Source organism: Pholcus phalangioides, unplaced genomic scaffold (genome assembly GCF_987345545.1).
Source record: "Pholcus phalangioides strain wild (caught in Gottingen) unplaced genomic scaffold, Ppha-v1.0 ptg000015l_1, whole genome shotgun sequence".
NCBI lineage: Eukaryota > Metazoa > Arthropoda > Arachnida > Araneae > Pholcidae > Pholcus > Pholcus phalangioides.
In genome coordinates, this window is record NW_028301608.1 from 46,320,204 (window position 1) to 46,608,561 (window position 288,358).

The window sequence follows — 288,358 nt, forward strand, 5'->3', positions numbered from 1 at the left end:
ACGGACTTTTTGCCCACCCTGTATTACACTGAGCAACAAAGAATGTTTTCTGTTGAGCTCAAGAGAAACTGGCTTTTAAAAACCTTATAGGACAGTGGGACTATATAAAAAACTTAAATTTTATATCGTGGTAGATATTCTGTCCCCAGTAGAAGAAATGACATATCTAAAATGAGCACGTTATTTGGATACGTTTTCCAGTTGAAAGTATGTTTCTATCATCATCGCTTCAAAGGGAAAAGAATGTATAAGGATGAGACTTTCCGTAGGTCATATTATATGCATAGAAATGGATTACCTTTTGGGTTTGACTTAGACAAGAGTCAAATTCAATTTGAATTTGAATTTGACTCTTGTCTACAACAGCGAGTGACTCCCGCTATGTAGAGTTTTTTCAATATTTCCTTTCTTCTTTGTTTCTGCTACTGATGAAGGAACTTCATATAGTTCCGAAACGCGTATAGCCGTGTTCGTTTTGGAATTCTGGGTACACCCGAACGTCGATTATTTAATCGTATCATATTATATGCTTATATTTCTAACATTTTACCAAATCAATTACATCATATCTCGCTTTATCACTTATTTGTCTTTAAGTTATACTGAATGGATTAAAATAATAATTTCTATCAGATATAAAAATATTTCTTCTTCTAAATAAATCCTCGTGCAATTGACATTTTTATTGATATGAAAAATTCATAAAAAAATGATGATAATAATCGGATTTAAGTACTTTATTAGGCTCAAGAGTGAAATTTTATGACAGAACAAAAATAAAGTTCATATCTAATAATAGATAGCCTATATATAAATATTTCTCAACAATACAAAATTTTAGAAAAAACATTATTCTCTGGTCTTTTTTTTTAATAATGTAAGCATAATTTTTTTTGTCTGCTCTAGTTATTTTTGTTATAGTTCTTCTTCAGGAAAACAAATTTATAACTTTTTTTTTGTTTACAAGTCTAGAAATTTTTTTTCTTCATTCAAAACAAAGCGAAGTGATTTATAACGTTTGAGTATGAATTCCATGTTTCTTTTTAAAGTTTTTATTGTACTGCAAAAATAGAATTTATTTCACAAAAATAATAACAATAAACAATTTTTAGAACAATTGCTACAGTTAAAAAGAGTTTTTTTCCCCCCATCAAATTCTGCTCTACACGTTTTATTCCATTTTTAAATCAATTTTATCAGTTTTTATGGATGATTTTAATAGTACAGGAAGTATGAGATTGATGAGAAACATGCCTTTTTTTTTGGAAAAAGAAAATCATGTTTCTTCATAGAAAATTGAATTACTGTAAATGGTTGAATTTGTCAAAAGTTAAGAAAGAGCTTATCGATACAAGAAAATATTCTGGAATTTATTTTCGTGATCTTATTGTTTTTCTCTGGAGATATATGAATCTTATTTTTTCATAATTCAACATGATTACGGAAAATTGAGACATTGTTAACTACATCGAAATATCTCTAGTTTCCGAATATATTCAGGAAATCATACGTTTCGCAAGCGATATTCTATCGAAATCTTAATTTTTTTAAAAATTGTTGTGTTTTTCTTATTAACATTTTATCTTATCTGACGAGAACGCATAATATTTCTCAAATTTCTTCGAAAGATTATTTTTCATTTCCAAAATCATATGCACTTTGCGATATTCGACTCACAGTTGTTTCCTTTTCAATCAGTTGGGCCTGTAACATTTATCACGACAAACATTAATATTTATAAGGATTGCACTTCCGTTATATCTTCTTGCAGAAGATTTTTTTAAGATTTCGAAAGCAGTTGTGATTAGTGTAGATTCACTCGAAGTTAATGAAATATTCAAACATTGCATTTAAGTTGCATCAGACCGTCAATTCAAATTACTGAAAGAATTCTTTTCTTCTGATTTTACTACTATTATTATTTTGTTTACGACGACTTGTGAGTCAGTTAATTGATTAACTTAACAAACTAATTAACTACCTGAGGTTCATTTACTTGCAAGTTTGTTATTCTTGGGGGGAAAAAAAGAGTAATGAACGTCAATATACTTGTTTCCGTTTCATTAGATTACGTTCAAGGATTATTCAAGCGAAGACGAAGATTTCTATGTAAGTTATTCCTCACCGACAACTTAGTAATTAGTCCGTGTAGAGAATTTCATACTCATCAGTGTAACATGTGGATGAAGTATTGAGAAAGTATTAGGGAAAGTTCAGCTCAGTATAGCTTTCAGCGTTAAAGAAAAAGTTTGAACGTTCAGGATAGCTAAAGTATTTTGAATATGAGATTTGAGGTGACTTGAGGAAATAGAGGAGTTCTAGGTAAAGACTTGGAACTGTTGTGAAATGTATGAATAATGCCAGGGCAGTGGTTCTGGAACTATTGTCAGCTATGGATCCCTTGCGTAATTCATTGTTTGTCAACGGCTCCCAGAATATTTTGGTAGATATTTTAACATTATAAAAGAACCACTTCAAAGCATAAATGGGCACGCAAATTAATATCTCCAGCTCGCCGCGACGCCTTTGAAAAAGGTTCGCGATGCAAACTTTGAGAAGCACTGTGTTATGGATAAAAGATGCGATTCGTGATCAGAAACTAGTCTAATATAATTTGATCATTAAGAACTAGGGGAGCTTTGGCCTCCCCCCCACCCCCCTACCTTCAGCGGCCAACTTCCTCCTAAACATCATGGCACTTCGGAGGAACAATGCGACTAACCAAGGAACCTCGAAACGAAACCTGCCAACTTTCCCATTGGGCACTTCAAGCTAAAGTAGTCATGAAAAATTTTAATGCATATTTATTTTACCAACAAATAACATCCAGGGCCTCCAACCAAGGAGCCGGACCCAATACGTAGATTTTTGGTGAGTCTCGCCTGTTACTGTCCGAGACTTGCAGATTGCACTTCTTGAGGAGTGAAACAGTATTCCCCTAAGTCTGATCGATAACCTCATCGCATCCATGGCAAACAGGTGTGCAGCAGTCTTAGCTGTTCGAGAGACCACACGCCCTATTAAAACTCATGCATCATGTCTAAACAGTACTTTTTTTTATCGTTTACATGTGACCAAATTGTTACCCTAAATCATCTTTTCATGTTTTTTCCATATTTTCAACGAATTAAAGCTTAATTCCAAATTTTTTTACGTCTTTTTTCTGTATTGCGCATTGATACGCGTGTACTATCCATTGTATGCCAATACGTGGCTGTCTCGCACGGTTTTCTTTACTTTTTTGCTTGCTCCCCTAATTGTTTTGACCAGTGTAGTTTGGCATTTCTTCTTTTGCACCGCCACGAGATTTGAGAACATGTAATAGAGTTGTTTGATATTTTTTCTTTTTAAATGTACGAAATTTTATAAAACTTTACTGATATTGTATCCCATAATAATAGAAGATTATTACAAAGAAAAAATAAAAAAAGTATTGTTTTTTCATCGATTTTCCCGATATCTGATTACAAGATTATTTGTATATTATCATCATATTCAGTTTTGTGATAGATTGTTTCATTAATATGATGACATAGCTGTAGATGTCAGATGTTTTAGTCTGAATATATTTCGTTATGTTCCCATATCTGCAAGCTTTCACATGTAATCATCCTACCATCGGGTGTATATAATGAACGTGTGAGATGATGTGCAAGTTATTATCATTTTCTTGGACAAGTTTCTGCGTTCCAGAGTTTTAATGGAATTATACAAGGAGCCTTGCTCCATATTCATCACATTTATTTGTCTGAGAGAAAATCAGAACGAGTTCAGCTATATTAGTTCATTTTCTACCCGATGAGCGAGACAGATTTTACATAATGATTTACGTAATAACCACAGTACAGTAAGATAATCGCACATATGCACCTCGTTCGCATTCCTCTACTTCTAACGAATTGGTACAGGTTAGAATGTGCGTGTACGTATAGTGAACCTGACGTGAAGTTTTATTTCTGTGTAATGCTTGTTGTGTGTAGTGCCGCCATCTGCCTTCAGTTTTTATAACCATGAGTGAAATGTAATGATTTAATATTATATCGTTGTAAGGTCTGTTGCCATCTATGACGAGACTTTTTAACAGGGAGATCGGTCCACATTTGCGGCTTAAGGTATGAAGAAGGACTTGATTCGTTGAATATGTTTCCTTTAGAACAACGTAGGCGTAGTGGAGATATGATTGAAGTATTTAAGATTTTTGACAACTATAATTTCTTTGGATTTCTTCTAATACTATATATTTTTATTTCTCCTTTTACTTTTTTTTCCAGCCATCTCGTTGGACAATTTGCCCCTGTTGGGGTTTTCTGAAATTTGTATTTATATTTGTAAATTGATGAAAGCAGATGGTTGGCATACAATCGATTATCTGACCCAAAAAATTGTGGGGGTATTTATTTGAATATAAATTTGTGACTCAATCAAACCACTGGTTAAAGCTGCAGAATTTTCTCAGTTGGCCAACATATTTCATATTCACTTTACAGTTTCAGTTCTAAGAAGGGAATAAGTCCAAATCAAGTTTTCGAGGAATCGAAAACAAAACTCTACCAGTGGTACATTAATTTCTTGAACCTTACGCTTAGTCTAGGTCCTATATTTGCCTCTAGGAGAACTGCTGGTTTTTTTCTTACACTCACGTGTAGAGCGAAGCCTGAAGATATAAGGCGTACAAAAAATAATTTTGCTGTTTTTTTATCTTTATTCCTTTCTTAAAGCTGATGAGTCGGTTATTATATATGTAATAAAAATACCATATATTTTTTAAATTCCTTGACCAATGATTCTTCCGAACCATAAGTATAAAATCTAATCTAGCCTTCAAAAACGATGAGATTAAATAGTAGTAAAATGTATCATAAAAGTGCAATGTAAAGAAAAACAAAGTTTTTTTTCCCTTTTCATTCGTTCCAATCTTTCATGAAATTGAAGTTTTTATAATAAAGAAGGAATTTTCCCAATAGGTCTTTCGTGGAAAAACTGCAAATAGAGTTACTAAAACGGATTATTTCGATTCTTCTAAGAGATTCATTTTTAGAACCCTTAGAGTATCCTACCCCTCCTTTTCCTTTCCCGACAAAAGATAAACCACCGTAAAAATGTAATTTCATTTCTAGATAAATATATTAGAAAAAAATTATTAAAAGACCCACTTCATATTTGTCGGGAACTGACAGAATTCATCTATTAGAAACGTGAGAGCGAGAGGAAAAGATAAAATGAAAAGAAAGAAAAATTTCGAAATTTCATCAAGGAGGAAATTGCTCGGAGATGATTTCTTGAAAAAAAAAACATAACTAAAATTACCACAAACATGTAAGAAAAAAAAAAATAAGGAGAAAGTAAACGTTTAAAATTTATTTCCAAGAGAGGGTAACCGACGAAATAACATCATGAGAGGAATTCGGATAAGAGTTAAGTTTTGATGAAAAGTAGGAGAAGGCCCCAAGTTGTTATTAACATTCTCCTTATTTGCTTATCAAAGTATATTTTTTGTTGCTCTTTTTCTTTTTGGCTAGAGAAAATAAAGTTTTTTGTATTTAAATATGACATTTTTGTGGCTCCGTGATTAATATTTTTAGAGTAATATTTCGGTACACATATTAATTCCAGAAAGGAGAAAAAAAGAGAGATTGGATGATTTTTTTTTTTCATTCATAACATTGCTGTATTTTTCTCATTTAGAAGCTAGATGATTACATTTTTATCGATATTTTTTTTCAATGTATTTATTTGATGAATCTTGCATGGAATGATATCAAGCTTTAATGAAGCAGGTAATTGAAATTGTGGTCCTCTCCCTCCAACTGACATAATCGTCGGGAGAGGGGGGAGGTCCACTTTCCCAGATGAGACCAAACTCATTTCGGACGATGCACAATATTATCAGAAGATATATATGTCTTGCCATTAACCCTCTTTGCCAGATCCCACCATCTACTTCACCGCACACCAACTCCGGTCATAAATCGCCACACGGCTATTTTCAACCAGTGGAGTTGGGTGGGAAATGAAGGTACCATCTGTCGGTGGTCGCCTTGGAATTCGAACCCGTGGACCTTCACGGTAACCTTCATAGTGGAAGACGAGCATGTTACCACCACTCCATTCGGGCACCCGATCCCACCATCTGTAGATCCATCCACCCGATCCACTCTAGAGATCCTTCGAAGAAATCATGAAACCAAAATTGCTCCACCTTTGGGATGGTGCGGGACCCTTCACCGGCCTAAAAACGCATTGCGAGATACTTCATTGGCTTGAAAACGCGTCGTGGGCCACCTAAGTAATCAGAAACAGCGGTGCTGATTGCTCAAGTAATCCGAAAATGTGGCGCGGTTGTACTGCAATTAAATCAGGTTATTCATGTTTCCATTTATTAACAATCATTCATTTATGCCCATTTAATTTATAAGTATTATAGATATGTAAAATTTCACACCAGCATAGGATAGCATATATAATCAAGATTATATGAAAAACATTTCCAATAAATCAATGGTCAAATAGTATTTTTAATGATATTTTAACTTTTCTTTTTAAAGAGGTATGCGACCCCTTAATGTAAATCGTGCAATGTGCCTCGAGTCATTCAAATGATCTGGAAACCACGTCACCCAAGTGATATGGAAATATGCCGCGGGATAACCGAGTGATTTGCAAATCTGACGCTGGTCACGTACGTTATCTTGAAGTTTGCCGCGGGCCGCATAAGAACTCTGGTACCGTGCCGCGGGTCTATTGATTCTTAAGTGATCGAGGAAATGTGCGGCTTACTTCATTTGTCCAAAATAGGTTCGAGATCTTTCTACAGTATTAGGAGAAAGGAAAAAATTATGTTATGCGCTAAAAGACAATAATATTATTATGCTAAAAGACAATCATATTATTATGCTAAAATACAATTATATTATTATGCTAAAAGACAATCATATTATTATGCTAAAATACAATCATATTATTATGCTAAAATACAATCATGTTATTATGCTAAAATACAATGTTATTAATTCTTGGATTTTAGTTTCAGAGAAATGAATTACAGAGCTTAAAGTACATAAGGTTACTTCTACATTTACGAATGTGAATGACTGCGACTGGAAAGGAAAACAAAACGAAGCTACATTTTCAATATCTTAGAATTCCAGATGCAACAAACGTTGATATTTTCAGTTTTTTTTAGTTTTTTAAATTTTAAAATAGCTGAGAAGTTTTTGCTTCTCCTTTTGTCTTTCCATACAAAATGCAATTTTACAGTGGAGTCGTTTTTGTCTACGGAGATGTATATCCATCTACTGTGGATGTGAGAAAATTTAGTTCCGTGACAGGTTTTCTCCCCTTATAGAAGAAAAACGAGGCTGATTGTGCCGTGTAGAGAAACTTTTACTTTGAATTGAAAATATTCGTGACTATGTTCGAGATGAAAACTTTTATGTTGTTTGAATGCTCAAACGTCGTCACCAGTGAATAAATAGAACGGCGAGGAATGGAAACTAAATAAGAAACAGAGTGTTTCTGAAAAGAATAAAAATTCTACGATAGATTCTAGACTTCGACAAACATTGAACTAAAACATGAAAAATACTCGTACTCAGCATAACGTGAAAAGTTCTACTGTGGTAGACTTTGTCACACATTGTCACAAAGTGATAATTGAAATAATTATAAAATTAAAATTTATATACGTTACTGACACAATTCGAATTGTGGCCAATTTGCGAAGTGGCTGAAAATAATTGGTAAATGTTAAATGTGCTGATGGAAGACGGTCCGATAGGCCTCCAAATCCATTTTTTTTCATCAGTAACATGTGGTACAAAACCTACACACAACTGTGGCTATACAGATTCACCTATTTGTCCTGCGTGTGGAGAAGAAGACGAAACTTAACTCCACTATGTGGGACGATGTCCCGCCTTCTCTATCCCGAGAAGGAACTACTTCGGTGATCATCAGGTGACACTAAGTGAAGTTGTCAATGCTCCCAGCATTTACAACCTGGTAAATTTTCTCAATTACACTAAACACCTAAATTCATGGTGAGTTTCAATTCTGCTTTAACTTGAACTTTCATGCATTACTATTTAATAACTTCATGTTGAGTTCTCAGCCATATCTCTGAGACCTTCTCTGCTCCTTTTCTAAAAGGGCACAGCAGACGGGAGCAGCCTCAAATTTTCTGACATGGCTTTACCTGTTGCGGTTCTCCATAATCTCCCATATACAGAGATTCAATATAATGTGGTAACAGATACCATAACTCTCGTCCCCGGAGCAGCCAACAAATTCTGGGTATTTCCACAGAATAATGTTTTTCTTCATTCTCACATGACCCACAACTCATGTTGAACCACTTGGTGTTAGATCAATGGGCAAAATTTGCCTGGGCTTTTCCCCTATGGGACACCAAATGATGATGATGATGGAGTACATGGCTGTATATGGTAGCTATATTGGGTTAGCTCGACAGGACGAGAGAAGGAAAACGGTAAATTTGAGAGAGAAAAAAAATTTTTTATATATAATAACACAAACATTTTTTTCTGTCAAATTTTGAAGAAAAAAAATGATGAGTTGCTATAACTAACATGGACATAACTATCGCGAAAAAAATACACCAAGTGGTGGTGACCTCGAATCATGACTTTATAGGTGGCAGGAAGGAGTGACGACATCTTTTTATAAAAAATATATTTTATTTAAAATGTATACGGCATGACTACAAGGTAAATTAATATCAAAACTTTCCTCTCTCAACAACAAGCGTGGCCATTCCTCAGCGCGTTCGAAAACCAACTGCTGTGTCTCCATGACGACATTCCTCCTGTGGTCGGCTTTGACCGATTCCCAATTTCCGTTAACGGGACTTACGCCAGGGATCTCCAGCTACTTCGCAAACTGGCTAGCCAAAGCTTAGAATTTGGACATTGGCCAGGTCAGCTTACAACAAAATTGGCCAATTCGCGAACTTTGGAGTAACATATACAACCACCAATGAAAAAGACTTAGAGAAAAGTTTGCTCCTTCCTCTGTATTGAAGGGGAAATAATGTTTTGTCACAATTGAAAAAAAAAAGAAGAAAATTAGAGGTATTGTGATTGAGATTAGAAACATTACGTCCCCATTTACTGTCAAAATTAAGTCTTAAAGAGTATTACGCAGATAATCATGAAAAGCAGAAAAAATTAAACGTTATCTCACTTTCTCTGGGTACATGTGCCCGGTTCTCTGTGAGTCCATCTCGACTGATTTAGGGCAAGGAAGGAAGGAGGTATTTGTGATTCTTGTAAATTAAGTATGACGCCACTACCACATCATCAACTGCAAAACAAATCATGAAACTTTCATTTTTCATTGAAATAGGCTCATTAAATCTTGGTTTTGATCAATTTGAATTAGTTAACTTCATTTCGAATCTCGTATTCCACACACACATTACCCCTTACTGCAATTCCATATTGCCTCTGAAAACGATTTTTTAATACTTTTCTCCGTCAGGCATGATATTTAATTTCAAATACGATAAACTTGCCAATGCCACGATGAGAATCCGAATTTTATAGAAATATATTATTTACAATATTGTTATTTTAATTTTGAAACCAACCGTGCAATTATATAACTGTACTGTTTAATTTGGTTACCACGGTTCGGTTAATACGGTATAGTTTGAAAGAGTTGTAGAAGAATGATAATTATTAATCATTATTCCTTTCAAAACTCTTCGCGAGACACCCGTTAGACTGTTAGAAATTGAATAATGCAACGCATATAATTGCATACAATATTTACTTCGAAAGTACATGAAGTTTTATCAGCAATGCAAAACCGTAGTCTAAATTATAATTTAAAACAATAGTTTAATGGAGAAGATTTTTTCCTGATATTTCTATACAGAAGACGATAAATTAATAGTATAGTTAACGTTTTGTTGACTATCCCATACACTTCATTTCATAGATATGGGACTAATTACATCTCCTCGTTGACTTTAGGCTAAATTTGAGCTGGGCTTTATGATCGTTATATGCATACTAAGTTTATAAATTCAAAAAATATAATGAAAAAAATTAGAAAAAAGGTTTGAAAAGCTTTTATGAAAGCAGTCCGAAATGATTTAATTACCGATAATTACTTATCGAAAAAGTTTTATTTTAATTATATCATCACCTACTGTTATTAAAATTAGGAAAAAATATTGTTGTGAAACTTTAAACTGAAAATTAAAAAAAGTGCTCTGTATACTCTTAGTACAAAATAATACTTCATTCTTTAGCACCACAGTCGGAAAAAAATCGAAAAAACTTAAAACTGTAGTTCACGTAAGCACTTAAAAATATACAACGAGGTTATTCCAAATTTTATGAAATTTTCTGATGCTTTCAATTAAATTTAATGAGGAAATTATCGGTTTTGTTCACTTTATTTTTCTAATTGTTTTTGGATGATTCGAAGTTTAAAGGAAATTAGAACACGGTTTTAGTATGAGCAAACATGAACAAATAGTTTAGATTGAATTCTGCAAGGTGTGGCAATTTCAGCTTTAACTAAATTGTAAAACAATAAAACAACCGAAAATACAAATAAAGGTCCTGACTTACGTTTTGGCAAACAATAGGTGGTGTTTTTTAAATCTCATATTGGTTCATTATTAGCCAATTTTTTTCATTTTTATCACATTTTATATTCTTGGGGTATATTTTGATGGTATATCTTTATATGGCATAAGATGGTGTTAGTGGTTTTTTTCAAAAAAATCTCATATAAAAGTGGCCTGAATACATATTTTTTTTGCACATGAAGTATCTTAGTTATTTAAAGTTATATACAAAAGCCAAAATTTCTTATTCTTACCACATTTTCTAACCTTTGGCTACATTCCGATGCTCTATATCTTTACCGAATTTTTGAATAAGGATTGTATCATACATCTAAATGTAGCGGTGTATTATCTCACAAGGTTTCTTTTTTTCTTCACAAAGAAGCAGCAGCAGTAGTGATACCATCACGCTAGGGGCAGGTGGTCCTATAATCCAATAGATGTCCTATCCAGCTGTCCTTAAAGGACAAAGACTAGTGTACTAGTAGTTACATTACCTCAGACATTTTCATTTTCTTTCCCATAAGAAGTAGCACATCTAATATTCAATAGTTTTTTTTTTTTTTTATACTTTCACTGTTAGGCCCAGTTAATCAGGGTTCTACTGCATAGTAGTGGTTACAGATTTATGAAAAATAATCAGCTATATACAGGGTGATTATAATTAAAGTTTTGATTCAAAAACTATACAATAAGTACTGGTCAGAATGACTTGTAAAATTGCATGGATACTCCTGAAGCAATGGAATTTGCTTTGGCAAAAGAAAAAAAGTGCAAGTAGTGCAAAATGTGCAAGTAGATGATGCTGTACTTGACCAGCAGTATAATCTATTTTGCGCAACCACATCATTTCGGCACTTCAACAGCATCAGTGTGTGGATAGAACAACTTCTATCAAGATGCACATTGTCATACCAACAACACAGCTGCTGAAGAACTATTTTGACAATAACAGTCCAAGTGACATGATAGCTGGCCAGCCACCAGTTCACCTGACCTTAACCCTTGCAACTTCTGGCTGTGGGGGATACCTCAAAATGTTATGAACAGTGGTCGGATTGCAAACTTTGGTGAATTGCAAGCTTCAGCGCATCATGTTAGAAGTTCCTCAGGAATATTAACATGAGGGGCGCGTTTGGTTTAATAAAGGTGAATTGCGAGTGCATCCACATCATGACTATGGCATACTCTGATCTGTTCTTGAACAAGAATTTTTGTACTTTCATCTTATAGCCAGAACACGGTGGACAACATATTTAACATTTCTTGAGTAAGTTAGTTATTTGATTACTTCACTTTTTTGTGATGTTTTCGTGAATTATGTAATCGTGTAATGCTATAATTAAGTTATCATTTTGCCATGACTGGCTATTGTTTCCATTCTGTGAGTAAATTTTCCACGTGTTGTATGATGTCATTAATTTAACAGTTTTAAGTACCTTTATGTTTTTTCCCTTTACTTAATAAATATATATATATATATTGCTTTAAATGCATTATATTCACCTAATTTTTATTATAGTTTTTGCTAAATAGCTTCCTAATTAAGCATACTGAAAGTAACTGGAGAAAACATCTTTTTTTATTCAAGATATGCAGAAGACTGGATGTTGTGAAGATATTTATTATTTGAGATGTTAATTTTTTAAGGAAGGAAAAAAACTCATCTCTGCCTCTACCGGGAGTCGAGCCCGGGTCCCTCGATTGCCGGACGAGTGCTCTGACCACTAAGCTACAGAGGAGATAGAGATTTTCTTTCGCTAGAGCGTATATATGCCGAACGGAACAGTGCAATGAACGGTGAAACCGAACAGCTAATAGCTCATGGACGACGAGCCACCAGAGGGCTATATATATGACACGAATGTCGCTATCCACTTGTTAATACAAGATATTCAGAAGACTGGATGTTGTGAAGATATTTATTATTTGAGATGTTAATTTTTTAAGGAAGGGAAAAAAAAATATCTTCACAACATCCAGTCTTCTGCATATCTTGTATTAACAAGTGGATAGCGACATTCGTGTCATATCTTTTTTTATATTATATGATTAATAATAAGATTAAAATAATTTTCAAACACGAAGTAATCCATTGAGTTATGCAAAAAATAATTAAATTGCAAAAGTTGGTTTTTGTTAAAATATTTATTGATTAAAAGAAATATTTATTAATTTATTAAATATGGGAATAGTGTTAATTATATTAATAAACATTTTATTTTAATTAATTATTAGAAGTTTGAATGATTTTTCAGAAATTTTATTGTTTTTAATGTTAATACTACAGTCAAACCTCTTTAATGAGTCACTCTTTTGGGAGCAAAAATATGACAGTAAGCGGAGTGACTCTTTAAACGGAGTAAGCCATAGCTGTGCCAATTCCTGCCTGAGGACAATTGAGATTTCCAAAAAGTGGCTCGTTAAGCGGAGTGACGTGTTAACCGGGTGACGTACTAACGAGGTTTGACTGTATTTAAAACCAAAAAAACCCGTTTTTTTTACCAACCCTGGGGGGGGGGGAAATCATCTGGCTCCACGGGAACTACTCGAACCCCGGTATTTCGTTTGCGAAACGATGGCTCTACTAAGCTATAGAAACATTTAGAACATTCCTTCGTTAGAGCGTTTATATATATACATGTGTGTGTGTATGTGTTGAATGAATCCGTACATGGACGAAGTTATATGTCTAATGTCACCAGTCTGTCCAGGAATCTTCTATAAACGAGTGGAGAGGACATCTTTCTGTATGTATATGGCGCCATCTGGTGGCCTATGTCATTCATGAGCTATAAGTTGATTACTGCCACCGCACATGCAATGAGTCATTCAACGTATACAGGGTGGTAACTATCGACCGCCGAATAATTACACACGTGATTCCTTGAAAAAAACGTATATGTAGGAAAGTGTTTTTTCCGTTATATAGGATCGGATGAATATTATGTGAGTTATAACGTTTTGAAATAGTGACGTGTCGTATTTCTAATGGTCAGTTGCGCTCCAAACACCGAACGAAAGTATATTTCTTCCTCAGCCAGGAGGTTGCCATTTTTTGAAAATGGTAACTGAAATATTCAATCCCATTAGAAGCCAAGTTCGATCATCTTCTTTCACGATTGGCGCTTTTTCTCTTCGTGAACAGTAATGTTGTAAACTTGTCATTACGTAATAGCTTCGTCCCACTATCGCCAGATTTGTAAAGTGTTAGCCGAATGAAATATGTTTGAAAAAAATGTTTTCCCAAAATCAACACTTTTTTGGCCAGTGTTGTAATTTGTTCTCCATCACTGTCAAGTCACATTTTTTTGAGGGAAGGCGCATCCATTCATGCTTGTTTATTACGTGGTTGTTGTTTTTTTTCTTACGTTGTCGTTTTAATCAAATTACATGCTGATCAATAAAACAAGGTAATATTTTTAGTTATTTTAAAATTTGATCCAAACTGTTACGCGTAAAAACCTGCAACGAAGATTGTAAAAATGGTAGCTTCTTGATTAAGGTGGCCGATGGGAAACAGTAAACTAATGACAACGATTCAATTGTAGATTTTTCAACAAAACTAATTATTTTATAAATTGATATATTCAAAATAATTAATGGTTTCGGATTTTTTCTATTGATTATTCATCGACTCACATTTTCTTATCAAGCTCTACATGTTGCAATAAAGATTTTTCATTTCACCTTCTGACTGCAATTTATGTTTATTGCGCTAAAATGTTAATAAATATTCACTTGACCCCCCCCCCCCCCCCCACCCAAGAATGATTTTGACGATTTCGAAATTTATTTCAGCCCACGTGATTCACTAAGCTTGGTCATTTTTTCAGATAAAGTTTCATTCAGCTGCGTATTATTATCGGGCGGTCGATAGTTACCAACCCGTATATACGCTTCAAAGAAGAAGTTGTTCTAGGTACTATTGTTATATGTCCACAGAGAAGAAGTATCTGGCTGGTCCGTTCGTGTCATTCGACTAGTGTTTAATTAACCATAAATGTCAACCGTTGTATGCCCAACGAACTTGCTCCGTTCATTGATGACTCCATGACCAGTTTTGAGATTCTACAGCCAAAATGCATAAATATTTTCTTCCGACAGATGTGAATTTCAAATTCAACTTGATAATCCAGTTGTGATTCGAAATCACAGATAGTCAAATAAAAAAAATCCCACGTTTCCAAGAGCAATATTCACTGAGATATTCGAATCGTAAAATCGGAAAAGTTGGGAAAGAACAGCATAAACAATGAAAAGAAGGGAAATAAATGTTGTTCGTTGGTTCATGCTTTTCTTGCCCAACTTCTCTCCGATTTGAGAATTCAATTATCTGAGTGAATATTGAACATGGAAATATGGATTTTTTTTGTTGGTCTTAGAAGAGACAGGACAACAACTTTCCTTCAGGTTTTTGAGGACAGGGTATCCGTATAAAAATTTATTTATTTTTATTTTAATAACTATACAACCCCTTGCAATATGAATGACGTATCTTAGGTCTACACATTATTTGGATATTTTTTTTCTAGTTGGAAGTATTTCTCCAGGATCACCGGTTCGCCTGTAGTTTGTGGTGAGTGCTGTTATCTATGCACCCAGTACATATTTATGTACTATGTGCTATGTTACCTTGTGCAATGAGTCTGATTATCCCACGTGATGCACGCGATATGTACAGCAATACATAATAACTTCTATCCTTATGTTTATCTAAAGATCGATACATCATGCTGTCCCCACTTATGCCAGAAACATGAATGTGCACATTTTCATTTTTTGTTTTTTAACATTTTTATCATTTTTTGGTTGGTTAAAAAACCAGCTGTTAAAAAATTATTTTTTGCTATTTTTTTGGTTTGCTATTTTGCTTACATAGCAAAACTTACTCTGCTGTTTAAGGTTTGCCAGAAACGCGAATGTGCATCCGCTATTGAAATGCATGTTACAAAACATTTTAGGAACACTCCTTAATTAACATCCTTAGAGGGTTACGTTTGAATAAACATTCAACCCCCCACTTCAAAAGAATTTTCACACTCATGTTTTTGAAATGAGGGGAGGGGGGACGAGATGCGGAACATTTTCTGTATTCTGTTGTGTTGAAAATTTTGAATTTGTATGACACGAAGAAAAAAGTAATGCAGATTCAAAATGTTCAATGCAACGATTTGATGAATACGAAGGTTTGTCGACAAACGAGATTTATTCATTCCTGAAATAAATCCATAGTTACAAGTATCATAAATATCCTGGGTGTCAAAACAAACTTTCAAACTTTTCCATATGAATATTCGTTGATATACAGTCGTCCCTCCGTATTCGCGGGGGTTGCGTTCCAGGGGTGAACGCGAATACGGAAAATCCGCGAATAGCCCGAGCCCAAAGCTGTATTAAGAAGCTCTCGGCAAAGCTCTTTAATACAGATTTGCCCGAACTCGAAAAGTTTGTTCTTTAAGCATCTCATTTTGACAGTTTCTGCTTTGTGTGGCAGAAGGGGAGGGGTCCATGTTTCAAGGCGAGGCTTTCTGGAAAGAAGAAAATTTGCCTGTTGGTCATTTCTTCTAAATTCCAGCTAATTTGCTAGAGTATAATGACAAGGCTTCCGTTATCAATTTTTCTACATGTGAGAAACGTACCACAGATGGGTCTGTTTCATGGAAACAATACATTGCCGATTTAAACTTACGAATCCTTTGCTATGTTGCTTATAATGAAGTTGCCTTTTAGTTCTCAATCTTGATAATCTTCATAATGTATCGTTTTGGTTTCAGAAGCAGTCATCTCGATTAATCCCCCTCCCATTCTGTCGATTTCTAAATTGCTATTAATTAATTCTCTAATTTCTTTTATGTCTACATCAGTGAAACTTTCTCCATTAAAAATCCAGAAAAAGGGTTTTCGCAGTCCAAACTTTAGCATTAACAATACAAATGCTGGGAGATGTGGTTTATTCTTTTCATCAATACCCCATGCACTTTCAGATTAAATATAATGACGATTACTAATTTATATAGTCCTGGAGAGACATGTGGATCCAGGACTATATAGTAGCAACTATAGGTACAGCAACTGCTGATCGAATTTTAAGTTCTTATTTCTGAATATCTTTGACTGCAGACTCATTGATGCCATGCACTGATAACGGGAAACCGCAGCGTTGAAGCTAAATGTCAGGATTTAGAATTTTCCTTGCAAGATATTCACTTTTAGAAAAATTTAAGCAACAGTCTTGTATAAATATTTTCAGAAATACCAGAGAAAAAAAAACATTTAAAAGGAATTTTTTTAAGCGTTTATTTAATACGTAAATATATTTTGTCCCGATCCGAAACAAGAACAATTCCTCAACAAGGTTTTCCAAAAAACCGGGAAAGAGACCGTGAATATGAAGTCCTCGAATACTTTTTTTCTTTGTTTCTTTCAAACCGAGCCCAACTCAGGTCTATCGCCATGTTCAATTTACTGTCTAGTGAGTTGTGACGGAAGTGTAAGTGTGTATACCCGCAGTCTGAGTGCGTATATAGTGTTGTGTCTGATTTTTCAGTACTGCCATCTATATTTCAGAAGTGAAGCGTAATGATTGAATATCTGTACTATTGTAGTCCTGTTGCTCTCTCTGTGGCGGGAGAGATCGACTCGTATTCGCGCCTCGAATTCTTGAACCACAGAAAACAAACTTCAGCCATCCACCACTGTGGTGACGGTGGGGGTTCAAGCCCGGACCCTCGCAGTGCGAGTCCGTCACTATGACCACTCGGCCAAAAATTGGCCTCGAATACCGAGGGCCGACTATAGAATACACATGGAATAGTCGGGTATAATATGGAATGAAATATCAGGTTTTCTCTACCTTCATGTATGGCGTCAAACTGGAATAATGATTTAAAAAAAAAAATTCAATATGCTACATGATTCTATAGAGTCAGTGTCATTACGGCTGCTATAGGAAAAAGATTTGTTTTTCCACTTCCAGAAATTTACTCAGGCCAGTTTTCAGAAGTGTTTATTAATTATTGAAAATGTACCGAAAATAATTTGAAACTAAGCACAAAGTATATCGGAAGTGTTTTATTTTATTGTGCTGAGTTCATCTTTCGCTAGCGATTCTCGCCGGTTACATGGGACGCTATTTTTTCACAGATTGCGTATCGAGATGTTCTCTTCAAGAAAGTTTATTAAGACAGAAGAAGGAAAGAGGGGGGTCTAGAAATAATATGCGTCCTGTTCTCTCTGTGTCTACCTTCACTGTTTTGGGGCAGAATGCATTTGGGATTCTTGTAAATAGATTATGACACCACCGCATCATCAACAACTGGACTAAAAGATGAAATTTTTATTATTCTTTGTCACTGACTCATTAAACTTGTTTTTGATCAATTTGAATTATTTAACTTCATTTCGAACGTCGTATTTCATATTATCCCTTAATGCAATTCCATTCGAATTTGTTTCCCATATTTTGAACCACGCCTCCGTATTTCATATAACTCGCTAAAAAAGATGTTTTTAAATGTCTTTTTTTTCTTAGATGGAATATACTTATTTGTAAATACTATATACTTTTCAAGACAAAAACACACAATATCCCCTACAACAGGTTTCCAGGTTTCTATTATGTTTCAAATTGGAATAATCGAAAACTTGAATGTGCTGTATAATAATGATAGTTTTGGTAAAATTAATTACTTGCTGAAGAGAAGTAGTTATTTGTAAGATAAATGTGCATTCCGATAACGCTATCAGCTTCCAGTTGTTTGAAGCACTCTAGCTTCTATGCGTTGAAAAAATCACCATCTCCTGGTAAGCTTTATTCTCGTAAGTTGAATATTTGATCACAAGTTGGTGCATTGTTTGTTAAATTGTTTTGCATGTATTTAACTCATCTTCCAAGACAAGAGTCACTCGTAAGTCTACAGCTGTGCTTTTCTGAGGAAGTTAAACAAGAAAATGTTCCGAAAGTTTTAACTTTTCTTCATCTTAAAAATAAGTTCCCCTTAAAAAATCATTCACGCACAGTATTATATTTCCCAATAACTCTCTTCACAAAACCCACGCATAATTCAAGAGTTTTAACATAGTTCTTTCCCAACTGCACACACACAGTCTTTCAAATAAACTACTTTATGAAGATATGTTATTATAATATGATTTTCTTTATCTAAGTTCAATTGAGAATTTTTTACCCCGATAATAAATGGAAAAAAAAACCATATTTTTCCAATTAACGTTGACATTTTACTTTTTAAAAAATATATATATGGTATATAAAAATAAACTTTTTATATTGGAAATTCAATCTTAAATAAATTCATCGTTTATGATAAAAAATTTATACGTATAAAGATTTTTTTTCTCAAATAATTTTTGATCCATGCATTTTTCTATTAAAAACAAATTTTTACTCCTGAAAAACTATTCGCTAATGACATTAAAACTATGAACATAAAAGGTTCCGGAGGAAAATGATAGAAGCGACATATTCGCTGACATAGATCAAGTTTTTTATTCATGAAGAAAGGAAAAGCAAAAATGTACGAAAACTTTATTCAAAGAAGAAAATTAGGGATAGATAAAAATTAAAAAAAAAAATTCTTTATATATATATATATATATATATATATATTTATATGCCGTATTTAAGTAAACAGATTTTTTAATAAACATTTCATACCTCAAAGGAAAAACAAAAACCCCGATATCTCAATATATGTCATATCATTCTTTAGAAAGATAACACGTGCTAGCAATAATTAGCATTTTTAGATAATTAAATATAGCCTGAGTCACAATTTTTTTGTACAGTTTTTGTAAATACCAAGAAAATTCAAGCAATATACCAATTCAAATTTTTATGTTATAATATCTCACGCTTATCTCCATATCGCTTCAATTATTATCTCTGTCACGTCATGTTTTCAACTATTTTAATCAAGTTCTTGCATATTTTATGCTTTTCTGCATCATATTATAAAAATGTTACTCTTCTATTAATTAGTTGTTGAATAATTTATGTCAATATATTTTTCACTTGAGCATTGAATTTAATTATAAAGTAAATTATTTGATGTAAAATGTTTTCAAATAGTTTTCGACATTATGTCATAAAGGAAACATTTACTTCATACTCAAAGTACTTGTATTCTATAACAATCAACATCCAAAATTTATTATTCACATAAATTTACATCAAATACATACATACATATACATTGTTTTTGTATAATGCCAAGTATCATTAGAGCTCTGATTTTTTTCTGAAATGTTGAATGTTCAAACATTCAATCAATCACGAATTTACAATCACAAAGGTAATGGTTATTCAATTTTTTTCATGCATCCAAGAAATTTTTTTTAATTTTTTTTGACACGTGAAAACACAAACAACACGAGAATTATGTTTTCCAATACAGCTTCACAACTACTTACGGTATTCCAAAGTATACCAATAATAAGCGTGCAATACACTTTGAATGATAAATTAATATAAAATGTAATTAAATTTTTTTTTGAGAGAATACAGCACTGTATAATAAAATTAGGTGTTTTTCCGATTTTGAGCATAGTTTAATTTCATTTGTAATATGTATTCTGCGGTGAATGTGAAAGAATTTGTTCTTATATGCATAATAACCGGTTATTATGCATACTTACCAATCGTCTTGGTACGTTTGATGGATTTATCACTTTTACCGGCGAATATGCATAATACCCACAAGCTTCGTTGGTGAATTTGATAAATACTAAAAGAATTATCACTTTTACGCATTATCACTATCATGCATAATAAATACCCAAGCGTCGTTGGTTAATTATGCATTATAACCAAGCGTCTCGTTGAATTTGATAAATACTTGAATTTATCGCCTTTATCTGTGATTATGCATAACATCCTAGTGTAATTGGGGAATTTGATAAATATGAAAAAAAAATCCAAATGATTTTAGTATGTGTGATGAATATACTCGGATCCCGATGTAATGATAAATTTTACGATCGTACCCCGATACAATTATGCAATTCATTTATGAGTTATCATATAGTACGGTTTGTCATATTTACCAACGAGGTGGAGCTTGGATATTATGCAATAATCGTCGGTAAAAGTGATAATTTTCTGAGTATTTATTAAATTTACCAACCATGCTTGGGTATTACGTATAATCACAGGTAAAAAGTGATTAAATAAGGAAAACTTACCAAAAATGCTCGACGATTGTGCAAATAGGGTGTAAAGGGTGTATAATTTTCAACATGGTTTTTCTTAACAATGGCATTTCACTCCTCATATATATGCTCCAAGTGCGAAGAAAGCCAACCCATTTCTGCTGGTTATCAATGAAAATGAGCAACGGTGTCTTTGTTTCAACAATGACTTTCAGAAAATGTATTTTTGGTTGCCATGATTCCTAAACAAAGCGTTTTTGAAAACAGCTTAGAACTACGTATTTTTAATAGACAACATGGTTTTTTTTTTGGCTTCAAAAAATGTTTATATTGTTTCCCAAAAACACATTTTTTTAAGATTAGCTTCCAAGATGGTACATAAGTTTAGGCTATATATCCTTAGAGTTATTGTGTATCTGGTTTTATATCATATTTTATCAAAGAGAAAGTCTGGGTACATTTTCTAATAAAAATAAATTTCTATCGGTAAAAAAATTGCACAAATGTGGATACAAACGGGGGGAAAAAAATCTTTGATAAACACAACCGAACTCGATTTGTTTTCTTATGCAGTAGACGCCGCTTATTAAAATCATGGATGATGCTCTCGTTCAGGAATTTTTGTCACTTTCACTTAGTTTGAAACAAACCAATATCATAACATGAGAAAAATTATCTTACAGTTATCAGGACTCCGGTTTATGTTATCATTTTTGCTTTGCACAACGTTTTTTTTTCTTTATGCATATTTCGAAGATAAGGTTGAAACAGACTCATTTTTCCCTATAATTTATCGTCATCAATCTGCTAGATTACTAGGAGGTCAGAAGGCTCCGTTATTGTTAAAGATTTCCGTAATCACTTCGCAATGTCCTAATGGCCGTAATATGTGTTCGTGCAGCGTTTAAGGAAAAAAATAGTCCCTTCCTAACACGTGCACGCACATTCTGGCTGTACCAATTCATTAGAAATTCCGTACAGGAATGTGTATGAGGTGCATGTACGGTTAAAAAAGTAGTAGTACTACTTTCTGAATGAAAAAAACAAACAAAATTGGTACGATTTAATATTTTGAAATCTGTTATCTTGGAAGGAAAAACGGAGTTGTGTGTTCCGTTTCTATTCTCTCGTCCTAATCAACTAAACGAGACATTGTCATCGTACATACAATCAGAATTTTTTTCGATATTGCTAACAATCGGTTATTAGAAACCCCGATTCCCAATGTGATCACATTAAGCGGCGTGCACTGTATAACGCATTTCGTGGTATCGCGTCAGCGGTTAAAAAAATTTAAAAAATGCTTGAAAATAAATAAATATACAATATCCAACATGCGTCACAGAGCAAATATATTTGTATACAACGATCAATATGCATATATTTACTCACAAGTATGTATATAATTTCAGATGAGATTCAACATCGTATAATATAATTTTACTTCACATTTTCTTGAAAAAGTGAGTTTTTTTTCATTTATAACATCCCCTAAATGATGTAATACATATATTTTCAGATAAATTCGATATCAACGGTTTTAACACTTTCCGGAACAAAAACAAACAATATTTTTACGTATTCCTCCTTGAGCAACATAACCAGAATTCTTCGAGAAGTTTCTTGAAAGCTTTTCTGAATTCCATATTGAATATAGTGTATATGACGGGGTTGACGCAGCTGTTCACGTATCCTAACCACGTAGTCAGTAGGAATGCTGACATGCCGGGCCTCCAGCGATCGTTCTCCAGTTTGATGCAGATCGCGTCGAGTATGTTGCAGGTGAAGAACGGAACCCAACATGCCAGAAACATACCTGTAAGTAGACGCAAATATAAGAAGATAACTTGGTCAGAGCGATTCGCAAATTTATTTTTACAAGTTAACCAGAAAATATTTTGCTGTTTTTGATCTTCAGAGACCGAAAGGTTTACGGCAAATGTCACGTTGGGAATGCCGTAGAATATATGAATGATAAAATGTGTTTGAATGTCCAAAGGGCACACCGTGTTATCCACCGTAATCAGTGGATTGATTCAACAAATTTTCACCTTTGCTATTTTGTAGACCAATGATTTTTAAACTAGGGCCACGTGGCTTTCTTACGCGGCATTGGTATGCTCTAAGGGACCACGGGTGAAAATGGAGAAAAAATAGGGATCCCTGGCAGGTGATTAGCCCTTTGACGGCTGAAGATGACCCAGATAGGAAGTATGGGTATGCTTTCCGTGGGGAGCACGCAGACCTACAACACGATACTGACATAACATGGAAATTCAAGCATTTCCATTTTTACTTCAGAAAATGGAAAACAGATGGCAGCACGAACACGAAACAAGCTCAACTCGACAACATAAATACGTTAGGGCAACACATACACCCAGAACACACATTCCGGCATGTGTCGATTCGTTAGAAATAGTAGAAGAATGTGTAGGAGGTTCATGTACGGTTAAGTAGTAGTACCTAAAACTTGCGACAAAACCAGTTTGGGAAGAAATATCTGAGCCAGTTTGGCCCAAAATAATGCTTCTTTTGACTTTTTCAGGCCATAGTGGCAGATATACTGCTACAAACTCCAAACATTTTGCGCTGCTCTCAGAATGCAGTTTAGTAACTACACGAAGAACATTTTAGGCGCCAATTCCAACTTTTAAGTCGCCATGGTGACTTGGTGAATTGGATGTGTCCTACCCTGTGGTCATTTTCGTGTTAATGCATAAGCCCACCCGTGAGCCTCAAGTGCGGATGGGGTGCAAAGGATGATGCAAAGGATAATGAGACCTCGTCCAGATTTTCGACATTCAGCATGTGAATTGATGAGGAAGCGTTTCTAGTCGTATGGGGGGGGGGGCTCAGAAAAATCTTTTTCCCCGGAGGGGACGTTTATGTTCTTAAGAGAGCCCTTCCATGAGGTTTCAAGTTTTTTAACCAATCCGTAATTGCGCCGACTCGCACAATCCGAAACCAGCTATGTTCGTACCCTAAGGCTTTTTTTGCCACCAGCGCATGAAGCTACAGATTTGTCAGTCGAAATTTTCTGGATGTCGATGGGAAAGTTTGAGGACTGACCGTATGTGTAATTTGTGGTGTACCTTTTTGTTTCTGACTATCAAAAACAGCACGACCTGTGGAAAAGTGATGCTGTCATCATTCTCTGGAAAGGGTTTAGACCAATGATTCCCAACGTGGACGTTAATGCCTCTTTGAGGGCGATGGAATGTTCCAGGGGGCGGTAGAAGCTACGGGTACAACGTAGGATCCTATGGGTTAGATTGCGTTGGGGGCGGGGGATGGGAGAAAAAAATTTCTTAAGAAGGGGACGATGGGGGACAAAAAAGGTTGGGAAACTGTGGTTTAGGCAGAAAAGTCAGTACGTACCCAGAACGATTGCCAGAGTCTTAGTGGCTTTCCTTTCTTTCTTAGCCGAAGCCTTCTCCCTCTTCTTGCGCGTGCTCTTCTGCCTCCTACCGAGGTTAAACCGTCGCTTCTTCTTGGGCATCGAATTTTCTTTCGAATTCTGGACTCTGCTGATCGGTTTCGTGATGCCGTTCCTTTTCTCGACAGCGGTGCAGGATTTCGATGCCACCTGGTGCAAGCGGGTTGTCGTTTCCGTCTTTTTGTGAGTCTCCGTCGTGTTTGGCACGAAGAATTGAGTCTCTTCGACGTTGGATGTCCCGTACCCTGAATCCGTGTTACCATTGACTGGTATTTCGATACGTATCGTGTCGGTCAAAATGGCGCTTGCGAATAGTGCCGATGCCGAAGAATTCACGGTCTGTTTGTCTTGAGTGCTGGCGTCATCGTGCCTTGCGTTGCTGTTCGTGGCATCGTCTCCACCGGTATCGTCTTCGTCGTCGTCGTCTTCGGGTTGGCTACCACTCCCAGTGTTCGTCGTCAAGGCGTCCGCTTCGACGACAACAGTCAGGTGCGATCCAGTGTCTGCTGCTGGTTTGGTTAAGCTCTTTATGTCTTTGTTCCTGGGGTCTGCCATTTTACCCGCGCTCGAAAACTTCGAGACGTCCGCCGCTCTCTTGTGGGACTTTTTAGCTCTTTCGTGGATAGCTTTGAATATTCTGTAGTATAGGACTATCATTACCAAACACGGTATGTAGAACGAACTCAGTGAGGAATATATTATGAAGTCCGAGTTGTAGAATACGCAGAGCTGCGGTATCCTTTCAGGAGATGTGTTCAGCCCTAATACGATTGGTGATCCGATCGCTGCAGAAACGACCCACACTACCGCGATCGTGAGGAATACTCGCTTGTTGTTCCTGTGTTTTGAATATTTTATCGGCTGAGTGACAGCAATAAACCTGATGGAAAGAATAGAAACAAATAATACTGATATTTAATATTGGTTAGATTCAGAAATTTAAAAATTAGAAACAGAAAATATTTCAATTTCATTCTTATGGTTTAGATAAAGAACGTTTTCCTGATGTTTCACGCATATATTTTTACTATAAAAAATAAAAACTAACTGAATGTCATACATTATTATTTTTACGAATGAGACGAAGGTTTTATGTATATCCATATTTTTGCGGGGTTTCCGTCTTACGTATTTCTTATAGGGTGAATTTGCACCTCTCGACCTAGCCCGAAGATTATACGGTACATTTCTTCCAAAACCAAGACGCTGCAACTCTGACGGCATGGTTCTGACGTAAAAAACGGAATGGAATACACCGAGTTAATAGTCAGCAAAGGGTCGACTCGAGATGTCTTGCAAAAATCTTATTTCCGCAAAGATACTGATCAAGATTCAGATTATAGCCCATGGGATAAACTTGCGGATACCTGATAGCGCCTCACACTTCACAATTTGAATTCCTGGACGGCAAGTTTACTAGAGACCACTTTTGTCGATTTGCTCTAGAGAGATGCGTTTCCACGTTGAAGTAACGAATAATTGGTCCTCCGTTTTTCTACACAACTGAATATGCAGAGGAACACCTAGATGTTGTCACGTGGTTCACGGCTTCAGACAGCCTGACCTACCATACAGCTAATTCCGCCACTGCAATACTGATGAAAATATTTTGGTGACGGAACTATCTCCAATACAAGCAGGATACCAAGATGCTTCAGATCTCATCACTCCAGACTTTTTTCTTTGGACATATTCAAAACAGACTGCATACTGAAGCAATCAGGTAGGTCCGACCAAGGCCGTGCTCTGTCGCCCTGTGACATGTAAGCAGTAGGGATAATCAAATTTTCTAATCGATTGCAAAAGCAATTCTCACATTCTAAAAGCAATATTTGAAGACCTGATAATGAACATCACCTTTGCTGTTCGGCGTGCGGATACCAGAATGTTTCATCAGGTTGCGGGGTGATACGTGTGGGCAAAATGTGGAATATCATTTCAAAACACTTATAGTTTCCAAGGTTTCTATTTGCGATTTACACATAATGGTACATGAATGTTTATTCTCGTGGTGCTTTCTCAGTGAATGTAATTTTAAGTCGAATACATTGTATGTGATAACTAATAATATTGCATTTAATTCTCTATATTTAGTTTTACTTTTGAATTTTATATGGCTATATCAAGTCATTGAATTCATATTCAATTAAATACTAATAAATCGCACTATACGAAAAAAATGTAAACAAAAGGCTTCTTGAAATATAAAAATATACTTCGCATATAAAACTTCTTCATACATATATATATATTCTTCCACATACAACCTTATCTTGACTATACCACTTAGTTCCCACTTCCGATGACAGCCGTGGTCATTAATCACATCGGAGCCATCGAGTCTTTCATGCTTAAGATAGATTATTTTTCGTCCATTTTTCTATTCTCCGCACCATGTGAAAAAAAATCTCATCCATAACCCCCTTACACTTTCTCATTTTTGACAAATTCTATCGCAATTTTTACTGCGATGTCCTAGTTTTTCTTGCGCGAACAATCCTTAAATGTATTTGTTCTGATTTTTTATCCAGCTAAGTAACTATTTCGCATCATATCTTATCGTTTTCGACGACCATCACGAGACATATTGAATTATAGAAGGATGTTTCATTAATTGCCGTCGAAGCAACAACCTATTCGACATTTTTTTTTCTATAACCCGATATGTCTCTGCAATTTGGACTCGCAGGAATCAAATCTCACGAATGTTACTGAAATTAATGTGAGTGGAGAGAAATAACCATCGTGATTATAAATGATCAAACACTTCCAATGATTTAACGCATGAATTCCGTGATTGATATCGGATAGGCAAAGTGTCATGTCGAGTGAGTATCAATGTTGCCTCGAAGAAAGATGACAATGCCACATCAAATGCTTATAAGCCATCTTATTTGGAAAGAGACAGTGAAGTTATGACCATGACGATGAATCGGTTGATGCAGAGCGCCGTACCTACGAGGGACTACATGTCCTTTACCTTGAGTAATCACTATTGGCGTGATCATTATCGGTAGAACATTGGTAATTGAATCAAGTTATGGATATATACACATAAAATAGCAAAACGAATGATATTCTCCCATAGTGATACACGAGTTTAGTTCTACACTTAGATCGGAGGAAGCTGTCGATTATGGTAGTATCCTATAGCAGTGGTTCTCAACCTTTGTAAACCCGCGGCCCAGTTCCATTTATTTTTGTAAGCGGAAGGCCCGGCGGTTGAGAAACACTGTCCTATAGGATTATGCATTCACACAGTATAAATAGTAGAAAAAGATAATTTTAGTAAAATTAATTTAAATAAAGATAAAAGATAAAACAGTATTCTCTTCCCGGGTTTACTGTTTTCATAGTTGAGGAAGAAAAAGCACGAAAACGTGCATAAAATCGAAAAAAAAAAGTATTTTTCTTGGAAAAATATATGTCATTTTATAAAGGGCTTGATTGTTTCCACTGTGCCCGTGGATCAGTGAAACTTAAAAGAAAAAAAACCGCGGGAAGAGATGGTAAAAATTCTGGAGAAAACTGGCAAGTATAAAATTCTGGCTTCTTTCACCAAAAATGAAATTGTATTAGCCTCTCTTTACTAATACTCCGAGTTGTATTTGTATGCCTCAAATGATGTAGTTATTTCGGTGAGGTTATACCTTCCACTCTCTGCTCACCAACTCTGGTCATATCACCGTACGGCAATTTACTACTGATCGGAAATCTTTCTTTTTTCTATACAGAGAAAGTCGTGTTTTAATTCCATTCCCATTTTTTGGACGGAGGGAATCCTCGGTGCTTTTCTCCTGAACCGCAAACCTGGCCCTCGCCTTCATGGTGGTTGCCAAGTATTTTGCCACTTCACCACTCGCGTCCAGGTGAGTGCACAGTACCAGGTGATATATTGTACACATTTTTACAAAATTAAATTCCCGAAATGAAATGAAAATACTACTGTAAAAATACGCGCCGAGTAGATAAAATGGTAAACCATTAGCATAACTAATGCAAATGTCTTGTTTTGTTTTCCTTTTTTTTTTCAAATGAAAGAAACCCTTGCGGCAAGAATATCATAAAAAGTATGTCTGATCGTTGCTAGCCTTTTATAAAAACCCTTTGTCGTGCTTTCATGCTCACCGCACGTGTTTCGTTTTATATTTTCAAATATCAATAAATAATGAACTGGTAAGATGCGGGTGGATTGACGGATGTAGTATATGGTACTTTTGTACCTTCGCTCAAGAGCCCTTGTGGGCGTTAAATCTTTCAAGAGATACTTTTGTGATTTTCGCAAGGAATATTAACGTGAGCATACCGTCTGGTTTGACCTTAATATAAACTTTGACACGTATTTATGTATTAATAAATGCTATAGAAATCAACGCTGTGTGCTTCATTATATCGCCCCCCCCCCTCATGGCAGAAGCACGAATGTGCAGTCCTTGGATAAAAAAAGAACGCTGGGGAACGATAGTAGTATGTGCAGGCCTCTGGCGCCTGGCGCCTGCCACGCCCCCCGATGGTCGTGTTGTTCGTCGAGGTGTGTTTTTGGGTGTCACGTGACCTAGGTGGCGCTACGTGTCGATGACGTCATCTTTCAAGATGGCGTCCTGATGATCGTGTTGTTCGACGATGGGTTGTCACGTGATGATGACGTCATCTTTCAAGATGGCGTCCTGAATATCGTGTTGTTCGACGATGGGTTGTCACGTGATGATGACGTCATCTTTCAAGATGGCGTCCTGATGATCGTGTTGTTCGACGACGGGTCGTCACGTGACCCAGAGGGCGCTACTCATTCAAGACATCAGATCACGTCGGAACTTTTTGTCACGTTATTGAAGATTCTTGCGATCACGTGACCCTTCTTGGATGGACTTGTGTCCGAGATTATTTTTTCTAGGTTATTGCCGAGGTACCGCAGGATGATTCTCCATGTCGCGACTAGATGGCAGCACTATTTTAATTGATTTTAATCATTTATTTTTTTTTTGTAATGTAAAAGTGTTAGGTGGTCCAGTGGTTCGAACCTGGTTCCTCACGACGACAATCCACAGCGTTGACCACTGGACCACCCGACACATGCCAGTACGATCCTTAATTAGCTATAGTACTTATCTACACAATTGACCCATCCTTATACAAGAAATAGTAGATTGTTATCGTTAATTTGGCATTGGGTTGTGGTCACGTGATCGAAGTAAATATTTATCTGTTACCATGGTTACCCGACATGCTGGTTGGTCACGTGACGCTGTTATCATTGACGTCCCCCCACTCCTGAACATGCAGAAACATGTCGGGACGTGATTCCTATGGTGTCGTCTTTGGATTCAATGGGATCGGGTGAAGATCCTTATACATGGTCTTTGATGGTTTGAATGTGCGTGCTGCGTTTTTATTGGCTCCTGGGCGGACCAATCACGTTCACTCATTTGGTTGGCGTCAGGGTAATTAGCAGTTACGTATTTTTGACATTGACCAATCAAATGAAAGATCGTCCAGTCGAGCCACACGGTCGGGTCAAATATCTCACCTTTGCTACCCCTGGAGCACTTTTCATTTTTCCCGTTCTAGCGTCAAGATATCTGGAGAGAAAAGGATGGATTCTTCGGTAAATATATGTTTGTTTTCAGCATGCGGAAGAGCATTACATCCCAGGTTGGTTCACCTAGCTGCCGTCCATTGACCTGTTCTGATTGCAGGCTTTGGGGGTGCAGTCAGTGAAGTTTCCTGGTTGCCAAGTTCCCTAATGTTGAAGGGGCAGGTGGTGTAATGACGCTCAAATCAGTTTGCACCGAGATTTGAACACTCTTTCTCGCGGGGCTTTCCCACATGCACTGGGATGGATACGCTGGCCTCGCAAGGGTCACGCATTCTTTCCAGAACTATGCATGATGCCCGTTGTCCTTAATTTGCGAATCCTTCTAAAGGATATCGCCCCTCCATCCCCGTTTAGGTAGCGACCCCTCTCGGTACTCTTTAAAGAGTACTTGTTTTCTCCTGCTAGGTAGGTTATCAGGGTCTCTTAAAGGCCTCGTGTAGGTTTTGAAGGCTCACCAGTGTGTGTATGTGTTTGTTCAACCATATTCGTTGTGGGATGTAGTTGTTTCATTTTTCCCTCTTGATAGTTAATCCTAAGCTAGCGGTAATTCTCGGATTTTAATGAAATCTATCGTAATTAAGTAAACTTTCTTACAGCATTGATTTTCCGATGTTTTGTACATGTTCTTTTACCCCATTTTTTAGGAAACGTCGTTCTTGTCAGAAGACAAGTATCGCTCCGAAGGAAGTGAAGAGCAAACGTTCCGCAACAATCCGTTGCCTGATGGTGTTGATTGGGAAAATGTTTTGAACGTGAGTCATTTGTCTGCTTAAACTGGCGTTCAATAGTAAAGCACTATATAGATCGTGACTGGATTACGGTTTAGGAATGTATGCATTTGTGATATTGTCTTCAGCTGTCTTTTCTTTTTTGAAACTATGATATTAATAGGTTTTTTCTTTCCTAGCATCATGTTGCAAAAGATTCTCATGATCTCAATTCTGAAGAGATTTTTGAAAGGTATCCTCTGCCGACTAATATTTCGTTGTCCCAGTTTGAGCAGGTAGGTAGGTTAGGGCGTAATGTAAATACGAACCATATTAAGCTTATTCATGTCAATATTTATTTTCGCAAACCTATTTTTTTAATTCTGTTTGCTTATTGACAGGAAGCTATTGATTTTGGGAATGATTTCCACATTGACGATGTATCATTCACTTTCGTCGAGAACCCTTTGCCAAAGAACGTACCGTGGACTCAGATAGAAAACGAAGTAAGTAGATTTTACTAATAGTACAAATAAACTTTTGATTTTCTGTTTGTGCGAGGGGGGAGAAAAAAAAAAAAAAAATCCTGATATTTATTTTTGTCCTCTTCCCGTTAGCATGTATACGACTTTGAGGAGCAAAGAGGTGCTGGTGATGCACAAAATGAACAACCCTTCAGTATTACTACACGAATTGGACGTCATAATAGGCGGTTGAATGCTTTGGAAACTGTCCATGATGTAAGGGTCAACCCAGAAGCCATACCTGGCCCTTCAAATGGAAGAAATTTCCTTGGATCAGTACGCAGCGTATTGAGAAACCTATTCAACACTATAATTGAGCGGTCAACAGCTGGTCTTCGAGAAAATGATTACATCAGGTAAAAATCTCTTCTAGGTGTTATGGCATATTTAGAAAAAAGACTTCACTTATTTTCATTACTACATTTTAGTAATTTATTCACTGTATTTATTTACAGAATCTGCATGCGAAACTATTGACGTTTTTTGTTATGTTTGCCGTAAAGACTGCATCCATGATACACAGTCCTTCTCTACTGGTATCCTTTTATGTTGAGCTAATTAATTAGTTAATTTGGAATTGGAATAGAACTTAATTAATTCCATAATTTTTCTCATCAGATTCTGCGTCTACAGTGATTTCTTAGATAAGCCTATCTCTACAAATTTGAGAACAGTAAGGGAGATGAGCGTTGAATATCTGCTATCCGTCATCCTGAAAGTGTTACAAGTATGTTGCTTTTTTATTTCATTCTTGGTTTCCCCCCCCCCCCTTTATTTCAAGCTTGTATTCATTTTTTCTTGTTTCTTTCATTCGTAGAGCAAGGACAAAATCCCTTTGGATGACCGCACCTTGAGAATAGAGGTAATCACGGTTCGCCTGTCCGATGGAGGAGGCAAAAGAAAACTTGTGAATATTTCAGTGGACCGGTTAAAGAAGAGTTCTATAGTTTGCATTCCCATGGATGATTCAAACCTATGTTGCGCTCGGGCCGTAGTAGTTGGGATGGCATATATAGAACAAAATCCTCAGCTAAAGACCATCAGAGATGGTAGAAAAAGCATGCAGATAAAACTTGCTGAAGAACTACATGCAAACGCCGGTGTTCCACTTGGACCTTGTGGACCAGCACAGCTCAGAGCCTTCGAGGATCACCTCGATGTCCAAATCTATGTGGTCTCAGCAGAGCATAGAAACAAAGTAAGTAATTTTTTGAATAACGCTTTATTTTATTTTTATTTTGCAAAATTACATTATAATATGGTAATTATTATATTTTTTCTTTAAGGTTACATATAAAGGACTGAAGAAAACGAAAAAGATTTTCTTATATTTACATGATGGACATTACGATTTAATTCGAAAAATGAATGCCTTCCATTGCTCTAATCATTATTGCGCTGACTGCGATGTGAAATACGATCATGTTGAAGCACACAAGTGCAAAACAAGGTGCAATACATGTTTTGATAGTTGTGATCCTGGCACCCAATTGTTTTGCAAAGACTGCAATAGACTATGCCGTTCTGAAGACTGTTTCAACCGTCACAAGGCAAGTGGAAGCAAAAGCATTTCTTATTGTGACAAATTTTATCAGTGTCCCCACTGTCGAAAATTTCAAGAAAGGAAAAAAAGACCATCGCATCTACATCGTTGCGGAGAAATGTATTGCCAAAACTGCAATAATTTCTATGAAGAAAAACATTTTTGTTACTTAAAGAGAGTCGCTGCAAAGTCTCCGGTTGAAAAAATGATGTTTTTCGACTTCGAAACGGATCAGAGCACTGGAACCCACATCGTAAACTTTTGTGTTGCTATGTACGCTGACGGAACTGAACGTGCATTCAAGGGATATGATGCCTGCGACCAATTCTGCAAATATTTGTTCAGCCCTCAGCATAAAGGCTTCGTGGCGTTAGCTCACAATATGAAAGGTTTTGATGGACAGTTCATTTTAGGTTATTTGCTCAACCAAGGCCTGAAGCCAAAAGTTATCCCCAGCGGCTCTAAGATCATGGCTTTAGAGTTGGAATCGCTCTCGATAAAAATTATAGACTCGTTCAACTTTTTGCCTATGTCGTTAGGAAAGCTACCAAAGACTTTCGGCTTTGAGGGAATTGTCGCCAAGGGTTTTTTTCCTCACTTATTTAATAGGCCTGAAAATCAAAATTATGTTGATTCGTTGCCAGACATGAAGTTTTTCAGTCCAGAGTCTATGCACGCGGAGATGCGGAAAATTTTTTTCATCTGGTACGATGAGAGAAAACAAGATGTATTCGACTTTCAGGAAGAGATATATAAATATTGTAGGTGAGTAATTATTTTCGAAATTCCCCCCCCCCTTATTCTTTTTTTGGTCTTATGGGTTAGAACCTATTTCTAAATTTTATTTTTATCTATTTTTTTTTATTCTACAGATCAGATGTAGACGTTTTACGACAATGCAGTCTGAAATTCCGATCTGAATTCATAGCAGCTACCAAGGTAGACCCGTTTGCGTACACGACTATTGCTAGCGCGTGCATGGCTACATATAGATCCAGTTTTATCCCACAAGATACTATAGCCATGGTACCTCAATATGGATATGTGAGCAGCGTCAATCACAGTGTTTCTAGTATTCAGTGGCTGGATTATCTCGCTGCCAAAGAAGGGATAAATATTCAGCATGCACGGAACGGCACAGGTGAAAGAAAAGTATGCGGTTTCCATGTGGACGGATTCTGTGAAGAGACAAAGACCGTATATCAGTTCAAAGGTAAGACTATCTCTCGCTAGATTTGTTTCCTATACTGATTTGAAGATTTTTTGATAAAAAATAATAGCATTTTTCATATGATAATTTATTATTATTTTTTTTCGTATTAGGATGTTTTTGGCATGGATGCCCTGCTTGTCACAATTTATCGGACAGAAACCCTGTTAATGGTCAATACATGTGGGAGCTATTTCAAAAAACTGAAGAGATTGAGAAAAAGCTCAGAAACGCCAGTTACGGACTGATATCGATATGGGAACATGAATTTTCCCATATGAAGAAGACCAATAGTGATCTCCAATCATTCCTGCTTGGACACGACGTCATCCCAAGGTTGAAACCGAGAAGCTCTTTCTTCGGGGGACGCACCAACGCTATCAAGCTGTTTGCTGAAGGCGTAATAAAATACGTTGACTTTACCAGTTTATATCCGTGGGTGAACAAGTACTGTCGGTAAGCTAGTTTTTTTTTTTTTTTTTTTTTTTCAAATGATTATCTCTCTCTCTCAGTCCCATATTTTTTAATTTCTCTTTTAAATCAGCATTTTTAGTTTGACCTTATTGCACTAAGCTTGTCTGTATATTTATTTCTAGATATCCTGTCAAACATCCAAAAATCATCACTGAGAATTTCAAAACCATCGATGAATATTTTGGAGTTATTCTATGCACAGTGCTTCCACCTCGAGGTTTGTATCTGCCAGTGCTCCCGTATAGAGCCAATGGGAAGCTCACTTTTCCTCTATGCCGAACATGTGTCGAGATACAAGCGAAAGACATATGTGAGCACGATGACAGTCAAAGATCTTTAACCGGCTCATGGATATCAGAAGAGATCAAAAAAGCCGTCGAAAAGGGATATACAATTCTGAAGATCCATGAAGTGAGTATATGTTTTGTTTTATTAATATTTCAGTCTATTAATGTAGAAATTTCTCATTTTACTTAATCTACTTTATAACAATTATAGGTTTACCATTTTGAAGAAACTCAGGTGGGACTTTTTTCCCAGTACGTGGATACGTTCCTCAAATTAAAGCAAGAAGCAAGTGGTTGGCCTGCAGAATGCGAAACTGAAGAACAGAAGAAAGCTTACGTAGACTTATACAGAGAACAAGAAGGAATAATATTAGACAGTAGAAACATTGAGTTCAATCCGGGAAGAAGGACAGTGGCAAAACTATGCTTAAATAGGTGATTGCTTAATTCACTGAGCTTTGCTTTATTCCATAGATTGGTTGTCTATGTTTTGTTAATTCACATTTTTCTCTCTTCGCAGTTTTTGGGGTCGTTGGGGTATGGCGGAAAATAAGGTCCATATTACTTATATTAATGAACTAGAAGAATTCAACAAGATGATAACAGATAGTAAAATTGAGGTAAGAAAACCTAAGGTATTTATCTACATTTAACATTATAACAAGTTTGTTCTCTTTATATACAGAAATATTCTTAGTTTCAATTACTTAAATTTCAGGTGAAAGATTTGTATTTACCATCTGAAACAGTTGCAGCTGTACATTGGGTATTCCGAGAAGATTTTGTTGCCCAGTCGGATAAAACAAATGTGTTTCTGGCAGCATTTACCACTGCACATGCGAGATTAAAACTGTATTCTGAAATCGAAAAACTTGACAAAGCAGTATTGTACTTCGACACAGACAGGTGAGATGTAATTACATATGTTTTTCGTATTTAACTTTCTCTTAACTAAAGTTTTTACTTTAGTCTCAGTATATTCTTTGCTAATTCATGTATTTGTAATCCGTTTTTTTTTTGTTTTTTGTTTTTTCAGCATCATATACCAAAGTGACGGAACGAATGACGTCAAACTTGGAAGCTTTCTGGGTGAATTCACAGATGAACTAAATGGCAGTTACATCAAAACGTTTGTATCTGGTAAGTCATTATTTTTCTGTATTTATGCTCCCTTTAACTAATATTCTGTATTTTCTTGCAAGCATGTCTATTTTTTATAAATTTACATGCACTTTTTTTTTTTCAGGAGGGCCAAAAAACTATGCATATATGTTGAACGATATGACAACAAGATGTAAGATCCGGGGATTTACCCTCAATTATCGTAACTCGGCGTTGCTCAACTTTGACAGCGTGAAGGAGCTTGTGGTTCAGATGGACTTTACGACAAAGGTAACAACATGTGATCCTGCAAAAATTACCAGGGATGCAAAAAAGAGAAAAGTAATTAACAAGCTGGAAAACAAACAATATGGTCTTGTTTATGACAAACGTGTCATAAGAGACGATTTTACAACGATACCTTTTGGATATTAATGATATATCTGAACAAGAAGAAGAATGAGACAAGCGAGATTTCACTCTCGTGCACGATGCTGGACAAGGCCCTTCTCAGGGCCTAAAAAATATTGCAGAAAGGTGCAGCCTAATCGCATTCCTGACTTTCGAGCTCTTTTAAGAGCTCAAAAAAGAATCAGAAACTTTTATTTTTCAATAAAGAGAAAATATTTTAGTGCATATATATATATATATATATGTATTTTCTCCCTCACAGGTTAAAGACCTTTAAAGCAGATTACAGATGTGGATAACTATCATTTGACATGGACGTATTGAAGCTTCAACATCCTTTCACATCTGTTTGTTCTGGCCCTACCTCTTGTGGCAAAACTAGGTTTGTATCTAGGTTACTAACTGAACAGATGATAGAACCTTTTCCTACCGAAATAGTGTGGTTTTATGGGGTCTATCAGTCATTTTACGAAGAAATTCCTGGAGTTCTGTTTGTTGAGGGATTACCTGATAATTACAGCTCCTACATCGGTCAGAGAACATTGTTTATTATTGATGACTTAATGTCAGAATTGGGTGGAGACAAACGGTTAACAAATCTTTTCACGCGAGGGAGTCATCATAAAAACCTGTCGGTAGTGTTCATAGTTCAGAACTTTTTCCATAAGGGAAGCGAGATGAGAGAAGTTTCCCTAAACGCCCATTATTTGATTTTATTTAAAAACCCAAGAGATCGTAGTCAAATACAACATTTAGCGAGGCAGATGTACCCAGGTAAAAGCAAGTTTTTTCAAGAAGTTTTCGATGACGCAACCAAGCATGCGTATGGATACTTGTTAGTGGATTTAAAACCGGTTACGGAGGAGGGGCTTAGGTTAAAAACCGGTATTTTCCAAGGTGACTACGTCTACCAGCCCAGATAAGTCAGATAGCCACCAGCGATCATGGGGAGTGTAATAATTGACTTCGAAGGATTCCAGTCTGAGACGGAGGGATATATAGTGAAAGAACTTGCTTTTTTTTCGGTAGATTCTGGAAGCTACGGCGTTTACACTTTTCAACCCCCGTTCGAATGGGCAAAATTAACAATGAAAGAGAAATGTTCTGCTGTATGGGTGATGGCCAATCTCCATAACATGTCTTGGTCCGGTGGTGACTTTCCTTACGAAAGTCTCGTAGACATACTTAACTTCTTATCTCGTTCTCACTCCAAGATGTATTGCAAGGGACTCGAGAAATGTAAGTTTATAACTTACATTTGTGGTATGGAGTGTAACGACCTTCATGAATTTCCACGAGTTTCTGTCTTACCACCTACCCTTGTGAAGTGCTTCAAACACCGAGCGAATTTTGACCACTGCGCTCTCAACAAAGTTGTGAAATTCGGTATGTATAGCAGGCAACTGATAAATTTTTCCCATTTGTGATCCTGATGTCTCGATACGCGCATCATCACCTTGAACTCCTGCGACAGATATCTCAAGCCAAACCTAAAAAACGCCTCGACTTGATCAAAAAAAGTCAAAACAGTGTTATCAAAGCCTTGTGCGAGGTCTGTTTGAACTTACTCAAAGGAAATATTCCTGTAACCAAATCTCGGAAAGTGAAACTCAGCAAGTACAGAAAAAGTTTAAGAAATTTAGCCGCCAAGAAGGTACCTTTGTATAAGAAGAGACGCATATTGGTTCAGAAAGGAAACGGTTTTTTAAGCCTGTTATTACCCGCTGCGATTTCCGTCATCTCCACTTTAGTAAATGGAACACGCTAAAAAGTACGTCATTGTTGCGGCAGACCGACATCTCAATGCCGTCGAAGAACAACTCGGACTGTTGGACAAAGATATTAATTCCATTCTAAAGAAAAAAGTTCTTGATGACGGTGAGAAAGCAAAACAATATCTGCAAGTATTGCAAAAATATCTCAAAATTGCTGACTTATCATCCAAAGAACTTCAAGGTGACGTCAAAATCGACGAGACCGAAGAATCCGATGGAAAGGAGTATGAAAATGCTATAATCAAATCGACAGCTATCAAGAAAAAAGAGACGGCTAAGCAACTGGTTGAAAAGATGAAGCAGAACAACAAATTAGTTTTTTGGAATGAAAAGGGTGAACTCGTATATAAAGGTGAAGAAATACCTGGAAGCGATATTGTTCATCTATTCAAAGAATCTCTGAAGAAAAGAAAACGTGTAACGAAAAATAATCTTGTAAACCGATTGAAGAAAAAGAATGTAGCAGTTGGAAAAAAAATATTTGATAAAGCTATGAAAGAAATGAAAAACCCTGCGTGGTTAAGTCTGTAATTTAATAACAGAAACAAAAAATAAATATTATCAAAATGAAAAAATTGTCTTTTCTGAATTATTTTAAACAGTAATTTTTATACACAATAAACGACAAAAACAAAAAATCCATTTTATTTATTTTTATTTATTAAAAACCATTCTTACACCATAATTCTTCTTGAAATATTGATACAAAGCAAAGTCACAACCATTCATTTTTAGAAAATTTACAATAGCTTCCATGGACTTTCCTTCGCTGCGCTTGATTACGAAATACATAGAATACTGTCCACATACATTCGAAGTTAACGATTGTAGAGGTGTTTTATTCCACACAACTTTTGGAAACCTCTCAACAAATGAAACGATGTCTTTTCCGTAAGTCTCTGGAAATTGTCCGTACGAGTCGAAAAACTCCACTATCTTCTTATCAGGTAAATGAATAGCCATCCAGTGTGTCCCAGGCTTGGTGTGATCATCGCTGTTGACCACGAAGGATGCAGGATAATGAATATTTCTGGGTATCGTATCGCAAGAGAATACTCCAATAAAATAGGGAGATTCTTTCTTTAGAACTTTCTCAATCTGGGAGGCATACATATTCAACTGCTGAAATCGAACAATATGTTGCGAGTCTGGTTTATCTCTATCACGTTATCAAACTCTAAGTACACAATGATGGAGATTGGGTGAGGTAGCGGTGCTTTAAACTTGGTCTCTAGTCGTAGATTTCCGTGTTTGATCAGATTGAAATGATCACCGTGGCATAAATCGGCTGATAAGTCATATACGAAAAGAGAATAACCATTCGGATAGTCCTCTCTAGTTATATCAATACCTTCGTCTTTGCAGGCTTTTTCAGTACCGAGAAACAAGCTGTGATAGGCACGTACGTATTGATTCTGTTCAAATTGTGGTTCCAGGGGCTTGAAGGGTACTGGCTCACCATCTATGTACACTGCTATATAGTTCAGGTCATAATGCTTGAACTCGAAAGGCGATTTATTGTATGAGCCAGAAAATGCATCATTATCGACTAAACCAACGACAACTCTCTTTGGTAACTGACCCACTACTATACTATCCTGAACCCAGGACATATTTCCTTGATGAAGCGAGTAAACTTTACATACAATGCGATCTATTGGATATTTTGCGGCTGTGTGAGATAATGCTTTAGCATGACCAAGAAGGACACCAGGCGAGACTTTCACTTTCCTTATCTGTATAGACACGTGGTCTAACACGACTTTGTAATTGGCATTCGACGTTGGAGATACGAGGCAGAATTCGGGCTTGCTTCTAATCAGTTTGATCTTCAGAGAAACTAGATTCAATAGCAGTCGTCCTTGGCAGAAAATATCTCCATGGATAGATCCGATCATGTCGACTGTCTTACTTCCATTTATAAATTCTGCCCTCTCGGCTAGTCCTACATTTCCGTCCTTTGCTTCGGGATCAACAATATCCATTTTTCCGGCAGTATCTTTATAATACATTTCGGTAGTAAGATGACTTGTCTTGCTATCATTACCGTGATTTAAAAGTGTCTCAATTATTGAACGATAAGCGTAGGTATTGTTTGATGACGACACGAGGCGATCATTCAGTGAAACATCAACCTGCGAAAACATGGAGTGTAAAAATAGGTTTACGGGTCCTACTTTGTCTTCTTTCGTCAAAAATTTCCCATCCCCTTTCACCACTTTGGCCTTGACGTATAACAGGGTTTGTGTAAGATCCAAATATTCTTCTCCACTGCCAGAAATGTAAAATTCTATGGGTCCACCATCTGATACATTTGCTATCGGGTGATAAGTAACCCATTTGCCACCTTCTATTACGGTTTGCGTGCCAGGTAAAGAAAATAAGTTCAGTTCGGATTTCACAAGTTCCGGTGAATCTTTGAGTCGGTAAGTCATCATGAATCGAATATGTCACGTGTATTCAGTTTGGGCTTCTTTGCGAAAATGACGCGCCTAACCTTTCGACGTTTCCTTTTATGGCCTTCACCGAACATTGCCTTTGTCTTGTTTACTGCTTTTTCAGCGAGAATCTTTCCAGCTTCCTTGAGACGACGCTTGGCAGCAACTTTAACTTTATCTCCTTTGATTACGTCACCAACAATGTCAGCCCCAGATCTTAGTACTTGTTTACCAACAGTTTTGGCTCCTTGTTTCAAAAATGGCAACGCTACTCTGAATAAACTCCCGAATATGTTGCCTAATCCATTTCCTCGCTGCAAAGTGACGCCAGAGTAGTACGGTAAGCCTCTGCCTGCTTGTTGCAAGTAATATTGTTCGAACGTTTTTGTACAGCAGTAATAAGGAACTTTCATCTTCACAGTTTCGTACCTCACTTTATAATGATCTTGAACTTGTACATTTATCAGTTTTATAGTATTTGTCTAATGCGAAAATGCAATACTGCTATGGCTTTACCCCTGTTGAAAGGTATGCGTTTACCAGAACTTGATCTTATCTCCATTTCGATGGTTTGAAATACTCGTCGGGAAAGAGGAAAGTAGTGTGGTCGGTCATAGTATGCGCTGACTATTTCGTTGTCTCTTCCTTTCACTCTAACTACGCGTAAGAGGGGTGCTTGAACGTCACCCACCACTTGAGGCTCTATTATATCGGTGTAAATGTACAAGACAGGATAAAATACATTTGTGTCTGCTACGAAAGGACTCTCTGTGGTTTCTTTTAGAAGTGTGGGCTCAAAACCTAATAGTTCAGCAATACCAGTGTTCAACAGTAATCTTGCCCCATCGTTCAAGATAACTTTTACTTTCTTGGAACTGTCGTTGTACTGGAATGTAATTCTGTTTTTGAAGGATTCAATTTCAATGAATTTTATTAGATCGGGTACCGTTTCATAATTCCCAGCTGGAATATGTCGTCCTTGGAGTTCACCATCACCCAAGTCAAATCCTATAAGATTGGAACCTTCCGTCACGTTGTACCAGCAATGAGGATAAATTATTTCAGATAACCCACATTCCCAATCTCCAGACAAATGAATCGGTTTTGGCAGTTGGGTAATGTAATGAGATATCGTGTTACCTGGGTAGTACGCAGCTGAACTATCGCTAGGAAGTGTTAAGAAGAAAGACATTTTCCTAATGAGACATTTTGACAGCGCTCTCAGCTTTTTATATCCTTTTCAAATCTCGGACCCAGGCGTTGAATTTATTGGGGTAACCTTTGAATTTCACAAAGTATTCGATTTTGCCTTTAAGTTTCCGCTTTTTCAAGATCTTCTCAACCTGGTAATATTCACTAGGTTTCACTTTTTGCAGCTCATGCTCGTAGAAAGTTCCTTTAATAGGTTGTCCATCAGCATCATCAATCTTGTAAACAGGGGGATCTCTGCCTATTCGTTGTTTTACGGTAAATATTTCGCGAGTCCAGTTATGTTCATAACCCTTTTCAAAAATCATCTTTGATCGACTTATGCGAACAGTGTCACCAATGGTAAACTTGAATTTTATATTTTTCTCTCCTAAAATGTCTTTGTATAATTCTTGCCATACCTGAGACTGATTTTCTTCCGTCACCATGCTAGGTTTCATTTTGATACTACGATGCCATGTGTTATTATAACTCTTGATCAACTGATCCAAAACATCAATGTATCTGTGAGTATTTTTGAACGTAAAATATTTGAACATTTTCTGTTTCAATGTTCTGTTGAACCTTTCCACTACAGAAGCTTTTGTCTCGCTCTCACTCGTGAAATGATTTATTTTCATTGATTTCAAATACCTTTGTAGTATCCTGTTTTGGAATTCCGTTCCTTTGTCAGTCTGCAAGTTCTGACAAATTCTATCTTTGAATATTTTTTTAAATGCTCTAGTTACCACTTCTCCAGTTTTATCTTTCAAAGGGATAGCCCAAGCGTATTTAGATAGAATGTCAATGCAAGTAAGAATATACTTATAGCCACTATTTTGTTTACTCAATGATTGCATATCAGCTAAATCTGCTTGAAACTGTTCGTTCATGCCACCTACGATAACACGATTCCTGCGAAAATTTTTTCGCGCTGGTTTATGTAACGTATACGCTTCATTACCTTTTAGAAAATTTTTAACTTCTTTTTCTGTAATATTATAACCTTTGTCTTTCAAATTTTTGTAAAACGAATTTATTCCTCCAAAACTTCCTGGTTCTGCCGGATTCGTGTAGTTATCCATTTGTTATACACAGTTTCTATCCAAATCTTTTCAAACTCTAAAACTCTGTACTTAAATCTCGCAGCATCCTCTGCCCAAAATCCGCGTCTGCAATAATTTTCAACTTCGAAAACAATTGCCGTACCTGAAAAAGAAATCGACTTGCACTTTGCATGATCCATAGATACAATGAAAGCAAACTTTAGATACCATGAAATAAATACAGAATAGTCACGTACCACATCAATAAGATTTTATTTAACGAGTTCAGTTACATCGCAACCAACCTGCGTCTGGCTTCAGTAATGACTTTTAAAAAATTTACAGACTTTAAAAAATCGCGGCTTACAAGTGTATGTATTCTGGGTTTCTTGGCAAAACAGACTGCATTAGTTAAAGCGGACTCGAGTTCATCGATAAAATCATACATTCTAATACTACCAATGGCAGAAACGAAATCCTCAAGGGAATTGTGGTCGTTGGTCTTTAAGCAATAGCTTACCACTTTGAGTTCACCTTTTTTTTCTAGGAGCGTACAGAATGCATCGTGCACACAGTCCATCATTTGTTTATTTTCTTCCGCCGTTGGTTCCCTCGGGTTAGTGAAAGTTATGTACTCCTCGTAGCAGGAGACCAAGTCTTGATTGTTGAGATTGTGACCTAGTTTACTCAATCTGATTTCGTTCAACTTGTCGATGAGTATGTCCCATTGATTGCGAGTCAACAAGATTGAAGTCTGAGTGGTTACATCCTGGAAAGATCGCGTTTTCTTGATCTCCACAGTTCTTTCTTTGGGGTGTACCGTGGCTTTGATTTCATCAGAAATCGTGATGTCTTCCGGGGAAGTACCATAGTCCCAACCATAGACGATTTTATATGATACGGCTATGAGGCGGTCGAATGCAGATTCATTCATCGCAACTCCTTCTTTTGTAGGGTACCATGTCGTTTTGAAGAAATTGTATTTCCTCAGATGCACTAAGACCAAACCTTTGAATGAGGACACTTGAGCAAGCACTTGACCGCCCAACATGTAAGAGTTTTCAGGAAGGTTTTCAATCTGGAGCAATTTTTCTGCATCCTGTAATAAAAAAAAAAAAAAAAAATCATGTTAGAACATGCAGACAATCGAAGATCATAGTTGTTAAGTAGTGGGAATTACTTATTCTGTATAGCTAACCAGCAGATTTTCCTTTGACATTCTGGGGCCACGGTAATTAATTAGGAGCTCGTAGCAGTGACCTAATCTCCATAAATATTTATATATTTTTTTTCTTTTTAGCCCTGAGAAGGGCTTTTTTTTTAATATTTTTTTTTCATTACTTTTTTTTTTTTTAATATTTTTTTTCCATTACTTTTTTTTTTTAATATTTTTTTTTCATTACTTTTTTTTTTTTATATTTTTTTTTTCATTATTTTTTTATTTTTATTTTCATCGTGTAGAATCTTCATCATCACCATCATAGGATGAAAAATCGGTATCCGTGATAGTGATAGTCGATTCTGTGTCAGGCCATGGTTGCGTGGTGGTATCACTCAAACATTCATCTTCTATAATTTCAACTGATTCATCTATGTCAGGTCCCTGACCTTCTTCGCCATACAGCTCCTGGTTAGCTTCCCGCAGCCAATCCAAAATTCGTTGCTGGTTTGCTATAATACCTTTTAAACCTTCTCGAGTAACACCCTATAACCAAGACAATACTTAAGATACTTTAAAATGGTTCATGAAATACATTTCAAATCATAAACACTTCACATCAAGAGCTAGGCCTAACATCGTTAACTGTACAAAAGTATTCTCAGAAAATTTAAGACAGTTAAATTAAATTGCGACGTATTTAAATCTGAATTTTTAATGAAACAACTTACCTCGGATTTCAACTTCTTTGCTGGAGGACTTAGATCGGCCATGATACCAACGGATGTCGTTCACTTACAGAACTCAAGCAGAAAGTGACGAAGAACGAAGCCCACGGGGAAGGTTACAATGAAAAGAGGGTGTACTAAAAGAAATCAAGGACCAAAGAGTCTTGTAATTGGATGAATGTAGTCACGTGGTCTCACAGAACCAATAGGATCGGCTATCTACATGTTGCCATCGCGCAAATACTAATCTTCCACAACCCAATAACACCCACGAGTCAAGACAAGTCACGCTCATCGAACTAGTCAAGTCATACCCAGATAACCAATAGGAATTAACGCTAATGTGATGACAATCATCATCATCATCAATTAATTATCACCGATTACGTAAGTATGGTAACACGTGACGGCCTACGTTTCGACATGTTCCTGCATGTTTGACTGCTGCGCAACGTACGTCAGTGATTCTTCAGACATGCTTCTGCATGTTTAGTGGAAGTTATTTAATGATAACAGCATCACGTGACCAACCAGCATGTCGGGTAACCATGGTAACAGATAAATATTTACTTCGATCACGTGACCACAACCCAATGCCAAATTAACGATAACAATCTACTATTTCTTGTATAAGGATGGGTCAATTGTGTAGATAAGTACTATAGCTAATTAAGGATCGTACTGGCATGTGTCGGGTGGTCCAGTGGTCAACGCTGTGGATTGTCGTCGTGAGGAACCAGGTTCGAACCACTGGACCACCTAACACTTTTACATTACAAAAAAAAAATAAATGATTAAAATCAATTAAAATAGTGCTGCCATCTAGTCGCGACATGGAGAATCATCCTGCGGTACCTCGGCAATAACCTAGAAAAAATAATCTCGGACACAAGTCCATCCAAGAAGGGTCACGTGATCGCAAGAATCTTCAATAACGTGACAAAAAGTTCCGACGTGATCTGATGTCTTGAATGAGTAGCGCCCTCTGGGTCACGTGACGACCCGTCGTCGAACAACACGATCATCAGGACGCCATCTTGAAAGATGACGTCATCATCACGTGACAACCCATCGTCGAACAACACGATATTCAGGACGCCATCTTGAAAGATGACGTCATCATCACGTGACAACCCATCGTCGAACAACACGATCATCAGGACGCCATCTTGAAAGATGACGTCATCGACACGTAGCGCCACCTAGGTCACGTGACACCCAAAAACACACCTCGACGAACAACACGACCATCGGGGGGCGTGGCAGGCGCCAGGCGCCAGAGGCCTGCACATACTACTAACGATTGAATGTTTACTCTCTACCCATGTTAGTCTATGGAAGTTATTTTCCTAAAATGTTTCGTAGCATATGTTTCAATAGGGATACACTTTCGGTGTTATACAGACGAAACTCATGCTTCTGGCATGAGGAGGACGATATATATATTTAAAAATTCAATATTGGCGACGTTATTATGAATCTTTGCTTTGGTAAGTTATTTACTTTCCACTTCGTTTTGTTACAAAATAGGTTCGTACCAAAATATAATTCGTACTGAAATCAGGACGTTATTGTTGTTTTGATCACGCGTGTGGATAAGTCGGGCAAAGGCTCTTGTTACTATTATCAGACGTCTTTTTTTTTATTTTTATAGGTGCATAAAAGATGATTCGAAAAAATAAAACTCCAGTTTAAAGTAAAGAGAGGATAAAGTTTCAGTGACACATTCAGAAAATGACTATTCAACAAAATAAAAGTAAAACACTTTTCGTTTTCGGTTTCAAAACTATTTTCAGCTTCTGCCGTTTTTTTCCCCCTACTCCAAATAACCTTTTAAAAGATTTTTATGACTGTTTTGGGATTTGAATTACACCATTGTACTTGCAGTGTAGTGCCTATTTAAAGAAGCTACTACAGTTGAATGGTTTAAAATAGCTTTCGAAATACTCAGAAATGATATAAATGAATCTAGAGACCGATCTATTTGCATAATCTGCTCGGAGTTCATTGCATTCATTCTCGAAGGCATTCATTTCGAAATCGAATGAATATCCAGGTAAAATGCGACAGATTTCCCAAGTATAACCTCTCGGATGGCGTTGTTTATTATTCAACCGAGAGCGAAATCTCGTGGTAAACTATCCCCGGAGCTCTTTTCCCCCCCTTGAGGTCTATTTACATTTTCGTTCCGAATGTTCGACAAATATTTCCCAATGCTTCATCTGACTGTGGCGCACGAATCCCAATGAAACATTTCGCAAGCGCTGAATACAAATAAACTCGAGTGGGAGGAATACGTACTTACTGAAGCAATAGAATTTGAGTGAGTTTAAGTTACCTAAATTGTTCTCACCAAACCATTACTAATACATTTTTCTCAGTACTAGAGACTGAGCCGCCCTTGGGAATGCGACAGGTGCGGTAGCACCCTGTCCTACGTTTTTGGGGGTCCCGCGCTCACGATAATGATAATTCTTTCGTTTATTTCGTTTTTATTCTAAATTTTCAATTTCTAGAAGTATTTTTTTTTAAATCGGGATTTTCATCAATTCTAAAATTATTTCCTTTCATTAAGTAGAATAATGAATCTGTTTATCCTATTAGAGTATTATTTTCGCCCTGGGCCCCACGTCTGGTAAGGGCGGCCCTGACTAGAGATAACTCACGAAGTACGAAGATACTCGATTTTAGTATAAACATTGTGTTTACTTATTTTCGCTCAAGTACTCGCATAAATGTGTAAGAAATACCTTTTATGCTTGTTGGATAATTGTGCTGCGAATCGATGTAAAGGAAAAACGTTATGAATAAGCTTTGCGCTAAACGTGCAGGTGAATTATATTTTCTCCACTGCTTCTTCGAGAAGAAAAGTTCAGTTTCTATTGCCATCAATTGATTGATTCAAAATATGATTTCCTTGAAAATTTAGAGAATTATGATATATATATATATTATACCTGTCGATACTTATTGCAACCAAGTTGAATATAGACGCTGTGCTGCACGTTACGTCTAGCGCGATATAGAAATCACAAAGTGTATCACTCAGTTCCCAGTCGACATTCACCTGAAATGAAATATGTGAATAAATAATAATATATTTAACTAATTAAACTTTCATATCAATGTGAAACCCCACAACATAAAAATAGGTCAATTAAAAATCCACTACATTACCAGTGTTTCGATTGGAAGGATAGGTGGAGGCACTTCTTGTCATAAACCGCATATTTTAACATGTACTACACGTCCGTTAGAAATTTTCTAAAGGAATAGTCATATATGAGGGGCGCGTGTTTTCCATAAATAGTTAAACAAAAGTTAAACCGATGTTCTTCAACACAGACCAACCACCGCGGAACTTTTCCCAAATATCGTTGAAGCATTTCTTTCTTTCTTTCTAACCGAGCACATCTCAGATCTATCGCCATGGACAATGTACTACCTAGTAGCCCCATTCACATGGGAAATAGAAAAAGCGAGTTTAAAACCCGCTTCGAAACTTTTCACCAATGGCTGCTTTCCATTTCTTTCCTTACGAAGGAAAAAAGTCGTCAAGCGGGTGCTAGACCTCTCAATGTTACTGAAATATTTGCACATGTGAACGGATCTAGCGAGTTGTGCCGGAAGTGGAAGTGTGTGTAACTAACAGTCTGAGTGCGAATGTGGTGTTGTATCTGATTTTTCAGTGCTGCCATCTATATTTCAGACGTGAAGTGAGTGAAGTGCAATGATTGAATATTTGTAATGTTTGTAGGCCTGTTGCTCTCTCTGTGGCGAGACTTTTTCACAAGGAGATCGGCTCGCATCTGCGCCTCGAAGTTGAGAGCCACAGGAAAAACCAACTTCAGCCGATCACCAGCCGATCGTACCCGGGTCACGTTCGACCACCACAGCGGCACATTTTGTGCTGCTGTAGTTGTTGAAGAAAAATTACAAAACTGTTGCAGCCACTGCATGATTGGAAACTTGCATTGCTGCGGAATGAGAGGGGATACCTTGAAAATTTCTATTTATGTGAGCAAAAAAATGTTCTGTGTCGCCTCAGTAATAAAAAATGAAACAGGGAAATCGAATGGAACTTAGCGCAGTGCTAATATCACGTAAACATTTTTTTTCTCCCAAATAAGCAGTTGGATGCTACTATTATTAAAAAATTATAATTTGGCACAAGAAAAAGTAATTGTTGAAATACTGCCAAAAAAATGATAAAAATATAGTAATCGTTCTTTAGCCGCATAAAATTTACACCGGTGTGCAGTATTGATTTGAACAATTTTTGGTATATAACCACGCGTATTCATTTTTATGCTGCATATTAGCTTAAAACCAAATGGCGGTAGTATATGAAGAATTATAATAAAAAGTTTTTGTTTATACTCGATAGATGGCAGGAGGAGTACCACCTCAACGATGTTCCTAGCGCTGAAATTTTACGGCAAACATAAAACCATAAGAACCGATAAACATTTACAGCAGTGCACTATTAAACTAAACGATATTTGCAATCATACCATATGTTGTTCATTTTGACACTGCTTATTTTGTATTTCTCCAATGAAACGCCATAAAAAAGAGACTATGTTTAGTTATAAAGCAACTTGGATGAAGCGACGAAATCTTAACAATTTACCAATTTTGCTTCCATATCTTAATACTCATTTTTTACATGTACCACACTGAAAATTGCCGAAACTTTTAAAGCATTTCATCTTAACTGTTTTCAATGGAAACCAATCGTTTTTCAACAAATCTGAAAAATTCAATATTCATTTTGCGCGACTGAATTGTTTTCGAATCCTTATTTTTGGCCATAATATGATAATAACTTCTGTACCAAATTAAAACAAAATGTTTCTATAATGTGACTGATAACAAACGTCATATCCAATCATTATTTCAATTGTTTCTTCAACACCTATACGAATTCGAGAGTGCTTGATCCTTCAAAGCTATTCATTTCACATTCAAGTTATTTTATATGGCGAAGAAGGAACCGATGATCATTCCAATAAAACCTCGAACCATTAACGAAATAAGCGAACAGGTCGTAATTTATCAAAGCTTTTCCCTAATGTGCATAAGCCCCCCTTTTCAATAACACACCGTCCTGCTTCTATATAAGTTTTTTTTCCCCCTTCAATCTCATGGTAGTGATTTCGAAAGAGGTCAAAAGCACTCACATACTCTTCAATGGATAACTACCACTCTGGGATTGCACACCATCTTTAAAAGAGCAGGAAGAAAAAAAAAAGAGGGGAAATAAAGCTATCAAAACCGATAAACAAAATCTCCGAAGGTAATATTTATCTCGGGGAAAGTTTCCGGAATTTTAAAATCTATATCCACACAGGGAATGTTTCTGAGGGTTAGCGATAAGGATTCAACGAAGTAGGATTCTTAAATCATGGAAGAGCCGAGGAAACTTATGATAAGCGAGGAGCAGACTTTAAAACTGCAGTTTTTGGTGTCTGCTTTGTAACCAAAAAACTAGGTCAACTGCTAGAAAGATATTATCCGCGAATCTTTATATTTATTTTTATTTCTTTGATATTCTTTTGCTTCATATAAAAAAACCATTTGTTCGAATTCTGTCGTAGTCGGTTCAGAGATTTAATTTAGAAATTAAAATTTCTTTCACTACCATGAAGAACATATAATACAATTGAACACGCGAGTTTCATTATAAACTGAATAAACCGAAACCTATGTGTTACACAACGAGAAAAGTTGGAGAAGATGAGTTGTCTGTTAATTTTGCTGTTCCTTCCCAACTTTCCCCAGATTTTTTGAATTCAAATATCTCAGCAAATATTTCACTTAGAAACGTGGAGACTTTTTTTATCGGCATCAGAAAAGACAGTGTAACAACTTCCTAACTGCGTTTTTGGTCACAGGGTGATCATTTAAAAATTTGATTTTAATTTAATTTTAATGACTATACAACCCCTTGCAGCATGAATGACGTTTCTGAAATTACTGACTTCGCACATTTGTTTTCCACTAGAATGACCTTAATATCTGTCACCGTTTTCTTGCTATCCCATTTGAAAAACCGTCAGTTCATAGTGGGACCCTATTTATGGCTAAATGAAGATCGTAAGTATAATGTAAGTTTGGTTTTCCTGATTGAAATTAATTTTTCAAATTTTCACATCTTACGGCTTTCATTTCCCAGATTCATAAATCATAGCATATCTCTTAGAAATCGTCTTCCACTACTCATTAATATCATGAAATATTCATTCTAGCATATGTTATTCATAATTAGAAAATTCTCAATTGAAACGTACGAGAAAAATCATACATAATTGAAAATCGTAAAGCATAATTTGAATAAAAATAACTTCAACATTAAGATTACAGACGTAATTTTTAATCTCCGTATCTTTTATTAATTAGAATTATACCAATAACTAATTAAAGATGATCATAAAATACTTTAAATATTTAAATATTTGAATAATTTATGAATTTTATAGAACTGCAGATGAAAAATGCAGGCAATAAATATGAAGATAATGTCTAAAACTCTTTCCGGCGCGATGGCCACATAGTGTACCCACCTGTTTACATTTACATTACTTGCAATGGGTTTTGGAAAAAAAATGTCTGCCATTAAAGGGGTTTAAATAAAATTTGAATTATAAAAATTATGACAGAATCTTGAAAAAGATATACGATGCAGGCCGCTTAATGCGATCGCATCGGGACTCGAGGTTTCTGATTAGAATAAGCGGTTGATAACTACATCCAAAAAAATCGTGGTTGTAAGTACAGTGACCATGTGTCCCGTCTTCTGTTTATTTATTTTTTTTTACTATTAATATTTGTGTTCTTTTAAATTCAATTCCAAGTCATGTTTTTGTGTTTTAATTTTTCAATTTGTATTTCTGTGTTTTGTTAAAGTTTTGTATGTTTCGAAAGTTTTCATTTCAATTTCTAAGTCTTAACGTTTTTATATATATTTTATATCTTCCATTTTGTTTTTCCTATTTATTGAGTGTTTTTAATTTTTCAAGTATTAATGTTTGTTTTTTGTGTTTTTATTTGTGAATTAAATTTATATCTTCACTTTGAAGTTTTCTGTTTTTGTTGTTAACTTCTTTTAAATCCTTTTATATCGCTGTGTAATTATGATCGCTACGTCGATACACCTTGCAGTATGCCTGTAAAGGCGGGTCAGCAGAATGTATTCGATGTGTCCCTTTTTGGTAGAACGGGGCGTATGGAAATGGGACTACTTGATTTTTCTTTCCCACATAACTGGCTTCATGTTATAAAAATCGTGGGTTTTTTTTCATGTTATTGTAAAACAAAATATTTAAGATAAATTTTTAATTCAGCAATTTTGAAGAGTTATAATGGAACTGTGTAATTTGTATCACGATTTATGGATATTTTTTATAATGTACAGTACGTTGCATACATCCCTTGAGAAAGTCTTCCTTCCAAGGAACTGGGAATGCAGTCAGTTGAAATAAACTGGTCGAGAGCTGAAGAAAAGGGCTTTTTTAACTTGTATATGCCTTAACTATAGGAAGAAAATGTAAAAACAGTGCTACACATACATAGATTATAGCGGATATTACAGCCCGATTAGGATATTGTTTATCGATTACGCAAATTTTCGCCAACAAAGAAGCACTCTATATCACCCATATAGTCCTGCAGGTTAATAACGATAACCTTTTGGGAAACAGTCTCGTTCAACCTCAGCTTCAAAATATACAAAAAAAGTAATAATATTTTGAGTAAAAAAATAGCATAAACCGAAGTCCTAATAACAAAACTGATTTTTTCTACGTTATTCATATAAGTCCGTTCCATCTTTTGGAAAAATGATAACAATATCCGAATGATAACATTATCCATAGTTCTGAGAAGAGGCGCCTTGTGTAGTTGAGAAGAAAATGATCGAGATTAATAAAAAAAAACTATATTTTGTTTTCAGGTTCGTATACAAGTTCAAATTCAAAATTCAATGCAGCTTGAAATTTCATCTACTGTGAAAGGAAATAAAATCATTTGTAAAATTACGTCTTTTATTTACTTTTTTTTATAAAATACCTACATCTGTAGTATAAGTATATTCCTTTTATTTTATTCTCGGAAAAACCTCGCTTCAGTCATTTCTTTCGAGACTTAACATCTTATTTGAAAAAAAAATATATGTGAATAAATAAAAGGAAAGAAAAAATAAAGTATGAAATATTACACAATACTACTTTCATTTGAATGCCTTTTATTTACTTTTCACTCTCATGAAAATTCAGTTCTTAGGGGAAAAAAAATGTGCACCCATGCATTTTAATTCAATAAAAATTGATTTTTTTTTCTTGACGCTCGTTCGAAACCTTAGACGGGAATAAAATAAAAAAAATTTACTCGTGCATTTCGAGAACATTTCAATTCCAGTCTTTCCACATTAGAATAAAGATGTTATTTTTGCTTTTACGGGTTATAAAATTTTATTGTCAACCGTTATTTAGGTATGAAATAAAAAATTATTTTCATGTTTTTCCAAAGTTAAAATAAATGCAATATAATTTGCATTAATTGAATGTTTTTATGTAGTGTAAAACTATTTCGTAGTGTATTATTTTATCCAAATTCAGCTGAGACCACTGAAATAAGACGAGTATAATTTCGAGTATTTCTAAAATGTCCTTTCCACGAATAAAATTCTCTGTAATTTAATTTGAAGTCGAATGAAATAGGAAAAATAAATATAAGAATATGTTTTCGTAGAACATAATGTAAATATTCTGTATTTATTTCATGTTCCATGCATAACGAGGGAAAAATATTTTGATAAGAAAAATGGAAGACCATAATCTCTTCTATACGCAATTGGGAAAAAAGTTGATTTAAAAAAATTAAAAATACTCTATTTTTTTACATTTTAAATTATTGTATGAAATCCGCATTGAAATTCAAATCCTATTTACGATTTATGGAATCAAAAGTATTAAATTTCCATTTATTTATTTCAAAGAGAAAAGTAGATAATTACGCATATATAGGCCTACGCGTAATTTTGAAATAATAATAATGCACGAATAGAGTAAATAAGCAGTTGTTTTCAACATATATTCTGTTTATTTTGTATTATTATTAGCTTTTAAATATTAATAAAAATACACAACATTCGAAAATCTTTATGCAATGGTTTGTGTTTATTAATTGAAAATAATAATATTGCAACAAAGATTATAGTTTTGTTGTTTCCAAACCCAAGAAAATAGTCCGAATAGTTTAAGTTTACGAACTGCATTTTTATTTTTTCGATATTCAATGCCCTGAGACGCTAACGCTGTAAAATAGCGTAGCGTAAATGGAACTACAGACTTGAGAAGTTTGTTTTTCAACAAACAAAACTTGTTAAATGCCATAAGCTTTTTAACTATTTGTTTCACTTGAAAAATCTAGAAAATGCCTGAATATATATTTTTATTCTTTTTGTATGCCTCTAAACTCTGCAGAGTAATGGAAGACTCTTTCTTTCAGTGACAAGTAAATGGATTTCATGAAGTTCCAAAGAATGAGAAAGTATCATCAACAATTTTCTAATTTATTGGTTTTTAAATTAAAATCGTCCAATACTATAAAAAAAACTTTTAGGAAATTTTTTGAATAGAACGAATTTCAACCCCACATAACGTTCTGGAAAGTATTTTTTGTTTCCTCTGGTTAGATGTTCATCTAGTTGGGATGTTTAACCTTTTAACAGCTAAATGATTTTAGCTTAATCTTCTTTACATTTTATTCATTCTCAACCCTTCCAGACCCAGTACGTATAAAGAAAGTGGGGGGCGGGGGGTCCTCGTAGTAGACATTCTTTTGAAATCTCGAGAAGCTCACTTCCGACATTAAGGATAAGAGACCCATAATCCTTGAAGTAGTCTGTACTCTTTGAGGTTAAGAAATTATTATCTAGCAGTGTTCTTAAAACTTTTTTACCGAGAACAGGCGGAAATGTGAGATATGATTTTTGGACACGTAAAATGTAATTGCAAAACAAAATTGTAGACCGGTGAAATAGTCACAGTTCCGAAGTAAAATAAATAATTTGTGGACTGACAAAAAATAAAAGAATAGAAAAAATAGTTTTCGAAATGGTAAAAGATAAATAGAAAATAGAAATGATTCGTGGAACAAGAAAAAAAAAGAGTAAATGGGAAAAGTAATTAGACAAAAAATGAACAACAAAAGAGTAGAATTTGATGACCGGAAAAATTAAATAAATCACTGATCTCACTATCTGTGCGTGAATGGCCTGAAAGATGGAATCTGAAATGGTTCTGAAAGCTAGACACAAGCTTGAAACAGTTTCTTTTCTATTAATCTAAATTTTAAAATAGTCATGTGTCCATGCTTAGGACAATATCTTGAACTTTGCACTAAAAAATCACAACCGCTGAATAAAACGTTAAAATTATAATAAAAACACCCACTTTCTCTACGCTTTCTAGGTTTCTTTGTACTGAGATAGTTTGAAAACGTTAGATGTGCATTTAGTACATAAAAAAGAATAGAATGACGTTTGTCCCAACTTAGGCACGTGTACCCCAACTTTGGACAGTATAGTTTTTGTGTGACGTCTCATGTTTAAGTGCCTTTATAAAAAAGATCCTGAAGCGACACCAGACTATAAAAACAGTTCAGAAATCATTTTATTCATCAAAAATTACGTCACAACCTTTATGATTAAATCACAGAATAAGTTCTCTGGTAAGAAAATATCACACATCACAGCACAAATTTTAAAAAATTAACAAATGAATTAAGAAAGTAGAAAACTTGAAATACTAGAAAAACTTGAACAGACTTGAAAAACGTTAATGCATGTAGCGACTTTTGCTGACACGGACGAACAAAGAATAAAACATTGAAATGTTTGAAAAGCTAAAGGACATAAAAGGGTAGCGATCTCGGTGGACGCCGAGAGGTTTTCACAATTCTTATACTATCTGATTTACTAAAACTTCATCATTGTCATCATCATCAAGAAATAAGAACACATCTCTTTTACCCATGTAAGTTCTCATAAAACAGATTGTGAACAGCTGCCCATCTGAACTGGTAAAAAAAAATTACTTATATCGAGGAATAGGATTATACACGATGTTCCGCATGTAAACATTCAAAAACATAACAATGGCAGTGCATTGAGGAACTTGATTTTTTTCTACTGAAGCCGGGCTGTACTTAACGACAATGGTGGTAAAAAAAAACCGAACCGGCATTCCACGGGAAACCTTAACTAACATTTCCCTAAATCAGAGAAACCCCAGGTCTAAACGTAACTGTGATGCAAACCTTAGTAGTTCAATAAAAAAACTTACTGATTTTCGGGAAAACATATGAACAAATTTTTCTCAACCGAATCACGTTTTACACTACTGAAACTATCATGAAATGTTAACACAATAATGAACAAAATCGATGACCTGTTTGAAATGTAACCGGCAACAACCGTCTGAGATACAACTTATTAAAAGAAAAAGTCCCAATTCGTTCCAAGTAACTCCGCTGTTCCAAATACGCACACTTAACAATACTGCCATTTTCTTTATAAATTATTCCTATAAACCTCTTAAAATTCTTTCAACTCCCGCATTGTTTTAATAACTACAATGCATAACAGTGTCGTGTAAGAGTTCATTTCTACAGGGTGATTCTGAATTCATGGGACAAACTCTAAGAAGCGATGTAAGACTCCTAAACAAACATTTTTGGTCATAGAATGCGAAAGAAAGTGGTCGAATCGCATTAGCAAAGTCAGTAGAGTATGTTTTTAGAGAGTGCACAACAGCACTTCACCAAAAGGGAATATCATATTTTTCAGACGGATTTGCTGCAAAAAGTGCAATTCAATAACCATTATAATATGCAGGGTATTGTAATGTGGTAGGCCTTTTTATGGTTCAACTTGGGTAACACAAATTCTACAGGTAATTACACCGCTTCATCATTGTTTGGCGTAAACTTGATGGTCCTTGTACCAATAAAAAACCAACTCCAATCCGAAGGTGCATATGCACCATCGAATGGTTGATTTCACTTATTGCTGCAAATCCGGCAGGAAATATGATAATTGCTATTAGTGGAGTGCTGTTGTGCAAACTCTCTAAAAATACCCTCTACCACCTTTGCTATTGCGATTCGACAGAACAATCTATGACCAAAAATGCGTGTTTAGGTGTCTTATTTAACCTCTCAAAGTTTGTGCCATGAATTTAGAATCACTATATGTATGATACATTGAATACAAAACCCCCTACCTAAATAAAAAGGACCTTTGTCCTTCTACTTCAAAAAGTTTCCGAATAGCCTCATAGAGAAGAAAAACTTTAGAAAAGCTATTTCTTTCTTGTCTTTGAGCTGCTCAAAAGACGAGAAAAGACTCAAATATACTGAAAATAGGAGAATCTGATCTCTTTTTTTAAATAATGAGATTTTCTATCCTTTAGCATAAGAAAGACCTTCTCTTTCATGTTATCATTTTTGAACACTACATAAACCAAACAGAACCTTACGGAAAATCCTCATTTTGAAAGGAATTACATCCTGCTCTCTTTGAAGAGTTTTCCCTCATCCTCTTCTTTCGTGAGCTTAGAATTTCTCTAGATCTTTCGTGGATGTGCATCCTGAAACCACCAGGACGTGAAAAGGTTTATTTCAGCACCGACGTTGCTCTCATAATATTTCAGCTTTGAATTATCGAGCGCGACATTCAACGAAACTATATTTCGAGACACGAGAGGAAATGCATTTCCACAAAATAATAACCATTTTTAACTAACAAAGAGTTATAGGATAGCGTTTCTGCAAATTCAAGAATGCAATATATTTAGATTTTTATTCAAATGTATTTGAAATCCATCGTAATCTTTGAACTCTTTCTTGCAGTAAACTACTACAGTCATTTTTCTGACATGAAGGATAATTGGTTATAAATAACGCCTGGATTGTAAATGCATGAGTACATATGCATTTGCATATTTTGGACTTTTTTTATCATCAATGCATGTTACTGCCAAAGCCTCAAATTGGCCAATTTCGTTAAATATTCACCCGGCATATGTCCGAAATTAAGACATTGGCTGGCGAGTTCGCGAAGTAGCCGTTGATACCTGGCCAAAGTCTGATAACAAAAGACATTTGGGATCGTCGTCACGTTGGCGTATTTTTTCCGCGATAATTATGTCCCCGTCACTTATGGCAACCCATCAAACCACTGTCATGGTGCACTTTTTTTCTCCAAAATTTGGTGGAAAAACGATATGTTTGTATAATTATTTTTTAGTTTGTTTTTTTTAGTTTTTCCTCTCAAATTTCGTTTCTTTCTCTCTCTTTCGTCACATGGTACTAATCCAATACAGCTGCCATATACACATATATGTACTTATCACACGATGGCGATAAAAAAAAATGTATTCGGCTCCTACTGGGTTGTTTTATATCAGAACATCGAGCTTTGGTCACTTCGCGAAATGGCCGGTCAAAGTCCGAATCATTTCTGTAATTCGGACTTTCTCCGGGCATTATTTGGTCGGAACTCTTGCCAATTCGTGAAGTGGCCAGCTCGTCGCGAATCGACCGCACTTTGGGCTTTGGCAGTAACACATATAAAATCTCAAAGAATTTTCAGAATAAGTGCATATTTTTATGCAGTATTTTTACATTTGTTTAAGATCAAATACTGTTTATATAATTTTTCCAATAAATGCTTTTTTGTTCCTTTCTTTCAAACTAAGCACAACTTCAGTCTATCGCCATGGGCAATTTACTACCGAGTCAGTTGTGCCGGAAGTATGAGTGTGTGTACCTAGAAGTCTGAGTGCGTATATGTAGTGTGTCTGATTTTCCAATGCTGTCATCTATACTTCAAAAGTGAAATGTAATGATTGATTATTTGTACTATTATAGGGCTGCTGCTCTCTGTGGTGAGATTTTCCAACAGGGAGATCGGCTCGCATTCGCTCCTCGAATTTAGGGACTACAGAAAACCGATTTCAACTAACCACCACGGGGGAGATCGAATCCGCTGCGAGTCCGTCCAGCACCTTCTAGAAATAGAAGGCCTTCGCACGGGTTGCCAAGTTCATCTGTAACGTCATTAAGTCTACCAAGCAAGTTTGCCATATTTTGAACCACAGCATCCTATTTCGTTTCTTCTTTTTTTTAGCGTATAATCTTCCTGGTTGGCTCACAAATACAGCATGGTGATTGGATGTGGGGTATAGAAATCGCCAATTCTGAGCCCTATCATTTCTTTTCCGCACAACGATGATACTGGCACGAGCAGGGAATTTTTTTCCCCTGAATATTCTGAGGGGAAAATGGACTACTTGGTACTACTTTTCTGAAATGTTTTTTTCAAACGACGGTATCGAGACTATACGGATTTATACGTTCAAAATTTTCAATGGAATGGATAGGGTAAACCATATGTTGTAAATGCACGAGTGCATTGAAAAGTGGGCAGCGATATTTGGACACACTAGATTAGTGGTTCTTAACCTTTGGAAGCCCACGGCCCGTCTTTCATTTATTTTTGTAAGCGGGAAGCCCGGTCAAACACATCATTAACGGAAAATGGGAAGAAGGAAACGGCAGATCAGTCGCCGCCCGGTATGAATGATGTCATGGCCCAGCATCGGGCCGCGGCCCGGCGGTTGAGAAACACTGCACTAGTTACCTCTTGAGAGTGTTAGGAACACATGTATACTTCCGGCATAAGTCATTCTGTAATAAATGCCGCATGACTATAGATCGGAGTTGTGGTGTGTTTGAAGGAAAGAAAGTATTTGGTTCAAATTGAGTCACTTTTGTTGCATCCGAATTCGAAAGTCAGGAGACAGCACTACTTGAATACATAAAAAGCATTTCCCGGAAGCAAACTTTACGTTAGGCACGCAAGACACATCTACACAGCACATTTCGACAAGCTTCAATTTGTTGGAAGTTTCGCAAAGGAATATTTGTGAAATACACGCGTGATTTTCTGGTAGTTAAAATTGATTTGTAAGGGAAAGGTTGTGGTATCGTATGGAGTTTCTTTTTTCGGCAGGGTAATGAATGAATGAAACAGTTTGCCCGTGGTTGTCGTGAGATCTACAACAATTGACAAGTATGAAAAGAAACACGATATTCATGTTCGGATCATTCGAGAGGCTATCTATACAATCGATTAAAAACAACCATAATTCCTACGGACAGTGTTATATTTTTCTTTTACATTTACATCCATATTTTTTGTGGGAATTTTTTTAACAGTCACGTCTGTTGGGAATAGTACGAGTTTACGTTTGTAATCCCTCTGGTCACCTCCAGATGGCGAAGCTGATCCGTTATGTGACTTTTCGCTTGTCTTCTTTTCCCTTGTATCTTTTTTCCCTAGTAAGATATCTTCATTCGACGCCTACGTGTACGCATGTCTCGTCTTGTATTACGTAAAAATAAAATCGTTTCTTCTACGCATTTGCTCTCCCAATGTAAGCTATTTCGGCCCCGACATATTTTGGTGCACGAAACCCGCCGGAACCAATATTTTGATGAAGGAAACCCGTCGGATGAACATTTTGACCAACGAAACTCGTCTTAATATGGATCAGGAGAAAATAACGACGCTCCATCGGAAACGGACAACGGTGCGCGCCAAGGTGACTAGATTCGTTTCAACGTTGGACAGTGCCGGGAAGGAAACCGACTCAGAAATCGACTTCATGGTTTCTCGTTTGACGGAGGAATTGGACGAATTACTTCGCCTTGACGACGGTATTCACGCTCTACTATCGGACGAGGATTACGCTATTGATATCGAAAAATGCGAGGAATACACTGAGAAAGCGAAACGTGCCTTGTTCGATGCTTCCCTCGTGCTACGGAAACGCAACAAGTCTCCAACGACGGTACCTCTGGTTGCTACTTCGATTCCCGCTTCAGCTCAACCTACATCGACTTCATCACCATGTGCTCTCAAGCTGCCTACAATACGCCTAGAGCCCTTCCGCGGTTGTGTTGAAGACTGGCCGACATTCTGGCAACAATTCACCTCTTCGATCGACGAGAATCCTCAACTGTCAACCATCGACAAACACGTCTTTCTACGGAGGTATCTCCAAAACGAACCCAAGAAGCTCGTCGAAGGAATCGGCGTCACATCGGAAGCCTACGAGACGGTGAAGAAGATGCTGATCGACAGGTACGGCAACAAGGATACCATCATACAGACCCACATCGATTTCTTCGACAGCCTGCGTCCAGCGACAACTTCATCGCCCGAGTTTCTCAACGACACCTACTTGGAAATTAACGCCCATATTCAAGCTCTCCGATCACTCGGCGAAGATGTCGATAACTACAGTCGGATTTTGACACCGAAGATTCTTCGCACATTTCCTACGGAGATTCGTCAACGGTGGATTATCCACTCTAAACGGCAAGATATCTCGGACATGGACATATCAAAGCTGATGCAGTTCCTCGGTGAAGAAATCGACGGACTTCGATTATCAAGCAAAGTGCAAGGTGAGTTTCCTTTGCCACCTTCGAATTTCCGCCCGACTACGGAAGCATTTCATGTTCGCATTCGACGTAACGAGAAAAATCCGTCACCCTTTTGCCCATTTTGTGAATCGTATGATCATTGGCCCCAAAATTGCTCGGTGATAACTGATGTTCAATTACGAGTGCAGAAGCTAAAAGACACTCATCGTTGTTTTTTGTGTACTAACCGTTCGCATAACGCTAAAACTTGCCCACGCCGTGCTAGAGCTTTCTGTTCTAACTGTAAAAGGAAACATCACGTATCCATTTGTCCTTCACTTCATGCCTCTACTGCTGTTGGTAAAATTGATGTATCGCCCCGTTTTACGTATTTGCAAACTGCACGTATTTGGGTATTCGGTCCCAACGGAAATTGCAAATTGTCTCGATGTGTGTTAGACGCCGGAAGTCAAACCTCCTTCATTCACAGCAGTTTAGTGAATGAACTGCAATTGCATGTGCTGCAATCGGTCAACTTGTCTATTAGTGCATTCGAAGCCGTGCCAAAACAATCGATGTATCGACGTCAAGTGCAATTTTTCTTATCTAGCATTTGGGATAACAGATCGATTCCGATAGTTGCTTTCGAAAGCAATAATTCCTACGCCTCACATCCCACGGCTCCGGTAGACATTGGTGCATTTGCTACTTCACGCAGAATTCAGCTTGCGGACCCTCACGCTTCTGACGACATCCCGATTCAAATTCTCATCGGTAGCGATTATTACTGGAAAATAGTGAAAACTGATTCGCCGGTCAAGTTGTCAGACACTTTCGTTCTTGTTCCGTCTCATCTCGGACATATTTTGAGCGGTACCCGTTCTAACGTTCTTGTCCAACACACTCCTGCTTCGAACAACACTACTGTTCATTGCATGGCTACTACTTGTGCTGAAGAAATAAATGACTCGTTCAAACGCTTCTGGGAACTCGAGGCCATGGGAATCACCGATGTAAACGAAAAATCACTCTCGACTGGTGAAACAAAAATATTGCGAGATTTCCACGAATCTTACAGCCTGGAAAACCATCGTCGTGTCGTTTCACTACCGTGGAAAGAAAGCGTATGCCTCACGTCGGACAATCGACCTATTGCCTCACGCCGCTTTGACACTCTTCGTAGACGTCTGGATAAGGATCGCCCTTTTCGGGAAATGTACATTCAGCAAATGGAACGTTACATCCAGAACGACCACGTCGAAATTGCGCCAGAATCGTCAAGTCCTAGAATTTATTATCTCCCTCACCACGCAGTGAAGACCATTACCATTCTTGAGTCGGAAAAGTGTCGTAACGTATTTGATTCATCGTTTCATGTCATCGAACACCCATCTCTGAATGATGCTCTTGAGACTGGTCCAAATCTACCTTCGACAGAAATTCGTCAGACTGTGAAAAGTTCAATGTTGGTATCTACGTCTCTCCCAGTGATTGACATTTCTCGTTTCAGTTCTTACGCGAAACTTATTCGGGTTACCTCGTGGATTCAACGATTTATATACAACTGTCGCACGTCTTGCAAACTTCATGGCGAATTAACAGCAAAGGAACTCGAAAAAGCGAAATGTTATTGGATTCGTCAAGTTCAAATAGATTGTTTTCCGTCTGACTATGATGCTCTTCGACATGGTAAACAACTTCCAAAAGACTCGAAAATTGCACAATTACATCCATTTCTTAGTGACAATCTGATACGAGTTGGTGGTCGCTTGCAGTTCGCATCACTTCCAGCTGCTTCAAAGCATCCTTTAGTGCTCGATGGTTCACACCCATTTGTCAAACTGCTCATTCGTCACGTACATATTCGTCTCCATCATCTGAGCACGAGAGTGGTACTATCAGAACTGCGAAATGATTACTGGATTCTTCGAGGGCGACAGATTATTAAAAGTGTCCTACGCCAGTGTCTTCCCTGTAAAATTTTTAGAAACACGCCACCGGCTGAAATTGAAGCACCACTTCCTTCGGATAGAGTCACACAGTCGAAACCATTCAGTGTCGTGGGGATAGACTTCGCTGGCCCACTATACGTTCGTAGAAGCTCTATCTCAGTGAAAGTGTATATATTGTTGTTTACATGTGCTGTCACTCGAGCGATTCATCTCGAGCTTGTCACGGATTGCTCTACAGATAAATTTTTGCTGGCATTTTCACGTTTTGTTGCTCGTCTAGGTGTTCCCAACACTGTATATTCGGATAATGCGCAGACTTTTCACGCCGCAAATCGTGAGCTTTCCGTCTTTTGGGGTGCCATGACTTCACCTTCTGCTCACCAATACTACGCCTCCCACGGAATCACTTGGAAATTCATAGCCCCTCGAGCGGCTTGGTGGGGAGGATGGTGGGAACGCATGATTGGTGTCGTCAAACGTTGTTTACGGAAAACATTAGGTCGCGCATCTCTAGATGACGAACAACTGACGACTACGTTGGCTGGTATTGAAGCCGCAGTCAACAGCCGACCATTGACAGCTGATATCGAGTTAGATGACAGCTTCGAAGAACCTCTCACGCCTGCCCACTTCCTGGTTGGACAACGACTTACAACCCTTCCTTCTCACGGAAAGGTTCCTGCAGCTACCGACCTCAAGAAATCGTGGTCACTGCAGCAAGATTCACTGAATGACTTTTGGAACCGATGGAGGAAAGAATACCTACTAGAGCTGAAGACATTCCACCAAGTGAAAAATAAAGAGCAAGGTTTTCAGCTACGAGTTGGAGATGTCGTCCTCCTACAGGAAGATGCAAGACCTCGACACATGTGGACAAAGGCACGCATATCATCCCTCGTCAAAGGTCGTGACGGCAACATTCGTTCGTGTATTCTACGTACAGCCAGTGGAACAGAAATTCGACGGCCAATTCAATTGGTAATTCCTCTGGAGGTTGACCAGGGTGGGGAGGATGTTGGGAATAGTCCGAGTTTACGTTTGTAATCCCTCTGGTCACCTCCAGATGGCGAAGCTGATCCGTTATGTGACTTTTCGCTTGTCTTCTTTTCCCTTGTATCTTTTTTCCCTAGTAAGATATCTTCATTCGACGCCTACGTGTACGCATGTCTCGTCTTGTATTACGTAAAAATAAAATCGTTTCTTCTACGCATTTGCTCTCCCAATGTAAGCTATTTCGGCCCCGACAACGTCATTGGACACTTTTCTTGTGGCCCTTGAGTTAGTGTTCGTATCTGAAGCTGAAAAATAATACACATACATCCTTCAATTTCCTTTCATATTTATCATTTTCACCATTTTTTCATGTGATTTTTAATTGAAAAAACGCACTTATCTTTGGGAAATTATTCATAAACGCAGTCGAAAAACAATATTTTTCAATCTCTTGGAATAAACTGTTAAGAATGATAAAAAAAAATAAATTGTTACTTTTCCTAGCATGCTCATATAGACAAAGAAGCGCTTGAAACAAGTTAACGCTTTCAATGTCGTTACAGAATAACATCTGAGAGCGAAACAACATCGCTGCATGTGATATTTTTTCTTTCTACCACGAAAAATCTTTTCCTAATCCTCTGTCTGCGGGATATTGAATTTTTCAAGTTGATAGCAGAGCATCTTATTGCCGATCGCAGAAGAAGAAGCCGTTACACCGACGCAGTTTTTGGTACTTCAACGGAATAACTGCGAACATTTTTCAGCGCAAACGTCTCTCTCTACCCATCATTAAAAAACAACATTTACTCTCTTGGGGTGCGAGAATATCCAAGAAAATATGTCCTTGTAAATATCCTCGAGATCTGTCTCCTCAAACCAATAACGTGAAACGTTCTTTGAGATTATGGTTGGATGATCCCAGAGAAGGAGAGAGACATTCGAAAAGTGGTAGTTTGAATTGATTTTTGTTTTCTACCGTTTTTTATCTACGTTACAGTTATCGTACACGTTTCTAGAGAAATTTTATTTATTTTTTTCAATGTTTTTAGGTAGAGAATGTTATCAGATTCATTATTCATCACATGATACTCTTATAGAATACAGAATTCCCATTAGATTGACTACAGAGAAATTTCTACCATGAAAATTCCATGAAGAAAGAAGTGGTGAAAGTGTGCATTCTCTTTCATGTTTATAGCATTTTCTCGAAGAGAAGAACATATTTGCAGATTGCAAACATCGAAAATTGGAATCATCATACGAAATTAGGTATATATGCTATTGAGATAATTCAGTTTTTTGTGTGTACACTGAGCAAAAAACACATTTTCAAATTGAAATGCTGAACTTCAATTTCAGAAACTTCAAAGGAAACAGATTTAAGAAGAAAAAAATATAAATTTTATCCCATATTACGAATATTATGATGTTCCAGATGGGAATAGTAAAATTAGGAATTGAAATATATAATGAATGATTTCATCTCAGTTCATATATTTTTTTCTAATTTAGAGAAATCTTTGAAAAGTTTTCTTTTCGTCCGCCTATGCATTATAGATAATATTATTGAAAAATATATTCCGTAAAATTAGAATCCCCAGCATCGACGAAATTCAAGTAGTATTTCAACTCATAAAATAAATTACAAAATATCTAACACGTTGAATTAAACTGTGCTGTATCGGATCTATTTATGTTTGTCTGTAAACATTTTATTAGATTTAGTGAGTAAATGAAATTCTTTTCTATCCCCTATGGATTTACATGCAGATCGCATGACAAATGTATAATTAAATCTGCTCGCGTGACTATGTTTCCTGGATTAGAATGCTTTTGAAATTTCCCTTCGTAAATTGAATTTTATAAGCTTTCAAGTTATTTATTTTAGAATATACAACATGGAATTTCTTTTATTTCATAAAAACAGCGCGTTTACGAGTTGAGAATACATGCAATCTCGTTTCGTTTTATTAATCTTATTAAACTAAATATAGACTTCGATCTTCGCCTGAAATCATAAAAATATCTTCACCAATCTTATTCTGGACAGGATATGACACTTTCCGAACTATCAAATATACTTCTTGAATATGCCGTACGCTGAATTTATTGGGTTTTGGATGTTTTTTATATCTCCAAGGAATGATAAAGCTGAAGTTACGAGTTCGCGACGGTAAACATTTATACGGAGAATTTTCACGTGTTTCTGAATTGGAACAAATTTTTTTGGTAAAGGCTGTAAAATTACACAAATTAAGACGGTGTCGGAAAAATTCCCTATATGATTGAATGTTTTAAAATTTAGAGAACGAATAAAAGAGAGGAACGAAGGTATACAGTTTTTTAAAAGAATGGAAATTGTTGCTGTATTCTCTGAGGATTATATTTCATTACAGTTGAACCACCATTTGGTGGAAGTAATTTTAACTCTTCCTGCTTTTGAATGAAATCTGACGTTATATCATACGTACTTATTACATTGCCATTTTACACATTCGTTATTTGCTGAAATATTGCTTTTTAATTATTAAAGCGATATCTTTATTTTGCTTTAAGTATCAATTTACTAATCGAATAATTGCAAAAAAAAAAAAATAATAATAAAAAAAAATATTTTTTAGGAATCATATCAAGTATATTCAAATTTATAAATGGGAATTATTCTTAACTTTGAGTTGCCGTACTTGGTTTACTCGGTTATAATTTTATGGGCTGTTTTCCTACGTTATTTGTTTATCATATATCGTCCCCCCTTACGCCAGAAACACCAAAGGGCAACTTTAAAAAAATTGGGAAATGACGTTTGAATGGATGTCTATGATTCTATGGATGTCATTTTCCTAGCATGTTTTTCAAGAGGGAATATACTTGCGTTCCCGTTTCTGGAAGAACTTAACATAATAAACTAGCTGATGAACCCAAAAAGTGAAAATTTGTACATTCATGTCTGGCATAAGTGAGACAATATATTATATTCATACTACCTCTTATCTTTTTCGTTTCAGAACGTTTCTTTTAAATTTTCAGACATGTAATGTTTGCTTTTCACACACGAGAACATGTGTAAAAAATTTAACTATACAGAATGATTATAATTTTTGTATCACATTTATTGTAACTAAAAAAACAGAAAAAAATGATTAATAAGGTAAGATTACAATTTAAAATTTCGAAATGTGACTATATTAACCTGTTATGGCAAACATGTCAAGCGTTAAAGGAAAAAAAATGGGTCCATTGTCTTCTTTAATGCATTGATCTAAATACGTATTATATTTGTATAAGTCTCGCGTGATTTTCATTAAAATACTTGAAAAAAATGAAATAAATTTCTCTCTGTTTATTATTATTATTATTATTATAGACATTACTTTCAGGGAAGAAAATATTCCTAGAAAACTCATTGGAATCCCCCAAATTTATAATGCCAGTGGAAACAAAAATACTGGATTGACTGCGACTTTGAATCAGCCGTAAGAGCTTAAAATTAAGTTTTAGAGCAATATAAGCGGTTACTTCAAACGAAAAAATTACATAACTTGGAGCCAATATTAATTTAATACGATATTAATTTATTCGTAGCTTAAAGAAATCTGTGGATCTATTTATCTTTAGAGTCTCACTGCATATTTGTGAAAATAAGACTTTATCGATACAAACCGGAAAATTGCAGCGTAAGTTGAAAATTACTTTTGTCATAGCAGATTATATACCTATGAAGCTAACATATTGAAACTTTATGAATACGTCTTAACCCTATGGTTCACCCCATAAAAACGTACTGAATTTGTTTTACTTTCTACGAAAACGGATGTAAATTGGTGTAGCTGGCATATTCTTATTTGAATCAATACATCAACACATCAAATTAATTAATTAGAGTGGATAGTTAGCTAATATGATTAAGTAAAAGAAAAATATAGAGTTTTGTCTTGATCTTAATGTTATCTATGAACAGTTTAAATCTTGCGTAGCAAAGCTGAGTAGTTTTCCTTGAATTTTATTTCCAATTCCCTCAATTTTAGGTGCGATTTTATAAATCTCTAAACGCGTTAGCAGTTTTCAGAAAATGACGCTGACAGGGAGTCAACTCTTTCTACCGTAGCAAATTTTGCAATTAAGCAGTCGTATTTTGCGCTGAAATGACTTTAAAAGATGCATTTTCTAAAATATATGAAAGAAAATGGTATGATGGGGGTTTTTAACCATGTATTTTCCATTTATATTGACATATACACTGAAAAATCGAAGGTTAACTAATAAAGTATCTTTCAAATATCTTCAACAGAGGCAGCACCACGTGAGTTTGTTCATTAACTCACGAGAATAATTATTTGCTGTATGAAATTATAAGTTTATTTTACATGTATTTTCATCATTTCCTGAATCTTGTTTATTATTCACAGTTTATTCATGTTGAAAGTGTGTATGTATAGTGTGATTGGATTTTTCGCTGATGATTTCGTTTGTTGGACTTTGGATGCGCTGCATTGGCAAAAAACGTAGGGGTACAAGCGTTTTGTTTATAAGGCTCGAGCTTAAAGTGCTTTCAGAAACGTTTTTGCTATTTCAGCCATTCTCTGGTGTTTCCCTGATGAAGAACCCAGAGATGGCTTTGTTTCTTCAAATCATTTTTCTACTTTGTTCGACTATACTTTTGAATATTTTTAATTACTTTCTGATTCGTTTTTGCACTAAGCTATTTGCTTTCAAAATTCATCTTCGTTGCTTTTTATTCAGCACACTATATATTCTAGCTGCTTTAGGTGCTAATATTGGTTTGTTATTACGTATTTTTATTTGTATATTTTTTGTTGTAAAAGATTCTTAAATCTGATTTAAAATATTTGTGATAAAAAAATATATATATATCTTAGAATAAAAAATATCTTTGATGAGATAACTTTTTCCCAAATTTTAAACCCAAAAAAATCATCGGACTTCTTATACACGAGGGTTCCTCATACACGTTGAAATACGGTAGTTATTTATCTGCAATTTTCTTCTCTATTTAGCTTACTATAGAGATTATATAGTAATTTAATTATATCTTAACAAATTTAGCTATCTATTCCAAAAAAATAATGAAAAATCGACCAAATTTTGTTTTTTTAAACACAGTATAAAGAACGATCGATCCTAATCCAGCCGTGTATCTAATTTAATGGTATATTGTAACTAATTTAATGATAAATGTTCATACGATTACATCCGTATTTCTATCGCGAGGGGTGTTTTTTTTCCTTCTGCAGAAGAAACATTTGAACAAAAACCAATAGATTGGAATTTTTCATTTTTATTTTCATGTATTGCCATAACCGCAGGAAGTATTGATTTTTGATGATGAACTGTCAAATTCCTGCATTGAGTAATATTACACAGGGGGGGGGGGGAAGAGAAAAGGGAAGGGATCGATTTTTCTCTCGATCGAAATAAAAACAAAAACAAAAAATATATATATTGTATGTGTGTGTGTATATATATATAAGAATCGTTTTACTTTTTGGAAAAATCGATTTTTTTTCTTCACTCCCTTGATTCCCTCGAAAGCAAAAAAATTTCTTATAGTAGTTTTTTTCTTTTGCCAGTGTTGCTCAGACAGAATCGATGATGCTTTTTCTTTCCCATCTCGACCCTTTTCTCTCTCAAATTCTCATCGTATAACTCCGACATCTCTACCGAATTTCACTCTGCTATTCTAAAATATCCGAGAAATATCGGAAATTTGATCTCCAGAAAATAATAATAAAAAAAGTCTCAATTTTTTTTTCCTTCAACATCTCCCATATAACTTTTTATTTTATGCTCTAAACTTCAAATTTTTTCGGACTTTCCATTCAGTTTTCACTGAGAAGAAAAACAGGACACCCCCTAATGCATTGTTGTTGGTTTTTTTTCTATAGAAAACACTACTTTTTTTTTAAAAAGAATTTTCTGTGAGGTTGTTGTTATAACGAAAAGAAAGTTGACGTTTTTTCCCTAATAATATATAGATTTCATTGGAAACTGAGAGTTCTTAAAATTTAAGTTTTTCTCTTCTATTTTTTTGATTAATATCTAATCGAGTCTCTCGTTGGCTCACTTTCAAATGCCAATTTCACAACAATTTTCTTTTTCCATTATTTTTGAAAGAGTTGCAATTAAAAATAAAATTAATGTGTTTCCCATACCGCATTTCCAAAATTAATAAAATCATTTTTAATTAAATTGATTAAGGTTATGTTTATTTGAAACACCTAGGATAATTTTTGAATGATTTGAAAGTCTTTGCATTAGTGTTTATTTATAATGAGTTGAGAATCTAGATTTGGACTATAATTATGGGAAGAATGTACATGTCATGGTAAAAATTATAAACCGGTTGTGATTAGGAATAATCAGTTGTTATTCAGCATTATTGGTGATAATGCACAATTCCTAAGTCACGGGAAAAATTTAAGTTGTAAGGTAAAAGTGGTTAAGGTAAAATTTGTTGTTGTAAGGTAAAATTTTGGTAAGTTTTGTTAAAATAAAATCGATTTCACCAGCTAATATATGAAATTATTATATGAAATCGTGTTTAATAAAATCTTTAGTTTTGAATACTTTTTGATTTTCAAATGTGGTTTTGCGGTGACGTGTATTCAAAATCTGTGGCACTAAGGAAATGAAACATCATCTAAGCTCTCTAATATTTGCATTTTCTTGTTTTTATTTTGCGTTAAGTTATTTTATGCCTTGTTATTCTTTCATATGGGCAAAGTCATCAAAAATCGCAAGTTCAACCAAGGAGAAACCAGAATTAAAACATCAATGGATGGAAGTGACCTATGCAGTGGCCTATGGAGACCTATTATTTGTCCCCTCGAAGGTTTTCAATCTTGATTTTCTTGTTATGAAACAAAATTTGACAGCAGTTACGGGCTAAAAACTTGAAAAGGAGTAAGTAACTCGTGCTAAGTATTGTAACAAATCACTCTTGCACCTCGTAAGCATTTCTCTGAGGCAGTGGTTCTCAAACTTTTTCCACTCGTTGCTCTCCAGAATATTATAACAAAGGACCATTTCTAGGCATCGAATAGGTCCACGTCTGGTAAAGGCGGCTCTGCCATAAATGGGCAAATTTAGATACATTTTATTGCATTCAGTGCCATCCGTTATCTAAAGATTACGCAACAAACCAGTTTGCTAAAATAAAGAAAAATGTGCAGACGATGTTATACTATTATTTTGAAAGAATAATCCGTTGTTGTTGTTGTAAATTACGTACATGAATGGCAACTTTTAAACAGCGATTAGATAAACATGATTTTCTTTCTGCACTTGAATCGAGTACTTTACACTTCTAGCGATCGAAATACGAACAAAAAATCGGGATTTTGTTTCGTGAGCCACTTCTCCCGAACAAGAAAAAAGTGTCAGCTGGGTGAGCCCTAGAGACTTGATTAATAGCCATAGAATGGCAAGGGAATGGAGAAAACTTTCTTTGATCTTAAAAAAAACAAAATTTTTTTCCTTACTCCGTAGAAACATATTTTCTTTTTCCATGTTTTTTTTTATATCTGCTCTTATTGTCTCTACCGACCTAAATAATATTTTTTTTTTCCTTTCCTCCCAAAAACTTCTTTTTTATAAGACAGAAGCGATGAAATTCGAGAGCAACAAACAGAAATCAATGAACCTTCGATCAAGTCTGTCATAGCTTGGATATGATGGACACTGGAATTTCGCTGTTAAATGGAGGAATGAAAAGAAGAAAGGTGTGGTTGTTGCGCGTTGATGCTTCAGGAATTCGCCGGTAATGGCCACATCGCATTACTAAAGGAGAGATACGCTCGGAGCGTGGTTTAACGTCAGTAATTTTCAACAGCAGCTACCTATAAAATCAGTTTTTAAACCGTTTGTGCCCTGTACGCACAAATGTGCGGGGGAAGGGTCGTTTTTTTCCCGCTGCAGTGATACTTTTTTTAGCCTCAGGGAGTGAAATGTAAATTTAATTTTATTTATCGCCGCATTACACACACACACATAAGGACAAAAAGTTGTAACAAAATGAATGAAATGAATGACCATGACCTCCACATGCTTTGACCCTTGAAGACCGGACACACCCCGCTTCCCATCTCAGAGAGACCACATACTGCAGCAGGACTCCTAAGCTAGGATGTTTGGGGGCTCTAGATTCAGATTTTTCACGAGCAAGAAATGGTGTAGGAAGATATGTGCAAGAAAGGTATGTAATAAATTCATATTTATGAAAAACAAGAAAATGATAGAAATCGCCTCGGGCCTAGTCAGCTCCGCTTTTGGGGGGTCATGTAAATGAACATAGCATATATGATCCACTTCTGTTGTGACTAAGGTATCAGGTACGATACGCCCAAAAGCAAGTTAATATTGAAAAATTATATAGGTGGCAAATCACGTAGGGTAGGGGGGCCTAATTATCGTCTACATTCTTAGTATCGTCCACTTGAGTGTTCTCATTATCGCCCTAGGTAATATTACGAAGTAGGGTTCTTTCGAAGTAGGGTACTTTCTAAGTAGGGTTGATTTTTTTCAGGTGCCACATAGACAGACGTGGAACAAGATTAAAATGAAAGAGATGTAATATAGCGGTAAGAAAATAAAGAGTAGAGACTATTGAAAGCTTTTTAAGTATCTGGATCTATATTAAAAGACTACGTAAAGAAATCTGAAGATGTGCCACTAGGATGAAGGCCTTTTTTATCTCCGTATGTAGAAGATCAATTTGTTGAGTATTATTTACAAATGGATACAACTTATTATGGACTTCGGACAAAGGATGTAAAAAGGATAGAACCTAAGCCTTGCCATTAGAAATAATTTACGTCATTCATTTTCTGAAGGAAAAAAAAAATTCAGGTAGGAAATGTCTCCCTTTTTTTTCCACAGATACCCTGTGTTTCATATTTTTTGCTTCTCCAGCTGTCTTGGCTCAGCGCGGAGTTACAGTTACTCCGTACAGTTACGCGGAATTACCCTGAAAGGGGGAAAGCACTATCACTTGAAAGTTCGTCAACTTCTGGCAAGACACCGGCGAAAAACATCAGGAAAAGCTGTAAAAGAACTAGTTCCAAAAAAAAACAAAAAAAAACGCAAATCGGAAAACGGAAGGAAGAAGGACCTCTTCAGAAGATGAAGAACCTCCATATGTGTCAACTGACGACAACGACAGCAGTTGTGGCGGAAAATATAATGATGTCCAATGCTCAATTTGTGGAAAACTTTACTCAAACGATTGCCATGGTTAGAAACATGAAAAACATGAGGAACGTGGTTAAAATGTTTGATATGTAGCAAATGGTCCCCACGAAAAATGCGATAAGAGGAAAGTAAAGAAAACAAAACGTTATGTTTGTGTAGAGCTCCTAAGTTTTTTTTTTCTTTGTTGTATTTAGGAAAAGTGTTAAAAAAGGGTAGGTGTTAATTGTATTTCTAAAAGTACAAAAAAACTGTCTTGTATTACTTCCAGATTTGTGTGTTGTGTCCTAATTTTCACGTTTAATAAAGAAAGTATAATCATAACATAAACTTTATTTCAACCCATTTTAGACGTAGGCGATATTAGGAACACGTTTTTTAATAGGAAAAATTCAGAGGTCGCAAAAAATTTTTCGTGTGTTAAAATTATGTGTTAGAGTTGTAATTAAGTTTATTCTTAGATAACAGTCCAGATAACAGAATAGAACAATTTTTACACAAATTGCACATGAGTTAGTCCTGTAATTAAAATAATGGCTTAAGTGGGCGATATTTGGGCTCCCTACCCTATATGTAGCAGTGTGGATAAAATAACTTCAATACGGTTACCAAAATGAATCAACACCCAATTCCGACGTCGTTTATACTTTTGAATGGTTTTTCAAACTAATTACGCATTTTTGATTTTAGGTAAAGGAATATACATTTGTGTGTGTGATATATAGTGAAACCTTCCTACAACGATACTTGATATAACTCTAAATCTCTGTACAATGATATTCTTTCAACTGCATACAGTATAAACTGCACAACAGGTTATTTGTTCAGGGTGTATAGCTAACATCTCGCAATGCAATTTATTGGGGAACTGTTGATCCTAGAAGCACTTTCAATTCGAAAAAATATCCAGATAACGTGTGGACTTTATGTACGGCATTCCCATTTTAAGGGGCCGTATAGTTATCGAAATTTAAAAAAAATATTTTTTTTATACTACCCTGTCGTTAAAAAACCCAATTAGAAAGTTGTTGCTGTGTCTCTCTCTTGATGCCAACAAATAAAATTCCGCGTTTCGATGTGCGACATTCGCTGAAATATTCGAATTTCAAAAATCGCTGAAAGGTAGGAAACAACAGTATAAATGAGAGTGAGGGGAGGGGGGGGCGGACGCGTTCTTCATTAGTTTATGCTGTCTTTCCCATCTTTTCTCCTATTTTGGAATCCAAATATTTAAACGCATATTCATTCAGAAACGTGGAATTTTTCGTTGACCTCAGGAGAGAGAATGGGTAACAACAACACAGTGCCCGCATAAAAAATTAGTTTTTTATTTTAATAATTATACAATCCCATGCAATGAATGACGTATCTGAGTTCTACAGTTCTACACGTTATTTGGATACTTTTTCTAGTTGGAAGTATGCTTCTGGGATCAACGGTTCACCAGTAACTTGTGATGCGAGGAATTAGTTATGCCCCTCCGTGTAATTTCATAATGGGTTTGTTCAACGATTTGTGTTGTGCAATCGTGTTTAAAAAACGATAAATTTTTATCGTTTTTTAAATTAAGATTCTAGTTATTATAGTAAAATGTAGCTAATTAAAAAATGAGTATTATTAAAAATTATAGTTTCAAATTATTAGTTTTTCTAATGAATAAATTTGTTTTTTTCCTTTACACAGTGCAAATATATGTATTTTTTAAATTAGTGCATTCGTTATAAGAATCTTGATGTAAATGCAGCGACATATTCAAGTTATATGACTTGTTTAAACTGATATTTAACAAGACTAAAATATCAATAAGCAGTTTTTACTCACAAGAACGTACACGGCGAAAGGCATCACAACGGCAGCTACAAGAAGATCAGCGAATGCTAGGCTTACTATGAAATAGTTCGTGACGGTCTGGAGACTTCTTTCTTTGTAGACGCTGAGGATCACGAGGATATTTCCGAAAACGGCAACCAAAGGAAGTGACAACAGCAGAAGAGCCCAGTACACTTTGTCCTTGGGGTCGTTGAGACAGCCTTCATCGAGTGTCGTACCATTGTTTCCGGTATCGTTGAGGAAATACTCGGTACTGCTAAGGTTATCAAACACATAACTCGACGAATAGTTCGTCGACGCGTTCGAGTAATCGACGTTATCATCTAATCCTACGTATTCGAAACTGCTGTAGTTTTCGAGTCTTCTGAAGATTCTGGACATGTTACCCAGATGTAAGTTCGTAGAATCGTCGCCGTCTATGTTAGTCGAATTCCAACCAACTTCCATGGCTTGCTGGTTCACTGGTTCACAGACACTTCTTATAGCTAAGCATGCTTGTAAGCGGTTAATATATTTTTCTTCGTATCTAATGAAACTATAGATCCATTATTTCTTTTAAAAAGAATTCATCTCATGCATGTAATAAATATGGCATATCCCGACGCATTCTTTCACATTTTGGCTTTCTACAACGGCATCCATGTATGATTAGGAATTTTATGTATTATCGGGAATCATACACTATTTATATGAAGTCTATAAATTTCGAAATTCAGTATAAGGAACCACAGGGGCCTGATGAATGTTAAATATGATAATGCGTAAATTTATATGAATTAATGAATGTTATAATATGAAAATACGATATAATGACATCATTCTGGTTGTTGGCCGATATTCACAACGGATATTCACAAGTATGTGCTCTTAGGTCTCACTATTGAATAATTTTCAATTTCATATACTTCCATACGCATTAACGCATCACTGAAAACAACGGAAATAAACTTCCAGCGTTCAAGTTCGAAAACTGTATTACATATTTGAAACTTAAGTTAATACTCGCAAGGATATAGTTTCCTTTCAAGCTATTCATCATATTCTACTGATTCAAAGTTCTTTTTCTTTCCATATCACAATCTAACTTTGATACTCAACAAAATTTGATTTGGAAATTTTGATTCTCTTGTCTTTTCAAATAAATACTTTCAAAGACTTAATGCTAAAACATTCCATTGATTTTCCTGTATAAATAGATGTTTTTATTTTGATTTCATTATCCTACATGTATAGATAATCATTTTTCTTCTATTTTCTGGAATTAACCAAAAATGATATTTCACCCTATGAGTATTATGTTTAAAAATCTTTCCTGCCTAAAAGATTTTAAATTCCTTACGTATTTCTTTCTTTCTTATGCTTGTTTTATCATTGAACACATTCCCCCTCCCTCTGCTTTTCAATCAATCCGTTTCTGAGAAAATTCAAGTTTCTGAAATTTGATTTCTCCGATCCAGTCTGTTGAAATCAGAAAATTCCTGGAAAATGTGAATCGCAGTACTAATAGCACTAATCTTCGGGAACATATGTTGACACATTTAAAAATTTTATGTTTCTTGTTCTAGGTTGAGATTTTCAGCGAATCAATCTGAAAAGTGAATAAACAAAGTAAGCAAATATCATCACATTAGACATGATATATTCACATAAATAATAAGAATTAACTACAAATGATATTGATGTACAGAAATATCGTTCACTCATTCTTAAGTACATACTTCAATGCTGAAAATAAATGAAAACATTTTAGGCATTTATAGACCCTTCATATATATTAATGTTTTTGAATCCGGGAATATTGGCTCAATTTCAAAGTGCACTTTAATCTCTTCTTGTTTTAATTGAACATCAATATTATCTTTACCAATATGATTTTTATTTTTTACTATTCCATATTCATCATTTCAAATCATCTTAATAAAATTTTGTTAAAATTATCATATCCCTAAGATCATTTAATCAGATCTGCCATATTACCATCATTTTATGCACATAAGTTGTCCAGGACCGGCACATTTCAAATTAAATCTATCAAAACTGCTATGTTTCCATTGCAGATTCAAACATTCAAACAAAGAAACGCATCTTCTATAGTTCTTGTTGAAATAATGATCTCACGACAGTTCAGCGCGAGACAATTCAGTGCCGATGATTCAGAGCAGACAATTCAGCAAAATGATTGTGTTTTGTATAAATAACAGTTCCCATCCCACTTTTTCGAGACTTAGGACTGGCATACTTTCAAAATGCTTTGAAAATCGGTTAGATTTTGTTTTCTCTGAAATAAAGGTGTTGTCATAAAAAAGAAAAAAATCTATAGTAACTACATAAAAAGTAGTTACGCTTGCAGTTGAAATTTTTGCGCTATTCCTTGTAAAAATTCGTCTGATGTTCGATTCTCATATTTCTGCAATATTTCAAAATTTTTTCTTCAGTCTCCACCGATTTTTTACGACGCTTAGAATTTTCTTGGCCGAAGATGCACTGCTCTAATTTAATTTCTGTTAGCTTCTCCTCTTTCTGAAGAGTCGTTATGAATTACCAAATACTGGGATAATGTGTACTTCGATAGTGCTGCTGAACGGAATGAATTATGCCAGCCCTCGATATTATTATTGGTTTCTGCTAAGCCGTCAATAGTGGCGTCAAACTAACATAATTCTGTAGCAAATTTTGGATCTCTTCTACGATTTCTTCGTGTCGGCCTTTCGATCGAATTGTCTTCGAAATAATTTACAATATCATGTAAATATTCTCCATTGTCTCTGTAGTACTCGCTATCTAGCAAATCTTTTCAACTAATGGCTTGTACGAATGCTGCCGATGCAGCTAATTTTCTAGCATTCAATGCAAAATCACTGCCTGCCGAATATTTTACTTGCAATCCACTTGTCTGCACTCGACGCCACAAACACTGTGATTCACCAGCTTTCGTTCGGTGCTGAATTGTTGCATTTGTTTCGCGTTGAATTGTCCGGTCTAAATCGTCGGAGCTGAATTGTCGTAGGTTCGAAATAATGATACAGTGCTAATGAATAACAGAATTTTCGACAAAACATAATTTTCGCAAAATTATTTCTCTGTGATAAATTTTCCATGCAACGGATTTCCTGCTGAAACGAAGCGACTGTGTTATATGCCGACTCGATAATAATTTTCATTATAAATTTATTTCCCATTTTTACTATTTCACGTTCAAAATAACACAGTGCAATTTTTTTATTCAAAGGTATCTATATAATACTATATGTTTCACTGAATAAACACGAAAAGTTTCTTTGCTATCAGAAACTACTAATCCGACGTGATCCAATTGATTCATACTTGTAAACCTCATGCGTAGAGCGGGAAACAATTCGACTTTGTATATTTTTAATGAGAAAAGTAATAATCTCTTGCTTCGTGTGAGTTTAAGCTTATGCCTTTCTGAAGAACAAAAGCGCTAAGATACTGAAGATAGTTTCGTATACGAATCAACAACGAAAAACTGTATCATCATCAGTACGAGTAACTCTTAAGAAAGAATATCCTTATTGTTATCATGATTTTTTTTTATCTATATATAAATTCCATTATTCCTTCCGCCCCGTTTATTTCTGCCACATGTGTCTCCTGATATACGAGAGAAAAAACTTCTTCCTGGCACTTAATTCCTAAAACTTCAAGCCTTAGATGAAAGTGCCATTGATTAATGTCATAAATCAATCGAGAAAGAAAAATTCTGAACATGTAACTCGATTAAAATTTTAATTTATATACTAGTGAAATATTTATCTATAGAGATAAGTTATCACGTGTTCTTTTTTTCTGATACGATTCTCACTGTTAGCTTCGTATTTAAATACAGGGGGGGACGATAAGTCGTGGAGACATTTTAAAAATTAATAACAAATCAACCAATTGCTATAAGAAAGTGCGGTTTACGCTAAAATACTTATGATGGTCTTTCTTTTTGTACATTAGAAAGATTTTCAAATTTCACTCACACGTGGAACTGTAAAATGAAAAATATAATAACTCGATATAACGCCTAAAATAAGTAACAGCAACAGTATATAATTATTGTTTAGGACAATTTGCGTTGCATAAAACTACCATATTTCAATTTGCGGAATTTTTATCTCACACACACCACACACACACACACATACCATTTTTGTAAAATAAACTTATCAAGATTATTTCTATATGATAAATTTTCTAGACAACGGATTTTCTGATGAAACAAAGTGACTGGCGTTGCACGCGGAGTAGGAATAACTTTCATTATTAATTTATTTCCCATTCTTTCTACTTCGGCTTTACTACTTTCCCATTTTCAACATGAGCATCCTTTCACCAGTTTAGATGTAGCCAGAGTTAAAAAAAATTTAAAATTTGGTAGATGTATGTAACAAAAATTGCCATAAACAATGATTACACATTGTCGTGTTGCATTTTATGAGTTATGTCGAAATTTTCGTATCGCAGCGCGTGAAATTTATAATATTTCAGAAAAAAAGGTCTAGGCCATAATAAATATTTTAGTGCAAACCGCACCTCGTTATGTCAATCGGTTGATTTGCTATCAATTTTTAAAATGTCTCCAAGACTTCTCTGTATCATAATTTACAAAAATAATACAGCATCGTCCTACATACAACTATTTACAACGAGTACCAAATCATGGTATAGCTAACGGGTTTTTATTATTTTGCATCAATCTTACAAAATAAGGCGGTGTTAATTATGTACAGGGTCGCACAAAAAGGAATGACCTAATGTTTTCAAATTTACACTTCAGAAAGGAAAAGTAGTACATCCAATTATTGTCGAATGTGTCCCGTCGCATCAAGTATTATTACCACATTACAAGTTTTCAATCTGGTTACCAGAAAGGGTAACAAGCATATCAAGCGCATAACTAAATTGCATCCGTACTAGCGTTGCACGCTCGGGCCCCAAGACCTCCTACCAAGTACTACTACTAAACCAAACATGCACACCATAACATAAACATTCCTTTGAGGAATCTCTAACGCCCGTCCGCATGAAGAAGTACTGCCTGAAGTCTAATAGAAGTCTAAATCTTTTAAATTCAGAAGTCTTCTGAATTTAAAAAGTGGTAGGTTACTTTGCCTGTTTTTTACAGATTTTTACCTACAGGTATTAAGCGTGAATTTCAAATGAAATCCTGATTACTCTTTGTGGGGGAGACTTTTACTCTAGATACTAGGACTAGGAATTAATGTTACTCACTATTTGAGTAACATTATGTATTCCTTAAATGATTACATACACAATATGCATACGATTGCTATTTGAAGAGACTCACAGATGAGTTTAATTTCCACGATTTCGTTAATGACTGGCGCGAGGATGGTTTTGAAAATTAAATCACGACATGCGGCAAGCACGCGCACCCGAGTGGCGTAATGGTAAGATGCTCGTCTTCCATTATGAAGGTTACCATCAAGGTCTACGGGTTCAAATCCTGGCATGAACGTAAGAAATAAGTTCTTTACTTGACGAACCTGGGGCGACCACCGATAGATGGCACCTTCTTTTCCCACGTAACCCCACTGGTTGGAAATTGCAGTGTGGCGACATATGACCGGAGTTGATGTGCGGTGAAGGGTATCTGTAGACTATACCCGATTTAGTGCTTTTTGTTACGGAATTGACGTTATCCGTAATGTGTCTGTGGCTACATATATGATCGTCAATAAACCCAGGAATAAACAAAACTGTGTTTTATTATAAGAATGTAATACCTTTTTTTTTCTGATATACAGCTTTACCAAATAAGTTTTTTTTTATAAATAACTTTATACAGTACATGTTTTTTATTTAATTCACTAGAAATAACTTCAGAAAGGTAATTTTAGGTAATTAAATGACCATATGACCTATAAGATGAAACACGGAAGAAAGCAATGTGGACGTATTCAAGAATTTAGGAAAGTAATGTTTCATGTTTTAAATCTTCATACATCTGTTGATAGAGTTCAAGTTAAAAAAAAATCCTTCATCAATTCATATTTTTTCTTGAAGACAATGCAGAAAAAACTTATTGTTATGGATACATAAAAATAACTAATATATATTTTGTTCAATATTAATATGCAATGTTTTCCCCCGTAATAAAATATTACAATAATGTTAATAGATTAAGATTTATTTACTTATTTATTTATTTATTATATACAAACCTGTGCAAGGCCAGTAGGCTCTAACTCCACATACTCGAATTTTTTTCGAAATGCGTAATCTAATAATGTTCAACTAAATCGCTGTCAACTCTATCACACAATGAGTGTCCAATTTTTAAAAGAGAAGAAAAAAACATGATTAGACTTGCTTTTTTTTTAATCCTAATTAAAATTAGAATGAATAGAAACGATTCCAAAGAGAGACAAAAATTCCTTAGAACAGTAATTAAATTTTTTTCTTAAAATTTTTCGAACAATAAAAACTGGGTTTTTTTTTTACTGTCGGCAATTGTGTACATTTTCTTATTTTTTTTTAATCAGAAATTAACAACTTCCGTTAATTTGAATCGAACGATTTTTCAAGAATTTCTAGAACATTTGGGTTTGTTTTTTGTTTTTGTTTTAGTGTCTTCCCGTTATTTTTTCGAAGAAAAATCTAAAGACGTATGAAATGAACTTAATTAAGTATTCATGAGGGAATGCGTTTTATAATAGTGATAATTACTATATTGTAATTATATGATGGATTATTTACGGGATTATTGTTTCCAAATATATGATAATATGAAGAACTCATTACGTAACCGAATAATTTCAATAGCTTATACAGTATTACTCGCATAGTGAGAAATGATAATATTGGTCAATGGAAATTCATTTTAGTTGTTCGATATTATCATAAACCACTGTGAATTATAAAACCTTCTGCATTATTATTTCATATAATTTTTTTTTACTTCAAATAATAAAAAGTGATGTTGGAAATTGTTATTATATATAAAACCGTTATTAACAAAATCAGTAAAAAAGTATAACTCATTTGCATCGAATTAATACAACCATTTTTTTTCTTTCTGTAGATGTCTAAGTAATATATTTTCTGATCTAATTCCTGAACTATTTCGGTTCAGGTCGTAATCCCGACATTCAAAAAAATAAACGTTAATAAATAAATATATTTAACAATAAGCCTAGAATTCTAAAGAGCAGAGTAAAATATTTAATAAGCAAGGACAAGAAATACTTTTTTTACAACTTCGATTTTCAACATATTTATAAGCGACACAAGAATGAAACTTGTAAAAATTCTTTGATCGTAATTTATTATTTTGTTCTACACCGCGACATCTCGTTTTTCTGAAATGCGAGAAATTAAGTTTTTAGAAGGTCATAAAATATACATAAACATGGGGTTTATCTGTTGAAAATTAAAACTGACAAAAAAAAGTGTTATGCATTATTTTGTTATTTATTTTATTACGGAAAAAAAGTTGTTTTTGGTTTAATTTTTCACGCATTAGATGTTTGAGGATAAGTTTGAAATTCAATAAATAAGTTTTACACTTTTTATAAATAACACTAATTTATTCAAAGCAATAAAAAATGGTAAAAGTACAGAGATTATTTTTTTGGTAGATTTAGTCATTTTACGATCAACGACGTAATAATGCGTGAAACGCCAGTGGAATAAATTCAAACAATTTCTCCCTGTGTGTTTCCTTCCCCCTCTCCTCATCATCGCGAAGCTTTGTTGCAGCCTATGAGAAAAGTTTTTTTTTTACTTCAGTTCATTTCTACAGTCCTGTTACTGATTTGTTTTCCACATGTGATGTATCTTTCTGATATATACATGTAAGAGCGAAAAAGAACAGGTAGGGTGAGGGTAAAAAGAGAAACCTATTGTGTATCTATTCTCTTATCTACTTATCTAATATGTACTATTTGCCTTTCATTTTTTCTCCCTCCCTGATTTTCTTCTACTTTTTTACTTTCTCCTTTTCTGTGTTCTAACGTACGGTTAGGTAAAGACAAGGTTACCAGATTTATCGCCGATTCGTCAAATATAGATCATCCGAATATGTTGCTAATAGCTTCTTAAGGTGTTAAAAAACAATAATTCTTTCTCTTTCAAAAAGTAAAATTCCTATACAGAAGAAAAAAGCTAATTTAAACAATTTTTAGAAGGATTTTACTCATCTCAGCTCAATTTTTGTAGATTTTGTTAAGTAGAAAGCTTACGTGGTCTATTATACAAAAAAAAGTTTTCTCAATTGTTCAAAAATACAAGCAACTCAAAAAATAAATCACATGCAATATGGTTTTAAAATATCCAATACTCTGTAATTTCTAAAACGAATATGTCTCGTGAGGAGACGAGAAAGAAAAATTTCGTAGTAAATATAATACAATATACTAAATAATTTTCCGGAATAAACCCGCTTCGCTTCTCTGACATATTACACATCATGTAATTTTAGGTTATTCCCTTACTTCGGAGATAATGCCGAGCCGGTATTTCCAAGGATTTCTTATGCGGAACTTTCATAATTAATCAACATATTATATATGTACCGCAGAACTTTCCTTCCTAGCAAATAAAATTCTTATGCTGGCTGCCAAAGTATCTCGTGAAGAGAAATGAATTCAGAGTTGTTCTATCCCTACGCTCTTTTTACAAAGAGAAATGAGATATCATATGAGAGACACGGGGCGGCTGTTTCCACAAAAATACATTCGGTGAAGAAAACATATTTTTCCACTCTTTCCTTCAATATTCGCTGAAGGAACTATTCGACCCGATTTTACTTACTTTTCAAAGAAGCAACTTAATCCTTATAGATTTTTTTTTTATCCATTCATATGCGAGTTCTGGCTTAAGTTTGAGTTGTCACGACATTGTAATAACTTCGTAAGGAATTCCTATCTTGTATGGCCTTCCGTATGTTATTTTATTCCGGTGTATTTCTTTATTCTTTTTACCCTAAAGGAAAACTGGAAGTTGAAATTATTCCTAAAAACCCAGAAATGTTGGTTGCACTCAATCACCCGTTATCACGATATATCCTTTTGTTCATAATGTTCCGAAAGCGTAGTTACGTAAAAATGACTTCTTACATTACGATGTGAAAATGGAAATCTTTTGTATGTGTGGCTTTTTTTATTCTCCACGTATTTTTCTTCATGATGTAAGCTCGTATCGACGAAAACCTGGAATTCCTTCGGGGGGAAATTGCGAGAAATTCTCCAGCTGCTAATGCGAGTTTAAATACCTGGACGCATAAAAATAAAAATTACATTTAATGTCGTTGAGTATCTTTTAAAGATATTTTCGAGTAATAACACACATTTTTGTTTGTTCGTGTTTGTTTGACACTTTCTATCTTTGTTTTTTATACCCTTGCGAAATGTTTTTAATGGTTCTTTTTATAGTTTTTAGAAAATGGTTATGAGTTACGATGTATTTCGTGGGTAAAACTAGAGAGTATTGTGTATTTTTACCCACGAATTCATAAATTCTTCCATTGAATTCGATTTTGATAGTATAGCTTGAATAAAAAAGTATACAGCTTCTATAGAAAAAATTTTATTTTCGGGTAAAAGTTTCAAATTTTTCTTCTATGAATAACAGATGGATTTTAGTACTGCATTAATACCCACAATGCAATGATGTCAAAAAATAGTACAGTATTTAAAATGCAAATTTAAAAATACAAGAGAAATTACGATACTGTATTTGCCTGTATAAAATCCACAGATGCAAATTTTGTTACTTTAACAAAATTCGTTAAAGTAATAAAAAAAACATGTTGAAAATTTAATTCATCAATAATAAAACCTTAAAGAATGAAAGGGTTGGTTTGCCATATTTTTGTGGAGAAAACAATTTTTTCTACACACATTTGTGCCCCATCTATAAATCTCTCAAAAATTATTCTCTGTTATTAATTAATTTATAATTATTCATTTCTACTACAATTTGTGGGGGAGGGGGAAAGAAAAGCCATAGTTAAGATGAAGCGGTGTATCTAATCCGCATTAAAAAAATCCCAATGTTTTTTTTCCAACGTGTTTAATCCACAAATTAAAAGTGAAAAAAATTGTGGTAATTCGCAACATGCTGTTGTGGCATGAAACAAAGCGGTAAGTGGAAATAAAAAGCGATAAATTAAGATTCGATGAAAAGTGAAAAGTGCGGCTTATCTGTTCAAACTAATTTTGTTTTTGAAAAATATCTCGGAATTTATCACCCTGTTCTTAGCCGCAATATCATATTAATAAATAAATCAAGTTAAAGTTGATTAATTCAACACATTTTCAATGGAATTTGTTTTGAAGTTACAGGAATTCGGTTGTATTTATTTATTTGCACATCTCAACCGTCTAAGCCCAATTACAGGGATTGAAAACCACCACTGACGTAAAAATATAAAAAAAATTACAGGTAATAAAAATATAAAACACCAGTAAAATAATAACAATAATAATTCTTCAAATTTACACGTTAAAAATTAAATAGTCAAACAAACGCATAATACGAAAATATGTACATGCGTGACGGAAATACAAATTGATAATTCGATACAAGAAATCGATACAAGGCACATCTACTCAAAAAACCCGGAAAAATAGATGAACAAAACTACAATGCATAGAGATAAGTAAATAGAAGGAAATTATTATGAGGAACAAATGGCAAACAAGAGGAAAAAAAATCACAATGCCAATGGGATAAGAAAAACATTAATGAGAAATATATACAGTAGCCTAGTAGAAGAATTAATCTTTATGAAAAATAGCCGGGAATTCACCCGTATTATAATTTTACAAACTCGCAAAATGAGTGAAGTATCTAAGATGTCCGTGCGTGCACGAAGTGAATGAAAAACATTGCGGAACATTGGTGGAGTTATGACTAGAGAAACGCATATTTAAACATAGGAGTTCACACACAGCGAGGAGTTAGGTCACAATCTTTCAGTGAGTGACATGATATCACCCCGGTGTAACAAAAATCCCCAAAGAAACTGATCAATACTTTCATTTATTCCTGCTCGAAGAAATTTGAAAATTTCCACACTCCCGAATCAGCTACTATACGATTATAATGACTCAAAGAAAAATAATAAATTAATAATAGAAAATTATTTTTTTTCGAGCGACACTAATTATCAGACTGATAAAATATTTAATCAAATAATTAGACAGAGAACTGAAAGTACCGAGGCATCTTTGCAGAAGAATGAAATATTATCTCTCATAATAAAACACGCATATTTATTGCTAGCAGCTACATCGCAAATACCATGCAGGCTGTATCCGTTCAGATAATAAAGTTGAGGTATGTTTTCTCGAGCAAACAAAAAAATAATAATAATTTGGTGTACTAAGGAAACGGAACTGATTCATATGTTTGTTACAAATCTGGAAGACGTTCGTTATGTTGTTGTTACACACTACAGTAGCATCGAATAAAACATCATAAACAAGAATCCAGATCAAAAGGGACATTATGATTCGATATCATCTTTGATATTTGTTCTAGAAGCATATGGCCGGTGGTGTAACATCATTTATTATTGATCCATATTTGTGCTATTGGGAAAACAATGTATAGAAAGGATACGGGAAAAAATGAGTTAGGAGATGAGTATGGAAAAAATGCATCGTTTGGAATGTTTGCTGATTCTGAATACACATTGCTAGCAAATTAACTTACATTTTTGTATTTTGCTGTAAGAATACAAAGAGATTTCTCTGGTTTGTAAATAAGTAGTCTATTTATTTATTTGTACACGGGGTATCCCGAACATGACTATCGTTCTTCCAAACCGAGCACAACTCCGGACTATTGCCGCGGTCAATTTATTACCCAATGAGTGGTGTCGGAAGAGTGCACGTTTACCTAACAGTCTGAGTATCTCAAGTTGTGTGTGAATTTTTTTAGTGCCACCATCTATTTTTTAAACCATGAGTGAAGTGTAATGATTGAAAATCTGTATCGTTGTAGGTCTATTGCTCTCTGTGGCAAGACATCTTAGCGTGTACGATCTCCCCGTTCTTCGAAGGGCCATTCACCATTCAAGTTGGAAATCTGAAAATCCTTTCTTAAGACCCATATAGGGGGTGAATTTTGAAAAATTCCTTCTTATTCCTTTTTGGGCTTCGACATTATAAAATAAAACTTCATGTTCAAACCTGTTCAAATTTCATGTTTGCAGCTTCGTTCATTTCGGCTCGGTGATGTTGCCCCATATAACATTTGAACCCCCTTGAATTTTGAAAAATACATTTTAATGAGGCTATATGGCATGAAATAAAACTATTGGCCAGATCTCATATTTATAGCTTCAGTGGTTTTGGCTCGGCGATGCTGAATCAGTCAGTCAGTTTACCATCAGTCAGGACATTTTCTGTCTGTCTGTATGTTCTCCATACAAATCTACAATTTGCCAAATTTAGCATATACATGGTTGTAACTGTCTACCACTCAACAATTACGAGCATGATTCCTTATGAAAAATTAATACGGAAAAGTGTTCCCCGTTTCAGGATCAGACGAATATTTAATGAGTTATAACGTTTTTAATTTTTGTGACGTGCCATTTTTGTAACGGTCAGTTACGTACCAAACAACCAGCGAAAGTAAAAATCTTCCAAAGCAGAGGGTTGCAGGTTTCTGGAAATTGAACTGAAATATTCAGTCCTAGAGAAGCCAAGTTCAGTTATAAGAAGTACAGGTGACTGGATACCGAGCGGAGATAATTGGAAAGAAAAGTCACCTTCCGCTGTGGGGAATCGAACCATCAACCTCGCACTTTCCGGACGCGTGATCTACCATTAAGCTACAGAGGACAGTCATTTCCGTTCTAAGAACACTGTGTTCTTTTAGGCTGAACGAGATTACAAAACCACACCATCTATATTTGGGCTAAACAGGACTGCACAATAGACAGCCTCCTAACTCAGCAGCAGCAGCACGTAACGAAATTAGCCTCCATATGCCGACATAGAACGAAACGGTGAACCGCGCCGCCAACTATACGAGAAGTACAGATAATTGGATACCAAGCGAAGATAATTGGTTGGTGGTTCGATTCCCCACAGAGAAATGTGACTATACTTTCCAATCATCTTCGCTTGGTATCCAGTCATCAATACTTCGTATAAGTAGCGAGAGGCTCATCGTTTCGATCCAGTTCCGTTATTTGTTCACGATTGGCGCTTTTTCCTTTTAACAGTGATGTTAACCTTACGTGTTATATACCTTCACCCCACTGTATTGACAAATTTATTAACACATTTTCAAATTGTTACACAAACGATATCTATTTGAAGAAATGTTTTCCCAAAATCAATACTTTTCTGCCAAAATGTGATAATTTGTTCTCTTTCACTGTCAAGTCAAATTTTTACAGAGGGAAGGTACATCAATTCATGCTTGTATACTTTTTACGCTGTCATTTTAATCACATTACATGCTGATCAATAAAACAGGGCAATATTTTTTGAGTTATTTTAAAATTTGATCGAAACTGTTGTGCGTGAATAGCTTCAACGGAGATCGTAAAAACGATGAAGGTGACTTGGGGTCAGAAGCTTCAGCAAGCTTCACGAAGGTGACTTGTGGAAACAGCAAAATAATAAGAATGATTCAAAATCAGAAACAAATTTTCATCGAACAAATTATTTTATGAATTGAGATATTTAAAATAATTACTGGTTACGGACTTTTTTTTCTATTGATTATATTCGTCGAGTCACATTTTCATACCAAATTCTACATGTTGCAATAAAGATTTTCAGTATGACGACGCCGAAATTTATTTCAGTCGACGTGTTCCGCGCAGAACTTGGTCATTGTTTCAGATGACGTTTCAATGCACTGCGTATTTATAAGGACGCGGTTGCCTCGGGCCACCCCTCTTATCAGAGACGGACGTCAGAATTTCGCCGTTGTAGGCATTTATAATGTTGTCGCCCATATGAGATGCTGTTATATGCTTCGTATCTTAATTTCTTTCCCGAAAAATCATGCCCCCCCCCCCCAAGCTCTGCATTTCCAAATCTCTTTACTGTTTGTTCTCTAAATATGGTTTTTAGTATTGTTTCATACACACTCACACACAGCAAAAATGAGATGTCGTAAAATTTTAAATTGTTTTTGTTAGACTCCATCGTGACAATTTGTAACTGTGATAGATTTCATTCAATAAGTGATCGACTTTCATTCAATAATATTGTGTTAATGAAGTGAATGTGTAGCAGAATTACAATCAAAAGCCATGCCGCTACCATGGCCTCACCTTTAAGGCAGCGCCCCTTGACTGAGATCTTTCACGGGCCTCCTATAGTGAATTTATAGGATGAAAAAAAAATAAGAGACTTTAGCCCAATCAGCTCCACTCAGAAGGGGGTGGCATGGATTCAGGGCTGTCTTAAGAGCAGCATGGGCACCCTCTGCAGCGGCCAAGGTATTTCACCGAGTCCCCACCAGACTAATTCACGTGTATGTTTCTCGACAATTTACACTGTATCTCATTTTTGTGAGGCCCATCTTCTCTTGAGTCGTCCGGGTAGTCCCATGCTTAAAGTGCATGGACGCAACATGTAAATCTTTAGAACTTCTAAGTTGGAACTGGAAAAAAAAATCTCATCTCCAAGTTCGACGATTCCGCAGCGTGTGCAAGGATCGTAACGATCGCGTAAAAGTTTGAAAGTGTAAAAGTGCACACGCAGAAAAAAGAAAACAAACGGGTTTGCTTTTTCTGGATTACTCTTTAGGGTTATACGTACCATTGTAATCCAGTTATAAAATACCAAGTTGTACGTTTGGTGTATGTTCGGTGAATTTGGCAGGATTTTGAAGTGACGTCATCAGTTTTTAAAGTGTTTACTCATTAAGTATTTGTCAAATCAAAAAACTAAAAACACTTCCCCGTATTATAGTTTATTAGTAATATATATATATACCTCTCTCCCTTATTCCATTATACTCTTATTTCTCCCTCTCTCTCTCTTATCTGTAATACTTACAGAATAATAGAGTAGATACGAAGTAGATTTCTCTTTTCCCCCTCACATACCTGTTGTGTTTCGCTCTTAGATGTATACAGTAAAAATAATACATCACGGAAGTAAAAAAGAACTACTTTTTTTCGGAGGGTTGCAACAAAGCTTCGCGGTGATGAGGAATGAGGAAAGAAAACAGATCGAACTTCTCTGAATTTATTCCACTGACGTTTGAACACAATATTACGCCCTTGATCCTAAAGTGGTTAAAAATTCGTCAGAACTGGGCAAATGCCCACAATGGGTGAAAAATCATCGGGCAACAATGGTTCGTGGGCCTCAGCATAGCCTTTCGGAATGTTTACTTTGGCTACCGTAGTTTCTTACCAATACATCTCAGATATGTTTATTCCTTTACAATGGTTCGTCACTTCTTTAATGCTCCCAATATATTGAGAAAACCCGGGCAGCACCGGGTATAAGAGCTAGCCTTCCATATTTTTATGTAAAAATGACAGACGACTGCATTTTTCTGTATTCTTTACGTATTGTGTTGTATGTGTTCCAGCTAGGAAGTGTGTATTGTTTAAATGGACTTTTTCAATTGACTTCCAGTGATCTGGAAAACCCTGGTCTGATATGTGTCGGATTAGCGAGAGGTTACTGCATTTATAGGAAGCCGAAAAGCCAAGTATAGACGTTGTTATTTTGGGTGGTACATGAAATACAATCCTCCCTTGAATTATTGTAACCTGTTGCATGAAATCAGACAGAGAGAGGAAAACGCCGATGGAATTCAAAAGATCCAGGAGAAAAATCGATTTTCCTGTCACTTTAATCGATGAAGCGGAACACCGTGAAGATCCCGGATGTGTTACGATGGTCCCGTAAAGTAATGAATTCGCAAACGCGTTTCGACACGTACGCCCAGTTTTCGAAAGATGACGTTCCGCTCAAAACAACGAGTACTCGTTTCGTCGTTCTTTCGTATATAAATGGCCTAATTGAATCTCTCTCCAGAATAACCTCCCGATCCCCCCTAGATCCAGGATATTTCACGAAACGATGTCTGGAGGGCCAGTAAAAAAGTTTTTCTTGGTAGGATTGGGGTTGAAGAAACAACATCCAATCGAGTTTGCAGACGTTTCTTTCATTCCGAGTATCGAATACACAGCATCCTCTCAAACATATGTCAACGAATAGAGACAACAATTTATCATTTGTACAAATGTCTCACGAGAGAAGGCTCGGGAGACATCAGAGCCACAGGGTACAAAGAAGCCAGTTGTCCTCCCAGGATTTTCTAAAAATGGGGGCAAAAGAGTATTTGGTCTTGTGGTTGCGATTAGCTGTTACTTACCCTATACTACAGTCGAATCCCGCTTTAACGAATACCGTTATAGCGAAAATCTCGTTTTAACGAACACTTTTCTAATTCCTCAACTAAGTATGCTTAGGAACAATGCAAACAACCTGAAATTCCTCTATAACGAAATTTCGTTATAACGAAGTGATTTCTCCGGTCTCTTGGAGTTCGTTATAACGGGATTCGACAGTATATCTGTAAGCCTATATCCCCTTCAGATGTATTTTAGTTGCTTTGTCTACAGGGCGATTCTAAATTCATGAGACGAACTTTAAGAAATGATGAAAAGGCACCTGAACAAGCATTTATGGACATAGAATGGTGTAGTCGAATCGCAGTATCAAAGGTAGTAGAGGGTTTTATAATGAGCGCACACAACAACACTTCACGAAGAGAAAATATCATATTTTTGCGGCGCATTCGCTGCGATATGGGTCAATATGGGTCGATATGGGGCGATGCCATGTCAATCATTCGAGGTTGAAGAGGGTTATAATATGGGTAGGCTTCGTCATGGTGCAACCTGGGTAACGGTAAGTCTTCAAACACATCTCTCTGGGTCCGTGCTTGGCTTGTGCTTGTCATTGTTTGACTCAGCATGGCCTTGGTAGTCGGCACACGAATGAAAAACGAAACTGGTTTTTAAAAAAAATTGATTTTTATTAATAGATATACACCTTCGGATTGGATTGGGGTTTTGTTTTCACTCACGTGAGGTCCATCAAGATTATGCTGCGTCAAACAATGACCAAGCGGTATAATGTCTTGTGGTAAAATTTGCGTTACCCAGGTTGTATCGTAAGGAGGATTACCACATTATAATCCTCTGCACCCTGGAGTGTTTCACATATCGCGGCAAATACGTCGGAAAATATTACATTTCCGTTTGGTGAAATGATGAGCACTCCCTAAAAACATCCTCTACCATGTTTGCTAGTGTGATTCGACTACACCATTTCATATCCAAAGAAATGCTTGATTTTAGGTGTATTATATTACTTCTTAAAATGTGTCTCATAAATTTAGAATCAACTTCTATGGTGCCCTATAAGTCCTAATGCGGCCTTTATCTCATCAACCGTTCGTCGTAGAGGTATGGCTCAAATTTAAAAAAATGCTAAAAATGTGTTTAAAAATCACCATGTACCAGTTCCGAGAGGGAAAATACAGTGTGTCACAACATAAAAAAAAGTCTAAATTTTTATATGAACACCTGTTGCCCTATGTCTTCTGAGACCAACAAAAAAGATTTCACGTTTGTAAGTGTAATATTCGCTGAAATATTTGAAATAAAAATTGAAGAAAAGTTTAAAAAGCAACATATAAGTAAGGGGAAAGAAGCGCAGTGTCCGTTAGTTTTTATGCTGTCCTTTCTCAACCTTTTCTTCAATTTTTGAATTCAAATATCTTCACGAATGTATCACTTAGAAACGTGAAATATTTTTATTGGTCTCAGCAGGCATAGGGCAACAACTTTTTAATTGGAAGTTAGAAGACGTGGGGGGGGGGGACCCCATTAAATTTTCGATCTTTCGATTTGTGACATGCTGTATTTTCATTCTCAGAACTCTTACAAGGTGACTTTTGAACATATTTTCAAATTGGTATCATTCCTCTATGACGGACGATTCATGAGGGTAAAGGCCACATTAGGACTTAGAGGACACACTATACATCAATATATTCTAGAAGAGAATGTATTTTTGAAAATTTGACAGAGTTATAAAATATCCCTAAAATATTGTACGTAGTTTAATAAACCCATGAAAAACTCGTAAATTGTAAAATTGAGCTGCTCTTTATAAACGACATTTCTTCATCCGACTTCACTATTGAAATTCTGAAGGACGCGTTCATATCTTTGTTACAACGCAATAGTCAAACATAACAAGTTCGGAATACTAGTATTCGTCGGAAAAAATGTATTAAATTCGTAGCTCGTGTGATTTCCACCGAAATTCATTAGCTCTTCGAAAGTATCGCATACGATTAAACTTTTCCCGATTCATTTCCATAAAACCTGTCGTTCTTCAAGGACAGACCAAATTATACGCTCGCAGCATAAAGAGAAATAACACGCACAAAATTTTTCCAATCCTAATTCATCACAACCTCCGGTCTCTCAACTTTATTATTTCACTATATAATCGAAAACATCTCGAACTAGAGAGATTTGTTTTTTTACTTTTAAAAAAGGCAACTTCTTTTTAGATTTATTTAGCGCTAACGAAATATGGCGATCGATTTCTGTTTTAAGTATTCAAAATACATACACGGGAAATGAGTTTTGCGTTCGAATCCGAAGTTGTAAAAGGCAAGAAAGTTTTAAAAGTCAAAATCCCGTTGATAATGAATTAGATTCCGAGACATTTTGAAGGGAAATCGAGTTTGGTTTGGATCCTAAATAATTCAAAGAGTGAGAGGTAAATACCGCGGGAGGATACGAAAGTTCCTGATTTGAAATATGTGAAATAAATCTCTTAGTTTGGTGAATTCGGTTCTGTGTGCGCTAAAATTGGAAGGTAACCGAACAGCGTGGAAAATAAATTCGCCAAATGCCAGGAAAGATTTATCAATTCAAATGAGACGGGGAAAAATTTATTTATTTCCATTTGTTTTTCGAATATGTTTTCAAGAAAACATATCGATCAACCAAGAAATATATTAATATTTCCGAAATTGATGTTCGTAATAATATTTCCAGGTACCGAATCTGTTCGTAGACCCTACCTGCATTATTTTTCATCAGAAATATTTTTTCTTTCGGGTTGGGTCTGCGGATTTGATTTCAATGATTTATTTTTTACTGTAAATTTTTCAGAGAAATTTTATTTCTTGTTGATTTTACTCGGCTGTTACTGCTGAAATTAAACTTGCGATAATTTTTACGTTATTTTTTTATAATTACTTTGCGAATCTATGCATGATGCGTAGCTATTTCCTACCACCACAAATTACTGGCGAACTGTTGATCCTACAGGCATACTTTCAATTAGAAAAAATATTCAAATAACATGTAGATCCCATTCACATATATACTTCATTTATATTGCAAGGGGTTGCATAGTTATTAGAAAAAGAAACATTTTTATACGGACACCTTATCCTTTAACTTCCAATGAAAAAGATGTTACCCTGTCTCTCCTGAGGCTAACAAAAATAATTCGTGTAATAAGTGTAATATTAACTGAGATATATGAATTGAAAATCGAAGCGAAGTTGAGAATGAAGAGCATAAACTACAACGGACAACGCTTCTTCCTCCCCCGTGATGGAAAGAAATTATTTCCATCGGTTCTTCTTCTTTCTCAAATCTTTTTCCTGCGCATGCTATTAGGGGCCGTTCAAGTATTACGTAAGCAAATTTTTAGCCATTTTTGACCCCCCCCCTCCTCCTTGTCAGCAAAATTTCGTCATCATCTCTGCCCATCTGAATCCCAACTCATATTTTCATAAAGGGGAGTTGCTGACGTAAGCATTATCCGACTCCCCCCTCTCCCCCCCTTGTCATCAAAAGTCAGCAAATCGGAAACCCCCCTCCCATCGATAATGACGTAACACTTGAACGGCCCCTTACATATTTGAAGAGTGGTTCACGATTTTACATAAAACTTTAAGAGCAGTTGAAGATGAAAAAAATTAACCATAATTACAGATAAATCCATGAATGGAAATCCTTCACCCGAAGGATATACGAGGACGTTTCAATGCACTGCGTATTTATAAGGACGCGGTTGCCTCGGGCCACCCCTCTTATCAGAGACGGACGTCAGAATTTCGCCGTTGTAGGCATTTATAATGTTGTCGCCCATATGAGATGCTGTTATATGCTTCGTATCTTAATTTCTTTCCCGAAAAATCATGCCCCCCCCCCCCAAGCTCTGCATTTCCAAATCTCTTTACTGTTTGTTCTCTAAATATGGTTTTTAGTATTGTTTCATACACACTCACACACAGCAAAAATGAGATGTCGTAAAATTTTAAATTGTTTTTGTTAGACTCCATCGTGACAATTTGTAACTGTGATAGATTTCATTCAATAAGTGATCGACTTTCATTCAATAATATTGTGTTAATGAAGTGAATGTGTAGCAGAATTACAATCAAAAGCCATGCCGCTACCATGGCCTCACCTTTAAGGCAGCGCCCCTTGACTGAGATCTTTCACGGGCCTCCTATAGTGAATTTATAGGATGAAAAAAAAATAAGAGACTTTAGCCCAATCAGCTCCACTCAGAAGGGGGTGGCATGGATTCAGGGCTGTCTTAAGAGCAGCATGGGCACCCTCTGCAGCGGCCAAGGTATTTCACCGAGTCCCCACCAGACTAATTCACGTGTATGTTTCTCGACAATTTACACTGTATCTCATTTTTGTGAGGCCCATCTTCTCTTGAGTCGTCCGGGTAGTCCCATGCTTAAAGTGCATGGACGCAACATGTAAATCTTTAGAACTTCTAAGTTGGAACTGGAAAAAAAAATCTCATCTCCAAGTTCGACGATTCCGCAGCGTGTGCAAGGATCGTAACGATCGCGTAAAAGTTTGAAAGTGTAAAAGTGCACACGCAGAAAAAAGAAAACAAACGGGTTTGCTTTTTCTGGATTACTCTTTAGGGTTATACGTACCATTGTAATCCAGTTATAAAATACCAAGTTGTACGTTTGGTGTATGTTCGGTGAATTTGGCAGGATTTTGAAGTGACGTCATCAGTTTTTAAAGTGTTTACTCATTAAGTATTTGTCAAATCAAAAAACTAAAAACACTTCCCCGTATTATAGTTTATTAGTAATATATATATATACCTCTCTCCCTTATTCCATTATACTCTTATTTCTCCCTCTCTCTCTCTTATCTGTAATACTTACAGAATAATAGAGTAGATACGAAGTAGATTTCTCTTTTCCCCCTCACATACCTGTTGTGTTTCGCTCTTAGATGTATACAGTAAAAATAATACATCACGGAAGTAAAAAAGAACTACTTTTTTTCGGAGGGTTGCAACAAAGCTTCGCGGTGATGAGGAATGAGGAAAGAAAACAGATCGAACTTCTCTGAATTTATTCCACTGACGTTTGAACACAATATTACGCCCTTGATCCTAAAGTGGTTAAAAATTCGTCAGAACTGGGCAAATGCCCACAATGGGTGAAAAATCATCGGGCAACAATGGTTCGTGGGCCTCAGCATAGCCTTTCGGAATGTTTACTTTGGCTACCGTAGTTTCTTACCAATACATCTCAGATATGTTTATTCCTTTACAATGGTTCGTCACTTCTTTAATGCTCCCAATATATTGAGAAAACCCGGGCAGCACCGGGTATAAGAGCTAGCCTTCCATATTTTTATGTAAAAATGACAGACGACTGCATTTTTCTGTATTCTTTACGTATTGTGTTGTATGTGTTCCAGCTAGGAAGTGTGTATTGTTTAAATGGACTTTTTCAATTGACTTCCAGTGATCTGGAAAACCCTGGTCTGATATGTGTCGGATTAGCGAGAGGTTACTGCATTTATAGGAAGCCGAAAAGCCAAGTATAGACGTTGTTATTTTGGGTGGTACATGAAATACAATCCTCCCTTGAATTATTGTAACCTGTTGCATGAAATCAGACAGAGAGAGGAAAACGCCGATGGAATTCAAAAGATCCAGGAGAAAAATCGATTTTCCTGTCACTTTAATCGATGAAGCGGAACACCGTGAAGATCCCGGATGTGTTACGATGGTCCCGTAAAGTAATGAATTCGCAAACGCGTTTCGACACGTACGCCCAGTTTTCGAAAGATGACGTTCCGCTCAAAACAGCGAGTACTCGTTTCGTCGTTCTTTCGTATATAAATGGCCTAATTGAATCTCTCTCCAGAATAACCTCCCGATCCCCCCTAGATCCAGGATATTTCACGAAACGATGTCTGGAGGGCCAGTAAAAAAGTTTTTCTTGGTAGGATTGGGGTTGAAGAAACAACATCCAATCGAGTTTGCAGACGTTTCTTTCATTCCGAGTATCGAATACACAGCATCCTCTCAAACATATGTCAACGAATAGAGACAACAATTTATCATTTGTACAAATGTCTCACGAGAGAAGGCTCGGGAGACATCAGAGCCACAGGGTACAAAGAAGCCAGTTGTCCTCCCAGGATTTTCTAAAAATGGGGGCAAAAGAGTATTTGGTCTTGTGGTTGCGATTAGCTGTTACTTACCCTATACTACAGTCGAATCCCGCTTTAACGAATACCGTTATAGCGAAAATCTCGTTTTAACGAACACTTTTCTAATTCCTCAACTAAGTATGCTTAGGAACAATGCAAACAACCTGAAATTCCTCTATAACGAAATTTCGTTATAACGAAGTGATTTCTCCGGTCTCTTGGAGTTCGTTATAACGGGATTCGACAGTATATCTGTAAGCCTATATCCCCTTCAGATGTATTTTAGTTGCTTTGTCTACAGGGCGATTCTAAATTCATGAGACGAACTTTAAGAAATGATGAAAAGGCACCTGAACAAGCATTTATGGACATAGAATGGTGTAGTCGAATCGCAGTATCAAAGGTAGTAGAGGGTTTTATAATGAGCGCACACAACAACACTTCACGAAGAGAAAATATCATATTTTTGCGGCGCATTCGCTGCGATATGGGTCAATATGGGTCGATATGGGGCGATGCCATGTCAATCATTCGAGGTTGAAGAGGGTTATAATATGGGTAGGCTTCGTCATGGTGCAACCTGGGTAACGGTAAGTCTTCAAACACATCTCTCTGGGTCCGTGCTTGGCTTGTGCTTGTCATTGTTTGACTCAGCATGGCCTTGGTAGTCGGCACACGAATGAAAAACGAAACTGGTTTTTAAAAAAAATTGATTTTTATTAATAGATATACACCTTCGGATTGGATTGGGGTTTTGTTTTCACTCACGTGAGGTCCATCAAGATTATGCTGCGTCAAACAATGACCAAGCGGTATAATGTCTTGTGGTAAAATTTGCGTTACCCAGGTTGTATCGTAAGGAGGATTACCACATTATAATCCTCTGCACCCTGGAGTGTTTCACATATCGCGGCAAATACGTCGGAAAATATTACATTTCCGTTTGGTGAAATGATGAGCACTCCCTAAAAACATCCTCTACCATGTTTGCTAGTGTGATTCGACTACACCATTTCATATCCAAAGAAATGCTTGATTTTAGGTGTATTATATTACTTCTTAAAATGTGTCTCATAAATTTAGAATCAACTTCTATGGTGCCCTATAAGTCCTAATGCGGCCTTTATCTCATCAACCGTTCGTCGTAGAGGTATGGCTCAAATTTAAAAAAATGCTAAAAATGTGTTTAAAAATCACCATGTACCAGTTCCGAGAGGGAAAATACAGTGTGTCACAACATAAAAAAAAGTCTAAATTTTTATATGAACACCTGTTGCCCTATGTCTTCTGAGACCAACAAAAAAGATTTCACGTTTGTAAGTGTAATATTCGCTGAAATATTTGAAATAAAAATTGAAGAAAAGTTTAAAAAGCAACATATAAGTAAGGGGAAAGAAGCGCAGTGTCCGTTAGTTTTTATGCTGTCCTTTCTCAACCTTTTCTTCAATTTTTGAATTCAAATATCTTCACGAATGTATCACTTAGAAACGTGAAATATTTTTATTGGTCTCAGCAGGCATAGGGCAACAACTTTTTAATTGGAAGTTAGAAGACGTGGGGGGGGGGGACCCCATTAAATTTTCGATCTTTCGATTTGTGACATGCTGTATTTTCATTCTCAGAACTCTTACAAGGTGACTTTTGAACATATTTTCAAATTGGTATCATTCCTCTATGACGGACGATTCATGAGGGTAAAGGCCACATTAGGACTTAGAGGACACACTATACATCAATATATTCTAGAAGAGAATGTATTTTTGAAAATTTGACAGAGTTATAAAATATCCCTAAAATATTGTACGTAGTTTAATAAACCCATGAAAAACTCGTAAATTGTAAAATTGAGCTGCTCTTTATAAACGACATTTCTTCATCCGACTTCACTATTGAAATTCTGAAGGACGCGTTCATATCTTTGTTACAACGCAATAGTCAAACATAACAAGTTCGGAATACTAGTATTCGTCGGAAAAAATGTATTAAATTCGTAGCTCGTGTGATTTCCACCGAAATTCATTAGCTCTTCGAAAGTATCGCATACGATTAAACTTTTCCCGATTCATTTCCATAAAACCTGTCGTTCTTCAAGGACAGACCAAATTATACGCTCGCAGCATAAAGAGAAATAACACGCACAAAATTTTTCCAATCCTAATTCATCACAACCTCCGGTCTCTCAACTTTATTATTTCACTATATAATCGAAAACATCTCGAACTAGAGAGATTTGTTTTTTTACTTTTAAAAAAGGCAACTTCTTTTTAGATTTATTTAGCGCTAACGAAATATGGCGATCGATTTCTGTTTTAAGTATTCAAAATACATACACGGGAAATGAGTTTTGCGTTCGAATCCGAAGTTGTAAAAGGCAAGAAAGTTTTAAAAGTCAAAATCCCGTTGATAATGAATTAGATTCCGAGACATTTTGAAGGGAAATCGAGTTTGGTTTGGATCCTAAATAATTCAAAGAGTGAGAGGTAAATACCGCGGGAGGATACGAAAGTTCCTGATTTGAAATATGTGAAATAAATCTCTTAGTTTGGTGAATTCGGTTCTGTGTGCGCTAAAATTGGAAGGTAACCGAACAGCGTGGAAAATAAATTCGCCAAATGCCAGGAAAGATTTATCAATTCAAATGAGACGGGGAAAAATTTATTTATTTCCATTTGTTTTTCGAATATGTTTTCAAGAAAACATATCGATCAACCAAGAAATATATTAATATTTCCGAAATTGATGTTCGTAATAATATTTCCAGGTACCGAATCTGTTCGTAGACCCTACCTGCATTATTTTTCATCAGAAATATTTTTTCTTTCGGGTTGGGTCTGCGGATTTGATTTCAATGATTTATTTTTTACTGTAAATTTTTCAGAGAAATTTTATTTCTTGTTGATTTTACTCGGCTGTTACTGCTGAAATTAAACTTGCGATAATTTTTACGTTATTTTTTTATAATTACTTTGCGAATCTATGCATGATGCGTAGCTATTTCCTACCACCACAAATTACTGGCGAACTGTTGATCCTACAGGCATACTTTCAATTAGAAAAAATATTCAAATAACATGTAGATCCCATTCACATATATACTTCATTTATATTGCAAGGGGTTGCATAGTTATTAGAAAAAGAAACATTTTTATACGGACACCTTATCCTTTAACTTCCAATGAAAAAGATGTTACCCTGTCTCTCCTGAGGCTAACAAAAATAATTCGTGTAATAAGTGTAATATTAACTGAGATATATGAATTGAAAATCGAAGCGAAGTTGAGAATGAAGAGCATAAACTACAACGGACAACGCTTCTTCCTCCCCCGTGATGGAAAGAAATTATTTCCATCGGTTCTTCTTCTTTCTCAAATCTTTTTCCTGCGCATGCTATTAGGGGCCGTTCAAGTATTACGTAAGCAAATTTTTAGCCATTTTTGACCCCCCCCCTCCTCCTTGTCAGCAAAATTTCGTCATCATCTCTGCCCATCTGAATCCCAACTCATATTTTCATAAAGGGGAGTTGCTGACGTAAGCATTATCCGACTCCCCCCTCTCCCCCCCTTGTCATCAAAAGTCAGCAAATCGGAAACCCCCCTCCCATCGATAATGACGTAACACTTGAACGGCCCCTTACATATTTGAAGAGTGGTTCACGATTTTACATAAAACTTTAAGAGCAGTTGAAGATGAAAAAAATTAACCATAATTACAGATAAATCCATGAATGGAAATCCTTCACCCGAAGGATATACGAGGGACTTCTTCTGAACTGGGTGTCTTAACCTTTCGTGTTCTACGCAGGGGCGCACACAGGATCGACCTTTGGGGAAGGAGGCACAAGGAATCGGAAATTTTAAGTCATCAACCTTCAAAGAGCATCAGAAATTGATTGAAACAGCACGTAAAACATATTTTCTTTCGATATTTTAAGTGCTAGAAAAATTTAATTAAGAAGTCACCAACGAATAAGACAAATACACGAAAAATACAAAAACTCAATTCATTTCGACGCACTTCCGAGTGTCGTCTTCAGAGTTAAAAATATTTAATCACGCTGAGCGAGGATCCCACTTGAGTTGGATACCAAATCCTGACCCCTCGGTTGCTTAGCGAAAAAAATGTGCGTCTGTTCACTTCAAACGTCGTAGTCAGAATGAAGACGAGAGCCATGGCGTTGCGATCAGTGGTGTTCATTTATTGTCCCACTACGGACAAGGAGACCCATAAAAGCATGATTGAATGAGTACGCTCTATGTGTTAAGAATCGGAAATGTGAAAAATCGACCATCGCCTTTCACTGTTGGCAAGAGGGTCATAGGTTTAAAAAAAGGAAGCGAGAGTTTTTTTCCCACAGCTGATTTTTAGGTTTCTACGAAGAAACATATATTCGAGCGTTAAAAAATATATTAGTGACGACAATATAAATTAAGACCCTCGATCGCAACGCCATAGATTCATTACGAGCGGGAATTCGGATAGACCAATCGGGTAGCCCCATTTCGCAGCAGCCAATCAGGATCCTGCATCAGTCTTACACGCAGGCTCTAAGTTTCAATTCTGTCCAAAGACGTTTGAAGTGAACAGACGTACTTTTCTTCGGCTGATATTTCCGGCTATGATTCCGGCGATGTTTAACCACAGCGTCATTAGTGATCATTTTTGTCGCACCACGATTTTTTTCTGCACACACGAGGGCTAATTAGACCGGGACCTACAATTGATTGCCGATTACGAACGGCAGGTTTGTTTTTTATATTCATCGAGAGGTTGGTGTGATAACCCTTCCCTGCGGTAGCATTTTTTTCTGCAGTCATGTCACCGTTTCTGTTGTTTCCCTGTGTCAGGAAAGTTTTCTGACAAGGGCGAACCGGGTATTGAACTCGCGACACCTAAACATCCTTTGGTACTTCAGGTGAGTATCTTATCGACCTGGGCTACCGCGTCCCGGTGATTAGTGTTTAAATATCATTCACTCTGAAGATGAATTTTTAGTGTATTTGCCTAATTCGTTGGTCACTTCTGAATATTTTTGTGGCAAAGTTGATCTACTCTTCCAAAAATAAATTTGTTCGTTTGCTTGTGTTGGGAAGGTATGAGCATCCCCCAATTCGTCCTCCTCCCTTCTTGCGCCTCCTGTTCTACGGACCCTTATGCCTATAAGATGAATGCCAAAGACCCCCCCCCCCCCACTTGCCAGCGAGAACCAGTCCATATATGCTATTCACATTTTTTCATAGAAAAATAATCATGTGAAAAGAATAAATTAATTGTTACCGGACCCAAGCTCACGGACCCGTGTAATCCCTCCTAGAATCCGATGTAGTTCGTGAACCTCTGATTAACAATCGACACTCTCAACCCATAGGCGGAGATAGACTTGAAAGTCTGGGGGGGGCAAAGTCATTATTGCTGGGGGGCACGATGATGATGATGTCAATTCATATACACACATATACATTAGATCTGCCCACTCCACTTTTGACGCTGGGGGGGGGGGGGAACGCCCCCCCCCCCGTGTCTCCGGCCATGTCTCAACCGAGCAAAACCAACAGACCCTAAAGGAGCACAAAAGGTTGCCAAACCCCCGTTCTAACGGCATTCAGAAAATATTATTACCGTTTCAGTCTGATTTCTCCGTTGAAAAATCTTTCCACAGAGAGAAATAAACCCTACAACGTTACAAATATTTAATCGCTACACTTCACTAACGATTTGAAGCATAGATGGTAGCACTACCTCCGAACACAGCACTAGATGTGCACGACTGTTAAGTACACACAATATTCCTTCTGGCACGAATACTTTTTTCTCACAAGACTGGTAAATATGTTCTGAAGTGAATAATTTAAAACTCCTATCCTTTCCGGAGACTTCCAAAAGTACTATGGACGGTAGCACCGTCATTGGAAATGTGAGGCATGTTTCATTTCAAGTCAATCTCGTGTCGAAAATTATCATCACCGCGGCTGATATCTGTAAAACAACGTGCAGTGCATAGAACACTTGGAAAATTTTGCAAATTATAAAGTACCTAGGCGAGAATAATAGTTTTTTTTATTGGTGTAAAATTAAAAATGAATTTTTTTTTTCAAATAAACCTCAAATTTTTATAATCACACATCAGTGGTTTTCAGCTGTGAAGCAGCCGTTTTTTCAGGAGTAAAATTGAGAAGATAGTCAAGGGACCGACCATCGCCCTTGTACCGACAAAATGTTAGGATGGACGAAAATACATTTCTGTGTAATGACTCTTCGCGAAGAGTGAGCACAGGGGAATGTTTGGAAGCAAACATTTTTGTTATATATGGTGATTCTAAATTCATGGGACAAACTTCAAAAGGTAACATAAGAAATCTAAACACGCAATCGCAATAACGTAGAAAATACGGGAGAGAGGGTGTTTTTAGGGCGTGCAAAATAGCATTTCATCAAAAGAAACTATCATATTTTCTCTGACATATTTGCCGCGATATGTGCTATCAACCACTCGAGAGTGAAGGGGTTGTGTGGTAGACCTCCTCATGGTGCAACCGCAAAATTTATCACAAGGCAATATACCGTTGTCATTTTTCATAGCAGTATATGGCCTAGATGGTCCTCACACAAACAAAAACCAAACTCCAATCTAATCTGAAGTGCATATGGACCAATGAAAACCAAATATTTTTTTTAAACCAAAGTTTGGTTTCTATTCGTTCTTGGACCATCAAGGCCATGCTGTGCCAAACAAAGACAATAAGGCGCGGTTCCAGAGAAATGTGTTGGGAAGCAATTTATTATGTGAGTTCATTTGATTACTATGTAAAATATGGGACGCAGCAGTTTTTTTCCCCATATTATGTAGGTCTTCGGAGGAGTCATCGCCCCTCTCTGGGCCCTTGCTTTGATAAGCGGTACAATGACTTGTAGCATATTTTGCATTACCCAGAATGCACCATGAAGAAGCCTACCGCTTTACCACCCTCTGAAGACTCGAAAGATTGACAGCACATATTCCAGCAAATACGTCGGAAAAAATAGTTTCTTTTGGTGAAGTGTTGTGCACTCATTAAAAAACAACAATCTACTGCCTTTTGCCATTGTGGTTCGACCATACATTCCATGACCGAAAATGCTTGATAGGTACCTTTTATCACATCTTAAAGTTTGCCTCACCCTGTACGAAATGGTTGTCCACACATCGGGTCATAATTTTGAGATGGTACAAGCGTCTTTGGTCTCAGAGAGGAAATTTAAAAGAATATGATGAGATCCAATATCCTAAGCTATGATGTATGATATAAAATGTTTTACTCTTTGAGCTGGAACATTCACATTGCGTAGATGGGATTTTAAAGCCGTGAAGATAAAAACAACCCTTTTGAACAAACAATCTCTATTATAAACTTGGTAGAAAAATAGCCATCTGTGTGATGAACGTGTGGCATCGATAATGATTTGATTAACGTAAATTTTTAATTATTATGTGCTTATTTCTTGAGAATTTCTCAGAGAAATCTTACTTCCTATCCTTGATACTTTTTTCTAAACTCTATATGCGCACATATTTATAGCACGTCTGAGTGACCTAGAGGGGAAAAAAATGTATGTCAAGCGTTTATCATAGATGGATCTTTCTTTTTCTGTGAATAATCTCTTTCACGGAAAAATAATTGTATTTGCGAGGATAAAGTGCGAAGATTCTTTTTTTTTTCTTCGTTTCGTTCTTCTCATTAGAATCTTGGAGGACCCTTTGGTGAAGCAGCTGAGCAAATAAGTAAACACAATCTCTATGCAATATTTGCGTCGATGATCGATTAAATATGACGTCATAATTGAAACGTCCGACGGTATCCCATGGTTACGGTACGGAGAGAGAGGATGTTGGCCAAAAGTGAAAGTATCCGTCAGTGTTTGCCAAAATTTCCAAATTTATCGATTTTAGTTTTTCATTTCTTTACTTTTGCTCAATAAAACTTAACACTGTACGTAAATTATTTAAAAGAAAAAAAAATTGGCCGGATAAAAAATTATCACTTTTCATGATTAATTGATTAATTAATTTCCATAGTTTATTATTATTTATTTATTTACATTATTTGTGAGTGGCAGAATGACACTTACATAACAAAGAGGGGAAAAAGACACAAGTAGTAAACAAACACACAGACAAACGAATAAAATAAACAAGCAAGTAAAAAGTAAAATAAAAATATTCTACAACTATTTAAAAGATAATTTTCCACATAAAATGCATCTATTTCATTTTTTTGAAAATTATTTTTTAATATATTCAATGTAGTTTTATACACTGAGTGGCCACTTTATTATGACCGCCCGACGTTTTGGGGCGAATGAGCATTGCCTTCACTTGTTCTGTAATTTCGGCCTGTATAAATAAACATAATACTACTTGAACTCAAACTTTCCAGCGCAGATTCGATCGCGAATAATTTTAGCGGACCGACAAAAAATTGATAAAGAAAGACACGTTTTTGAGCAACCCTATATCATGAAAGCTGCAAATGATTTGTGCAAATTTCTTTCAATATTTGACTTTTTTTGTGGAAGAATTTTTAATTTTTAATCCTTTTTGGAGAGCACGTGCCTCCCTTCCCCCCCTGCATACACTTATGCAACCTTATCCATATGTGCTTGTATCTTGAGAAAAATTCAATTTACATTCGGTAGGGCTGTAATGCATGTATAGATAAAAGCCTAGATGCTTTTGGACGTGCTCGCAAGTATTCATAGGTGTAGATATATTTCTGTCATATGTTATCGCAGTTCCAGACACTTACATGCGCTACAGAAATTGCCAGCGCCGCTTGTGGGTTCGCCATTTATCATCCCTAAGGGTGGAATGGGAACTGGAAAAGAATTTAGGAAAAGGATTCAGTGTCGGAAAAATAATTTCTTTGGAAATTTATTTCCATATTTGATGTGTCTGTCAACGTATTAAAATTTCAAAAAAAAATAAAATAAAATAACACACGGTATTCATGTGCGAAATATTTATGAGCTATTCTAGATACGACATCCGATCTTAAACTACTTATTCCTCACGGGAAAATGCATATTTCATGTGAAACCATTTTAAATCATTAACCGTTTCCTTCAGGGACACGAAAATCGTTCGTTGCAAAAATGCGATTCAAAAGATGTCGGAAAAAGAGGAATTGCTTGGCAATGCAGTGAGTTAAACAGGAACGTTAAAAATATGAAACGTTGTTCCCGTTCTTCTTTTCCAGACGGGGGGAAAAAATGCAAATTTGGTTGTGAGATATATAGTGCAACTTACTTAAGTTTCAGTGGAAGGCCGCAAAAATTTCAGAGAGATGCCGGTGATACAGTGAGAAGTAATTTCTGTTACTTGCTGAAAGTTGCTGGATGATAAGGGATTTTCCACAATTTGATATTTAGATAATTTTTTGTCACTGGAGATTGCGAGCTGAAGTACTATGTTCGCATGCTCGAAACTACAGAAAAAAATTACAGAACAGTGAGACACCATAGCTCAATCATTCAAAACTGTCAAGTGGCCATAATAGAGTGGCCACTCAGTGTAAATTTTATTCCGTGAGGATCAGAACTGTCATTTTGAGACATTTCTGTGCTAAAAGCAGAGCACACCAAGGAGAACATTTTGCTTCACGATCGTTTAAGGATACGAGATTAAATTTGGAGTCAGTTGTAAGTCCCGGTATAATTAGCTTTCGTGTGCATAAAATGACCCTGGTACGTCGAAGAGGATCAATACATAAGAGATTAATCTCCTGATAGTGTTTGGTCACAAGTGTAGTATAAGCTTATAAGCTTTAATTATGGGTACTGTATGCAAATATCTTGTAGTGTTTACTAATTATATGACTTGTAAAATTAAGTATGAACTACAACACAAATTGGCGATATTGTCTAGAATTTCCTGAATTCCTTTAGAACTTGTAAAGTTTGCGACATTATCGCTAGATCATGTTTCTATGTTTGTGGTTCGTAGAACATAGTTATAAGATTTTATAATAGTTATTTTAACCCTTCAGATGGTTTTTAAAATTTTCGTGATCCGCATTATAACTGTGGCCTTTGAAATAGCGAAACCACAAATTGCCACCTACTTACCAGAACAATTATTATTTTTTCCCGATCGTTAGCTGATAACTGTCCTCCCCTCAACAATAAAATTTATTGGCTCATCGCTTTTATTTCTCTCTTTATAGCCCCGTTCACATGGGGAATAAAAAAAGCGGGTTTAAAACCCACTTCAAGAATTTTCACCAAGGACTGCTCTTCATTTCTTTCCTTACGAAGGAAAAAGGTCGTCCAGCGGTTGTTAGCACTCCCAATACTACCGTAATATTTGCACATGTGAACGGGGCTTATGGTACAAAAAAAACACCTGCCATGAGGTGTGTAGCTTTCTATAGGAAGATAAATACTTTTTTTCTCGGTAAAAGTATTTTTGTATTGTTTATACCCGAGAGTGTATATTTCTTTACTGTCCTGAAATAATGGGGGGGTGGGAACTTGCAGTCTCTTCTCTCGCTTTTTTCTCTCATCTTACCTGGAACATCTTACCTGGAGGGGTGACGCGTTTTTCTAAGATGAAATATTTCGGGGTGACGGAAGTAGAGCAGATCAAGTTTGACTTGGGATCGCCGATGTGAAAGGTTTAAGGCTGTAATATTTTATACTAGAAACATACGCTGCACTACACCGTACATAATCCTTGAACCCCGTTGACGGCACAGTGGTGATCGACTGAAGAAGATATTTGAAAAAGTCTCTCCTCAGACACCTCAAGGAGCAGGCGGAGCGCCAACATGATACTTACGTAACATGAAAATTCAAGCATTCACCTTCTTTACTTTCAAATATGGGACACAGATGGCAGCACCGGCAAGAACAACAAGCACATCTCTCACAACAGAGAAATACGTTATGCCCATGCATATAACACACTCACGCAATACGTTCCTACTTGTACCGATTCGTTAGAAATTGCGCAGAGTGTAGGAGGTGAATGTAGTTTAGTAGTTGTTTGTGAAAAGAGTATTTTTTTTTCAATGAAAGACCGGCTCACATTCGAAAACCACAGAAAACAAATTTCAGCCGACCACCACTGTGCCCAAAGCAGGGTTCAAACCTGGTTCATCACGATGACCACTAAACTGCGTAGCAGTAGTCGCATAACCTGTTAGCATTTAGGTGGAAATAAGTATATCATACGAATAAAAAACATTGCCCTTTACAAAGTACTGTATATTTATGCAAATGGATCTAACGAACCAGGCATACTTAAGACGAGCACACACAAAAGTTTTTCAAGGAAACATATTTTTTCTCATTTTCATTCTGAGTCGAACTCCGAATAAGATTTTGATGCAGGGCTCTGCGTAAAGCACTTAACTTCACACACACATGATTCACTCACTGAGATAATACTTCCTAAATCAAGATAAAATCACAAAAGGGGGAAAAAAGCTGGAAACCCTGGCTTCCAAGTAGATTGAAAATATCGATCACAGATTTCACTTTATTTTGGGAGTAGAATTTGCATTAAACTACATCATTTTCAAGGTGATTCTTCGGAAGCGCACGGAATTTCGCCCGCTGTTTTCTGTATATCAATGACTCGTTATTTCTAGTGACGATGATGTATATAAAAATTATCGATGTCACCTTACGGTTTTGATTAGAAAACACGTTCGCATTTCTCATGTATATGCGTATTAAACAGGCTGCATAGATAAGTTCCCTTGCCGCAAATTATTAGAATAGGTGACTATTCTAGTAATTTGCCGGTAGGGTAAACGCAGACCGTTTACCCTACCGGCATACTACCTATTAGAAAAAAAAGTGCCTATATTAGCTTCAGGTACGCCATTCTTATTGCAAGGGCTTGTAAAGTTATTGAAATGCAAGAAATAAATTTTTATACAGGCACCTTGTCGTAAAAACCAAGTTAGAAAGTCGTTGTACTGCCACTATTGAGACCAAAAAAAAATCCACGTTTCCCAGTGCAATATTCTATTCCCTGAGATTAAAATTCACAAATTGGAGAAAATGTTGGAAAGAACCAGAGATAAACAACGGACAATGCTTCTCTCCCACATCTTCTCCGATTTCTAAGTTCAAATATCTCAGTGGTTATTACAGTTAGAAACATCGACTTTTTTTTCTTGTCTTCAAGAGAGACAGGGCAACGATTTTTGAATTAGTTTTTTTGAGGACAGGGTGTCCACACAAAAAGTTAATTTTTTGTTTGAATAACTATAACCCACGCAGTAAGAACTGCGTAAACAACAAACAACGCTTCTTTCCCTAGATTATGCTGTTCTTTGCCAACTTCTCTCTGATTTTTGAATTCAAATAATCTTAGCAAATATTGTGCTTATAGAAGCATGATTATTTTTGAGCCCAGAAGAGACAGAACAACAACTTTCTAATTTGGTTTTTGAGCGCAGGATGTCCATGTGGAATTTGTTTAAAATTTTATTTTAATAGCGATGCTCTATATTTCCCTTGCAGTATGAATCACTTACATATCTGAGGTCTATATACACGTTATTTGAATAATTTTTCTAATAGGAAGTGTGCCTGTACAACCAACGGTTCGCCAGTAATTTGCAACAAGGAATATGCACCCTGTATATACTCATATATTTACAATTAGAAAACAAATTAATGAAAAGATTTTTAAAATAATTTCCGATCAGAATCTGATAAAAGTAGACTACTGCTAAATTTATTTTATGTTCACTGGACGCAAAACGAAATCTTCAGCTACTTCGAAAAGTCCATGCCACAGCAGTTGGCTGATGTGCATCAGCTGAATGTGTAACACACCTATTCATATGAATTCTAGCTTTCGAAAATGAAGGATCAACTAGAATTATCTAGGAAAAACCAAGAGATCGTTGAAAGTTAACATAAAGAACATCAAAAAGTGTCAAAAATGCTCTCGTCCATTTAATTCCCATTCAAACGACCCTTTTGTGCCAAAATCCCATCAATCACGAACGTCGTTTTAACGTCTTCGGTGACTGATCGGCTATTCGTTAAAAAGTATATATAAAAACTCTGTCCCAAGCTTTTTAATAATTTTTATCCTGATGGCAGATGGGGGAGGAAAATCCTTCGAATTAAGTTTTATAATTTAGTTCATATTTCTCACGTTTCTTATAAAAAAGTTAACTGCCTTTAATGGAGAGCCAGGCAGTCCTTAATATAAATTTGGTAATAGCCTAAAAGAAATTTAAGAGGTTGGGAAAAGAAGAAAAACTCTCGATAACTAAAACTCAATTCGAAAACGAAGTTACGAAAATCACGGAAAAACTTAGTTATAGAACCACCGGCGGAATTAGATTATTTCACATCTGATTTTAAAAACTTTCCTTTTTCGGAACGTTTATCAAGTTATCGGGTGTAAGAATCGGTAGCATTGGATAAGAAAAATAAAGTAGTATCGAGTGGAAAGCTACAAAAATGTACGTTTCTGTAGAAGTTCAATAAATGATTTTTTTTTGAAGACACGCTTTTTTCAAAGATTTATTCGGTATGAACGTGATTTTATTTATGCACATTTTTGAAAGAAATTTGTCTCTTCACAACCATGCCTTTTGGGCAAGTGAAATGTGTTTCTTTCATGTCCGGATATAATTCTATTTAATCCACGGGGTCACTTTCTTCGCTTTATTCTAGGACCGTCACATGATAAGTAGTAACAACAGAGGTTCCACAAACTTTTACAGGGAAATTGACTAAAAATCTTCAATTCTTCATAGCAAATACTTATTATGTTTACGCTTATGGAAAATGAAATTCCTATTAAAAAAACAATACTTTAGCAAGTTAGTAAATAGCGAAAATGCTGGGTTATATCCTAATGATTTAAGTTTTGTTTGATTTCACATAACCCTTCCCCCCCTCCCATGCCATGCATACATTGTTTCCCCGAAATCTACTGCCGAAATTATAGAATTGATAGTACACGCACACACAATGTCAAGGCAAACAATTTTTCCAGTGACTTTTATTTTCAGTGGATGTTAACATAAAATTGGCACCGAATTTTCGAATGCGTAGCCAAAAGAAGGGAATAAAAAAGGCTCCGAAGTAACTATGAGAATAGGGGGGGGGGGAGTTCCCTCCCCAAACGCATAGCGCATGCACGGGGCCTACTTTCGAGAGGGCAGGTATACTGGTGGGTTTTGGGTTTGGGTGACACAGGGAATCAATTTTAAGAAAACTTTGTGTTACTAACCTTCAAAAATCAACAGAAGCATTTAGAGGCATTTTTTCTTTCAATATTTGACTTTTTTTGTGGAAGAATTTTTAATTTTTAATCCTTTTTGGAGAGCACGTGCCTCCCTTCCCCCCCTGCATACACTTATGCAACCTTATCCATATGTGCTTGTATCTTGAGAAAAATTCAATTTACATTCGGTAGGGCTGTAATGCATGTATAGATAAAAGCCTAGATGCTTTTGGACGTGCTCGCAAGTATTCATAGGTGTAGATATATTTCTGTCATATGTTATCGCAGTTCCAGACACTTACATGCGCTACAGAAATTGCCAGCGCCGCTTGTGGGTTCGCCATTTATCATCCCTAAGGGTGGAATGGGAACTGGAAAAGAATTTAGGAAAAGGATTCAGTGTCGGAAAAATAATTTCTTTGGAAATTTATTTCCATATTTGATGTGTCTGTCAACGTATTAAAATTTCAAAAAAAAATAAAATAAAATAACACACGGTATTCATGTGCGAAATATTTATGAGCTATTCTAGATACGACATCCGATCTTAAACTACTTATTCCTCACGGGAAAATGCATATTTCATGTGAAACCATTTTAAATCATTAACCGTTTCCTTCAGGGACACGAAAATCGTTCGTTGCAAAAATGCGATTCAAAAGATGTCGGAAAAAGAGGAATTGCTTGGCAATGCAGTGAGTTAAACAGGAACGTTAAAAATATGAAACGTTGTTCCCGTTCTTCTTTTCCAGACGGGGGGAAAAATGTATATAAGATACGAAAATAAATGAGTAAAACGAGAAACTGCAAACTCGAAAAAACATGATGATGTCACCCAAGGGAGAAATAGACCCCCACCCCCACTCCCCATCATGAAAGCTTGACGGATATTTCAACAGTAAATTCACGTACATCTTTTCCTAAAAAATATATATATACATAATACCGAGATTCCGTTCTGTTCCGTCGAATGAATCTCGATCTTCCAGGAGGAAAGCAAAGTTTTCTTCCCGTTTCGTACTAAAATAGATGACGAAAAACAGCTTACGTCATGTTTTTGTTTCTTTTCTTTCCTACTTTATACCTTTTGATAATGCGTAGAATTATCTTCAAATGTGTTTCGTATAAAAAATATGGCCATTTATATTCTAAAGTTATTCGGAATCGGTGAGCTTTTCCAGATATTGCGAGCAGCGAGAATGGATCGATCCCTCGATCGTCCAGGGATCGATTTCACGGAGGGAAGATAAAAATTGAATGATTTGTGATCTATTACGGTTACATTTGGATTTATAATGCAGTTATGAAGAAGTAAATAACTCTTAGATCATGGTAATCAGTAAATGATGGTAATCAATAACTCTCATTATCATTGTCATTTCATCTCTTTTGTTATTTTATTTTTTTTTGTGTGTGTGTATATTTGCTAACAGTCATTTTCGCAAAAAATAATTCTTTCCTAGTTAACTAATTAATTACTTTCTCATGTATTTGTAATTTGTAATTTTTTTTGTTTTTCCCCGACGTTGCCAAAAAACTATATACTGTATTAATTCTGGAGAGCTCCGGCCAATGCGAATAAATATGTATCCCGAGAATTCTATACAACTTTATAAAATGCAAAGTTTTACCGTAATATGGAAAAAAGACCCATCGCTTCCCAGCGGCTATTCTAGGGAAAATTTCCACCCAGTTTTGATTTTTTCCTACAGGAGACATCATTGGCCAACTTATGAATTTGAGTTACTGATTCATCCGCCATTTTGGATGTCGTTTGCTAAACATATCTGCGCTAGTGGATTTTTCACCAGGAAATTTTGCCCAGAAATAGTCACAAAAACAACACTTAAAAAAACAACACTGTCAAAAAAACACTTAATTGCAATTTAAATGTGTTTTTTTATATGTGGAAACTGACTATTGTTCAGCCCCTTCGCTTACAAGCTTTTGGCAACAAATTCTGATCTCTAATTGACGAATTGGCGGTAGATCTGGTAACCTTGTCGTAACCTAACCGTAAGTTAGAAGAAAAAGAAGATGATGAAGTAAAAAAATAGAAAAATAAGAAAAAACAAATTAAAAAAAAAAAGGGAAACGGTATAAGAGATGATAGTTGAGAGAAATATACAATCAGTTTCACTTTTCACCCTCACCCTACGTGTTTTCTTTCACTCTTACATGTGTACAGAAAAATACATTATTAACAAGAAAACATTAGTAACAGGAGTATAGAGAAAACGAGGAGAAACAAGAGCTTCGGTTCATGGGCTTACAATAAAGCTTCGCGGTGATGAAAAGAGAAAAGAAAACACAGAGAACTGGATGACATTTATTTTCACCGACTAAACGTGGTTTTCGATACCATGTTCCGTGGCAAATTTTGTTCCTCTTAATGAGTAATATCACCCCTCTGAGTTTGTTGCCATTTCAAGGCAAACAAGTACGCCCTGTAAACAAGGCGATTAATTATTTAACCTTGTCGCATGGCTTATCATTGATCGTTGAGGCATTTTTCCAAATAACGTGTGGAACTCAGATACGTCATTCATGTTGCAAATGGTAGTATAGTTATTAAAATAAAAAAAGTACCTTTTCATACGAACACCCGGTTCTCAAACAACCAATGAAGTTGCTTCCCTGTCTTTCCCGAGGAAAATAAAAAACTTCCACGTTTCTAAGTGCTGAATTCGCAGAAATATTGGAATTAAAAACTCGGAGAACAGTTGGAAAAAACAGCAAAAAGTAACGGATAACGCTTTTTTCCCTTATTCTCACCAGTGAAATACGCAAGGAGAATTAAGTAATCGCATATATATATATATAATTACTACCTGTACAGTCCTTTCAGGGATCTTATACTTTTTAACACGATGAAAAACTATGCTTTAACAGATATATATCATTGAAATATTGTTTATAAAGTGGATTTATATATATTTCAAAACTTTTACACATATTTTTGATTGTGTCTCCTACCCTATGCCAGTACAAAGTTTTACATATCTTTAATTCCTAATATTTTGCAAATTTTCAAAACAACGCATTGAAAACAGCTTGCACGCAAGACGGAATATCATGACAGTGTAGTTGAATATAAATTTCTAAAATTTTTTTGAATTTTGAGTTTCAATTTTTTTTAATTTAAAAATTTGATTAATAAGATTAATTCATTGAAATTTCAAACTTTTGTTAAAATGAACTTAATAGTTTTTTTTTTTCATTTTGAATCAACTTTTATTCAAATTGAATTGATGTCATGCTATTTTAGCATACGCTGGAGCAGTTTTTAATGCATTTTATGAAAATTTGCGAAAGATTAAGCATTGAAGATATGTAATACTTTATACCGGCATTTTGGATAGCATATAAAATCAAAAATATGGGTGAAAAATTGAAAGTAAATAATTAGTTAAATAGTACTTTTAATGATATTTCTTCTAATTAGAGCATAAGGGGTTCACTTAATTTTCATAGCGCCAACGATTTTTCAATTCAATACCATATGAAATGCAAACAATTACTAATGTTCCTCATTTCAAAAGAAAGCTTAAAGAATTATCTTCACTCAATAAATGATATTGAAATTTATTTTCACATAGTTCTGTAATTGCAAATCTTATTAATCCCTTTTAATGTCTAATTGAAGTAGCACTCCGAAAGCCAGCCAGAATATGTACATGTATATACGTATATACATTTCTTCCCCCGCCCCCCCCCTCTTTTTATTTTTTACTTCAACATAATGAACACATTATACATATTTACTATTTAATTTCAAAATACTTGATTTTTTATTTATCATTATTTGTGTGTTTGAATTTATGTATATGTATATATTGTATATATTTTTTCCCTAGAAAAGTTTGTATCAGTTTTATTTTTTTTCATGATCATAACCCCAGTATTGGCAGCCATTTACCTCTTGGGTAGTGTTATTTTTGGGAATGTAACTGTTATTTAATGAAATAAATTGAAAAAATTGAAAATTGAGTTTCAAGGTCTGAGACTCGTAAGGAAAGAGAATTCAACCCCAAATGAAATTTCAATATTTAACAACTAAATAAAATGTTCTACAGAATTTTAATTCAACTAAATAAAGAAGACAGTGTCGTGCTAACGCCGTACGTATGAAAATGCACTCCATGCAAGTCCATGCGATAAATCTGAAAGAACCCGATTATCGATGGTCAGATTTCCGAATGCTAACTGTATTTTATTACATTTTGGCTAGAGACCAAGCCACCTTGATCCATGACGAACACTAATTGACCCATGAAAGTTTACCCAATCACTTTGATTGTCCACTCTGCCCGAAATGTTTAGAATCCGCGATCTGAACTTATGAATCAAACTTATAATAGAATAATGTTATTTCACAGGTACTGAGAGAGGGAGAAGCCACAGAACTGCCAAACTTTAGGCTATCGCTTATTTCTCTAATTCTCAAGGAAACGTATTACTTTACTACCGCAAGGTAATTTCAGATGTTTACGTAATGTAATAAACTCCTAATCTTCAAGAATGAGCGTATACGTCCAGATAATGAAGTATCTTTCTCTGTACGAATATGGTGACATTTACTCATGTCAGCGCCGAATATATTGCCCGAGGTAATTAGCGCCCACGTAATTCTGTTACTCACCACATAGCCACATAAGAATGACGAAAAGCTTCTATTGCACGCATTGAAGGTCAGTGAGAGTTATATTCTACGAGGTAGCGGTAGCCAAATCAAATTACCGTCTATCCTTATGTAACTAACGTCGTTAGAGAAAGGGGTATCGTAACCTATGATACCGGAGACAGCAAACTCATGCTACGAAAATGCTAACGATACTGTTTCGCCTTTCAGGCATCAGAGCGAAGGCAGATATTCCTCGATTTATACCTTAAATACAACGTGACCACACACTAAGCATTTTTGTTTGACACGCACAAAGAATTTACGCGTGGATTATTACCGATATTTGCTAAGCACAGTGCTTTTCTTTGAGGAGAAAATTTACCTCTTCTCATTTATGACTTCCTTGCCGATGATTTTCTTTCTTTCGTTTGCGTATGCGAGGATGATTATATTGCCATGTACTGGGGGGCTTCGATGCGTAGCTCGCCGAGATCATTGATTATTTTTGTCACACCATCGTAAGTTTCTGTGAACGCAGCCTAATCAGACCGGAACCTACAATTTATCGCCGATTTTGGAGGAAAGCATTCGCCATTTTGCTTTTTTTTAAACTTATTGAGATGGTGCGCTAACCCTTCGGTGTGGGATTCCGTGTGGCAGCAATATGTTTCTGTGGTCATGTTGCCACTGTTTCTGTTGATCTCTACGTCAGGAAAGTTTCTGAAAAGGACAAATCGGGTATCGAACTCGTGACAACTCTAAACATCCTTTGATACTTTATACTAGTATCTTACCGACCTGGGGCTACTATGTCCGTAGCTCGCCGAACACTTTCTTGCGATTCACCAGTTATTTGGAAAATTAACTGATTATAGAAACGTCCTCTCTACTTGTCAATACAAGATTCATCGAAAGACTGGTTATTTGTGGAGATGAAGATTACAAGGAAGAAAATTCATCACTGCCCCGACGGGGACTCGAACCCCGGTCTCTCGCTTGCCGGACGAGTGCTCTACCATCTAAACTATGGAAGTAGATAGAATATTTCAACCTTGGAGCGTACATATTGAAAGGCACCGTACATGGACGGCGTCAACAATCAACTAATAGCTCGTGAATGACAAAGGCCAACCAGATGGCCATATGCATATATATTTCTAGAGCTTCTTCGGCGAGCTACTAAATATATGCATATATATATTTCTATATGCATATGGCCATCTGGTTGGCCTTTGTCATTCACGAGCTATTAGTTGATTGTTGACGCCGTCCATGCACGGTGCCTTTCAATATGTACGCTCCAAGGTTGAAATATTCTATCTACTTCCATAGCTTAGATGGTAGAGCACTCGTCCGGCAAGCGAGAGACCGGGGTTCGAGTCCCCGTGGGGGGCAGTGATGAATTTTCTTCCTTGTAATCTTCATCTCCACAAATAACCAGTCTTTCGATGAATCTTGAATTAACTGATTGTTTTACCTTAATTGCAATTTAATACCTGCTTAATATATTAGACATTGAATAACTGGACACACTTTGCTTCACATCTCGGGGAGTTATCGAAGCATTCCCTGTTAACAATTATGTTTTGATACAGCTTAGTCCTTGGTGGCTCAGAGTCTTCGTTGAAATTTCCAATGTTGCCCACGCAATGTGAAACATTGAAGACTCAAGGCCTATACCTTATGTCAGACTTCATCCGACTATTTTAAGAACAATAACTCCATAGGTCATTCTAGAAAATGTTTGATGAGCCATCATCTTCTTTAAACCAATTATTACTCAAAAAATCGTGAATTACGGGGAAAGTGTCACGTGGTCTATACCATATAGAAAATTCAAAGGCAACGAACCTCTTTCCTTAGAGCTTGCGTGCGCTGAACAGGACCGTAGATGGACAGTCAGATCTAACTAAGGCCAAAGCTCACAATAGCTGACGCTGACAGCTGACGACGACTTATCCGTAAATGATGTCACTCTCCACTATCCAAACGAAGAGAAGAAGTACATTGCCTTTGTAGTGTAGTGGTCTAGTGCACTCATCCAGCAAGTGAGAGGACGTGGGTTTGATTCCTCACAGAGGAGATTGAATTGTTTTGAATCAATGCATTTTTGCATCAACGATTTGTAAAAACTTTTGTATGAATAGCGGAAAGTGGCATGACACACATCCTCAGGCAATTGCAATTAGTTACTCAAATCCTCTAGAAAAATGGTTATTCTACAATCACATTAGCTCATCGTGTATATACATATTTATAAAAATTTATCGCTTCAGACACAGTTTTTGAGAGATTTTCCTTCCTCATATTACTCATATACTTTATTCCAACAAATTTATCATTTAATATTGTTGAAAACACTCGAAGGAAACCATTAAAACTTCTTCAGCCTAAACACAATAACGACACACACTGCGACACAATTTTTTAATCCTAATAAATTCGAGTAAATATTCGTATTGAGACGAATTGTTAAGCTGCTTGAATTGGTATCCGATTAGTATACGATTCAAAAAAGATGAATCATTGAAATAATCTTAAAACTTTCTGATTATATGTATTCAATATATACTGAATATGCATACATTCGTTCATTTTATTTTCGAGGAATAATAAAGAAATCTAGCTTCTAGTATTATGTGCATACGGATTTCTTTGTATTATTCTATCATAAGAGGAGATAGAATCTAAATTTCCCACGCAAAATATTTGCATGCGGGTTGAATTTCTCTTTTCTTTCCCAAAAGAATTCTGAAGACATTTCCTAAGGAAAATAAGGAAGAAAAAACACACACACACACACACAAAGGAACATTTTCACATTCAGCGGGTATTCCCTCCAAGGAAAAGCAGCTTTTCTTTCAAAGAGCAGCAGCAACAGCAACCTCTAACAAAAGTTCTTTGATGTTTGAACGAATCCGTATCTATTCCTTTGAGAACTTAGATCCGGATTTGAGCGCTTACCGCTTTTCCCCTTATTCTTCTTCATTTTTATGTCGCCCCCCTCCACCCATGGAAAATTTTACAATTTCCCTCAAGAAGTCACTTGTCTTTGAAAAGAAAAGCCGAAACGCCAATTAGTCGGACTGAATTTAGAATAATGACGAAAACATTGCGTTTTTTTTTTTACTTCGGGTATTTAACTTCAGAAGGGATAAAACATGACTTTGTGTTGAGGTGATGAAGTTTTTGAAAAATTTTATTCAATCAAATGGAAAGAGCCTTGAGTGTTTTTGAATGATAACTAGGATTATTTGAATGATAAATAATCAGGATATGGTCGTAATTTTCGTGCGTTAAAAATGTCAATAATGTCTTTGATTGGAGAGCCTTTTAAGCATTTTAACTTTTACTAGTATTAGTGTACCAAGTATGTTATTTGATATAATGGAAAATTTTCACTTTTTTCACCCTCCTGTATTTTAGCTTCCTCTGTTAAACCACATTCTTATAAAATATTGACATTCGACCGAACTAAAAGCTAATCAGTAAATTACTTTTCTTTTCTCCCACTTTTAACAACAAAACGATGCTTGATTAGCACAAAAACTCGGCATTAACCATTAAATCCAGTTGTTCTTATATATTAAGCTCATTTATTATATATTATACAGTTAAGATTTTCGTTCGTCTAAGAACCCATTACGAAATTAAAAATTATTTCTTGCGTATATGTAGTTTTTCCATACGTTATATGAATTTTTCTCTTCAACTCATTAAAGGAAAGGATTGTAAATACTCTCTAAGAAATTGTCTTCTAGGCATATTGAATCGATAATTCCCGTTTGACTATATATATTTAATTATGCCTTTGGGAAGTTCGTAAAAAAATAATTGCTATACTATCGAAAGAGTTCTGAAGAATCTCTGCTTAATTGAATTTGTCAAAGGTACTTTGATCTATAGGGTATATACGATTATGTATTTGATATTGTGATGTCGTAAATGTAAAGTCTGCCAGCTATTTACTCTATTATCAAAGCTCTCAAGTTATTTCTTGTAAATCATTCGCTACCCTGGAAAACTGCTTCTAGGCAATTTACTACAGTTGTGCCTCTGAAAAGATGCGTCGGAAAAAAAAAATGTAGCTGAAAATTTCTGGCGGCATATATAGAGGCTGTCTCAAATTGTTTGCACAGTGGATATCTCTGCAACCGTTGACTTCAGAAGCATATCATCAATTACAAAAAGTTTTCAAATACCGTGCGGTTACTCAAAATGTGTTCAATTTTACAAGGGGTCGTGTACATAAAAAAAGTAGAATAATTGAATTTTTATGTATACCCTGTGGGCTAAAACTTCAAATTCGTGAACTGTAAATGTCGCTATGAGTAGTCATTTACAAAATATTATACACTTTTAAATGCAATATTAATGGAGATATTTGACTGAACTTAGTTTTCGGCATTTATTTTTATGGTTCGCAAATTACAAAACATAAATTAAATTCAAATTTGTAAAAATTCTGCAATCTTTAAAATAATTGTCAAAAAATTTAATTGTTATTTATTGTGTAAAAAATAAAATGGACGAGTTCATTCTATTCGTGTACAGTCCCTAAATATGGCAACTTTAGATCCAATGAAAACTTGCCAACACAGTGATACGCTGAAAAAACACATGGTGGTTTCATATATTTAATATCTCTATCTATATCGCAATTTAATGTATGGAATTTGTTTGTAAAGGACGATTCACGGAGGGATCTACATTTCAATAGTTAGAAGTCATAGCGCCCAGGGTATGCATAAAAAGTTATTATTATGTATACAATCCCTTCAGAAAAATGAAAATATTTTGAGTATCCTTGCGTCATTTTTGAAAACTGTTTGCAACTGAACATATGTTTCTAAAGCCAACGGTTGCAGAAATATACACTGTGCGAACAATTTAGGGGCAGCCTGTATATCGAATGTAGGAATTATTTCCTAACGAATCTGACCACATTTCTTCGAAAGCTTTGAAAACGACTAAATTCGAATTGTTTGAAATCTCTTCGATAAGTACGTGATTGTAAATATTATTAATCTTATGACAATGTCTCAGACTGTTTGTTTTTAAAAATTGCTTCCCACCGAGAGAAGGTAGACCCATAACAAAAACTCTTAAACTCACAATAAGTCATAGATCTACCGATTTCTTACTTCCGATTTGGAAGACAAATGGCAGTATAAGGACACCTAAGCCATTCATATAAACTTGGATACGGTTTAGAAGTAGTTTATAAAAATAAGCGAAAATGACGAGCTAGTTCTTCCCGAATGAAAGGGGTTTTTGTAAGCGGATATTTAAGAACTGGGTTCTATTCCTTGTTCTTTCTAACTTCGGTTCTAATGTACATAAAAACACGTGTATGATATTCAAAATGATTTGTTGAAGAGCATTTCACCTCTCTTACAATACAACACCGCCAAAAATATAGTCCTTCATCGTTTTCCTCTCGTATCTGGAAAACGAATTTTTTTTAAAGATCGGTCAAAACAGTTTTGGTGCTATGTCTTCAATGTAGTTGTTGACAGGATGAGTTAAAAGAGAGATAGTAACGTTTGATTGAGAAAGGCGCATCTTGTCAAGCACATTGGAGACATAGCACCAAAAATGTTTGAAGTATCATGGGTTTATTATTATTATTTCTGGTCACAAACAGATTTGATATATACTTGTGTACACGCTTCTTCAATAGTTCCTGCGAAAAGGAGCTTTCTTCTTTATGGTTTGATGACATAAATGAAATGTGCTTGTCTATCTTGTTTGGCAAAGACATTTGAAAATTTATCTTTTCGCAACTGCTCGGAGCCTCCTATGAACATTTTTTTTTTTTTGGCATTTTCGTTTACAACTAAATGCAGTTCAGTGATTCCTCGGCTAACAAAGGTAATTCATTCCTGAATCACGTTCATAAGCCAAAATCTGTATTAGCCGAAACGCGATATTTCCCGAAGGTTTCTACGGAAAATAATTTACTTTTTCAAGGTACTGCATAAAATTTTATGATAACTTTTCTAAAACAACAACAAGTGGTATAAAAAAACACAAAAACTGACAGAAACTGTTTCGAAATTGGATAAATGAGAGTTTACTGGAAGACGGTATTGTTGAAGATCTATTCATTTTACGCTATGCACAGAACCTCTATTGAAGCTGGTGTTGACATAAACCAGTCTAGTTCGTGGGTGTTCTCATCCATTTGTGAGCTCATTTACGTGTCTGGTCATTTGCATGCAGATGGAAAAGATAAGTTCCTAGAATTTTTAGACTGTTCAGTTTAATGCTAAATTACGAAACAAATCTTCGTTAGCCGAGAAATTCGTAAGCCAAGACGTTCGTTAGTCGAGGTATAACTGTATTTATCAAGGCCATTTAGTTGCTAGCGGGAGCAAGTGGTTTTCAGTGATAACATGGGCGGAGATATAAGGAGTGGGTGGGGGGGGGGGGGCTCCCCAGCATCAAAGATGGAGTCCACTGATCTAATGTATATATATATATATATGAATTGACATCATCATCATCGTGTGCCCCCCCCCCCAGCAATAATGAACGTCCCCCCCCCAGACTTCCAAGTCTATCTCCGCGCCTATGAGTAATAGTCGCTTGAATAGTCTTTCCGAAGAGAGAGAGAGAGAGAGATCCGGTAGATCCTCAACACGATACTTACATAACATGGAAAAATTGAAATATTTACAACTTTAAAATATGGAACGGAGATATCAGCACATAAACGCGAAAAACACTCGTAATTCTCACAGCATAAATACGTTAGGACCACGTCTTATCTATTTGCTAGAAATTCCCCAAGGGAATTTTTATGGGTTGCATGTGTAGTTGAGTAGTAGTAGTAATTGATATTGGGAAATCTAGTCTTTTTTGAAAAATTTCCTATTTGGCTGCAATCTAATTTATCTGGCAATGGATCTTTTCAAAATGTGAATTCTATAAAAACGAGATATTCTTATAAATTTCCATTACGAATTGAATTCTGATGTTCTTTTGGTTGTGGATTGAATTCCGATTGTGAACGAAATATTTAAAAAATTGAAGAATCAGGAATGACACAACATTGAATGTAGATTTTGTAATTTCAAAACTCTTACTGATTCAGACTCACAGAGAAAGTCAGAATTTTTAGTCAGTTAAATCTTAGAAGAGTAGATCGACTTTGCCCAAGAATATTAAGAAGTCACCAACTAATAAGTCAAATACACGAAAATTACAAAAAAACTCCTAATGCATTTCGACGCACAGTGGGTGCCGTTTCCTGTGAAGACCGCACTGACTATACCACAGAGACACGATCCTTTTCCCCTTAAAACACGCAGAGTAGCGTGACTTGCAGACTAAAGACATTGCACAACCTCTGTTTAACTTGAGCTAATTTCCTCTCCTAGGCTGCAGTGTCTCTATTCAGCAAGTCTCATTACTTTACGTGTTTTAAGGGGAAAAGGAGTAATCTCGCTGTGGTATAATGATCAGCGTGCAAGTAGTCCTTGGTTCGATTCCCGGTGGAGAGAACGACACTTTTTTTTTCGAAGTTCACCTCTGCAGTAATCAGGTAGCTTATTGATTTCATATATATATGAAATATATGGCCGTGCAAAAAAATTATCATCCAATGTTAATTTGATTTTCTCTTTTCTGATGCTGGTGGTGAGATGTTCTCTTGAATTCAGTGAACATACTGTTTCTTACTACAATAGCGAAAGCTCAGCATATTCTTTTCCACGGTCCTTATTGCTCAAGACAAGTACGTAACACCTCTCCCCCCCCCCTTAATCCCGTTTATTTATTTTTTTCTTCTTCAGTGGCTTATACAACCATACAATCTAAAGTAATATTCCCTCCAAGAATTCCAAGGAACACCTTTCACGGCATTCTGGGAAATTCGAGTACCCCCTACAGGATATAAAGCATGTAATTGGTTCGAATAGACCGCTAGCGAAGACATTCTTGCTTCCCGTTTTATGAAGGTTGCAGAATGAATTAGGTAGTTTAATGCGGCCGAGCCATAAAGCTAAACATTATCAGAGAATAACTGCCGCGATACTTGTAAGTTAGCGCTGGGGAAAGGTAATTCGAGCTTGACTGTAACAACCTAACTTCCAGAACAACAGCTATAAATAAAATGTGATGATGTTGAGGTAATGCAAATGTATACCGATTAGACATTTCATCTCTTTCGCAAGCGTTTTCCCAAACTCTTTTACTTTATTCTTATTATTTCTTCTTGTAAGTTTGCGTAAGGTCTTCAAGAGAGAGAGAGAGAGAGCGAAGTTTCTATCTGTGGAGGAGAGGTTAAAATATGGTGTTGCCGGGAAAATATATCCTGGAGCGAACGTCATCAAGAGCCGGATGAGACGACCATCTGTCACGAGGCCGAAAGAGATCATAAACAGTAGGAGAGAGAGAGAGAAACTTTTTTACTGATATTTCTCTCCGACATTCCGCAATGAATCCAAGATGGATTTCCTTTTGAAACCATCCATATAAGAGTCCATGATCGAAAGTTTCATGAACTTCTAGCTTATACTTGCGAAATAAATCCGAGTCGAATTCGTATTCGCATTGCCGATGTCTTATAATAGCAGATGCAGAAATCTCAGCGTTATCTAAAATGAGTCCATTTATTTCAAATGCACCATGAATTATTTATCGCTCACATCTTCATGAAATTGATTCTTGATTTCTTTTTTGTTTATCAGTCTTTCCCAACCATTTCCCAATATAGTTAGAGTACCTCGAAGAAAACAGTAAATTTTTGAATTGCTATTGCGACACGTGTTTACCGTCAACTCGAACTTGGTAATAACATCAGCCTCTGTTTGATTAAATGTGCTCGAAAGAGATCAAACTGGAAGTTGATGGGTTCGATTCCAACAGCGTTTAATATTTTTCTAATTAAAAAGAAAACTATAGCATAAATATTCGATATATATATATATATATATCGAATATTTATACTGTAAAGAGTACGGCTTATAACGAGTATCTCAACATAACGAGTGATTTGTAAGTGATTATCAGAAAGCTAATGTTAAAGATTATTATTTATAGATATATAAAAAGTATTCGGTTATAGCGAGTTTTAAATTAACAAGCATTCGCTATAACGTCACAGAAATTCTAAAAATAATATTCAGGTAGTTTTTCCTTTTCTCTCTTTCTTCAAGAATTAAAAATGTGACTTATTATAGCCTCGCGCGTAAATACTCTACTCTGATGTACTTCTAACAAAGAATGGGCACACCTGGTGGAGGACACAACCCGGTTCACATCTCAAACAGATATCGAAGCAGTCCCGAAGGACGGGTGCGTCTGGGCATTTTAGTGGTTTTTTTTTAAACATTAATCACAAATTTCAAATCACAACGAATCTTGAATAGACAAACCGAGTGAGGCGTCAGTGTCGCACATAAGTTTTGATAAGATCTGGAATAATGGATTAATCTCTAAAGTGTTCATTGCGCACGTCGGTGTAGTGGGTTCACAGAACCGACCACCAGCGCCTCCTTTATTTTTTGTCATGGTCTCTGATCTGTTGACTTTACTGAGGTGCTGTCCCCCTTCCCGGCCATGTACCCCCTCTTCCTGCATTAACGAATCGACACAGAAAAGTCTAATTTTCTTCTACCCCCGTTCTTTTTTTACCGCCTTCCCCCCCCCGATCATTTTTGTCACACCACGGTCATTTTCTGCACACGAGGGATAGTTAGACCGGGATCTACATCCCATTGCCGATTCCAAAGGGCAGCCTTCTTATACTGTTTTTTCCAGACATGTTCCACACTCTGTCCCAATAGGGATGTAAGCGTTTTACCCCGAGGGGTTGGACCACGCTGGGGAGGCCTTCTTGTACTGACCGAAAGGTAGGCGCACTAATCCCTTGATATGGGACTCCCTTCGTTAGTAGTCTTTTTCTGTGGTCATGTCGCGGTTTCTGTGGTCATGTCGCGGTTTCTGTTGTACCCCTGTGTCAGGAAAGTTTCTGACAAGGACGAACCAGGTATCGAATTCGCGACACCTCTAAGCATCCTTTGGTACTTTAGGCAAGTACCTTATCGACCTGGGCTACCACACCCTCACTAGGATATGTTGTAATGATTTTATTCGACTTTTTGTCTCTCTCTCTGTGACAGAGACAACGGCACCAGAACTTAAAGTTTGAAGGAATTTCCGAATGACTGGAACATTGTGCTAAAGACCTTTACGGTTAGAGAAAAAAATGTTGGCGAGTCCATTAATTGAGACTCAATCTTCTCAATTGGTCGCCTGAATCTCTTCGATTATTCAAAATTCTACGAAAAAATTGTCCTGGGGAATCAAGTGTTGTGAGACTTTAAATCAATTTCATGACTAAAATAATTTAAATATCAACGTTTCTCAACCTATGGTCCGCAATGACGGCACAGGCTGTCCGCAGGCAAATTTTATAATTTAATTCTACCTGAATGAAAAATTATCCTGGTTCTTGTAAACAAAACAAGAAATATCCTTCCTTTTGTGTTGTTTTCAAACAAAAATTTTACCCTCATTTGTTCAGGGTTACCATACCTCATCCAAGAAAATGTGTGTGATCCTGAATATATACGTTATGTCGTTTATTGTAGTAAAAAAGCATGCAATTCTCGTAGAATTCAGTAATTTTTTTCCTTAAATTGCTGAAACAGTGGGGGAGGGATAATAGACTTCTGCAAATTGAAGCAAACAGAAATACCACGATTTATTTCCATATTACGGTTATATAATAACATATTTCAATGACCATATTTCATTCAGCAAAATACGGTACATAAGAATCCTGAATACGGGAAATTATCAGTTGTCACCAAAAATAATCTCCAGCTATTGAAATTACAAATTTATGAGAAATGAAAAGCAAGGCTACTGAAAATTGCAATGATCTGAAATGTAGTTCAAGGATAAAACGTTGATCCTGACAAACACGTATGTAAAATTATTGTTTTAAACAATAAGCGGCCGTTCAAGTATTACGTAAGCAAGTTTTTAGCCATTTTTGACCCCCCTCCCCCCTTTTGAGGTGCTTTTTGACATACTTTTCAGGTGTCTTTTTGAGGTACTTTTGCTGACAGGGCCCCCCCCCCCCCTTGTCAGCAAAATTTCGTCATCAGATCTGCCCCTGTGAATCCAATTCATATGTTCATAAAAGGTGGTTGATGACGTAAGCATTATCTAAACCCCCCCCCCCCATCGATGATGACGTAATACTTGAACGGCCCCTAATCAACTATCATAATATAAGCTATGAAAAAACTATTTTCATTTTTCAGTAAACATTTAAAAAATCCAAATGAGCTTCGTTAAAAAAATGGGGAATTATATAACAAATTGAAACAGCCAAAAATACAATCATTTCCCGTATTTACGGGACATATGGTCAGACCACTCATGCTGTAGATAGCGATCCGTAGAATTTTTCCAAACACTTTACTAGTCTTTGGGTTCAGAACGGTTGAAAACGATTTTTTTCCTCTTATTTTTTGTCCATTTAGCGTTTATGACGTTTTAATGCACATAAAGTATCAATTAACTACCATTTTACAGTATAACCCGACAAAGAAAAAAAAAGAAATTCGCTTATAACGGCGTGATTGTGAACTGCCATCATAACGGACTTTTACCTTATTTTCAATGGTATTCAAGTACACATAGCTGAATAAAAGAGAAAACTCTTTCTACAAGAACCGATATAGCTTCACGGTGTGCTTTAAGTACACAAATACCCCCTAATAGGATCATAGAAGTTTCTTGGATCCACAAACGAAGAAACAATTGGAATACCTATAGTTTACCTGGTTTGCTCATGCGTATATATGACCTAAATTCAAAAGACGGAATTGAAATTCGGAAATGGGAACGCGAGTTTCAAGCAAAACGAGAGTCGTAATAAGTGGGAAAGATGGTGGGTGGGAAAACTGAGAAAATGTATAATTTTATTCGCTTTCTTTTCTGTTCCACCCCGCATGAATATGCAAATGATACAGAAGATGTAGAAACCCCAAACCTTTATCATCTCTTTGTTACTGTGAAGACACGAGGAACTTTTAAGAGACCGTCTTACCTGAAAAGATTTTAAAGCAAGTTCTGGGTGGCAAATGCCGTGTTTGCTACACGCTCATTTGAAATTCATTTGAACTCGAAATGAGCTAGGCGTGTATATATAGGAACATGATCCGTTAAAAATGCATTTGCCTCGTTGTCTCTAAGAGGGAAAATCGTATCGACACTTTTCTAACTTCCTAACTGAAATGGTACTTTCGAAACGAACGGGAGAGAAGCATGTTTTCTCACAACACATCTGTCAAAAAATGTTTCTTAGAGGTCGCCATATCATGCATGATCCCAATCATCACATATATATCAGGTTTCCTCCACCAAACTTCTATTTATAAATGAAATAAATCAGATAACTAAGCTTTACAGTCTCATAAATAACTCGACTTCAATTAACTCTTTGGCTGCACAAATAGTCAGAGGTATGTTTCTTTGTCTGCATACTTTTCTTTTTCTTTTATAAAAGTTTTCTTTTATGAAAGAGGAAAGGCAATCAAACTCAGACGTTGCATAGTAAGCGTATGTCTACATCTTCTGTATCATTTGCATATTCATTCGGGATAGAACAGGAAATAAATCGAATAAAATTATACATTTTCCCAGATATTTCCCACCATCTTTCCCACTTATTACGACTTTCATTTTGCTTGAAAGGAGCAACGCAATACAATCAAACCTTTCAGTGAATTGGAGGGGAAAAATATGCTTTAAATATCTCGTATATGTTACTACCTAAGCCCGAATTGGTCAACACTGTTGAAACAGCTAATGTGCGAAATTCCGGCTTTCACCGGGCTTTGGCCGGCACGGCCCTATTTATCGATCCCTATACATCCCTATGTGTGTATCGCTAAGATATCGATATTCAGATTCCTTTGATCGTTGACTTTGAACCATAATTATTATGGCTAATTATAAATGGTCATAATTATCACAAAAAATACGCCATCACGGTTATGACCCCCACTGAATCATGGGGATCCATATAGGGAATTGCAGGGATCGATATATAAGGGCCGGCTTAAGCACGGGAAAAGCCGAATATCGGACTTTGGCTGGGTAAACAGGGCTGGGCCCTTCTCGATGTGACCAACTTCAGGCTTTGGCAGTAACATATATATCTCGCATTTAATATATATCTCGTACGTTATCTATATATATGCTATTTCACCTCAATAAAGCAATTCAAATCATCTCTTGATAATTGAGCATTCCACTAAAAAAAATTACCTAGAAGGGCAATAGGAGTGGTTTAAGCGTAAAATATTTCAATCAATAAAGCTTGAAAATAGGTTCCGAATGTTCTTCTGAAGAAAATAAACGGGTTTTTTTTTCATATTGAAAAAAAACAAATCATTTTATATTCAAAATCTCTAAAACCAAACAATATATATAACAAATTTTTATATTACAAATCTTTTAAACCAAATTCAGTTATTACAGGGAGAGCCAAAGGTCCTAGATTGAACAAATCGTCGTACGAGTATGCTGTTCCCCTGCCCCCCACCAAAATCTATGTCATGAATTGTGATTGCGTATGCCTGACTTTGCCATTCCGTTGTTGTTCACAAAGCTATTTGCAAATCTCAAACAGCTCATTCAGGGTTCAGATAGAATAACTTCACCAGCAATACCTTATATACAGGGCATCCATAATTAAAAGACCCTATTTTAAAGTACCTACAGGCAAAACCAGTCTTCAGAAAATTGGGGAATTTTATGGAAGGCTTCACGAAGTGATGGGAATTTGTTTCAGGGGGAAAAACATTAGTTGCAAATGTCGCTACTAGAGGGTGTTTTATTAAGAAATGACACATTTAGGCAAACGTTTACAATTTTAACAATTGTTAAACATTTTTGCAATTGCTCCTGAAACAAAACATGTTCCACATGATGACCATTGTTTTCAGATACCATGTGAAAACGCAAGGTGCCATGTTCCACAACTGAAGGTAGTGAGTGTGTGCGGGGAAATCTTCAGCACGTGTGGCGAGAAATTCTGCCTTTAAGGTCAGGTAAAGTTCTTGGATTCTCACGACTTATCAGACGTATCAAATGCCCCCAAAGCCAAAAATCTCATGGATTAAGGTCCGGTGATCGGGAAGCCGTAAATTAGGGTAGTGCCGGCTGATGACACATTCTTCTGTAAAATGTGTATTTTAAGAACATTATTTACACACACACTGCAATGTGTGGAGAGGAACTCTATCTTTTTCATAAAGATTGTGTCTGCAAGGCAGTGACGTGCTTGCGGAGCCGGAACAATCTCATTCTATAACAGCAATGCATATCGCTTCACAATGATCGAACATGTCATTGGACTCCTCGGCGAAGTAGGGAACGAGAATAAATGATGCAGTAAATCCACACCATACTGTCACTTTTGCTTAAGCAACGGGACCTCTAAGATAGCGTGACGATTTCCTAGTTCACAAATTCGTAAGTTGCGAGTATTGCACCATCCAAGTGAAAATGAGCTTCGTCTGTCCAGAGGACATTCCAAGGCCATTCTGAATAGACTCAACGCGAGCTACAAACTGCAGTGAGAACCGAAGTCGAGCGTCATAATCATGTGGAAGCAACCGCTGCACAAGTGAAAGTTTGTACGGATAATATCGGAGGATATTCCGCATTATCTTGCGAACAGTTGAACGTGGCCTATATAATGCCTGGGCTGCACGCCTGACACTAGCGCTACCACGAGAATTTGAAGCTCTATCCTCTTGAAAGCCGCTTCAAAGGTAACTTTGAATGCAGCTTTGGTCCTCTTCTACCTGCAGCGAAATCTCTTGTACTGCGTCTATAGAAACGGGTTTTCTTCCAGGACGAATAGCCAACGATCCTGTGGTTTCAAATTTCGTTATTATACTCCGAAGGTTTTTAACATTCATTGGACCTTTTCAAATCCTTTCCAAGTCCGATATTTCCGTAGAGCAGTTACTGCGGAATTGCTGTTTTGGTAAACAATTTGACCAAGAAAGTGCGATCTCGTAAATTTATCATCATTATGAGCAGCAAACACATTGACAAACGAAATCTCCGCGAATTTTTCTAGGTTTTACAACAGCTGCTGCATGACATCACATAAATTTGCATGTTTACTACAGGTATTCATAGTGGAACCTCATCTGGTGGCGACATGTGCAACTAACCCCCCCCCCCCACAACAAAAACATATTCCCATCACTTCATGAAGTCCTAAACAAAATTTCACACTTTTCTGATGACTGGTTCCGACTGTAGGCAACTTTAAAATAGGGTCTTTTGATTATGGACACCCTGTATATATATATATATATATATAAAACACATCTTGAAATTCCGTTAATATAAAAATTTCGTATTGTGGATATGAATTTGTTGTGTTTTATTATTATTTTTAAGATAATTTCATTTCCGTATCTATGATTCTGTGGATAAACGCCACTTATTGGCGAAATGTCGAACTATAATTTTGTTGCCGGATAAAATCCGATTTCACAGCATAAGCAGGCAAGTCGTCTACTGGGAGCTACCACGAGCAAAAACAATTGCGCGTGTATGCACAGGAGTACTTACTATAGCGGTCCTGTACATACACGCGACTTGTTTTCGCTCTCGGTAGTTTCCAGTGGACGAGCGGCCTTATAAGAATTTTAAATCAAACCACGTATTAATGCAATTTTTTAAGTGTTGTGAATTTTCAAAGACCATTTCCAATCACCACGTACATGAAAAGGAGCTACGTATGACTATGCATGCACCATTGATAAAGATGAAACTAAAATTATAATACTCGACTTATGCGGGCTGGTGGAAGCAATTTCTTGACATACTTGAAATGAGTAATAAGTGGGACATGAGGGATTCGTGTCAAGGGATGGAAATAACATTTATACATATTCTTATTTATTTATTTTCAATTAATCGCCTTTTACTCATTCTCACATTGAACACTTAATTAGAAAATTGTCAGTTATTATCCACGCATCAGAACATACAGTGCACCGCAAAAGGTTAGACACGCTTATGAGATCACTCCTAAATTTAAAAAAAAAAAAAAGTATTATTGTGAAATGTAAGGATTAAAATATACTTTTCTCTCTGTCTTTCAAAATATTTTTCGAACCTCTCAATAACGGACACCCATGGGACAATTTTTTTTTTCCTCTAACTGGGAGGTACGATATACATTGGAGCCTTATTTATACGCCGTTTGGCTTCGGTCGCAATTTGTTCCCATACATTTTAATGTTAAAATGTACATGTTCGTGTGTGTATGTGTGCTCTTCACTACACTAATTAATTGTTTTACCCGTACATGATACGTGTGCTACATATATTTTGCAATAAAAATTAATTTAAAATTACTGTGAAGAAGATAAAACATTCATAACAATATAAGCAGTCTTATAATATTGACTTTCTTTCCACGTATCACAACAAACAAAACCCCAACATAACCATTCAAATTCGCTATCCTGGATCATGGTTATGTTCAATAATTAAAGTAATTAATTGGCGATTTATCATATTTACCAAACAATTAGAGTTTGGAAAAGAATTAGAGTTTGCCAGATTTCACTGTCTGCCATCGAGAGTGTCCGCTAACGGGGAGTGAAATACATTTTAAATCCGTTTTTCATGGGACCGGGGATCAGAAAAGTGTCCGTTAGGGTATATTCACCTATATGTATAGTAGTACCAAACACCGATCGAAGGCCACGCGTTCTACATAGATAAAAGAGAAGACAGAATGATAAGACTGGCATCTTCGTGAACGATTACTGCGCGGCAATTTAAAAGCTCGTCTGAACCCTCAGTGGGAATAGGTACGAATCGTATCCATTCCCACTGAGATATCCTCTCCAAGTCCTATTCCCATGTACATATATTTTTGCGCTCAGGTTTCAATAAAATACAAATACTACAGTGGGCTCGCAGGCGCGAATGCGAGCCGATCTCCCCGTTAAAAAGTCTCGCCACAGAGAGCAACAGGCCTACAACGTTACAAATATTCAATCATTACACTTCACTCACAATTTGAAGTATAGATGGCAGCACTGAAATATCATACACAACACTAGCTACACACTCAGACTGTTAGGTGCACTCACTTTCTTCCAGACTCTGCCACGAAGCTGGGCTGGAAGAGATCTCGGCAACGGGATAAGTCCGGTGGCAGAAACCCTGGCGTTCATTCAGTGGGCTCGCAGGTATATATCATGTGAACATATGAAAATGGTATTCAGTTACATTAGGCGATGTGAAGTAGCGGAACCTAGATAGGTCAGATAGATGAGGGGAGTAATATTTGCACGATTTGCACCAAGGAAACACGGATTAATTGTAGCCATAGACAAGGTGGTGGTTCACTTATGGTTTCGGCTGCATTCTGCTGCAATGGACAGGTATTGTGTCGGAAGTAAGATAAAGTGATAGATATATATGATTGGACGGCCGGAAAAGCCAAGGAGCCAAGAAGATAGGTTGTTGACTGTTCAACGAGAGAGCATATCGAACCCTCTGGGCTAAGCATCTATTTGAATAAATATGATTATAAATTATTCTCCTTCGCTCGTGTATACGTAAATCCAATATGTCTAGGATACGAAGCGAAGCAGGTATCAGTAGCCTCTCTTAGAGGTCGCCAAAATATTCAGCATTACACATAGACAACAGAACATGATTTATCACTATCTGGTGAACCTCTAGCTGGTCTCCAGAGGGAGTTTCAGTAATCAAGATTATGGAGGCGTGTAGTAGTCGTAGGCAGACCATGCACACAGCAAGTCATGCAAAAGCCTAGTTGGTATAAAGCGTGAAATATTGAAGTTCTGGATTGGGCAGCATGTGGCACCGATCTCAACCCATCCAGAATCTTTGTGGCATTTTGTCGGAGTTTATAGATGGTTAATTAATCGGGTATTCGACCATGAAAGACCTTATAGCTTCCATTCAGAGTTATAGGTATAATTTTGAGCTGGAGATAATGCAAGACTTAATTTCTTCTTTGGAAACCTGCATCAACTTATTTATTAAAGGAAAGGGACATAAATATGAATAACGTGATCATCACGTATTCCCAAGAGATCTTTACGATCTTTCCAGGTAATTTGTTAGCGTGTTAGTAGACATCCATGCCTGAACCGGGAGTCGAACACAGACCTGCACAGTAAGAAGCTAGCCCACTAACTACTGGACTGCCAGGCGGCAACATCCAACATGATTTTAGATAATTTATATTTTGCTGAAAAATTGACTGTCTAAACTTTTTCATGGATTGTTTATACGCTAATTTTGTATATTTTGTCATATAAAATGAATAGTCTAATTTTAATTGCTTGAAAATAAAGTACATGTTCATCCTAACAAATGGTAATTAATTTGTGATGTTGCCGTTATAGTATTTTTCAGGTACTGTGTAATTTCAACCAGTGTCTAAACTTTTGCGGGGCACTGCATTTCTCTATTTCATTGGAATAATATGGAAAAATGTGAATATGGCTGTCGAGATATGTGGGTATATTTTACATTTCTCTCGTTCTTCGAAGTTTTACTGGTTTCTGTTTTTGCTTTTCTGCCCGTTTTTTTTTTGGTTTTTTTTTTTTTTGCTAGGAACAATTCTTCATGTGAACGAAATTTCCAATTTACGCTTCTTCTTGTTCCTCCTTTTTTATTTCTTTTTCGGATTTTTCTAGAGAAAAAAAAATCGATTGTCTCGAAGACAGAAAGAATACGATGACGAAGTATTGTACAGCAGAACCTTGCTGTAGTTTTTTCTTTCGTATTTTTCTTATTTTCCCAAACGGTTTCTCTTTCTTCTTGTACTTTGGAAAGATTTTAACGCTTCAATTAGCGAAATCAGATTCTTTTCGTACTTTCGAACGCAAGAAAGAAAGGAAAACTTCCTTTTTCTCTTATTGAAGAGTTCCATTGCTTTTCCCTGAATGCATTTCTCTCGATTGTAGATAATGCTATGCCATAACTGTAGCTCCGTTACACGAGTCTGTTTAAAGTTCCATATTTTCAGTTTCAGTATGCGAAAAAAAATTATTTTATGTCTTAGAAAAAAAATAGTTTTTTTGTTTCAACGTCATGAATGCTAACAATTGAAACTTTTAGGTAAACGTGAGTTCCATGTTGTATGTGTATGCAACATGAGCTTAGAAGTATACGATAGCGGATAACTTATTCACATAACTCACGCAACTTTTGTGTATTAGTGATGTAGAGGCTCTCAAAAATCTGTAAATATAGAAGAAATAATGTACATTTCCAGAAGAAGTTACTGTACGTGAGTTTTTATTTCGCAAATTTTGTTTTCGATTATGATGACAGAAAGCAGCAAAAAATATTTATTGTTCTTCGTATTTGGAAAGTTTCATAAGAGAGGTACTTCTTTCGGCATCTCGTTGAAAATAAAATACAGCATTAAAGTTGTACATGGTTGGACTTACATTCTTTAAACACTCCTCAAATTTCTAGAACTTTCTATGGAATATATTTATTTCGAAGTATAAAAGACTTGCATAACTAATTAAGTTATAGTAATGAACTGTGTGTTGCGGAATTCCTCTATCTGATAGTAAATACAAGTATTGGACGTATGTGTTTTTATCGTTTGAATATTACCGAATGCTGCATATTTCCAAAGCATGTACGAGCAAAAAAGCACACAAAATGAAAAATAGAAGGTTCGATTTTAGACACCGTTGCATTCACCACCATGTTTGTAGCCAGAAATGTTTCTCGAAGGGAGAAGGACGACGACTTTAGAGTGGGGAAGTGATAGGACAATGGATTATAGTATGCTATTCTATAAAAATCAGTCATTTTCTATCATTTCGGGGGATCGGACCCTGGTCATTTCTCACTCTCGCTACGACCTTGCCATAATATGCGATCACGCTACAATCTCATGCAATGTAAGAGAAGTGCTTTAACATAACGCGCGTTTATGTTGTCAAAATGAACACTTCGGAGGCAATAATCAAATGACAGTAAGTAATCGAACCAGCAATTTGTGGAAAATTCCTTATCATTCACTAACTTTCAGCAAGTAACGAGATTACTGCCCACTTTATTTATCACCTATGTCTTTCTCAATTTCCACGACATTAAACTGGAATTTTCATGTAAGTTGCATTATACATCAGTGGCGACCGAATTATGAAAGAAATAAAATATATATTTCCTGCGCATACACAATGAAAATCATTTACTTAAAATATTAATATCTCATAGAATATTGTTATGTCACATTTTGATTATTTTTACAGTAGGTATGTCCCATGTATAGTGTCAATTATTTTTGTAAATTTCATAAAAACTGGTTGAAAATGCTGTATTTTATAATCAAAAAAACATGTGATGAGGATTGGAATTTTTATTACAAAAGCATCTGTATCTTCGTGAATATACATGCTATTTTTACAAAAAATGCAGACAAGTATTACACAAAGCTGGCAAAATCTTTTGTGGAAGTTAGTCTTTTTTCTTATTAAATTTTGTGATACTCCCCTAAATGCACTCATGACTGAATATTTACTGGAAATTGTGAGGACAGGCGTAGAGAATTTGCATGAGCGAAATTCCAGAACGATTCGTCTAGTACTTTGCAAAAAATTCCAGAAAATGTCTAAACTCAAAAGTGGACACAAACTTTTGACAATATACTGTATATCATCGTTGATATTCATAGATATAGGCGGAGGGGAAACGAGAACATAATTATGAACACTTCCATTGCAGCTGATAAAAGCTTCTTCATATTACCCTTGAACACCCACGGTCCATCTACAAATTAGTTTCCATCGATTAATATATCGATTTATTTGTGAATGAGAGAGAGAGAGAGAGAGAGAGAGAATGTCCTAACTAACTTGCCATCTTGAACAGACGCACTCATCTCAAATGATCTTCAAGAACTAATATTAGTCAATATTTCGAATAAACTCGGATTCTGATGAACTAACTCACCAATATTGATTGTTTTTCCCAGAACGTTCACGCTGAGAAACATTCATCAACATTTAGCATTGCCAAACGAATGAGAATTAATCGTTCGAATTCCATCTCTTCTGAGGATATTCACTCAACTGATAGCGCGCGTGTATGAAATTCAAACATGAAATAAATTACTCCATGCTGACCATGATTTTCAAAAACACACACACGTGTGTGTGTTGAATATTGTAATTACGTACCGTTAAACATTGACCTGGTCGAAGTCCGAAATTTGGACACTGACTGGCCATTTCGCAAAGTGGCCGGTGATCCCTGGCCAAAGTCCGATAACAAAGACATGATTCGGGATCATCGTCACCTTGGCGTATTTTTTCCTGATAATTAGGTCCACGTTAGCTATCGCAACCCATCAGACCGCAAATACGACGCGGTAATATTTTTTCTGCAAAATTTGGCAGAAAAAACAAGAAATAGTATACAATTATTTTTTTTTGTCGGGGGAAACTGAAGTTTTTCCTCTAAAATTTCACTACTTTTTCTCTCGTCACATAGAGCTAATCCAATACAGATTCTATATATACGGGGTGATTATAAAAAAACTATCGCGACATATGGGCCCCTAACTATCATACCATTCACAGAAACTCAATGAAATTTTGGCATAAGGTATTTTGAGGTATGCGCTCAAGAATGATATGGAAAACAACAGTGTCACTCTAACAGTTACGGTTACAGTGAGAAAATTTCGAAAATATCAAATGGCAACACCAAGTTTTTTGTATTGGAATGCGATCTCCATACTGAAAAACACTAAATAGCGTTGGAATGGCACCTGTAGCACGAAAATCCCCGGAGCTAGGCAAGGAAAAAGTAAAATGGACTTTGCCGTGCACCAGATCATTAATGTTCGTTTCATTTGTCACACCGTTTCTTAGGCTGAGATCCCAGCCTGATTAGTCCTCCGCAAGGTCATGTGAAAAATTTGTGAAACACAATAAAATGCTTCATTTTATGCTGCTTCTCTGTCCTTATTGGTTGTCCTCACTTTTAGCCTATCTACCGCCGGTGATTTTCATGGTATAGTTGCCATTCGAACGCTATTTAGGGTTTTTCGCAATGGAGATCACATTCCAATACAAAAAACTTGGTGTTGCCATTTGATATTTTCGAAATTTTCTCACTGTAACCGTAACTGTTAGAGTGATACTGTTGTTTTCCATATCATTCTTGAGCGCATACATCAAAATACCTTATGCCAAAATTTCATTTAGTTTCTGTGAATGGTATGATAGTTAGGGGCCCATATGTCGGGATAGTTTTTTTGTAATTACCCTGTATATATATAGCCATATATCACACGTTGGCGATTAAAAAGAAGTTAGTTTGGCTCATACTGGGCAGTCTTACATCAGCACATTGATCTTTGGCCAGAGATCGCCAGCCGCTTTGCGAAATGGCTGGCCAAAGCTCGAATCATTTCTTCAATTCGGACATTGGCAAAAAAGTTTTGGCCAATTCGCGAAGTTGCCGGTGTTGTCGCACGCTTCGGGTGTTTGACGTATATGAAAAAAAAATCAACAACAAAATTAAACATTCTACTGAAAGTGAGCGGAGGTGCCGGGGGGATATGATCGAATAGTTCAAAAAATCAAACGAGATGAATAGGATGGACCATGAATTATTAATAAGCCGTCGACTGCTTTTACAAGTGGACACAAGTATCGATTGTGGCTAGAGGAACTATGTTGTGGCGCACAGGGAATTTTTCTGTAATAGGGTTGTTAATAAATGAAATAGCTTACCTTCCCCCCATGGTAGTAAATTCTAACATAACTGACACGTTTAAAAAGAAGTGCGATGAACATGTTGGAGTAAATCGAGAAGCTATCCATACTTCAGTAAATTCCGCTATATATACTCCAAAATCACACGTTGGCGTAACGATTATTCTATTGAACTTTAACGACGAACTTTAATTTCTGATTGGGATTTAAATTTATTACGCACAGCAGTTTTTATCAGAAACATCTAATTTATTCAGAATGAACAAAAAGAAATTTAATAATACATACGTGATTGTATAAAAAGTCAAATACATTCACTCTTTTTTAATGGATTTTTTTCCCGAGAAAATACATTAAAATAGAGAAGTTAATGGGGAAAATTAAATTTCAAGCAAAATAATGCCATTAATTTTCAGGAAAATCTTCTTAACCCGATATCCACTATAACTCGTCATGAAAGTTTTCAAAGATTGCCACAAATGAAAAAAATTAATAATTTTTTTCTCCTTAAAATTGTGAATATATTTACTGAAGCTTAATAATTTTGGAGTGATGTCATCATAACTCGTATACCACTGATAATCACTTATAAATTCGATACAATCTTATATAAATTCATGAATTAAATGAATTTTTCATGAAGACGTTAATTTACAAAATCTTTATTTGAAGATTTAAGAACACAATCCTATGACAAGAACACAAAAAAATTTGAAATTCAAATAATTCCGAGAATTCCAAATTCAAAAATGTGGTATAGTAAAGAAAAGAAAACTATAGAGACTGATTCAATTTACATCTCATTTATTTTCAACTATAACAGAGTGAATTGTCAAGGGTATCTCTTTGATTTATTAGTTTATTATATAAGACTTACTTTATTCCGATGTATACGTTTTATATGGTTACATTAAATCATACTGAAAGCGGAGGAGAGTTTTGAATTATGGCATATGTAAATCGATGTCTGAATGAAATTAAATATGAAATTGAATCCAAGGTTTACCGAATCGTTTTTATTCATATTTATAAAAAAAAGAAAGGGGGTTGGAGAGCCTTCGGAAGCTTAAGCAGATTCTATTATTAGAATGTTCTGACTTATATGTTTATGCAAATGGTATAACGTAGCATTGTCGCAGTATATGGAATATTAACGTTATGCTACTTCATTCATTTGATGAATTATAAATGCTCAGTTACTCATGATTTATAAATGCATCAGATTTACAGATTATAAATTCCATTATATGTATGCGATGGCTCCAAAATTATTTTCAATTTGAGACATTTGTGTCTCTCTCCCGATTTACCAAAAGAATTTATGTCGTAGAAATTAAATGGAAATTTGCGGAGATACCAGTGATTGAAATTCTGGATTTTTTTTTCGCATTTTTTACGTGCTAAAATAACTGGACCGAGAAATTTCAAATATAGGAATTTAGTGGCGAAAATCAAAAACTTTAGTCGTCACCAGTATTGTGAATATTGAATATATTGAAAATGAAATTTCATTTGTTACGATGTAAATTTACTTTGGTGTAATAGAAAGATGCGTATATTTCGCAAACTGACTATTCTGTATGGAAGGCAGTATAAGAATTCTGTTCGTTATGTCTATCATACAAAATTTATTTTGTGTGTTCTCAGAACAAAAATGGAATTTTAAGCCGATCTCTGTCAAGATTTGTGGTACCAAATAGGACCTGGACGATGGGCTACTTTGAAAGTTTTGCAGAGTTAATGCCCGAATGGTCAAAACCTCGGCAGCAATGATTCATAAGCCTCAAAAATGACTTCTACAACGTTTACTTTGACACCGTGCGTTTCAGACATGTTTATTCCTTTACATTTGTTTGTCACTCATTTAATATTCGCAGTAAATGGGTATTTACTGCGAACTATTTACTGTATGTATTTACTCCGGGTATTTTTTTAGTAGTTTCTTATATAAAAATAATTTCCAATAACTTATTACAGAAAACTTCTTCGTTTTAGATAATTTTCTATGTTTACTAGGGAATCAATCATAAAAGAAAAAAAAAACGAAAGTTTTTATTGCTTTGGAACACTTTTGGTGAAACACGCTGTATAGTGCATAGGTTAAAATGTACCTCCATCCTAATATGTGTACATTCATACGTCTTAACGAAACCTCGAACTATTCTCCAACTCCCAAGCCCATCTCGTCTGTAATCATCACAAAATTTGTTAATCGCGACAGTACCCAATTGTTCGGGGAGAACGTGCTGTAAAAATTTTGTATGTTCTTTTTCTTTTTTCACACAAAATAAAGTGTTTCAGACTCTGCTCCGAAGCTGGATTGGAAGAGATCTCGGAAAAGGGATAAGTCCAGTGGCAGAGTTCTGTGGTGTTCATTCATTCATTCAGGTGGTGCATAGGAAAGCTCCTTTATCCTGGAATAATTCCGGAAACTTTGATTCCATAGAACCATACTTCCGATAGGAAGGAGTATCCAAATAACATGCAGTTTTCAGATACTTCTTTCATATTAGGAGGGGCTTATAGTTATTAAAATAAGCGAATATTAGCAGTTTATTTTGTCACCATATTCTCAAATACCGAATTAGTTGTTTTCCTGAGCTCAAGAAAATGAAATCGATGTTTATAAGTGAAATATTCGCTGAGATATTTGAATTCAAAACCGCTAAAAATGAACTGGAGAACCACATAAACTGACAAACAAGCTCGTTCTACGAATCATATGTCGTTCTTTCAGGGATTTTTGAATTCAAATATCTCAGCGAATATTTCACTCAACCCTCAATTTGCTCCCATCATCCAGGGATGATCAACATAGTATCGTGCTAAATCATCTAGGGATGATTATACAATCTTTTCTTTTCAGATGAAATTCTTTAAATGACTTATAGATGGCGCACGCATATTTTTGTACATATATATTTTCAAGTTGTTTTTAACAATATTATTTCAGTATTTTCTGACATGCTTGGTTGTACTGCATTGTACGGGTGGCATTGTTAGCAGTGGTGTGTGTACAGTGGTTTAGCTCCAATCGTTATTTTGTTTGTGGGTTCCAGATCCTCTGTTTCAACAACACCTTTTTCTCGAATGTATTCAATTTGGAAGTGTGAGCTTGATTACCATCTATCTTTCACAAAAGTTTTTTTGTTACGCTAAGGAAAGACAGAAAAACAACTTTCTAATTCGGTTTTATTAGGACACGGTGACAAAGCAAAATGTTAATTTTTTTTATATTTTAATAACTATACAACTCCGTCAAATAGGGATGACGTATCTCAAAACTGCACGTTATTTAGATACTCTTTCCAATTGGAGGTATGCTTCTAGGATCAACGGTTTGTGAGCTATTCCCAAATAAAGGAACTTTCCTATGCACATTGTATATATATATATAGGTACTACGAAAGTTTGGTACTACAACTTGCTGTTGCGAAGATGAATTTTTGGAAAGAGAAAAAATTCAACTGCCTTTTTACGGGGAATCGAACCCGCGTCCTTTCACTTTCCGGCTGAAGGCACTAGACTACAAAGGGAACGAATCTCTCAATCTTTCCCTGGAGCTCGTGTACACTGAAAGGGACCGTACATGTACGGTCTAGTGGTCTAGGGCGTTCACCCGGAAAGTGAAAGGACGTAGGTTCGATTTCCCGTAAAGTCCGTTGAATTTTCTCTCTGTCAAAAAATTCATCTTCTGAATTTTTTGAATTCAGAGAATCCTTTGAATTCTTTTAAGAGCCAGTTGTTACAAATTTTTGTATGGTAGCGGAGAGTGACGTCATCCTTTCACATAGGTACCATGTTCCTATCCCATTTGTTTGGATTAAAATATTTATTTCAGAAGATAAAAAATAAAATATATCGTAAAATAAGCGCTTGTAAATTAATCAAATTGAGAATTCTCGATTCCTGGAAACATCACTGAAAATACATTGGCAAAGCTCCAAAAACCAGAAATAAAAAAATATTACTGAAAATACCGAGAATCCAAGAAAAGACGCAGCTGAAGAATGGCTCGGAAAAGCATTATAGTTTAATAACGCTAGAGTGGCAACGAATAAGTCTTCACATATGTCTCTGTATTCACTAAACCTCGGACAATTCATCTCCAGTCTTTATTTTACCACTTTTTTTTTTCTTTTTTCAGTCACTTTTTTATTTTTAAAAAAATAACTCTCTTTTGTGAAAAAAATAAATTGGTGTAAAGCCAGGCGAAAACGACGATCGATGGCAAACGGATTCCCAGTGATTCATGTGAGAGAAATAAGTAAGACTACTATTCAGTCAAGACATTCACTCTCTGTCCGATTACATTAAGATTTAAAACAGGACAAATTTTAGAGTCCTACTTCAGTAAAGAACGCTATTCCACTTCTCAAAGCGGTGCATTCGTATGACGTCGTAAGCGATTGCAGTAGTGATAAATCTGTTCAATTCGGAATAAAAAATAAATAGTAACAAAGTATGTATGTATGAGATGCAATGATGCAATTATAAAAATACAATAAAAATATGACCTGCTTATATCCCGCAAGGGACAGAGCGGGGGCCATGTTTGGTGTTTGCATAACCCATGCCCCGGTGTGCCAACAAGGACACGCGTAGCTTTTCTTTGCACCTATTCACCCAATCCTATATCCCCCCTGTAGGTATGGTCTACACGTCTATATTAGTCTTTTTTCAAAAAAAGCTAAAAAAAACCATTGTCGTCATTTTGATTTGTAAATTAATATCAATTGATTTTCATTTAATTAATATCAATTGATTTTCATTTAATTAATATCAATTGATTTTCATTTAATTAAAATCACTTTCATGTAGCAGCATACTTGTACCTTTTTTTTTATAAATTTCAAAACAGTTCCCTCACAATTGTTTATAATCGTAACAGAAATTTTAACTTCTTGAACTTGAGAGATATACTTTTAGAACTATAGCCAGGTTTGAATACGGCATTTCATGTACGCATTTACTTGTACGTTTATTAGGTATATCAAGATTTCGGATCTAGAGTTTAAAACAAAATCCCAATTACAGTCGATAACGACCCCACATTATGGCGACCATTCCATTACAACGACTGGTAGGTAAGTCCAAGTACGACTGTCATATAATGTTTTTCTTTCGATATGACGACCCTCCCAATATAACGTCCGTTTCCGACAGGACAAAAGGGGGGTCGTTAAAAAGGGAGCGTTGGCTGTATTTACATCGATATTATAAATGGAATATTCTCTATCTTGTTATGAATAAATGTGAAACAACGCATGTGTTAGACTATTATTATTTCGACGGCTCTCAAATATAAAACACTAGTATCTCTCGACTAATAATTTTTGAAAAATGTAAATATTTTGGTATTTGAATTTACTTTCTACTGCGAAATCGAGCTCATGATTATTCAAGGGCGATGTGTGTGTTTGCAGCCACGAAGTATTTCAATTTGCTCCAAATGCACCATCTAAAAAGGATGATGTTTTTTTATTTGAAACCTGAATAAATTTCACATTTAGTTGTTGCAATGTGAAAAATAAAGAAATATTTCTCGCATAAAATACATCAGACACATATTTATATCGTGTATATGTTACGGTAAAAGCCTGAAGACTGGTAAAATCTGTGTTTCACTAAGGTTGTAAACTTTTTTTATTTCGGACTAGCTATAATACCCGGCACTGCCCGGGTTTTCTTTAATTACTGGAAGGATTGAAACAATGACAAACCATTATAAAGGAATAAAATATTATACATAATATGGGCAGCATTAAACTGACAAACCATTGTAAAGACATATGAATGTCTGAAACCCATTGCTATGGAACCACGGTAACGTAAGCCGTAAGCGACATTTCTGTCCGTAACAACGTTTATCCGTCGATTGACTTGTCGCTTGGGGTTTCGTCTCCCGTCACAGCTATTTACAACCGTTTACAAACAGTGAGGACTGAGAACTATTTTACCGCACACCAACTCCGGTCATATATCCTTATACGGCAATTTTCAGCCAGTGCTGTCGGGTGGGGAATAAAGGCGCAGAGTAAACATTCGCGCTTCAAAGTAAACATTCCGAAAGAGATTGTTGAGGCTCAGAAACCATTGTTGCCCGACATATTTTTGCCCATTTGGGGCATTTGCCCAGCTCTGACGAACTATTAAAGTAGCTTATCGTTCAAGTCGAATCCCGTTTGGTATAAATGCAAAATTTGACGACGATCGAACTAAAATTGTATATTTGTATAGAGAACACACATAGAAAATCAATTTTATATATATTGATTTTTACCAAAGTCAAAGCCCGTTTTCAATGAATCTCAATTAACCATCATGAACTTAGCTCCCGACGCTACTGAAGCAATTATTTATTGTAATTAATTAATTAACTTATTTATTTATTTATTTCAGCGATAAAAGTACTTTTTTAAGGAATAAATTCTCAACAATGACGCTTATTAGCTATACAGAATTAATAATGATAACTATTTAATAGTTCTTCATTAAAACTAAATTTTATTGTTCGTAGTAAGTTAATTAATTTGCCCCGAACAGTATGAACTTCAAATCAGTTAATTAATTTTTGACGATTATTATTACTTACTTAGCGTTGGACACTTCTACGCGTGGGTTAATTATAATTCATTAGTTAATTATTAGTAACTTATAATCATTAAATAATTAAATAATTATCATCATATTAGTATAATTGTTAAATAATAATTAGTTCATCACGCTTATAATTAATAATTATTATTATTCAATAGACCTTCATTGAAAACAAGATCTTGCTGTTAGTAGAATTAAATTAATTAATTTACTCCAAATTGTATGAACCTTAAATCAGTTAATCAATGTTTATGATAATTACAACTTAGTTAGCATCAGGAACTTGTTCATGTTGGCTAGTCAATTCATTAGTTAATTATCAATAAATTGTAATTATTAAATAATTTTAATTCTTGTTTGATTAATAATCGTTCATTCGTTAAAAAAAAACCGGGCTCTGATTTAGTAGAAGTACGAAATGAAAACGTTTAGAAGCGTATATATTTCGGGCTTTTTTACCAACTCGCCTTGGTTAAACTACGTCTCCGGGTTTTCACCGTGACACATACATTCTTTTCTTCAGCACTCATAAAAAAAAATACGAACTTTTGTGTCATTTTGGCTTTTCACGAACTTTTCGTTCAAAAAAAAAGCATTGAAGAAAAAAAATTCGAAACTCTGTGTAAATAAAAATGATATTTTTCTTCTTTTAAATAATAATAAAATAGGAAATATACATTGAGACTCGTGAATGTAATCTGTAAGCTGAACGGAAGACAGGATGAAACACCTAATGATGGATCGGCGCTGGATGTCGTTGAAAGGCTTATCTTCGGAATGCAGCGAGAATAAAAAGAAAAATGAGAGGAGAGGGCAAAGAATTGCTTTCGCAGCTCACACAAATGACGTCAAAAAAACTATTTAAATTATATTCCAACGCAAAGTTAAGCACAGTTTTTTTTTTTCGAAGTTCAATTCTTCTTCTTTTTTAAAAATAATTTTCTATTTCATAGGAAGATTAATGTATTCTAATATTACGGAGCGTATATTTGTTTGTTCATTTTTCTTATGATGTCTGTAGGTTGTCCCATCGATCCTGTCTGCATACAATCGAGTCGACGCTGTAGAATTTCGTTTCGACTGGTGTTTGAAAAGAGTGTATAATACGGAGTTACGGTATTTGGTATTTCTTTCTATGCGATGTACTTCCGAAAAAGATTTTTATTTATTATTTCAAGAATAAAAGCAAAAATTTACGAATAAAACTTCGTTAATAACTCGTAAATTAAGAAGATTGTTGAAAATCATTATTATCCGTACTATGCTCAAAAATCATTATTATTTGTATCTTTAACGAGAGTATTGTAGAAAATCTCTGGTACGAAAACATATAATTCTTTTCAAACCCTTATTTTTTTCTAAAGATGTTCTTGAAATCATTGTTGGTAAAAATATTGTTTAAAAATAACTTTTGAATAAAATCGTGTTTGAAAATCATTCTGGATTGAAATATTGCTTGCAAATCATTTTTTCAATTATTCTAATTTCTTTAATATAACTTAGTCCCATTCTTAACATGATCACATAATTCCACTTATATATAACCGAACTCATTCAATGCGAGTTCGCTATAATTAAATTACGTATTTCAGTCTTTTTACGAACGGTCAAATAAGAAACTCTTATCAATATGAGAAATGTTTCAAACTCCGTGTGAGTATAAATTTTATTTTTAAAATTTAACATGTTCGAAATAAACTTTTTCAAAAAAAACTTTTTTTGTCAATAGACTATACATATACTGCACCAGGGAGCTCAGAAGTTGGTTCGAAGAACAAAATTGGTCCCCACACCTTAATATCTGTAGATAACCGGACATTTACGACAGGGAAGAAATATAAGCAGTTTATGCAACATGAAAATCTAAGGTGACTCCGGTAACTTCATGAATTTTCCTAATTAAGGAACTCTCTAAAGGAGGGTCAATAAGGTTACGACAATTTTTTTAAGAAACCACATTCTCCCAAATCAGTTTCCCAAAGTGCGGAGTTAATCGATTTACTTGGAGTGAAACTAATAAGAGGTCCTCCAGCACACACGCTAATTGAAAAACACTGGCAATATAATCTGATAGAAAAATGGCATGTTTCCAATTTTCGTGATCAATTTAGTTATTTCCACATTTTTATAATCACCTGGATTCACGAGAAACTACTAAACTTCTCAACTTCCCATAAAAACCATTTTTAAAGAAATTGATATTATCTGAAATGTTTCTAGAAAGTTTTGTCTTGTATTAATGTTTCTGTTATATAAATGTTTTAGGATATATATAGAAACTATCGTATTTCATCTGGGTTTTTTTCAATTGCCTAATGTGATGACTAGAACTTTTTATACTTTCATAAAAGTCATGAAGAAATGCGACCCGCCATACCACGAGTTATTATAAAGCGCATTACTCGCCTCAAACATCGATTCATTGTTCTTTCCCAACAGCTTCCATTCTCAAACTCTGCTCCTCTTTATTTCAATCGGCAGAAATAGAAAAAAAATTCTCTACTACTCTGTCTTCATTCATTTTTATATATTTACTTTTTTTTAGTTTTTGTATCAGTATTCTAAAAGCAATTTCTATAGAAGAGGGGTAAAAATGCCGAGCAAATAAAGCCTACATCTAAAAGATGACGGAACACTACTATTTTTCTTTTTTACAAGAAGAAAACAAAACAAACGAAAACTACAGAATACGTGGATTGTCATCGAACCTTCGAGAAAGAAAAGACCTCCATAGAGAAAATGATGAAATTGTGAACCAAAATACGAAGAAAAACGAAAAAGAACAGTAAAAGAGAAACCTATTCTCTATTGTTAAAAGGTACTTGGGACTTTTTGAGAAAAGTTTTTGGAAAATAGTTGGTTAAAATTTCCGCCGTAAAAAAAGAGTAAAGCTTTTCACTAGTCTTTTTTTACGAGTCTTTGATCGTTGTCATCGGCCCGTGCAGTTGAACGGTCGCAGTGACACCTAAAATATATACTACTATATACAGGGCTAGCGAGAAATGTGTTCCCCCACTTCAGAGCTCTGGAGTACGTTATATTGCTACAAATAAGACAAAGTTGTACTACAGATAATTCAAATAATGCAATTGTCATTTGGGAAATAATAAAAATAGTAAGAAAATCCATCGGTAGAAAGCGCTAAAGTACACACACACACATATATATATATATCGAATATGCTTATATATACACATTTACACATACAAAAAATGCTTACTACAGTCGGACCCCGATTTAACAAACTCCTCCTAACGATTTTTTCTGAAATTCTGACAAAAATAAAGCTCAACCCCCCTGTTTAACGAAAAAAAAAATCCTCGGTATAACGAATTATTTTCGAACTATTCTAATTCTTCTTTTCCTATTTCTCATTACCTAAAACCAAAATCCGAAGGCAGTTTTCAGGTTTGTGACCTTCAGCTCTACACTAGACACACACACACACATACAAAAAAGGGCGAACAGGATTATGCTCGGTTTTGGCCAATTGGTGTGTGTGTGTGTGCGCGCGTGCACCAATTTCTAACTTTATTATTAAGTTTATATATTTGTTTTTGAATGTCAGAAATAAGTTGTAATAACAATCCCGAAGCATTAAAATTTGCCGGTTTGAGTGCGTTTATGCTCCTGATCAATTTTACTCCGATTTAACGATTTCTTCAATTTAACTGCTAAAATGGTCGGGTTCTTAGGATAATCGGTTAAATCGGGGTTAGACTGTATTTGGCACTAAAATTTCTCGGTATGTCCCACTTTAAACAATGTGCTCTGATCGCACAGGACAGCATTCGGCGCCATGTCGGAATATTTCGGTAGAATCACTACGTTGAGCTCTGGAAGATACGGTTTTGCGATTATAACACATTGCTCAAATGAAGGGAGGGACATATTGTGAAGTTTCAGTGCTACATATTAAACATTTATATGCGTAAGAATATTCAATATTTCAATTGTATGTGTCTATTTATATTGTGCTCCAGCGCCACCTACCCACTGTTTTTTGTATCATTTCTATTTTAATAAATGACAAGTGCATCATTTGAATTGTCTGTAGTACAATTTTTTTGAATCATTTAGAACAGTACAACACACCCCAGACCTCTCATGAAGTGGGGAACTTATTTCTCGGTAACCCCTGTATGTTTTATATGTGTGTGTGTATAGCAATTAAATTATGCAACCCTGCATGTTTATAATTTTTCTCCGTGCTGATCCAAAACAGCATGTTTATAAACAAAGACGGGCAAGTTAGCATTGTCCCTCGCACCTCAAATTGCGAAGATAATAACTGATTATGTTCGCAATTATCATTTAAATTTTTTTGGTAGGTCATTTCATTTCTAATACCTAAAAGCAAAAAAATATATAGTGTTTGAAAAAATATTTAGTATTAATGATTAGTCATAATTATTAATATTAGTTATACATTAATTATTCAGAATTAATTAATCTGGTGCTTTAAAATGCCGTCAGCACTGTACGATTGCAAAAAAAATGAAAAATGCCAATTCAAATATGTTGAATAATACAGGATAATGGCTATTTATTTATTTTACCACAAAGAAAGCCAAAATTTGTTTCATACATTTTGTTAGGGGCATCTGAGTTTCATTAACATTTAAAAACAAAAACTAGTTCCACGATTATTCTGTCATCTAGTAATCGTAAAGTACAGTCGAATCCCGTTATAACGAACGGAGAAATCCCTTCGTTATAAAGGAATTCTAGGTTTTTGCATTGTTCCTATGTGAAATTATCTGGAGGATTAAAAAAAAGTGTTCGTTGAAAAGAGCTTTTCGCTATAATGGTATTCGTTAAAACGAGATTCCACTGTAAAAGGCATCGTTAAGAATCAAGGAAACATTTAATTTTCTGGATATTATGCATGCTGAGGTGAACTCGGAAAGAAAAGTAATCTTGTCTCCCCCGGGACTCGAACGCAGGCCCTCTTCCATACCAGTCAAACATGCTACCTGGGGGCCAATTCCTGAAGTTGAGGCTATTAGTCTCTACTTCAGTGCCTCACGCCACAGTGCGTGAAATAAGGAAGGCAGGATCGTGTCTCCTGTGATGTAGATGGTAGCATGCTTGTCCGGTATGCAAGAGGGCCTGGGTTCAAGTTACCCGGCGGAGACAAGATGACTTTTCTTTCCGAGTTCACCTCAGCATAATATCCAGAAAATAAAATGTTTTCTTGATATCTTGGGCTGAGAAAAAAAAGCCATCTATCTCTCTAAATTGTTAAGAATGTTTTGCATGAATAGCATATATTTTTGTTTTTAGTGAAGAAAAACAAATTTGTCCAAAAACTGCTGACAGACAGATAATTGGTGCTTTAACGGGAAAAACAAAAATAACAGGGATTTACGAACGATGTGAGATTTTCAATATGCTGTCTCTCTCTCTCCTTCGTAGTCTTAATACAAACTGAAGTCTTAAAATAGCACGTTTAATAACACATCTGAGCAATACTATAGAGATTTCATTTATATCTTGCATTTGATGCTAGTTTCCAGCCTCGCTAAATTTGTGCTGAGTACATCGGATAAAGATATTGAAGATATCGAAGGCTAAAAATCACATGGATACAAGTTTTGCTGCGCATGTTACAGGAATACGCTAGCTCATCATTTTGCCATGAGCAAAATGGCTGTGAAGTAGCTGCTTTATTTGCGTTGAAAATGCTGCTGTGAAGGGGCGTCAAAATACTTCAGCGATTGGTTGAGCTCCATTATAATATGAATGGGATGATTGATCACGCAGTGATTTACGAAACAGATATGAACGAAACGACTATTCGCGAGGATCCGAACGTCGTCGGTACATGATAGAGCTCTTTGACATACCAGATTGACTAATCCGCCATTTTTGAGTGAAGTGCACTGTCAGTATTGTCGTTATAGTCAATCACATTTTTAATTATTTAATCACTGCACATACAAGCTCTTGGCAACAAATTAAAATTTGGTAATCTTATCCTAACCCAACCGCACGTTAAAAAAAAGAAAAGAATTAAAAAAGAATAAGAAGAAATATGCAATATATAGAATAAGTGGGTGAGTGAGTATTTTTTTATACTCTTTTCACCCTCACTCTGGGTATTCTTTTTCGATCATACATGTATATTAGGGACGATCGAAAAATCGAAATGTGGATAAAAGAATCGGCTTGGGGTGCAAAAGTTGTCTTTTAAGCATACTAGCATAAATGCAAATTTTTTTTTGAACTTCAATTAATTTCTTCCGCACTTAAATATTTTCCAAAAATTGATTTTTATGCTAATTTTAAATAAAAAATGAGTTAAATAATCGTTTTCACAGGGAAAATAGTATAGGCAGAGAATGAAAAATCGTTTATTGCTTATTATTAAATGTATAAAATTATTTAGTATAATAGAAGTTGGAAGCCATGGTAAAACTTGGAAGGAATATTGAAAATATTCATGCCACACCCAAGCAGTTGAAAGATGCATTCGCCTAATGTCTGAGGCGTGTGTGGAGGAGGAAGAGACACGGCTTCATATTGAATAGGATAAAATGAAGAAGCCATATCAAACATTTTAATACCAAAAAGCATTACAACATTTAGAAAGGGGTTATTCAAGTATCACGTCAGCATCGAGGGGGGGGGGGGAGTATTTCAGATTTTCTGACTTTGGATGACAAGGGGGGAGGGGGGAGTTTGAAGGTTGCTTACGTCATCAGCCACCCTGTTTGAAGATATGAAATATTCCAAGCTGCTGACGACATTTTGCTGACGGGGGGGGGGGGGGGGGGTCAAAAATGGCTAAAAATCTGCTTACGTAATACTTGAATGGCCCTAAATATGCAAATCTTCAAATTAATAGAATTAAAAAAGATATTATATAAGTTCAATTTTTATAAGTTTTATAATTTATTGCTTTGATTTCCAAACTTATACTTCATGTATTATATTATAAAATTATTATTATTTATAAGTTTATACTTTAATACCTGAATACTCTGCAACACTTTTCAGTAATTCCTAATTTTTAAATGTGAATTTTAACTATTTTTGGGGCGCTTGGGCCACCAGAAGATATGAATGGATTTTAATAAAAAAAATCATGCAACACATATACATCCAAGACTCAACTTTCCCACCCCACGCCATAAATAATTTCGAAAAAAAAATTTCCTATACTTTTCGATCCACCCTAATGTATATAGTAGAAAGATACATTGTATGCGTGGGGGAAAAATTGCACTAACAGGATTATAGAAAAAAAATGGGGTGAAAAAAAAACACCTTCGGTTCATATGGTTACAATAAATCTTTGCGATGGAGGGGCAAGAGGAAGTAAAATACAGAAAACTGGATTGAATTTATTCTATTGCTGTTTGAGCAAAATATCTTGTCAAGTGATCGTAAAGGAATTAACAATATTCATGTGATCAAGCGTTATCTCTAACAATAAATACGTTATACATGCGTAGTACTCACGCATATAAGTTGAATATACGATCTCGAGAATGTGGTCACTATAATTAAATGTTCCAGTTGTGATCTGTTGTCGGAAACGAATTCGCAAGGTGATGTTAATTCAAAGGAAATGCCTCTGTTAAATCCCTACGTACATCTTAAAGCACACGCTTACACAATACTACAATGTAGATCCTTTTAAAGCAAGTCGTAGTTTCCTCTTCAGCAACAGGATTTTCCAGAAGACGCGTGAAATTGCATCTGTCATTCCAATACGCGATCTTGAGACAGTGGCGTCTAATATATAAAACCGGGATATCCTCGAAACATATAAACACAATTTGAACACGTCGCATCCGTGGTTATTTCGGAATAGCTTTGTGTCGTCCTCAATGATTTATATTCCCTTGAAATATCCTCGTCAAATGGAAGACGTTAGTCGGGTTAGCTAGCGAGAGAGAGCTTATCAGTGTTCTGTTCGTGATGTCACTTCCATTTAAATATACATATACACGAGTGTGTGTAAGCAAATAAGATAAATTTTAGATAGCTCCATTGGTGGCTATTGATACGATCATGATTGAAAACTCATACCTAATGAATACGAGCGTATGATCATTTCTCAATTTTGAGACGCACGCGATTAAGATTCAGGCGATGAATAAAAGATGGAAATAATGTATATTGCGTGATATAAGCATTGGTTTAAATGAAATGAAAGAAGAGAGAGAGAGAGAGAGAGAATGCCTTTATTTCATACAGTGAAAATTCGATATAGCGATACGACGTGGGCCAAGAAAAGATATCGTTGTAAAGGGACTATCGTTATATCGAAAGGTAACAGTTTAAGATTAGAGCATAGAGATCTTCCAACAAGACTTGAGAAAGTATTTGTCGTTATATCGAGTATCGTTGTAGAGTGGTTTCATTGTATCGTACGTATGTACTCAACCCATGACCCGCGGGCTACATGTGGCCCTCAGACTCATCTTATGAGGCCCGCAACCTCAAATCTAATTTTGTAAAAAATTAACTAAGCATCAACTATAATAAGTAACTGAAATTTACAGATCAATTAAGTGACCCGCTTTGCAGTTTCAAATCACTTGAATGACCCACGGCGCATTTGTATTTACTTGTAAGCGACCCACATTCACACAGTCAAGGTCCATGGGTTCAAATCATGGCATAGGACGTCAGAAATAAGTTCTTTACCTATTGAGTCTAGAGCGACTACTGATATATAGATGGCGCCTTTATTTATCACCCAACTCCACTGGTTGAAAATTGCCGTATGTATGGCGATATTCGACCAGAGTTGGTGTGCTGTAAAGTAGCACCTTCACACATCACTTAAGCCCCACAGCACAATTGCAGATCAGTTAAGTGACCCGCAAGACATTTACAGATTACTCAAGCATCTCGCGGCACTGTTTTAGACCACTAAAGCTGTTCGCAGCACATGTATATTTCACTAAAGCGGTTCGTGGCACATTCACAGATCCTTCTAGTTCCCCCGCGGAGCATTTCAAAATTACGTAAATGACCCGTGGCACAGTTTCATATCAGTCAAGGGGCACGCAGCACATTTTTCACTCAGCACCTTTACACATCACTTAAGTTACCCGCATTACATTTATAAATAACTTACGTTACCCACAGCACAAATGCAGATCAGTTAAGTGACCCGCAAGACATTTACAGATTACTCAAGCATCTCGCGGCACTGTTTTAGACCACTAAAGCTGTTCGCAGCACATTTACAGATCACTAAAGCGGTTCGTGGCATATTTACAGATCCCTTTAGTTCCCGCGGAGCATTTTGAAATTACGTAAATGACCCATGGCACAGTTCCATATCAGTCAAGCGGCTCGCGGCACACTTACGGATTAATCAAGTGACCCGCGACACAGTTCTAGATCAGTCAAGGGGCCCGCGACACGCGTAAATATCGCTTGAGTGGCCTGAGGTGTTATTCCAGATTAATTAATTCATTGGCCCGCGATACGTTTTGAAAAAAAAAATCAATTAAGTGTGGCCCGCAGTCTCGTAAAAGTTGAACACCTTTTTGTCTTACGATATTTATTTTTTGTTTAACTCTCCAATATCAATAATGCGTTGTTTTCTATAAATCTAATGAGTTCAAATGTACTTACATACAGAAAAGTTCATGTATACAATGACGAAATAAAGTAGGAACTCATTTTATAGGGGATCATAGAACAAGAATTATAATCTCTTAATGAAATGGTAATTGCTTATAAGAATATAAATATATTGGAAAAACAACCACTTCCGAACGCTAAGAACTTTTATCGAATCTCATTTCCGTAAGTGGAGTGAAATATGCTTGGATTTTAAATAATCCAAAGAAAAATATTAATTTCTAGCATCTTAAGAGAGAGCGAAAAATAGAATGTCTTCTTGGAAAAGCTTTGACAAAATAAAATGAATATTTTTGCATTATGTTACAAAGGTTAGTGAATAATAACAAATTCTTATGATGAAGCATATTGTATTACGTTCATAGAGGAGAAATAATTTCGTTTCTTGCGTTATTTTGTAATAAAAGAACAGACTTACAGAAACGGAGGAAACTGTTTTTAGAATACCGGATGTATTTAACTTAGTTTTCCAGCCAGACTTAATATATAAGTAACTTATAGTTTCGATGAAATGATATGTTGACGGTAATGTATATATATATATGTATGTTAAAAGCACTCAATATTTTTTAATATAGCTTAGAAAAAGCTAACATAGCTAATTCGAAGCATCGAAAAGTGTGCTTTAGTGGAAATGTTCTTGGAAATAATATTTAACTACTAATTTGTTTGAAATTTGGCTGTACATATTTTTGATTTTAATATGCTATGCTATATCACCATCGTTAATCACATATAAAAATATATTATTTTTTATCAAAATTTTCAAACATTAAGGAAAAATGGATTGTTCAATATTGAATCAACGCCGTTGCGCACTTAATAAAATAGCATTTCAGCAATATAATTGAATTAAAATTGATTCAAAATCGAGAAAACTTCAGTTTATCAAACGAAGCAAAATATTTGGGACCCATCCGTAAATATGTAATTTATGAAAAACATTATTTTACGGGGTTTTTTCAAAATTTAAATTTAAAATAATTTTAAATAAGATTGGGTCAGTTAAATCTCAATATTTTGTCCCATTTGATGAACTAGACAGTTTTCTTCATTTTAAATAGATTTTTTTCATTCGGTTATGTTGATGGCATGATATTTAATTTCGCATACGTGCAAAGTGTTGATTTGATATTGAACAATAATTTTTTTTCCTAATATTTGAAAAACTTCAAAAATATAAGTACTGAAACCAAGGAGATAACCATGGTGTACGGCGTAGCATAGACAATAAAAAAAAAATGGATAACAAATTTGAAATAAATCCGTGGTTAAATTATACTAGACTAGCTGTTACCCGCGGCTTCGCTCGCGTGAATTTGGTAATCCGAAAATTCTTCCTTCTGACCACTTTAGGGAATGAATTTTGAGAGAGAAATCCCTTCGTACCTAGTTTTTGCATCATAAAATGAAGATACTGACAAAATTTCTAATTTATAGTTTCAGCGGTTTTCACTCGGCATGATTTCTCTACATAGCATTTCAATCCCCTTAAGAGTTGAATTTTGAAAAACCTTAAAGTGAGTCTTTACGTCATGAAATAAAACTACTGACCAAATTTCATAATTTAGCTTCACTGGTTTCGGTTAGGCGTGATTTCTCTGTATAACCTTTGAACCCCCTTAGGCATAGTTTCCAACCTTTTTTGTACCATCGCCCCCTTCTTCAGAATTTTTTTCTCCCATCGCTCCTCAACGCAATCTAACCCATAGGATCCTATGTTATACCCGTAACTTCTACCGCTTCCTGGAACTTTCCATCGCTCCTTAAGGGGGCGTTAACGCCCACGTTGGGAATCACTGCCCTAAGGGGTCGAATTTCGAAAAATCTTTCTTAGTGGGACTTCATAAAATGAAACCTCACCAAATTTCATATTCATAACTCCAGTGGTTTCGGCCCGGCGATGATGAATCAGTCAGTCAGGACATGTCATTATATATATAGGGTGTCCGAGAAAAATCTTTATTATTCTAAAAATTAATAACGAAAATTCGAAAAGGTGAAATGAAATTCAGTTTGCGCAAAAGGATGAAGAAATCTAACAGTTTTTTTCAATACCAAGTGCTTGAGGTAGACGGCGCTAGTTGCTTAGCAGATGTAATAAGAAACGAAAATGGCGACCGCGCAGGAGAAAGCGTAATGTGTATGGAAACGGGATCACCGAAACCCGTGCAAAGAAAGTTTCGCTTGATATGCCATAGAAATTCACCAAGTATGCCTTCAATTTATACATGGATGCAGAAGTTTAGACACAAGAAATGTTGAGCATGTGAATTTTTCTCGATTTCTCAAAAAGTGCCAATTACAGCGTCGTGTAAAAGAATTACATTTGGGACTGTCTCGTTCATGTTCGACTGAAATGCGTCTCTGATTCGCTCGACACTTTCTTCTGATGTCGATGGTGGGCGGTAATTTTCCCATGCTCAACATTTCCTGTTTCTTTAAACTTCTGCATCTGTGCATAAATTGAAGGCATGCTTGGTGAATTTTTATGGTTCATCAGACGAAACTTTCTTTATCCGGTTTTCGGTGATTTTGTTTCCACTAACCATAATGCACACTGAGCCGTTTCCTGCGCGGTTGCCATTTTCGTTTCTTATTACAGCTGCCGAGCAACTAGCGCCGTCTACCTCAGGCAATTGACACTAAAAAAACTGTTAGATTTCTTCATTCTTTTGCCGTAAACTTCATTTCATTTAACCTTTTCATATTTTTGTTATTAATGTTTAGAATGATAAAGATCGTTCTCGGACACCCTGTATGTATAGATTTCCACTAGAGACTACTTTTTTAGGCTTTTGGACCGTGTTAACGGTATAGGGTCTCATAAGAACTTACAACATAACGGATGTTGTGAGATTCCCTCATGATCACCATGTATCAAGTCAAAAAATGAAGTAGAGATGCCTACCTTATTTAGAATTTGTTTAGGTCTAATAAAAGATAAGAAAAAACAAATCAAGCTTCTTTTATACCCATAACGTTGATTTCGATCATTCATCATTTTTGTCGCATCACGGTCATTTTCTGCACAAGAGGGATAATTAGACCGGGACGTACAATTTATTGCCGATTCCGAACGACAGGCTTGTTTTTTATACTCATCGAGAGGTTGGTGCGCTAACACCCTCGATGTGGGACTCCCTGCGGTAGTGGTCATGTCACCTTTCAGGTTGCATGCACCCTTATGTAAGGAAAGTTTCTGACAAGGACGAACCGGGTATCGAACTCGCGACACTTCTAAACATCCTTTGGTACTTCAGGTGAATATCTTGTCGACCTGGGCTACCACGCCCCCGTCGCTTTCGATAGAATAGACAAATAATTCTCTAAATGGGTGATATAACGGGGGAAAAGAAGGAATGAACCGGGAAGGGGGGGGGGGCAATAAAAAGTATAGATAAGAAATGGGATCCTATGCGTTAGTTAGCAGGGATGGGGACTGTTCTCTGTAGAGGGACTTTTTCAAATAATGAAATATATGATATAACTCTGGTTATCATAAAAAAATTGTATTAAATTAACTCATCCGAGGAAAATAAACCCTGCGTTATGTGCAATTTCTATAGTTAAGACAATTTTTAATGTTCATTAGGCACTAACCTATACATATATAGGCAGGGCCAGCACTGGGGGGGGGGGCAGAGGGGGGAAAAATTTAGGGGGGTGACAGTTTTAGGTGGGAACAAAGAACACCATTATGAAATTATCGAATTTTAAAGTTGCGGGGGCGACAAAATAATGTTTGCCCCGGGGGTGGCAAAAATCCTAGTTACGGCCCTAGTATCGCATTTTTTACTGGCGAACTGTTGATCCTAGAGGCATACTTCCAGTTAGAAAAAGTTTCAAAATAACGTATAGAACTCAGATATGTCATTCATGTTGGGGTTTGGAAAGTTATCAAAATACAAAAAAAAACCCTTTTTTATACGGGCATTCCTGCCCTCAAAAAAATGAATTAGAAAGTAGTTGCCCGGTCTGTTCCTAAAACGCCAAAAGAAAAAGGAAAAATTTCTTGGTTTAAAGTGCAATATTATCTCAGATATTCGAATTCAAAAAGCAGGGGAAAGATGGAAAAAAACTGACAGACTAAGTTTTTTTTCTGATCTATGCTTTTTTTTAACAACTTTCCTCTGGGTTTTTAATTATAATATCTCTGTGAATATTGCACCCAGAAATATGGAATTTTATTGCTGTCCTCAGAAAAGACAGGGCAATAAGGCAACAACTTTGTAATTGGGTTTTTTAGGACGTATAAAAAGTTATTTTTTATTTTATTTTAGTAACTATACAACCACTTGCAAAGTAAATCACATATCTGCGTTTTACACGTTATTTAGATACTTTTTTAATTGGAAATATGCCTTTAGGATCAGTTAGTAAATATCGGCAAGGGGGAATTCAATAATAACCCTGCATAACTAATGCTGCATTAAAACATAAATGTTCAAAGACAGTTTCAAGTTTCTAGCCAAAACGAAACATCATTACCTAGATTTTTTTAAAGTAATTCTAGAAACAATTTGTCTTAATTGAAAAAAATAAATCCATTATATAATATTGGTAAACAGCTTAATCTCGTGTCACCCATACTGGTAGTTTTTCTTCTTTTCCTTTTTGTGTCATCTCCGTCACATCATTGCAACATGTGTTTCAGACTAGATGATACCTAGAAAATTCCACGCTGAAACGACTTTTTCACGGGAGCAAAACCTTAACGCGTCAACAGCTTGAGTGAAAATTTCCATAAGTATTCATATATGTATGAGTGTGAGTTGTTTGTTCTTTTCTCTCTTTTTACAAATGGCGCCCCTACAACGTTTCATTTGGTTTGGACGGAGGGCATCTATCAATACGTGTGTTTCACGAACATCTCACATATATGAAACGTCGCACGCGAACCTGGCATTACCCCAGGTTGATTTACAGTCTTGCGTCGGTGCTTCGCTGTAGGTCCCGAGTTTGGAAAGTATTCATTTCAAAAGAGAGAGAGAGAGAGAGAGATTCTGAATTACACAACTTACGAAATCACGGGCGGGTTATAAATCTCTAGGTGATGGCAGTGGAGTGAACAACAGGAAAACTGTGTTTGTGTTTGCTTTTTTTTCTTTTTATATGTATATAAATCGGAATAGCGCTGAACTGAATGTTATTCTCCAAAAAAAATTCTATTTCACAAGTTCGCACAGAAATATAGAAAGTCACACCATACGACTGGAATTTCCTTTAATTTATTCTCAATAAAAATGCATAACCAAGACAACTTCGATTATTGTATTTCTAATGAATTTTTCAACGTGACGTATCTCATATTTCAAATATATTGCAGCAAGATTGGACTCGGGCATTTTATCGGGCTCGGCCAGCTACGAAAATAATTTTCCAGATTTCTAATAATATCTGTATTAGTGAGTGTGTGATTATGATTTAGGGCAGTTGTTCTTAAATAAGGGTCCTTGGAGAGGTTTCGGGGGATCGGTGAACTTAGATGAGAAAAAAAAATTAACATATTGTTTCTACATTATCATGTGTTGAGCATTATTCTGTAAAGCAATCCTTCGCTTTATATTTTGGCAAAGAAATTCCCTGGCCTTCATCTCATGGGCACAAAGGGTCAACGAAACACAAAAATTTAAGAACCCCTGATTCAAGTATTGAACAATTTCACTTCCACATTATGAAAAATGCAATAATTATGATTATTATATAATATATGATAATTATCATTTAAATTTTTTTGGTAGGTCATTTCATTTCTAGTACCTAAAAATAAAAAATATATAGTTTATGAAAAAATATTTAGTATTAATGATCAGTCATTATTATAAATATTAATCATATATTAATTATTCAGAACTAATTAACCTGGTACTTTAAAATACCGTCAGCACTGTACGCTTGCAATAAAAATGAAAAATGCCAATTCAAATATGTTGAATAATGTATAATAATATAGGGGCTATTTTATTTATTTTATCGCAGAGAACGCCACAATTTTTTTATACATTTTGTTAGGGAATACTTTGTAACATGTTTTTAATTTACACACTTATGCGGGGGCAAAACATCTGAATTTCATTAACATTTTCTAAAAAAACTAGTGACACTCATTATGCTGTTGTTATCTGGTAATCGTAAAGTAGTTATACACAGCCTTTATACTTAAAAATACCAACGCCAAACAGCGTATGTAAGAGATGTTACAATGTGTAAGAAATCAGCGGTACTTCTAAGTACCCACTTTGAGAAAGGGTTATATATATAAAAGTCTATATAAATAATATGATAATATTTTAAAAACTCCGTTATCAACCGGTGTCATAAACCTCCAGAAGGAAACCCGAACCATAAGTTACAGATTTGCCGATCCATAAAGAGTCCGGGATTGATGTTTCTCATTAGATGAAAAAATAAATGAATAAAACTTTATGGGCCCCAACGGCACAGCTTGCCTGATGATAACAGAGTACTTTGCTGATGGGATGGTTACTTTGGCATTCCATACTCGCTCTAATTAGCCCGAGAAGTTGTAGGTCTTTGGTGACCTTTAGCTGGCATTGTCTCCAGAGCTAACCTTTTGTCTCCTCCCCAAGGTGGAATTTGTGAGAGACGGGGAAAAAAAAATGGAGACACTGAGAGAGAGAGAGAGGAAAAGCGTTTCCACAAAAGACCTTCTCCGATCATCTGTCGCATGGATAAAAGGTTTAGAAGGTAAAAGAAAAATAAACTCATTCATAGCCTGAGACAAAGATAATGAAAAGAGTTCTCTAAGAAGCATCACATCACACACAGACACCAAACTCAGCAAAGCTTTTTTTTCCTTATTATTATTATTCCTCTTGATCTCCAACTAACGGGGAACTTGGGAAATATCTTCGAGAGTTGGCAATTGGAAGAAATAGGAGAAGATGAGCTACAAGAGACACGCGCTAACTCTGTGAGAACATTCCAGAGAACTCCCATAATGTCACCTGGAATCGTTTTGTAGTTTATTTATGGAGTATTGGTATCTAATATTCCTTTTGCCCATGAGAGTGGGGATAACCATCCAGTCACTTTTATGGATAATATCAATATAAGAAAATAGGCTTAGCTTATTAGATGAGATGGCAGTCGGTATCGAAGTGGATCGTACTATCGGATGAGTAGTGTGGATAATATCATGCTGTAAATGTTGAGGTAATGTCTGTAGATGGGAATCGCACCATTAATAAGAATAAATCCGTCTGTAGGGACCGTATTTTTCATGTGCGTGTTTTTGATGTCATTTTTTCTTTTGGAAACATATGACACTAAAGCTCATACCATTTTCGCATTCTGTTGTTTTTATGAGTTATTGCTCTTAAGATTTTTTCCTCAACACCAACAAAAACCACTGTGAAAGTTTCAGCTTAAACCAGGGCTACTACTACTACTAAACTTACCTACTGCACCCCGTAAATATTCCTCTGAGGAACTTCTGGCGAAATGTGGAAACCTTCTCGGAATATGATGCAGTGTATGTGTTTCTCTATGTGAAGTTTGTTTCTCTGGAATGCTTGTTACATGTTCAAATAGTGCGGTCATCTGTATTAATAAGTCGAAAGCGGGTAACTCGGCTATTCTGCCCTTTTTTTATATTACGCGCGAATTTGAAATGTTTTAGGCGTTATTTCTCTCTGTGGAGAGAATTAAATGGGAGATCAAGGCTAGCTCTTGCAAACCCATCGATGACTGTGGTGAATTTCCTCATAAAAAAGGGCAGTGATCCATTCCCCCCCCCCCCCCCCGTGTTCTATTCATCAGACTAGTCACCTTCACTCGTTTTGTGTCCAAAAACTAAACAAAAATAAAAGTATTCAACATTTGGCTTTGTTTTTCATATAATATGGAACATTATTACTCATTAGACATCTAAACAATATCCGTAAAATGAGTTCTCCCGCAAATCTGTGCAACCGTTGTCTTTAGAAACATGGGACCTACTTTCGATTATAAAAAGTTTTCGAATGACGTGGAATTGATCAAAATATCTCAAATTTCCTAAGGAGTCGGATGCATGCAAAAACAGAAAAATCAACTTTTTATGTAGACCATGTGTGTTAAAAGTTCTAATCAAAGAAATGCGTATGCGACTCTGACAAGTCATTTACACAATAATGCATATTGTTAAATGCAGTATTAACAGAAACATTTGACTTTAAGCTGATTGATATTAAAAGTTTTCAGAATTGGTCGCCAGTGATTAAGGTGTTGCTCACGAATTGCCAAAGGTAATTTAAATTGAAATTTGTAAACCTCTTTTATTGTCAAAATAATTGTCAAAAAATGCAATTAAAATTAAATGTTTGGGTTCATTCTATTTGTGTGAAGTCCCAAAAAAGGGCAACTTTTGAGCCAATGAAACTTGCCGACGGTTGAATTTTCTTTTGTAGATGACTCTTCAGAGCGGGATCTCTCTCTCTACATTTCAATACTCGGAAGTTTTAGCTCACAGGATTGTATAAAATGTTAACTTCTTTACCTTTTTACGTACACGACCCCACTCAAACAAATTTTGATTTGAAAACTTGATTTGAAAAAAAACATTATTTGAAAACTCTGTAATTGAGAGTATGTTTCTAAAGTTGAGATAGAGATATCTACCAGAGAATCTACAAACTAACTAACCAGACTATAAACATAACTAACCAGAGATATCTACAAACATTTTGGGAAATTATGTATTACATTATCCGTAAATCTTATTTATAATGCTCAAACTCCAATATCGAGCCCCACTGACATTTTTTTTAAAACTTATATCCATATCTTTCTCCTAATATCAATATATTGGTGACATATAGATCTCTCACGCGAATATTTTTAGACGGCGATGTCCCAATTTTTATTCGGAATACATCAGTGTTTTCTGCTGTCCACGGAACCGGGACTATCTATGCATCCCAACGGACAGAACTCGATCTAGCATCTCATCGAGGTAACTTATCAGCCTATGAGAAGATATATCGGCAATTCATGTGCTTCGCCAAGAAACAGAATTAGTCCACGAAGCTGGCGCCGTAGCAGTGGATCTTGTGGGACAACAAACAACCGGCAAAAGAATGAGGGCATCCCCTGTGGGAATACTCAGTGAGGAAAGATTCTCATGCCCTCCTTTTCTCCTTATTACGGCTTTTAATCAGTACAAAACTATCTTGGGATGTTGTTGAAAGAGATGGAAAACTGCAGTTCATACGAATACAGCCTCCCGATGCAAGAATTAATGCTTCTTTTCTACAATAGTCGTGGAGATTCGCCTCAGTCTACAGACGGCTTTTGTTTTCATGTCCGTTTAACCGGAATTGATTCCTGAAGAGATGTTTGCCTCTAGAATCTTGTATATAAGCATGAGTTTCTTGAAATTGTTCAAGAGAGGAATTGGATGTACCATCACTATTTTCATGCATCGAAGATCTTTAATGACATTGCAAATTCTAATGACTATTTCGACGAAATGATTGGCTATTGGAAATGTACTTTAAGAAGAAAAAATTAGCACACGTGCGTAAATACAACTAGGGGTAGACTTTTGTTATCCAAATTATGTGTAGTCATCAAAGTCGCTATGATAAATGACAGTATTGATATTGGAGTCTGCATAGCCCTTTTCTCGAGTTGCAAATTTTCCACTGTAGAGAATTACTTTTTTAACCTTAAGTTAAACCCTGGCTTAAAATATTATATAAGTTTGGAGTTAAAAATACGGTGAATATAAATTTTAAGAGTTTTTAAGTTTGAACTTTTTTAAGATGGCTTCTGGGAGAAAGCGCCTTTGGGAAAAGTGTGATTTATTATATACAAATTAGCAATAACATCCTGGGAAAATATAGTATGAATATTGATGAATGTACCCTGATCACCTTGGTTGAAAACATTTAGACGAAGTCAGTTATTTCTTCAATGAAAAATTGAGAAATTAAAAAAATATTTGCTGAGACATATTTATGTTTTTAATGTATTTTTGAGTATCAAAAACATCTGTGAAATTCCATATAATGAATTATTCGTCAATAAATAATTTAGATTTACTGGACATTTTTTGTATGTGCTCAAACATCAGTCTATAAAAAAATATAGGAAGATTGATTGAATCGAGGATGTTGATTATGTTTAAAAATGTCAATAAATGTGAAAGAACGCTAACATTACAAGACTCTGATAACGTTTTTATCCTTATAAAACTCATTTTCATTTAATTTATTTGCTTATGGCAAAATACGTGTAGTGCACCCACCACGTACGGGAGCAATTGCACCGACAATTGGTTGAATTTAAATGATTTGTCGCATGATTTCATTCATATTTATCATGTTTAACAAATTTCGGAAATTATGCATAATCATCGGTAAAAGTGAGGAAATTTATTAAACTTACTAACGATTGGTGATTATGCATAATAGCTGGCGATTATTTATAATCACCCATTTATCACATTCACCGTTACATATATGCTTAACAGTCTGAGTGCGTATAATGTGACCACGGAAAGATGGCCTCTGACATTGTGTGGCCTTCATGACAGAAAGAGAGGGCTCATTTTTCAGTAGGGAGAAAACGGCCTCCAGGGTTGTTGCTGGAGTTCCTTTATCCTCCATTTCTCCATACTCTTTTTTCGTCATGAAGGTCATACAAGGTCAGAGGTCATCTTTCCGTGGCCACGCTATATCTAGTATCGTACGTGGATTTTTAAGTGCTAACATCTATTTTTCAAACTATGAGTTAAGTTTAATGATTGAATATTCGTACCGTTGAAGGTCAGTTGCTTTCGCAAGTGAAACTTTTCAACGGGGAGACCGTTAGCTGTGATGAGCTAAAGACTGTCCTGCTAATGTTGGAAAAACATCAAGCTCAATAATTAGTTGCATTCGCAAAAATAGAAAGCCCATCAAAAAACAGATGTCCCACCCGTTTTAATAAATGCACCAGCTCTTCAGTATCTTCCGTGGAGTATGGACTGAACCGTCATTCGGTTGGCCAGCACTTCACTTTCGTTGAATACTGTGAACGGACTTTAATGGATTTACAACAGACCACAGGTGTTGACCTGTAGTGTGTGTGTGTGTGCGCGTGTGATGAGTTTGCGTTCACATTCCGAACACCATATGTAGCAAACATTAGCTCTTCCGTTCGTTTACTTAACTGTTTCGTTCAGAGCACCTCTCACTCAATTACTTTCTTCCCTTTTATCTTGTTTTTATTCCGTCATAGTTGGATGTATTTGTCCATCCTATACCCTGTAATGCGAAATCATCAATGTGTCTATTTTCCCCCTTTCATGTACCTACAGTACATAACCTCACCAGACAAAAAGGAAATTTATCCCTATGCAAAATGTAAACTTAATAGTTAGCTATAATAAATATAGCAATAATCTGCTCTTTGAATGTTCATTTGACGCAGCTCTCTTCTTTATACAAATACAAATACAAATACGACGCCACAACAGGCAAATTGCCCAACGAGGTGGCTGACTTAAGAACATCATGGATCCCCGAGCCATTTTTTGGAGGCCCTACCTACTACTGCTACACCCCAAATGCACCCCCCCCCCCGCGGAACCCCCCAACGAATCGGTACATGCGGGCTTTAATGTGATATGAATGCGAAATTTATTCCTATATATGTACTATACCAGCAAGCCTACAATAAAACATATTGGTTCAAGAAAAATTTAGCCTTTTGTTCACAATACTTCGGCAGAAGCTGATTTCAGTGAAGAAATCAGCTTTTGCCGAAGTAGATAGCCGACGGAAATTCGGAATTGGCATTTACAAATTTTGGCGACAATTTGACCTGACAAAAAAATCCTAGGAAAAGGGATTGTTTCTCAAAATGTGCATTGTCAACCTTTGTCAGGAGCGTAGTGGCGAGTTGGAGATATTGATTGTGCGACCATTTATATGCTTTAAAGTGTTTTTTTATAAGTGGAAATAGCTACTAAACACTATTCTGGGGAACTATAAATGAAGCATGAATTGTGCAAGGAAGCCGCGAGTGACAAAAGTTTGAGAATCACTGCATCCTGGTGGTACTGGTGGTACCACATCTATCAGGATATCTATATTTGATGGCAAGTTACAGGCGGTGAGAGATTGGCGAAGAAAATCGTCACCAAAATCTACTAAAATGTCGACTTCGACCAACGCTGATTTCAGTGATGTATTGCAAATAAAAAAAAGGCTAAACTTTTCCTAAATTAGAACATTTTTGGCAAATTTGACCGACTATAACTAGAAGGGTATTAAAACTAGTACGTCGATTAAAAATTTTGATGACAATTCGATTTTGAACTTTTCCAATTGTTCAGCGTATGTAGCTCGGCATTAAATCCAGATATTCTGATGAAAATGGTGCCACCATATAGGGATTTTTCCCATTCTTTCCAAATATATGCCTAGTTTGCGTGTACGTCTCTCAGAAACTTTGCAAATCCCGGTGTTTTTCAGACACGATGCATTTTTCTTTCATAATCGATTACTCCCCCATAACAGGACAGGACTGGTAGGATGTTTTATGTTCCACTTGGACTCGCCTATCAAACCCCTTCCGTTTGGCAGAATAGGTAACGGTCACCCTGTATAAATGAATGTGCGATCTTCGGATTTGTCAACTAAATCAACTTTGTTCAAATGAATAACCGATCGATTAAGCAGTTAACTTTTTGCTTCACACGCTCCATTTATTGCGTTTCATAGGAAAACAAAAACATTTAAAGGCGCCAAACGCATCGGGGGGGGGGGTAGCAATGAAAAGAACAATTTCATTTCTTCAAAAAAAATTAAATAGATTTGAGGGGAAAAAGAACGACAAAATAAATCTTGTATAAAAGTATCTTTAGAGATGCTCTTTAGATTAGCAATTCATCTATGAACGAATTTTCGTGTTCATAACACTTCAAAAATCATCAAAAATCTTGTAAATTTCCCTTATATTGGTTCAAGAATTTGCATTTATATGCGTTCCGAATAGCATTTTTTTATCAGCAAAAATGCATGAAGAAACAAACAATATATTAAGGAAACGCTCGGTATGAATGATCTTTTTCTACGGAAAATAAGTGTAAATCTCTCCCAAGGTATATAGTAGGTACCAATTCTCTCCAGGAGGTGAAAGTATATCGTTTGGCCCCTCTGGCAAAATTGCATTTCTTCCACGATCGATATCGCAATGTTTTTTTATTTTTATTTTTTCCTGCTTCTTCTCTAGAACTAGAGCGATCTCGAGACTCATCACAAGAACACTATAATTTTCTGCGAGCATCCTCTTCTCTTCCTTCCGTGCGGAACTCTTGACTCGTATAGTTTTTGGTGGGTCAGATTTATTTCTAGCAATAAATCCAGCTTAAGAAACAAGATGCTGCTTCATCGACTTTTCCCATCGTAAAAAAATATAGCATGAGTTTAAGGATTTTACGCCAATGCTGAATATTATTGTAAATGTTTTAATATAAGTGGGTAGAGTGTGTCAGTGGCAGCGCAGCTAATAAACGTGTGTGTATATATATAACGTGTAATATATATATATATATATATATATATAAGCGTGCATTAATTTTATACGGTATAAGTTATGTAGAAATAAAGAATGAGGGATTTCTCGTACCAAATTGTTGATTTGAGCTTCCCCAACACTTACGGCTCAATTCTCAACGTTTTCTTGACATGGTGCTTTAGATGCATGCCCTAAGTTTACCCATCACTATTACTACTACTTAACGGTGTATGCACCTCGAACATATTAATTTCTTGCACATCTAAATTTTTATGCGATTCCCCCTATCCTCTAACTTTCAATTAGAAAGTTGTTGCTCTGTCTTTCCTGAAGCCAACATGAATATTCCATGTTTTTAAGCGCAATATTTGCTGAGATATTCGGATTAAAGAATCGGAGAAAAGTTGGGAAAGGGTCAGCATAAATTTGAGGAAAAGGAGCTTTGTCCGTTATTTTATGGTGATCTTTCATAACATTTCTCCGATTTTTGAATTCAAATACCTTAACGAATGTTCCACTTAGAAACAAAAATTTTTCTATTGACCTACAGGGCAAATATTTTCTAATTGGACGTTGTAAGATAACATCAGAAGACACAAGGCAACAAATTTCTAATTGGAATTTTTTCAAGACAGGGTGCCCATATAAAAATTTAGACATTTTTTATTTTATGATCCACTGTATTTCCACTCTGAAAACTGGTATAGGGTGATTTTTGAACACATTTTGAGCATTTTTTTAAAATTAGAACCATACCTCTACGATAAAATGGCGATGAGATAAAGGTCGAGTTAGTTCTTACAGGATACCGTGTATACTGTATATGCGCTTATTATACTTTACGTGTAATAAAGCTTTTAAGATTGTATATATGGTGTCGGTATGGAGCTCTGCAAGTTCTTTTTCCTAGTTTTTCACTCATGAGAATAAATGTTCCGTTGTATGAATTACCGAAAAATATCGATCTCCGAAGAAGAGAAGGGCATTTCCCCTTAGAAATGAAAAGTGATGGATGGAATTTTGGGGATCAAAGATCGCAGGAGAATTTATTACTTAAAATAAATGCCCGTTCTTTTTACTTTTCCTTCCAGCAACGTCGTAGAACTGTTTACACGGTTCATTCAACAAATGACTGTTTGACTAGGTCCCATCAGACCAAGTTAAGTTTGGATGAAACAAGCTCTCTTAATGTAAAATGCACTCTTTCTATCGATGAGCTTGCAGAGAATAAAATGTAATCCAGGGATAGAATAAAAAGACTTCTACAGAAAAATATACTCTCTAAGCATTAAGGAGGACAATGAAAAAAATGTTTCAAGTCGTATCGGTCACCAGCTGCAGATGAATTTCGAGGATTAACGGCCTCTAATTCAAAGACCTTAAAAGCCATTCTGAGAGGATGGAAGAACAATGGTCTCTCGTGGGAAAATGGATTGCGACTAAGGCACATCATAACATGGCCATCCGTTAAGGTTATGGGATATGAACCTCCTCTCTTCTTCCGATACCCCTCCAAGTATCATTTCTTATGAAACTGAGAGGGTAAATTTTTTTTATGAACCTTTACTGTGGTTTATTTAATTTTATTAGAGGTAATGTATCAGTTGCTTTATGATACTGTATTCTCTCGCTCTAGCAGGCGTGTCGAAACAGCGAGGTAGACTAGCATGCTGGGAATACTTGTATTTTCCTGCATGCCGGGATATTCGAGACACGTTTTCTGGAAAATTCTTAAATATCTGGACTATAAGAATTGATCGATTTCATTGTTGTCTGTTTTCAGCATTTTAGGATCCTTTGTATTCTACGAACTGTTTTCAGATAGCGGGAGTAAGATGATGTTTCCCAGCAAGTACTAAGAATATGTCAGTTTCAATGACGACGCCACTCTCCGCTGCCATACGAAGGTTTTTAACAATTTCTTATATAGTTAAAAGTGGTTAACAACCTAGTTGTTAAAAACCTTCCTATAGTAAAGTGACGACATCGTTGCATAAGCCGCCATCTGGTGGCAGCGTCAGCAGTTGTGAGTTTGGCTGAGTCAGGTCCAGCCGTCCATGCACGGTCCTTTTTAGTGTGCACGAACTCCAAGGAAAGTGACAGGACGTGGATTCGATTCCCCGCAAAAAGGCAGTTTAATTTTCTCTCTTTCCAAAAATTCATTTTTGAAACAGTCAGTTGTTAAAAACCTTAATAGGTCAGTTGTTTTGATGTCTGTGGGCAGGGCCGTCATTTCAACTTTTTCCGGGGGGGGGGGGGGTGCAAAGCACACGTAATCAATGTATGTAATATATATTTGTATATATATACTATTTTTAGTGTATTTTCAAAAGCAAACCCCCCCCCCCTAAATGACGGGCCTGTCTGCGGCTAGTTGATCTCGTTGAGACATCCAATGAGGCCCGTATGATTTTAATACCTCTTCCGGTCTGGCAACTAGGCTCTCAGCTCGCTTTCGTAACAAAATTGTTTTCAGCTACATCTCGAGAGGTTGACAACGCAGATAGAAGACGATGGTGTTGTCTGTTAGGTATTCTGAAGACGAATCCGATGATACCCTAGGGACCGTCTAGGGGAAGGATACTAGATAAAGGATTAAGTGGAGCACCACACTGACGCGCAGTGGTCCATACAGTGGATTTAGCGGGAAAAAATATTTTTTTCAAAATTCCTTTTTGTTCTACATTAGAATACTACATACATTAGAAATATAGACCCACACATACCGAGAAGTATGAACGAATAATAATAGCATTTGGTAATTTAAAATCAGTTTAACACTCAATCGCCTCATTTTCTATTTTCTTGCAATACTCTAAATTTTAAACCCAAAATTACTTTTTGTAATAAATTTGTTTTTAATCAGTTAATTACTGATATTTTTTTTCGACTGATTGTAATCAAACTAATAATATGTAAATTGAAATAAACAAAGATAGCAAATTATTTTTCACTGTTTGCGTGCAGAAATCAAGCTTTTCATTGAAAAAAATATTTATTTTTGTCTCTTAGGGAACAACACTTCAAAAAATAAAATGTTAAAATATCGCAAAATATAGTTTGCGTTTTCGATTTACATTCCGATCGGATATTTCGCGTCAGAATGGAATTTCTAACAGAAAAATAAGAGAAACCACCGATTATTTAAAATTAACAAATATTTACTACTCAGAATGCTACAAGCACTGGAAAAATACATTATTTGATTGTTTGAATTAATTCACGGGTATGTAAGATTTTCTTCAAATCAAAAAATTTACAAAAAAAAAAAATATCCATTGAATCCTTTTCTCTTAAAATTTATCAAAGCGATGGCGAAATTTCATCATCGTACATTGACCGGATGATCTGGCATTAGCTTGTATTGCATAGCAAATCTTGCTCGTGCTGGGCTTCTCCGAAAGACTTTCTATTTTAGGGTTCGTGCTGTTCAAACCAATGTGTTGGGGAATTTTCCTTGTTTTACCGTTTTTCCTGGTAATCACGGCGAATTAATTTCGAGGAAACACAATAGGGTCTTTTGTTGAAATTTCAATTTTGTAAAAGGTGACTGATGAAATGTTTCTACATTCAGACGAAATTTAATCCTTCCAAGATCAAGAGAATGTTTACATTTTGTGTGTGCGTGACCTTTTCATCAATGTATTTGATCAACAGATCTGTTGACTTTCTAAAAATTAAGCCCGATCCACCACTATCACTATGTGATTCATACGTAAGATAGTTTTCAAAATTTATTACAAGAAAAGTGGCGGCTGGGGCGTGGCGAGGATTTGTACACCACACGTTCACCCACAACACATAAAACATCTGAAAAGAAGTTTCATGATGGGACAAAAATTAACCTTTTTCCGTAAGTCGCTTTTTGCACTCAAAACTACTCAAAAAGAAGCAAAACTTGTGTGAATCGTCAATTTCTAAAACAATTTATTCTACACATAGCTGAAAAAACAAGGAATGGAAAAGAAAAGAAACCTAAAAACTGGTGAGAAAAAGAATTTTGTGCTTTCACCTAAACTAAATCGAATAATACACTGAGAAAGTTAAGTTTTTGCTCACATTTCAACGGAAATCCCATTTGAGTGAGATATCGCCCTACTTTGACCCTCTGATGCTTCCTAATGTAGAAACCAATATCACAAAATAAATACCTCAAGATACATCCGGAATTTGTCTACACATGATCTGATTGTTTTCTTTCTCAATATGAAAACTTGGTTTTTGATTTTTTTCCAGCTAATTTCGAGATTTGGACCATTGCGCGACGTCAGAATTTATGGATAGGCAAGGATTCAAAGAAATTTTTATTCCCAATTTTCCGTTCCGAATTAATTTTTTTTCTAATTTAAGTGAAATCCAGAAATCTTCATACAACAGAAATGGCGACAACATGAACACAGAGAAAGATTTCTACCGCTGGAACTCCCACACCGAGGGGTTAGCACACCAACTTCTCGGTGAGTATAAAAAAAAACTGCCCTTCGGGATCAGCAATAAATTGTAGGTCCTGGTCTAAGTAGCCCTCGAGTGCAGAAAATAAACTAAATAGGGGAACAAAAATAACCAAATGATCAGAAACCTTCAACATTTAGATCGATTCCAGAAACCCTCAACGTATAGATTGAAGGAAAGCTTCACTTTTCGTATACCGGTTGGAAAAATCATCAAGAGGGACTACAAAGTCCCACATGCCGATATCTAGATTGATATCACCCCGATATTCTATGAGTATTCCGCCATTACCACATGAGGAAAAACATATTCCTATAACGAGAAACTAATTTATTCAGTTTATGCCGTGTATAACGCCTCATAGAAATTTTTGACAGGGTTAAACTGAAAACAATAAATTCTGATTAAATATTTTATCCCACTATAATCTCTCAGGTGCCTCACTAGTCAGTTCCAATCTGTTTCTCCTGTTATGTAATGAGTAAAAAAAAAAGAGAAAAAACCTATAATGTGCTACATAGTCACGTACACAATGAACTAAGTAACTCCGGATATTGCGTGCCTGGAGCTAAAGGTGTACATAGAAATATTATACGTGCTACTCTAATGGTAATATCGAGAATTCATCAAGAATTCTTTCCATAGGTTATCGTAACAAAATAAAGTTGACGTTATATCTGGTTAGTGTTATCGGAGAAAAAATAATAAGGATACTGCCAAATCGGGTTACCGGAAAGTGTCAGCAAGATGAAATGAATCTTGTTTTCCCATTTATTCTGTCGGGATTTCTGCAAAGTGGAAGTTACACACTGGTGGATATTCTGTGCGATGAACAATGCGCCGGAATCGGATAATATATTACGCGGGGAAACTATGATATCCATTAGTGGCCACATTCCCGACCATATTTCAAACATGACACATACCCACTACAATATAACATCATTTTTCGATGTTGCATATTTTTCACTTTCGCGTATTTTAAGTAATGTGCTAACATTAATGATATTAATGGTGCTCAACCCATTCACGCTTCAAGTATCCATATGGAAATGCGTGGAAAGTTAGCGTACCCCCTAGATCAGGGGTTTTCAACGTAGAGGTGCTCACAGAACCCTTGATGAGAATGAGTCTGTTTTCTACGGAACTAATTTTTAAATATTTATCCAAAATAAAAAAAGTTTGTCCCTGCTGCCGTCTCAACAGCATCAGGGCAAAATGATAGAGAGCTTAGGCACCACCTCTTTATAAGGAGCGTACGAAAGATCGACCTTTGAAAGGTGGGGGGGGGGCACAAAAGGGGCACCCGAGAAATTCTGAGTTATCACCCTTCGAAAAGCATTAAAAATCACAGGAAATTCGTTAAAATAGCACAGAAAAGGTATTTTCTTTCGGTATTTTAATTTTTTTTACCGAAATACTGAACGTTTTTTATATTTTTGATTGGCTTGCAGGGGTCAGGGGGGTCCCCATCCACCTCCCTTATCTACGTCTCTACTTCTACTATGCATTTTTATTGTCATAAATCATTGTACCAGATCTTATCGTGGAACTCCTATTCAACTAAGGTCACCGCATGTCCATACAAGCGGGTGTGATGCTGTCAGAGCTCCAGCAGGGTGCCCGAGATTATTCTCACATGATTTTTATTTCACACTATAAGTTCATTATGGGGGAGGTGTGAAGAGTCTTACCTAGAAGCCCACCAAAGATCTCAGTTTCGGGCCCTACTGTAGGATGGGAAGGAGGCATGGGTCTCCGTGCCTGATTGAACTCGTTGTTGAGACTCGAGGGGTTGGAGCCCTGTCATCCTATCAAAAGGCATATTTCCGAATCAAAAGCATTCATTACAACCATCACTTCCGAACAAGAACTCTATCATACGTTTTAAATAAGCATGAAAAGGCTTGAAATAGTCATTATGCTAATCATTGAATTATAGGGCGTTTATCTGAGTTGTCGGATTCTTTTTAGTATAAATTCGCTATGGGGGAGGCCCCCCACTAAGGATCTAAGTCTACGGGGGCCTAGCTCCAGTATGGGTGGGGTGGGACGGTCATGATGAGCACAGAAATGCTCGCCCGAAAAGGAAAAAATTCATTCCATGAAATATGCAATATTTCTTTGTTTTCTTTGGGCATATTGTCTTTTTTTTAACCTGCACTGACCTGCTTCTCTGCGCATTGTGAAGGCTGTTGATGTTTCTTCCTTTTGTCCATAACCAACAAACGGGTAAAAATAAATATTTATCGACCCCACAAATAGGCCTTTCAAAAAGCAACTATACATACGGTACAGGTTGTATTATATTAGGAAACATCATATTAAACTGGAACCTGTTCTGCCACCTATCAAATAAAAACACAACTGTTCGATTAAAATTGGGTGAATGGTTTTTGATTAATATGCTGCATAAAAGCAATATCGTGTGATATTGATAAATACTTGCTAAGCAATAATATTAGTTGAATTGTTAAATTTGCGCAAAAATTTTAACATTTGATATTTGTGTATTGTAAAATAACATCAGTATTTCATGCAAATAATCGTGTTAGGTCATAAACGGGTGTTTTTTTTACTTCTTAAGTGGTAGAAGGGGTTCTTCCCCCCCCCCCCCCCAGAGAGTCGTTGTGTTCAGCTATACATTTTAATGAAATGGCTTGTACATTGTATGGAGCTGATGACTGTCTTCATGGGAAGAACGACTCGAGTGATTCGATGCTTGCGAGCAAGGGGAACAATCACTCTAATTCTTTGCTAACTTTTTCCGACACAACTCTGCCTCTTTCGAGGTAACGGAAGTAAGGTGCCTTGCATCAGTCCGTGGTTGTGAGCGGTTCTATCTATGTATCTGTAATTATAACATAACATTTTTATTATAAAATTTTCTTTTTACCCATTCGTTGGTTATGAACAAAAATAACTAAAGGCAATATTTATTCATGGTGAATAATTTTACAAAATATGAACGTTTAGAGTCTGAGAATGACTAGGAATGAAAGCACTTTCGTGTACACAAGAGTTTCTGAAGCGCAGAAAAATTTTTTTTATATTATATATGAGGTAGAATGATATTTTTTTTCATGTGGCCTTGCAGGCAGAAATTTCGAGTGCTTCGATACTGTGATTATACATGATATTTTTGAAACCAGACATGGCCTTGCCTTTGCTCCGATATGGGATATAATCCCGTTATCTACCCTAAGGTTGGAATTCTCGTTTCTATGGAAAAGAGTTTTCAGCGTTAATCTAATGATTTCAATCGGTTTTACGTTGCGCACTTGAGCGCAAAACACTGCTGTGAAAGTTCACACTAAAAATATTCGGAATCCTTGGAACGAATTAATCAATTTTACATTGATTCCTAAGGAAGGAAAAAGTACTATTTTGGTTCATGAACGGACTCTTCCAAAACGAATTAGTGAGTTCGTATACCGAGGGTCGACTGTTCGTAGAAGCATAGACGTTATGAGCCTAAAAGCACTAAAGTCCTCTCTCTGTAATGCTGGCCCAATGAGAGTTTGAAGAATGTTCTGGATTTGTCCCGGTTATTATTAATGAACATCCCTGTTTTTAATAACAATTTTCGGAACCCTCTAGGTTCTGTTTCACCAGCTGTATTCTTCCCCGACTCATCAGGTCATTCTTTTGGTCACTTACATACTTGTACACTGTTTTTGCTACTATGATGCTTGCACGCTGTTTTGGTCACTCACATGCTACCGCAGTCCCTAAACTAGTCATTCAAGTGGTCTGGATTTTTTTTTAAACGCGACACTATATTTCGTTAAAATTCAAAACAAAGAACAGCTTTGAAAATATAAACAACAAGAAAGTTTTTTCTCTGAAAGCTCTCTAGGGTTTTTAAGGGTTGCGTGGCGTTTTATCATGCGGAACCCCAAACAAGCTGTCACGGAACACCAGTTGGAAACCTATGCCCTAGATATTAACAAAAGACACGAGTGTGCCCTTAAAATGCGATGGAGAACAGCTTGCATTTAGCACGTACCCACTAGAAATTTGTAGAAAATTACCTAGTTCCTACCAGCCCAGAAACATATTGAAATGTTTGCGTACCCATTAAAAATGCGTAGGAAACATTTTGAGATCTATAAATGTGTATGAAGCATGCGAACCCCTAAAAATGCGTGGAGAGCATGTGTAGTCTTTAATCTTTTCGATAATTTTGGCGTGTTATTGTTGCAGTCATTTTTTGCCCATGAGAGGGTTTTAAATATAGTGCTTTCTGGTTTTCGATTTTTCAAGTCGACGCCGTTGCTGATTGGTTAAAAACCTGAACTTCAAATTTTTCTTAACCACCCCATAACGGTGCCGACCCGAAGAATAGAAAACCAACGTGCACTATGTTCGTACCCTCACATCGGAACCTACATTTGATTACCGATTCTGAAACGAAGCATAAGATATATATTTTTTCATTCTAGAAGTGCGCAGAGGCCTCCGTACCTCCTTGAAAGGAGGAGAGGGTTTGTTTACCCTTAAAAAATTATTTGAAACGTGCGTACCCATATATCTGCAGGAGATCCCTTATTCCGTAAAATAAGTAGGAGACTTGCTTACCATTATAAATACGCAGGAAGCATGCATACCCGAAGAAATGCGCAGAGAGCATCCCCCCCCCGTTAGCAAGAGGTTTGGTTACATTAAAAATGCGTAGAAACGTGCATAGAACTATGCATTTCGTAGGAACCTCTCGTACCCCGTAAATGAGCAAAAACGCATGCGTACCCTTAATACTAGAATATTAAGACTCACATTAAAGGCACATGTTCATATATTAGACGGATGTTCTTTCCCGTCCAGTGTGCTTTCCCTTTTTGACAAAACTGCCAAAATCTGATACACTTTCAGCGCATAAAAAAATACCAAAAGTGAAATTCAATCTCGTCCTGCTCTAAAATTGCAGTTTTAACGAGTCATAGGATCACTTTGCTTCAAATCTGTCATTCAAACGATTCATGGATCTACTGCCGCATGTCTAAGCCAATGCAGGTTATTTTCTCTCACTTGTGTACGAGAAATCTATCCGTTGCTGCATGCATTATCGTTATCCTGTCACTTGGCGTGTGTTGTGAACTCGTTAGTATAGGAATTGAAAGGTTACACGGAACCGAGCCTATGCGTCGAGTGTCACTTCATTGACTGGCACTTATTCATCTTCTAAAACTCCAAAACGCACATACATTATACGCTTAAACTTCCTCGCCAGATTTGTATTAATTCATATACTAAATGGCTTTACAGAAACCATAGGAAAATCTAATCTCCATTGGTGTTTAGTGTTTACGGATATTGACTATGATAATGAAAGAATGCGCTAATCAATAATCTTCAATGGATATTATATGAAAAGCGGATATTATTTGATAATGGATATTATCAAATTTTATGGAATGCATTTGATAAATATAGCGGAAATGCATTTTATTCAGGATTTTATTCGTTATTACTAAATATATTTCTAAAAAAATTAAAAAATCACGATTGCTTTGCTATATATGTTAAATTCAAAATCATACTAATATATAATAAGACTAAGCCAGCTTAAAAATATGTATACCGGGTGTCACTGGGAAGTGATCCGTGGATATCTCATAGACAACGTTAACTATACTACTCTAAAGTAGAAACTAGTGCATCACCTGCATACGCTCAAGGCGTAGATCAAAAGCACAGCATTATGATTTGAAATACAGCACAGAATGCAAGAAGGACACATTATACGACAAGTTTTTTAGCGTATCAGCTAAATTTCACTTTTTTTAAAAAATAAGTATGCTATGCGAAAGCCCCAGAAATTAGTAAACTGCCTATCTTGTTTTCTGGAAAAAAAACCCTGGTACTACTACTTCACCAATTCTGGCTATATCACAATCCACTGTCATTAATGAGATGGGTTGGAAATGAAGGCGCCGTCTATTGGTGGTCACCTCAAGTTTGATAGGAAAAATATCTTATCTATATCCTCCTCCCTCTGGTTCCAACCCAGGACCGTGACATCAAACTTCACGGTGGTATTAGAGCATCTTACCATCGCGCCACTCGGGCGCAAGTTTGCTGCTTAATTGAAAATAAAGTAAATAATTTAAAAATAAATGAAGTAATTTTTTTTAAGTCATTACATACATTAACTATGTTAATCATTTTTTTAATTAGCTTATCGGAACTTTGACTTTCACTGGATTACTTACTGAAAACCGTATGCAAAAATTCCACCTGGAACCCGAGTTGTGTTTAAAAATAAAAATGTAAACGAGGAATATTATATTATACTAGGGGGGCTCTGCCCGCCCTGCCGCCTTTGGCGGCCAACCCCCCACTTCTCTTCACAACATATCTTGTTTATTTCGTCCCACTTCATCAGCTTGCTATGGAAAGAGACGTGTGAAAGCACCAGCTTACTGAAACTAACAAGCGAATTTTAATAAAAATAATGATAAAGCAAAAAAAAAACAAATGAGATTCATCAAGCACCCCCAGAAACTGGGGCCCCAGATTCAATTCGCTGAATTTTAATGGGGCCCACACTGGATATATCTTGGGCTACCGATGTGTTGCAAATTTTACAATGTTGAACACCAAAAATCAATGAGATACATCCAGGGGCCCCGAATTAGAACCTATCAACATTCCCTGACCTGGAAGCTTGTCGGACACACCCCTGTAAGGGGCCACGAAAAATTTTTCATTTTTTTCAATTTTGCAACGAATAAAATCCAGGGCCCCACATCCAGTAGCGGGAACACAATACGCAGATTTTTAGTGGGGAATCCAGACTGGATTTATCTCGGTCTTCCGCTGTTGCAAATTGTATAATGTTAAAAAACAAAAAGAATCAGATTCATCCTGAGCCCCAAAATGAAACCTGTAAACATGGGGTCCCCGACTTGGAAGCTTGTCGGTCATTCCCCACTGCGAGTGCCATGAAAAAGTTTCCTTTGTATTCGTTTTACCAATGAATAAAAGCTAGGGCCCCCAATCAGTTGCCCGTTGTATTCGCACACTTTTAGTGGGGCCCAAGACTGTCTTTATCTCGGGCATCCGCTGTTGCAAATTCTGCAACAGAAAATGAGATTCATCCAGGGCCCCCAAAATGAAACCTGTAAACATAGGGCCCCCGACTTGGAAGCTTGTCGGTCATCCCCCGCTGCGATTGCCGTGAAACATTTTCATTTGGATTCGTTTTACCAACGAATAAAATCCAGGGACACCAATTCGTATACTTTTAGTGGGGCCCCAGACTGGCTTTATCTCGGGCATCCGCTGTTGCAAATTCTACAACAGGAAATAATGAGATTCCTCCAGGGCCCCCAAAATGAAACCTGTAAACATGGGGCCCCCCGACTTGGAAAACAAAAAAGTACTTAAATTCATTCAAAAAAATTCCTCACCATTGAGAAAATGTTTTATTTAAAAAAAATTGCAGGACACATCCAGAAGACGGAAGAAGACGTTATGAAAGTCTCAAAAATATTTATTGAGGTGATTAAAATATACTCAAATGATAAATATTTGTTCGATGAGAAAGAAGGAAATGATATAGTTTGAAAAATTAAAAGCATTAAAAGTGTTTCAGAAATTTTTTTCAAAATATTTTTGAGAACTTAAGAGAAATTTTTTTTTCTTTCGTTTTGCCTGTTTCTGAAATCAACCTGTTGTGTGTAAATGGCTCAAATTTACAAGTATCTCTTTATTTCTTGGTAAGCCAAGCTAGAACCATTTTTAACCACTGCATTTAGGAAAGAGATACCATATGTAGAGAAGGCACATTACTGTGCATTCATCAACAGCGATAGAAAAGTAAGATGGCAAACAATAAATGTCATTTTTATACCACTCAAATCTATGCAAATCATATGGATACAGGGTTGCTCCCTGCCGTGCAACATCCCATATTTTTTTTAAATATTGACTACGAATATTTTGTTCCTGTAATAGCATTCAACGTACCTCATTTACGTAATACAATCCCTCACAATTTTCCTTGACATTTCACTGCTTACCAATTAAAGGGTTAAAAGAAATTCATTTTTTAAATGTTACTCGACATCAAGGAAATGTTTACTTGAAAAAAATATATAGTTCATCCTCAAGACGGACGATGACCTCATAAATGTCTCTAAAAATTTTATATATTGAGGTAATTAAGATATACTCTAATGATAAATATTTGATTAAGTTCAATATAAAACAGAAAAATGAAAAAAAACGAACTAAAAATACTAGAAGTGCTTAAAAAATATGAGCTTCAGAGAGAGAGAGAAAAATATTTATGTACATACGTATGTTTTACCAGTTTCGGAAATCAACCTGTTGTGTGGAATTTTGCGTGCAAATGTTTTTATTTCTTTATTTCTACTTAAAAAAATGAAATAAAAACGAAAATGTACTTAAAGGAAGATTAAGGGGAAAAAATAGAAAAAACAGAAAAATCTAACGTGACTTTATTTAATGACTCCACAGAAAAGCTGTTAAAGAGAGAGAATTTATTTTTTTTCATCTCTCTCTTCTCTCTCAAAAACGAATAACTTATCTGTAGCGTTTCGATCAAATGAACGTTAAATCCAATTCTCGTTTACATACTCCCTTAATGATTATTTTCTTAACTAATTTTCATTTCGGAACTTTTAACGACTCTTCGGCTGTATTTGAAATTTTAAGACATTTTCGGAGGAGATTGATAGGCTTCAAAGTCCTTAGAGAACTTGCTCAAACAACAACTAAAACTATAGATATTTTGTGACTTAAAAAAAAAAATAAAGGGAAAAAAAAGCATGCTATAATGATCAACTTGATCATAATGATGTTGAAAATACGTTCGAGTTACGTATAAAACTATTGCAGTGCTCTTTCATGCCGTACTATTGCAAATTTTGTAACTTAAATCGAAAACGGTAATGACCGCCAAGGTAATTATCGTGGAAAAGTTTCTTGAGTTTCGAATTCCCGAACAAGATACGTTCTATTAGGAGAGTTTATGGAATCTTATATGTATTTGTATTATCGATGCGGTTCAAACTCTAATATAGTTCATTTTTATTTTTAATGATTTCCAAAACTAATTGCAGTACATGGCTATTGAACGATTGCTTTTATAAATTTTCATACAATAGTAAATGAGATTAGAATCGGAGAGACTCGGGCTTATTAGGCTGGGGTTATACTATAAAAGTATGATGAAAGATCTTTCACATTAAAAATAAAAATAAAGTAAAAAACCAGTAAGCCTAGTGGTTACATTCTCTCGAATATAACCGATACACTAATTGATTGCATGGTTCAAGTATGTTGCATGTTTAAAATATAATCCCGGCCTTTGTTAGCTTTCCCACTAGTTAGATCGTCTCTACACTAGTTCTTTTATCTAAAATTCTTGAATATCATAACGTTCGAACATTTTATTATCGTATTGATCCCGAGATGTGCGTACCTATAAAAAGTGATGAACTTATAAAAACTCGGTAAACGATGATAAAACTAACAGACACCTCGAAATTTTGTCGTTATATCTAAGGTGCCGTTACAACAATGGCTGACGTTTCCAAGGCTTCTTAATTAAACGTAGAAAATATCTGATACAATCAAACACATATCGGTACTGGAAACCAGTGTTCTTCAACCTTCTTTTACTATTGCGAACTGATGAGAACAACAAAGCCATTTCACGGACCGGCAAACAATTAATGTATGGAAAATAATTTGCCTACAGGAAAAAGAATAAATAAATGGGAAAAATAATTTTTCCGATTTGTTTATAGTAAAAAATAAATGGGAGGGATAATTTTCGAGTTTTCAAAAATATGATTACATGGGAAAAATAACTTGCGAACTGGCAGAAGAAGGTTAGACGGGAGGAATTATTTATGGACCAATTATTATAAATACAGTCAGTCGAGTTCGGTTATAACATACCCCGCCGTCGATTCGAGAAATGTATGTTACAACATACATTTCTCGAATCAACGGCGGGATGAACAGTGATTTGGCCGAATAGCCAAAGACCGAATATTCGGCTAATGTTTTGGCCGAACACTAATTTTTTTCTTCAAATTCATTAAAATTATAAATAAAAAATTGGTGTTTTGAATTGAAAATAAAAATTTTAAATGTAAGAAATTGAATTATAATGCAATTGAAAGATTTTTATTGGCATTACCATGACAATAAAAATCTTTCAATTGCATAGTTATAATTCAATTTCTATTGTCATGGTAATGACAATCAAATTTAACGATCATGTTATTAATATTGTATTGCAAAAAAAAATTTAAACGCTTGTTACAATTTCACATCCAATTAAGAAATATTTACTTATTTATATTTACTCTCAACTAGTAATGCATCATAAATTTTACGGCACATTTTCTTGTTTTTCCTCTTTAGATCTTTTTTCCTTTTGCCTTTTGAGTAGGTTAATACAGTGATATTTCGGCTAATATTATAATAAGATAGTTATACGATTCTCGTTCCAGAATCGCATTCATTAGTCAAAACGCTCTATTCCCCTAGGTTCCTATGAAAAATAGTTTAACTCGAACTAGGAGCGAGTAATAACTGCACCACTAGTTTATTTGCTGATGACTAATTTACCGAATCATTCACCATGAATCTGATCAAGAATTTCTCCAACATAACTTGGCTTCCATCGCAGACTGGTGTTCTTTATGGCAAATGCGAATCAATATCTCGAAAACGGTTCACACGAGAGTTACTCGTATATTACTTCCTCTTGAATAATTTAATCATCCATCAATAATTTAACGTTATCCGAAATTTCTCAAATGAAATACCTCGGTGTCATAATCTCAGCCGACCTACGTTGGAACAAACATGTTGACTACGTTTACCAGAAGTGTCAACAAACTTTTCTTCCTCCGCCGCAACCTTAAACACTCCACTCGGGATATCAGACTTCTCTGTTACCAAACTTATATCACCCCCGTTCTTTAACACGCTGCTGAAATCTGGGACCCCTACACCTCCAGTAACATAGGCAAACTCGAATCAATCCAAAATAAATCCACCCGATTTGCTCACGACTACTGGTCATCTTTCGTTTTCGTGCCCGAACTTAAAAACGAACTTCATCTCCTCCCTCTCTCTACTCTTCATCTCATTTGTCGATTAACATTATTATATAAAATTTTTCATGACCAATTCAACATAGATACTTCTGGTATCTTAGCCAAACCATTCTACGTGTCTAGAAGACTCAACCACACACATTCCTTTAAAATAAAACCTATTTTTGCTTTCACTGACTGCTTTAAATACAGCTTCTTTCCTCATACCATTGGTGAATGGAACAAACTCCCAACCTCTATTGTCGAATACCCCACGATCACTAGTAAATAAATAATAAATAGGAACTACCACACAAAGGTTCCAAAAAAACGTTCATAAAACACAAAGCACTGTAAAAAAAAGACGAATACTGACCGAAAGCTGAAGAAAAAACTTCATAATTGAATAAAAGAAAATTTAGAAGAGCGTAAAAACTGAAAATTTTTTCTATATTTTACACTATGTACGCTATGCAGTCAAGTTCGTGAAACATAGTAGAAAAACACAGTGTGTGAGGTAGTGTGCTATGTAACAGTCATCTTCTGTCTCACACACGTGTAGATGGGAAAAAATAAGTTCCTAGAACATCCAGTTTGGTACTAGTGGCACTCGATTTTTGAACATTTTAAAAATTCGATTTTTTTAAAGATTTTTGTTGATAATGCAAAATTGTTTCGCTTCCATGCAGTCGCTCCCATGGAGTGCGGTAGCTCGCACTCACTCACACATTGCTACCTAGTGTAGCGGACGTCTCGGAATCGTTGTGACGTTACTAGGGTTCCGAGCCGTAGTGGCGGAAACCTGTTAAGCCAAATGCTTAACAGGTTTAGTCTTGCGTGTTGGCTAGCGTGCGTGTCGATGCGTTGTGTTTTGCCAATTTATTTGTTAATTTTTAAATATTTTTCCCTTATAAATGTATGAACATGAGTGAGAAACGGAGAAACTGCAGTATTGATACGAACAAAAAAGAAATTAAGAGCTCATAAACATCATATGATCGAGACAAAGATGGAAGAAATTAGCCATTCTGAAAACGGTGAATCTTTTGCTTAAATCGGCTGTTCGTACGGCATAAACAGGTCTACGATATGTTCAATTTTGAAAAACAATAATAAAATTAAGGAATATGTTCAAAATTGTGGAAATATATCTTGAAAGATCGTTTCAAAAAGACACGGCATAGTGATGGATGGAATGAAAAGATCTTAGTCATCATGGATTAACGATCAACATCAAAACGATGTCCCTCTGAGTTTTTCAGTAATTCAAGCTAAGGCGCTTAGCTTGGAAGACTAGATTAAAAAAAGATTCTATCATGGTGTAGCGGTATAAAGAAAACACCCGAAAACAATTAAACACGCCTCATTAACTTAATTATGTATATTGTGCAATAAATATTTTTAAATACATGCATACGACAACAAATACATACAACCATTTTTATGGTGTTTTTTTACATTTTCTTCTTCCGAACATTCAACATTCGCACACGTTTTCAGGCACTAATTATGTGCGAAAGTCGAGGGCTACCTGCATTGAAAATTGTCGTTGGCTCTCAACTGAAATCATTCGATTTCAATTTTTCTAATGCATTTGCTCTTAGCTTAATTATTCATTATACATCAAATGGCTCAAAATCTTTCTGAAAGAGAATGGTATCTAAAAAGTAATTCTCTGAGGTGGAAAAATATTAATCTCAGTCGTGACAGTTCTTCATTAGATTCATTTTGATTGGCACGGAAATTTAGCTCACGATGCAGTTGTTTTATGAGAATTGACGCATTCATGCCAACTAAAATGTTTGTTAGTCAAATCCACATTCGTTAGCCAAAGCAGAAGAAAAGTAAGAAAAGATCTTTATTATCCGAAAAATTTTTAAGCTGAGGTGTTGATTGCCATAGTCCTTCAGTAGTGAACTTTTTTTTTTTCTTTCAATTCTTCATTTGGGTCCTTCAGAAACAACTCCCCGTGTTCCACAGAGTATGCCATGAGGCTTACAAACGTGGCATACTCTGTGGAACACGGGGAGTTGTTTCTGAAAGATCCAAACAAAAAAAATTTTTTTAAAAAGTGTGGTGAACTTGAATGTGCAATTTATGTTCATTTTCGCCTTATTGCTGTAGGATTAAATTTTCAGTTTCATATTCTACCTATCCTAGAAATTCACCCTGACATAACTTCACGGAGGAGATATGCATATAAAAATTGGATATAAATTCCAATTAATGTACCTAATTTCTTAAAACTAGTGTGATGTACTTAGATTGACACAGATATTCGGCCGAATATTTAAGCAAGTCTTAGCTGAACCGATTATTCGGCAAACGGGCCGAATACCGAATGTTCCTCCCATCTTAGTTATAATCAATGTGTATATTATAAGTGAGAAATTAACTCAAGTAGCAATGAAATTAGCTCAGTAGCAATAGTATATATGTATTAAATTAATTATTGAAATTTTCGTGCAAAAAATAAGTTTATGCATCAGGTAATTGGAATGTAATATGCATATAGTTCCATATTGATGTTCAAAATTTTTTGAAAACATTATAAAACATGCCACACAACAAAGTGTTTACATTTCCGGGAACGTTAATGATTTTTCAAGTTAATGGTCCTAATCGTTTTTGTTTGAAAAGACAGCATTACATATACAATTTATTCAGAAAAAAGAAGTGGATGTTCATAAATTTTATCACGTCACCAATCAATACTTTCGACAAGAAAGGGTTTGATGATTAACAACAGGTGTTTCTTTATCACTGCAGAGGAGAGAGAGTAGAGGTGATCAAAAGTAACAATAAAGTAAAAATTCAATAATTCGAGAAGCATAGTTTTGCACAGGAAACAGGATTTTATCTGACAAATATTCAACAAAACAATTTCATAGGCAGAATAGTTACATTTATTGTCAATGGGTGACAGTAAAACCAAATGACTGTTTATACCTTCATCTGTTAATAACAAAAAATAATAACAAATTTTCTGGCAATATAATTTCTCGTCATAGAAGTAATTCGCATCTTTTTTTTTGTGCGAAAACACCAAGATATCAAGCGCATACAATGCATGTAGCACGAATAACTGGGTTTTTGTTTGGACTATGTTGTATCCAAATTGTTTTCTAGGTATGAAATGTTTCGGGGTGTAATGTGATAGGCCTCCTCGTGGTGCACCCTGGGTAACGCCAAATCTATCACACGTCATTGTCATCGCTTTTTGTGCTCATATACTTCACCTTCAATAGCCCAAATTACATGTTTATTTCTACACATCTTGCAGTACATGTCTTGCGTCTCGTTTTGTCCTGTACATGTTTGTCTTCTGTGTCCAACCCCTCACTGTGGGCCCCGCTTAGGTGGGGAGGGGTCCTCCCGGATGGGGCATTGCTTCTAGCGTATGCCCTATCTGGGACGCTGTCTACCTGCGTGTTTGCCGTGCGTGGAGACCCGTAAGGCTGGAGATGGGGATCCTGGTTAGCCTGATGCGCTAGCTTTGGCCTCGGATTCAGCCGAAACGGGAGGCTTGGATTAGCCCCGTCCAGGTCAATCGGCTGTGGTCGCCTCGGTGGCTGAAGGGGTTACACTACTGGGCAGGTAGAGGGGCCGGGCCTGCCGGACGTCGTTGAGGTTTGTTGGTGCTGCTTCACGACGATCTTGGATCTTGAACGCGTCTGCTCGCCTGCTTTGGTGGTGTATAGCTCCCACCTAACCTGACGTTGCTACTAACTTACGTGTGCGCGTCCCCTCGTAGGGCTCCATGGTGGGCATGGTGGGTGGGAGTGGAACAATACCCATTTAAACATGGGAAAAAATCAAAATGCACCAAAACGTCAAAGAACTGCTTCGAACCAAACACATGTCACTGTAACTGCTGCTTCAAATTCATCAACTGTCTCATTTTTCTTTCTGCACTCTTCAGATGCCGAAAAACCGCTGGCCAAAATATCACCATTTCTAATAGATAAAGCTCTCTATGGCACAGTTGGTACCTTAAAATCAGTGAAGGCCCTTCGCTCAGGAGACCTTCTCATCGAAACTAACACATCCAAACAAGCCGAACTCATTCAAAAGCTCACATCTCTCGGAGACATTCCAATAACAGTCAAAATTCATCCCACGTTGAATTATTCACGTGGTGTTATTTCAGATACTAACTTAATTAACATGGATGAAGAAGAACTAACACAAGAGCTGGCGTCTCAAGGCGTAACATCTGCCAAACATATTATGAGCCGCAAAGATGGCAATCCAGCTCCCACACGTAATATAATTCTCACATTCTCTTCACCAACATTGCCGAAAGATATCAAAATAGGTTATTATAACCTCAAAATCCGACCATACATTCCTAACCCCGTTCGATGCTTCAACTGCCAAAAATACGGTCACTCACGAACGGCGTGCCGTAGTCAACCCACCTGCGCAAAGTGCGGTGAGAAGGACCACATTTCGGACAACTGCACTAATTCACCATTCAAGTGTGTCAATTGCGGTGGCGACCACCCCGCATATGACAGAAAGTGTCCGAAATGGAATGAAGAAAAAGAAATTCAGAAGATCAAGGTCCTTAATAACATCTCATATATTGAAGCACGCCGTCGTATAATGCCTAACCAAACTCCAATAGCTAGTAGATCATACTCTAATATAGTAACAAATCCATCAACAGCTAATACGACTAACAATATCATCAAAGCATCTGTAACAACTCAGACTGAACCAATAGCTGATACATCAACTCAAACATCATCATCTAACCAACCGTGTAATAGTTGTGGCTGCTGTTGCTCTGCTGGATTCCGGAGGGAGTCCACTACCTCCGAAGAAGGGGCAGGAAAAGCAACAGTGCACACATTAAAAAATCCTACTGGTCCTAAACCCAAGATTAATTCTGGAAATAAATCTAAAAAGTTAAAGACCGGATATTCAAGAAAAGCAATACAGAGAGCAATAAAATGTCCCACCCTCAAGAATGTGTCGCTAATTGATGACAAGTCAATTGGTGACATGGATCTTGATAATCCGTCACAAACTGGTGGTACTCGCCGGAAACTAGACCGGAATAAATTCAAAGGCATTGAACCGTCTACTTCCACTTAATTTATGGCCAACATAATTCAATGGAACATTCGTGGTCTTAGATCCAATTATGAAGATCTCAAGGATTTGATCAATCGTTATCATCCTGTTTGCGTGGCACTCCAGGAAACTTTTACAAAGCCCTCGGAGACATGGAACATCAGGCGACATTCCCTGTTTCGTATTGACTACGATGACGGGAGTAGAGCCTGCCGCGGTGTTGCTCTGCTGGTTCCACATCATGTGTCGTCGCGCGTTCTAACGCTGCGCACGAACCTGCACGCCATCGCGGTGGAAATCTCTACAGGCCTAAGAGTTACGATCTGTTCCATTTATTTGCCACCAAATGACACCATCTTACAGAGAGATCTAGAAGATCTTATTGATCAATTACCTCCACCATTTTTTCTTCTTGGAGACTTCAATGCACATAATATGATTTGGGGTTCTAACAGCAACACCCCTCGTGGGGAAATGGTAGAACGGCTGTTAGAAGACATGGACCTTGCCATCATGAATGATGGCAGTTTCACTCATTTCCACGCCCCAAACAATACTTTCACTGCAATAGATTTATCGTTATGCTCACCTTCGCTCTTGCCCAACTGGTCCTGGTCGGTTGATCCGGACCTCCACGGGAGCAATCATTTTCCTCTAGTGGTTAAGTGCCTTGATCGAAGCCATAGCATACCTGAGGGTCCTCCTCGGTGGAAGCTTGTGGCCGCCCGATGGGCAGACTTCACGGTCAAGGCAGAAATCACGGAGGATATGGTTTCGCAACCCGACGTCGACCACTGTGTCGACCTTGTGACCAGTTGTATCATCTCTGCAGCAAATGAAACAATACCCAAAGTCTCCTCGAAACTTCCTAAATTTCTTAAACCTTGGTGGAACCACGAATGTAATCTGACGATTAAAGCACAAAAGAAAGCATGGAGTAGGTTCCGTCGGTATCCTACCCATGACAACAAGTTGGCATTTTTAAAAGCAAAGGCGATAGCGAGAAGAACCAGGCGCCAGGCTCAACGCGAGTCCTGGCAAAACTTTACCACGGGAATCAATTCATCTACTTCATCTAAAGTCATTTGGGACCGGATCCGAAAAATCAATGGTCATTACCAATCTCATCCCATCACCATCTTGAACACCAATGGCACTATCATCAGCGATGTGAGGGATATTGCGGACACCATCGCCGCACATTTCGCCGCTGTTTCAAGTGATGCGAACTATCCCCCATCGTTTCATCCCATTAAATCATCAGCCGAACGTACGTCGCACACCTTCCGGCCTTTTACACCGGAAGGGTACAATTCACTGTTCACCCTTCATGAACTGACGACGGCCTTGCAGCGAAGTCCTGACTCAGCTGTAGGGCCCGATGCTATTCATTATTCCATGATTCGGCATCTCTCATCTGAATCACTCTCACATTTACTCATATTATTTAATCGGATCTGGGTCAGTCATTCATTTCCTGACACCTGGCGAGCAGCCATAGTTCTTGCATTCCCGAAGCCTGGCAAAAATCCTCAGCAACCTAATAGTTACAGACCTATTGCTTTGACCAGCTGTCTGTGTAAGCTCATGGAACGCATGGTCAACTATCGCCTTATGCACTACCTTGAGGTTAACAATATTTTATCTAAACATCAAAGCGGCTTTAGACGGTTCAGGTCAACAACATGCAATCTGTTACGCCTTGAGACTTCAATCAGACAAGCATTCGTAAAGAGGGAGCATATGATAGCCATATTTTTCGACATAGAAAAGGCCTACGACCGTACTTGGAGGCACGGAATTCTCTCCGACCTCTATAATTGCGGCTTGCGGGGCAACTTGCCCATTTTCATTAAGAACTTTCTTGCTCGCCGCATCTTCCAGGTACGGATCGGAAGCACATTATCAGCTCCCCAAATTCAAGAACAAGGTGTACCTCAAGGTAGCATTTTAAGCGTAACACTTTTTATTTTAAGACTCAACGGGGTGTTGAACCAACTCCCGTTGTCTGTCACTGGCGCACTCTACGTGGATGATCTGTTGATATCTTACCAATCAGTGAATATGAGGTCAGCCGAGAGACAATTACAAACCGCTCTCAACAAGATTAGCAAGTGGGCTCATAATAACGGCTTTTCATTCTCCGCTGACAAGACTGTTGCTATGCACTTTTGTCGGCGTCGAGACCTACACGATGACCCACAGTTGTTTCTCAATAACAATCTAATACCTATTGTAGAAAATACTAAATTCCTCGGCATCACATTTGACAAGAAACTCACTTTTAAACCTCATATTTCACAATTAAGAGCTCGTTGCATGAAGACGATGAACCTCTTGAAGGTCATCTCTTCTACATTGTGGGGAGCAGACCGTAAGTCGCTCCTCCACTTATATAAAGCTTTAATAAGATCGAAGCTCGACTACGGCTCCATTGTATACGGGTCAGCACCTCGGAGTTATCTGAGTGTGCTCGACCCAGTCCACCATCTCGCCCTGCGGATTTGCTCTGGAGCTTTCCGGACATCTCCAATGGAGAGCCTGTATGTCGAATGCAACGAGCCATCACTGACATCAAGACGCCAGCAACTTTCCTTGAAATATTATATGAAGATGAAGTCTCTTCCAGATCATCCACTTCATCGTGTTATTTTTAATCCCTCATTTCATAGACTTTTTGCTGCTCGCCCTTCATGTGTCCCATCTTACGGTCTTCGTATGAGAGCACTTGTGGAAGAACTACAATTAGACATCAGTCGTGTGGCCCCAGTTGCTTGGCAACTGGCACCATGGGAGCAGTCTCTGCCAGATGTCTCTCTATCATTATCATCATACTCTAGAGCCACCACAGCAGATGTCATATATCAACAGATATTTTTCAGGCACAGGGGTAGGTACAATAGGTACTTCCCCATATATACCGACGGCTCAAAGAGCCCTGGGCATGTCGGTTGTGCCTACATCTGCTGTGAGGAGACATCTTTCAAACTATCAGACACATTCTCTATTTATTCGGCAGAACTGTACGCAATCCTTCAGGCTCTACGTCACATACGACGCAAACGCCACCGACGATGCATCATTTATAGCGACTCTCTCAGTGCATTACAAGCACTGTGTTCTTTTACATTTCACACTCATCCATTCATTCATGCCATTTTCCATGAGCTAAATTACCTCATGGTACCACAGTAAAATTTTACTGGGTACCAGGTCATGTTGGAATACCGGGCAATGAAAAAGCAGACAACGCAGCTCGAACAACAACTAACATCGATAATAGCTGTCATGCCTCGGGGTCTTACACGAAAGAACTGATCGAGAAAAAAGAGACTGCGGGGGAGTGAATTCTTGTTGGGGGGGCCCGGAGGAAGAGAAAAAGAAGAAGAGACGTAGGGGGGTGCATCTCTGGTGACGAAGGCCGGAGGGTTTTTCTTTTATATATATGATGTGTGTGTGCTCGAGAGAGAGAGAATGTGGTTTTCTGGTTCTCTCCGTTAGTAATTAAAGATATTGTTTGTTTTCACAAATACGAGTGGAGTTATTTTTGTTCGAGGAGATGTTGGTAGTTGATGGAGAAGGGGTTCTCATAGTGTCGCAGTCGCAATGGATTCGAACCAATTTAGAATAAACTTTCCGTGAGAACGCTGTATCTTCGTAGTGAATTTCCGGTGTCATGGCTTCCATTTCCAGGGAGGAAGACGCGCTAGGCTTGATGGTTGTTTGATGCGCGACGAGTGTGGTTTCGTCAACGGGATGGTCAGCGATCGTCTGTGGTGATGGCATCAGTGATTCAACATCGTGAAATAACTATGGATAGTCAGCGATTGTTGATGGTGATATCCGACCAGTGTGCTTGTATCAACGGGATGGTGAAGGATCAGCAATCGTCGGTGATGTGATTGGTGAGGAAACGTCCGTCAACGAGGCAATATAACTCTCTACGTCGAATCTCGAGGAAAAGAACAAGGTCTTGTGATCAATATCTAGCGAAGGTCATTCATACACAGGGTGAGTGAATCCCTATACTTGTGTTCTCTGAGCCATTTGTAGTGTATTCAGGAGTAATAGCAGTTTTACGTATGCGTATATATTATATATAGGTAAATTTTTTTTTGTTGTATGAATTATGTATGCATAGTTATTATTATTGCATAATTATAAGAAGATAAAAAGAAAAAAATAAATAAATCATGGCGTGTTTCGGTAAGGCAAGGAAGGAAGATTTACTTGTTTTGGCGGAAGAGATAGGAGTGGAGGTACCACCAAATACAAAGGTGTATGATATTAAAGAAATGATATTGAGGCTTGACAAATTTGACGAAGAGGCGGTGAGAGAGTTAGCGAAGGCGATAGTCGATGAAAGGCTAGGAAAGGAAAAACGGGAGTATGAGTTGCAAAAGCAGGAAAGTGAGGAAAAATCGAAAAGAGAAGAACGGGAGTTTGAGTTGAAAAGGCAAGAAAATGAGATGAGATTAAGACAACTGGAAAATCAGAATGGTGCTCAAAGGGGAGAAGAAAATTTGGTTTCAGCGTCTGGTAACGGGGTGAATAGGGCTGGCAATAACTTTATGGATTTGTTTAAGGTTATCAAGGGAGTCCTACCGGAGCCACCAGAGCGGTCTGAGGAATGGCCATTTTTCTTTCACCAGGTAGAGACCATGTTCAAATTGTATGAAGTCCCGGAATCTTATCAGGGTAAGATTATGTTGTACACTCTAAAGGGAAGGATAAAGGGATTGAGCACTATGTTGACTGGTGATGAGTTGGATAACTATACTAAAATAAAAGACTGTGTGCTCAAGGAACACCAAATCACCTCCCTACAACATAAACAGAACCTGGAAAGATGTGAAAAAAGGATTAATGAGTCGTATACCCAGTATGTGAATAGGTTGGGACATGCGTGGGAACTGTATTTGGAATCTAGACAAGTGGATACTTTAGAAATGTTGAGGGACCTGTTGGTTGTAGATAGAGTTAAGGATAATCTGCCAAGGGATGTCAAGTCTCATATCTATTTGAAAGAAACCGAAACTTGGTTGTCGAGCGATGAGTTAGCTAAAGAACTGGACAATTTTGTATTAGCAGGCAAAACCTCATATTCGAATTATATAAGAGGTAGACTAGGAAGTTCTGATGCTAGGTCTGGGAAGATTGGTGATTTTCATGATTCATCCATTAAAACGGTACAGGGTAGGGTTGTTAAATGTTTCAAATGCAATCAAGAAGGTCATATTCGAAAGTTTTGCCCAAGAATAAACACAATCGCAAAATCTGTAGTCAAGAGCAATGAAGAGAGGAACAAAGCATGCGCTCTAGTGAAAAGTACCATGGAAATGATGGACGAGATAGTAGACAGAGGAACGGATGAGGGTTTACCAAAGATTGAGTTGGCAATCGGTCCGGTAAAGTTTCAGGGCATTGTGGATAGTGGTGCCGAAATCTCAGTGTTACGACAATGCTTGGTTCCCAAGGAGTATCTCGAATCAGCTGGTAAGGTTATGTTGAGACCTGCTTTTGGACCACAAGTGGAATCTAAATTAGTAACATTGCCCTTAAGTTTGTGGACGGAGGAGGGGGAAATAAGACCCTTTGTGAACGTTCACGTAGCAGTGGCTGAAAATCTGAACGAAATGGCATTGATAACACCAGAAGTGTATAGATTGTTAAAGGATCAAAAAATAAAGTACCTTGGAGAAGAGACTGATTTCTTCAGACCATGTAGTGGTCATGGGGTAATTGAAGAAATTAGAGAACTGGAGGAGCGGGAAGGGGGTGAGGTCACGGCGGAATCAGCGGAGGTTACGAGGGAAGGTGCTGATGCCAGGCTGGTAGTTCCTGTGTGTCCAGTGGCAAGCGAAAGTGTTGAGGTACACCGGGAGAGAGGAGGTAATAATAACCCATTATCTCAGACTCAGAAATTTAGGCAAGAACAAGCAGAATGCGAATCCTTGAAGAGAGCGTTTGAGGAAGCCCGGCGGGGGAAAAACGGATATTATTTGCAGACTGATATATTGTATCATACAGGGTCCGTAGCTGGCCAGAAATATAGTCAGTTGGTGATTCCGAAATCCCGGAGAAAGGAAATTCTCAAATTGGCTCACGAAACTTCGGGGGGTCATCTGGGTAATAGGAAGACCAGAGACCGGATTGCCTTGTCGTTTTGGTGGGATGGCTTGTTAGCTGATGTTAAAAAATTGTGTGAGTCATGTCATGATTGTCAGATGCGTCGGAGAGTGAAGATTAAAGATAGAGCACCCATCGAAGCTGTAGGAAGGCCAGAGTTACCATTTCAGGTAGTCAACGCGGATGTGTTAGGGCCCATCGAGCCGAAGTCATCAAGAGGGCATAGTTATGTGTTGTGCATAATGGACCAACACAGTAGGTGGCCGGAAGCTATACCACTTAAATCTTTAACTGCTAAGGCTACTTGCGACGCTTTTATCCAAGTTTTCATGCGGACGGGAATACCGAGAATTATAGCGATGGATAATGCTACAAATTTTTCGGCGAGTCTCACACAGGAATTTTTGAGTAGACTGGGGTGCTGCCCTAAGTTTTCTACGCCGGGTTATCCACAGTCGAATGGGCTGGTTGAGCGTTTCGTGGGAACGATGAAAAACATGCTGCATCACGCAATTCATAGTCATGGTAGAGCATGGGATAAACAATTACCGTTTTTACTGTGGGCTTACCGAGAGGTTCCCAATTCAACGACCGGAGTACCTCCATTTCTGCTTGTGCATGGTCATATGCCAGTGGGTCCTTTGGCCATACTAAGGTCTAGTTGGGAGGATGATGAGGTTTTACCACAGGGTATTGGAGGTTCAGTGTCACAGTATTTGCGATCCCTTCGAGAAAATATAGCGGAAGCAGAACAATTTGTGTCTACAACTGTTAATAAACAACAAGAAAAGTATGTACATCATTATAATTTGCGATCTAAGGATGAAAAATTCGAAGTGGGTGATGAGGTGGTAGTCCTTATCCCAGATTCAACAAACAAGCTTTGTTCGAAATGGAGTGGTCCAGGAGAGATCGTAGACATCAGGGGTCCCCATTCATATTTTGTTAGGTTACCCGACGGAAGCGTAAGGAATTTACACCAAAACAAATTACGCAAATACATACAGCCGATACGGGCGGTGGGTTTAATCTATGAGGAAGACGATGACTTTGGCGAAATTCGGCATGTCCCCGTGGAGCATCGGAAAGTAGACGGTTTGTTAGAAAAATCTAACGGAATGGAAAAATTAAGCCATTTGGATGAAAAACAGGTCAGGGATCTGAAACAAATTATCAGGAAGTTTCAAACCTTGTTTGAAGGGGAAATAAAACGTGCCAAAGTAGGGTCTCACTTAATCCAGCTGAAACCGGGAACAACAAGGAAACAGCCCCACATCTACAGAGTTCCAGAAGCACTGAAACCTCAAGTAGAACGCCAGATTGGAGAGTTGTTGGATAGGGGTCTAATTGAACCATCTAGAGCTGAGATCGTGTACCCTATTGTGTGTGTGGCCAAGAAAGATGGTACTGTAAGACTTTGTTGTGACTATCGGGCACTTAACGCAGCTAGTAAGGTGGTCCCATTTCCAATGCAGAGTTCCGAAGAATTGAGGTACAAAGCAGGAGCGGCACGTTATTTGACTACACTAGATATTTTAAAAGGATATTGGGAAATTCCTTTGGATAAGGGTTGTAGAGAGTTGACAAGTTTCGTATCACCAAGAGGCCAGTATCAGTGGAAGGTGATGCCATTTGGTTTATCGGGGGCTGCGGCAACGTTCCAAAGGACGATGAACCAGGCTTTGAGAATACATAGTGGGTACGCAGAGAGTTTCATAGATGATATTGTTATTTATTCAGGTAGTTGGGAAGAGCATATGACTCACTTGGAAGCAGTGCTGAGCACATTAAAATCTTTGAACTTCTCGGCCAATCTGGAGAAATGTACATTTGGAAAATCGGAAGTAAAGTACCTGGGACACGTCATTGGTTCAGGGAAACATGGTCCTGATCCGGCGAAGTTGGCAACTATAAAAATGCTGAAGGTTCCCAAGACGAAAAAGATGCTGAGGTCAGTGTTAGGACTGTTTAACTATTACCGGGAATATATGAAAGATTACTCGACCGTGGCTAAACCATTGACCGATCTAACGAAGAAGTCAATACCGAATGATGTTCCGTGGACGGAAGAGGCAGACACCGCTTTTCAGAAACTAAAAGGAGCATTGTGCAGGGTGGTTTCTTTATTCACGCCCGATTTAGAGAAACCATTTGAAATCCATACCGACGCATCAGAAACAGGAGTTGGTGCTTGTTTAGCGCAGCGAGGTGTCGATGGCAAAGTCAGACCGATCACCTTCGTGAGCCAGAAACTGACTCCCACTCAGAGTAAATGGAGTACAATAGAACGAGAGGCTTATGCGGTCGTTTGGGCTTTGGGAAAATTTGAGCACTGGATTTTAGGTAGGATGACCCACCTGTACACGGATCACAATCCGCTCAAATTTCTATGCGAAGGGGTGCCCAGAAATGCAAAGTTGCAGAGATGGGCTCTGGCTCTTTCAAAGTTTCAACTATCTATAAGTCACAAAGCCGGAAGCCAAAATACAGATGCGGATGCTCTATCCAGGCTCTACTAATGATGTTGCACGAAAAGGGGAAAAAATGTCATAGCAAATTATATTTACCAGTATGATCCACCTCATATGTGATTTAATAAGTGTGGATGTGGGAAAAAAAAAAAATTTACGTTGTGCTGTGTGTTATTTGCATTTCATGGATTTGTATGTTATTTGCATTTCATGTATTCGTATGTTATTTGCATTTCATGTACTCGTATGTTATTTGCATTTCATGTATTTGTATGTTATTTGCATTTCATGTATTTGTATGTTGGCATTTCATGTATTTATGTTGGCATTTCATGTATTCGTATGTTATTTACATTTCATGTACTCGTATGTTATTTGCATTTCATGTATTTGTATGTTATTTGCATTTCATGTATTTGTATGTTGGCATTTCATGTATTTATGTTGGCATTTCATGTATTTATGTTGGCATTTCATGTATTTATGTTGGCATTTCATGTATTTATGTTGGCATTTCATGTATTTATGTTGGCATTTGAAGTATTTATATGTTATCTTCGTATTATGTATTATCTGCATATAGTGTATTTTTTTTTTTTTTTTTTTTCCGATCATGGCTCAGAGTGACATAATGAATGCACCTTGATTATTTTGGTGAATGAGTTTACGAATTATGGACAATTGTCCAGTAATTGTAAACTGGAGGGGAGGTGTCATGCCTCGGGGTCTTACACGAAAGAACTGATCGAGAAAAAAGAGACTGCGGGGGAGTGAATTCTTGTTGGGGGGGCCCGGAGGAAGAGAAAAAGAAGAAGAGACGTAGGGGGGTGCATCTCTGGTGACGAAGGCCGGAGGGTTTTTCTTTTATATATATGATGTGTGTGTGCTCGAGAGAGAGAGAATGTGGTTTTCTGGTTCTCTCCGTTAGTAATTAAAGATATTGTTTGTTTTCACAAATACGAGTGGAGTTACTTTTGTTCGAGGAGATGTTGGTAGTTGATGGAGAAGGGGTTCTCATAATAGCCTTCTGGTTCCTGCCAGTGACCACTTCTCAATCCTCCGAGAAGTGATGCATCGCCGCTGGCAGGAGCACTGGAACAATCAAGTTAACAATAAATTGCATGCCATCAAGCCCACACTTGGCCATTGGCGTTCGAGCTGCAGAACTAACCGAAAGGAGGAAGTTCTGCTTGCCCGGTTGCGCATAGGACACAGTCGCCTCACACAATCATATTTATTATTACGAGAGAGTCAACCAGAGTGCCCTCATTGTCAAAGTCCATTGACCATTGTTCATGCTTTTACTTGTTCACATCACCGTCATCATTTTACGACCGCTTTTGGTCATAGTCATCTTTCACTTCATGACATTTTAAATGGCAATAGTGATGCATCTCGCATTTTTAAATTCATCAAGGCCATTGGTTTTTATAACAAACTAGCTATAACACCCGGCGCTGCCCGGGTTTTCTTCAATGAGGCTGTTAGAAACACGTGATATCTACCTCTTTCTTTGAGGGACATGCAAACCGTGTCTAAGTTAACCAATATGGTGACTTCCTGTGCGACTCATGAACTAAACAAATCTAGATTTAAAGAAACAGAAATGAATATATACTTTTTATCCTTTTTTAAGGGGCGCTAGGTATTTCGATCCCCCCCCCCCGAACTTTAATTTATCCATCTGCCTGTTTCAGGTTTCAAAAATGCTTAATTGACGCTGTGGAATTTCTTCGATGTACTTTACGGGCCCATAATTCATTTTAAAACATCCTAAGCTATGAATTAATACAGTTGAATATCAAAAGACAATACGGAGACATTATTTTTCATGCTTGAGAAGATGTAAATAAAAAGCTGAAATCAATGTTATTGCATGAATGTCTAACTCAAAAGTAGGTCCGGCTAATTACTTCATTTTTAATCTCCTAGGCTTCGTATATCTCTAAGCGACCTTAATATTTCAAAAATTGAGAATTCAATACAATTTTTAAAATTATTGATGGGGCGAAAAATCCCACATTTCCACATTTCTACAGTAAAATCGACAATTTTAGCACTGATCTCTATGAGGATCACCCTTTTCCTGACTCTCAAAGCAATGCTGATGATGATTATGACGTCTATTCAAAAAGCCTCATTACTGAGAGTATATTGAAAATGTGGCAAACCATTGTAAAGGCATAAACTATCATACATATACTAACAGGATTAAAGAAGTGACAAACCATTGTAAAGGCATATACACGTCTGAAACGCATTGCTACGGAACCACGGTAACCAAAGTAAACGTTCGGAAAGTGATTGTTGAGGCCCAAAAACCATTGTTGCCGGACAGTTTTTTGCCCATTTGGGGCATTTGCCCTGGGCTGACGAAATTTTAAAGTAGCCTATCGTTCAAGTCGGGTCCCATTTGGTATATATGCAAAATTTGGCGACGATCGATCTAAAATTGTAGATTTGTATAGAGAACATACACACACACACACACAGACACACAGAAAATCAATTTTATATATATAGATTATAGTTTTACAATTCATGTCATTGTTTTACTTTTCATGCTGCTTTTTATCATGCGCCTTTTTAATTTTTCGACATGACAAAAGGACAATCTTTTTTATAATCATGTGTTTTGGCGCAGTTTGACCAAACTGGTCCTTGCGCCAATAAACCTAAAATCCGATCCGATCCGATGAAATGTTTCGTATGATTGAAGTGTGAGTGGGCCTTGAATTCCAGGATCACAAAATCGTATGTTATATGCAGGGTGTTATAAGTGTACTCTACTGTATATGAGAGAAATAATTTGCCGACAGACGTAAGGTAAATAAAGTATAGAAATAACTGGAGGATCTCAGCAAAAAACTACAAAAGGTAAATGAATCGGAGGAATAATTTGCGGGCCAATCAAAGAAATAAAATGAGAAATAATTTGCAGACCAGCAAAAATAAGTAAATTGGAAGAAAACATTCTCCTGGCTGGCAAAAGATGAATAAATGGGAGGAATAATTTGTGGAACACAAAAAATAAATAAATATGAATGATAATATGTAGACCGGCTCTGGCACAAACATAAATAAAAACACATTTAGAGGCGCTATTTTATTTTTAAATCTGGAATTATGTAACGGCTACGTAGACTGGCGAAATATTTTTGCGGACCGGGACCAGCTCGCGGACAAGCGGTTCTCCCAACTTCGAGGCGCGAATACGAGCCGATCTCCTCGTTAAAAATTCTCGCCACGAAGAGCAAACGGTACAAAATCATTACACTTCACTTCTGAAATATAGATGCTAGCACTGAAAAACCACAGACATAACACTAGATACGCATACTTACAATTCCGGCACAACTCATATCGGCTCATCGCGATAGACCTGAGTTTTGTTGGGTTCGAAAGAAAGGAAAACTAGCGGTCGGAAAATACTGTTATACAGGAAGTTGTCATTTTTTCTATTGATTATAGGGATCATATTTTAAAAAGAATAGAAAAGAAAAATATAGGAAATTGGTATCATAAAGAGAGAACTTTGCTAATTCTCGACAAAATGTTACCGATTGTTCTTAGAATTGCCAATTATAGCGTATAAAGTTACAGCAAGTCCGCAGTGAATTAAAATGCACTGTATTTCACAAAAACAAGTTTTATATTCAACAAAGTTCTATATGTAACTCTGTAACAAAGCTATATATATATATATATATATATATATATATATATATATATATATATTAAGTTTGTATATATTATACATATAAATATATATAAAGAAAAGAACAAACATGAGAGATGAATATTTCCAGTCAAACTTAATTAAAACACAACCCATAAACTATGAAAATTTACTCCATCCCCGATTTTCGTAAAGAGTTTTAATTAAAATAAGCTTCATTAAAAAATAAAAAACGAAATATTTTTATTCCAAAAAATTAGCAAAAATTACTGGAAAATAAATGGAAATGACCCATAAACGGGAAGTCATACAAATAATCAAGCAAGTCATTATATCCGAGTTTAACAGTACATTTTCTGTACATGCTTGTAAAAGAAAGAAGTGGCCTATATTTTGATAATTATAAATTATATTATTACATAATTATTATATATATTTTCATTTTTTTTCGATTATAAATATACACCAATTTGTGAGTGAAGTTATAAAAAGTTATGATATGTGTTAAAACTGTTTCACCAATTTGTAACTTTAAAAAAACGTTATAATATACGATATATGTTGAAACTGTTTCAAAACTAAAACAAAAAACCCTGTGATAACTTTTGATTTCTGTGAATAAATCTCAAAATGATATATTATAATTTATCTTGTACCTAATTACATTCTCCGGAGCGAAAAATTTTAGGAATAAATGAATATGTAATTGCAAATATATAAAAAAATCTACGTAGTTTCGTCTATCTTTGTTTTCAGGATTATTTAAGGATCAAGCTTCTAGCATGATAATCACATATGAATCATGAGGGTGATTTACGAGTCTTTCAATGTTAAATTTTCGTCAATTTAATTTTTTTTTCAACCTCCAGATTCTCCTTCGGTATGAGATTTAAGAAAGGCGTTAAATTTCGAAGCAGGCCTTGTTCCGAAAGAAATATATTTGTTCCTTATTTTTCCTTAATTCCAGACATTAGTAAAACTTCTTGGATATCAGTAACAAAGATATATGAGCAAGTCACCCTCCTTGGCTCACGTCCAGTTGGCAACTACCAATTTGTAAAAAATAAGGCAGCGGAGAAATTCACAACAAATGGGGCAATCGAGACAATAGTTATATTAGAGTGTTAATTTCCTTTAAAAATGATCGCGTAATTTTTCTTTGAACAGCAATTTGACTAATGCAGCAAGTGCACATTTACACTCGCACTAATTGTTGAATCAAAATGTTTTTTCAACTGTAAAACTTTAAATAAATTAACTTTTCGTATTCGTTACATTAAAGTTCTTGATTAATGTTACGGATAAGTATTTTTTTAACCATTCTTTCTTTCAAACAGAACACAGTCCACGACTTTCTAACCGTTGTAAGATTTTGAAGAATTCTTCGTATATTTTAAATAACTTCAACAATCTGTGTCGTACTACTGACTGACGTGGCCGCTCAGAGAAACTATCCGAGAGGGTTTGTGCTTTATCTCACAGGTCCCAAATTGTTTGCACAGTAAATGTCTCTAACGACATTTGATTTTAGAGGAAACATATATATTCAGTTACAAAAAGTTTTAAAATGGCGTGCAGTTACTTGAAATGCCTTAAGTTTCCTAAAAAGTCGCATAGAAAAATTAACTTTTTATGTAGACCCTGTGTATTAAAACGTCCAATTGTCAGAGTACAAATGAAATTACAAAAAATTTCATATTTTTAGATGCAAAATTAACGGGAGATATTTTACTTTGAAGTTCTCGGCATTCATCGCCAATGATTGGCGGTTACTGCTCTCAAATTGAGAAACGTAAATATTATTTCAATTTGTAGAAAATTCTGTAATTGTCAGAATAAATGTCAAAAAAAAATGCAACGGTTATTTATTATGGGTAAATGATAAAATGATCAAGCTCATTCTGTCTATGTACAGGCCATAAGGATAGAGACGTTTCACCAATGAAAACTTACCAACACAGTTAAATTTGCCAACAACTTGCCAAAGCATGTGATTTTTTTATTTTCAATATCATGATAGATTTTACGTTTAAAAATATGAATTTTTTTGCAAATGGCTTTTCAGAGTGAGATCTACATTTCAATAATTGGAAGTTTTAGCGCAAGTGGTCTACATAAAAAGTTAATTATTTACTCATACTGGTGGGATCAGAAACGTACTCGGGAGGGGACATTGGGGGCTCGTGCACCTCCCCCAAGGCCAAAAAAAAATATTTTTTAATACAAAAAACATTAAAAAAAATTAAAATTTCGAAACAAAATACCTTTATATGTTATTATAATCGATTTCTGTTAATTTGAATGCTATTTGAAGAGTAAGAACTCAAAATTTGTCTAAAAAAAATTCATTGCGACACGCACTTTAAGCCATATATGGTAAACCCTTGACCCAGGACGGACCAAATGTGGCCCTGAAGGTTATGTGATGTCGCTTGCCCCCTCAAACCCGATTTTGTAAAAATGAACTAAGCGGCACATTTACAGATCGCTTAAATGACCCGTGGCGAAATTCCAGAGCATTTAAGTGGCTCGTGGCACATTCAAAGATCACTTAAGTAACCCGCGACACAGTTTCAGAACACTTAAATGGTCCGTGGTGCATTTAAAGATTCCTTGAGTGACATGTGGCACAATTTTAGAGCACTTAAACAGCCCCCCTCCCCCCAGTGCGGCTCTACATTAAGAACATTTCATATTTTTATAAAGTGTAGTTGATGACGTAAGCCTCACCCCAACCCCCTTGTCATCAAAAGTCAGCAAATCGGAAACCTTCCCTCCACCCCATCGATGCTGACGTAATACTGAATGACTCCATGCGTACGTGCGCTTGAAGTTTTTTTGTTTTTTTTTTCAAATTCTGCTTGGAGAAAACTGTGGAATAATTTGTATTATTGAATTGACTTTGAGGGTCTAGCTCATGAACAGGAGAGATATGACAGGAGAGGATACTTATCGAAGAGATTGTGTGCTTGGGGAAGACCCTGAGCTGGAGGTGCATGAGGATGGCATTCAAGAACTAGTGGTGAAAAATGTGTAGGAGTTGACGGTAGATGAAGTGATGGATCTCTTTTGCACGCAACAGCAAGAGTTTATGGACGCTAAGAACCACCAAAATAAAGCTGTAGCAGTGTGCGAGCAATGAATCTGTCCAACGAACACTGCAATTTCCTATTTCCCAGAAATCCTTTAAAAAGGAGGCAAAAGCAAGTGTCATTTGATAAGGCTATTTTGAAAGTCACGCAAAAAGAATAAGTTTGCAAACTACAAAGTGTCTGTAAATCGTCCTAAACGATAGTCCTCCTCTCTCTCGTCATTTAGAGTAAGTAAAAAGGCAATAATGTTTATAAACATTATCGCATAGTGTGTGTGTGTGTGTGGCACAATTTTAGAGCACTTAAACAGCCCCCCCCCCCCAGTGCGGTGTGTGTGTGTGTGTTCATGCCGTTATTTATGTTATGTATGTTTTATTCCGTGGGCACGGTAGCCCAGGTCGGTAAGATGCTCGCCTGAAGTACCAAAGGATGTTTAGAGGTGTCGCAAGTTCGATACCCGGTTCGTCCTTGTCAGAAAACTTTCCTGACGCAGGGGTACAACAGAAACGGCGACATGACCGCAAAAAAATTGCTACCGCAGGGAGTCCCTCCTCGAGGGATTAGCGCACCAAAATCTCGATCAGTATAAAAAACAAGCCTGCCGTTCGGAATTTGCAATAAATTGTAGGTCCCGGTCTAATTACCTCTGGTGTGCAGAAAATTACCGTGATGCGACAAAAATTATCAAATATTTTATTGTATTATATATTATAATTACTGTGTTTATATAATTATTAATTGAATACCGCTTTTATTGGTCATTCTCAAGTGAATGAATAATTGTGGAACGAATTATTTTTGTGTGGGAGAAAAAAAAGTTATCTCACACAACTAGGATAAAAAATATTCTTCTTGAAAATAGTTAGCGATTTCTAGAAGGTTTCGTGATTTCCACTGTGGTAATTACAAAATGTGAATCAGGAAAATTTGAAAAACCGCTTAAATGGTTAAAAGTAATCAATTCTATGCGCAATAACTTACTGATTCAATATAGAATCTTGATTTAAAATATACCAACAATGAACAAACAATTAGAAAATGACTCAGATTAAAATATTTTTCTTCAACAGTTCCAAAAAATTCACGGTTTATATTTTCTTCTCATGTATCAAATTAAATGTCGGGAATCTTTGTAAGTCCACTTTCAAAATCAATTTCCAATAACATGCAAAGGAAATTACATTTTTGACGGAAACACTTAACTTCACCAAATTTAAAAGCAATCCTTTCGAACCCTTATTCAATTTCAGCGTAAGCAAACTCACTTTCTAATAAAATAAAGCTTGAAGGAAAATAAAGTACGGGTGGAGGGGGACATTTTCACGGTATTTCCACTAAAGTAGAAAAAAAAAGACTGGTTTTAGTCATTACTTTTCACACATGAGTTTTTTTTCACCCCACTTTCGTTTCTCTTTTTCCATTACTTGCTTATTGGACTCATACAAATTTAAAATGCTCCTAATTTAACGTCTTATCATAGCTATTCTCTTTCCGGCGCAAGTTCCGAATAATTTTTTTTCTTCTCTCTTGTGAATGAACGAGGATCTATGAAAACATAATTTGCGTTCTTGAACAAGAAGAAAGGATTATTCGGAGTTCTCTTTTTTACTATTTGCTTTTTATTAACAGAACGCAATGTGGCGCTATCATCATCTAAGACTATACCATCCGTTTTATGATTTTTATTGTCGGTTTTAGCATCGATATACAGCTCTCTAAAATTTTTTCTCCTCCTTATTTATTGCTTTCTCAATGGGAAGCAGTTTTAATAAAAACACAACTTCAATTTCCTCTAAGCTATATCTCCGTGAGAGATATGTTTAGAAATATATGCTGGATGTATGTGTGTGTGGTTATAGAGTACAGAAAAGAAAAAAAAAATTACAGTCTCTGTGTGTGTGTGGGATATATCACTAATTAACTTAATATTTTCTTGAAAGCGAAGCACGTTGCAGAGTGTTGGAAATAATGAGGTTTTCACGGGAAAGTTAATGAAAGGGAGAAGTAATCTCTCGCTGTGAGTAGAGAAAGTTATGGCAGAAAGCGGGAGTGAGAGCCTCAGAGTAAAGCTCTCATAAATCACATATCCACTTCGTAGAAGTAGACGCAAAGTCATTTATACTGGAATTATGATTTAATCAGCCAGAACTGAATCGATTCAATCTTAATTCGGGCAATTTTCCTAAGCTGAAAACGATGAGTTTTATCGAGCTTGTGTAAAATTATGGTAAATTACAGTTAATATTTAACGACCGACTTAAACTCGGCTAAAATAACTTTTATAATTTCTCTGTTCATAACTTGAACCATAAAAATTGCCAAATCCTCCTCTTCTTCTGATTTATTTTCAATGACTTGTAATGAATTACGAAATGGTACAATTGTCTTTAATTATACCCAATGTGACAAAATAAGTGGTTTTAATCGTAAGAATTGTTTATTGATTTCATATATAAAAAACAATATTTTCAGATATTTAATAGGGATTTTTTTCCTTAAAATTGATATTGAATGTATGTATAATAAACTTTCAAAAAATTAAAAGAAATCCCTATCGTAATAATAGTTGCGATAAAATTAATTATATCATTGAAAACATGTAGAATAAAAAATTTTAAAAACTTATTTTTCACAATTATCAGACTTGTAGTACATTATATTGCACACAAGAATTTTGCAAATCACAATATATATCACCATGTTTGTAATTAATATGAACGACAAAATATGGTATAATGAAAGCTGTATTTTGTTTAGGAAAATTGTAGTATTATCTATGTAATAAGATTCTCTTCCGAATAAAAATCGTATAACAATTATATAAATCAATTTAAAGAAAATATTAATTTAAAAAAAAATATTCAAAACTGGACGAAGAGTATAATTTAACAATTTTTAGAAAGAGAACCATTACATTAACAAAACTGATCATTCATGATATAAGTTAATGTTTCACTAAACTTTTATGCATTTGCGCATGCATAAATTTAGGGTTTCAGTTGGATTTCTTTGGTTTCCGAAATTACAATTTAGAAATTATACAGAGGTAGACTAATGATGAAACAATGATAGAAAAATAAATTTTTTTGGCACTGAAAAATAATATGAGGCATGACTTACGTTTCTTGAAGAAAGAAACAAAGAAAAAGGAAACTTTTTTTTTTTTTGACAGGAGTTCCCGATGTGTGTTAGTTTATCGAGCAGTTATTTTGATGTTCGGGAAACGGGAGCACTGACTTGGTTGCGTGGACTTACACTGGGGTGATGGGATGAACTGAGAAGCATCCCGTTGCCTCCGACTATATGATACTGTCTGGCTCTAGAAGATGAAACAAGCAACAACTGTCCGGGAAATTCGGAGGTAGATATCCCCCGACATCCCCTTTACAGAGTTCTGGAGCGCCATCTGCAGAGTTTCGAAAGTTTATCCCGAAAGAAAAAGAGGAATAAATTTCCACGGAAGGGAGGAAGAGACGAGATTTGGTGGATTTAAATTTTCGGTGAGAAAATTCAAAAATGACATAAAATGTAGAGAAGTATGTTTATAAATAGTTCTGGTTATAGAAATTTAACCTCGTGTACGAATCTTTATTAAGTAATTTTTGAGATTCATCAAATTTAATCGTATTCTTACCACATAGTAATTTATTAAATTATCTTTTTGGCATGTTTTTTTCAGTATGAAGTTTACTTATCTGAAAGAACGCAAGAAAACAACTGAAACTTTTTCCCGAGAGAAACCAAATACAGTCGAGGCCACTTATAGAATTCATTGTTACGGTTGTAACGAATTTTTTTCTGTCCCAATGAACTTGCACTTCCGAAATATGTCAAAAATATCGCTCACAATGAATCGCCATGTTTATGAATATCGGATATAACGAAGTTTTTGGAATGAATAGAATTTTTTTTAAAGATTAAGTTCTCTCTCTACAAAATCAGAAATTCTCTTTCAGAATCAAAATTAAATTGTGAAGTACGCGTACTATTCCGCGAAATCCTACGGGCGTATTCTGTCAACGCCATCTACAGCTAAATGGCAATCTCAAAGCTACAGATAGCGCTGGTTCTGCTAATCCTCAGAACCGCTCGAATTAAGAGGGATCGGCATAATCAGTTTAGCTTACACCAAGAGATATGGTATTCTGGATGTTATGCCGAAACAAATCTCTGGATAGAAAATGATTTGTTTCCTCCGGGACTCGAAACCGAATACCTCTTTAATACCGGGCAAGTGCCCAATACACCATGAAATAGTTTTCATTTTCTTATAACACTCATTATTAATTAGCGTGATGCGCTGAGTTGCAGCCTCCCTTAACTGCCGTTGTGCGGTCGTGACATTATGCTAAACTCTCGAACCCCGTTGGCGACAAATATCTCGTAGCAGGTGGAATCTGGTATTCCGAATTCGAGGCGCGAATGTGAGCCGGTCCCCCATTTAAAAAAGTCTGTCTGCAGAGAGCAGGCAACCCTCCAACACGATACTGACATAACATGTAAATTCCAGCGTGTACCATCTTTACTTCAAAATATGATACACAGATGGCAGCACTAGCAAGTAGACGAAAAAAGCAAAAGTCGGACAACATATGTATGCTAGGGCCATGCATATACATACACTCACACAATACCTTCCGACGTGTACCGATTCGTTAGAAATTCCACAGAGGAATGTGTACGAGGTGCATGCTCGGTTTAGTAGTAGTAGCTTCCCTTAACTACAGGAATTTAAAAACAGGAATGGCAGTGCATTGGCATTAAAACTCATAAAACGAAGTAGATAATACAAGGGAGAAAAAGCCTTAAGCTGACCTGATGAACGAATGGCCCTGCCCAATGAAAAAAGGAAGAAAATAGTTGGCTCAGCATAGAAAGTGGAACTTAATAAGTAATATCGATTACATCCTCAGAGTTCAGAGATAACAAGGAACATGGCTGACCGTTGATTCAGGGGCATACCTCGAATTAGGAAAACGTATCCAAATAACGTGTAGTACTCAGATATGGCATTCATGTTGCAAGGGATTGCATAGCTATTTATCACAGCAATTGGTCAGAAAAGTAGAAAAATCGATGCATATACAGTGAAGTTGGTAGCTGAATTTCGTATACCTACCTAGAATCGATTTCTTTCTTGTTTTTCTTTCTTTTTTTTGCCGTACGTAATAAACCGGTAGACATTAAAAGCGAGAATGCATAAAGCTTTCAAGTAAAGTATCTCGAAGGAAAAATAAATAGCATTTCTTTCCCATTGTTACTCAATGTAAATTTTGTGAAATATCAATGAGATTATGCTTTTAGAGACGTGAGTATGCTTCTTCTCTTATCAACTAAGTTTGTCTTACGGCGTTTCTGAAACGTGAACTGTGCTTATACTACGTATCACTGTACACAACTCATCAAGATCAAAGCATATGCTGTTTTCGCATCTACTTTCTCAGGTAAATTACAATATTTTTTCCTTCCTTTTCCTATTTTTCACCCCCCTGGCACTTTTCAGAAGAGAGGGATAACAGTGATGACGTGATTTTCGGTAATGATACTCTTTTTTTCATAATATATAAAGTAAAATAATATATATTTTTTACAAGTTTCAGATTACTTCAAAATTCTCAGATAATTCAGGAACCTTACATATATTATTTTTTGCACTAACACAAGCACTTAGTTTTGAAAAAGCTTTTGAACATTAAATGCTCCGTCAGTAGGCAATGCAAACAGCGGAGAATGTCAAAGTATGTTATGCGTAGTCATCAATGCACTGAATGGTATCTGCGAGCTCTAGTGCTTTAATTCTTTCCTAAGTGTTATATCGAACCACTGGAAGAATATATATATAATTATCTAGATTAACCCAGGCTCCTAGTGGTCCAATATACACTTAGAATAAAACGATGACTCATGAAAAGAAGGAATCAGTTAAATTTCATTAGCATTTAATATTTAATCAAATGATCATATGAAAAGAACGAGTTATATTTACACAAAATAAAAGTCAATTAGAAAAAATCCATTTCTACGATATCAAATTCTGGATAATACATAAACAAAATACTGTATGTTCAATTATAATAATTTTAACTTGATGTTGGAATATCTCTCTTTTAATCACCTTTTATACCTAATTTCACCATCTCTGCCCCCGGTTAATTCCTCCTAATTTAGATCTTAACTAAACGTCTATAATTTACTAAAATTGTGGTAAGAATTTCTTTCCTACCTTTTCCTCCATCCCTTTCATCACGGATGATCGCCGCTCCTGATGCTACAGTTGAAAAATGTGTCTTCAAAAAAATTCTCCTCTTTCTACATTTTTTTTCCAACTTGATTTCTAGTTTGCACTAATCAATCTGCTTTAATTTTTCAAAGATTCCAAAAAAGTAAAGTTTTGAGGGGTACCAACCCCCTATTTCTAATTGGTAGTCCGGCTTCAAAGAAAGATCCCTCCATTGGGTGATGAGGATTACGTAGGTACAAATAGTATTAAAATTGACATCATTGGTCAAGGTTCACCCCCTACGATCTTTCGAAGCATATGGGAGGAAGACGTTTTCTGGGGGGGGGGGGGTGTTTGTACAAGAAAAAAGAGAAGGAAAAGAAAAGAAGAGAGGAAGCAAGAAAGTCAGAAGGCACATATTCCCAAGAAGGGATGCGTACAATAGATGAAATAAAGTCAATCGCCTGCAGGTGGCAATTACAAAGGTCAAGAGGCTTCAGTATATAGGGGAGAGAGAGAGAAAAGAAGAATACGAGGCGGCTATTACGCAAACTTTGAAGGGGCCCTTTAAGTAAGTGGCCATAAAATTAAGGAGTGTTGATGGAGGCGAAAGAGCATGTTTTTTTACAATTTAAATGGCTCAAGTCCCCTTTTCCCTTTTCTCTTATTATTATATTATATTGGGCTGGAAATTGGACCTCTCCCGCTTCATCTGATAGCGATGGCTATTGACGCCATAGCAATGCACACTATTTGTACCTACGTAATCCTCATCACCCAATGGAGGGATCTTTCTTTGAAGCCGGACTACCAATTAGAAATAGGGGGTTGGTACCCCTCAAAACTTTACTTTTTTGGAATCTTTGAAAAATTAAAGCAGATTGATTAGTGCAAACTAGAAATCAAGTTGGAAAAAAAATGTAGAAAGAGGAGAATTTTTTTGAAGACACATTTTTCAACTGTAGCATCAGGAGCGGCGATCATCCGTGATGAAAGGGATGAAAAATTAAAGTTTTGAGGGGTACCAACCCCCTATTTCTAATTGGTAGTCCGGCTTCAAAGAAAGATCCCTCCATTGGGTGATGAGGATTACGTAGGTACAAATAGTATTAAAATTGACATCATTGGTCAAGGTTCACCCCCTACGATCTTTCGAAGCATATGGGAGGAAGACGTTTTCTGGGGGGGGGGGGGGGGTGTTTGTACAAGAAAAAAGAGAAGGAAAAGAAAAGAAGAGAGGAAGCAAGAAAGTCAGAAGGCACATATTCCCAAGAAGGGATGCGTACAATAGATGAAATAAAGTCAATCGCCTGCAGGTGGCAATTACAAAGGTCAAGAGGCTTCAGTATATAGGGGAGAGAGAGAGAAAAGAAGAATACGAGGCGGCTATTACGCAAACTTTGAAGGGGCCCTTTAAGTAAGTGGCCATAAAATTAAGGAGTGTTGATGGAGGCGAAAGAGCATGTTTTTTTACAATTTAAATGGCTCAAGTCCCCTTTTCCCTTTTCTCTTATTATTATATTATATTGGGCTGGAAATTGGACCTCTCCCGCTTCATCTGATAGCGATGGCTATTGACGCCATAGCATAAGAATGATTGATGAGAAGCAAACGCTGGATTCGGAAAAGCTTTTATACAACCATTTCAATTACATTCAGCTCCTATTTAAAATGAAAATAAAATAAAATTCGTATACAGGGATGCCTCGCCTTACGAATTTTTCGGCTAACGAATATTTTTTCCTTGATTTTTCCGTCTCTGCTAATGAATACGGTTTCGATTAATGAATATTTTCATTGATTGAGAATAAGGACTTGCCTCCTCCTAACCAGATCATGGTCTGCCGCTCTATCGCAATGAACAGATATAAGCAAGTGGTTGAAGAAGACCTGGACCATTCTGGAAGCAATACGGACTTACCGGGGCTGTTTGGCCGTGGCCTGCCATTCCTTTCTGACGTTTTACCCGCAGCTGTGGTGGACATATTCGATCATTACACTACACTCACAATTTGAAGTATAGTTGATAGCACTGAAAAAAAATCAGACACAACATTAGATACACACTCAGACTATTAGTTACATCCACTCACACTTCCGGCACAACTCATTCTTTCCTAAATTGCCTATCACACATCAACTCGTTCACCTATCATCAATTACTTGACTCCCTCGCCGATCATCATCAGAATTACTGTCGTTTAGTTAATGTCCACCTCGGAATCTTTTTCCGCATGAAAGCATAATTTTCTTTCACAAAGTTTTTGAACCATTTCATGTGTAATGAAAGATTTGGCCAACAGAAAATGCATTAAAAGAAAACGGGCCCATGTTTTAGAACACGCATTCTTTCAGTTCAAGACTCGAGGCATCAAACTGAACTGTCTGGAGATTCTTCTATATGTATCAGACACAGAATCGAGTCGATCAAATCACAAACGACGGGCGACACTTACGAACTCTATTGGGTTGTGGGAACAACACTTTTAGTCTGCTGAAGCTGGTGTTGATTGCGGGTGCATAATGTAGAATAAAAGGGTTTTCAGTATCTCTCATCTTCCTGCAAATACTCATTTATCCAATTTTGAAGCTGTTCATTTTAACCTTCGGTAAGTTTTCTTCTTTTTTTTATAGCGCTCCTTCATGTTTTGAAAAACGTATCTTTAAATTTTGGGTGGTACTTAAAACGAATAAACGATTTCCCATGGAAACCTGCGGGAAATCACGTTTTGAATAACGAAAATTTCAGCTAGCGAACGTGATTCCGGAACGAATTATCTTCGTTCACCGAGGTATCACTGCATTCTAGTTCTGCAATGCATTATAAATATCACGATGAATGAAGATGCGCGATGATTAGTTTCATTTCGTAATATATTGCTGTTGTATTGCTAGTTAGACTCATTCACAATCCACTAATGAAGTCCCATTTACTTTTTTCGAAATGTCATTGATTATTTTTTTCACGTAGGCCTACATCTATTTATTTCTATTTCAGTTTCTGTATCCTCCATCATCGACCCGAAAGTTCCTAATCAAAACAACGTAAAATAATTCTGAAATGATAAGTGTTTTTCAAGAAATTTTTCAATCAATAGAAGAAATATAAAATCTATCTTCTTTTATTTCATGAAATATTTTGATTTGAAATTTCTGCATTCGTCAGGGTTTTTCAATCGGTGTGCCGTGAGAAGATCATAGATATGCCACGAAAACGTTCTGAAGGAGTGTAAGGAGCTGATATCCTAAAGTCTGCAGTAATATGCGGACAAACTGAGATAATTTCGTCGGATCAAGTATTTATCTGAAAATTTAAAGTTCCAAATGCTTTAACACCTAAAAGGATGAAACACGCAAGCAATTCAGTTGGATGAATCTACTGATATCGGTGGTGAAGCTTAGCGTTTAGCATCCAGTAAATTTATTTGTAAAGTAATCGTAGAATATTGTTTTTTCCCTTTTATAGATCATTCAGTAAAGACAAGAGCGGGATTACACTATAAAAGTTATATGAAAGGTCTTTTATAAAACTTGAAAAAAACAACCGGTAGGTAAACCATTTGATCATATCCGCCCGATACGCTCTTGGTTGTTTTTTTCAAGTTTTGTAAAACATTATTTATCTACTATAGTGTAATCTAGACCTAAGGAGTCTTGCTTGAATTTTAAACATGAGTGCAGATGTAGCTCAACCTGCGTCCGGATGTATAGGATTTTTTTTTTCACACACACACACAACACACACACACAACACACACACAAAATATTAATAGCATTTAACACACTGGTGTTTCTCCACAAAGTGAAGTGCTAGCGTTAAAAATCATAGTCTTTTTGACATGAAAAATAAATACAAGGTGTGGCAAATACATTTATAGAACATTTGGGAGAGAAAAGAGTAAAAAAACTCAAGTTTAGAAAGCAGTTGAGTAACTTACATACAGAATTAATTATTTTCCTTGAAAAATGCTTCACTTATGATGTTTTTATTTCGCGATGGTTATTTCGAGGATTTTATATGAATTAGGATCAAGCCTTTTTTTAAAAATTCAGCATTCTAAATTCGAAAAAAACAATTATCGCTCTGAAAGGAAAGGACTGAAATAAAATATTAACAGCAATGTTTGAACTTTTAAGGTGGGTAGTCAATGAGATAGAACAAGTTTTAGAAAATAGTTCTACAGAAAATTCTTATAGAAACTAATTTTTCAAAAATTAGATTTATCGTATAAAAGTTTTTGGGAAAAAAAAAAGAATTGTTATGCATCTACAGCTGAAATTTTGTAATATCTCTAGACTGGGTGAAAATTCATTCGTTTGTTTAGGTAGACGTCATTTTCGTAGACTTCAAAAAATTATACAAACATAAACACACAGGCCACAATTGGCAAATTGCCAAAATTGGCAAAAGGAGGTGACTGAAAAGAGATGCCCATAAAAAAATATAGATTTCAAATATAATAAAAATACAGCAACAGAATGTAAAAGCGTATATCTTGATAATTATTAATACTTCAGTGAAACTTCGGTTAGTTCCTTGGGAGAGACTATGGGACTGGAGGTGCATGAGCCCGGCATTCAAAACTAATGGAGTAACATGGTCATATTCCCAGACGAGCTGATGGGTCTCCATTGAGCGCAACAGCAAGAGGGATCCCGTCTGAGGAGAGAGAAATGAGGAATCCCTCATTTTCAAATGAGATTAAAAGAGGTGTGTAGAACGTAAGGATCAGTGCAAAACTTTGTAGAAGAGAACCACCCCAAATAAAGCTTTAGCAGTGCGAGCAATAAATCTGTCCAACGATAGTGCGATTTCCCACTTCCGAAAAAACCAAAAAAAGAGGCAAAAGCAAGTATCATAGATACTGTTGATTTTCAAAGTCGCACAAAGAGAGTACGTTTACAGACAGTGAGCGCAGTGACTAAACTAGTCGTTATAAAAGATTGTCGTGTTCTGTCTGGTCGTTTAGAGTAAGTTAATTTGTAATCGTATTTTTTGTATGTTTATTTATGACATTATCATTTTTAAAATATTTTTATGCATTATTTATTGTATTACTATTGTGTTGCATTATTGAATGAATGACGTTTTTATTAGTCATTTTCACGTGAATGCATAATTGAGGACGAATTATCCAAGTTTTTATTATTCCCAACGGGCACGTTGGCGGAACGAATTGAGCTGGTTAACCAAATTTCCATTGTATATGACACACTGCTTATTAAGAATGATTACGGTTGTTCTGTTCTAAGCATGGATAGCCTTTGTACGAAATCAGTATTTTCTATTATGAAAAATATTGAAATTGAGAACCGATCACAACTAGAACCCTTGGAAGAAGTGTTGAGAGTGTGACTGTCTGAAATTCGACTTTGCAAAGATGAAGATATTTCCGATAGCGTGAAGGTCAAACATCTAATTCAGTTTTGTTTAAGGAATTTTATTTATTTTTTTAGCAATAATTAATTTGTACACGCTAACACAGTTGAACCCCGTTTATACGACTTTCGAGAGACCGAGTCAAAACGTGGTATAAATGCGAATACAAATACAAATACAAATACAACGCCACAACAGGCAAAATGCCCAACGAGGTGGCTGATAAAAAGATGCCCATAAAAATATGGTTGTCATATGTTTCAAAAATACAGCAACCCAATTAAAAATGCAATTAACACAAATTACAAACAATATATACACATGATAAAATATTATACAATGCCCATAAAGAATACTTATGGTTGTCTTATTCTAAGAATGGATAGCTTCTCGATTTACCCCAACATGTTTATCGTATTTCTTTTTAAACGTGTCAATTGTGTTACAATTTACTACCTCCGGGGGTAAGCTATTCCATTTATTAACAACCCTATTGGAGAAAAATTCCCTGCGACACCATAACCTTGCATTGTCCCTCACCAATCGATACTGGTGTCCCCTTGTAAAAGCAGTCGATTGGCGGTGTACTAAAAGTTCATGGTCCATCCTATCCATCCCATTGAAAATTTTGAACACTTCGATCATATCTCCTCGACACCTGCGTTCATCCAGTGTAAACATATTCAAAAAATGAAGTCTCTCTTCATACCTCAAGCCCCGTGTGCCAATAAGGACACGCGTAGCTCTTCTCTGCACCCCTTCAACCAAGTCTATGTCCCTCTGTAGGTATGGTCTCCAAAACCTTACAGCATACTCCAGTCCAGGACGAACTAAGCCTCGAAAAAGCGGAAGAATGACTTTAGGAGAACGCGAAGAGACCTTTTTGAAAATGAGACCAAGCATTCTATTCGATTTTCGATGCGAAAGTCGCACAACTGAAACATTTAAAAAAAAAAAAGCATGTTTCCTATAGAATGACAGACATACAAAATAACATAAAATTCAATGCGTTTTATTGCATCTCGAATTCGGTTATAAAAGAAATATTTCAATCATAGTCGAAGAGAAAAAAACAAACGAAAATTGAATTTCAAATCGCTTAGAGATTTAAAATTAGCAAAACATTTACCTGTTTTTTGCTCATATCTCGATTATCCATACAGTATTACTTTGAAGATAAAAGAAGGAAAAAATATTCGTTTAAATTTTTTGACACAGCCAGCGAGCAAAGCACCGCAACAAAAGAAAATTCCACTGGAAATGATCGAAAGAACTTATACTATGTTCCGTACATTATATGTCTCTTATTGACAGACCTGTACCCAGTGCCGTCTTACCACGTTGGCCCAGTCGGGCAAAGCCCTGGGCACTCAAGTGTATCGGGTGCCTTCTTATAATAAGATTTGGTGATTTTCGAAAGAAAGCATAAAAAAGTTATATGCAGGCTCTTTCTGCTGAGACTCCATAGTATAACTTTGCTCGAGGGCCCGTGGTGGTGTTAAAACGGCTCTGTTAGCTTCCAAATGCTTAGAATGGACATTTTCTACTTCAACGGTTTCAGTTTTAATTGATGCGCATCTCAAAGAAAAATAAAAAAAATATTAACATACATCCGCTGTTGACTTAAGACACTAGCTTCTGAATTGATGTATATTTCAGCAATATGTATTCTGTTGTTGTTATTTTTTAGGAAATTCATATTTGAGTTATTATTTTTATATAATTTGAACAGTTGAGCTCAATCATTTACAAACATTTGATGCAGTCAGTTATCGGTAAACAATTTTTTTTCATTTTGTTCTAATTGACAAATTTTGTTCCGTTTCAATGTAGTTTAAGTTTCAGTATTTTTGCACCTCAAAATAAATTAGTTTTTTTTTTCAGCGTCATCTATCATTGACTTTAAATACATTTTTCAATTTCCATACATAAATTTTGGTCATATTTTTTCACTTCCTATCGTTTTTTTTAATCTGAAAAATCAATTTCTGAATAATTTACAAAATATTTGATTATTTTAATAACTTGTGTCCATTTATAAAATAATCACCTGCGCTGAATTGGCTGATATGATGATGATGATGGCTTCTTTCTTCTGCCTTTTCCTGAGTATGAACAATATTAAAATAACGTCAAAAAACTTTATTTTTATAATATATTTCGATATGCTTAATAAAGTGATTAATATGTTTTGAATGTGTAGGAACCAGAGTTTAACAAATTTTTTTATTTCCCGACATGCCTGGGCCATGTAAGAATTTTAACTGAGCATGCATTTTTTATATGCCTATAACGTTTCAGTAAGAATAACAATAAGTCTTAATCTCTACTTGGATGATTTTTCTATTAAAGACTTTCTTCCGCTTTGCTTTAGCGTCACTGTATATTATTCAGCAATGAGCTAATACCGAATTATAAATTTGTTGTAACATTTTCATTGGTGGACCTGTGCCCTCCAAATGCTTAGAATGGACTTTTTCCACCCTGTGGGGATAATGCTGAAAACATTGAAAGAAGTTCTGAAAGGATATATGACCGTCTGATTAGAACACGGTTTTTTTTGGGCTCGTTACGTCTTTCTATTCTCAGAAACGAACAATAAACAAACCATTTCAGTGTCCACTTTAACTGATTATCAGCCAGTTGAATGGCTATTTTCGTATTTGTCAACAATCACTGTAAAATTTAAAGCCTTTGTGCTGACAACATGCAAAAAATGTTTCAGCAACGCGTTTTCACTGTCTACAAAAAATTGCGCGCATTTTGATGGAATATAAATGACGTTTTTTTTTAAACAAAAATTATAGTTTGAGTCAAAGTGAAAACGTCGAATAAATGAATTTTTGTGTCGAATAAATGAAATGTTTTAACATTGAAATGTATAGGAACCAATTGCGATCGAAACCAAGCGTCGCAGAAAGTTGTGAAAGTCGTATAACTGAAAGCCACATAAATAATATGTTTAACTGTAATTTAAATCATTAAAACTGTATTATTTTTAAAATCTTAATTTAAGTGTGTCAGAGTAATTCAACTATAGATTCAAGTGCGCCGCAAGACAAAAAAGATTAAAAACGGTGGCATAAATACTTATGCGTAAACATTTCTTATTCATTATAAGTAATAAGTCATTCATGAATATACCATTGAACTAAAAACAAAAACTAATACAGCGAATGGCAACACAGCGAGCGATTGCCTTATTCTATTTGTAATTACATTGATCTTAATATCATATATATATACACATCGAGTATTCAACGTTTCAGTAGACATCACATTAATATTCGAATATATAAGTTTATGCAAATTTCTACTACATCTACAGTGAGAAGATTTTTCATTGTGTACTTTCAAATGACACCCCAAATTCATAGACGAAATCTTAGTTTTATTTCAAATCAGAACATACTTTCTTTAATGATCGTAAAATAAAAATCGGAAAATTTTCAGTCATTTATATTTCATTATTTATGTGTGTTGTCTTTTTTTTTTCGTTTAATCACGGAGAACCAAAAATTGATGTTTTCATCTGAAAAGAAACTGAAAAAAAGAAACACTTATATTAACAGGAAAAATCTTTTTGATATGTTCCTTGTTTGTTCGAGGTGTCTTTTTTGTATCATTAAGGGATATCGGTTTTTTACGATATTCATCAGAGAGTTTGTTCGATGTATTACACTGAAATATCGATTTCTTAATGCTATGACTGCTTTCATAAATATGAGAATAAATGTTTCTCTCCTACGTATATTCAAAAAGATGTTTTTCTTTCTCTTTAAATTTCTTTTGAGAAACTTCGAATCTATTGACAAATGAATTTACGTTCATGTACATTTATGCATTTACTTTCCTATAATAATAAATTCAGCGTGATAAACATGAAATATTCATGTGGGGGAAAATTTAAATACATTTGCATGTGTGATAAACATTATATATATGAATATAAATTAATATTACAAACAAAAATAGCATGAAACACAAATGTCATACACCGCATCATATATTGTTGAAAATGAGTACTGTAGGTATAAGTGTAACGAGCATATGCATAACATTTCTGAAACGTAAACCATTTCCATATGACGTGATTAGATACAAAAATATATTTTTATGCTAATAATTTAATTTTTAATTTACTTTTCCTACTTTTAATTCTTGTTTTTATGTTTATTTTTTTCGAGAAATGTTTCTAGATAAAAATTTTATTACTACTGCACGCTAAAAATATTCATGGTATTTAATAATTCATAAATATTTTTCCTTTAAATTTATTCAGGTTCACGATGAGTCATTCGGTACTTAAGAACCTTGTAACTAACAGAGAAACTTTAATCAGTTTCATCATCAAATAGACAAGGAATCATCAGCACACAGACGCAATGTCATAACACATTTACATATATTTCTTTACAAGGAATTCAGTATCGCAATGAAATACAAAGATGGTGCCCATAATTGAAGTTAGCGTGTTCCATGTTTTCTACAGCTTTAGCTATGTATTAAATAGTTATCGAACACTGAGTACGGTCTTGAGGAAGAGAGGAGAAAGATTAAGAACTGAAAAATTAATTCCAGCATTCATTATTGAACGGTATTTTTTTATGTAAATTGTGCTGCACGCGTACTAATTTTCCAAAAACATATGGCCTAACCATTCAAACTTCGTGGCAGCGCTTCTCTGAAGACATCTCCATTATATATTTTTTGTAGTTCGGAAAGAAAATTCACATTCCACTGTGGGGAAATCGAACCACCAATCTCTCACTGTCCGGGCGAGTGTTCTGTTCGGAATGTGGATTTTCTTTCCGAACTACATCTCGATCTCTGCTTGGTTATCCAGGCTTTTGTACTTCATATGAACAGCGGAGAGTGACACGTTTCTCTCTATAGGCTTTTCATATCCTGGAATTTCTTAACTTGTGTCTTGTCATTTTTTTTAATCGCTAGTTCTCGTTGAATCGACTTGTGTTTCCTCATGTTGGAAAATTTGGTAAAAATATTGATTCAAATATTTTTAAATACGGTCACTTATCTGAAATGTTTCGTATGCGAACATAATTCAAGGCGTTTAATATAGGTGTAGTTAAATAAACCAAGTTAACTTTTTACTTTTAATACTACTTTTAATCGAATTTTGATCGGATTTATCGGGTCGATTAGCTCAACCAAAATTTTTAATTGTGATTAATTATTATTGATATCGATTAACCGACCCGATTAATCGATGAATTGGACCATCCATAATAGATAGTAGTCAAATTCAGATAATGCACACACACATCGAAAAAATTTAAAACGAGGGGATACACATAGTACAATATATTAATACGCCATCTAAACGTTAAGGACTTCATCTCAAAAATAGCGATTTAAATCATCAGAGGATGATTGAGCAGGCTAACTACGCCCATCATGTTTTGATGGGGGCAGTTTAAGGGGTAAAAGGGCCTTTGAAAATTCATTAAGACGTTCTTATAATTTCATAATTTTCTGATGGGTTATTAAGGCTGCATACGGTTTAGAACACGTTAACGTTCATAATAAACACGCTGCATATTTAAATTTTCCAAACTACTATAATTAATTAAATTTAAGAATTAATTAACTAATTTCCATTTCCCTAAATTATACTTGCACCTCGGATATATTCCGCTGCGGAATTTATTTGTAATTTCCATTTCTAACGAATCGGTATATGCCAGAATGTATGTTCTGTGTGTATACGTGTGATTCTAACGTATTTATGTTGTCAGAGTTGTGCTTGTTTCGTGTTTTAGATGGTGCTATCATCTGGCCCCAAAGCAGAATATGACGAGATCTGAGACGTACGTCGCAGGACAATCAGTGCTACTGCAGAACAATGTTAAATATTCGGATTTGTGGGGCATCTGGTTATAATATTTTGAGGTAAATATAGTAAATGCTTGAATTTTCGTTGTAAAAGCATCATGTTGGAAGCATGGGCGGTGATACGGAGGGGTGTGGGGGCATTGCCGCCCCCCCCCCCAGACTTCCAAGTCTATCTCCGCGTATGGTTGGAAGCTTGCCTGCGCTCTGCGGAGAGGCTTTTTCCGAATGGGAGACCGGCTAGCATTTACGCCTCGAAGTTGGAAATCCGCGAAAGCGAACAAACTTCAACTAACCAAAACTGTGCTGCGAACGAGGTTCGAACCTGGATCCTCATGATGAGAGACCAGCATGGCACTCGCAAACAACGGCTCATCTCAACAACAACAACTCTCTCTCTCTCTCTCTCTGGAAGAAACTATTTTTTCCATATATTGAAGTAAATGCTTACATGACTTGCTTACAACACTTTTGCAATTACAATTCCTACATCGGAGTTATGAAATACATATTAAAAAAAAGTATTGCTTCTAGGTAATCCTTCAACATTTTGCGAATATCTTTCAAAACAAAAAGTTATGAATTCAAAGAAACATTTGAGAAAGTTTTTTTATGAATAGAAGCACACACATATGTATCAGGTTTCATATTTCTCTCTTTCTCGAAGAAATAAAACTTGTATCACGAATTATTTCTCAAATTTTTAAGCATTCCCATAGGATGGGAATCGTATTGAGGGGAATTTCCATGTTTCTGAAAAAAAAAAACTTCTTATCGATTCTGAAGAAATTTCTCCTTTGAAAAAACTATTCATCTTCGTAAAAGTAGGTGTTTTGTCGTGGTTTTTCTTGTTTCACGAAATGCTTTTTTTTCTTCTCTAAGTTTTTACATCGCGGTTACTTTTCATGTCTTAGTGGGAGTGATAAATTATTATTGAGATAGGTTTTTAGAAATACAAATTATCAATACATACCCGACGTCGTTCCCTTGTTTTTGTGGATTCCATGCTTCCGAAACATTTTTTTTTTATACTTTGTTCTTGTCGCTGTAAAGAGATGATATATGAGCTGCGAAACGTTTCGCTTCATACGTAAATCACTGTGAATTCTCAGTTTTCATCAGTTATTTATTATTTTATGTATGTGACAGGTATAATTTATGTATTACCCATATTTAAGAATTCACTTGAAAGAAATAGAAAAGGGAAAGCATAAAATGATAAATGTGCATGCATGCGTGTGTGTGTATGAAATATTGTGCAGACTTTAGAATTTTCATGCTTTAAAGAATTTTTTCTTATAGATTATCCAGTAATTCTCGATTAATTTATGAGTCGTGTGAAGTTCTGAGGAAATTTATTTTCGTGATTCCTGTAAGTAAAACTGAAACCATTCTTCAACATAAAATTGCGTATAAATGCTCTATTTATGTTTTTCTTCTAGATTCTAGGGATTTTATTAAGCTATATTATCACACTTCGTGTTTATTTCATATATTTTTCAACGTTGTCGTGTACAGGGGTGTCCCATGAATTCGTAAATAGTTTGAAATTCATAAACAAATTGGAGGAATCGGTGTGTTTGAGTCCAGTTTGCGGAAAATTTGTTTGCGGAAGGGAGATTTTTTTTTTTTTTGTATGGGAAAAAAACTTCATATTTTCGTCAACGGAGGACGCTGCACGAAAATAAATCAATTGAAATATGCAAATCTGAGTCATATAAAGTGCACGGTGTACGATTAACAACTCATTTCTGAATTTTCCTATTACTGTTGCTTATAATAAGGTTAACATGTGATATTGGCATTGGTGAATAAAGAACAGAACTGTTGATGAGTTGTTTCACCTCAGACCACGAATCGTCGGCTGAAGTTTCACAAGCGTTTCGGACACAGAAGTGATTGAAGAAATTTTCAGGTCCATTCACTCCTGCCGGACTGGTTTTTTTTAGATTTCTATCGACAAGAATTTAATTATATTTTTTTAACTAAAAATCTCCCTTCCTGAGAATAATTTTACCGCAAGCCAGCATTCAAATATATCAATTCCTACAATTTTTATAAGTTTTATAACATTTTACGAATTTATGGGACACCATTGGCGTATTTACAGTAGGACTTAGCGGGCTATAGCCCAGGGCGACAAGCTCACAGGTGCGGCAGATCTGAGGAATGAGTGGGCAAGACAATTACTAAGTATGCGAGAAAGACGGCAAAATTTGCATAACCCTGAATAAATCAGTCTCTCATCAAAAAGAGTTATCTAGAAAATTTTCAAGCATATGAATGGCCAAAAGAGTGATATATAGCATGTGTAAACGTGAACTATAAAGCAAGGAACCATGTCACCGTGGGAGCAAGAGTGACCCATAGCGTGTGCAAGTATGTGAATGACTGAAACAATGTGCAAACATGTAAATGACCAAAAGAGTGACTTAGAGACACACTTGGAGAGGTGGGGTGAGAATCCAAGCGGGTTATAATACAGGGTTAACCTTAATTTCACTACAAATTCGAGGAAAGTTTAATCAAGATAATTAGACTAGACTGGGAGAAGGGCGGAAAAATTCGTGTAGAGCCCACGGGCGGGAAAAGCCATAAATACGCTTGTGTGGGACACCCTATCTATCATTGAAAATTATTTATACGTATATCATGACGTTATGAAGAAACAAATTACATACAGTACAACTATTTAATTTTATTATGTTACTTAATTTTACAATATTATTTGATTTCATTATATTATTTAATTTTATACATCATTCAGTTATTATATCTATTTTAGTGTTGCTTTTATGTTTTATCTCGCTTGTTTTTCGTCATGGAATTTTTTCCTAAATTTTTATCAAACGCTATATTTACTTTAATTTTGAAATCTTCTCTTCTGATCCCTCATCGAAAATTTCCATGTGTTTACTTATAACATATATCTATTTAATATATCACAAATGCCAATCAAATGAATCAATTTGTTTCTCTCTTTGGGAATAAAATGTTTCAAATGGATGTGTTTTCTTCAATTTCTCAAAACTTTATTTCTGATGAGAGGTGCTGTCATAATCCATCACTGGTGCACGTCACGTATTCGTTCAGAGTGGGGTTGAAAGTCAAAAAGTATCGTTCACGTGATCAATTGAAGAATCTCGAAATGGAACAGGGTCATTTATAATTCAACGCTTTCACTCTCTGAAACGTTTCCGAAACTCAAATAGTGAAAGGTTTGAAAGCAAGACCCTCCCATATTTCATACCAGGACGGAAGTAGTTCAATATGGTTACGCTTGGCTCGATTTTTGTCGCACAAGATACCTATGATATCCTGCTGTTCCAAGTCATGCTGTGGAGAGCCTCTCGAACAATCCAAATCGTGTAATATTCTTAAAGCATGCAGAATTTTCTTGAAATCTGAAATGTATTTGGATGTCGTTATACTATGAGCTTAAATTAAAATAATGAAATTTTCAGAACATGTTTTGATGAATTCGTAGTGATTTTTAATTTGCATTTTAAGAAAGTCTTATATAGGGTGTTTTGTTTTTAAGTCCTAATTCGGCATTTATCTCATCAACCGTTCGTCATAGAAGTATGATTCCAATTTTAAAAATGCTCAAAATGTGTTTAAAAATCACTCTGTACCAGTTTCAAGAGGAAAAATGCAGTGCATCAAAAAATAAAACATATTTTATGGACACACTGTCCTTAAAAACCCAGTTAGAAAATATTTTCCCTAACTCTCCTGAGGCCAACTAAAAAAATTCCACATTTCTAAGTGCAATATTTGCTGAGATATTTGAATTCAAAACTGGGAAAAGTTTGAAAAGAACAGCATATACTAAAGGAAAACACTTCTTTCCCTCGTTTATGCTGTTCTTTCTCCACTTCTCTCTGATTTTTTTAACACAGATATCTGAGCGAATATTGCACTTGTAAAAGTGGGGTTTTCTTTATTGACACGAGGAGAAACGGGGCAGTAACATTTTAATTGGAAGTTAGAGGACGAAGGTACCGTATAAAAATTTAGATTTTTTATGACACACTGTATTTTCACTCTCGAAATTACTACAGAGGGATTTCTAAACACATTTTGAGCATTTTTTAAATTAAAACCATATGTCTACGAAGAACGGTTGATGAGATAAAGGCCGAATTTTATAGAACTTACAAGCACCCTCTATACCAGGCCCGTCATTTAGGGGGGCCGTTGCCCCTCCCCCCCCCCCCCGGCTTTTAAAAATACACTACAAATGGTATATATATATACGTACCTTTAGTACATGCTCTTTGCCCCCCCCCCCTGGAAAAAGTTGAAATGACGGCCCTGCTCTATACCCGTATGTTGAAATTTTTTATATAAAAACACATGAATTGAAAATAATAGTTGATGGTTGATTCCTGAAATCTGATTCATCAGCATTTAGATAGCTTTCACCGTTGCAGTTGTTGGTTGATGCAAAGATAGTTTTCCCTGGTATTTCCATGAATTAATTCCAGTTAATCCTTTCGCCATAAACGATGATTCAGAAGATCCATAAATTCCTCAAAATACAGGGTGTCTCATAAATTTCGGACGGATTTAAAAAAGGAATCATAAAAAATTAGCAAATTAATGTACCAAGATCCGGTTTGTGTCCTTGACTTCCGCAAACTCGAATGTTTCTTGCTAGAAAAAAATAGTTAAAATATTCTGGCGTATACGGGTGACTATTTGATGAATAACAGAAAATACATAAAAAACATCAATATTATACAACAGGCATTTGTTTTATTCCAGAATGTTCCCCAAATGTGCCTTTTCTACCGGTGACAACATCGTAGTCTTTTAAAGGGGCATATACGTATAATGATGCAACAAAGCCGTAATTCAATTAGCATTCACTATCATCTAGAAATAATTTATTCATAATCTAGTTGTTGACTTTCATCGTCTTTAAAAAGTGAATTTTATTTTCTTCAAATTTTTTATCAGGTAATAATGCTATGCAACACCACCTATCGGTGAGAATTTAACTAATTTTTTTTCCTCTTATGTCGAAGAAAATCTGACAGCACCACCGTTAGGCGAGAAGTTGACAAATATTTCTTTTGTCGAAAAAAACACGACACCAAGTCTAAGAGTGCAAACCGAACCCTGGTAGGTCAATTTCTTGATTTTTTCTATATGATATTTTTAAAATCCATCCAAATTTAAGGGACACCCTATATAAAGGAATCACTATGACTATTTCTATAACTAGGGAAAAAAATAAAAAATTAATGAAGTATTTGAATCAGTAAAATGTTCAGAGAGAAACCATTAACTTTTTCATCGGGTTCATTTATTCCCGTCACCACTAATAACACTGATCAACGATTTTTAAATTTTTTTAGAACATGAGCGAAATAAGTATTTTCATACTCATTTTGGGATGCGGAATTCAAATATAAATATAAAAAATCGCCATCCTTTACATTTTTTGCGATACTTATTTTTTCATATCCATACATCGTTACATATGAAATGCAAACAATTATTATTTTTTCCTTCATATGCTTACATATAATATCCATAGAGCACACATGTATATTACATACAAAACGAAATTCATACGCATTTTCCCAGTATTTTATAAAAATAATTATTTTTTTTTCTGTATTCTGTTTTCTTTTTGCAAACGATAAAACCTGAATAACTCATCATTGAATTCATCCTCTTCCATAGTTCGTATGTCCTGGATGGAACCTTTGTCCTTGTTTCCTTGTTCATCACCGAACTCTCCCAGGTTATCAGTGAAAAAATCAAATTGCATTTTTGAAGAAATTTGATATCCAAGATTTTTGTACGAACAGAGCAGGTCTTGAACGAGCTGGTGGTAATTTTTCTTTTGGTGGTTCCTTTAAAAAAAACCTTCGTTACAGATGTCAATGATTGTCATGCAGCGAGTTCTACGTCAAAACAAAATCCCTGGGTAATTTTCTTATTTGAGGACCTACAAATACGCTTTCTTTTAGTTTTCTCTCACTTAATTTAGAAAAGTGTTTCTTTCAGATTTGAGAAACCTGGGACAGATTTGTCCATAGCCATCATAATGGTTTCCATCAGCCCAGTGGCGTACGCAGGTTCGACTTACGAGAGGTGAAAAGTCCTTCCAGCAGGTCCTTCCACAAAACACATTCAAGTTAACATAAATTTATTAAAATAGCTGATAAAATTATTTAGTCTTTCGAGATATTTTATTTCCTTACAAAAAATATATTAAAAATTTGTTTTTAATTTCTGATCGTCTTGGGAGGAACACTTCCCGGCGTACATCTCTGATCAGATCCAATTTGATGTGAAGTGGTGGCAGCAAAACATATAGTAGAATCTATTTGAGACATTAAATGCATCAGCGACATCAACTTGGTTTCATTTTTTGACTAAAGGGTTTGACATAAACATAAATCCTGTTGTTTCTAATTCAAATAAAAAACTGAAAATCTAGTTTCAATTACAAATAAAAAATCAATGTTCCCATTCCCCAAGTTTAAAATGGCAAAAAATAGAAATATGAAAAATTTCTAGTATCATTTTACATTATTGCCTAAATATGTAAATTTTAATAAATTTTAATAAATTTTTAATAAAGTAATTTAATTAAATTTAATTAATAAATTTTAAAAGGCATTTCATTTTCAATTGAATATCATATGACAAAAAAAAACTCGACGTGATGGCCGTTTTTCAAGGTCAAATCTGGAATCAACGCCCGAAAATCAGTTAAGAACAGCAAAATGTTTCCATGTTAGAAAAAATTTGTGGACCCGTGGAATTTTTTCTGAATGGATTTAGATTTGGAAATTGTCATAAAAAATTTATGAAATTTCGTCTGAGATGCAGACACGAAGATTTATAGAATGTTCCAGGATTCCTCTACTCTCTCGCAAGAGCCCAGAAACTTATATGAGGATGCCTTTTTATTCGCTGTATATATATATATATAAAAAAATTACTTTTTTTTTTTTTTGTGTGAAGTTTTGTTTTCATGTCTTATTACCGAGATGCATCCTCGTAAACCGGAATCGTGTTTCTTTTCGGGTGGCATAAACTATTAGACTCACTTCGATATGGAAGGATTTTATAGCCGGAATGTAACTTTCATAAAATAGAGTTCGTGTTTCAATAAAACAAGAAGTGATGGAAGAAGAGAGAGAGAGAGAAAAAAAAACAGGCAACGCGGATCGATTTATTCCGCTTTGCGTGAAAAATTTCAGCCGGAATAGAAATCCATAATAGACTCACGTAAGATCTCACGTGATGCTAGAAACGTAATTTCACATAATGCTAAGATTAGAGTGTTTTAAAAAGTTTTCTTAATTAACTTTTGTGTTCGGAAAATTCCCCAATAACAATTCGCAGCTAGGAAACTTCACCGACAACAGTTCGGCATGAGTAAATAAATTAATGATAGAGTGAGCAAGTGAATGAGGGAGTGGATGAATAAGTGAGTCGCTCCCCCTGTCACTCACTCACTTGGTCGCCCATTATATCACACTTCCTACGTTACTCAATTGATAACCCCTGGTCATTCAATTATTTCATAGATCACTTACTCCTGGTGTCGCTCACTATGCCACTTGATCACTCTCTCAGTAGGTCGGCCACTCACTTGGTCTTTATATCACTCATTTACTTGCGCACTTTGTCGTTCACTCATTCTACCATCAATTCACTAGGTTGAATTGATGGTAGAATGTTCACTCTGTTACACCCACAATCACCCTCTCGCTCCCTCTGTTACACACTCAAACACCCTCTCGCTCCCTCTGTTACACACTCAATCACCTGTTCGCCCCACTCTATCACTACCTCGGTAGCTCACTCTCACCCGTTATTCACTAACTGGGTACCTCTTATTCTATCACTGACTCACCAGGTCTCTCTCATCATATCAGTAACTAAACAGGTCGCTCACTCTGTCACTAGCACAATCATCATCTAGGTCACTCACTCTGTCACTACTGCTACAGGGTAATTTTTTGAACGCCTTTTGAGCATTTTTTAAACTGAAATTATACCTTTACGATGGACGTTTGTTGAGATAAAAACCGCATTAGCTCTTACAAGACACCCTGTATACGTTTCCTCTTTTATCCACCTTGAATGCAGGACCTCTTTAAGTCGCGGGATCCAGTCAGTACACTATTTCTGAAATTTGTAAGTCCAATATTCATTAAAATTGAGCAAAACTCAAATTCATCTCTCGGGGAATATTTTAATCAAGCGACGTGTTTGAATTAATAGTACGCAAATATATATAAGAGGCATTAAATTAAGATTTAAATACTCTGAAAAAAATAACGATGCTCTTCTCTAATAAACATTATAGTGGATCAATTATATATTATAAATTCTTCATATGCTTAATCGAATTTTTTCATTTGAACACGGCCAATGTAATTATGATGTTCATAGCTAAATTTCTAGCTGATGCAAATTATTTTTTTCATTTTGCTGATACTCCAAAAAAATTTAGAGATTTTCTCCATGTGTTACTACTTCTTCTGTTTTTTTTTTCTTATGACGAAAAAAAAAAATTTTTTTTTGATAATGTATCATCTTATCAAAATTTCAGGAGAAACGTTTTGAAAAGATCATCTCTTTATCGCCTTATATAATTTTTTTCTCTGGAGTGTTACTTATCTAAATTCAATTTCACGGAGTTTTAACTTCGAAATGAAATAGTTTTTTCGATTTTTTTCTGATTCTCTTATATATTCCCATAAATAAACACAAAAATATGTTAATCACCACTTTTTCCCCACGTTTTCATGGGAACGTTTGTGTCTTCAGAGAATACGTATTTTTTTAACCAAACTTTTGTCTTTTTAAAATTGGTCTCTTAGCATTAATCCTAATTCTAATTATACATTTTTTAATGCAGATCCCTTTCAATGAAACTTTTTTTTTTCAATCTATTTTTTCTTTATTTTGTGTCTCTTTGAAATGTATAGCCATTTATCGCTTTTTTATACACTTGCTAATCACTTTTCATTGTTTCATCCCATAAAAATGTTATTATAAATGCTAGTTTATTTTTGTATGAAAAAAGTTCTATTAAATAAAAAAATTTATAATAAAAAAATCTAGTGAAAAAAAATCGATCATTAATGAATACTTTAGTATACGTTTAGTACATACGGGTTGTTTTCCAAAGCATGCCTGAAGGGAGTAATAGTTCCACGGTTGATACAGTTTAGTTAAAGTAAAATATTACAGCGGCAGTGTAATTCAGCTGTGATCGTTTGATTACTGTACAATGATAAATGTAGGAAAAAAAAATTAAAACACTTATACTCTTTTTTAATTTTTTCTGGTTTTTTGTACCAAAATCAGTTTATTCCTTAACATTTTGGTAAAGCATTTACCAAAATATCGGTCATTGTAAAGCTTGGTTTTTTGCTTCTTCTCGAAGTTCTGACATTTTTGATGCAGTTTGTGTAGCTAACACCCCCTATAGATAAGATAGATCTTATCTATAGGGGGTGTTGGTTTAACACGTAAAAAGAAGCAAAAAAAAAAGAGAATTTTTAATTACGGATGTGACTTGATAAGTTTTTATTTTTAAGTGGGAACACAAGAAATTCGATACGAAAAATTATATTTCTATGCATTTTTATGCGTCTAATCAAATTATTTGGCAATTTTTTATGTTTAATGAATGATTTACTGATAAATAACCTGAGATAACCTGAAATACAAATACTAGATTACAACAGGCAAAATGCCCAACAAGGTAGAAGAGAAAAAGATGCCCATAACCAATATGGATGTCATATATTAATAAAAAACAACCCAATTAAAAATGCATTCATAAAAACTAACGACTATATATGCATGATAAAATTTAATACAATGTACATAAAAAATATTTATGGTTGTCTTATCTAAGTATGGACAACTCCTCGATTTACACCAACATGTGAGATTTACTCAAACATCACAAATGAGGGATATTTATTCCTTGCGTTTCCGATTTTGATTAAATCCATTCATGTTGTTTCCTTTCCCAGACACGTACAAACATTTATCAAGATGCATGTTTAAATCTCTCCAACAGTATGCGAGAAAAAACTTGAAACTGAAAAGAAATGTACTAGTTCTTTTTTTTCTTTGTTTTCCCTTTTTAACATCACTTTTCATACATTAAATATTGATGGATTTGTAAACGGATTCGTGAAAGTCTCAAATGCGTCGTAAGAAACAAGTATGATAAATTTGGAATGAATCTTGAACAAAATTTGCTGAGCAAAAGTTCGGTGTATATCATAAATGTTTCACGCAAATTCCGCTACTTCTGATGTAAAAAGAAACGCAACAACAAAATCTTCATTTGCATAATTTGAACATCCCCTGTCAACACAATCTATAGCAGAAGACCTCCGCGAGAAGTTTTGTCGTCCCTGAAGAAGAGCCATTTCACCTGTTGCCATTGGATATAGCAGGCCGACGCATGACGCATGCGATGGCTTGACCTTCTCTTGCAGTGTATCCAGTGACTATAGGTGAAATGGCCTACTTCAGTGACGTCGCGAGCTCCGCGTGGAGGCTTTCTGCTATAGAAATGGTGTTGTCCGTGTCCCCCTTGATGTCCTGGAGTAAATCATTTCTGGGCAATACAAAGGGGCAAGTTATATTCAATAACTTTCCTTCAGTTCAGATAGAAATGTTAATAATTTATTTTAAGAAAATGTAAAAATTATCGTATTGAGGTACTCGTTCGCAGATTTAACATTTAGTTGGCAGATTTCTCCGACACGCTAACGCTCCTCAACTGAAGCAATGACTCAAATTGGCAATTGTCAAAACAGTCAAACCAATATGAAGTGCAACTACTTAAAACTTCAAAATTTGTTTAAGGGGTCATTTACATAAAAAAAGATTAATTAACTTTTTATACAGTAAGTTTGAATTAATGAAATATAGATCCTGCTTCGAAAAGTTATTTCCAAGCAAATTCATATATTCAAGTGCAATATTTATCGAGATATTAAATACATATATGAAATCGGTATGTTTTAGCAACTTATCATTGTGACGGAAAGTTTTTATTTGCTCAAAAAGAGACTGTATACAAATACAATGAACTCGACCACTTTTAATTTTTTACACACAATAAATAACAATTACATTTCTTGCCAATCATTTTGACAATTACATAATTCTTTACAATTTTCAATTTATTTTCTATTTCGCTATTTGTGAAATCGAATTCTGAACAATAACTGCTGGAAACGTCAGTCTCTGTGAATTAAAAATATTACATTTATTACGCATTATTACTACATTTTAAAAATATGTATGTATGTAAATATGTATTTTTAATAACTTTTCAGAGCCCCCTCACAGAGAGATCCGCTGTGCAAAGAATTTGGGACAGACTGTAATATTTCATTTTGTAAATATTTTGTAACATTGGTACACCGTAATCGAATTTCGCGATGAGGATGATGAGATGGAAATACACGTTGCATCTCTGTTCACGTTCTCTTAAAATTTGTTCAATAAGTTAGGCATTATGTAACTGATTAATTATTATGTAACGGAATTAGCTTCTCATTTAAGTTTTATTAATAAATTCTTTGTGTGGGTGAATCTTGCACGTACCTGTAAGCACAGGAAACTTCGTATGGACGAGGTAAAATATGAAACGAAGACACACTCTCGAATGCTGTTTTCATGATTATTAAAAATAAATGATAATCTCGAATGGTGGTGTCATAGATAATTGTTATTACTCTGAACAATGAATTTTGATGATATTTCTGCGTCCGAAGCAAAAATAGACAATTCTTAGGTAATTCGGAGTGCCAAACACGAATTTGCGAATTTGACCGTAAAATATCTGGATTAGCTCATCACCACCTAGAGATAGAAGGCCTTCGCACTCTGCTTGTGACGTCAAGTAAGTAGTCCATTTTCCCTCAGAATATTCAGGGGGGAAAAAATTCCCTGCTCGTGCCAGTATCATCGTTGCGAGGAAAACAAATGATTGGGCTCAGAATTGGCGATTTCTATGCCCCCACCAATCAATATGCGGTATTTGTGAGTCAATCAGGTATATTCTACGCCAAAATAAGAAGAGACGAAATAGGATGCTGTGTTTCAAAATGTGCCAAACTTGCTAGGTAGTCTGAATGACGTTTATGGCAAACACTTCAGAGGCCTTCTATCTCTAGGGGGTGATGGTTAGCTACGCATCTGAAATTCTACATTTAATATATACACATAATAATGCAATACAATAGATTTAGACACAACATAAGTAAATACAAAACAAAATAAATACACAAAAATAACAACACAAATATACAGGGTGTCCTGTAAGTTCTAACTCGGTCTATATGTCAATCAACCGTTCGTCGTAGAAGTAAAGTTCTAATTTTAAAAATGCTGAAAATGTGTTCAGAAATCATCTAGTACCAGTTTCGAGAGTGAAAACAGTTTTTCTTGAAATAAAAAAAATCTGAATTTTTATACGGTCACCCTATTCTTTAATTTCCAATTAGAAAGTTTTTGCACTGTCTCTCCTGAGGCAAACAAAAAAAGTTCCACGTTTCTAAGTACAATATTCACTGAGCTATTTGAATTCAAAAATGCAGAAAAGTGGGGGGAATAACCAGCGTGATCGAGGGAAAGTCCGTTAGATTTATTTATTTTATTCATTTATTTATCACAACCCTGTGCGCAAGATTGCACTTGCACTGGTAAGATTCAAAACTAAACACATAACATAAATCAAATAGAAAAACACTTCATATAAGGTGTAAAACTTAAAATCGTCCAAGGAAGAAACGAATCCAGCATAAGGGGCAGAAACGAGGTCACGTGGGAGGCTGTTCCACATTCTAGCTCATAGTTTCCCAACCTTTTTTCTCCCATCGCCTCCCAACCTTTTTTCTCCCATCGCCTCCCAACGCAATCTAACCCATAACACCCTATGTTATACCCGTAGCTTCTACCGCCCCCCGGAACATTCCATCGCCCCCAGGGGGCGTTAACGCCAACGTTGGGAATGACTGGTCTAGCTGAACAGCATCTAAAGCCATTAAGACAGCGGTCGTCTCCGGCCACTGGAATTTTCAATTGATGACCTGTGTCTGCAGAGGTTAGGTCGTCTGTCCAAGATTTCGAAAAAAGAGTTATCGGAAGGCAAATATACCATATTGTGTACCAGTTTATAGCGCATAATTAGATCAGATCGAACCCTCCTCCACTCCAAGGAGTGGATGACAAGTATCTCGAGTCTCTCTCGGTATGATCTTCCACCAATACCTGGAAGTCGTTTAGTAACAGCCCTTTGGGGAATCTCGATGAGTAATATGTCTTTAATTTTATGTGGACACCACCTCTGCCAGCAGTATTCAATAATCGGTCGGACATATATGCAAAAAAGCGTAAGTCAGGGTATGCATATCGCACCTACTGTACGCTGTACGTATCATATATGCGACTCTATCGGTCCCGCAGACCATATTACGATAATGATCAGTGAAGTCCAGAGAACCGGATAAGCGGTTTTTGTACATTTTTTTCTCTCTCTGCGTTTCGAATTCCAATATCTGAGCAGATATTGTAGTAAGAGACATGAAATGCTTTTTGTTATTGACCTCGGAAGAGGCAGAGCAACGACTTTATAGTTGGAAGTTAGAAAACAGGGGGGGCCTTATAAAAATTAAGATTTTTTTATTTTATGACACACTGTATTTTTCGCTCTCGAAAGTGGTTCAGGGTGATTTCTGACCACATTTTGAGTATTCTTGAAATTAGGACCTTAGCTCCGCGACGAACGGTTGATGAGGTAAAAGGACTTACAAGACACCCTGTGCATATACAAATTCACCAATATATAGAGGCATATCACAATAACAAAACGCAAATGTATTACAGTGCAATTAATCAATTATCGGCGTCTGACATGTACTTCGTTTTGCATTGTGCTCGTGCTGAACTTGAGGAACAAGTCTCTTACTAATATTCGCCCAGCATCTTGTTGAGGTGTCTTAAACCTATTTCACACACGGCGGGAAAAACTGAAACCTCCTATGAAGCTCGCGGGCCATGAACTTATGTAATTTAGTGACATATTAATAGAAAGGGCTAATGGGGGCCTCCGAGTCTAAAATGGACAAAAATATTTGAAGAATTTTATTTGTTTTTGGGATTATTATTTTTGTGTCAATTATCAATTTTGATTAATTCTGAAATAATTTTTTTTCACTAATTCTGAAAAAGTTTTTGATCAATTACTGATTAAATTAATTAATTCTCAGATTAATTTCAGTCTTAAATCACTTTGAATGATTTTTTAATTATTTATATTTCGGTAATTCCGAAATTATATATATTTCCCTCTTAATATATCTTGAAAGAGTCTTAAATAATCACTTCTTTCGATAATTATGCAATTATTGATTTATTAATTGTGAAATAACTTCCATCAAAAATTATAAAAAATATTCCTCTAATTGATTTATAAATTATTTCTTCACTAATTCTGAAATTATTTCTTTCATTTAATTGATGAGTTTTCATCAATTTGTTCCGAAACTATTCCTTTCATTTATTTTTTAATTACTTCCGAAATTATATTTTTCATTTATTCTAGAATTAATCGTTTTTGCAATGTTTTCAACCATTTTCTAAAAATAATCCGGCGGGCCACGACAAAAAGCTCTGAGGGTCAAATATGGCCAGCGGGCCATTCGTTAAAGCCCCGTGATCTAGGCTGAAAATTTTCTCTGGTAAATGTTCTATGGTTTTTGGCATTTGCTATTCAACTGTATCTGCGTAATGTCTAAAAAACAAGAGACAAATAAAACTTTTTCATGGTGATATTCGTGTTCAGCAAGTCAAAAACATTCGGAATTGTACATTTCTAAGTCGGACGCAATTTCGTTGTTGTCCAGCGATTTTTTTTTTTAATGATATTTCGTATTCAAATATACGAGTTGATTTCGCTGTCTCTTTCCACTAAGCTTTGAAGGTTGTTTATATCAATTTACCGAGTAGCTTTGATACCGAAGAGGGACCAGGACCGAAAGCTACGAAATTTTAGATGAATATTGATGCAGAGCTTGTATATGCGTTGTCAGAGAGGAGTTAGCATGATGATGATGGTGATGATGCTCATTAGACGTTGTGCTCTGACTATTAGTATTCCGAGTGAAGTTAGTGAGCTTAATGGTCAAAGGTTTGGTATAATGGAAGGGAATTTCTCAATGTCGGACACGCTTAATGCATTAAGCGAAGAATGAGCTTTTGTTGTGTGATTCCCTCAACTGGGACATAAATTTTACCTGCTGGGAAATTTAGAATGGATTGGCTCATTAGTAATTTGGCTGTCAAGTTATGACTTGTTGCATTGTCTTCTCAAATACTGGTACGGGTAAATTAGATTATGAAATTGAGAGATGATATTGAAAGATCTTATCAACGTACAGTCAAACTCTGATATAACGTCAATAATTGGTGGTTGCAGCTGATTCCCATAGAGAATAATATTGATGAACATTTTTTATAACGTCGATAAAAACACATCAACCTCCGATATCACACTTTCGCAAAGCTTTTGCTTCTATAGTTTTCCCCCAGGAATTCTTAGGATTAGAGCTTAGTAAAATAAAGCAATGTCTTTTTCATGCTTATAAAGAGTAATTCTAAATTTATGGGACAAACTTTAAGAAAAGTTAGAAGACATCTAAACAAGCATTTGTGGTCATAGAATTTGCAGTTGAATCACAATCGCAAAGGCGGTATTTTTAGAGAGTGTGCACAACAGCACTTCGCCAAAAAGAAGTATGGTATTTTCAAACGAATTTTACTACAAAATGTGCTATCAGACAATATGTGCGCACATTGTTTTTTACTGGTGAAAGAGCATCAAAGTAATGCTGCGTCAGCCAATGATCAAGTGGTATAATGACTCATGGGAGAATTTGCATTACCGAGGTTATACCATAAGAAGGCCTACCACATTAAGATAACTTGCACCCTCGAATGGCTGATTGCACTCATTACAGTAAATCCGTCAGAAAAATATACGGTATTTACTTTTGATGAAGTGCTGTTGTGCACTCTTTAAAATAACCCTCCACCACCTTTTCTATTGCGAATCGACCATGGCCCGTGCATCGAAAATAATCTTGATTGTAGCACGGTTTGAAAAAGGGTCGGCGACCCCTGCTATAAACGAAAATAGAACTTTCTGCAGCTTCCTATATTTATAAATGTAAGCAACAGTTTTATAATTTCAATCAATAACAAAACAAAAAGGATTGGAAAATAAGAATATGCAGCGAAACTTTGTGAAGTTCGCGAGAGCAAAATGAAGAACAACGACGACGAAAATGAGAGCTCACACTGTAATAAGAAGAAAAAAAAATTCTGATAATAAGAGTAGGCCTGTGAGTAATATCAGTGATTAACTAAAGCAGAACACACCATGGATAATATACATATTAAAGCGAAAACAATCTTAGTGCCATACTTTTCCCCCAAAACTCGAAAATTAGTTCCTCCGTTGCGTTAATGAATAGCCGGAGTCATTAGAAAATATTAAGCTATAATTTCTATTTTCTGTCCAGCCGCGAAGCTCAGAGAGGGAAAAAACGTAGCTACTAACACTTCAGGGATTTTAATTAAACAGGCCTTTGCAAATTTTTTGTTGAAGGCAACGTGAAAAATCCTTGTTAGATGATGTTTTTTTTCCACAAATTCTAGTCATTTTTCTTGTAAACTTCTTAGTTTTTACGGAGAAAAAATGATTTTCTTGACCAAGTTCGTATACTTTTAAAAATATTTCTTTTCTCTCTTCTCTTGTATACTAATTCCACTAGTTGAATTGATGTGTCGAAAATCAACTATATTTTTTGTTTTGTTTTGTGTTGTTTTTATTGCATGCGTTGATTTTTTTTCCCTTTAAAAGTTCAACTCGTGAAGTTAGTACAGAAAAATAATACTTTTCGTCCGTTCTTTTAAATTTTAATGTTCACATGTTTTTATGGCCTTAGGGCTATGAATAAGTAGAAAATTGTGTCTGGTGTTCCTTTCATTAAATCTCAATGTTATCATAACGATTAGTATTTTTATTAATGTTAGCGAGTTTAAAAACTTTTATCGTGCGTGTTGATGTGTTGAGATTGTTTTTCCTTTTCAAAAATGCTCCTTTTCTTCTTTATTTTTAAAATGTTGTTGTAAATTTATTGCAGTGGAAAAATTTAGTTTTTTTTTCTATCACAGTGTAAAATGACATTAATAATAGTTGTTTTTTTTTTAAGAAACATCGAATTCAATTCATTTGTGTAAATTGCCCTTATAAAATATTAAAAATCTGTGAACGTTTTTCAACAGCTAGCACTTCTTAATTGATTTGTCATTTTCAAGAGGGGGACTTGAAGTTATCGCTGGAACTTTCAATGCACACACAGTTGGTATTTATTTATTTATTTCATATAAAAATTCGTTTACTGTTTATCTTTTATATTTCAGAGAGAGAGAATTATTTGCTCTCACTTAGAACTTCCAACGTGTTGTTGTTGCATGGGATTAAAAACTTAGAAGAATCCTTTTGGATATGTTTTCTTCCATAAATTTTACCCATTTCTCTTATAAACTTCTTCGTTTTTACGAAGAAAAAATAATATTTTCATAACCAAGTTAGTATAATTAGTAGCCTTTCTTAGACCTTTTTGCCGCTCTCTCTCCTATACACTTGAGGTGAAGATCAACAATATTCTTTGTTTCTATCGTTTTTTTTTCATTTTTCACTTTATAAGTTCAACTGGTGAATATAGTAGAGAAAGAAATAATTTATTTTATTTCTTAAATTAATGTTTAAATGTTTTTTAACGCTGTAAATAACTAGAAAATTCCATCTAGCGTTTTTTTTTATTAAATATCAGTGTTAAGCTTAATGATTAATATTTCAACTAATGTGAGTGAGTTTTCAATTTTTTGAGTTATTTTCCTCTTGTTGATTCACAGAAGCTTTTTTTAATACTTTTTTTAATCCTTTTTTTTTTCAGAAAAAATTTGAATTTATTGCAGTGGAAAATTTTACATTTTTCTTTTTTCTCTCCCAGTATGAATTAGCATGAAAAAATAATTGTTTTGTTTTTTATAAGAAAATTATTTACACATCGAAATCGACCCATTTTGTAAATTACAACGAAAAGTATTAAACATTGGTGAAAGTTTCAAGTGTATATATACATTTTTAACTGATTTGTTATTCTCAAGAGGATAACATGAAGTTTTCGATGGATCTTTCAATGTGTAGCTATGATTTATTTATTTATTTGATGTAAATTCGTTTACTATTTGCCTTGCCTTTTGTGTTTCAGGAAGGGAATTGTTGCTTCTCACTTTGGATCTTCCAACGTGTTGTTATCGCTTAGAATAGTAATTATCCTTTCAAGTATTTCAGTGAAACTTGTGAAAATAACTGCTATAACTCAATTTGTTTGCGACTGATCTGAATAGAAATATTTCACTTTACAAAAGTTTATGTATTATGTATATGGGGTGTTTCGCAAAGAGTGTCCAATGTTTGCTTATAAAATTAAGGGGGTTGGTGCACGATCGTGCTGTCCATGTTTTTTATGGAAAAAAATCTCCTTCCCTTAAAGAGAATTTTAAATTTATTCTATTCACTTTACATATAGGAACTCTATTTTTTCCCAAATTCTATATATGTTTTTTATACACTTTAACGAGAGCACTTACATCTTAATCGTTATTTTTTTCTCGAATTTTAACTGCAACAAGATCCAGCTTTTTTGCAAAAATCAGTAAACTTTACCAGTACTTTGTGCGTTAAAATTTTTTTTAATCATTTTAATGTCCTCTCGTTAAAGTATGTACCAACTTAGTGTTGAGAGACAAAGTTTTAAAACATTTGAACAAATGGTGTTCAACAATATTCTTTATCTGACAAAAAAAAACTGTTTTAAAAAAAGGGCATTTTAATGGATATTAGCGTACACAAAGCTTGCCAACAGTTTATATTGAAATATTTTAAAAAAATACTTCTATTGCAAGTAGAACAAAAACCTTGAACATAAACTTGAACACAGATGCATACAATTTTACAGAATTTGGAAATTGGAAAATTTGGGGAAATGTGTTTTTTAGAAAATTTTATCAAAATTTTGATCACCAATCACCTTAAAGTAAAATGTGACAAAATACTCTATATCAGCAAATAGAGCAACGGTTCGCAAACTTTTGCTACCCGGGGTTCTCTTTTAGTGACAACGTTTATCCACGGCTTCCCAGAATGTTATAAAAATAACCGCTTCAGCGCACTGAATATGCCAGCTGTTCCAAATTGGGGGTTGCCTGGACCCCAAAGGCTCCATGGTCGTTTTACTGTGAGTTCATAGCCCGATTGTAGAATTATAAAAACAATGCTGACCGACTGACTTTTAATTTTTCTCGTCGCTGCCTAGCCCGAGTTAAAAATAATAATAATGAAATCTAAGATGCAAAAAAAGTAATTAAAAAAAAGACGATTATCATAGCTTCAGCTAAGTAAAGTCGTAAGAGCGACATTAGACGTTTCTGGTATATCTGACGTATATCGTCATATTCAAGAGCTAGTTTCACTAGCTTGTTCAAGGCGTCGAGATCACTAGGAGCCTGACCGGGAGCGGGCGCATGTTTACGCCTGTAGGATTGCAAGCCACAACTTACCTTTATACTGATGTGCCATAAAGTATGGCACTTGAAAGAATTCAGTGAATTAGGATATTGAGAAAGTTTAGAAATTAAGATTAGCCCCTATTCTGATGGCCGAAATAGAAAGAAGAAAAGAAAATAGGAGAGATAAGCCAGTCAAATCTTTCCCACGAGAGCTCGAGCCTCATCGAGGCTGTTTATTCACACAAATAAGACCACGTTGGAGCCTCGTTGCAAGTTGACACTAACAAAAACTGCACACCGGCACCACGTGCGAGTTCGAAAAGTTCCGTTGAACGACGACCCGTAAACAGGTGTGGAGAGTTCTCACATGTGTTAACGGTTGAGGAGCCGAGAAGGAAGCTTAAATGAAGGGGAAAAAAATGAATCCGAAAAAAAATGCCAAAGTGAACAAAAACAAATGATATAGTTAAATTACTTAAAAAGAAAAGAATTAATTAAATTGACGTGCAAACGCTCAACGGCAACGTTCCAACGTTTCCGGGGGAGTCCACGACTAAAAGTATTTGGGAACTGGTGGAATAGACAATCATCAATCTCGACAGCTCGCAACAACGACCCTGACAAAGCTTGTTGATCCACAAATTGAAAAACACTGAAATAGAGTATGATTCAGCTGTGATCATTTTATTGCCGTAATATGATAATTAGTGGAACTGAAAGATTTAAAGTTCATAAAAATTTCTATTTTTGCACTCAATTATTAGAATATACAACAATAGGTGCCCAACAGGTTAGCTTTCCGCGACATCAAAAACTGTGGAAACTTTCTTTTCTACTTCTTTTTTTTTTCAAAAAAATATCAAAATTTGATAACCATCCCATAAAAACAGTGATGCCCCGCAATTCAAGGCTCACATTCTTTGGATCTTTGCATGAGCATCCGTCAAATTGCCTAAAAGGCTTATGGAAAATATTGTTCCGTAATTCGACATTAGTTCGTCGAAAAACTAGTTTTTAATTGCGAGGCACCACTGCTCATGGGTGATTTAGGGTGATTTACATCAAATCAATCATTTTCTTTTACCCGGAAACACTTCAAGTTGAGTTCACTAATCAGCATTTGAAATCACCTCGTTCATCTGCAAGTTATTACCGCCCCTGGGTTTATCTTAAACATTGTTATATATAGTAAAACCCCTCTTAAAGGGGCACCACTATCAGATGAGGCCACCTTTCTTTTACGGCCAAATAATGTTTCCGATTTTATAAGTGTGCATTTCAAACTCTTGATTAATGGCCACCCCGGACGAATTTTTTTGCCCCGCCGGTGTCCACAAAAGGGACGTTGTACTGTTTTTCATAATTTACTAATATTTTTTCATGAATATGTGAAAATATTACATAATAATTATATATTACATTGATAGTATGCATTATTACATCAAACGCGCCCCCCCCCCCTACGTTAATACTCCTGTGGAACTTCTAACATATAGGGGAATAGAGGAATATACATGGATACACACAAAATAAATATAGAGTAAGAACTCCAACAACGAGCGAAAATAAACTTTTTTGAAATAACAAACTATTTTCAACTTCAAGCGATGGCATCAAAGATGAACGGGGGGGGGGATGATCATACGAAGTAACAACGTAGATACTATATATGACTTACAGTTACGCTCACACATCTTTCGGAAATTAGTATGATCATTCGATAAGCACGTTCGCAGAGAGAATGCTCTACCGATAATGATCATAAAACTGAAAATTCAAAACCTGATGCAGTCAGTGAGGATGGATGGCTATTTAAGAGTTACGAATATTTATGTGTGTAACCACATTTTTACTGTCTCATTACTTATTATTTTTATGAAACTGGCACAGCTGGCTTTGTTTATATGGAAAAGCATCGCTTGTGACGAATTTCGTGTCTTTCAGAAAGGACTCCCTCTTACGTTGAAGTGACATAACTTGGAAACAGTGATTGATAGACAGATGAAAACAAGTAGTCCCTTTAAACTGCGTGTGTACGGGTTGGGTCTGTGAGACCCATGCACATGTGTTTCTCTCATTTACCAATAGGTGGCAGGAACAATTTTCTTGAAGTTCTCGGTATATTTTCCTATGGAAACTAATTTACTGTCTGTGTCAATTTTCATCGCGGTGGATATCTTTTTTTCCGGAACTGTTGGATGATTTACCTGTATCCGGGTCTGTGAGATCCAACCCGTGCAGTCAAGCAACTTTTTTTTCCTCAACGATATAATGATTTTTAAATGACTAAAGATGAGAGATACCAATGTATGTCGGTATATTATATAAGGTTTATTTCACGTAAGTTGAAAAACCATTTTATTGTTTTTATCATTGAGTTTTTGCTTTTGTATGAAGTTATGAGTAATCTAGAACTGTTAATTTCTAATTTATTATAAAACAGTACAGCGAAATAGTTAATTACATTAATTTTATGCTCATATTATAGCTGCGTGATGTAATAATAAATGTATTGAAATACTAAAAAAAATTTTAAAAAATAAAGTTTTTCATATTTTATGTAATATTTAATTAAATACCATAAAATGGTGCAGCTTTGTGCTACTTTTTGAGGTTTCTAAGGAGTATCTCCTTCAAGTATGCACTTATTTGGCTGAATGTTTTACTCATTATATCCACATATCTCACCCATTGAATGTGTCGGGAAAAAAATCTACGTTTTATAGGAGGGGAGGAAGAATGTTTTTCATGCGGCACAACTTTGGGCCACCCTTTTTCCTGCCTTTAAAATGCATTATAAACTCGATCTGATACATACATGTCACTATTTTTATCGTTTCTACGCATGTGCTTTAATAAAAATCCTCCAAACATTGTTTCCCTTATTTTTCTTCTTCTTTTTTTATAAATTTAAGAATAAAAAAGATAGAAAACAATGAAAACAAGTTTAATTAAAAAAATTTTTTAGGAAATATTGGTAGGTTTGATATACATCTACCTTTAACAATTTTAAACCCCCTAATGAAGAACACTCACGGCTTCATGTCAACTAGGTACACGCTATTGCCCGCGTGTTTTTGACGGACTTATTTTGCTTACAATTTGGTTTTCGCGATACCAGATGATGTCAGCAGGACTGGACATATTCAGTACTTTCCTTTCTTCACCATAGCGGAAACTAGTACGTCTCCTTCGTCGTCTGGCTTGGAAACCTTCAGTCCTGGATAAAACTTTCCACAATGTTTCACAATTAGGTAAATATTTTCATTCTTTTGTTGTACCTCACCTTGTACACTCTCAGCTTAACCTCGGCTTTCAACGCGATTAGCGAAGAAAAGAAATAAAATATGAAAATTGGGAAAAAATTGGTGGCACAAAGTTCTGATTATTGATAACAAGTGATACTACGGGTAAACAAAAAACATTTAGATTACATTACACCCAATGCACCAATTTGCAGTAGATAACATATAAATAAGCTTATACACTTGTCAGATCTCTTAGGTAACTTTAAACGGTCTAACCAAGGACTATTTTCAATGTTCCATGAACACCGAAAACTTGCAAATAACCAATAATTTTCTGATAAACACGCGGGATAACTGGGAAGGCCATTCTTACCCAATATTACCTCTACATACGTGTATCTTCCTACCAGTATTTTTCTGAACGTCTGCTTTCGCAACCATTCACCGCTAGAACGCGTTGACGTTTGGAAATCGTGTATGATACAATGTTGTACCTTGGCACAAACTTATACCAATTTACGGTATGGGTGTGTGAGATCCAATCACGACGGAATATATTCTCACCCATGCAATGGAGATTCAATGGTCAGGCCTGAAATTTCAATTTCGTCGCTTTGTGAAATTAGTTACAACTTTGGCTTATAGATGACACCACAGTGAGTGATATTGTTCTTCGCAAACAAGGGTCGAATCACATTGCGATGGATTCGAAATTATCACTTTAACTAGCTATGGCATAACAATAGTGGAGAGTAAAGTTTAACCCTTTAATGCATAAACTTTGCGTTTGTGCAAAGGGTTCTTCTAAATTATGCAGCCAGGTTGAAAATAGAGAAAAATGCAGAACCTTGGCATATAATGTGAGGTCATATTCTTTTTATTTTATATTTTAAATCTGCTGGCAGATGCCCCAATTAACGACAAAAACTCTTTGTTTGTAGCAGAGCCTGCATTACTGTGATTTCACTACAACGTTAAAATATTTTTTGTTTGCATTTCTCTCCTTTTTATTTTTGCGCCTTTAAGTTTTCAATTACTATTTTTTCTTACTATCACTTGAATCATAAAGAATGCGGCTATAAATTTGAAAAGTAAAGATATATCATGGATCATACATTCATTTCACTTACGATTTTTGAGGCTTCGCACGTCTTCAATAGAGCCGTACATAAGCCGAATCATTTTTCCTCTTTCAATACGTGTGGTTAACTACGTTAAAAATTATCATCTTGGAAAAAAATAATTGAGGATTTAAGAGTTAAAGTCACTTCCCTGCGATAATATACCGCAATGGATGCGTGTGCCTCACACATAAACTACTAAGGCTGGTACAACGTTTGAGGACTCTTGCTGTATGTATTGACCTTCAAATCTTAATTTAAACTGGAAAATTTCCCCAACGAGAACGGTCCTCAAGACTCAGCGTCGCCTTGCATAGAGCCCTGGCACGCTAAAAGTACCTTCAAATGGCCCTACAGATAAAGCGAAATAAAACGATTGTAGTGTCATTTATTAGTTAAGATTAAAATTAATTGTGCAAGCTGGTGTATTTAAAATGCCAGGCCTCCAATCGCACTCATTCATCACTTTTTCTGTCTATCTGTAACTGTGTACAAAGTATGTCATTTCGGAAATTCCTTCCTGAAAAACACCCCGTACATTTTTATTGATAATTTAATTCTAAAATGCGTTTTGTGAAATTTATAACTGAATTTGAGAACTTTTATTCTAAATATTTCTTGAGCATCATATCTACAGTTTCGAAATACTTCAAGTAACGCATTTTAATAAAAATTTTATTTATTTTGATGCTTTCCCTTACAGAAATTTTTGATGAGTTTTCCGATAAAATTACCTAACACTTTTTCGTAGCAGGTCTCGTGAAACAACCTGCGCAGCGGAATGATGAAATCCACATTAAAAATCGCTGCCGTCTCTTGTACTCGTAATATGACCGACCGGCTTTAAACTCGTTAGTTTTATGATAAAAGATACCTCAAAAATATCTTTTGAAATTTTCCCGTTGTATTCTCGTCTTACGAAAATAAGCTGAGTGAGATTTTGGAAGAACACATGCTAGATCTTTTTTTTATTGAGGAAAATAACTTCTTCCTTAATAATGGGTGTTTTCATCCATGATTCAGTTTCATAACACGAAGGTTTCCTTTTATGTTATCATTACGATAATTTTAAATGATAACTTCTAAAACTTTTTTTTTTAGAAAGCGGAAGGCTTTTTCGCTCTCGTGTATCTAACGTGTGTATTTTAATCTTGAAATGCATTTCACAAACGTAATCATCGCTCGACACTCGTTATAACGACTATGCGTTTTTGTGACCGTTCCATTATAGACAGGTAAGCCATGAATGTTCTCCCATATCCCCATTCATCCAAGGGCTATATAACAAGGGCTGTCTCATGGCGCGCCAGAGTTGGTGCCAGCTGACTTTATGCGTGACGAGCGTCAACTGCACATCTTACGGTATCAAAAATACAGATACGATTTAAGGTTAAATAATATTAGCCTCAACATTTTTCATGAAGAAGCACACGAGAAATGAAGCTCTTAACTCTGTAACCGTCATCGATGAATGGCGTTGATATATTTCAATCAACAAAAATCGGAGAAAAGTTGGGAAAGAACATCATGAACTAACGTGTTCGATTTTTGAATTCAAATATCTAGGGAAATATTGCACTTATAAATGTAAATTTTTCTTTGTTGGCCTCAGCAGAGCTGCTGTGGTGGTCAAGTGGTCATAGTAACGGACTCGCATTGCGAAGTTCCGGGTTCCAACCGCAGTGGTGGTCGGTTGAAGTTGGTTTTCTGTGGTTCTCAACTTCAAGCCGATCTCCCCGTTAAAAAGTGTCGCCACAGAGTGCAACAGGCCTGCACGTGGTACAAATATTCAATCATTACACTTCACTCATTTCACTTCTGAAATATAGATTGCAGCTCCGAGAGACAAATCAGACACAACACTATATACTCACTCAGACTGTTAGGTACACACTTCCAGCACAAATCATTCGGTAGTAAATTGCTCATGGCGATACACCTGAGTTGTTGTGCTCGGTTTGAAAGAAGGAAAGAAAAAATAGAGTGACAGGGCAACAACTTTGCAATTGAGCCCAGCGTTGTCCGTATAAGAAGGTTTTTTTTTTTAATAACTATGAAACCCCTTGCAACATGAACGACATAAGCGTGTACTACACGTTATTTTTTCCTGATTGGAAGTACGCTTCTGGGATCAACGGTTCGCCAGTAAATTGTCATACGTCCTGTTACCTATGCACCTTGTGTATATCCCATAATGGCCACCCTAGTTTTTTTTTTAAATAACGTGATTATCACATATTCCCAAGGGATCAGCATGATCCGTCCAGGGAATTTGTTAGTTTATTGCGAAATATAAATGTGCGAAGTCAGGAATTTCAGCTACATTGTTAATGTTGCAAGGGGTTGTATAGTTATTAAAATATAAAAAATCAACTTTTTATATGGACACCCTGTGCGCAAAAACCCAAATAGAAAGTTGTTGCCATTTCTCTTCTGATGCCAACAAAAAAATTTCCCCGTTTCTAAGTGCAATATTTGCTGAGATATTTGAATTCAAAAATCGGAGGAAAGTTGGAAAGAAAAAAAGCAGTAAAAACTAACGGAGAAAACGCTTCGTTCCTAACTTTTCTCCGATTTTTGAATTCAGATGTCTCTGCGAATATCCTACTTAAAAATGTGGAAATTTCCAGTTAATATGTAACTTCGACTATTGTGGACATTGCACATGACAACTCAAAGGAGTAATATAACAAAGAAGGACGTGGCCCCTTTTTTTCTTCCATCATATAATTAAGTATTTCTAATCATTTACGCACGAGCTATCCTTGGGAATAAGATTAAAATTTTCAATATCTCGCAACTCGAACTCGAATCGTGGGCAACTGCCATGACGCACTCGTAAGGAATCGTTTTCAAGTTCTGCAAAATATAGGCTATTTATCTTATAACAAATATTCTGAGCAAAGTATGACCAATCTCAAGGCACATCATTTCGAAATCCGTGATCCAATCGTTTTAGTAAAAACACCGATATATTTTTAAGTATTTTCATGCAGCTATCAAATGCTTATTATCTGTTTATCGCTCCAAAAACTACTTACACTTTCTAAAGGATCGTATTTTGGTCTCATCACTGCATGAATTTGTATAATTACGCTATTGCAACACAAACGAAATGTATGTCATTCGTATGCGAAATGCATTCGCTAATTCAGCAAATTTTTATCAATAAGATAATAAATCATTAATTCGAACCTGTAGATATAAAGAAAACGGGGTCATGTTTCTAAAAACATATTTCTGTCTGATGTACAGTTTTGTCTGATGATACTGCCATTTTGTTTCCTCTATATCAATGTTACATTCAAGTCAATGAATTCTAACGAATGTAGGCAATGAATACAGGGCAATTCAGCAGTAATTTTTGTCTTAAATGATCAGCAACGTTTTGGCATCCATTACCTTGGTAAATTTAGACATCTTTTTGAATAGAAAGCAAATTACGTGTATGTTTAAATACTCCCATTTCTCTTTTCATGAATGAAGTAAGTGAAAAACTCCCCATACGAAAAATGTTCTTGGTATCATTCAACCTCGGTAACGATCATAAACAGTGACAGATATTAAAGTCATTATTGCGGAATATAAATGTGCGAAGTCAGAAATTTCAGCTAGGTTGTTAATGTTGCAAGGGGTTGTATAGTTATTAAAATAAAAAAAATCAACTTTTTATATGGACACCCTGTGCCCAAAAAACCAATCAGAAAGTTGTTGCCATGTCTCTTCTGATGCCATCAAAAAAATTTCCACGTTTCTAAGTGAAATATTTGCAGAGATATTTGAATTCAAAAATCGGAGGAAAGTTGGGAAAAAAAGAAGCAAAAACTAACGGAACTTCGTTCCTAACTTTTCTCAGATTTTTGAATTCGGATGCCTCTGAATAATTACTTAAAAATGTGGAAATTTCTTTGTTGGCATCAGAAGAGAAGGCAATAACTTCCTCTAATTGGGTTTTTGGGCGCAGGCTGTCACATAAAAAGTTTAATATTTTTTCAACCATACAAAACCCCTTGCAACATGAATGACATAGCTGAAATTCCTGACTTCGCACATTTACATTCCGCAAAAATGGCTTTGATATCTGTTATTATGATCTTATCTTATCCGTTTTCTTGCTATCCCATTTTGAAAACGTCGGTAGATTGTGGGGCACTACGTAAATACGGTACCTCGGCAAACGAAGATAATTCGTTCGAGAACCACATTGGTGAGCCGAAATATTCGTTAGCCAAAACGCGATTTTCCATTGGTTTCTATGAAAAATCATTTAATTCGTTACAGAAACAGCCCAAAATGTGGAGATAAGTGCATAAAATACTAAAAGCATGGCAAGAAACACAAATGCTGATCGAAGGCTGAGATAAACTACACTTTACTTCACAATTGAATGAAGGAGAATTAAAAGGAAGATGGAAAAACAACGTATCTATTATTTTACACTATGTAAGCACGCTATGCAGTATAGTTCGTGCGTGAGCCATAGTGAAAAAAATGTGTGCGAGGGGTATGTGTGCTACGTCAGCTCATTTCTCTATTATCACGCACATGCAGATAGAATAGATAGGTTCCTAGAATGTCCATAATGTTCAGTATGATGTTAAAAGAATCTTTGCCATGTTCACTGAAACCATTCTAAAGTCCAAGGCTTTATTTTTTATTCATTTTTTAATGCATTTTCTCTCAGCTTAATCATTCATATTACATGAAATTGCTCAAAATCTTTCTGAAATAGAGGTGTATCAAGTGACATTCAGTTACTTATGGTAAAACATTGATATAATGATACTCTGCGGGCCAAGAAAAAATATCGATGTAGAGGGATTATCGCGCGTTATATCGAGAGGCAGCTGTTTAACATTAGATTACAAATATCTCCAAAGAAGACGAAAAAATATCGTTGTGGAGGGGTTTATCGTTGTATCTAAAGTACCGTTGCAGTGAGATGTTAACTGCAATTTTGATTGACACTCTAATTCAACTCATGATGCTGCCGTTTTATGTTGGCTCATGTATCCATATTAACTGAAATGTTCGTTAGCCGAGGTAGAAAAAAAATACTCGAAAAATATCTTCGTCAGCCGAGAAATTCGTATTCCGTGGCATTCGTTTGCCGAAGTATCACTTTCACAATTAATGTGGAATTTGTTCAGGTGATGAAAAAATATACTTTTTGCCTAGTTGTTGAAAGAATGAAGGAAAAATCATCAAACAATAAATAAAGCTTTCATACAAGTGAGTGACTGATAGCTTTGCTTTGCCGCCCTCGTTATGACAGCGATGCAATAGAAAATAAATGTGTTCATTGAATGTTGGCTGCCGACCTCTTTTCACAGCCTTTTTAGGCTTTTTTCTGCAATCTACCATTTATCAGACGGACGATCTGATGAAAGATTAACGATTCTTTTTTTTTGGCTGTAAAACTGTAAAACGAGAGTCTTCCTTGTAACCGATACCTTCTTTTTTTTCCTTGCTTGCTTTTCCGTTTTATGAATTCAGCATCTGGCGTGTATCTTTAACGTGGAAAATTATAGGAATAAAAATAAATTCCCGACCGTAATTGTTTTTTTTTGATTTCGTGTCACTAAATACGCAGTTTTGCTTCGGAATTTAATTCAATTCGTTGTTGTTTTTTATTAATTTTCACATTGTAAAAATCCATATGTAATGAAACTATCACCATTGTTATTTGCAAGGTTTTTTTCTCAAATGATAACGATTCACAGATAAAAAATTGAATGCAATGAAAAAAAAATGAATTTTTATTGCTATGTTTATTCCAGATTTTTCCAGACAGACTACCTCGTTAAGCTATGACTTTCAGAGATGTTGTATGCATTTGAATTGCAATGCATGTTAACCATGGGCGCGTTAAGCGCAAATGAAAGATCGAGATGCCTACACACGTAACTGTAACCTTGACAATCAAGTGTGTTCTGTCTTTTCGGGCAAAAGCATGCACCACTTCTCTTTCGCCTCCTCACGTACAAGCGTGCTTGCACAACAACCAGTTTTTACACTGTATAAATTGATAAAAAAAATTCATCGACAAACTATTCGGCACATGTGAGGGAGCGTTTCATAGAGGCAGTGATGAAGTAAGAAAATGAGTGAGCGAACGAGCAAGTAAGTGACCATGTGACTGATTAAATTAGTGGCCAGGTGAGGGAATGAGAAAATGAGTAAGTGGATGAGCAAATCAGCGAGTTGATGTGCAAATGAGTAAGAAAGAGCGATAGAGTGAACAAGTGAGCACACGAGTGAGTGAATGAGCAAGCAAGTGTGCAGTTGAGCGTATGAGTGAGTGAGCGCACGTACTCGCTCAAGTGGGTGACTAGGTGAGCAAATGAGCGGGGAAGAGTGAGTGATTGATCAAATCAGCATATGAGGGAGTAAGTCAGTGGGTGGATGAATAGGAGTGCGTGAGAGACCAAGCAACCGGGTGAGAGAGAGTGGAATGACTTATGTACCCACCTGCTTACTTCTTTGGTCACACATTAACTTGCTCATTCACTCACTACTACACCAAACACCAACTGTGGCCATATTGATTATGATGATTTACTGAGATGGGTTGGAAATGAAGTCAATGTCTATCGGTGGTCACCTCAAGCTCGTTAGAGAAAATATTTTACCTATATCCGCCCACGGGTTTGAACCTGGGACCGTGATAGAAACCTTCACGATGGTAAACGAGCGTCTTACCACCACACTACTCTGGTGATCATTCACTTACTGGCTTAATCATTCATTTGCTCGCTTGGTCACTCATTTGTGCGCTCACTTGGTTATTCACTTGCTAATTCACTCACACAAGCAGAGTTTACTCAAGCGTGAAGACTGATACGGCTACCAGCATGGTTAAGCTTGAGCAAACGCGGGACTTGAACAAGCACATGCATTACGAAATTCTCTTAAGCCGCTTGTACAATCACGATGCTTGCGAATAAATAAGAGAGGGGTCTGGGAGGTTTACGATAGTCTTAGGTCAGGTTTTTTACTCCCAGACCACGTAGTCGGGAATGCGGGTTAGTTAATGATAATCACAACAGTACTGACTTGAAATTACCCACCTCTGACTTGGATGGCTTCTCGATTGACAACAAACCACCGGGCAAATTAAAATGTGTGTTAATAAATGCCAGGAGCTTGGGTAATAAGAAAGATTTTTTAGAAACTATGATAGTTGTGGAGGGCTTGGATCTTATAGCCATTACAGAATCTTGGGCAAACGATGGGGATGAATCTTTCTTACACATCTCAGGATACGATACTTTTTTGAGAAATAGATCTGATAGGAAAGGGGGTGGAGTGTTGATATACGTGAAATCCTGTTTGAAGGCTAGAGATAGATAGATAGAACCGCTCACAACCCCGGACTGATGCAAAGCACCTTACTTCCGTTCCCTCAAAAGAGGCAGAGTTGTGTCGGAAAAGTAAGCAAAGATTTATAGTGGTGGCTTCCCTTGCCCCGTGCTCGCAAGTTTCGAATTACTCGCGTCGTTCTCCCCAGGAAGACAGCCATCAACCAATGCAACATACGAGCCATTTGACAAAAATGGGTGACTGAATCCAATGACTAGGGAGAAAAATTGCACGTGCGCCCAGTGGCACATAAGGGCCGGAGACCGCAGCCTGGGATTCCGAAAGAAATGTGGAAAAGACTTGTGGGCAAGAAAGAAGAGGAAGAAGCTGGCAAGTTGAAGTGGGAGAGCTTTGAGAATGATCAAAATACACAATACACAATGTATACAAATTACATATATACCGCGCCTCGACTGTGACGGGAAACGAAGAAACAAAGCCTCCGTCCACAGTGCTGAGCAGTTTTGCCTGACCTATTGCAGAATATGCAATATACACACACACACACACACAGAATTCACACAGAGCCTGCACTGCAACGGGAATAATCAAACAGAGCCTCCGTTGACAGTGCTGGGCATTCACATTTGAATTACATGCATATATTATTTACTTTACAAAAATTTCCCTTTTTTTTATACCATTGGGAATGCACAAAAACATTACTGTAAGAAGGTAGTATTGGGTACAAATATCACCATAAACTCATACAAATATATATTCAAGGTTACAAATTACTATCATACTAAAAAGTGCGGCGGGAACAATCAAATACAGCCCCTGTTCACAGTGCTGGGTGGCAGCGATCACATTTGAATTACTCACACATATTTACATAATATACGCTAATTACAAAATATAAATTCCCATTTTTATAATAATTGTTGATACACATAAGCATTACTATGTACGTCACATATTCACAACAAATGCCATAATGAGCTCCTACTAATATACAAGGTTACTAAACCACCATCATACTATGAAATTGTATATACAAAAACATTCATAAATTATACAGGGTGTATTACTCAAATGTTATGGTTTAGGAGCCCAAGTGCGCCCCTCTATATGGAACCCGCATCCGTTTCAGATTCCACTTCCGAATCACTAGTGGATTGTTCACTACTTCCAGTTATTATCAAAATAGTTTCTTTATAATTTATCAGATAGCCCAAGACTTGTTGTAGTTTCCTCGTTGCAGATCTTTGTAAAATAATTTTCCGTTTCCACAAGATCTCTCGTCCGTTCGGTGGCGCCTGTAAATGGTATGAAGGCTAGAGAGTGTAACGTGCAGAGAAGTGATATTGAAACCATATGGGTTGAACTTGAGAGCAAAAGACGTCATAAACTTATTGTTGGGGTTTGTTACAATCCACCGAATAGGGATCAAAGCTACATTGCTAAAATGCCTGATGAAATTTCCTACATGTGTAAGCGACAGAGGGTTCTCATACTAGGGGATTTCAATTACCCGGGTATTGATTGGGAGAACCTTTCATCTGGAAATCAGTATGAAAGAGACTTTCTTAAGTTGGTGCTCGATAATTTTTTGTATCAGCATGTATCAGAAGCCACAAGGGGTACTGCTATTTTGGATTTAGTTCTTACTAGTTCTGAGGATCTAGTTGAACATGTTTCGGTGGGGGAAGAGTTTTCTTCCAGTGATCATCGTATCGTCAGATTTCACTGTAACTTTTCCTCGGGTAAGGTTGATAACAAAAGACTGGTTCCTTGTTTTCGGAGAACTAACTTTGATGTTTTGAGAGGAAGGTTAGCGGAAGTTTTCAAAGACCGGTTGGAATCAGTAGGGGTGGTAAGTCAATGGGAAGAATTTAGTACGAAGCTGTCCTCTGTTTTGCACGACGTCATACCCTTTGTTCGAAAAAAGCGTGTTTGTACATCACACCCTCTATGGTTCACGGATAGCGTGCGGAACCTTTATCTTGAAAAGAAAAGAGCATTCAGAGAGTATAAAAGTGGACGTGGTGACCTATCATTGTTTACTGATAAAAGAAGACTGTTGAAGAAAGCGATAAGGGATAGTAAAAAGGAAGTTGAATCTAGGTTGGCAGATAACATTGGCTCTGACCCAAAATCATTTTTTCGATACGTCAATAATGGATGTAAGGGGACAGTTGGTCCCCTCTCGATAGGAGGCTCTAAGGTAGAGAGCAATGTAGGCATGTGTAGTGCATTCAATGACTTTTTCGCGTCGGTTTTTAATGGAGATAATAATATTCGATATACGGGTGTTGCATGGGGTAATAGAACCCTCAACGATATTCAAGTAGAAGACGTGGAGGTCCTAAATCTTCTAAGAAATGTATGTGCAAGCAAAGCACCAGGACCAGATGATATCTATCCCAGGGTTCTCAGGGAAGGTGCTAATGAATTGTTGGGGCCAGTCGCACAGATATACAGGAGTAGTGTTGCTGAGGGTATCGTCCCGAGAGATTGGAAACTGGCTAACGTTGTTCCGATATTTAAGAAGGGTAGTAGAGAAGTGGTGTCTAATTATCGTCCAGTGAGTTTGACGAGCTCCCTCTCGAAAATTTTGGAAATTATCATCAAAAGGCAGTTTGTGAAGTGGATAGACGAGAATAATGTATTGTCGGATAATCAGCATGGGTTCAGGAAGGGGAAGTCATGTGTAACTAACCTCCTTTGCTTCTATGATTACGTGACTAAGGCTTTGGGTAAGAGCAAAAATGTCGACGTTGTTTACCTTGATTTCCAGAAGGCATTCGATCGGGTACAACATGGCAAACTCTTGAAGCGTTTACACGAGATTGGAATAGGGGGCAACTTGCTGAGTTGGATAGAATCGTGGTTAAGAGATAGGTCGCAACGAGTTATGGTGAACGGGGAATTCTCTGGTTGGACAGACGTCACAAGTGGAGTTCCTCAGGGAAGTGTCCTTGGCCCCATACTTTTTTCACTTTTTATCGACAAACTCGATCAGGGTATCGATGGAATTACTAGCAAATTCGCAGATGATGTGAAGCTAATGGGGGTAATCGGGAATGAAAGCGATAGGGAGTTGCTCCAGACCAACTTAGACAAGATTGCAGCATGGGCAAATGAATGGAGCATGACGTTTAGCGTAGATAAGTGCATGGTCGCTCATTTTGGTTCGAACAACCCACGGTTCTCTTACGAGTTGAATGGTGTCACTATCCCGGATGCAACTAGAGTCACCGATTTGGGAATTCTCATTGACGAGCGACTTAAGTTTTCTGAACATTGTTCAGCGGTTGTCAAAAAAGCGAATAGAATGCTTGGTCTCATTTTCAAAAAGGTCTCTTCGCGTTCTCCTAATGTCATTCTTCCGCTTTTTCGAGGCTTAGTTCGTCCTGGACTGGAGTATGCGGTAAGGTTTTGGAGACCATACCTACAGAGGGACATAGACTTGATTGAAGGGGTGCAGAGAAGAGCTACGCGTGTCCTTATTGGCACACAGGGCTTGAGTTATGAAGAGAGACTTCATTTTTTGAATATGTTTACATTGGATGAATGCAGGTGTCGAGGAGATATGATCGAAGTGTTCAAAATTTTCAATGGGATGGATAGGATGGACCATGAACTTTTAGTACACCGCCAATCAACCGCTTTTACAAGGGGACACCAGTATCGATTGGTGAGGGACAATGCAAGGTTATGGTGTCGCAGGGAATTTTTCTCTAATAGGGTTGTTAATAAATGGAATAGCTTACCCCCGGAGGTAGTAAATTGTAACACAATTGACACGTTTAAAAAGAAATACGATAAACATGTTGGGGTAAATCGAGAAGCTATCCATTCTTAGAATAAGACAACCATAAGTATTCTTTATGGGCATTGTATAATATTTTATCATGTGTATATATCTATATATATAAAATTGATTTTCTGTGTGTCTGTGTGTGTGTGTGTATGTTCTCTATACAAATCTACAATTTTAGATCGATCGTCGCCAAATTTTGCATATATACCAAATGCGACCCGACTTGAACGATAGGCTACTTTAAAATTTCGTCAGACCAGGGCAAATGCCCCAAATGGGCAAAAAACTGTCCGGCAACAATGGTTTTTGGGCCTCAACAATCACTTTCCGAACGTTTACTTTGGTTACCGTGGTTTCCTAGCAATGCGTTTCAGACGTGTGTATGCCTTTACAACGGTTTGTCACTTCTTTAATCCTGTTAGTATATGTATGATAGTTTATGCCTTTATAATGGTTTGTCACATTTTCAATATACTCTCAGTAATGAGGCTTTTTGAATAGACGTCATAATCATCAGCAGCATCGCTTTGAGAGGCAGGAAAAGGGTGATCCTCATAGAAATCAGTGCTAAAATTGTCGATTTTACTGTAGAAATGCGGAAATTAGTGGGATTTTCCGTCCCATCAATAATTTTAAAAATTGTATTGAATTCTCGATTTTTGAAATATTCAGTTCGCTTAGAGATATACGAAGCCCAGGAGATTAAATATGAAGTAATTAGCCAAACTTATACTTTTGAGTTGGATATTCGAGCAATATCATTGATTTCATTTATATCTTCTCAAGTATGAAAATTAATGTCTCCATATTGTCTCTTTTGATATTTATTTGCATAAATTCATGTGGGTTAGGATATTTTAAAATTAGTTATGAGCCCGTGAAAAGTGCATCGAAGAAATTCCACAGCTTTAACTAAGGATTTTTGGAAGCTGGAACAGACAGATGGATAACTTGAAGTTCAGGCGGGGGGGGGGGGATCGAAATACCTAGCGCCCCTTAAAAAAAAAATAATATTCATTTCTAAGTTTCTGTGTAAATCTAGATTTGTTTCTTTCATGAGTCCCGCAGGAAGTCTCCATATTGGTTAACTTGGACACGGTTTGTATGTCCCTCAAGAAAAAGAGGGAGATATCACGTGATCCAAAAAAGCCTCATTGAAGAAAACCCGGGCAGCGCCGGGTATTATAGCTAGTCTATATATATAAAATTGATTTTCTGTGTGTCTGTGTGTGTGTGTGTGTATGTTCTCTATACAAATCTACAATTTTAGATCGATCGTCGCCAAATTTTGCATATATACCAAATGGGGCCCGACTTGAACGATAGGCTACTTTAAAATTTCGTCAGACCAGGGCAAATGCCCCAAATGGGCAAAAAACTGTCCGGCAACAATGGTTTTTGGGCCTCAACAATCACTTTCCGAACGTTTACTTTGGTTACCGTGGTTCCCTAGCAATGCGTTTCAGACGTGTGTATGCCTTTACAACGGTTTGTCACTTCTTTAATCCTGTTAGTATATGTATGATAGTTTATGCCTTTATAATGGTTTGCCACATTTTCAATATACTCTCAGTAATGAGGCTTTTTGAATAGACGTCATAATCATCATCAGCATCGCTTTGAGAGTCAGGAAAAGGGTGATCCTCATAGAAATCAGTGCTAAAATTGTCGATTTTACTGTAGAAATGCGGAAATTAGTGGGATTTTCCGCCCCATCAATAATTTTAAAAATTGTATTGAATTTCGATTTTTGAAATATTCAGTTCGCTTAGAGATATACGAAGCCCAGGAGATTAAATACGAAGTAATTAGCCAAACCTATACTTTTGAGTTGGATATTCGAGCAATATCATTGATTTCATTTATATCTTCTCAAGTATGAAAATTAATGTCTCTATATTGTCTCTTTTGATATTTATTTGCATAAATTCATGTGGGTTAGGATATTTTAAAATTAGTTATGAGCCCGTGAAAAGACATTTAAATATGAACTAATTGAACGGCACTACACTTTTGAGTTGGATATTCATACAAAATAACATTGATTTCACTTTTTTATTTCTTTCTTCTCAAGCTCGAAAATGAAAATGTGTCTGTATTGTCTTTTAACATGCAACTGCATAAACTCAAATAGTTTACGTTGTTTTAAAATGAATTATGGGTACGTAAAGTACATCGAAGAAATTCCACAGCCTTAATTAAGCATTTTTGGAAGCTGAAATAGGCAGAGATGGATAACTTGAAGTTCAAAAGTGGGGGGGGGGATCGAAATACTTGGCGCCCTTAACAAACGAAAAAATATATATTCATTTCTATGTTTCTTTAAATCTAGATTTGTTTCTTTTATGAGTCGCGGTGGAAGTCACCATATTGGTTAACTTAGACGCGGTTAGCATGTCCCTCAAAGCAAGAGGGAGATATCATGATCCAAAAAGCCTAATTGAAGAAAACCCGGGCAGCGCCGGGTATTATAGCTAGTTGTTTATAATTTGTGTTAATTGCATTTTTAATGGGGTTGCTGTTTTTTTGAAACATATGACATCCATATTTTTATGGGCATCTTTTTATCAGCCACCTCGTTGGGCATTTTGCCTGTTGTGGCGTTGTATTTGTATTTGTATTTGTATTTGTATTTGCACAAAATTCTCATAAAGACGCTCAAGCATGCTTGTTCAAAAATGTTGCACATGCATATTGTCAAGCTTGCAATTACGTATGTAGGAACCTTAACGAAAACAAGTGCAACGCACTTACTAGGGAGGGAGGAACTTTTCATTTGGATAAAAAAAAATAAAATAAAATGCTTAAATATTCTTATATTATTTCCTCAAAATAAATCTTTATTAAAAAAAAACGTCGATTCGTGACAACTTTATCTGATGAAATTATGAATATTAGGATAAATAAAACCCCCTTTTGTTTCCTAAGTGAATAAAACTCTCTTTCGAATACTTTCAGAAGGAAAAAGAAACCCCGAATCTCAAAACTACACGTAGACCCTCTGAGAATACCCCGCATCAGAATCAACGTCTGAAAAGTGGACCGCAAAGTAGAGAAAATAATGATGCCCCTACTCACAGTTGAACTTCACTTCCCCACACTCGAGTAAAAAAAAAAAATGATAGATGGAGTGTTTTCAACTATTATACATCGGATGTTCCTTCTTCGAAAATCCTACAAATTGACAGTTTCAAAGCAAGAATTCGGGAGAGAATCGAGATCCTAAAACCATAATCCCCCCCCGTCTGGTAAATCCCCGAAGAATTTACCCTCGTGGTGTTCTTTCTACGTCCGAGAAGATAAAAAAATCTACCTTGTGAGTATAAGTCACATGTTGGAGAAGCTGAGGAAGAGGAAAAAAGGATAGTGTAATGAACGGCAGCTATTTCCGGACCGGATATACCTTCCGGAAGGAAAATAATCAATAACTTTTTTCCGGGTTTTTATGCTCTTTTTTTTCTTCCCCTCCCTCCCTCGTTCCATTCTCTAGCACAGCGCAGTGTATATATAGAAGAGCATATGATGTATGTGAATATCGCTACTAAAAAACAGAGAAAGTGAAGCCAATTTAAAAGAAATAAATAAATAAATTTTTACAGCATTATATATATATACACCGAATGCATTACTGTGATCGATGCCCATGAAGAATATCATGCTCTATACCAAATGGGTATTTTATGATGTATTTCTGAGGGAAGCATAAAGAGAGACTTCATTTTTTGAATATGTTTACATTGGATGAATGCAGGTGTCGAGGAGATATGATCGAAGTGTTCAAAATTTTCAATGGGATGGATAGGATGGACCATGAACTTTTAGTACACCGCCAATCAACCGCTTTTACAAGGGGACACCAGTATCGATTGGTGAGGGACAATGCAAGGTTATGGTGTCGCAGGGAATTTTTCTCTAATAGGGTTGTTAATAAATGGAATAGCTTACCCCCGGAGGTAGTAAATTGTAACACAATTGACACGTTTAAAAAGAAATACGATAAACATGTTGGGGTAAATCGAGAAGCTATCCATTCTTAGAATAAGACAACCATAAGTATTCTTTATGGGCATTGTATAATATTTTATCATGTGTATATATCTATATATATAAAATTGATTTTCTGTGTGTCTGTGTGTGTGTGTGTGTATGTTCTCTATACAAATCTACAATTTTAGATCGATCGTCGCCAAATTTTGCATATATACCAAATGGGGCCCGACTTGAACGATAGGCTACTTTAAAATTTCGTCAGACCAGGGCAAATGCCCCAAATGGGCAAAAAACTGTCCGGCAACAATGGTTTTTGGGCCTCAACAATCACTTTCCGAACGTTTACTTTGGTTACCGTGGTTCCCTAGCAATGCGTTTCAGACGTGTGTATGCCTTTACAACGGTTTGTCACTTCTTTAATCCTGTTAGTATATGTATGATAGTTTATGCCTTTATAATGGTTTGCCACATTTTCAATATACTCTCAGTAATGAGGCTTTTTGAATAGACGTCATAATCATCATCAGCATCGCTTTGAGAGTCAGGAAAAGGGTGATCCTCATAGAAATCAGTGCTAAAATTGTCGATTTTACTGTAGAAATGCGGAAATTAGTGGGATTTTCCGCCCCATCAATAATTTTAAAAATTGTATTGAATTTCGATTTTTGAAATATTCAGTTCGCTTAGAGATATACGAAGCCCAGGAGATTAAATACGAAGTAATTAGCCAAACCTATACTTTTGAGTTGGATATTCGAGCAATATCATTGATTTCATTTATATCTTCTCAAGTATGAAAATTAATGTCTCTATATTGTCTCTTTTGATATTTATTTGCATAAATTCATGTGGGTTAGGATATTTTAAAATTAGTTATGAGCCCGTGAAAAGACATTTAAATATGAACTAATTGAACGGCACTACACTTTTGAGTTGGATATTCATACAAAATAACATTGATTTCACTTTTTTATTTCTTTCTTCTCAAGCTCGAAAATGAAAATGTGTCTGTATTGTCTTTTAACATGCAACTGCATAAACTCAAATAGTTTACGTTGTTTTAAAATGAATTATGGGTACGTAAAGTACATCGAAGAAATTCCACAGCCTTAATTAAGCATTTTTGGAAGCTGAAATAGGCAGAGATGGATAACTTGAAGTTCAAAAGTGGGGGGGGGGGATCGAAATACTTGGCGCCCTTAACAAACGAAAAAATATATATTCATTTCTATGTTTCTTTAAATCTAGATTTGTTTCTTTTATGAGTCGCGGTGGAAGTCACCATATTGGTTAACTTAGACGCGGTTAGCATGTCCCTCAAAGCAAGAGGGAGATATCATGATCCAAAAAGCCTAATTGAAGAAAACCCGGGCAGCGCCGGGTATTATAGCTAGTTGTTTATAATTTGTGTTAATTGCATTTTTAATGGGGTTGCTGTTTTTTTGAAACATATGACATCCATATTTTTATGGGCATCTTTTTATCAGCCACCTCGTTGGGCATTTTGCCTGTTGTGGCGTTGTATTTGTATTTGTATTTGTATTTGCACAAAATTCTCATAAAGACGCTCAAGCATGCTTGTTCAAAAATGTTGCACATGCATATTGTCAAGCTTGCAATTACGTATGTAGGAACCTTAACGAAAACAAGTGCAACGCACTTACTAGGGAGGGAGGAACTTTTCATTTGGATAAAAAAAAATAAAATAAAATGCTTAAATATTCTTATATTATTTCCTCAAAATAAATCTTTATTAAAAAAAAACGTCGATTCGTGACAACTTTATCTGATGAAATTATGAATATTAGGATAAATAAAACCCCCTTTTGTTTCCTAAGTGAATAAAACTCTCTTTCGAATACTTTCAGAAGGAAAAAGAAACCCCGAATCTCAAAACTACACGTAGACCCTCTGAGAATACCCCGCATCAGAATCAACGTCTGAAAAGTGGACCGCAAAGTAGAGAAAATAATGATGCCCCTACTCACAGTTGAACTTCACTTCCCCACACTCGAGTAAAAAAAAAAATGATAGATGGAGTGTTTTCAACTATTATACATCGGATGTTCCTTCTTCGAAAATCCTACAAATTGACAGTTTCAAAGCAAGAATTCGGGAGAGAATCGAGATCCTAAAACCATAATCCCCCCCCGTCTGGTAAATCCCCGAAGAATTTACCCTCGTGGTGTTCTTTCTACGTCCGAGAAGATAAAAAAATCTACCTTGTGAGTATAAGTCACCTGTTGGAGAAGCTGAGGAAGAGGAAAAAAGGATAGTGTAATGAACGGCAGCTATTTCCGGACCGGATATACCTTCCGGAAGGAAAATAATCAATAACTTTTTTCCGGGTTTTTATGCTCTTTTTTTTCTTCCCCTCCCTCCCTCGTTCCATTCTCTAGCACAGCGCAGTGTATATATAGAAGAGCATATGATGTATGTGAATATCGCTACTAAAAAACAGAGAAAGTGAAGCCAATTTAAAAGAAATAAATAAATAAATTTTTACAGCATTATATATATATACACCGAATGCATTACTGTGATCGATGCCCATGAAGAATATCATGCTCTATACCAAATGGGTATTTTATGATGTATTTCTGAGGGAAGCATAAACTTGTACGGTGCTCACCCGAATACGTCTTTCACGTAAGGAGAGTTATTTTCTTTTATAACTTACATTAACACATATGGTTGTATTTCGCTGATTAATAAACGTAAACACAAATTATTGACGAGAAAATCTTTTTTGTCATTTTTTAAATGACATCTTTTGGACATTCTTAATTTATTTTACTATTGTTATGTCTTTTTTTTTCTTCTCCCTTCTTTTTTTTATTGGACATTTCTAGAAATTATGAACACAAACGAAATGCAACTTTACTAAAAATTTGAGCAAATATATTGCTACTACATCTCAATCCTTTCAGCTGCCCTGAAATATCTCGTCTTCTGAAAACGAACGCGTTGAAGTTGTTTTTACTGTCAAACATGTTTTCCATTCCCCCTTCCAATCAATAAACTGCCAGTGGGCGGAGTCAGCTCTTGTTCGAGGTTAGATGAGAGAAGGAGCGGGAAAAATAGACTGTGTTTTTTACCCTTTTTTTTCAGCCTGTGAAGAAATATGCGCTCGGTATAAATAATACAAAAATATTTTTTTCCCACAAAAAAGTATTTATCTTCCCAAAAAACCACACACACGGTCATGGCAGGTGTTTTTGTATCATAGTGAGGGAAATAAAAACGATGAGAGGAGTAAATTTTCTTGTTGGAGGGAAAGTAGTTATCAGTTCGCAATCGGAAAAAAAATTCTTCTTGAAAGCAGGTGACAATTTGTGAAGGAAGATTTCACAATTTCAAATGTGGCAGGTATAATGTGGATCAGGAAAATTTTAAAAACCACTTAGGGCGGTATTCACCGACATGGTTTAAACTATAGTCACAATTTTTTGATAAGAGATCGACACGGATTGGTTGAATTCAGATTTTTAACCAATCTATGTTGACCTCTTATCCAAAAATTGTGACTACAGTTTAAACCATGTCGGTGAGTACGACCCTTAAAGAGTTAACCTGCACATCTTGCGCATATTCCTGTGCGTAATTTTTAACGAATCGGTACATGCAGGAATATGTGCTCTTCGTGTATTTGTCGCTCTAACTTGAGTTGAGCTTGTTTTGTATTCTGCTCGTGCTGCCATTTGTCTCTGTTATCTTAAAGTGAAGAAGGTTAATACTTGAGCTTACATGTTATGTAAGTATCATATTGATGGTCTATCTGCTCTATGTGAGAGCGCGAATAGATTAAATATTATTATTTTTCTGAGTTATCAGAGCACTCATGTTCGACAGATTAAAATTTTCTTGTAGGATCATTCGACGAGATATGGTTTTCCCCGAATAAATCAATACCTATTTACTTAAAACGCAAAAAAATAAAAAGTTGATATTGCCAGCAACGCAATAATATTGTTTTATGGCTGTGTTTCTGATAGTTTTAATAATCACTTTAAAGAATTAAAATGAAATCTAATCATTAAAGAAATTTTAAATCATAAAATTTGTATATAATAATTGGATTTTAAGGGGATTAGTGCAAGCAAATTTTCTAAAAAAAAAATAGAAAAGCAAAATTTCCTATTTTCAAATAAACTTTGGGTGAATAAACGTATATTTGTATTATGTGTTTGTGTGTGTATTGTGTTATTGTGCGTGTTGATGCGGTACAGTACAGCATGTGTATTTATGTTCGTGTAAAAATTAAATTTCTGTGAAAAGGGAAGCGGGGCATCCTTTCAGATCAACAGTTATACAAATACAACGCCACAACAGGCAAAATGCCCAACGAGGTGGCTGAGAAAAAGATGCCCATAAAAATACTATTAAACTGTACATATACTCTTTGGGGAATTTCTAACTAATTGGTGCTTACAAGAAACGTGTTGTGAGAATGAGTGGCCCTAACGTATTTATGTTGTCAAAGAAATGCATGTACCGTGTTATAGTGGAGAGTGTTCTATATTTTCAGAATAAACTCGAAACTGTGGTTCTTGATCTGCCCTCGATCTCAATCAAAGACATGGAAATAATTTTTTTAAGGCGTAAAGCAATGAAACATCAATCACCTTAACTTATGCTGAAACCCGTTATTATTCACAAAATTAAAAATTATATCACTTACTGTTTCAATATTTTAATCACATCTGCAATCAGCTTAATACAAGATTGGCATTAATTAACTTTAAGGCTCTCATGGTTCAAACTCTGACAAAATTGGCTCTATTAAGAAGTACGGAGAAAATTGGTGTGACAAACATTTATCAATACAGAGTTGGCATCGCTTAATCGGATGTCAACGATTTCAGTACACAGTACCCTTGCCCGAGTGGTGCAGTGGTAAGATGCTCATCTTCCACTACGAAGATTACCGTCAAAGTCCACGGATTCGAATCCGGCGGGCAAGCACATATCAGAAGCAAGAGCTTTACCTACCAAGCTTAGGGACGCTGCCTTCATTTCCCACCCAACTCCACTGATTGGAAATTGCCGTATGGTGGTAAACGAACAGGAGTTTACGTGCGTTAAAGTAGTACATAATATCCGAGGAACACAGTTACTTCAATTGCCATTTTACGACGTTAGCATAGTTTGTATAACTAAAACTCATGAAGGATAAATATTCTCGAATAAATCAAACTTCAAAAATGGAAATTATGTTACAATGATCACAATACCTAAAACTTTTACTTTTCATTAGAAAAGGTAGCTTCCTCCATTTGCTGAACAGAGAACAAAAATAAAATGAATAAATGCGCGCATAAAAGCTGTACGCTATTTTCATAACACTATAAATGGTGCTCTCTCTCTCTCTCTCTATTGTGAGCCGTTCTTACAAAGAGTCGAAAGAAGGCGGAAGAAATATCAGGCATAATTAATTATAGCTAGTTATAAAATAAAAACTTTATTCGAGACTCACGCTAATAAAATGGGCTCGTTTCTTGCGAGTTTAATACGAGTTTTTGAAGCATTCGGGCTCGGCATTGAATTTATCAACTAAGACTACTGAAGGTTCTTAAAAACTGAAATGAAATTTGGAAAAAAAAAAACTTTTAAGCAAAACTTTCTACCAAGATATTTTTAATTGCAAAATAACACATACAAATGCAAATAATATAAAAAGTAAGACAATAGAGCAAAACATGCGCTCTTAGGGACCCATTCGGTCCGTCCCAGAGCTTAATAAATTTTTCTATAATCAAAAAGCAACAGTAATTATATATTGTGTAAGACTAAATACATTTCAGGTTTTTTCTTCTTATTTATTATTATTTTTTAGTTCCATTCAAAGCTTGTCTTGAGCTCTTATTTTATACTTTCAATGAATGTTATGAAATTTGAGATGTAATTTGCAAATTTAAAAATTTCTTCCTTGAGATGTTTATTAAATATTACTTCGGACAATTCCTTTCCGAATTTGTTACAAATGTGGCTGGTCCCATGTAATTCATACTTTTTGTATAATGTATTTATGTTTATTTAGTGTTGAATAAAAAAAACTGTACCTATTTGAAGTTCTATCGTTGTTATTTATAAGAAAAACTTTATGATTCTGTACCATGAAAATTGTTAATTTATACACATAGACTTGTCTCTCTCAGTTCAAGTGTTAAAACATCTGAATTAAGTAGGTTTCAATTATTAAATGTTAAATATTGCGTGTTTTATGCGATTGCAAATGTTATTTAAATTTTTGATATTGTCGTGATAAGCACCTCCCTATACCGTTATTGCGTAAGTTGGTTCCATGCGTGGAAGACTGTTTTAAGGAGCTTCCGACATATGATGTTTCTCAATCTATATGATACTTGGCCAGCCGTGACCCAGGCTCTGTCCCTTAAGGGATATAAATCATTTATCCCGAAAGGTTGGGCCAAATCTATATAATACTGCTATGTGTTTCCTAATTTTACTACGAACATTATTTGTGCGACTATTCCATTTCAAATCGTCTTGTATAATAACGCCTAAATATGTATATTCTCTTACTCTTTCTATATACTTGCAAGAAAGCAAAACTGCCCCAAAGCAAACAACTTTGGGACAGAATATTCGCAAGTTGTATAATTTTATTGATATATTGGGGTTTCAGATTTTATATCTCTAGTTTTTACACACATGAATTTGGTTTTTTCAATGGGAGCAATTTGTTTTTTGTTAGCCACATGTTAATCTGTTTAAGGACATCTTCAACTTTAGTAATCAAATGGGAAATATTTTTATCTTTGACATACAAAATAGTATCATCCGCAAAAGACACAATCTTGCCATGCAATGTTAAACGGCATAAATCATTAATGTAGATTAGAAAAATTAGAATATTGTGAGTAAGGTGAAGACGAAATATACCATATAAATAATAAGGAAAATTTACAGACGGAGAGAGCGAGATGTATTTTTTCAGTAGTGTCCATAACAGTTTTTGTTGAGAACAAAAAATTTCCAAAAATTCTGAGCTCGTTTTTATTCGAGGGTGCGTCCAACATTGGTACGTGACCTCATTCAATTCCTTTCGGTTTTTCGAGCTCTTCTGTATTATTATCATTACTATTATATATTTTGCTCATCCGTACTTCAAAACGAATTTCCAAAACAACCTCTATTTTTTTCCTCCAATGCAATTCAGTGTTCGTTGCAGATGTTGTTAACGACGTTTAGCACCGCATTAAATAACGTTTCTTTTCAAGTATATGAATTGTTTAACAATTTATATACTAATATTAGTATTATAGACAGGATGTTTCCTTAATTCCCCTTGCCGCATATTACAGACAATCCGTTGATCCAAAAGGCGTACTTGCAGTTAGAAAAGGTACTCAAATAACTTGTAGAACCCAGATACGGCATTCATGTTGCAAGGGGTTATATGGTTATATAAATATGAAAATTAACTTCTTATTTATCAACCCGATAGGAAGGTTGCTCCCCTGTCTTTTCTGAAACCGACAAAAAATTCCACGTTTCTAAGTAGAATATTCGTTGAATATTCAAAAATCTTAGAAAAAGTTGTCGATACAGCAAAAACGAGAAAGCATTGTCCGATATATAAACTAACGGCATGAAAAGTTAATTATTGCATTTTAATAACTATACAACACAGTGCAATGTGAATGCCCTAACTGAAACCTACACGTTATTTGGATACTTTTTTTTCTAATTGAAAATATGCTTCTAGAATCAGCGAAGTGCGAATAAAATGAAACCCGAGAGAAAACCGACCAATAAGCCTATTTGTTACATTCGCCCAAATGTAACCGATACGCTTATTGGTTGCATTTGTCAAATTTTATACAAGAAATTTTTATGAAACTCTTAGTGTAATATCAGTCCAAAAGGCCTCTACATTACATAAAACTTTCATAGTTTTATACCATCCTAAGGCCGGGATTATAAAAGTTCTAGAAAAGCGTTCATTTATAAAACAAAAAACAAATTCAACCAATAAGGGTATTGGTAATATTCGAGTAAACGTGACCGATGCGCTTAGCGATTGCATTTTCCAAGTTTTATAAATGAACTTTCGTAAAACTTTTGTAGTGTAATCCCGGAATTTAAGAAAGAATATTTCTTATTGTGGTCCTTTTTTACCACTTTCTGAAATACGTAAAAAATATATCTTATTTAAAAATCTATTTTATTACGAAAAATATGTCTCTAACGTATTATGTAAATTGAAAGGGAATTTTTTTTTCAACTTCTCACAATCCAGTGTCATTTAAAAATAACGTCATTTATCAAAACATTAAGAAAACTGTTCGAAACAGTTTTGAAATGGTTGAAGAATAAAATGAAATTGCACTCAAACACCATTTATTTGCCATTACTTATTTTTATTTACCAATATATATATATTTTTTTTGCTTAAATGCAAAAATGTAATTAAATTCAAATAAAATCTCTTTCAAAGATTGAATGGCGTTCAACGCGATTAGTTGCAACTGTTACCGCAATTGATCACCAGAAATCATTCCAAAGATATTCTGGGACATTGAATAGCCTCTGAAATCGGAATACTACGCTTTAAAACTTTTCGAAAATGCTATTCTTAATTTATACGGGGGTGATTTTCTGCCTGTGTGCGTGTTTTGGAGGAACATTTCATTTACTAACGACGCCGAGTGCATTTTACTTACATTTTAGAGTTGGCTTTTGAGTAAAGTTCCCCGAATCTCATTTGCAATCAAATCGGGCTTTTAAATTGTATTTTATTCAAATTTACTGCCTCTCTGTCTCTACTTGATCCACTCGTCTGAAAGGAATTCCTCGGGCGATTAGCCTTTCATTCCCTCTCCGCTTTTCCAATGGCATTTATTCCGAATGGAATTATCTACTCATCACACGGTCTTTGACTGTGATAATGCCTGCTTATTTATAACGCGCGGTTATTATCATAATATAAATTGTTTGTGTATTTTAATTTCCTTACTAAAGTGTGTATTGCCTTTTTTTTCTCGTTTGTTCGAGATGATTTTAATGCACGGAGGAGATTGAATTATTTTAACCCTCTATAGTCCCGTGTTCATTTGAATATACGTGGCAAAGAAAAAACCATTGTACCAATTTATTTTCTCAATTTTTTTTGGTATTTCGGAAAGAGAGAGAGAGTGCATCTTTTACTGTTATTTCAATACAAAATACGGCAATATAAGCGCAATACTTTCTTTCGTCTATTGATCTCTTGTTATTTTTTGAGAGATACTAAAACTTCACATGTTCAGAGATTTACGAAATCACACCAAATTGAGATATTAGGAAATAAAACTCGAGGTAATAAACAGGGTTGGGCAAATCGCAAGGAAATCTAGGCACTAGAATACTTTTTTAGAAGCCAAAAAATTTTTACCAGAAGAAAAGGTCCAAAATAATGTTTTTTTTATACTTTTTCTGGGCATAGTGACCTCTCTTTCATATTTGGCTATAAATTCCAAAGATTTTGTTTTGCTCTCAGCATTCAATTTTTAGTAACTACGCAAAGAAAATCTGAGGCTCCAATACCATTTTTTAGTCAGCATGTCAACCTGGTGCCCGGGGTTTATCCAGCCCTGGTAGCAACTATTCAACTTTGCTAAGCAAGAATTTACCTACGAAGATTTTAACAACTGGCTGTTGCCAAGATATATTTTGGAAAGAGAGAAAATTCATCTGCCCCTGCGGGGAATCGAACCCACGTCCTTTCACTCTTAAAGTGAACGCACTAGACTACAGAGGCACCGAATCTCTCAATCTTTCCTTGGAGCTCGTGTACACTGAAAGGGACCGTACATGGACGGCCGGACCAGACTCAGGCCAAGCTCACAACTGCTGACGCTACCACCAGATGGCGACTTATACAAGGATGACGTCACTTTCCGCTACCATACGAAAGTGAAAGGACGTGGGTTCGATTCCCTGCAGAATACAATTGTACCGTGGGCTAATGAATGGAGCGTGACCTTTAGTATTGACAAGTGCATGGTCTCCCATTTTGGTTTGAACACAACCCACGTTTCACTTACAAGTTCAATGGTATTACTTTATCGGATGCAGCTATGATCACAGATTTGGGAATTCTCATTGATGAGCGACTTCTGAACATTGTTCAGCGATGGTCAAAAAAGCACAGGGAATGTTAGATTTCTTGAAAAGGTCTCTTCTCATTCTCCTAAAGTCATTCTCCCGCTTTTCGGGGCTTAGTTCATCCTGGACAGGAGTATGTCGTCAGGTTTCGGAGCCCATACCCACAGAGAGACGTAGACTTGGTTGAGGGTGTGCCGAAAAAAAACTACGCGCGCACTCGTTAGCACGCGAGGCTTAAGCTATTATAAGGAAGACTTGATGTCTTGAATACGTTTACATTGAAGAAACACAGGTGTCGGGGGGATATGCTCTGAGAGGAAAAAATTCATGAACAGAGAAACAAAATAAAACTCATTTACTTTTCAACTTAATAATAGCATACATATGCTTATAATTACTTTACATAATTATAGCTTAATAAATCATTTTATTTAATCAATTGTTGTATATAATAATTACTACTTTTATTTACATGTTATAATTTTTTCAAACACTGATTATATATAACCAATATTTGTAGAAATAATATGATAATTACTAATGAAAACCCTATCGGAATTTATCAAAGAATGTATTTAAAAAAAAAGGTAATATGCATTCCATCAACATGAGCCCTTCCATCATATATATATATCTTTGATAACAATGTCTCACCTCAAAATAGTACAGAAATGCAAAAAATTTTGCATGAGATTGATGTAATTACGCTTAAATTTACCGCTCACCGCCAAAGGTATACACATACGTGGATCTTCATACAATTCATCGTGTTGCGTTCAAAAATGAATTAAACAACTAAAAAATAAAATCTCAACATGCCCCTACATTTGGTTATCTTAAAATATATCATTATTAATTATTAAATTCTTGAAACTATATTAAAAATTATTTAATTTTTCAAGTAGCTTCGTCACCGCGATTTCGTCAATCTGCCTTTGTATTCGCGTATTTTCTCAGGTAATATCATTATGAGCCGCATTCTACCCGAACCAATAAGAAACTTTAACTTCCAGGTATGTGCTAGAAAGATTTGAAATTAATTAATATCTACGATATGAGTAGAAATAGGAGATCGTATAAAGGTCCACTGGAGCGAAGAGGTTAATGTAAAGTTTGTCGTTTCTGTCAAAAGGGAGCAGCAGCAGCAGCATATCAACCTTTTACATACCCCTCGGTATTTTTCCTTTATCGAAAACGGACACCAATGCGACCGAAAATTTTGTCCGCTAACGAGGACTGTTCGTTAATGGATAGTAGGAGTTGAATTCCACCGATGTAGTTCAAAATTACTCCCGTCAGTGGAGGTGTCTGCTAACGGAAGTATCCGTTATGGGAGGTTCCACTGTAGAATGATCGTGTTTTTTGTTAACGATGAGAGCAGTGAGGGTATCTTCCTGGGCTATTTAAAAGCTTCTACAATCTACAGATGATGAAAAAATTTCGAATTTTTCAGACTTGTCCAGCTCAAATTGTAAAAAAGGTTGTTTTTTTTTGCACTAATTTTCTTTTAAAACGGAACATTTTTGAAATTCAAATGTGGATAACTCTCTCCAATGTTTATCAACAAAAATAGTATTTAAATATCCTTCTATCATTCCTACATGTTTGTTACCTGTTAAGCTATTTCCTGCTTTTTTTAAAGCAAAAATATTCTGGAGAAATACTTTTTTTTACTTCTACTGTAAATTTAGCAAAAGTGAAAATGTTCCTTTTTGAAAATAAGCTTCTCGGTATAACCACAATTAACGGTACAAAAAAGGTAAATTGTGGTTATACAGTCGAATCGTTATAACGAACTTCAATATAGACCGGAGAAATCCCTTATAACGGAATTTCGTTATAGAGGAATTACAGTTTTTTGCATTGTTCCTATGTAAACTTATCTGTTAAAACGAGTCGACTGTATTCCCACCTGACACAAAATTTTCATGCAAACAACATCGCTCCTAGTTTTTGTTGCATTATTGTATTTTTCGTTCGTGAAATGTGCTACGCCTGAAGTTGTGCTCAATAATAATGTCACATTAAGCATTAGAATCTATGAAGAAATGTACTGCTTTTATTTATTATCACCGCTTACATTTATTATCAATTATTTTATTTTACTGCTTTTATTCAAAAAGCAGTGAAAAGGAAGATGCATGATGAGATTGAAGACAGCTTAGAAACTAATAACGAGATGGCGAAAACAAAAATAAAACTTGAGTTTATTTTTATGAAGGCATTACGATGAATCTTTCGTAAGAACACAGGAAATTAAAGGTCTTATTTTTTTCTTCTTGATTGCATTTCTTTTAGGGCAAATCGATAAATGGCTCGCAATTCCACGAAATAGCCAAAGTAACTCATTATGGACATTTCATGGCAATTATCTAGGCAGAGTAATCCACGAAGAAAAAGGATGAAAAAAAAAAATGGAGGAGCTGTGCAAATAGTCTTTTTTCCGAGGTTCTAATTCATTTTAGAGATTTCATTGGCATTATAGAAGGCAGTGAAAAAATTTCCAATTCTATTCAAATTCTATAATTCACTTTAATCCAGCGAATCCCCGACGTCCAAAACGGAGTCAAAGCCTTTGAAAACGTTGAATGCATTCGGATAAGTTTGCTGAGTCAATATGACTGAAGTAGGTATACTAAGAAAATAAATGTCACCGTAATATACGGGGCTAATTTCCACCATTTAAACGAGAGTTTATTAACAAAAACTCAAGTTTGGCGTGAAAAATCTGCAAAAAGATTTTTCAAAATGATGTTATGTTACGGTAAACGTGTTAAAAATATGCTATTATACATACAGTCATATTGGTAAGTTTCATAAATTTATCACTTTTTCCGCCAATTATGCATAATACTCCAGCGTCGTTGGCAAAGTTGATAAATTCTTGAAATTTATCACCTTTTTTCTGCATTTATGCACAATACCCTTGTGTAATTGGTGAATTTGATAAATATAAAAAAAAATGTCCGAGTCTCGTATGAGTGATAAATATAGGTATACTTTAGGCTAGTATCTTATCTACCTGGGTTACCGTGCCCTATTTTATCATTTGATCATTTTGTTTACCACGGTCATTTTCTGCACACGAAAGCTAATTAGACCGGTACCTACAATTTATTGCGGATTCCGAAAGGCAGGCTTGTTTTTTATACTCATCGAGAGGTTGGTGCGCTAACCCCTCGATGGGGGACTCCCTGCGGTAGCAATTTTTTCTGCGGTCATGTCGCCTTTTCTGTTGTACCCCTGTGACGAGAAAGTTTTCTCACAAGGACAAACCTGGTATCGAACTCGTGACATCTCAAAACATCCTTTGGTACTTTGGGTGAGTATCTTTCCGACCTGGGCTACCGCGCCCCCTATAAAAGAAGAGGTAAGCAATATTCATTTTGAACGTGATGAAATTTATGCTGAGCTGAATTAAGCCTAAAACGAACTGAGAAACAACTTTTTGGGGTTATTTTGCACGACTTTTCGGGTGGTGCAAAGTAGCTTGCTCAAAACATTACCATCAAATTACTATCGCGCTGATAATACTAAATAATATGTGTATCAACTACTACTGTGTGGGTATGATTTAAAAGACTAGTTTCTACATATAAATAAACAGCATTTATTTTCTGATTAATTTGTTTTCTGACAGCAATATGCAACTGTTTCTAGCCAAAATTCCAGGTAAAATCAGTTCGCACAGATATGTTTAGCAAACGATATCCAAAATAGCGGACGCATCACTAATGCAAATACACGTCGCAAGTTCGATACCCGATTCGTCCTTTGTTAGAAACTTTCCTGACGCGGAGGTGCAACTTTATTAACAGAAAAAAATTGCTACAGCGATGAGTCCCACACCGAGAGGTTAGAGCACCAAACGATCAATGAGTATAAAAAGGCAAAAATGTCTAATACTGCCGTTTAAAATCGGCAATAAATTACAAGTACCGATCTAATTACATAAAATGACCGTGTTGTGATAAAAATGATCAAATTCTTTAGGAGTTTTGGTGACGAAAAGACACGGAAATAATCGAGCATATTTTGCTGGGAACCCTTTATTAATTTTTTGCTGGCCCGCAAAATATTTTTCTATTTACGATATTTATTTATTGTTGATCCGAAAGCTTTTTTCTTCCAACTTATTTCTTTTTTGCTGGTCAGCAAAACATTTCTCCCATTTATTTTAGAGACTCTAGTGACATATAGAAAGTCGAGAAATGAAATGAAAATGACCAGGGAAAAATGTAAAAACACTTGACGAAAGTTATAAAAACCATGGAAATAATTTATAAAATTCAGGGGAAAAATTATTTTAAGGGAAAAAGAAACTGAAAGTCTCGAGAACATTATTTTGGAAGGTTAAGACTGATTTATAATTCTTCCTCCGGGAGTTACGATGAGAGAAATTTTTGAGTTTTGATCAATGAAAGTCAGGAAAAAAGTAATTTTCGGTCATGGAAACTATTGCGTTTCGTCCAATGAAAGTCAGAGAAATTTTCGACTTTTGTTCAGTGAATGCTTTCATGTTAGGTCAGGAATGTCAGGGAAATTTATAATTTTTGATCGGAGAAATTTTCAATTTTTGGTTATGGAAATGCCCGAGTTTCGGGCAGTGAAGTCAGGTAAATAATCAGGGAAACAAAAATTTTATTATTAGTTTGTAATAAAGGCTATAGGTTTAGACGACAAAATTCGGTTGATTATAATCAGTATAATCAATTTTTATAATAGAAAGCAGGGAATGTCAAACCTTGAATAAATGCAAAAATAACCTTATTTTTTCTTATCCTCTTAGAAGGTAGTACCGTAGTGTATTTCCGCTCGCATCTTCCAGGAAATAAGATGAATAACAAAAATAAATCCAATAAATTTCTAAACTACCTTAACACACACACACAAACATGCTACCCGGAATACAAAATGGAATTTTACATAATGTCTTCACTTCTATTTTTCCCGCGGTAAACAGGATTCCCATCCTTTCTTTGGAGATGGAATAGAATAGAATTTACGCAGCTGTTGTGGAATCTGTCTCCTTCTGACGTCCCGTTTGTTTGTTTTTAACGAAGTACGTGCGCACAATTCTTGAACACGTTCCTCCACCGAATATACTTTGACAGATATAAACTGGAGTAAAAACCAAAAAAAAAAAATTATATTATTTATTATTATACTATGATATTTATAGCATACGTTGTGTGTGTGTGTGACGAAAACAATTCTCCAATAAATACCAATCAAATTCTTTTCAGGAATCTGTCTTATTTTTATATTATTTTTTTATCTTATTTAATATTTTCTTATTTTCCCTCCAAGGAATTCTGTAAGAAAAACAACAATGACGGAAGCGATGTTTGTTTCGAAATTCCAATAAATGTGCGTCTGGAATGGATATATTTGATATTTGTTGGTGAATATCGAGATGTGTAATTTGTTTAATATTGTGCATTTAAATTCAAGGGTCGCAAACTGATGGCCCTTAAAGCCTCGTACACAGTTTGCTGGTGTGTAATTCACTTGATATTATCTATTCCCTTGAATTTCAGTGTTTCAGACTGTTGACCCTTGTAAACCTCGTATACAGTTTATTATGTTATTTACTCGATCCTTACCCTTTAATTCAGAGATCGCAAACTGGTGATCCTCGAAAGCTTCGTGTCGAGTTAGTGCTCATATATGATGAGTGAACCTGTGTAATTTTGTTGATCCTTGGAAGCTTCTTATAAAGTTTGCGAGTATGTAATTTACTCGATATCATACTCTTTAATTCCGTGGTCTCAAACTGCTCTGAGATGGGAAGCGGGGTGTATCCGGTCTTCAAAGGTCAAAGGTCTCAAACTGCTGACCGTCGTAAACTTTGTATACAGTTTGTGCCTATCTAATTTACAGGGGGGTCACAAATTGGTCATCCTCGAAAGCTTTGTATCGAGTTAGTGCTCCGTATGATGAGTGAACCTATGTACGTCTTATGTCGTCTATGTACGTCTTCAAGCGTCGTATACAGTTTGCGTGTATAATGATCCCCGAAAGCTTCTAAAACAGTTTGCAACCTGTATATATTGAGTGAACTTCATAACTCTAAATTTCAAATATAAAAAAATTGTTATAAATTTAAATTTAACTCTTTATTTGGTCATTTGCTGCTCTCAAAAAAAGCTACATGATTTTCTTATATTTTTCAAATGCATTTTATATTTTGCGCTCGTTTCAGCATTGATGCTTTTCTAAGCAACAACGAACTATTCGATTTTTACTCGTGAGCTGCTCATGAAATTTCTATTATAAGACCAGCAGAAGGACTCAAACGTAAACATGTCTCATATTTCTTGACAAGCTAAGCAAGAACTATTCTCGACTCTTGCGTTTTAGAGAGAATTATTATTTGGGGAGGAGACTCATATTGTGTGATGTGCATTCTTCAAAAAAAAAAGATACAAATGTAAGTTGGCAAACAATAAATGACGTTTCTTATACTATTCGAATGTAAATTATATAATTACAACGTGTTCCCTGAAGTACAATATCCCGTATTTGTTCAAATATTGACAATAATTTTTTTTTGTCATATAATAGCATTCAGAGTACTTCATTTGCTTGATATAACCGCTACAAATTCTTCTCCTGTGGATATTTTAATGCTTGCCAATGAAAGGGTAAAATTATGTTTACGTTAGGTCTCGACAATATGAAGACTTTTGTTTCAAACTTTTTTTCGCACCTTTGCTTTTTGTTCGCAAAATGTGGAAGTATACACAGAATATTTTTGAATATGGCTAGCGTCTAGTATTCGTCTAGTTCCGGGGTTCCCAAGCTATGCTCCGCAGAGCATAATTTTCTTTCTCAACTAGACAGTGATTTCCAACGAGGGCGTTAACGACCCTGAGGCGGTAGAAGCTACGAGTATAACATGGGTAAGATTGAGTTGGGGGGGGCGATGGGAGAAAAAAGGTTGGGAAGCTATGAACTAGACTCTAGTTGAATGAGCCTGTTGTTGCGTTTGAGATATTGTCTGACCTTCACTTTAACTATTCCTTCATTTCACAATTTTACTATGGTTTTAATATTTAAGTTTATCCTAGAAATATTTCTGAGCACTGAAGTTTTTTTTTCAAATTATATCCTAATAAAAAACAGCACCTTAATAGAATTATGTAGTGGAAATTCTTATGTAGTATGTGATGATAAAGTAAAAACATTATACGACATTCGCCCAGTCTAGAGTTCTGCTCAACCTGTACACACCCTCGGTTATCTCAGAATTCCGAGAGTAAAATAACAGATTACTGATAACACATTGCTTCCGATCCGAGAAGATAACGAAAATTTATGGCCATCTATCTGGTAGGATCTCCGAAATTTATTGGTTGATCGTTCATCTATGCTTTTTTTTTATATTATTAACGGGTTGAAAACATCTGATGAGGATCTAAATGGTTCTCCAACCATACAGTCAACAATAAGAATACTATTCCCCAACCAATAAGAAGGATAGATACCTTCTTTCTATATATATTTTATTCCTTAAAACAAAACAGAAATTGTTCCAAAAATGTAACGGGATTGGTGCACAAAATTTCAAAAAAAAAACGCATTTCTCAATTTTTTTAAATACAGGTGCGCGCCGCTTAATGTGATAGTATTGGGATTCGGGATTTCTGATCACAATACACAATTGATAACTTTATCCGAAAAGAATCCCGGTCCTAAGAACTATGACCATCTGACCTAATTAGGTGAACAGGGCAACTTTGTTTCTCTTTCCCACTGGTTTCAAATGTCAAATTGTGCATTTTGTTTTTCCAATTGTTCTAAAACAGGGGGATTGATTGATTTTTAGTTTTTAAACTAAACGACCACTATTTCTTTTTATTCAGAAATTATGATGATTTGAAATAGAACTGCCTAATGTGTATCACGATTTACGGTACTTTTTATAACGTACGGAAGGTTTCATAGATCCTCTTGCGAAAGTTCTTCCGGCTGAAGAATTTGAATGGGGTCAGTCGGTAGAGACTGTCCATGAACTAGAGAACGATACTCTTTTTTACCGCAAACATGCCTTCACTATATGGAAAGGCTTTGCAAATGTAGCGCTATTTGTACAATATCATAGCGGTCATTATGGGTCCAATGATGACATTTTGAACTGAGTACCGAAATTTTTATCAATAAGGAAACCTTTTGATCGCCCGCATAGTTTTGCAACTTGATAATGATAACGTACACAGGAGAAAATATGTCTGGTTTAACCTTAACTTCAAAATACGCGGAAAGAAAAAAAAATATTGATAACGTAAACCGAAGTCCTGATAATTATAAGCGAAGCTCCATCCACAGTAGCAAATTGTTTACGTCTAACTGCTCTAGAGTTTATGTTCCAGCTGCTACAGAAATATTTTCAAAACATTTGAATATAAACTGCGACAAAAGGATTATTTATATGCTGAAAGGTTTTCCATTAAAATTCTCTTTTCTTAAAACTATTTTTTTTTTGTCAGAAAAACAACATTTCTTCAAACACTATTTGTTCAAATGTCTCGAAATTTTCGTGTCTCTTGCAACTGTGGTGTTACATACTTTAAAGAGAGGGTTTATTATTGAAATGATTTAGAGAGAAATTTTATGATTTAAAAGTACGGGTACATTTTTGTGTACGATTTTTGAAAAATGTTGTAGCTTGTTAAAAATTCAAAAGAAAATTACCAAGAATTGAAATTCTGAAAGCTTGTGTTAAACAGTGAAAATAATGTACGCAAAATTAAAAAAAAATTGAAAAGTGAATAGAAATATTCTAAAAGTGTGAACTCTAAATGGAATAGATATATTATCCCATTTATAAATTAATTTTCCATTTATAATCCATTAATCCTATTCCTTAACCACTTTATGATCAAGGACGTAATATTGTGTCCGAACACCAGTTAAATAAATTCAAACAAATTCTCTTTATTTTCTTTCCTCTCTTCTTATCATCATGAATCTTTATATAAAAACCATATGATTTTTTTCCCCTCTTCACTTTTTCTATACCCTGATGGTGATTTTCTTCTCCACATATTATGTATCTTTCTACTATATGCATATAAGAGTGAAAGAGAACTGGTACGGTGAGGAGGAACATGGTAGAGGTGCACAGAGAAATCTACTTTGTACTTGCTTGCCTTTTTATCTATTATACTATTTCACTCTTTCATTTGTTTCTTTTCCTTCCTTTCCTCTTCCACTTTTTTTTCCTTTTCCTTTTTCTAACGTGCGGTTAGGTTAGGGCAAGGTTGTCATACTTATCACCGATTCATCAAATAAAGATCATTAAGTTTTGAAGAGTAATTCTATGAATTTGTTGCCAATCGCTTGTAAGCGAAGAGATTAAAGACAGGTAATCCCCCCCCATAAGAAAACATGAGAGAAGCCAAGAGCTCTCCCTTTTTCTCTCTCTCTCCTATCCCTTTAAGAAATTTTCCCAATAAATTTTAAATAGATCGAACATTCACCATTTTTATGGTTAATATTTCATTAGTACTGTTGAATCCATTGGTACAGTCAAACTCAGTTATAACAGCCTCGGTTGTAACGACACCTTAGCTATAACGTCTGTAATTGGTGATCCGGACTGATTCTCATAAGAATAATGTTAAGGAACCTCACTTATAACGTGAATGAAAAACAACCACTTCAGATATAAGGACAATTTTTTTCTGGGAATGTTCGTCTGTTGTTCTATTTATGCGTTGAAAAAAAAGTTTATTGCGCATGCTTTTGACGTTTCGATTTGCTCAATGACATGACCACTATACGAAACATTTCCGTATCTTTAATTTCTCGTCTTCTTTTATATAAAAGTCTCGTTTTTTCCAACGAAATCTTGCTTTATTTCCCAATCTTACAATACTAGAATTAGAAATAAAGGTTTATTTGCTTAATTCATAAATTATGTGATAATAAATGTGACTATAAGTATTCATCTCATGTAATTTGTTTTCCTAATTTTTGACATAAAATACATTTATAGCAGACGTATGCATCTGCTGTAGTATTGTTTTTCTTGCCAAAGGTTATTCATGAAATATATTTGTAATTTCGTTAACATTTGGGAACATGTTTAGCGAGAATCATTATGTCCCGTATTAATTATCCCAATTTCCCGTATCTTCTTCGATCAAATTGGTCACTGTAATTATAAAGAAATAAAAAATGCATACAAGTATGTGATTGCTCCTGATTATATTTTTCATCAAAATAGGTCGCGAGAACGTCAGCCTTGACGTTTAGCTTAAAAAAAACATGACCTGTGATCAAGCATTTTCGTTATTCTTCAATATAATTGGTCATTTCTCTGAAAATTTCACCCAAAAATTGAAACGTTCATTGAACCCGAATCTCATGCTTACGTAATGCACAGTGCATTGATCGTAAAATAACTCCGGAAAAAGAAAAATAACATAAAGAGTAATTCTAGTCGCGGGAAGAGATAATCAGATTTATCTTTTATACGCGCTGAAGAGACTCATTCGCATGCAATGCTGTATACGCTTTTCATTTTATTTTTCCTTCATTTTCTTTATTGGATGAACAACTGATCAATAATATAATCGGTGCGTAGGAAAACATTATGGATATCAAACACAGCTGTTGTATATGGAATCGGATCAACCTTTCTGATGCTCTTATAATTTCGTCTGGCCTCGGAATCGCAAATGAAGGGCTCCCTTGGCGCCTTTGAAGTGTGTTGTGTGTGTGTGGTACCATATCCATCCAAATACCTTTACCGCCATTGATTATTTTGTTGCTGCCGCATCAGCAGATGATCTTTCATAACAAATTATCTTTCTTCGCGGAATTAAATTTTGTTGATATCGACAGTTGTGGTTCTTGATATCATTTATTTCCCTTGGAGGGGGGGGGGGGGGGCTTTCATATTTATCATTTTATTTTTCCAAAGATACAATCACTTGCATTCTTTATATATATATATATATATATATGCATCTGCTTTAATTATCTTCAATATGATCAAAGTTTCTCTCCAATAAATAAATAGGAGAAATTGGCTTTACTGTTTCAGAAAAATGTCTTTCGTATAAATGAGATTATCGTGAGTGGGTTTCATTACTTATGAATTAAAGAGCTGAATCATGATGAAATGAAGGAGTAAGGAAAAGGCCTGAGATAGATTGTCACGGTAAGAGCAAAACTAAAATCTGTAAAGAAAACTAAAACTTTAAATATATAACTTTTTCCCCTCTGATATCACACGCACGCACAATCTACATTTTTTATTCGTTTCTAATTTGATTACAGATGATCGAGTGGCCTGGCTATCAGTTTGATTTCATCAAATATATCCATATTACAAGCGGAACCCCCTTCGATTTATTTGAAGATCTATTTCTCGCTACTATGTGCGAGAATGTGCGTCTTTGTGGCCGCATTGGTTTCATACCCATTAATGGTGGTTCTGCATAGATGCGGTTTTCACACTTTCAGACATCGTGGGCCACATTACAAATTTCAATGAATCAAGCTAAATTCACTCATTATATATACTGTGATACCTAGCATTATATTACAGTAATATGCAGATTATTCACCGTGACTTCAAGCAATGCATCAAATGCAACGTCACTTGCGAATTACCGGGGGGAAAAAAGCATCTTATACAATTCTAAACACCGTACAAACTTACAGGACACCTTACCGGTGTCCTGTAAGTCCTAATTCAACCTTTATCACATCAACCGTTTGCAGATATAATTCTCATTTAAATAATGCTCAAAATTTATTCAAAAAGCAGCTTACATCAGATTTGAAAGTGAAAATACAGGGTATCACAAAATGAAAAAATCTAAATTTTTACGCGTTCTCCCGTCCTTTAACTTCAAATTGGGAAATTTTTGCCCTGTCTCTTTTGACAACAGCAAAAAAATGTCATTGTTTTATTGTTTTATGTGCAATATTTGCTATGATATTTGAATTCAAAAATTAGAGAAAATTTTAGAAAAAAACAGCATAAATAAGGAAAAAAGTGTTGCCGGTTAGTTTATGCCATTCTTGCCAACTTTTCTCCGGTTTTCGAATTCAAATATCTCAACGAATATTAAACTAAGAAACTTTCGATTTTTTTTCATTTTTTGCACTATATTTACACTCTCGAAACTGGTACAGGGTTATTTCTGAACACAATTTCAGCATTTTTAAATTACAACCACACCTCTACCACGACCGGTTGATGATATAAAAGGCGAATTCGGACTCACAGAACATCATGTGTATATATTTTTACTTAATTATAAAATATTATTAAGTAACTGCTTAAAAGAAGGAGTTGCTTGGGACACGTGAGGTCCACGGTCATTATGGAAACCCCTGGTGTTAATCGTATTTTATTAAGTGATATAAGTGTTCATCATTTAGGCATGTGTTCTGACATGAAAATTTTGAGGGATGGAAAATTTTCTGCCAAAAAAAAAATTAAGTCTGCGGTTTCTCTAATTTCTTAAAAATTCGGTTGGATGAGGCGTTGGTTTAAAGTAAACCAACGACTGCACGTGGATATTAGAGACCCTAAATATGGCTGAGTTACAAACTAAGCAAAATCAAAAACTTCTCTATGCACACTATTAGGGACCTCTCTAGACGAAATTCTCACCCGTGCGAGACATCTCTTCGGCATCACTATCCATATTAGCCGCACCAGTAAAATGATCATTTGATCATTTTCGTCGCACCACGCTCATTTTCCGCACACGAGGGCTTATTAGACCGCGACCTACAATTTATTGCTGATTCCGAGCACGGCAGCCTTTTTAATACACACCGAGAAGTTAGTATCAGTAAAATGATCCAGAAAACACGTTAATGTGTATACTCCACGCGTATGTATCAAAAAATTAGTTTTCTCTGCAAATTCATCCGTCCAATACATTCAGGATTTGAATTACAGAAGAAGAATTCTGTTCAAACATTTTCTGGAATGTTTTTTTAACACTGATTCGGCCCCGCTCACAGCGGTACCCCGTGTGGCTGCATAGTGCACACAAACCAAAATCCAACCCTGTGAAATAGCATCTGCGTAACTGACTGTAAGATTTTAAAATAGACTAACAGTGGAGTTTATCGTAGCAAAGAATATTCTTCTATCTAGGAAATAAACATTACATTAGAATATAGACGACTCCAAACAATATTTGAAAAAATATCGTTGTAGAGGGAAGTATCTCTCGTTATATCGAGTATCTCTGTAGCGAGGTTTCACCGTATTCAAATATTTCTGATTCGGTTTTTGCTATCATCCCCCCCCCCTATGCCAGAAGTTTTGTCAGAAGTGCTAATGTTTAACCCCTATCGAAAAGCATGTTACAAAGCATTTTAGGGAAATGACATTCATGTCATTTCTCTAAGTAGGAACTTCTCCTGGGTAGAGTGAACATTCAAACACCATTTCCCCTTTTTTTTTAGATGTTCACATTCATGCTTCTGGCAGCGGGGGGGGGGGGGGGGGGAGAGATATATTCTCAATTTACAAACATCATTAATCATGGAATAATGTTTTAAATCATGCAAATAAGGGAGCTTTAATGTTCACATTTTTCAAACAGAATGTCACGCATCGCCACAAAAACATCTCAATATACAGATTTATATGTGAATGCATCAGTTCTCTTCGTAATCTGTATAAGAGCATTGAAGATATGACCGCAAGATAGCTAGCGCACCATAAATTAGAGCTATTACATAAACATTAATCTTTGGCGGTGACAGAAGAAAAACCCGAAGCAATCTAATATCCCGATTCCTAATGTTTAACTATAACTTCTTTTTGGTCTAAACGTTCGTGAGCGAGCTCTTAACCATCAGCAAAACCAGAACAAAACATGAAGGATAATGTCTCCGAGATCTGGTTTCAAGAGAGCATCAATCACTTTCCGTGAGACAAAAACACCTGTCACCATCCAAAATGACCGTATGTCCCTCCCCTTTTGAGACCTGGATGATTAATGTTTCCCCACCAGAGTACAAGCGATTCCACCGAGAAATAAAGAGATTTCGGGTCATTATAAACACACAATGATAACACGTGGCGCATGTCACAAGAGAATCCACCCATAAGCTCATCGTGAATACGCACAAGGCGACAAAAAATATGTGTAACAGAAAAGAATTGCTGTCGGAAAAAACGAATATCCACTCCTCGTATATATACGTATAATGGCAAGGTCATACCCATTACGTGTAATCGAATTTCTTTTACCAATAACTTCTAGGAAAACCCGATTCGCTTTAATTTGATTCGATTTCCATCCCGTTGTGCAAGGTGATTGAGAGGCATTATCAGTCATCTCATATATGTATTATTATCTTCAATGAAGTCTGTGCTGGACTACACTGTGTGGGGGCCAGAAAAAAATATAGTCGCAACACATTTTATACAACACATATTCTAGGAGTACCTAAAATATTGATGAGCGTGAGCCACTTGGGTGATTGAATTGTTCACGGGCCATAATGAAATTGAATGATGCCAACTTTCAATACCAAAATTTAAAATTCAAATAACAACAGTGTCATTTTGAAAAGCTGGAGAATGCAGCAACGTGAGCTAGACCCACGGTCTCAAGTCAGACAAGTGGCTCCTAATTATTGTAACTTTTGTGTTGATTGAAACTCTGTTCATTCTGAGTTTTTTATTATATCAAATTTTTATTTATTTCTTCAACGCTTCTTTAATTCTGATTGTGGCAATCCTATTCTGTGTGTTACCGTGAGAAGGCTATAGAAAAGAATATAGAACACAAACCAGACAAAGAAAATTACAGAGAGGGTAAGAAGTATGGAAAAGAAACCCAAAATTGTCAAGGAGCCTAATAATTCGTTAATAAGGCACTGATTATAATCACCGATTTCACACAACATACCTAGAGAATCCCTCCCCAAAATCTTTCCACTAGTTTTAATATTTATATTCTTATTTAACTAATGTTCATCAAGACGACGCAGTTACGCCTCGTGGCCGACATCAGATTTCTACAAGGGATACATATGTTTCGCGGGTAGGATGAAAGCTTAAAAGAGTTATCCTGACTACGAGCCAAAATTTTGTGGCCGCTGTGTTATAGTGCCTGTTATCTTTTAACCGGGCAGTATCCTTCAGAAAAGTTACCTAAGCTATACAAACAGATAGACAGAATTTAAATTTTCTCGTCGCTGCCCAGCCCGAAGGGGCTGCCCGGCGACTCACCTTGCTAGCTATGAAGGGGGTTATAGACAAGTTTGTGCGTGTTTGTGTAGATGTGAAGTGCTTGTAAGTTAATAGAAAGAAAAAAAAACACAAACACATACAGTCCGATAAATGCTACCATCAGAATACTACAATATACAAAGATCAGCTGCTTCATCAAAACGCCACTCTATGCAATAGAGTTGATCAGCAAAATCAATAGTAAGAAAATAAATACTATGCGATAAATGCGAGTATTATAATGGATACAAAAATGAAATCACTTTTACAAAAATGAAATCACTTTTACAAAAATGAAATCACTTTTACAAAAATGAAATCACGCAATTCACCAAAATGTTACATAATGCATTAATGAGAAAAGTGTGTTAGCCGAGACTATACCAACCGGTACAATGCGAGATCAAAAGTTACGTACGTTATATCAAGATTTTTACGAAGCAACGGAAAGTTCTAAAAATGTTTAATGGAACTAGAGTACGGTTGATTCGCAAAGTAAACATTAAAGTAAAATATCAAAAATTTTCATTAAAAAAAACTAAACTTCAACTTGGATATTGTCCCATTCGGTTGAATGTTGATTCAGGAAAATATGATAAAGAAAAATTTTTTACTGCCCTCTATTATCGAAAATGTCAATTAGTAAAATCGCTTTTTTTTTATTCAACCGAAAAAAAAAATTACCTCGTAAGATCTGAATAACAATCTACTCACATGTGAATGATTTCAACAATATCTGTCACTTACTGGTTCTGAAAAACAAATTTCGGCAAAAGTTGGCAAAAATTTAAAATTTCAACTATTTATATCTCGATGAATTTTTATCTAAATGTAACTTAACCCAATATAAATAATATTAAACTCTAAGTAGTTTAAAAATAAAACATATACAACCATGGCGAAAATCACACTACTAATCCAGGATGGCTAAGAAATGACTCAGGGGTATGCACTGTTTGCCAATTTCAGTCGGAACCCACAGGCCACTATGTCATATTTAGGATAGGATTAAATTTAACAAGGTTATTATTATTTTCTGTGATACATCAAAAACACAATTTTACTAACTGACAATTTTTGTAGAAGGGGCCGTATAAGGATTTTAATCTTTTTATCCTTCTTATAGTCGTCAATTTGCAAGGATAAAACAGTTACACTGTGGAATTTTCCTCCCATTTCAGATTTTAATATAATTTTAAAACCAACAAAAAAATTTCCTTTTTTTTAACGCTCTTGAAACACATCATATAATTTGAAACATATATATATCCGAATAACAAACGATAGAAATGATTGCTTTAAAAAATCTTTATTTAAAAAAAAAAAACTCGAACACACACACACACAAAAACAATACATTTCTTCGCACAATACAATTTCAAATAACACCCAGGCAATTTCATCCTATCGATAACATCAATGATAGAAAAATACAATATCTAATATAAAGTTATCTTTCTTTTCTCTCCATAGTAAACCACAATATACGTTCGAGTATTTCTACAACAAACTTATTTGAAGTATGGTTGGATTAAACTTGAAAACTATTTTTTTTTTAATCAAGTATTTGATAAATATATATATTTGGGAAAAAAAATGGAACTTCAAATAGCAAATCTATCAAAAAAAATGAAGAAAAGGAAGTACTAATCTCATTTTCTACAGTAATTCAAGT

General features: G+C 35.8%; 1 protein-coding gene across 1 annotated transcript; it reads right to left on the bottom strand.

The window, feature by feature from the left end:
• Positions 1-20,853: 20,853 nt before the first annotated feature.
• Positions 20,854-208,042, bottom strand: LOC149076106 (dopamine D2-like receptor). The gene is made up of 5 exons (XM_089243634.1): positions 207,863-208,042; positions 74,867-76,463; positions 47,354-47,463; positions 24,152-25,089; positions 20,854-22,586 (listed from the first exon to the last, which is right to left on the bottom strand). Exons 2-5 carry the CDS (start codon positions 75,320-75,322, stop codon positions 22,345-22,347), a joined length of 1,746 nt encoding a protein of 581 aa, XP_089099760.1. The 5' UTR covers positions 75,323-76,463; positions 207,863-208,042; the 3' UTR covers positions 20,854-22,344.
• Positions 208,043-288,358: the final 80,316 nt, after the last annotated feature.

Excerpts from the sequence above, each read along its gene's own strand:
- LOC149076106 (XM_089243634.1), bottom strand. The coding sequence starts at position 75,322 with ATGGAAGTTGGTTGGAATTCGACTAACATAGACGGCGACGATTCTACG. Across the intron at positions 47,464-74,866 it reads CTTTCGCCGTGTACGTTCTT|GTGAATGTCGACTGGGAACT; the intron begins GTGAGTAAAAAC and ends ATTTCATTTCAG. Across the intron at positions 22,587-24,151 it reads GACTCTGGCAATCGTTCTGG|GTATGTTTCTGGCATGTTGG; the intron begins GTACGTACTGAC and ends GTCTACTTACAG.